The 288,358-nt window shown below is 41.0% G+C and overlaps 1 protein-coding gene across 2 annotated transcripts; it reads left to right on the top strand.

Moving 5' to 3' along the window:
* The first annotated feature begins 111,770 nt into the window (after positions 1-111,770).
* CHRM2 (cholinergic receptor muscarinic 2) lies at positions 111,771-287,963 on the top strand. 2 transcript variants are annotated; one of them, XM_049893799.1, is made up of 3 exons: positions 111,771-111,864; positions 112,120-112,252; positions 281,888-287,963. In XM_049893799.1, exon 3 carries the CDS (start codon positions 281,935-281,937, stop codon positions 283,333-283,335), a length of 1,401 nt encoding a protein of 466 aa, XP_049749756.1. In that variant the 5' UTR covers positions 111,771-111,864; positions 112,120-112,252; positions 281,888-281,934; the 3' UTR covers positions 283,336-287,963. The 2 variants fall into 2 exon arrangements, with proteins under 2 accessions (XP_049749756.1, XP_049749757.1); XM_049893800.1 differs by lacking the exons at positions 111,771-111,864; positions 112,120-112,252 and adding an exon at positions 122,642-123,563.
* The last annotated feature ends 395 nt before the right edge of the window (positions 287,964-288,358 follow it).

Raw genomic sequence — 288,358 nt, 5'->3', positions numbered from 1 at the left:
AGTTATAAGGCAATTATAAGGGATTGATACCACTGTTTTATGTCTGATGTGTATTTTTTCTCAATCCATAGTCCATCAACACTAGTTCAACAGATGTTGAGATCTACTATGTGACAGGCAGTGTAAGCTTGAAATATAAAAATAAATATAATCAATATTTCCTGCTTTCTAAAAGTTCACAGTTGAACAGGGGATTTGGAGATATAAAATTTTTCATATAAATTTTCATTTGCTCAATGTGGTAGAAAAAATATCACAAATTCATTGCAGCTCTTTTAATCAAAAGGCAGAGCCTATTTCCCTACCCATGAATCTGGGCTGGTCTTATCACTTCCTTTGATGAATAGAATTTAGCAAAAGTAAGGAAAACGAGTTCGTGTGAGTTCTCAAGAGGATGTAGAGTTCCCACCTCTGTCACCTTGGAAAGCTTGCACCATCGTCATGGGCGGTTCACCTAGCCCATGAATGATGAGGACTCCCTGGGTGGTGCAAATGCTTAATGTGCTTAGCTGCTAACCAAAAAGTTAGAGGTTTGAGCCCACCCAGAGGTGCCTCAGATGAAAGGCCTGGTGACTTTCTTAAAAAAAAAAAAAAAATCAACCACTGAAAGCCCTATGGAGCACATTTCTTCTCTGATACACGTGCGGTCACTATGAGCCGGAGTCTACTTGTGGCAAGGTTTTGTTTCATTTTTACAAATGATGAAAGACCATGTGGGTAAGCTGATAGGCAGAGCCGAAGCCCTAGACATAGAGGTTGACCATCCTCGATCCTCCAGCTCCAGACAAGAGGCTGTACCCATGTGGGTGAGCCCAGGTAAGACCCGCAGCAGAACTGCCCCTCCAACTACAGAAGAGTGACACATAATATGTTGTTGTTGTTGTTTTAACCTGCTAGATTTTGGAGGCGTTTGCTACTCAGCAATAGATAAAATGGATGACTGGCATTTTGTTTTAGTTCTTCAGTCAGTAAAAAAGAGAAACCAAGTATTATTAACACCCTCCTTAGAGGTGAAATTAAGAAGCCCTGGCGGTGCAGTGGTTAAAGTGATCTACTGCTAACTGAAAGGTTGGCGGTTTGAAACCAGCAGTCCTGCCGAGGGAGAAAGATGTGGCAGTTTGCTTCAGGAGAGATTTACAGCCTTGGAAACCCAATGGGGTCACTATGAGTGGGAATCAACTTGAAGGCAGTGTGTTTATAGGTGAAATTGCAAAGAGGTTTATACTATTTCATTTTCCCATCTGTGGGCCAGAAACTTAGTTTCTTTTGCTGTCAGTTCCATTTGTAACAGTCCTGTATCCTAACAGTTACTCCATGCAATTTTGAAAATCTTTTGCCAAAAGAAGGGAAAGATGAAAGGAGATATGTGGGTGACATAATGGTTTTCAGCAGAATTCCAGTGCTCAGACCCTGTCATCCACCATCTCACCTGCTATTTGTCTCTCATGTTCAAGGATTGGAGTTAGTTGTGCCAGAAATTCCAACTGAGGTAGCGAAGCCCAATTAAATCCTACCACTACAGAAAAGCACAAAAGAAGTCATCATTTTGGGTTGTTTTGAAATAGAATGAAAATTAGTTTGGAGGTGGGATGAAGGGAGAAGGAAACATCAATAAAGAAAAAACAACCAGAGTCACAGAAACCATTAGCATTGATACCGTTCCAAGACGCTGGGTCAGCCAGGAAGCTTGCCATGTTAAATTGGAGGAGGCACATTTGGTACACTGTAAGATAACAAAGGCAGACACAGAGGGACTAGAAGGCAATGAAAGCCCATCACACCAGAGGGGCAGCCTGTATGTCTCTAATTCCATTTCCAATTGAACCTCCAGGTCATGTTTCTCAGCTAGAATTAAGTTTCGAATCTAGAAAACAGGAAGTCTACCCTTATTAGTTCCTTTCCCATAATGCACTAACTTCTAGTAGAAAGTGGGATTCATCTGTATCAGCCTTGCTGCTTGCTTATGAGGATTACGTGAGGGTTGTTGTAAGTTGACCTCAAGTTGGCTCTGACTCGTAGTGACACCATACACAACTGAAGGAAACTTTGCCCAATCCTGCACCACCTTCACAATTGTTGGTATGCTCAGGTCCCTTGTTGCGGACACTGTGTATTTTGAGTGTCTTCCAACCTAGGAGGCTCATCTTCCAGCACTATATCAGAAAATATTCTGTTACAACCCACAGGTCTTTTGCTGACTAATTTTGGGAAGTAGATCACCAGGCCTTTCTTTCTAGTCTGTCTTAGTCTGGAAGCTCCACTGAAGCCTGTCTACCATGGGTGACCCTACTGGTATTTGGAATATTGGTGACATAGATTCCAGCATCATAGCAACATGCAAGCCACCACAGTATGACACACTGATAGGCGGGTGGTGGATGTGAAGGGTAGCATATGCATTTAGGGTAGGGGTAGGGGAAAAAGGAGCCCTGGTGGCACAGTGGTTAAGTGATTGGCTGCTAACTGAAAAGCTGGCAGTTCAAGACCCACGAGCTGCTCCTGGGGAGGAAGATTTGGCAGTCTGCTTCTGTAAAGATTTACAGCCTTGGAAACCCTATGAGGCAGTTTACAGAATCGCTATGAGTCAGAATCGACTCAAAGGCAATCATTTGGTGTTTTGGTTTGGTAGGGGAAAAGGAGTATTCTACAATGGCTGTATTCACACTCACATTTGTTTTACTTAATTGGAGCCCAAATTTGATTGCAGTATCTCATATCAAAGTGCTTTACTTCACCAAATGTGCTATTTCCTACCTCTTGCATAAAATCAGAATATATTTTGTAATAAAGTATTCTGTACCCAAAGTGTTCCATTTATTTATTTTCATTAAATCAACTAAATTGAACTTAGAGCCTCATCTGTAAATTTACTGTAAGCTATTAATGTGGTTGCCTCTCCAATCCCTAATCATGCAAAGATCCTGGTATATTGATTTCAGTAGAACATTCCAGAAGCTCCTTTCAGAACTTGGGCTCAATGGTTGTCACTGAGCACCCTGTTTTCCAAGGCCAATCCTCTCTGGAGACTTCCCATCTCAGTGACATGCGAGGGACATAAACATTTCCAAGCCTAAGAATGCCAGGGCTCAGGGTTCTGTCTTCCCACGTGCTCTCTGTAGTCTCCAGTCCTGAGATGTGCCCACCCTCCTGGGCTCTGACACGGACCAGAGTTCACCCCAAGCTGGAAGGACTAACTTCTGTCCTCATCTTTCTACTCTTAAAGTCACTCTGCTTTCTCTTATCGCTTCGGACATCTAGTGTAAGAGTTGCAAAGTCTTTAGGCTTTTACAAAGGACAATAGAAATGTCGTAAAATGTATCTTCTGCTTTCTACCCCACAGAAACACAAAAGAAGGAATATAATGACCTGGGCTTCTCCTTGTCGGTGACAGGAGTGAGGGGTGATCAGGAAGAAGAGCGTTTTGCTTTCTAAAGGAATGTGACATTTTTCTCTGTACAGTGAAACCTGTGAGAGCTGGAACTCGACAGGACCACCTTGTTTTTCCAGGTCTCAAAAGTTTCCCGCCTTTGAAGGGTGCAGTCTTACTATTTTTCTATCACTATTAGTGGAAAATATTTGAGTTTTCCTTCTCTGACAGGTTCCCACCTTACACAGGTTCCGGCTTTCACATCCATAGCAGGACTGAGTCCTGTAGCCCTTATAACAGGTTCTTTCTGCTTCGCTATACTTTATTTCTCTATCACTCTGCTAATTCTCCTTGGCATCTGCCCTATTTTCTTAATTATAGGGTTTTATATCTAACCAACCTACTGCCGTCCAGTGTATTCTGACTCATGGTGACCCTATATGACAGAGTAGAACTGCCCCATAGGGTTTCCAAGACTGTAAATCTTTACACAAGCAGACTACCACATTTTTCTCCCTGGGAGCAGCTGGTGGGTTTGAACCACTGACCTTTCAGTTAGCAACCAGGCTGAGCACTTTAACCACTGTGCCACTAGGGTCACTATGAGTTGGAATTGACTCAACAGCAATGGGTTTGTTTGTTTTTGGTATATTCAACTGGTTGATAAGTTAATGTAGAGACTAAGCAGTTAAAAACATGAACCATAGTGTAATCTGGCCTCACCATCTACGTGCTGTGTGTTCTTCAGGGATTTTCTTAGCCTCCCTCTGCCCTGGTTTTCTCATCCACGTAATGGGGACAGTGCTACTGCTTACCTCACAGGGTAGTTAAAAGAATTAATTTAGCTAATTTACATAAAGCCCTTAGAACAGGACCTGGCACAAAATAAGCACCACATAAGTGTCAGCCATCATTATTTATATTCTAGGAACATTTGTATTTTAATAATTAACTCATGAAAATATAGATATTTTTACAAGTCTCAAATTACTAACCAGGACGTGGAGTTAATGTTTAGGCCCTAGGGTCCTATACAATGCCCTCAAATCGCATCATCTACTTGTGCACTTTTTTCACCTTTTAACTGGCATTCATTTAGGGCATGGATTACATGGTGGAATTAACCATGGGGCACAGAGTGGTTGTGGGTGAACTGCACCATCACACTGGAGAGACGACTACCCCAGCCAGCCCAGGTGACTCACATTCATTCCTCAGGTTTCAGCTTCAATACGGGTCCTTTGAAAAAGTGTTCTCTGACCTCCATGTTTGATTAGTTGCCCAATTAGAAGAGCTTGGCTGCTACCCCAAAGGTGGGTGGTTCGAATCCACCAGCTGCTCATTGGAAACACTAGGGGGTGCTTCTACTCTGTCCTATAGGGTTGCTGTGAGTTGGAATCAACTCAGCAGCAATGGGTTATTTTTTAGAACACGGTAATGTATTTAATGGCTTTTTTTCTCCCATAAAACATAAGCTCCATGAGGGAAAGTTCTCTTTGCCGTATTCAGCCCAGCACCCAGCAGAGTGTCTGTTGCATTTAATGTCTCAGTCATTACAGGCAGTCCCGGGGTCATGAATGCCCTATTTAGGGACAACTTCACCTTGCACTTTAATGTTACATAAATTTGGCCTTGCCTTGAAACTATTGAACCAACCCCTACTTGTAAGGAATTCTTCATCACAGTCACCTTCGCACGCCTCATGTGCAGCTTTTAAATCATTTTAAATTCAAGTCTTTCCTTGCACTAAACCAAAAAAAAAAAAAAACCTGCTGCCTTCGTGTCAATTCCAACTCATAGTGACCCTATAGGACAGAGTAGAACTGCCCCATACGGTTTCCAAGGAGAACCTGGTAGATTCAAACTGCCAACGTTTTGGCACTACACCACCAGGGTTTCCTCCTTGCACTAAAACCGAAAACCCATTGCCGTTGAGTCAATTCTGACTCCTGGCGGCCCTATAGGACAGAGTAGAACTGCCCCATAGAATTTCCAAGGAATGCCTGGCAGATTCGAACTGCTGACCCTCTGGTTAGCAGCTGTAGCACTTAGTCACTACACCACCAGGGTTTCCCTTTGCACTAAACAAGTTTCCCCTTGCACTAAAGTAAGGCTAAATTACAACCCTACCCACATGTCCTGAATTACCTATAAATTCAACTTAAAGACACAGTTAGGAGTGAATCTCGTTCATAACCTGGGGCCTGCCTGTACTTGTTAAACAACTGATGTCTAGTTAGCAGGGCACGGGCAGTGATGGTTCAGTGGTGGAATTCTCACTTTCCAGGCGGGAGACCTGGGTAGGATTCCCAGTAAACGCGCCCTATGCGCAGCCACCACCCCCCTGCCCGTGGAGGCATGTGTGTTGCTGTGATGCTGAACAGGTTTCAGCGGAGCCTCCAGACTAAGACAGACAAGGAAGAAAACCTGGCAGTCTACCTCTGAAAATCAGCCAATGGAAACCCTGTGGATCACAAAAGTCTCATCTGTAACCACAGGACTGGGCAGCATTTATTTCTATTGTATATGGGGGCTGACTGCAAGGCAGCTAACAGCAACAACAATTTGCAGATAGTGTTGTTGAGGCCCAAGTATTGCAATGAGTGACTACTTGAACTCTCACACCTGCTTCAGGAGCTCGTTAGGGGAATTGAACTGAATTATATATATAAAGGGCATTGCTGTTGGAACAGAGACAACCCTCTCTAGGATTGTTTCGATGAACTGCCATTCGTTTAAGGAAGCCATTTACTTTGGATCGAGTTGCTGAGGTTCCTCTCTTTCCAGCCCCATTTGTTCTTTCCAGACTTGGAAACTTTTTGTTTCCTTTCTGAAACAATGTATTACAGTAGCCTGATCAATTTTCTTTCTCAACATCTTTTGGTTTCTGGAAGAGAAACAGTACTACTTAACCCCTAGACTTCAACTAAAGGAAGATAATCACTAACGTTGGATGTTGACTTATATTGACACCTGAGTAATCAGTTTTCTCCCCTCGTGGCTGATGTGAAGATTTTCATACAGATGTCAAAGAGAACAGGAAAGAAAATGATAACAGTTTCAGCCCTTTTAGGAAATGGAGCTGGTCCTTGCAGGTTCCTTCAATAATCCTGATGAATAATTACACAAAAACCACAGCAAAACCATTCACTTTTTAAACAAAAGTTACCTTAAATTTATTCCTTTCATTTCCTCTATCCACTGAAGAAAATGAATAAATGTGAATGTAAGAGATAATTAAAAGGAAAGGTTTTCAAAATTTTCATCAACTTCTCATTTCTGTGTTACCCATAGTGCCTTTTTCTCTTTTGCTCCTATTATTTTTGTGGCATCATATTATTTCTCTAATTCACTTAGTGGTTGCGGTGCTTTCTTCCTTGGCCTGATAATTTTCAGAGCAGCCAAGAGATAGCATCTAAGACATCGGAGGTCTTCATCACGGACCTCATCATTGCCTTCTCCTCCACAGGACCTCAAACAGAATTATTTCAGGGTGACTTTTTTGGACAAACATTCACTGAAAACCACACTTGTGAAAATGTAATTTTATCCCTCATTTATTTGGGCTCCAATATCTTTAATTTATATTTTACATCTAGCAGCGCTTATGACTGTCAATGAACTGTCAGGAAATGAAAAGTGCTGTAGGTGCTCTGGTGGCTGGAAATTCAGTGGGGAAAGAGATTATGACTAGAAATGCTCAGAGAAGATGAACCAGGTTCTCATTTAAGGAGTTTCTTCAAAACAGTTGGACTGGATGCCATATGGCCTGGGGATATTTTTTTATATCTAATTTACCCAACAGATGAAGAACAGTCTGTAAATATAGCACTATAGGATTGCTATCTCTAACCTCTCCAGTTCAGGTGAAATTTTGACAACAGAATATTCTATACCTTTACTACCCACAGAGGTAAAGATTTTATCTGGCTCTGCTGATTTTGATCCTGTTTTTATCCCCCTGAATGTCATATATATATATATATGTATGTATGTGTGTGTGTATACATATGTGTATTTTTTTTTTCCACCATCATTCTTTCAGTTTTTCATACAGTGGTTCTTTGCATGTTGCTACAATGCAGGAAGCTTTTCTTTCAATAGTTCAGATACCAGCAGGGTCACCCATGGTGGACAGGTTTCAGTGAACCTTCCAAACCAAGACTAGGAAGAAATGGCTAATGATCTATTCCAAAAATTAGCCAATCAAAACCCTATGGATCACAACAGGCTATTAGACAATATGTTGCTAGAAGATGAGCCCCCTAGGTTGGAAGGCCCTAGTAGCCCCAATGCACTCGAGCTCACCAATGATTGTGAAGATGTCACAAGACTGGGCAACATTTCCTTCTGTCATAGAGGAGGAAGCTATGAGTCAGAGCTGACTTGACAGCAAGTAACAACAATAACATGTGTGTTTTGACGTGTGTGTGTGTGCAATTCTAAACAATTTTAACACATTATAGATTTGCATAGCTACCACCATAATCAGGATACAGGACAGTTCCATCACCCCAAAAAACTCCCCTGTACTATCACTTTGTAGTTACACCATCACCCCACCCCTAAACCTGGTGGCTGCTGATCTGATACATAGTTTTATCTTTTCAAGAATGTCATATAAATAGAATGATATAAGAAGTCATTTTTTTGAGAATGGATTCTTTCAGTCAGCAACATGCCTTTGGAATTCATCCAACTTGTTTCATGTATCAGTAGTTTGTTGCTGTTTATTGCAAAGTACTAGAGCTGTGAAACCTGTGAGAGCCAAAACTCGACGGGATTGCCCGGTTTTTCTGGGTCTTGGCAGTATTCCATCTTTCTCAGGGTACAGTCTTACCACTTTTCTATCACTCTCTATAAGTGGAAAATATTTGCATTTTCCTTTTCTGAAGGGTTCCACCTTATACAGTTTCCAGCTCTTCACAGGTTTTACTGTATTTCATTGTATGAATGTACTACAATTGTTTTTATCCATTCGCCTGTCGAAGGACACTTGGGCTGCTGTAAACATTCGTATACACTTATTGTGTGAATATAAGTTTTCATTTATTTAGGATAAATACATAAGAGTGAGATTGTTAGGTCATATGGAAAGTGTATGTTTAAAAGAAATTGCCAAACTATTTTCCAGTGTCGTAGCCACATGTCTTAGTTATCTAACCCTTTGTGGTCGAGTCACTTCTGACTAATAATTACCCTACAGGACAGAGTAGAACTGCCCCATAGGGTTTCCAAGGAACACCTAGTGGATTTGAACTGCCGACCTTTTGGTTAGCAGCCATAGCACTTAACCACTACACCACCAGGGTTTCCTTAGTTATCTAGTGCTGCTATAACAGAAGTAACACACGTGAATGGATTTAACAAAGAGAAATTTATTCTCTCAAGGTCTAGAAAGCTAGAAGTCCAAATTCTGGTGCCAGGTCCAGGGGAAGGCTTTCTCTCTCTGTCGGCTCTGGGCGAAGGTCCTTGTCATCAATCTTCCTGGCCAAGGAGTTTCTTTGTGAGGGGGCCTGGGGTCCAAAGGATGAGCCATTCTCCTAGCTCTTGTTTCTTTGTGGTATGAGACCCCCAGATCTCTCTGCTTGCTTTTCTCTTTTATACCAAAAAGAGATTGACTTAAGACACAACCTAATCTTGTAGAATGAGTCCTGCCTCATTAACATGACTGCTGCTAATCTCACCTCATTAACATCATAGAGGTAGGATTTACAACACATAGGAAAATCACATTAGATGACAAAATGGTGGACAATCACACAATACTGGAAATTGTAGCCTAGCCAAATTGATACACATTTTGGGGGAACACAATCCATAACACCACATTTTTCATTCTCTCCAGCAATGTATAAAAGTTCCAGTTGTTCCTCATCCTTGGTAGGACTTGGTATTGTCAGTATATTTTATTTCTGCAGTTGTAGTAAGTTTACAGTGTTACCTCATGGAGGTTTTAATTTGCATTTCCGATTGCATAATTTTGGGAGATTTTTCTAGGAATTATAATATGCCTGTTTTTATGTAAATTTATCAACATTTTACCATTTCAAGAAGAATGTAGTAACCTTGCCACCATATAGATTTCTTTACCCTTCCCCCTTTAAGTTGTAGCTATCTCGTGCATCGCATCTACGTACACTGAAAACCTTATCAAACAATGCTGAACTTTTGGCTTTTAATTTTCAGACACATTTTATAGACCTCAATAGGAGAAAAACTAAAGAAGAAGAAAAAAAAGCCATCAAGTTGGTTCCGACTTATAGTGACCCTACAAGACAGAGTAGAACTGGCCCATAAGGTTTCCAAGGCTGCAAATCTTCATGGAAGCAGGCTGCCACATTTTCTCCCAAGGTGCAGCTGGTGGGGTCCAACTGCTGACCTTTTAGTTAGCAGCCTAGTGTTGCTTAGAAGAATCATCTGTTATATTTACCCTGATATTTACCATTTTTTGTTGCTCTTGCTTCATTCCTGACTTTCTAAGCTTTCTTTTGGTATCATTTCCCTTCCTTATTAAGAACTTCTTTACAATTCTTTTAAAGCCTATCTACTAGCAATGAATGTTCTTAGTTTTTCTTCAGCTGAGAATACCTTAATTTCATCTTCATTCCCAGGGAGATATTTTTGCTGGATATAGAATTCCGGGCTATATAGTTATTTGTATTCACCTCTTTTAAAAACACTGCTACACTTTTTTTTTTTTTTTGGCCCCCTGATTTCTGATGAGACATGTGCAGTCATCTGAATCATTAGTCCACTGAAAATAATGTGTCATTTTTCTCTGGCTGCTTTTAAGATTTTTTCTTTGTCCTTAGTTTTAAGCAATTGATTATTATTTGTAATCGACTCGACGGCACTGGGTTTTTTTTTAGATGTGGAGTTCTTTGGGTTTATCTTCTTTAGAATTTGCTGAGCTTCTTGAATCTGTGTGTCTATACCTTTTGCTATATTTAGGAAGTTTTCAATCTTTTTTTTTTTTTTTTTTTTGCAGTGGACTCATTTTCTTCACCTTCTCCTCCTCCTTCTTCTTCTCCTTCTCAGGGATGAATATCAGAAATTTTGGTATTCTCCCCCAGGTCCCTTAAGCTCTGTTTAATTATTTTCCATATTTTTTTCTTTCTGCTAATCAGATTATTGAATCTCTACTCAAATAATACCTACCTTCTCAATGTTCTACATCCTACTTTGGTCAGTAGTGTCTGGGGTCTTAAAAGCTTGCAAGTGGCCATCTAAGATATAGCTGTTGGTCTTTTCCTGTTCAAAGCAAAGGACAGTCAAGAAAACCAAAGACTCAGGAAGCAATTATTCCAAAAGAGTAACGTCCCACATGAACCACAGCCTCCGCTAGCCTGAGACAAGAAGAACTAGATGGTGCCCAGCTAACACTGCAAAACACTCTGACCAGGATCACAATAGAGGGTACCAGACAGAGCAGGAGAAAAATGTAGAGCAAAATCCAAATTCATAATGAAGACCAGACTCACTGATCTGATAGACTGGAGGAACCCCCAAGACTATGGCACTTAGTCACCCTTCTAACTTGGATGTGAAGCCAGTCCTGGAGATTACCTTTCTGCCAAATAACAGGCAGGTCTACAAATAAACAATAACACACATGAGAAAAGTGCTCCTCAGAACAATCAACTGTAGAAGACTCACAAGGCAACATTTTCCCAAAAGCAAAAATGAGAAGTAAGGAAAGGGCGGAGAAACTGGACAAATGGAAATGAGGAAATCAGGGTGGAAATAGGCACAGTGCTGACACATTACGGGGACTGCAACCAATGTCACAGAACAATTGGTGTATAAATTATTGAATGGTAAACTAATTTGCTCTGTAAACTTTCACCTAAAGCACAATTTTAAAAAAAGGAAAGAAAAAATCTTATGGAGGGGGAAACAACATGTGCCTTCTGCATTTGTTTGCTGGCTGTGCCCTCCCGCCATGAGGCACCCTTACAAGTGCCACCATGCCAATCTTTTTCCACATGTTCCTGTAAAAAAAATTGACATAACAGGCTTACAAAAATTCCTAGAGGGGAGAGGGCGGGGCCAGCAAACAAATGCAGGAGGCGTGCACTATTTGTGTAAGAAGATGTTAGATCATTTCTGTTAATTTACTTCAAATTCACTGATTCTTTTTTCTGTTTTCTCCATTCAGCCAGTGATCCCATCTACTGAGGGGTTTTGTTCTGTTTTTAATATGTTTCTATTTTTTCAGTTCTAAAATTTCTACTTGCTTCTTCTTTGAATAGAAATGTTTTATCTGTTCATCTTGGTGAAATCTGATTATTCTTTTCTGATTCTGATTATTGAGATTTTCCTTGTCCTTCATATGCTGAGTAATTTTGGATTGTATCCTAGACATTCTGAATATTGTTATGAGACTGTGGTTAGTTTAATTTCTACAGAAAATATTATTTATTTACTTCTTTTTTTCTCTTTCTTATTTTCTTTTTTCTTTCTCCCTCTCTCTTTCTTTATTAAGCAGCCAACCATTCTGGTTGGGTTAGGCTACAAATTCTGATCAACCCTATGTGTGTTGTGACTCCAATACAAGTGAGTTCAGTTTTCAAAGCCTTCACAGCACCATTGGAATCTATGCCATGTGAGTGCCACCCAGTGGCCAGTCTGGGTGTTGAATGTGATCTATCCCATAGTTCAGTTCTCAAAGTCTACGTAAGCTGTTAAGGGTCATAGTCACACACGCTCAGCTCAGGAATGAGCCCAGGAGCTCATAAAGGACCTTAAAAGTCATAGCCCCATGTTCCTTCCTCGCTACAGTCTCCCCAGCACCCCCTTTACTCTTCCACAGAGAAAACTCTATGCCGTACTGTGTACTTCCTTAGGTTAGGGCAGAAGGACAGAAACAAAGAAAAGCAAAAAGAGTCCCCCCCCCTTCCCCAACTGAGTCTATTGCTCCTCCAAAGGCGAGGAATATCCTCCTCAGAGTTTTAGGCATCTGTGGTCTCCCATCACCTCTGCTGTTTCTGCCACCAGGGGATTGCTTACAGACAAGATACAAGAAAACAAAGAAAAAGGAAAAACGGAATTTTTTTTTCCATTCTCTCTGAATGTTTATATAGTCCTTTCTTGATTCTTGAGCCAGAACTGGAAAGTTCCTCCTGGAGGTCTCTCTGACTTCTCTGATGCTCACTTCATAGGGTTTTGGACTATATTAAGTTCAGCCTAGGGGATACTGGAGAAAAGTTGGTAAGCTCACCACCCATTTGGTATGATCTTGAATTTTGGCCTTCCTCCCTGTCACAGATTGAATTAAATCCTCCCAAAAATGTATGTATCAACTTGGTTAGGCCATGATTCCTAGTATTGTGTGGTTATCCTGCATTTTGTGATTGTAATTTTATGTTAAGAGAATCAGGGTGGGACTGTAACACCACCTTAACTCAGGTCACCTCCTAGATCCAATGTAAAGGGAGTTTCCCTGGGATGTGGACTGCATCACCTTTTATCTCTCAAGAGATAAAAGGAAATGGAAGCAAGCAGAGAGTTGGGGACCTCATACCAGCAAGAAAGTGCCAGGAGCAGAGCGCGTCATTTGGACCTGAGGTTCCTGTTCTGAGATGTTCCTAAACCAAGAGAATATGGATGACAAGGACCTTCCTCCAGAGCAGACAGAGAGAGAGAGCCTTCTTCTGGAGCTGATGCCCTGAATTTGGACTTCTAGCCTACCAGACCATAAAAAGATAAATTTCTCTTTGTTAAAGCCATCCACTCGTAATATTTCTGTTACAGCATCACTAGATGACTAAGACACTCCCCATCTGTGGAAACCTTGGTGGCGTAGTGGTTAAGTGCTATGGCTGCTAACTAAAAAGTTGGCAGTTCAAATCTACCATGTGCTCCTTGGACACTCTATGAGGCAGCTCTATCCTGACCTATGGGGTTGCTATGAGCTGGAATTGACTTGACAGTAGTGGGTTTGGTTTTGGTTTGGTTTCCCCATCTGTCTGCTACTATTTATTTTTTGAGTTTTCAAAAAGCTGCTACCTGCAGTGTGTTGAGGTTTTATAGCTGTATTCAGTGCAAGAGATAAAGTAGCGTGTTTACACCATTCTGTCATTATTAGTTGATGTCAAGTAGACTCTGATTTCTGGCAACTCTGTGTGCAGAGTAGAATTGTTCTGGTATCATTGTGGATTCCTTTTGAACCCATAACTGAAGCATTAACACAGCATTGCCGAAATCACAACTGTTGCTCTCTTTGACCTTTTCCTAGGTTTGCAGTTTTAGCTAGGTGGTCACAAGCCTAAAACTCACCAATGCCTGCCTTTTTCCAGCACATACGCTCTTTGCTATGAGACATTACCTCTTTGTAATCATCTTATCCATTCAAGTCCATAGCCTTTAACCTTACAAATCAATCCACTTCTGTATGAGGAGCGGTGGAGGTCTTGGTAAGACAGGAAGAGGGAGAGGGATTGTTCCCAGAGCACCTTGATTCCTAAGTTTTTCCCAAGTCAGGGAGCATATCCTGGGGAATGGGTTAATACTTGACCTTTCTTTGGGAATTCAAATCTAATTTAAAGAAAATTTTAGGGATTAATCTCATTTCTTCTATGTCTTTCCTATAAATAAATGTCAGCAGAACCTTTGTAGTTTATCCAATCTCTTATCTCAATAGCTATAACAAGGTTATGTAGAAAAAACATCAGGAGCTAAAGGTAAAGAACTCCTACATCTATTTGGGGAGGCCAAGGAAGATTCAGAGAGGAGAGTGATTGACCTGAGCCATGACGGAAGAAGGTAAGTTTGCTGGGACCATGAAAGATTCTTCTGACTTGATTACTTTGTTCACTACCACAGTCTTTCCAATGCTTCCGTAGTTTGGCTTGTTTCTCAAGAGGAACCTGTTTTATGACCCTGTTCCTCCTTAATAAATAATTCAAACAAAATCTATAAAAATAACATGTCTCTTGAGACACCATGATTGGCTTGGAATGTTTCAAGGATTTCTGAATCTTCTGGCACCTAGATAAGGTGGTCTTCTCTGGATACCTCATCCATTAGATTAGCTCTGAGTATTAGTAGTAGGAATTGGGGGTGGTAAGCATCCAGGGGCAGAATTTCTCCCCCTATTTCTGCTGTTGTAATTGAGAATTGCACCACTGTGTTTCTTGAACTGTTTGAAACTGGCTTATTGAACAGCTAGACAAAGTAAAATCATGGCTAGGTTTTTTGTTTTGTTTTGTTTTGTTTTTTAGCTTGTGTTCTTCAAACTCTACCTCACTTATCTACTTTCTCACCTCGAACGACATCTCAGGTGGATCCTATAGATTATCTGGATGCATACGGATATTAATGACAATTTTCGTGCATCAAAAAGCCCAGTCTGTTCTAAGTCAACACTTAAACTGCTCATTCAAGTCAAGGCTTCTTCTTCTCCTCCATCTCAGGCTTAGAAACCTGTCTTTTCTCTTTTCATCTCTTGTTCTCTTTCTTTCCTACTCACAGTGTTCTTCCTTCCAGGATCCTCCACATTAAGGCACAGATAAATCGGTGGTGCAAATGAATAAGTGCTTGACTACTAAAGTTGGTGGTTCAAATCCATGCAGAGGTGCCTCAGAAGAAAGGCCTGGAGATCTGCTTCTGAAAGGTTACAGCCTTCTGAACACTATGGAGCATTTCTACTCTGACACAGATGGGGTCACCATGAGTCATGATCAGTTTGGTGGCAACTTAACAACATCAACAAAAGGATAAGAAGAAAAGGGCAAGATCTCACTTGACTGGTAGATTTATGATGTAATATTGGCACTCTATGAGTAGAAAACATCCACATGCATGCTTTCTCAGATGGGCACTTCTGTGTTATGGACAGACACCTCTACATGGTGATCTCCACTGAAATGTGCTCGGATCAGAAGTAAGTTTAAGGCTGCCCCGTCAGCTCCTCTTTCTGGCAATGTACTTCAGGCATACTCTTTCAGTTGAGATCATGTGATATCTTTCGGGCATGGTCTTTTCAGGAGGGTCCATAGCCAGTTATCTTCCATTGTATCCACTCCGGCTTTTGTGTCTCCCTTCTTCCCTACATTCAATAGACAACTGTCTCCCCATTTTAGCCTGCTTTTCTCATTTGACTCTCACAGGCAGCTTCAGCTACGCCCTCACTTGTGAATTTTTCCAGGCAAGAATTAAACATAAGTTCAGTACTGAAGTCACTCCTGAGGTTCATCCTTCAGCCAAGATTAGATAAGACCATAAAACAAACAATCGTATATACAACTCAACCACGTATATGAGACTAAATGGGCACATCAGCCCAGAGCGAGGATGAGAAGGCAGGAGAGGACAGGAAAGCTGAGTGAATGGAAATGGGGAACCCAAGGTCAAGAAGAGGAGAGTGTTGACATGTCACAGGGTTGACAACAACACACAAAACAATATGTGTCACGAAACAGCACGTTTAATGAGAAATTAATTTGCTCTGTAAACCTTCATCTAAAGCACACTAAAAAAAAAAAATTAAAAAATTTTTTAAAAATATTTTTTAAAGCTTTTAGAAAAAATTAAAAAACAAAAATCATATTCTCTAAAGAGTTCAAGTTGGCTCTACATTTGGATTAAATGTAGAACATTCAAGTTCTAGATTTATTGTTCTAGTTCAGCATTATAGTCTTTTCTCAAAATATACTATGGTTTTGATAATATGTCACTCTTCACTGAGGAAAAAAGAATTGTGCACAAGTCTTTATGTTCTTTAAGATTTTATTTGGAAGCTCTCACATCGCATGATTTGAGTGAAATCCCCACTCACCACCCATCAATTGTCTAGTTTTCTTTTGTATACCCCAGACTCAGCTGATGCAGTACATTTTGTTGTATTCATTTAACCATCGTATTTGAAAATACTAAAATACATAACCCACTGCCTTGTTTTATTATTGTTCTCAGACGAGACTCCAGAGAAAATAGCTCTATTAACATCTCTTAATGTATTTCTAAGATACATTAGCCAATTCTTGAACAGAATGTCTGCCCTTTTTCCAGGTATACTTGCATTTTCAGCTGAGCTGGGCATTGATGAAGCTTATCCTGACCCCCCCTTATTTTAGATCTTAACCAGAGTCTGTTCATAGTGGCCAATCTCTGCTATATTTTCTCAGAGTTCTGCTTCGTCCCTTCTTTGTCCCCCCAGAGTCATATGTGCCTTCTAAGCAGAAGGTCCTATCTCACAACTTAGCCTCCTTAAGTCTTACCATATACTTGATCTCTCTGAAAAGGAACACATGGGATAGGAAAGAAAAGAAATGTTCTTTACACTTTCCCTCAAAGTTCCATCATCTCCAACCCCAGGGTTGTCTTCACTCGAGGAAGGAGGAATAGGCAAGATTTCCATAGTCGTACCAATTAATTGTTACTGCATAATGAACTACCACATGGTGATGGCAGGAATCCCAGGAGAAAGCAGAAATACACAGAGTCTCTTAAGGCCTAGTGTCAGAAATAGTGTAACATTGCTTCTGCCATATTGCATTGGCCACAGTGAGTCACAAAGCCAGCTCAGATCAAGAGACAGAGAAATGGACTCCATCTCTTGATGGGAAGGTCCCAATGGACTTGTATACATGGAAGGGGAGAACTGTGATCAGGGACATGCAAGATAATTTTAGGATATATCTATTTATCTGTTTACATATACAGTCATCCCTCAGTATCAGAGGGGATTGATTCTAGGACCCTCTCGGATACCCAAATCCGAGCATGCTCAAGTTCCTTATATAAAATGGCATAGTGTTTACACGTAACCTACATACACCCTCCCGTATACTTTAAATCATCTCTAGATTACTTATAATACCTAATACAGTGTAAATGCTATGTAAATAGTTGTACTGTATTGTTTGGAGAATACTGACAAGACCCGAGGTGAACCGTGCTCAAACAAGGAGTGTTGGAGAGAGACTGAGGATCTGTGAGATGGTGGGAGGTTTCAGCAGCCTGCACATCATTTCCTTCACGTGGATTCCGCTTACTGTTCAGCGCGTGGCAAGGTCAAGTTTCTCTTTTTGGAGTTTTCTTTTTTTTCATATATTTTCTCTCTGAGGTTGGTTGAATCTGTGGATGCACAACCCATGGACATGGAGGGCCTACTGTATAAATATATATATATATAATATATTTATGTAATAAAAAACCCAGTATATATAGTATATATTTTTATATATAATATATAATTTATATATTATATATGTAATAATATATAAATAATGTAATGTTTTATTTTTTATATTTCATATTTATTTGATATGATAAATATAAATTTACATGATAAATACTAATAATTTATATAGAATAAATATATATATTTAAGAGCATAGAAAATGTAATGTGAGTAATACAAACTCAAAGTTATATTAACTAGAGAAAGGGATTAATTAAAAAAATATTTAAATGAGTCTATTTAAATAAAAAAAAGACTCATTTAATATATTTAAATAACAGCATTTAGTAAATAGTATTAATTTTTTTTTTTTTTATTACCAAAGGTATGTAGATACGGCAAAACCCTGAAGGTAGAATGTGAATTGTGAATTACTGCTAAAGCCTGGAAACAGTTTTCTACTTCGTTATGCTGTTTTCACTTTCGTAGCATCGCTGGCGCATTGTTTCCGTAAACTATCATTAACAGTTCTATGGCCCCTTCTCCTTGAAGCAGATGGGATGTTTTGGAAGTAACGTGATCCGCGACGTGCCGTATAGGAAATTTTTGAACGGCTCATGCGTCGTTGCTGTTGTTGCTGTAAGGTCCTGTCCAGTCCATTTTCATTCATAGCAACCCCATTTGACAGAGTAGAACTGCCCCATAGGGTTTTCATGGCTGTAACCTTACCAGAAGTAGATCGCCAGGCGTTTCTACCGAGGACCTGCTGGGTGGGTTCCAACCACCAAAGTTTCAGTTAGCAACCACCCACTTAGTTGTTGCACCACCAGGGATCTTGACACATGCATTAAGCCAAACCAAACCCACTGCCATCAAGTCAATTCCAACTCATAGCGACCCTTGTAGTGCAGAGTAGAACCTCCTTGTAGGGTTTCCAAGGAGCGGCTGGTGGATTCAAACTGCTAACCTTTTGGTTAGCAGCCTAGCTCTTAACCTCTGTGCCGCCAGGGCTCCTGGCGCATGCATTATTTAAGTTAAATGTGCCACGCCTCCCTTGCAGTATACCCCAGGACGTCTAGAAATGCTGCTATCATTTGTGGACCAACCGCTGTTCTATGAAAAGGCAAGGACACTTGGAAAACAGTGTAGGTTTCTACCCTTAGCTAAAAGGTGAAGAGTGGATGGGGTTAAGATTAATCAGACTTTGTCTGAATTCCTTAAAAGGCCTCTCGGTAATTTTATAAGGGGCTCTTGAATTCTGTATTCAACATAAAAAACATTGAAGAGTAAAGCAAAATTTGTTCTGATTATTTTTAAATATTCAACCTGGGCTTTCTCCAGCCAGTGGAAGTAGGAATAAAAGAATTGAGGTGCTGGTTCCCTTCCAAGTTAACTCTGTATGAAGGGAACAATTAAAAACAAAATTTGGACTGTTCATGTAAGAATAGCTTATTTCTAATGTTTTGAAAATGGATAAAAGCAGTAGTTTTTCTTTTCTTTTGAATGGAAATCTTGAAAAGGCCAATATTCATCATCTTTCAGATGTTTATAGATACACAACAGTTCAAGAACTCACTCTTCTAATTTCATTTTCAATCATGAACAGATAATCATATTCCATAAAAAATAACTAAGAAGATTTAGCATTATATTTGACCAGGACATAATGTTGTAATTATATATAATTTAGAATAAGGGGCTGAATCTATTATTAATATGTTATATTAATCACTGCATAATATTATTTTTCTATGAAGCAATTAGGTACAAACAAAAATCAATTTATATAAATTTTCGAAGTTAGCATTACTCTTTCATAGAGCGGCCAAGTTTTTAAAAAATCTTTTCTTCACTGTTATTGAGGTTCTGGTGACACAGTGGTTAAGTGCTATGGCAGTTAACCAAAAGGTCAGCAGTTCGAATCCACTAGCTGGTCCTTAGAAACTCCATGGGGCAGCTCTACTCTGTCCTATAAGGTTGCTATGAGTCAGAATCGACTTGATGGCAATGGATTTGGTTTTTTGGTTTTTGGCTGCTACTAATTTTTCAGTGCGATCAATCAACCTTTTTCTTTACATTTACATACATCCATTAATACTTATTTGGTAGTAATGTCCTAATGCAGAATTTCGATTCACTCCATTTTGCCCACTACAACCTAGGACTAAGATGTCTGCTGTTCTCTTTCTCCGCCTATTCTTCTCTGCCTCTTCCTCTTACCTGAACTGTCCAGGAGCCTTTTCAGCTACTCCCCATCTTGGGAATATGATACTAGACATCCTAAATTCTAGAAGGGGTGTCTTTACAGTAACTCTAGGTCACTTCTACCACTTGTCCATCAGTTTGTCACACGGTGGTGGCTTGCATGCTATTGTGATGCAGAACCTATACCACTGGTATTTCAAATACCGTCAGGGTCACCCATGGTGGGCAGGTTTCAGCAGAGCCTTCAGGCAAAGACAGGCTAGGAAGAAGGACCTGGCAGTGTACTTTTGAAAAAGACTGCTTAGTCCTGGTGTCACCTCAACCTTTTAACATTTTTCTCCAAACAATCACAACCTAGAGAGGCTACCAATTACCCAATAAATGTTTCCTACATGCTTACCCAGAGTCCCTGCGTGGAGAAAAGGGCTAAGAGCTTGCTGCTAACCAAAAAGTTGGTGGTTCAAGTCCACCCAGAGACTCCTCAGAAGAAAGGCCTTGTGATCTATTTCCATAAAACCAGCCACTGAAAAGCCTACTCAGCACAGCTCTGCTCTGACACACACGGGGTCCCCATGAGCTGAAGTCGCCTCGACAGCAACAGGTTTTGATGGTTAACATGCTAACCAATGTCCGACGTGCCTTTGAAAATGGAAGCACAGTCTCTCCTATGTAAGAAATTACCGTAAATACAATTTATCTGTAAGAAGTGGCTGCACGCTACAATCCGTTCACACTGAGTGGTCAATGATAGCAGATTCTCTCAGGTATGGATGGGGCAAAAGCAGTGTGGAGAAAGGAAACGAAGACAGGTGAGGAAATCCCAGTGGTCTAAAAGAGAATCTAAAAGGGGCCTCCAAGTCAGGCTTAAACAAAACTTAAGAAGGTTAAATAAAACTTGGCTTACTTCGCTATTTTGCCTAAAGCCAGCTTTTTTGACTTTCATTTAGGAAGAAAGGCTGGAACCCTGCAAGGGAGTACTTGAAGTCACGCACGGCTGTGCACAGCAGCAGTTACGCGGCCCTGCTGGCGGCCAGGCACTAAATCTTAAGATGTTAGCACTGGGAAGGACTTCAGAAATCATCTAGTCCAACTTTCTCATTTTACAGATGAGGAAACTGGGACCAGAAGAGGTTAGGCAGCTTGCCCGGTATCGGTCCTAAAGACTATGTGCATAGAAGCAATCAGCCACACCATTAACCCAATGCCTGGAGGGTGAGCTGTAGCTCACCGCTCTCCTTGGAGCTTCGGAAGCTGAAGCAGGGGTCCACGCTCAGAAAGATTCCCGTCTTAAAGGGAAAACATTCTGATGGCGCTTGGACTTCTTACCGATTCTCTCTGTCTTCTCCCTGCCATGGAGTCCCTGGGTGGTGCAAATTGTTGTTGTTGTTGTTAGGTGCCGTCAAGTCGGTTCCAACTCACAGCGACCCTATGCACAACAGAACAAAACACTGCCCGGTCCTGTGCCAAACTCACAATCGTTGTTACGGTTGAGCCCGTTGTTGCAGCCACTGTGTCAGTCCATCTCGCTGAGGGTCTTCCTCTTTTTCACTGACCGTCTTCCCTACTAAGCATGATGCCCTTCTCCAGGGACTGGTCCCTCCTAATAACATGCCCAAAGTATGTGAGACAAAGTCTCACAATCCCCATTTCCAAGGAGCATTCTGGCTGTACTTTTTTTCCAAGACAGACTTGTTTGTTCTTCTGGCAGTCCATGGTATATTCAATATTATTCTTTGCCAACATAATAATTCAAAGGTGTCAATTCTTCTTGGGTCTTCTTGCAAATGGCTAAGCTAACTGAAAGGTTGGAGGTCTGAAAACACCCAGATATGACTCAGAAGAAAGGCCTGATGATCTATTTCTGAAAAACCAATCAGCCATTGAAAACCTTGTGGAGCATAATTCTACTGTGACACACATAGGGTTGCCATGAGCTGGGGTTGGCGCTACAATAACTGGCTTGGTTTTTGGTTTTCTCTCTGCTAAGACACTCAGAATCACCCTTTCACTGGAGTGGTGTGGAAGCTCACTCAGTTGGCCAAGAACACAAAACTTCTCCTTATCACCATTTCCAGACAGTGGATCTTTGACACTAACCTTCCATAAATGTAAGTTTCCTTTCTTTTGCTTTATGACCTTCATGTCATTTAATCAAGGCCTTTAACTTCACGTTAGTATAAATAAGAGACTGGAATTTCTTTCCAAAGTCTATGGTAGATGGCCAAAGAAGGAGATAGCCAAGTATTAGCCTCTGTCCCTTCTCTTCTCCCCACTTCATGATAACTCCTAATCTACAACACAGATTTCTACCTCATGGGGTTTTTCACGGCTAGTACTATCCTCCTCTATGACTGAAACTACCTAAGTTACCTGCTCCACCAATGGCTATCATTCTGGGAACTGGGGTCCAGGGTGATGGAGGAGTGAAGTAGCGTCCCCTAGAGAGCTTTGTAAACGTGCATATGCCCACTCAGGTCCCGCCTTCTCAACCTGGACGATTCTGTTCAATTCTTCCTCCCTAACCCACTCTTCTAGCTCCCTAAGGCTCAGGCCTCAAATGTGGCCCCCAGGTCGCCATTGGCAACAGCGCTAGCATCGTTTAGAGACTTGGTGGAAACGCAGACTCTCTGGCCCACCACTACCATTTGCCACGGAGCCGACTCTGACTCCTGGCAACCCCATGCGTGTCAGGGTAGAGCTGTGTTCCATAGGGTTTTCAGTGGCTGATTTTCCACAAGTAGATTGCCAGGTCTTTCTTTGGAGGCACATCTGGGTGAACTCGAACTTCCAACCTTTTGGTTAGCAGCTGAGTGCATTAGCTGTTTGCACCACCCGGGGGCCCAGCTCACTGCCTACCTACTGAATTAGAAACTCTTGGAATGGGATCCAGTAATCTATGTTCCAACAAGCCCTCTAGGTAATTCTGATGCTCAGTAAACTGTACCACTGCTCTAGGGTGTATTTCTCAAACTAACATGGCTAATTTTGTGTGGGTGATCTGGGCTAAAACCCCTTACTTCTATCATATGTATTTCTTGGGTCTTTCTCTGGCACATCAGATACCTGCTCATTTAACCTCTTAGACCCGTCTGAAACAGGACCAAAGACTACAATAGTTGTTCAGATCGACATCCTTTCCTAGACGCCTTCCGTGGGCACGAGGTGGTCCCTGTGGCAAATTCCCTGAGGCCAGCCCAGCAAACTGTTGCAACGAAGCCAAAACTCATTACCTAGCCCCATCCTGAAGCACTTACAGAGCGGTGGCACACAGCATCAGGAGGGAGACAGGAAAAGTAATTTCACTATCTAGTGTTTATTTTTAACTTTAAAATCCTGAGCTATTTTAGTGGTGAGTTGGGATCTCTTACACACTCAGATTTTCCAAGTGTGAAGGAAAACCATCGTACTTACAGAGGTTTAAAAAAAAAGTTCAGCAAGAACAACAGCTCTGTTCCTTTTACTAAAATGAAAGAACACATTTGCCCTTGTATAGATACTTCTCTGAGTGTGGGTGGCAGTGTTGGTGTAGCTGGGTATTTGGAGGAATATAAGTCAGCATCTGTGTGTGTCTGTTTGACCTCTGTGCTTAGTGAACACATACCTACATCCTACCGTAATAGAGATGCACCTCTTCTTGGAAGTGTACCTATGGGCACATGCATGGTGGGAGAGGCAGATGAGACAGGATCTACGCTCCAGGTCTCATTTTAAACAAGGGTGAAGCAATCTACTCAGGCTCTGTTGTTCTTCCTTCAAGAGTTCCTTTGAATTCTTAAAGCACTGTTTTCCTAAACGGTGCAGTCTTCCTTGTGAACCGTAAAAACCAAACCTGTTGCTGTGGGGTCAATTCTAACTCATAGCGACCCAGTACGACAGAGGTGAAAACTTCCCCCATAGGGTTTCCAAGGCTGTAATCTTTATGGGGAGCCCTGGTGGCACAGTAGTTAAGAGCTCAGCTGCTAACCAAAAGGTTGGCAGTTCAAATCTACCAGCTGTGCCTTGGAAACCCTATGGGACAGTTCTACTCTGTTCTATAGGGTGGCTATGCGTTGGAATGGATTCAAAGGCAACAGGTTAGTTTTCTCATTTTTTAAATCTTTATGGAAGCTGACTGCCACGTCTTTCTTCTGTGGAGCAGCTGGTGGGTTCAAACCTCCAACTTTTCAGTTAGCAGCCAAGCACTGAACCACTGCACCACCAGGGTTCCTTGTCTTCCTTGTAGAAGTTATATCATTTTTCCTATTATAAAAATCATATTTGTCTTTGTAAAAGACCTGGAAAAAATGCAAGGAATCAAAATTAAGGTATCCTCTTTTACACCATTCTTTTTCTTTTGTCTCTTCTAACTTCTAGACTGTTGTTTTAGAATAGGGTTCCGGATGCATTCACCCCACTCCTCCAGTGGTCTTCCCAGATTCAGAACCTATAGCCTCTTTCTCAGCAATGTCGGAGAGAAGAGACAGCACTCAGAAACTTGGAACAATTCATTGGCTCAGAGATTGGCCTGTAGCTTAGAAATTGTTTCTGGCCATCATATACTAATAGCATAAAAAAACGTATAGTATTTTAGAAAAATACAATATATATAATGTATGAGATGGAAACTTTGCATATACGAGAACTTTAGTATCAAAGATGCTGAGCAGACTACTTTAGGTAAAATGAGAACATCTAAAGCAGGTGAAATAATAGCTTTCTGTTTATTGAGCATGGGGAGTCCCTAGGTTGTGCAAAAGGTTAACACGCTCAGCTGCTAAAGGAAAGGTTGGAGGTTTGAGTCCACCCAGAGGTGCCTCAGAAGACAGGCCTGGTGATCTACTTCTGAAACATCGGCCACTGAAAACCCTGCAGAGCACAGTTCTACCCTGACGCACATGAGGTCGCCATGTTGGAGTCAATGCAACAGCAACAGGTTTGGTCTGATTTTGGTTTACTGAGCACATAGTATGACCCAGGGCTTTAAATATGGGATGTCGTTTAATCCTCAACACAATCTCATGAGGTCGTTATATTTCCTATAGGTGAGGTAAAGTGGCTTAGGGAGAATTTTCCTAAGGCCTGAACAGCTTTGGGAAACGTGAATGATAGGCCGTGCACTCACCCTCAGCTCTGTCTGATTCCAGATCCTGTACCCTTTATCCCTATTCTGTCCTCTAAAGCATGTAAGAAGCAATTCTTAGGATGACTATAACATGGAAGAAACATTAATTTTGGAGCTAAGAGGAACTGATGGATCTTCTAGTTCAAGTCCCTCAGTCGGAAAAGGAGAAAAATTAATGTACGGAGAGGTTAACTTGGCTGACAGCGTGCAACTAGCCAGTGGCACGGCAGGGTTCAGCACCTGTCATCACACGACTAATCATTGGCAAAGCAGGATCATCACTAAGCCGTCCTAGCCTCGTGGTCATGCTCTGTCATCTAGGTCAGTGTTTCATCTGAGACACGATGGCTCCAAAACTCCACCAGGCATTATCCCCTCAGGACCCGAACCTGTGCATTAGCAATAAAATGCTCTTTTTACCTAGACTGTAATAAGTCCCTGTCCATGTCCTTTCCCTATTGAGACCCATCCTGATTTCTGCTCACCCTTCTGGGGTGGATTGGGAGGGAGAAGTGGATGGGACAAAGTAGGACGTAGACAGACCTTCTCCAAACTGGAAGAAAGCTTCGGGTTTTGAACGGGGAAGATGACAGGAGGGAGAAAGAAGGTCAAGATTAGGACTCTGACTCTTCCACTGAGTCTCCTTTTCTCAACAAGTTGTCTGTGGACTTAGACACATACGGAGCCACCTTTGGCCAGGTGGGGAGGCAATGCAGAAGAAGAGATGTTGCCCCAGAATGTGGCATGAAAGCTATTAAGTTGATCATGGGAGTCCACCAGTTGTGTATGAGCACTGTAACTTTGGGTCATGCTTAGTTTATGTCTAGATCATCAGTACCTGGTAGAGCACAAGACACAAAGATGCTCAACAAATATTTATTCAATTACATAGCTATTCCATCCTCATATTTCCTGTTTGTTTTCCTGACTTCTATGAACATGAAAATCAAGAAGTTTCAATCAAATACAAAAATAATCGAATGACTTTGATGGAGCCATCCAATTCCATATTGAATTTGCTCATTTCTATTGACTTGATTGTTGGATAATATAAATGTCAGGGTCAGGATACATACTTGTGAAACAAAAGACCACCTCTGGTATTTTGAAACTTAAATTATTTCCTCCAGAATAGAAACTGCTTAAGTAAGATTTTTCTTTAGAATAGGAAGAAAAAGGCTTGGCGATCTACTTCCTTAAAAGATTGCAGCCAAGAAGACCCCATGGAGCAGTTCTATTCTGTAACACACGAGGTCATCACAAGTCAGGGACTGACTTGATGGCAGCTAACAACGCTGCATACAGAGAAGGAATGAAGGGTAATTTCTGTGTTTCAATACCTACTATGTGGCACATATTGTTATACAGTCAAAAGTTATATATTCTAGGAGTGATGAGACTGAAGCTTAGAGAATGACTGACTTGCCTGTGGTTATGTGAGTAGGATGAGTTGAAGCTGGGATTTGAACCCAGGTCTTCTCACTTCAAGTGTGTGTGTGTGTGTGTGTGTGTTTTCCTAAGCCTCACTGATCCCACTAACTTTTCGTTATAGCAAATAAATCTATCACTATCCAGTATCTGAATAACATAAGGAGAAATTTCTTTACTCCCAGATTGAAGAAAATATCTGGCATATTCTAAGGGACGTTTTTGTAATCTCCCACCCTAAATAATTAGGATTGGAATAATACCTCCGTCATTTCCTGCTCAAGTATTCTTTACATAGTTTGTATTTGCAGAATGCACGATGACTTGCTCGTGAAGAAACACCGTATGCACAGCACAGTAGAGTCTGTAGGACTAAAAAAAGGAAAATTTGTTTGGCAGAATATCTCCGATCCTGTCCTAATGTACTTCAAGGGTGAATGTAGATTGGAAACAAATTTACCGAGTTGTGTCATCTCTTTAATTACATTTTGCATTTGTTAAATTTAATATGTTAGAGGTCCAAAACAGCTCCTTAAAACAAAAGTTCTTGATTCCATTATGTATTTGCAGGGCCTACATAAGCAATTTCACCCTTCCTGGGCTATCTTTTAGAATGACTAAACCATTGAATTGTTTCCCACAAGCTCTTATCTCACAGATATCTCTTCTTCTCGAAGCAAAAACAGGAAACGGAAACACGTATGTGCACATAAAGAACTAAAATCGACTTCTGAGCCTGCTTTAGTTGTTCTGTCATGAAGGGGTACCAGAGCTGGTAAGCATAACCCTGCTCACGAAGACTGGCTGGATGGAGTCGCACATAATTGTCCCATTTACATATCAGGATAGAATCTCACAGATGTGGCATAAATAGGCGCTGGACCTAATACATACTAAATCAACTCCGTACAGCCTCATTTATGAAGTTGACATTCATTATCTTAATTAACCACCCAGAGTACTAGCAATTAGATCACCATGGTTGTCTTCCTCTAATAAACAAATACAAACTGAGGTCCCAAGCATTTATTTTGCACAAGTTCACAAAATTGGAAAATAATAGAGCTGGGTTTTAGATTACAAATGTGCCCGACGGTCAAATCTGTTCTCTTTCCACAACCTGGCTGCCTTTAGGGTTAAACTAATAGGTCTGGTAAGAATGATTGAAATCTCTTTAAAATATAAGAGATAGCAGGAGAAAAGGGGCCATGGTGGCATGACCGTTAAGCACTCGGCTGCTAACTGAAAGGTTGGTGGTTGGAATTCACCCAGGGAGTCTACAAGAAAAAGACATGGCCATCTGCTCCTGTAAAGATTACAGCCTAGAAAACTCAATGGGGCAGCTCTACACTGTCACCTGGGGTCGCTAGCAACAACAACAGTGGGAGAAAAGCTTCCAGGATACTTGGGGTTATTCTAGGGAATGTATTATTCTTCCAAATGGAGGATAATTTGATATATTTTCCTCTAAGAATTAAATAAACGCCATTTGAAATTGGCACATTATATGCAAACATCTGCTGCAAAATTAGTTTCTAAAGAAGCTTGAAAATAGCTTGCTACAGTTTTAAAGCAGGCTGCACCTTATATTCTTGTTTACCCTATGAATACTGTTAGCTAAGATCTTTTATGGAATACAATATTAAGGTGAAGTGGAGGTCAATATATATTGTACTAATGCAAATTATTGTTTTCAAAGTTAAAGTTCAACAAGACATTTTAAGGCTGGTAGCTCAACCAACATCACAGAAAGATGTAAGTCAGTAAAAAAAAAAAAAACCTCATAGGTAAATAGTGAGATTTAAGAAAAGATATCTATTCAAAAAGTGGCAGATTGTGGTTATAAATTCAAATAAATATTGAATGTAAAAGCAGTGCAATTTTTATGAATAAAAAAAATTTGGAATGAAAATTCTATACCAGAGTATCTTGAGGGTTGGGTTTGGAGATAAAATGCTGACTGTTTTAGGAGCAGGAGAGATATACGACATAAAATATAGGGTTTGCTAGAAACGTCTAGATTTAAACTTGTAAGGACGGACACTTTCAATTATCCCCAGTTTTTACTCCTGCATGTCTTCTTTGCCCCTCAGCCATTTGGCTCTCTGGATTTGTTTTTTCAGAAACTGAACCTCCTGTTTTCCTAAAGTTTGTCTGTTGGGGATTGGGGATGGCCAAGGGGGAGATGTAGGCTGGGGTATTAACTATTTACTATCAATTTTTTCCAAAATCCTCTTGTTTTTTTCTTTCTTGTGCCTTTCCTGGTACTTGTTACGTCTAGGTACTAAACTTTTCAAGATCAGGAGGGAGAACTAGCTACTCTCTTCTTACAAGGTCACCATATTTAGGTGAGTCAGTTACCACTCCTCTTCCCCACTCTCTCTGTGTGTATGTGTTCATACACACACACACACACACACATCCAAACCAAACCCATTGCTGTCGAGTCGATTCTGACTCATAACGACCCTGTAGGACAGATTAAAACAGCCCTATAGGGTTTCCAAGGCTGTAATCATTATGGAAGCAGACTACCACATCTTTCTACTGCAGAGCAGCTGATGGATTCAAACCTCCAACCTTTCGGTTGGCAGCCAAGCACTTAACCACTGTATCAGCAGGGCTCCCACGTACATACATATGTACATATATATAGGCATACGTATGTATGTGTGTGTGTGTATGTATGTATAATTTACTTTGTACTACTTCAGTGGAGTGTGCCAAGGAGAGACAATAAACACTTGCTCTATTAATTCACTGGAACCCTTAAAACCTGGACCCACCAGAGACTGTGGGAATATGGCCCAGCCCTGGGGAGATCCATGAATACCTTTTTAAATCTTTTCCATGAAAGACAGCCCACAAGGTGAAAAGCATTTTTAATCAAATCACTAATTTATATAAGGATTTAGATTTTTTAGTATCAGAAGACAGATAAAACCACAGAAAATCTAGATCAATTAAGTTAAAATATAACTCTGAGTATTATAACAGCTAAAGTTGAATGCAAACTTCTCAGATTAGCTTTCTGCTGTCACATTGGAAAGCAGGGCCAGGAAGGACCAAGAGAATAGGTCATGAATATGATACACATCTAAGAAGAAGTGAAGATAAACATCACTGTTACATATACATGAATTTAGGAATAAATTACTACCAACAAACACTGAGGAGTGGTTATGTTCCTAACTATGTTATGTAATTCTGATGTATCTGTTGAAATTGACTATGTGGGGGGGGGGGGCAGAAAAACTCTACATAGGGTTTCTGAAGTAAATAAAATAAAAAAATACCATATATTTTGCATTAAATTTTGTGGTTGTGCAAGTATAATATTGACAGCTCAGGGGGTCCTTTTCAGGGGTCAATAGCCACTGAAAGACATTTATCAAAATGTTCTCAGCAGTAGAAGCAGAAAATGTTTCTGCCTACAGTGTAAATAGGGATAACCCAATCTACTATCTATGATCATGCATGCTATTAAATAGTAATTTTCTGAAGAAAAATGTCTCTACCTAAACTCAATTAAATGGCTGTGATGATGGGGCTATCAATCATGTGGGAACAAAGGATTGGGATAAGGAAGTATTAAGGGGTGGTACTGGGGAATGGTAGATTTTGCCATTGACCTTCGAGTTCTTGTATTTACTTTTTTCAGTCACATGTAGAATTATACTTATATTGAGAATACAGTAATTGTGGATGTCTCATAGTTGAGCTCCTGGTCAATTGTATGACAGATTTTTTTTTTTTCTTTCTTCATCTATTTTCTCTCTCTCTTCTAAAGTCAGCAGCAAATACTTGCTGTTTGATTATTCCTTAATCTCCAAAGAGCTATTTATATGTGGTATGGGATGAAAATAGGTTGCATCTAGTGTTCTGATCACTTATAAGGCAACTGTGATGGTTAAGGTTGTGTGTCAGCTTGGCTGGGCCATGATTTCTCAACGGTTTGGGGGTTAAGATATAGTTTGGCAGTCATATAATGAGGTGATCACCTCTATGATGAGATTTGATATAATGTGATCACCTCCATGATGGGATCTGCTGTGAGTAGCCAATCAGTTGAAAGGGAGTTTCTTTTGGGTGTGACCTGCATCAAATATAAGCGGACATTGTGGCAAGGCTCATGGGCTTTTGCCTACTCTGAATCCTGTTGCTAGCTCCCATTCATCTGACCTCCAGTTCTTGGGACTTGAGCTAGCAGCTTACCTGCTGAACTTGGGACTTGTCAGACTTCGCAGCCTGAGAGCCAGAGACCTGTTTGTTTGAGTTGCTGCTTTCTTATGGTCCCCCAGACTTGGATCAGGATATAGCACCATAGTTGCTGACTTAGGTTGGGTTTGCCAGCCCCTGTGGTTACATGACTCAGGAGAAGCCTCCAGCCTGACCCACAGATTTGAGACATCCCGGCCTCTACAACTGCATGAGCCGTTTCCTTGATAACATTTTCTTGATCAAATCTCGCTCTATATATACACACACATATATTTGGAGCCCTGATGGCACAGTGGTTAAGAGTTCAGCTGCTAACCAAAAGGTCGGCAGTTTGAATCCACTAGCCACTCCTTGGAAACCCTATTGGGAAATTCTACTCTGTCCTACAGGGTCACCATGAGTCAAAATTAACTCAAGGGCAATGAGTTTGGTTTGGTTTTAGTTTATATATATATATATATGCTTTACTGGTTTTGCTTCTCCAGAGAATCCAGCCTAAGACAGCAAATATGGTGCCATATCTTGATCCAAGTCCACTGGAATATAAGAAAGGAGCAGGTAGATAATAGCATCTACTTCAGAATCTATTTTAACTCCAGATCCTACTAATGATAGCTTTTCTAACAAGAGTATTAGAAGAGGACACTGAGAGCCAGATAATACTGTAATGAAGAGAAGTAAAGCAATTCTCTTGTTCACGCATTTCATTTTACTGATAAGGCAACAAGATCCTAAGAAATCATGAAATGTGCTTGAAATGAGTAAATTGCGTAGGACTACAAGCCCAGTCATTTGGTTCTTAGGGCCATTGAGCTTTCCGCCATTGTGGACTTCTACAGAATGAGAACAATTAGAATAGGTTCAAAGACTGTTTTGAAACAATTCATAAGGCACTGTGAGTAAATTATTTAAAGACAGCTCCAAATAGATTTCCCTCAATGAGAAATAATCGATACCAAATAAGACTATCATAATTTGCAATGTCTTAAGATAATTGTCTATATATCTCCCAGGCATCTCAAACTGTGCCTAGTGAGCTAAAGAACAACAAATTGAAATCCAATTGAATGAGTCCTTTTAATTACTTCACTGCCTGTACAGGTTCAGTCTACCTAATCAATGTAGTGAAGATGAATTGCTAAAGAGAGCCAGATAAATTTGTCTGGGAAATGGGTTCAGACATGATCATGATTGAAAAGAAGGTAGCTTTTAAAATTCTTTTCTGAGTTTGTGCTAATGAATCTCACTAATAACTTTCTGAAGTCAAATCAACCTTTGGATGTAGGTGGATAGGTAGGTAGGTAGGTTAGGTTAGGTAGGTTAGGTTAGGTTAGGTAGGTTAGGTTAGGTAGGTTAGGTTAGGTAGGCTAGGTTAGGTAGGCTAGGTTAGGTAGGTTAGGTTAGGTTAGGTAGGTTAGGTTAGGTAGGTAGGTAGATACAAGTACAGATATAGGTAGAGACATAGATATAGACATTGATTTCCCCTGCACTTTTGGCAGATGAATTGAATAGCCTGATCGATTTACAATTGGAAAAACACATATTTTAATTAACCTCACACCTTTCCTCACCAATTATTCCCTTGTGAACAACTGGTGTTGGGATTTGTGAGGTCATCAAGCCAACTAATACATATTTTGTATCCAGTTTCTTGTCTCTTAACTAAAATGTGACAGAATTTTAGTATGCCAAAGGCAGAACAGAAGTCCCTGAGTGGTACAAATGGTTGAGCTCCCAGCTACTACCAAACGGTTGGTGGTTCAAATCCACTCAGAGGAACCTTGGAAGAAAGGCCTGACAAGCTACTTTCAAAAGTCTCAACCATTGAAAACCCTATGCACAGTTCTACTCTGAAACACATGGGGTCACTATGAGTCAGAATCTACCCCACAGCAACTGTTTTGTTTTGTTTTTAGAGGCAGAATGAACCTTTGTAGAACTAATTTCGGCCCTCGTTTCACAGATGGAGGGACCAAGTCCTAGAGAGATGGCTTTCCTCAGACCCCACAGGTGACAGCGGAGCTCAGACTTGGACTCAAATTTCATAATTTCCAATGAAGTGCTCTTTTTACTATATTCTACTAATTGTTGGTTCTCTCTCACAAATATTCTCCTTATCAGACAGGAGATCAATAGTATCTTTCATCTGCTGCTGTCTCAACATGGCAGCCTATTCAAAAAATGACAATCTAACATCCAAAAGGAACCCTGGTAGTGCAGTGGTTAAGAGCTCAGCTGCTAACGAAAGGTAGATGGTTCGAACCCACCAGCTGCTCTGCAGGAGAAAGACGTGGCAGTCTGCTTCCATAAAGATTACTGCCTTGAAAACCCTATGGAAAGTTCTACGTCACATTGGGTCACTATGAGTTGGAATTGATTTGACAGCACACAACAACGCCACCAAAAATGACTAAACAGCTATTTAAATCTTAACTAGAGTTTAAATAAAAGTCCTTTCTAGGGTCCCATTCCTACCAAAAACCAAAAATCCAAACCCAGTGTGGTCGAGTCAATTCCAACTCATAGCGACCCTATAGGACTGAGTAGAACTGCCCCACAGAGTTTCAAAGGAGCGCCTGGTGGATTCAAACTGCCGACCCTTTGATTAGCAGCCGTAGCACTTAACCACTACACCACCAGGGTTTCCCATTCATAGCCTAGTGCAATACTTGTTAACTTCTGTTTTTACCTATAAAAAAACCCATTGCCATCGAGTCAATTCCAACTCATAGCGACCCTATAGGGCAGAGTAGAACGGCCCCATAGGGTTTCCAAGAAGCCACTGGTGGATTTGAACTGCTGACGTTTTGGTTAGCAGTAGAGCTTTTAACCACTGCACCACCAAGGCTCCCCTTTTTATATATGAGTTTTTACCATATCTCCCCAAATTTCTCCTTACTACAGTTTGCTGTCATCTGCCCTGGAAATTACTTCCTCTCTCTCTTAAACCACTTCCCACTGTAGGGAGTTCCTAGACAAAGGCTTTCTCACCACTTTCCTCTCACCATGAAGTCCTTTATTTCTACAGAGAGCTACTCTGCCCTTTCCAATGTAAATCACCCTACCTGGTAGTCTACTCCTTTATACGCGTAAGTTTAGGAACCAATTCACAAAAGCGGAGGTATTTTATGTTTTGTCTTTGCAGTGGGAAGGAATAAGGCTATGGATTCTCAACATTAATGACATCATTGTTTCACAGTTCTTTCTGCCCCTTCAAGTACTCTTCTTGGAACAAGACAAAGTATACATTCATACATAAGTGACTGTATGTGTTTCTACATTTTTGTGTTTCCATGTCTCTGTTCTTTCATCTGTTGATTCCACAGTATCTACACCTTTGGCCAGTATCTTACATGAAGATTGTGAGACCTGAGTGAGTTCTGTGGGATATAAATTTATATACAAATAAATATGATTTTTTACGTTTGAGTTTCTGTGCCTCTGTTCTTTAATCCAGTTTATCTTTGAATAGCTACATGTGAATCTGGAAAACCTGACTGATAAAAGCAACAGGCTGGTTGAGGACTGTGAGGATAGTCATATTTACACAAGTGGTGATACCGAAAGCATTTTATGATACCAAAATTTAGCAAAGGCAAATACAGTTTGTTCAAACACAAGGTTTGAGATAGACACACACACACACACCCAGATATTAATAATGCACTAGAAACTATTGGTTGTTGTTTTGACCAGCACTAGTTTATTATTTTACAATATCAGTATCAATAGCAAAATCAAAAATTACAGTATCAATATCAAAAATTGTTTCATTACCTAATTCTTTTTTTTAATTTGGAATTCAGAATGATATTACTATTACAACACTGTTAGATTGTATTTTCCTAAATGGCTGCAATAATAATCTTACTGGTTCTTCTTAAGTGAAACTTTGACAATCCTCCCACTTGAAAGAACGGTTTATGTTCTCTACCACTGAATTTGTGTGCAGGGTGGGGGGGCCTGTGGCTGCTCCAACAAACAGAGTGGAGAAGTGATGCTGTATTACTTCTGAGGCTAGGACAGAGAAAGGATATATTTTCCTCTTGGCTTTCTCTTTCTCAGTACATGTACCTTTGGAGCTCTGGGGCACCATGTAAGAAGTCAGGTTATCCTGTAACTGCTGTGCTAGAGAGAAATCACACAGCGATTAAAAAGACCACATAGAGATTAGGTCACATAGAAATTAGAGAGATCACATAGAGGTTAGATCACACAGAGATTAGAGAGATCACACAGAGATTAGAGAGATCACATAGAGATTAGAGAGATCACGTAGAGATAGAATCCCAGCTGCTGCTCCAGATTTTGAGTTTTCCCAGCTCAAGCATCAGACATATGAGGGAAGAACCTTTGAAGATGACCTCCTTGGCTACTTTCTGACTACAATCTTATGGGACGCAGAGGCATCATTGGGGGTGTGGACCGTACTGGGTGACACTGTAAGAGGGGATGAAATCACTTAGATCTTAAAAGCTTGTGAGAGGCCATCTAAGATGTTCCGCTGGTCCCACTCTTTCTGGAGCAGAGGAGAATGAAGAAAACCAAAGATGCAAGGAAAAGATTAGTCCAAAGGACTAATGGACCACAACTACCACAGCCTCCACCAGACTCAGGCCAGCACAACTAGAGAATGCCTGGCTGCCATCACCCACTGATTGCTCTGACAGGGGTCACAACAGAGGGTCCCAGACAGAGCTGGAGAAAAATGCAGAAAAAAATTCTAACCCACAAGAAAAAGAACAGACCTACTGGTCTGACAGAGACTGGAGAAACCCCAAGAGTATGGCCCCTGGACACCCTCTTAACTCAGTACGGAAGTCACTCCCGAGGTTCACCCTTCAGCCAAAGATTAGACAGGCCCATAAAACAAACAATAATGCATGTAGCTCAACCATGTATAAGGGATTAAACGGCCACACCAGCCCACGGACAAGGATGAGAAGGCAGGAGGGGACAGAAAAGCTGGATGAATGCAAATAGGAAATCCAAGGTCAAGAAGGGGAGAGTGCCAACATGTCTCAGTGTTGGCAACCAATGTCACAAAACAATATGTGTATTAATTGTTTACTGAGATACCAATTTACTCCATAAACCTTCATTAAAGCACAATTTAAAAAAAAAAAAAGAAAAAAACTGCACTCCCCCCTCAAAATAGAGGGAGTGACACCTAAATGTCTATAAAATTTTTGTGCAGCATTTCAGCAGAAATTTATTATTTTTTATGAAAATATCCCTGTAGCTAGTATAACAACAAAAACATTCTTCATAAGCTCATTTTATATGTATCAATGTACCTATAAGGCTAAACTATGCTAATTTACTTTTTGAATCTTCTAAAGCGCTCCAGTTAGAGCTGTCATTATTACCCAAGTGCAACGATGCTTCCAATCATGTGGTGTCATCTGCACGTGCTGCAAGCGTGTACTGTTGTTTTCATTACTGTTGATGTTTTTATTGTCCCTGATTTTGTCAAAATTTCTGGTGCTTTAGCTACAATGTGGCAGTAATTAGTATCTGTAAACCAATATCAATAACGTTTTTGAGAATGAATTCGTAATTAGAGGAAAAGAAGCAGAAAAATCAAAAAAAGGCTTCCACTTTGCTACTAACAATGTTGTAGTTCAATGTAGAAAGATTTTACATAATAAGTTTGTTGTTAGTATTCACATAATCTGTGAATGTACAGGGTTGGAAAACTTACGAGGTCGTTATGAATCAGAGTCAACTCAAAAGCTGTGGATTTGGCTTTTTTAGTCATATAACCTAAAAAAAATTACATATAAGCAATTTACAACTATATTTATCACATGTTATTCTATGATTAAAATTGGCGATAAACGTTACTAAGAATTCTGTATGGTCTGGTATGCGAGAAGGTCCATGGGGCAGGAGGGTGACACCATGAGTTACTGCACTGGGTGACACCAACCCTAGTGATGCCGCCGATAGAACACTCCAAGAACAAAACAAACTGCCAAGCCACTCCTGAATGAATGACACACAGAAACCATGAGGTACAATAATAAAACACTGCTGTTGTTTCAAGCCATTAACTTCTGGGTGATCCGTTACTCCAAAATAGACAACTGATACACAAAACTTGCTTCACCGTCCTGATCATTGATTTCTATATGGCCGTCTTCTCATGCAATGGAAAGTTGTATGAGAGAATTACAACAAACCCATGAATGCGCTCCATCTTTAAGTCCTCTTTATAATGCTTATTTTTTTGATCTGAGAACTCAATAATTAAATTATTCCTTTCTTTACATTTAAATATTATTATAACCTTAAGTAACCTATATCCTTGACTCCCTTAGTACCTTTCTTGCTCCCAAAATATTTCTTTTAGTACTTTATATTACATATAGTTTCTCTTTGGTGCCAACTGGACGTCTATTTTTCTAGCTCAAGGCCACCTCATTTCTAATTTTGCATGCTAAAATGTTAATAGGAAATGCTGTTTATTTAGCATTTCTTTCCCCTTTACCTTGGGCCTATCCCAACAGACTTCTTCAATTTGATCTTGGATGGCCACTATTTCTTTTGTAACTTCTGCATCTTTGATTTTTTCTATTTATGCTGTCCATTACTCAGAATACAGATTCAATCTTTAAAATATTTGGTTTTCTTCCTTCATTTAAGAGCTCCTTATATATTGTTTTGATTTAACTACTATTCCTCTCTTGACTGTCCCACCTCTTGACAATTTCTCTCAGCATTTTTATCCTCCTTATTCTAACAAGGATGTGTTATCTTGCCACATTTTCAAGCTTTTAAGAAATTAATTTTAATAATTGTAGAGTCAGAAATGGTAGCATCTTTTAATTGTTCATACATTTCTTTTGTAGGCAAAATCTGTGAATTCACTGCTGAATATCCCTGTTGTTACAAACTTAGACAAATTTTGAACGAGACGTTTTAAAAGGATTCTTTAGTTCTTTATTCCAGTGGAATACTTAGCCTTTTATTACATCAGAAATGTGAGATCTATGCTCTATTCCTCTTACTCCCAAAGATGATTAGTTATCTTCATAATTAAGTTAAATAGAAAGAGTCTTTTATAAAGATGGGGTATCTTTTAGGACTCAAACTTGAAACGCAGTTGGACCGCAGGAGTGGACTGGAATCAAGACTGGGAATGCCGTGTGGAACCCCCAGAGTCTCTTTTTTCATCTTTTTTCACATTTGCTTTATTTGTCTCTCTGCCTGCAGACTGGTTTTGTCCGTTAAATAACATGGCTTATGCCCACAAATTAATCAACAAGTTGATCTTTTTAAGTACGTGGGCACATGCTTCCTGGGCATTCAAACTTGAATAAGATGGTCTTCACCTCCAATGTCTGGGAGGGGAAGAGACGCATTCAAGAATTTCTCTACAGCAGTGTTTATAGAAATTTAGTGAGCATCAGAAATTACTTCAAAGGTTTGTTAAAACACAGATAGCTGGGTTTCACCCTCAGAGTCTCTGATTAGTGTTGGTCTGGACTGGGGTCCAGGAATTTGCATTTCAAATAACTACCCTAGGGATGCTAATGCTGGACTATACCTTAAGGTTCACTGCTCTACATGAACTGTAAAAAGTTCCTCTTACTGGTGATCCTCAAGCTCTTCTTCCCTCCAGAACCTCCCTCTGGCATGTCCCTGCCCTATTTCTTACTCTCCCTCACTGTGCCACTCTGTCTTATTTACTAGAGATGCAACACCACCTCCTTCTCACCACTGACCTCTACAGCACATCATAGTTTTCATGTGTGGACTTAATTGCACCCCCTTTAAACAGGAAAGGCAAGTGTTGTGCTCATTCGACTAAAAAAAGAGAAAAATTTGGTAGCTATAAAGTTTAAGTGGTTGCTCAAGATTACATCATCTGGTTATCAACATAGTTGGATGTTATCGATTGAATGACTTTCTCCAAAAAGATAGGTTGACATCCTAACCACTGGTGCTTGGGAAGATGAGCTTGTTTGGAAATAGGGCTCTTGAAGATCTTATTAGTTAACATGAGGCCATATTGGAGTAGGGTGGGTTCTCTTCCAATCTGAGTGGTGCCCTTATAAAAGAGGCAAAGACAGACAGAAGGAAGACCACCATCTGTTGAAGAGTTATGCCACAGCTGCAAGCCAAGGAACACCTGGGGCTCCCAGTAGCTGGGAGAGGCTTTGGGAAGAATATGTCCCAGCGGACAGCCTGAATGCAGACTGTGGGGCAATAAATTGCTGTTCTCATAGCCACTCAGTTTGTGGTATTTTGTTAGGGCAGGCCTTGGAAATGAATGTGCTGTAATGTGGGTCTCTTTACCCTCAGCCGTAAGCTCTTGCCAGTGCCATACAGAGATAGCCCTTAGGTCTCATTAAGGCAAAGCTCTTGGAAGGGACAGACATCACAGAGACGCAATGACAGAGGACTAGAAATAGGACTTTTGAGACTCTCCTCTGATTTTCTTCCCTTTGGCAGATAATGAATAAATGGTGACGTTTGTGTGCAGATGGAATATATCTCCTAAAATCAGGCAGACTTCTGGATCAGGATGGCATCTGGCTGGCGCTCCGTGACTTGGTCTCTCTGAGTGGCCGTGAAAATACTCATGAAGACTGAAAATAGAAAAGAAAACCTATAACATCAAAAACTAAAAGTAACAACACATTACCGGTGGAATCTGGCAGGAAATTCCACTAATTAAATAAATGCAATAAAAAATTAATCTGAAGTTATTGCTGACAGCAGCATTGCTCAGGAGAAAATCTGCTGCCTGGCTAAAGGGCTGCGTGGAGATGCCTTTTCCCTCCTTTATAGGCCCCCACCCAGATTAGAAGACCAAGGAGCTGTACTAACTGGAAGTCCAAGCAGTGGTTCCTGGGTCCATGTCACCCCGCTCCGCCCTGGGCCCACTGCCTTATATACTCCCATCATTCTCTCTTCTTACATCTACTCCAGTATGGAAATTCCCAGTATTAGAGCACAGCTGAGTGCCAAAGAGGGTATGTGTTGCTTTGCATCAAGACATCTGAAGTTAGCAGCAGGAAGGGATTAGGACTAGAGAAGCTGAAAAGGAATGCCCCTCCAGAGGCTGGGACAAAACAACAGTTTCTGGGAAAAGAAAAAAAAAAAAAATACAAGGAGTTTTAGATCATTCATGAAAAAAAAAGTTTTCTCTTTACAGTACAGGCAACATGTACCAGATCCTAGATATTCTGTCCCAGGACAGTTTTCACTCAGATAGAATAATTTGGCTTAAGAATGTATCTATCTACTAGTTCTTTAGATTGATGGCTGCCAGGAGGATTCTGTTATGGATTGAATTGCATCCCCCCAAAACATGTGTTGTACGTCCTAACCCCATTATAATGGGGCTATAACCCCATTTGGGAATAGGTTTTCTTTGTTATGCTAATGAGACAGCGTTAGTGTAGGGGGGGTCTTAAATCTCTTTTGAGACAGATTAAGCAAGCAGCAAAAAAAAAAAGAAAGAAATGGAGAGGGAAAGATGGAAAGATAGATATCACGCCACATGAAGATCATCAAGGGGCCAAGGACCAGAAGCTGAAAAACAAAAAGGACTTCCTGCAGGGCCAACAGAGAGAGAAAGCCTTCCTCTAGAGCCAGTGCCCTGAGTTTGGATCTCTAACCTCCTAAACTGTGAGAAAATAAATTTCTGTTTGTTAAAACCACCCACTCGTATTTCTGTCGTAGCAGCACTAAATAACTAAGACAGATTCTAACAACAATTGAGGTTCAGCAGTGATTAAGAAGTAGCGTAATATCAATGTCCCTGGGTGCTGCAAACAGTTTGCACTTGACTACTAACCTAAAGGCTGGTGGTTCAAACCTACCCAACAGCACCAAGGAAGAAAAGCCTGGCAATCTGCTGCCATAACAATTACAACCAAGGAAACCCTTTGGAGCAATTTTACTATGTAACTAACACCTGGGGTCGCCATGAGTCAGAATGGACTTGACAGTAATTTTTTGTTTGTTTGTGATGATATCTGCAGTATAAGAGGAAAAATAGTGTTCAGGGCTAACATACTTCTGGGAAAATACAGCAGGAAGCAGAGATAAAAATTCAGAATCCATTTCTTTTGGTGTTCTCAGTAACATTTAAGAGAACATGGTCTCTAAGATATGAGAAATAAACAATAAATTGACAAGACTACGGTTTGAGATGAGAGAGAGCTGTGTAAGAGCCTGGTGTAAATAAAGAACTGGTGAAAATGATATAGCCAGCTTGTAATAAAGCTAAAAACAAAAGGGCAGAAAAAAATATGAATTAGAATGAACAAAGGACAAGTAAAGACAGAAGAGGCACTACAGAAAATTAAATTAGTGATGAGCAAGATGAACTTGAGATATTCCTCAAGGAAATGGAGAAGACGGAATATTATTAAAAAGTTGAAAGAATTCTACCTTTGGCAGTATGGTCGACTAGGTGCTCTGAGAGGCCCCACCCCAGAAGAATTATATTCTGGGTAGAACACATTTTTTTTATTTATCTGGATTGATGCTTCTACTCATCCCTTCAAAGAGTAGGGAGCTTTGGTCAGGAGGGATGAGCAACAGGCAGTCCAGGAGTCAGGTCTGCTCTGAGGACAGTTGCCTTCAGCAGAGCTACCATCAGGATACGGAGCTTTAAGCCAGCCTGGAGGTGAGTCACGTGTTGAGCCCAGACTCTCCATGTGGTACATTCCGGCTTCTGGCAGAAGTAAAGTTTCCCTGGAGGAAAAGCAGCCTGAATTTAAATGCATAGGAATCCCACACATCAAGATCAAACAATGAGATCCAATCGAAGATACTAAAACACACAGAGATGAACCATCATAAGTAAGAATCAGCAAAAGGAAAAGAAAACAGGCAGATCCTAGCAATTGAGGTTACTGTGACTGAAAGACATGAACTATAGAACAGTAAAGTATGAAACTTTAAGGACATAAAGGGCAGAAACAAGAGTGCACAAGTATTAAGAGAATGACAAAGCACATATATTTTTAAAGGGACTTTAAGAAATGAAACATAATTATGAAATCTAAACCATACACACTTAAAATACTTAAAAAAAAAAAAGAAACTTCTATCTCATGATAAAGACAAGAAGTAGAGCTTAAAAGCAGCCAAAGGGAAATGACAGCCTTAAAAAGAAAGCCAATTAGAGTGACAGCAGACTCAAAACCAACAATGGAAGCCAGATGACAATGAACTGATAGGCTCATAGTGTTTAAAGAAAATGACGGACAAGTAAAATCGCATACCTAGTAAAAGAATCTTCCAAGAATAGGGGAGAAATAAAGACATTTTAAGTGAAACAAAAATAATAGTTTACCAAGTAATAGAACTTCTCTGAAGAAACTTGTACATATCAGTAAGAAAACATCAATCCAAAACAAAAATGGGCAAAGATACGAGTAGACTTTTCTGGCTAGCAGCCAAATGCTTAACCAGTGTGCACCAGGGCTCCTTTCACAGATGAGAGTACATGAATGGTATATAAACATAAAAAAAAATTCACATTTAAAATTAGAGATAAGTAAATTAAGAGTACAATGAGATGTCATTTTAAACAAATTAAGTTGGCAAAAATGATAATTTCTGAAAATATCAAGAGGTTGTAGACCAGTTTGAATATTTATAAGTTTCTAGTAGGAATATAATCTGTATAAGCAGACTGAAAACAATTTGGTATTATTTTGTAATAAATGGACATAATACAATGACTGGAAGCAATACAGTTGTCCCTTGTCAGGTGATTGGATAAATAAAAATAGTATATCACAGAACGGACTATTACACAGAAGTGAAAATGAATGAACATGCAACAACATGAAGAATTTTAGAAATATTACATAAGATGTTTGGGGAAAATGATAGGTCCTAGAACTCTGTAAGCAATTATAATGTATAAATGTATTTTGTATTATGACTTGCATTTGTTATGTATTTTTTCATGTCAACTATGATATTAAAACATACAGAAAAAATGTAAAAGTGAACAACTGACAAATCTCTTTCATGTTTGATATAAATTATTGATAGATTGTCTTCCTAAAGAACAGAAAATTTCAAAATGGAGTGAAGCAACAACTACAAACATAAAGGAAAGAAAAACTTGGAACTGAAGAAAACCTAATTCAGTTAAAATTATTGAAAATAAAATATTATGATAATTTTTTCTCACTTAAATGTGCACCAGGAAACAATCACACAAACATTGAGACCAAAAACAAAACAAAACAAAATAAAGGTAAACAAATATAAGACTTTACTTACAAAGAAATAAAAATTAGATACTAACTGAACAAAAGTTTCATTTATTCCTGAGATAATGTACAGTGCAGGAGAGGGTTTACATATCTAGCTTGACACCCCAGTGTTGTTGTTGTTAGGTGCCATCGAGTAGGTTCTGACCCATAGCAACCCCATGTACAACAGAATGAAACACTTTCTAATCCTGCACCATCCTCATAATCTTTGTTATGCTTGAGCCCACTGTTGCAGCCACTGTGTAAATCCATCTTGTCGAGGGTCTTCCTCTTTTTTGCCAACCCTCTACCTTACAAAGCATGATGTCCTTCTCCAGGCATGGTCCCTCCTCATAACATACTTGAAGTACATGAGACAAAGTCTCACCATCCTCACTTCGAAGGAGCACTCTGAATATACTTCTTCCAAGACAGAGTTGTTCATTCTTCTATGCTGTTCATGGTATATTCAATATTCTTCATGAACACCATAATCCAAAAGCATCAATACTCCTTCGGTCTTCCTTATTCATTGTCAGTCTTTCCCACACATATTAGGTTATTGAAAACATCATGGCTTGGGTCAGGCACACCTTAGTTCTCAAAGTGACATCTTTGTTTTTCAACACTTTAAAAAGCTCTTTTGCAGCAGATTTGCCCAATGTTTTTTTTTATGTGCAAAGTATGTGAGACAAAGTTCTGCCATCCTTGCTTCTAAGGACCATTCTGGCTGTACTTCTTCCAAGACAGATTTGTTCGTTCTTTTGGCAGTCCATGGTATATTCAATATTCTTCTCCAGCACCATAATTCAAAGGCATCAATGTTTCTTCAGTCTTCCTTATTCATTGTCCAGCTTTCACATGCATATAAGGCGATTGAAAACCCCTTGGCTTGGGCCAGGCGCACCTTAGTTCTTAGAGTGACATGTTTGCTTTTTAACACTTTGAAGAGTGCTTTTGCAACATATGTGCCCATTGCAATGTGTCCTTTGATTTCTTGACTGCTGCTTCCATGGGTGTTGATTGTGGATCCAAGTAAATGAAATCCTTGACAACTTCAATCTTTTCCCTGCTTATCATGATGTTGCTTATTGGTCCAGTTGTGAGGATTTTGGTTTCCTTATGTCGTGGTAAGATCCATACTGAAGGCTGTCATCTTCGGTCCTCATCAGTAAGTGCTTTAAGTCCTCTTTGCATTCAGCAAGTAAGTTTGTGACATCTGCAAATTGCAGGTTGTTAACGAGTCTTTCATTAATCCTCATGCCACATTCTTCTTCATATAATCCAGCGTCTTGGATTATTTATTGAGTACTTAGAAAGATCAGGGTAACCTCAGATTTATCCTCTGCAGTAATAAAGTTGAAAAGATAATGAAGCAATTTTTTTAACAGAATTAGTATTTTAATAATGGAAAATAGAAGCAATAGAAAAGGTCAGTAATGGAAGAATTGTTATAAAAGTTCGTCTATACCAGGATAATCATCTCTTCCCTAAAAATAAGGCTGAAACCTAACCAGTCCTTTTCAACACCGTCAAGGTCACCAGGATCAAGCAAAGTCTGAGAAACTGTCACAGTCTAGAGGAGCCTAAGGAGACATGATGACTAAATGTAATGTGGTATCCTGGGAGGGACCCTGTGACAAAAAAAAAAAAATGATGTTAGGTTAAAACTAAGAAAATCTAAATAAGGTATGGGCTTTAGTTCATGACAATGTATCAATATTGGTTTACTGATTATTACAAATGCACCATGTAAATATTATTGTTTCAGGAGCCCTGGTGGCACAATTGTTAGTTATCTAATGATGCTGTAACAGAAATACTGCAAGTGGATGGCTTTAACAAAGAGAAATTTATTCTCTCACAATCTAGGAGGCTAGAAGTCTGAATTCAGGGTGCCAGCTCCAGGGGAAGGCTTTCTTTCTCTGTCAGCTCAGTGAAAAGGTCCTTGTTATCGATCTTCCCTTGGTCTAGGAGCTTCTTGGTGCAGGGACGCTGGGTCCAAAGGATACGCTATTCTCCTGGCTCTTGGAGGTATGAGGTCCCCTGTCTCTCTGCTTGCTTCTCTCTTTTATATCTCAAAAGAGATTGGCTTAAAACAAAATCTAATCTTTTAGTTTGAGTCCTGCCTCATTGACATAAAAAAAAAATTTTTTTTTTTTTTATGTCATAACTGCCTCTAATCCTGCCTCATTAATACCATAGAGGTAGGATTTACAACACACAGGAAAATTATATCAGATGACAAAATGGTGGACAATTACACAATACTGGGAGTCATGGTCTAGTCAAGTTGACACACACTGTCTGGAGACACCATTCAATCCATAACACCTGCTAACCAAAATGTTGGTGGTTCGAACTCACCAGCCACTCTGCAGGCAAAAGAGCTGGAGATCTGCTCCTGTAAAGATTACAGCCTAGAAAGCCCTAGGGGGCATTTCTACTCCATCATGTAGGGTTGCTATGAGTTGGAACTGGCTGTATGGTACACAGCACAAAACAACCACCACAACTAAGTTGTCCTTATTAGTTTTAGTCAAGTCAGCTCTGACTCATGGTGCCCCCATGCACAACGTAACAAAATGTGGCCTGGTCCTGCACCATTTTCGTGATTTTTGTGGCCACATCAATGTAAGATACTAAAAATAGAAGAAACTGTGTATAGAGACTATATATAACTGTGATATCTGCTCAATTTTTCTGTAAATCTAAAACTTCTAAAAAAAAATGCCTATTAATAAAAAATAAGGCAGTAGAGAGACTTAGTAATATGGAATAGTTCTTATGATTCATCAAGTTAAATTGTTTACTTGAAGACTCCCTTCAGTGAGCTAGGTGATAAAATAAATAAAAACACAATAAAGTTTTTTGTGGTTTTATAAAATCAGTTGTGGGCAATTAACGCAATTACACTTAATATTAAATATCAATAAGTGCTGTTAGTATAATTAGAAAATTTGCAAAGCAAATGTTGGAAATCATATCTGAATGAGAAGATACATCACTTTAAAAAAGGAACAAACAACTTGATCTTAAATTCCAGATTAAAAAATAAAACCTAAGGTTTTATTATAAAATAAAATAGCATATAGATTAGTAACTCGATTTAGATCCTTACAGATTAGGAGTTAACAGTGATTATCTTCCAGATTTACTTTAAACTAGTGTGCAAAATTAAACAAAGAAACAAGCACAACACTTGAAACTTTAGAAATGTTCAACAGAAGGGCTTTAAATCCAAACATTAATTTGGAGAAAATTACAGAATGAGAGTATGAATAAAATTTTGATGAGAAGAGTGCCGTTAAAGGATTTTCAATTATAGATATTGAAGCTATTTAAACCAGATACATGGTCAGGAGAAACAGACAAATAAATAGGCAGAACAAAGGCCCGAGGTAAAGACCCTAATATGTAAGATGATTTACTACGTAATGACAACAGCATTTTAAACTGAGGGGAGGTAGATTTTGGTTATCCATGCCATATAAAATATGACAACATACACCAAAATATTAGGTTAGATCAATTGAAATTGCTGTTTTTGTAGGTCAAAAAAAATGGTTGATAGCTGCATTTGTATGGGGTTCAGCCTGTTAAACTAAATAGATAGACAAGTAGTTACGGAGAAATCGCTCTGTCCCAGGCATTATCCTAAGGGTTTGCGTCTTTAAGCATGCATTATTATCCCATGATGGGAGACTATTATCCTCATTTACATTTGCGGAGTCTAAGGCTTAAAGAAAATGAGGAACGCACTTTTAAACACACGGTCTATAAGTATCAAGTGTAAAGAAATAGAATACTATAAAATAATTGAAAGAATAAGAAAACAATTTTTCCAGGTCTAAGAGAATAGAAACACCATAATGTAAAACGCCGATCCATTGAACTGAGTGCGCTATTTTTTTCACAAATTATGTGAGCATGTAAATAAAACACTCACACATTAAAAAAAAAAAAAAACACATTTAAGGTGCAATAAAACACACTTACGAAAATTGGGGGGGAGGGGTGCTGCGCAGTTGGCAAAAGAAATTTATAATGTGCCCACTATTTGCATAAGAATACAGTAATCCCAAAATCTGAAAGTCAAACCAAGTTAAAACTTTTGAAAGATTTTACCATATAAAAAGTAGATCTATAATGTTGACAACTGTAATTTTCAAATATTAATCAAGCCAAACCAAGCCCATTGCTGTCGAGTTGATTTTGACTCATAAGAACGCTATAGGACAGAGTAGAAGTGCCCCATGGGGTTTCCAAGGCTGTACTCTTTACAGAAGCAGACTGCCACATCCTTCTCCCATGGAGCGGCTGGTGGATTTGAATCGCTGACCTTTCCGTTAGCAGCCAAGCACTTAATCACTGCATTGCTAGGGCTCCTTTCAAATATTAATAGCTTTTGCAAATAAAGCAGAAAGAGCAATACATTGATATTTTAAAGGGACAATGATTATGAGACCATAGTCCACAGAGAAGATAGATAAAGTGTCAGGAGACACATGAGAAAGTATTTAATTTTGATAGAAATCAAGAAGATAAGCTCTCCTCACCCACTCTTCTTTTTTCCACTTTCTCTTGCAGCTGGCACAGTTACTCACCTTTACAGTGAATATCCGTTATGAAAGCTTTGGTGTAATGGGCCTGTGTACCCACATTGCTGGGCCTGTAAAATGGAATGACTGTAGAAATTCGGCAATATCCTAGGTAACTTTAAAATATCCTTGCCATTTTACAGTCTTAATCTCAAGCAATAATCAAAGCTGTGAAAAAGATTTTCAAACTCGCTTGTTTATTTCAGCATTATTCCTAGTAATGAGATCAAGGAGTGATCTAAATTTTAGCAATAAGGAAATAGTTTTTAAAAATTTGGAGGTATGTATATTGCAAAGCACTGTGCATCTATCATTAATCAAGTTTTATGAGATTAATAAATTAAATGAGATAAATCCATACGAAATTTTAAAAAGCAGGCTACAAAACAATACACAGCATGGTTTCTGCACCAGTCTGGTATCAGAATATTTGTCATGCCCTAAAACCAGTCACTGCTGAGTCAACTCAGGTTCATGGCAACCCCATGCATGTCAGAGTAGAACTATATATACTCCATAGGGTTTTCAGTTGCTGATTTTTCAGAAATAGATTGCCAGGCCTTTCTTCCAAAGCACCTCTGGGTGGACTCAAACCTCCAAAAATGTTTCCTTTTTCCCACGCACATCTCCATGATGACCTGGTTGCAGCAGATAAGACCATAGTGGCCATTTGACCTAACTGAGCTGTTCTCTGGCCAGTGCCCTGAATGTGGTTGGGTACAAAGTTTGGCCACTTGGGGATGATGGAGATTATGTGGACCAACTACATTCACAGTACTATGGAATTTAAACTTTGAAAGAGAGAGTTGAGCAATTTTAATAAGTATGTAAATAAAAAAAAAGTTGGAAAACAGCTAAGATGTAGAAAACACCCAAGTCATAGTACAGACAGAGTGCTAGATTAGGAAGCCATATAATTGTTGCTGCTGCTACCTGATGAGTAGACCTGCTGAAGAGTGGGCGAGCCTCCCCTTCCCACTCTATAGCCCTCCCTCCATAAGGACAAGTATTAATATGCCTGGGTTCACATGAGATCTGGCTTAATTTCCTTGGCTATCCTTATACTAACTCCTCAATTACCTGAAGTCACTCTGTTCCTTGTAACTAAAGTGCCCCAATTTTGTAATTATCTGCTCTTGGATTACATATCTGTCTACACCCTCTCCCCCAACAAACACACACACTGAAGGTAAACTAGAAAGAAACACACCAAAATCTTAACACACATATATGCAAATATGTATTGAAAGCACATACTCTGTGCCTCACACTATTCCAAGCACTGGGATATTGCAATACGAACCACATAAACACCTGCCTTCCTTCCTAACACTTACATTCTGGCATGATTCTGACAGTGACTATACTTTGAATGTTAAGGTAATGGGAGACTTTTTTATTTTCTTTCATACACTTCTGTATTTCCAGATGTTCTACGATACACACATTGTTTTTTTTTTTTAACCATAAATCAATGGTAGCTTAAAATACCAGAAATATATTTTCTCTAAGTTTTATCTCTGATTTCTACCTCTCAAGGGAAATCTACTAGGTGGAAACAAAAGCCAGAGAACTAATTTTTTGTTTGTTTTTCTTTCTTTCTTGGGTGGAATCAACAGAGAGAATTGCATCCTATGAAGAAAATATTTCATTCCTCTGATACAAAAAGGCATCGAATGTGCTTTGGGAAGAACAACAGCATAGACAACTGGGCATCTCAACTGTGTGCTATATCCTTAGCCCTGCCATGGGCATTGTGATAGGGTAATATTTGTAGAAATTTGCAGTTGTTCAAAGCATCCCCTTCTATTATTCTCACCACAGCTTTGGGAGGTAGGCAGAGCAAGCGTCATTATTTCTGTTTTGCAAACCACCATCAGTTGAGAGAGCGTAAACCACTTTCCCCCACTGCACACTTTAAATATGGCGGAGCCCAGATGAGAACATTTGTTTTCTTACTTCTTTTCTTCTTTCCACTACCTTGCATGCACCTTGTAGTGTAACTGGCCTTTGTTACAATTCATCTTGATTATACTACTTTGGGGGAAAATTATAGTTACAGTGTTAAGAATTACTTTCTAATGAGTTTTCAGACTTCAAACAGACTCTCAGAATCACCAGGCTTTGGTACAATAGGAAAGCTAGCGCATTCAGAGAGTAGGTTCCTATAGGATGCAGCAAAATAAAACGTTCTTTCCTGACATTGTTCTTCTAAACCTGGTATGTGGGCTCATTTTTCTTTTTTTCTTCACTGCCCTTGTGTGGATCCAATAACTCTTTGCTCTCTCTTAGATATTAAAAAAAGGTCTGTAGTCACATTAATCACAAAAAAATCTCCATTTCTATAATTAAAATGCTCGGTCCAGTTTAAACACCGTAACTCTAAACTTAATTTGTGTTCAGTGTCCTCCTCTCCCCAGTCTGACATTGCTCCAAGCTAGGAAGCCCCCAGTAAGGAAGCGGGATGAGCATGTTAACTTCTCTAATTGCATGCCCTCTGCTTTTTCTTACCTGCTACCCTCCAGTGTCTCTGGCACCCCCTGGGCTGGAGGGAGAAGCGCAGCATTATGGAGGGAAAATGGGGACCGAGAAGATGGCACCATGGTCTAGTGTTGGTGCTCTGGGCTTAGAAGGTATATAAAACTGCCTTTCCTGCACAGCACTTTATGTACTTCAGAGATTCCCCCACTGGAAATACCTAATTGCATCTGTGTGTGTGTGTCTCTGTCCCTCTGTCTCTTTATCTCTGTCTCTCTACTTTTCTCTCTCCATCTCTCTCTGTACATCTCTCTGTCTTTCTGTGGATAACTCTGTCTCTATCTCTCTTTTTGTCTCTTTCTGTCTTTCTTAGTCTCACTCTCTGTTCTCTCTGACTTCCCTGTCTCTGTCTCCCTCTATTTCTCTGTCTCTTTCTGTCTTCCTGTGTCTCTCTCTCTGCCTCTTTCTCTCCAACATCTCTCTCTTTCTGTCTCTTCTCTCTGTATCTCTCTCTATGTCTTTGTCTGACTCTCTCTCTGCTTTTCTCTTCCTGTCTCTCTCTCTCTCTGCCTCCCCTCTCTTTCTCCTTCTTTCTCTTTCTATCTTTCTTTGTCTCTGTCTCTCTCAATGTGGGCAATGATGCTTCTCTAGCCAGGACTGAGGTGGCCACCGAGGACAGTCCCCCTGAGAAACCCTCAGTCTCTTTCTGCTGAGATGGCCTCCCCCTCCAGGAGAGGGGCCCGCAGATCAGCTCCCTCCCTGACATTATACTAAGCCAGACACATCTCCACCTTGCTGCCAGTGAAATCTTGGCTGAAGCTTAGCAGAAGCTTAGCTGACTTCAGGTGTTCACTTCTCTTTCCCTCTCCCCTCAGGCAATCAGCCCTAGCCACTAGTTTGTCTTTAAATCTGTAAAGCATGGGACAAAAATCTGTTCTTGCATTCCACTAAATTGCAAGGGCTATATATTAAGCTCTCTGGGTGGCCCCCCTTAAGCTGCCTCTTGGTTGGCTTGAAAAAAAAAAATAGGCTTGAAAAAAAAGTGGGGGCAAAATACCCTTTTCCCTTTCCCCATGGGGAAGTAAGGAAAAATACCACAGCCCTCTCAAAATATGATCTCTAAAAATCCCTCTAAGAAGAATCATAACTTCATTTCCGTAGGCTGGAGAAAGGAAATAGGTGAGAGTCACTAAACCATTTAGTTACATCAGTTTTGCAAGTTGCATAGATGGGTTAACCCTTCTTTATAATGGTGTGATTAATTTGCCCTTATTGTTTTCTTTTTGACTTTGGGGACATCATAAAACCTGGACAGAGAGAGCCCTGTTTTAGCAACATGACATTTAGGAGTCCAACTGAAAACTCGAGGTTGTAGCACCTGTGGTCTTTAAACCAGTTTGTAGAAACGATTCCAGGGAGAGCAGTCAACTCAAAGTCAGCTCTCAGCTAAGGTGAGATATAAACAATCTGTAATTTACCTGGTTCCTTTTACATCAGTTTGTCAAAATGACACTCTTTGATACTATTATATATTTCATTATAGTGGTATGAATATCTTTTAAAAACATAAATATATATCTCTAAACCTTAGCCTTTACCCCAACCATTTCTCTACACAGTTGCTTCTGCTCATTACCGTCTATCTAGCATGTAGCTATGCTGTTAAGTGCCCTCCAGTGGCCTCCAACTCATAACAACCCCATGCACAACAGAATGAAACCCTGTGTGGTCCTGTGCCATACTTACAATCGTTGCCATGCATGAGCCCATCAGTGCAGCCACGGTCAATCCGTCTGGTTGAGGGTCTTCCTTTCTTTCACTGACCCTCTACTTTGCCAAGTATGATGTTCTTCTCGAGGGACTGATCCCTCCTGACAACATGTGAGATGTATGTGAGATGAAGTCTCCTCGCCTCTAAGGAGCATTCTGGCTGTACGTCTTCTAAGACAGATCTGTTTATTCTTCTGGCAGTCCATGGGGTATTCAATATTCTTCACTAATACCATAATTCAAAGGCATCAATTCTTCTTCAGTCTTCCTCATCCATTGTCCAGCTTTTGCATGCATATGGGGTGACTGAAAAAACCATGGCTTGGGTCAGGCACACCTTGGTTCTCAAAGTGACATCTTTGCTTTTTAACACTTTAAAGAGGTCTTTTGCAGCAGGTTTGTCCAATGCAATACATCTTTTGATTTCTTGACTGCTGCTTCCATGGGCGTTGACTGTGGATCCAAGTAAAATGAAATCCTTGGCAGTTTCAATCTTTTCTCCATTTATCATGATGTTGCTTCTGGGTCCAGTTGTGAGAATTTTTATCTTCTTTATGTTGAGTCGTAATCTATACTGAAGGATGTAGTCTTTGATCTTCATCAGTAAGTCTTCAAGTTCTCTTTACTTTCAGCAAGCGAGGTTGTGTCATCTGTATGTCACAGGTTGTTAATGATTCTTCCTCCAAACCTGACGCTTTGTTCTTATTCATATAGTCCAGCTTCTGGGATTATTTGCTCAGCATACAAATTGAATGAGTAGGGTGAAATGATACAACACGACACACACCTTCCCCGACTTTAAACCACATAGTATGCCCCTGTTCTGTTCAAACTACTGCCTCTTGATCTATGTACAGGTTCCCCATTAGGACAATTACGTGTTCTGGAATTCTTATTCTTTACAATGTATGAGTAATTTGTTATGATCCATAAGGTCGAGTGCCTTTGGATAGTCAATAAAACACAGGTAAACATCTTTCTGGTATTCTCTGCCTTCAGCCAAGATCCATCTCACATTAGCAATGGTGTGCCTCATTCCAGGTCCTCTTCTGAATCTGGCTTGAATTTCTGGCAGTTCCCTGTCAATGTACTGCTGCAACCGCTTTTGAATGGTCTTCAGCAAAATTTTACTTGGGTGTGATATTAATGATATTGTTCGATAATTTTTACATCCTGTTGGATCACTTTTCTTTCAAGTGGGCACACATAAGGGTCTTTTCCAGTTGGCTGGCCAAGAAGCTGTCTTCCAAGTTTTTGACATAGCCAAGTGTACACTTCCAGTGCTGCATCCATTTGTTGAAACACCCCAACTGATATTTCCTCAATTCCTGAACCCTTGTTTTGGGGCATTCCCTTCAATGCAGCTTGGACTTCTTCTTTCAGTACCATCAGTTCTTGATCATAATGCTACCTCCTGAAATGGTTGAACATTGACTTATTCTTTTTGGTACAGTGAGTCAATGTATTCCTTCCATCTTCTTCTTTTTTATTTTTTAAAAAATTGCGCTTTAAGTGAAAGTTTACAGTTCAAGTTAGTTTTTCATACAAAAATTTACACACATATTTTGTGACCCTAGTTGCTCTCCCTACAATGTGACACCACACTCCTTCTCTCCACCCTGTATTTCACCTGTTCATTCAAACCAGCTCCTATCCCTCTCTGCCTTCTCATCTCACCTCCACACAGCAGCTGCCTGTTCAGTCTCATGTATCTACTTGAGTTAAGAAGCACACTCTTGAGGTAGAGCCAAGGTGGCGGAATAGACAGATGCTTCCGGTGAGCCCTCTTACAACAAAGACCAAAAAAAACAAGTGAAACGACTAGATTTATGACAAGTTAAAACCCAGTGCCATCTAGGAGCCCTAAATATCAAAGGCAAGGTTAGAAAATGAACTGAGGGTCAGAGGGAGGAAGAGACGGTTCAGAAGTAGGGAGGAGTTACCAGACCCGAATTGCTGGAGCCCTCAGGCACCATTTCCAGAAGCAGCTGTCGTGGGCTGGTACTAGCATTCTGACACAGTTTCCTCAGGGAGAAGCAGCCAGCCACGCAACCTACTCACACCTCCAGAACCAGAGAATAATGGCTCTCTCAGCAAAAGATAAGTACTTGCGTATATTCTACCATGTTCTCCACCCCCAAGCCAGCTTCAACGGCTGTTGATTTCCCTAGTCCTGAGATAGACCCTGCTAAGAGCCTAGAGCCATCCTCCTGGCCCTGGAGAAGGAATAAATTTGCAATTGGGGGAAAAGATAATTTGCTAGCTCCACTAACCAGGGGAGCTCAGGACAGGAATGACTCCTGTCCAGGCATACACAGTCTGTGGATTTTTTTTTCCGCCCTGCATGGACCTGTGTGGGCCTATGTCAGGAGAATAGGCCTTTGTTGGCAGACTACAACTGTTTCAGCTGTGCAGTGGAGAGGTGGGTGTTTGATGGCTGACACTGCTTTGCCTGTTAAACAGGGTCCTCGCCTACCCACATCAGGGGCCTAAGGACTGATGGCTTCACTGAGGTCACCAAGCTACCTGCAACAGGGGTCCAAGGATAACTGGTACCTCCCAGTCCTTACAACCAAAAACATTGGGTGCCCATGATTCATCTGTGGATCCCACCCACCTGTACACTTTAGGGAACAGGGACATGCTTTTCTCAGAGACACTTGGGGGACAATTCTCAGCCTCCTGCGTTGTTCAGAGCATGACCCCCTGCTGCAATCAGATACCGGTACCTACACCAATCACCCCTGCCCCTCTAACACTGTAGAACAGAACCTGTACCACACACTTGATGATCAGCTGCCTGGACACCTGAATTGAATTCATACAAGAAAAGTGAATAGACTCCTACACTAATATACCTGATAACAGCTTTAGCCATCTGGGGACCAGACGTCAGAGCTCCAAAGGTAAAAATAATCAAGCTAGCTCACTCAAGCAACCCATCTGGGCATATCAAAACAAAACAAAGCAAGAAGCTATGATACAGGAAGCAAACATAAAATAAACTAATGCAATAACTTACAGATGACTCGGAGACAACAGTCAATATCAAGTCACATAAAGAAACAGACCATGATTGCCTCAACAAGCTCTCAAAACAAAGAATCAAGGGATCTTCTAGAAGAAAGTGCCTTCCTTGAATTACCAGAGGCAGGATACAAAAGATTAATATACAGAAATCTTTAAGACATCAGGAAGGAAATCAGGCAATACACAGAACAAGCCAAGGAACACACAGATAAAGCAATTGAAGAAATTAGAAAGATTATTCAGGAACATAATGAAAAAATTAATAAGCTGGAAAAATCCATAGACAGACAGCAATCAGAAATTCAGAAGATTAACAATAAAATTACAGAAGTAGACAACTCAATAGAAAGTCAGAGGAGCAGCATTGAGCAAGTGGAAGGCAGAATTTCTGAACTTAAAACACTTGGCACCAATATATTTGAAGAAAAATCGGATAGAAAAATTAAAAAAAATGAAGAAACCTTAAGAATCATGTAGGACCCTATCAAAAGAAATAACCTACGATGACTGGAGTTCCAGAACAGGGAGGGATAACCGAAAATACAGAGAGAATTGTTGAAGATTTGTTAGCAGAAAACTTCCCTGATATTGTGAAAGATGAGAAGATATCTATCCAATATGCTCATCAAACTCCACATAAGGTAGATTTTAAAAGAAAGTCACCAAGACGTACTATAACCAAACTTGCCAAAACCAAAGATAAAGAGAGAATTTTAAGAGCAGCTAGGTATAAATGAAAACCAAAAAAACCGAAAGTCACCTACAAAGGAGAGCCAATAAGAATAAGCCTGGACTACTTTTTCCACTCAGCAGAAACCATGCAGGCAAGAAGGCAATGGGATGACTTATATAAAAAATTGAAGGAAAAAAAAATTGCCAGCCAAGAATCATATATCCAGCAAAACTGTCTCTCAAATATGAAGGTGAAATTAAGACATTACCAGATAAACAGAAGTTTAGGGAATTTGTAAAAACCAAACCAAAACTACAAGAAATACTAAAGGGAGTTCTTTGGTTAGAAAATCAGTAATATCAGGTATCAACCCAAGACTAGAACCCTGGGCAGAGTAATCAGATGTCAACCCAGACAGGGAAGTCAGAAAAATAAATCAAGATTAAAAAATGCTCAAAATAGGGAAACAGCAATGTTATTACGTAAAAGAAGACAACATTAAAACAATAAAGAGACTAAGAAATATAGTCATAGACCTTTCACATGGAGAGAAAGACAAGGCTATACAAACAAATTAAAGTTACGTTTAAATTTAGAAAAATAGGGGTAAATAAACCACAAAGGAGACAAACGATCGTACACATCAAAATAAAATACAAGAAAAAAGTAGAGACTCAAAATCAACAACAACGAATCTGAGGAAAAGGTAATATATAATCTATTCAGCACAAAAAATTAAGTGGGAAAAAGAAACTGTCAACAACACACAAAAAAAGACACCAAAAAACAGTGGTCCTCAAACATGTATGTATTACCTGGGAAGTTTTTGAAATATACCAATGCCCAGGTCCTCCTCTCCAGACCAGTTAAGCTAGGATGGCTGACAACAGGACCTGGTCTTCTACTGTATTTTAAAAGCTCCCCAGCTTGTTTAAATATGCATCTAAGGTTGAGAACTGGTGCTCTCAAATCTGGGAGGCAGCTTAGAGCTTGTTACAGATGGAATTGTGTCCCCCTAAAATAGGTGTTGGAATCCTAACTCCTATACTTGTGGATGTGATCCCATTTGGAGATAGAGTCTTCTCTGTTTTGCTAATGAGGCCAAATCCAATCACTTCTAGTTACAGAAATTGTAGATTAGATCCGGGAGCAAGAACAATTGGGAAAAGATGGATGCCATGTGAGGATTGCCAAGAAACTGGGGAATGTCTGGGCTACAAAAGCTGAGACAACAGTCTTCCCCCACAGCCTACGGACAGTGAACTGGTGCCCTGAGTTCAGACTTCCAGCTTCCCGAACTGTGAGAAAATTCTGCTCTTTGACGCCACTCGCTTGTGGTATACCTGTTACAGCAGCATTAGGACACGAGGCCAGAAATAATCTACATTCAGTCTTTTTTCTGTCCCCACACAAGAAAGAATGAGCTACTTCTTTCTTACATGATTCTGGTTCTTCTCTTTGACCTCCCTCCCAACCCAGATGTGATCATGGTTCAGTAAAATTCTTAAACATAAAAGAAGGAGGTGCCCAGCTACCTGGCTTCTGGTGTTTCTGCCTTTCCACCTGGAGATTTGCCTTGGACCCATTCATGAAAAGAGAGGGGATGAAAGCTACCTTTATCTTTCTGAGTTTTTCCTGATCAGATATAAATGTCTTTCACATCCGAGCTGCAGAAAGAAGTGGTATGCTGGAGCCAGCTCATAACAGCTCAGGAAAGAAGATGGTTAAAACTAAGACTTTGGGGAGTCATATGTTGCCATATTGGTAGTCTGAAATTGACCATGGTGGGAAGATTTTCACCATAGAAATAAGCAACTGCTGCAAGGCAGAGCCCACTGCCCCCGTGAACTAGTTGTGAAACATTTACTGGCTATATGCATTGGAAAGACGCTTCTCAAACTGTTTAGAAATTTTAGGCAAAAGATAGGAGGATTTGTAGCTGGGTGGTTCCCTTTCCTCTACAAATCTGATCGAAATCTCCTATAAGATTTTATAGGACCAAAAAAGAGGAGAGCATAATCCAACGTTCATCCTAATAAGTTATGTGCTTGCACATACAGATCTACCCAAGTGTGTTTATCTTAATAAAGACCAAAGTGTACCGTAGGTGTTTCCCAACCTATTCACGTTAATTGGTGCCCTTCAAACAGTTCAGCTTTATTAATTTGTATCCAGCCTCTGGTTCCCAAACCTATGCATGAGGAAGCAGTATTTATGTTTTCCTAAATGCCATGTTTATTCCTTTAGTTGTTAAAGTGGGAACATGCTTAGGTAATTTTTAAAATTGTTTCAGTAAATTATAGATAAATAGCGTCTCTCCTCCGTTGAGTAAGGATTCATTTTAATACGGTCTTGTGATATTTGGTAAGAACGTGTCGCCGCCACAAACAGAAAGCGACACACGGAGGCTGGGGTAGGAGTATCCTGAGATCACTAATGGTTTGTTCTTTTCTTGTTTTGTTTTGTTCTCCCATCAAACAAACCAAATAAATAAATAAACTTACCTTAAGCAGCACGCACACTCAACAACAGCAAAGATCCAGGTGGTGGTAGCTATTTGAAATGTAAGTAACGATAGCTGTTACACATCCCAATTATAGAGTAAAAGTAAAAACAAAGCCAAAAGACAGAGAATAAAAGAAAAACCCTGACTTTGGCGTCATTGACCTTGAACACTTTATACCGGTTGCCAAGTCCAGTGGACTGTAACTCATGGTGCCCCCACATGTGTCAGAGTAGAACTGCGCTCCATAGGGCTTTCAGTGGCTGATTTTTCAGAAGTAGATCACCAGGCCTTCCTTCCAAGGTGCCTCTGGGTAGATTCCAACTTTCCACATTTTGATTAGCAGCCGACCACATGCATTAACTGTTTGCATCACCCAGGAACTCCAAGGAAATGCTTAGGGTATAGGAAATTTAAAAAATAAAAAGCAGTGTTTAATGTTGTTCACTGTGATCCTAACCCCTATAAACATGCAATGAGGGGAGGGGGTGGATATCTCTGGATGGCACAGCTACAGGTGAGTGAGGTTTATTCGCCACTCCAAACTTTCTAAATTTTCTAAAATAAAATACATCCATAAATGTCTCTTTGGTTTAAAAAGATGTTTCTCTGAGAGAAATTTCCAATCATGGACTCTTTTGTTTTTATGGTACTTTAGATGAAGGTTTACAGCACAAACTAGCTTCTCATTAAACAGTTAGTACACATACTATTTTATGACATTGGTTTACAACCCCAAAACATGTCAGCACTCCCTTTCTCGACTTTGGGTTCCCCATTACCAGCTTTCCTGTCCCCTCCTGCCCTCTAGTCCTTGCCCCTGGGCTGGTGTGCCCCTTTAGCCTCATTTTTTGTTTGTTTTTTAATGGACCTGTCTAATCTTTGAATGAAGGGTGAACCTCAGGAATGACTTCATTACTGAGTTAAAAGTGTGTCCAGGGGCCATACACTCGGGATTTCTGCAGTTTCTGTCAGACCAGTAAGTCTGGTCTTTTTTTGTGAGTTAGAATTTTGCTCTACATTTTTTCCCAGCTCTTTCTGGGATCCACTACTGTGATCCCTGTCAGGGCAGCCAGTGGTAGCTGGGCACCACCTAGTTGTACTGGACTTAGTCTGGTGAAGGCCATGGTAGTTGTGGTCCATTAGTCCTTTGGACTAATTTTTCCCTTGTGTCTTTAGTTTTCTTCATTCTCCTTTGCTCCTGAGGGGTGAGACCAGTGGAGTATCTTAGACGGTCACTCACAAGTTTAACGACCCCAGATGCTACTCACCAAAGTAGAACATAGAACATTCTCTTCATAAAATATGTTATGCCATTTGAGCTGAAGTTCCCTGAGATCATGGCCCCCACAGCACTCAGCCCGGTAATTTGGTCCCCCAGGGAGTTTAGATGTGTCTATGGAGCTTCCACAACCTTGCTTTGTACAATCTGTGCTGGCTTCCCCAGAATTGTGTACTGTCTTACCCTTCACCAAAGCTACCACTTACCAAAAAAAAAAAAAAACCCATTGTCGGTGAGTCAATTCTGACTCATAGTGACCCTGTAGGACAGAGTAAAAATGTCTCATAGAGTTTCCAAGGAGTGCCTGGTGGATTTGAACTACTGCCTTTTGGTTAGCAGTTGTAGCACTTAACCACGATGCCACCAGGGTTTTCAAGTTACCACATATCTGCTGTCTATTTAGTGCTTTTCCATACCCACCCCTCCCCTCCCTCGTAACCATCAAAGTTTGTTTCTTTTTGTGTGTAAACCTTTTCATGAGTTTTTATAGTAGTGGTCTCATACAACATTTGTCCTTTTGTGATTGACTTAATTCACTCATCATAATGCCTTCCAGATTCATCTATGTGGTAAGATGCTTTGACGATTCATCATCGTTCTTTATCGTCGCGTAGTACTCCATTGTGTGTATGTACCATAGTTTGTTTATCCATTCATCTGTTGATAGGCACTTACACTGTTTCTATCTTTTTGCTATTGTGAACAATGCTGCAATGGACATGGGCGTGCATATGTCTATACAAGGGGGAGCTCTTATTTCTCTATTCCTAGGAGTAGGATTGCTGGATCATATGGCATATCTATTTCTAACTTTTGAAAGAAGCTCCATATCCTTTTCCAAAACGGTTGCGCCATTTCGCATACCCACCAGCACTGTATAAGAGTTCCAGTCTTCCCGAAGCCTCTCTAATATTTGTCATTTTCTTTCTTTCTTTTTGTTTCGTGCCAGTAATGCCAGGGTGAGATAGCATCTCATAGTGGTTTTGATTTGCATTCTTCTAATGGCTAGTGATGGCAAGCATTTCCTCATGTATCTGTTAGCTGTTTTAATGTCTTCTCTGGTGAAGTGTCTGTTCATTTCCTTTGCCCCTTTTTTAATTGGATTATTTGTCTTTTTGTTGTAGAGGTATTGGATTTTCCTGTAGATTTTAGAGACTAGAACTCTGTCCAATTTGTAATAGCCAAATATGTTTTCCAGTCTGTAGGTTCTCTTTTTACTCTTTTGGTGGTCTTTTGATGAGCATAAGTATTTAATTTTTAGAAGACCCCAGTTATCTAGCTTATCTTTTGGAGTTTGTGTGTTGTTAGTTATGTTTTATGTCATGTTAATGCTGTGTATTAAGGCCTCTAGTGTTGATACTATTTTATCTTCCATGATCTTTAGAGTTTTTGGTTTTATATTTAGGTCTTTGATCCATTTTAAATTAGTTTTTGTGTATAGTGTGAGGCATGGATCCTGTTTCATTTTTCTTGCAGTAGAACACCCTGTTTTGCCAGCACCATTTGTTAAAAAGACTGTCTTTGCCTCATTTGATGGACTTTCCCCATTTGATGGACAGAAATACCACAAGCGGATGGCTTTAACAAAAAGAAATTTATTCTCTGACAGTCTAGTAGGTTACAAGTTCAAATATAAGGCGTTGGCTCTAGGGAAAGGTTTTCTGTCTGTGTAGGCTCTGGAGGAAGGTCCTTGTCCTCAATCTTCCCCTGGTCAAGGAGATTTTCAGGTGCAGGGACCCTGCAACCAAAGGACATGCTCTGCTCCTGATGCTGCTTTCTTGGTGGTATGAGGTCCCCAGCTCTCTGCTTGCTTCCCTTTCCTTTTATGTCTTGAGAGATAAAAGTCAGTGCAGGTCACACCCCAGAGAAACTCCCTTTACACTGGATCAGGGAGGTGACCTGAGTAAGGGTGGTGTTACAATTCCACTCTCATCCTCTTAACATAAAATTAAAATCATAATACTGGAAATCATGGCCTAACCAAGTTGGCATATATTTTTGGGGGGGACACAGTTCAATCCATGACAGTAGCTGTATAGCAGATCCTGAGGTCAGGTAGTGGGAGTCCTCCTACTTTACTCTTTTTCGTCAGTAGTGCATTACTTGTCTGGGGCCTCTTCTCATTCCGTATAAAGTTAATGATTAGTTTTTCCATATCTTTAAAGAATCTTGTTGGTATTTGGATAGAGATTGCTGTGATCAGAGGAGATACTTTGTATTGTCTCAGTGTTTTGGATTTTCTTGAGGGCTGCTTTGTGGACTAAGATGTGGTCTATTCTAGAGAATGTTCCATGTGGGTTGATAAAGAATGTGTACTTTTCAGCTGTTGGGTGGAGTGTTCTATATTATGTCTATGAGGTCAAGCTGGCTGATAGTGGCCTTTAGATCTGCTGTATCTTTGTTGAGTTTCTTTCTAGATGTTTTGTCTTTCACAGAAAGTGGTGTGTTGAAGTCTGCTACTGTTATTGTGAACTGTCAATTTCTCTTTTCAGTGCCGTTACAGTTTGTTTTGTATATTTGGGAGCCCTGTCATTGGGTGCATAGATATTTATTATGGTTATACCTTCATGATGGATCATCCCTTTAATCATTATATAGTGCCCTTCTTTGTCTTTTATGGTGGTTTTTGTTTTAAAGTCTATTTTATCTGAGATTAATATTGCTACTCCTACTCTTTTTTGGTTGCTGTTTGCTTGATATATTATTCCATCCTTTGATTTTTAAATTTATGTCTTTGTTTCTAAGGTGTGTCTCTTATAGATAGCATATTGATGGATCCTTTTTTTTTTTTTTTAATCTATCCTGTCACTTTATGTCTCTTTGTGGATGCATTTAGGCCTTTTGCACCCAGTGTAATTAGTGATAGGTATGATTTTAGTGCTGTCATTTTGTGGTGTTTTGTGTGTGTGCTGACATTTTTCTTTATCCCTCTTATTCTCTTGTGCTGAATTCCTTTTTTCCGTGGATTTTTTTTCCTTTTTTTTTTTTTTTTTTTTTACTGAGACTTTATGCTTTTCTTTATTCTTTATTTTGATGAGTAAGTTTGTTAACTTTCTTTGTGGTTGCCCTGAAATTTACCCTTATCTTCCTAGGTTTGAACCAGTCTAGTATTACTTGGTATCACTGTGCCTTCCTCTCCATCAGAAAGTTCTATACCTACACCATTTATTTCCTCTTTTATTGTTCTGACGTTGTTGTCATTTACGGATTAACCTTTCTGGTTCCCTGATGTAAATATTTAGTTTTCAGTAGTTCTTGAGAGTTCATTTCCTAGGTTAGTATCTAGCCGATACAATCTTGTGTCCTAGATTCAGGCTATGGTCTGATGTTGTTTGTTCTCAAACCAAAGAACTCCCTTTAATAATTCTTGTAAATTTAGTTTGGTTTTTACATATTCCCTTAATTTCTGTTTATCTGGAAATGTCCTAATTCCACTATTATATTTGAATGAGAGTTTTTGAATGTTTGGCAATTTTTTTCTTTCAAAGGTTTTATATATGTCATCCCATTGCCTTCTTGCCTGCATGGTTTTGGCCAAGTAATCAGAGCTTAGTCTTATTGTTTCCCCTCCGTATACAACTTTTGGTTTTTCTCTAGCTGCTCTCAGAAGTCTGTCTTTGGTTTTAGCAGGAGTGATTATGATATGCCTTGGTGATTTTCTTTTGAGGTCTATCCTATATGGGGCTCATTGAACTTCTTCAGTGATAAGCTTTTCATCTTTCATGATATTAGTGAAGTTTTCTATCAGCACATCTCCAATGAACCTCTCTGTTTTCCGTGTCCACCCCATTCTAGAACGCCGATCACTTGTGAATTTTTGCTTTTGATTATATCCTACATCATCCTTAGGGTCTCTTCATTTTTCTTGTTTTTTTTCCTCTGATTTTTCCTCAGACAACTTGGTATCCAAGTATTTGTCTTCAATTTTGTTGATCCTTTCTTCCATTGTTTCAAACTGCTTCTCAGACCTCCATTTCTGAAATCTTATTTTTTATCTTTTGAATTTCTAATTGTTGGTTTTGTCTGATTTCTAGTTGTGAATTTCTTTTGACATTTTGTTCCTGTATTATTTCCCTGGATTCTTTCATTGTTTTGTTTGTATTTTCCATGAATTTGTCTATTTTTTCCTGATTTTTTTCTGCTTTTTGCTTCAACTTGTGGACATCTCTAAATATTAGAAATTTAAATTCCCTACCAAGTTGTTCCAGTGCCTTTTCTTCTACTGGAAAGCCATCTGGTGTTGTATTTTGGACACCTACTAGAACCCTCCTGTCCTGTTTTTTTATATGCTTTGATAGTGTCTGCTGTCTTCAGGACATTCAGTAGTTATTTTCTTCACTTATTGAATGTAGATTTTTTTTGTTTTGTTTTGTCCTGCTTTTTTGCTGTATTTGTTTATGTCTGAGAAGGCAGGCTGTGCATTCTTTGTTGTTTGCTCATCTGTGGTCATGATACTTTTCACCTCCTTGTCCAATGGGCAGAGCCAGCCAATCAGTTATGGTGCATCAGGGCAGGTCCAGCTAAAAGGGAGGGACTGGCCTGGGTTGTTTTTGACACGTACTGGGGCTGACAAGGCTGGCCAGCGATCAGTGCAGGGCTGGTTCCAGTAGGTTGTGCCTGTACTGCTTGGGGGTGTAATGTTCAGCATGCGGTGCAGATAGGCAGGGAGGAGAGGGGAGGTTGTGATGCATGGAGCTAAGATGGGTATGGGAAAGAAGAGAAAGAGGAGAGAGAAACAGGATCCAAAAAAAAAAAAAAGTGCTGAGGCAGCCTACTGTTGGAGTGAAGGGATGAGAAACTGACAAATGAAGAAAAACAAAAATAAAAAGATAAGAAATAAATAAATAAATATTGCAAAAAAGAAAGAAATCCCCCAGGGATCCCACTAGCAACCACAGAGTGGCTTCCAGGCCTCAGGGCATAGCCTGTCTAGAAGGGGTGGAGATGACACACAGTGCCAGGTATCAGAAGACAGGTAAAAGGAAAGTAGAGAGAAATTAGAATGAATACAAACAAAAATAGAAAAAGAAAAAGAGAAACAAACAAATAGATAGGTAGGTAAAGAAAGAAAGGGAGGGAGGGAGGGAGGGAAGGAAGGAAGGAAAGAGAGAGAGAGAGGGAGGGAGGGAGGGAGGAAAGGAAGAAAGGAAGAAAGAAAGAAAAGGAAGGAAGGAAGGAAGGAAGGAAGGAAGGAAGGAAGGAAGGAAGGAAGGAAGGAAGGAAGGAAGGAAGGAAGGAAGGAAGGAAGGAAGGAAGGAAGGAAGGAAGGAAGGAAGGAAGGAAGGAAGGAAGGAAGGAAGGAAGGAAGGAAAAGGAATGACCCCATGGATCCCACTGGCATGGCTGCACAAAGCAGAGGGTGGCTCCTAAGCCGTGCAGCACCACCTGGCTAGAATGAGCAGAGATGGCACACGGCACCAGGTATTCAGGAGATAGGAATAGAAGGTAAGTAGAGAGAGACAAGAAACTGAGAAATGAAGACAAACAAAAAGGAAAAAAGAAAAAGAAACAAAATGATAATAAAAAATAAAATTAAAAAAAAAAGAAAGGCCCCCAGGGATTCCTCTGACTAGGCTTTATAGACCAAGGAAGTCACACCCAAGCCACACAATACAGCCCAGCTAGAAGGGGTGGAGATGGCACACAGTGCCAGGTATTCAGGAGACAGGAAAAGAAGATAAGTAGAGAGACATGAGAAATCAAGAAATGAAGAAAAACAAAAAAGAAAGAGAAAACAGTCAAACAAAACAGACCCCAGAAATCTTACCAAGATGCAGCATGAACTGGGAAAGCAGTTCCCCAGCTGAGTGGCACTTCACAGCCGGTCAAGAAGAAGCAAAGATGATACTCAGAGCCAAGTGTTCGAGAGCAAGGTGGGGGAGGAAGTGACAGGCAGGAAAGAAACCGAAAAAAGCAACATTGGCAATAAAGAAATGGCACTGAAGGAGCGGGCGGGTGTGGGCAGGGTGAATCCAAGTGGTATGGAGCCAGTGCCTCTGGGCTGGCCAAGCGACCTCAACCCACTGGGAAGCGGAGGAGGCCAAACAGGGGGAAGAAAGGTGGGGGTGGGAAAGCATGTATCACTGGTTACTGAGTGCTCTGTCTCCTGCTAGGAGCTCCATGAAGCTGCTTTGCCTTACTCCCTGTCCACCGATCTCTGACAGGAGTCCAAGATGTTAATTCCATGCTGTATTAGCTGATAGGGGACATCCACTCATATCTCTTCTAGCTCTCTGTTCTCTGTCAGTTTTTTATTCCATTCAGTGTTTGGTTGAGTTATCTCTTCATTTGACTCTTAGGGTCCCAGGGTTGACGTTTGTCTCTGTTTTAGTTTTTTGGGTCTTTGCTATGGAGGGATGGCTGCTGCTTCTGTCTATAGTGCCATGTTGGCTCCGCCTCTGATCATGGACTCTTAATCCATTCAACTGATGGATCATATATAATGAGTCAAAGTGGATCAGATGAGAAACAGCTGAGCTTTACCTATCTGGGGTGTGTTATCCATCATATCAGCAGAACCCTTGTCACCCTAAGTCTTTCCTACCAGTTCGTTTTTACCTGATATTTCTTTAATAAAAAAACAGTTTTTAGTCTATATTTGGAACTGCTGAAGTCCAGTAACAATCCCTCAGAGAGGCAAACAAATAAATTAACACATCCATAAAAAACAAAAACATTGCCATCAAGTTGATTCTGACTCATAGTGACCCCATAAATTACAGAGTAGAACTGCTCCATAGGGTTTTGTTGGCTGTAGTTTCTTTTTTTAATAATATTTAATTGCATTTTCAGTGAAGGTTTTTACACAGCAGTTTAGGCTCCCATTTAAGAACTTCTACCCTAGCTGTTCAGTGGTATTGGTTACATTTTTCACAATGCTTGAATATCCTCACTATTTCCCTTCTGGTTGTTCTTTTGGCTGTAATCTTTGTAATCCTTGGAGCCACTGAATGGGTTCGAACCACCAACCTTTAGGTTAGCAGGTGAGCAAACCTTAGCACATTCATACTGAGAATTAAAGGGTCTTACTGAGTGCCAGAGGGAATCAAGTCCCCCCTTACTCCTACCCCACCCCCAAGAAGAAACAGATTTGATACTTTGTGAAATTAAATCAGCATAGAAGATTCCTGTTCTCACAGAATGAGCCCCATGACAAGCAATACTTCAAAATCCAAAACAAGAGAATATTCAGTTCTCTTCATATTCCCCCGCCCCCTTCTCCCAATTCCCTGGGTGCAGGTTTTAGTTCCAAACAGCAATCATTCTATTTTTTTTTTTTTTTTCCTGCTTGTGAGTCTGCTGCCTTGTTATCTTTCTGGAACTCGTTTCATTGTCTCTCTCTTTTTAAAATTTCAACTACGATGTTCCATCTGCTGTCACTGAACTGGAATGTCTCCAAAATGCAAAGCATGTCCCACTGGGAATTGCCTGAAAGAATTGTTTGCCTGATAAACAGCAAATTTCAAAAATGGGTTTTAACTTCTTTCAATTAACAACAACAACCAAAAGGAAAAAAGAGAGAGAGAGAAAGGAAGGCAGGCAAGAGCTTGCTCAACTTGCATTGTAGGCATGTCTGCATCCCCTTATTTTTTTATCCATCGAGTGAAAGTAGCTGTTGAGGGAGTGATGAGACTTCACACCGTGATTGGGCAAGTAGAGTAGCTTGCGTTTTTCCTGTGATTGGGAATTGTATGGAGAGGAACATAGTGAAGCGGCCACATTTCTGCTTCACATTCTGGACAATTTCACAGTATTGAAAAGCTCCCCCTTTTTAAGTATTTCCCCATACAATATTTAGAACTAGGACGTTTTCCTTGCCAACATGTGTGACAGAAAGGAAGTACCCTTACCTCTGTGGGAAAGTAGTTGTTACGGGTTGAATTGAGTTCCCCAAAGAGGTATGTTGAAATCCTAACCCCTGGTACTGGTGAATGTGACCTTCTTTGGAAATAGGGTCTTTGCAGATGCCATCTAATTATGATGAGATCGTTAGGGTGGGCCCTCTCTTTGTAAGCAAAGACACTGAAAGACCCACAAGGAGAAACATCTTATGATAATGGAAGCAGAAATTGGAGTTATGTGTCTACAAGCCAAGGAACACCAAGGATTGCTGGCAACACAAGAAGCTCAGAGAAAGGCATAGATCAGATTTTCCCCTTGAACCTTCAGAAAACATCTTCACAGACACCTTGGTTTTGGACTTCTAGCCTCCAGGACCATGAGAAAATAAATTTCCATCATTTTAAGCCATCCCGCTTGTGGTACTTTATTACAGGTGCATTGGGAAACTAATACAGTGGTTAAAAAATTTCAAGTGCTTCTAGTATGGAAGAGATTAGATCATTTACCTAACAAATATTTATTGTTATTGTTGTTGTGTGACATCAAGTCGATTCTGACTCCTAGCAATCCTGTAGAATAGAGCAGAACTACCCCATAGGGTTTCCAAGGAATGGCTGGTGAATTCCAACTGACAACCTTTTGGTTAGCAGCCTGAGCTCTTAATCACTTAGCCACCAGGGATTCAATATTTATTAAGTAACTACTATATAGAAGCCCTGATGGTACAGTGGTTAAGTGCTTTGCTGTTAACTGAAAGGTTAGTGGTTCAAACCCATCAGCTGCACCACGGGAGAAAGATGTGGTAGTCTGCTTACAAAAAGATTTACAGCCTGGGAAACCCTATGGAGCAGTTCTACTGTGTCCTATAGGGTTACTTACAAGTCGGAATCAACTTGAAGGCAATGTGTGTTTTTTTTTTTTTTTACCACCTACTTTTTTTTTTTTTTTTTTTTACTATGTGCCAGAGTCTGGCCTGAGCATTGAGTAAATTAAAGTGTATATAGTCTCTGGCTTAATGTTACTTACTATCTGGAAGAGACAAATATTAATAATCATATAAATAAGTGTAAATTGCAGCCATCAGACTAAAAGACTACTTGCATGATTCCATTTTTATACAATTCTAAAAAATAAAATTAATTCATAGTGTCAGAAAGTAGATCAGTTGTTGCCTAAGACAGGATGGAGGTGGGCATGGATTACAGAAGGGCATGAGGAAACTGTCCTTGGGTGATAGAAATGCTTATCTCAATTTTAGTGCATATATATATATATATCAAAATTTAACAAAATGTACACTTTAAATATGTAAAATCAAATGTAAATGTACAATATAAAATATGCTCATTGTATATTAATTATCCCTATTTGTAAATAAAAACTTAAAAACTGCATTAATTGTTTTTTGGCCTCCAAAGCTTTTAATGGATTATGTTTGTTAATGGACTATGCATGTAGCATCAAGATGACAAAAATCTAATCCTAATATTCAAATTCAGGAAGATTTCTTTACCCTACTGTATACAAGATCTAAAAGTCAAATAGCTATGAACAAAAAAGGTAATTAAATGAAAAGAAAAAAAAAAAAAGAAGCCTCTTCTGATTACAGGAAAGATCGGTCACTGAGATGTTGTACTGCTGATATAAAGATGCTATGAGAGGCAGTGGGCAGTGGGTATGAGGATAATTAATCTTCTTCTGCCCCATGAAAGAAATGTTGCCAGGAACCCAATGCTCAAATGCAGCTGATTCAGAATTATAAGAAGACAACTTAATGACTTCTCTTTCTTTCTTTCCTTTTTTTTTTTTTTTTTTTTTACAATGAAGGTCCACAGTGGTGCTTAACCTGGCCATCCACTACCATTGTGTGGTGCAATGGATCGCTTTTTGTGTGGCCTTTCTCATCATTGTCTTGTAACGCCCACCCAAGTGATAGGGTGAGACTGTGCAAATAAATTAATTGTGACCTATGAAAGGGATTGGTCAGTTTTGCCATCCTGCTAGGCTTAAAATGAGCCATGCCGAAGGCAAGAAAGAGAGGATCCCACCACCACCAGGGAAGAATAGCCAAGGGTGGAGCATGTCCTTTGAACCCAGAATCCTTGTGCTAAGAAGCTCCTGTAACCAGGAGGCAGAGAGAGAGAGCTGTAACACGGAAGACAAATGGCAGAGAAATGGCTGCAAGAGAGACTGGCAGCAGGAGATAGCATGGTAGGCTTCCCAGACCAAGGAGCGAGGAAGCTGAATGCCTTCAGGTGGGAGGCTTGGTGGTAGAGTAGGGTGTCTCCGAGCACCTAGTGGAGCTAGGTTTACCCACCCACAGAGCTAGAGCTGAGCACCTTTATGCCAAGGCTTAGTGGTGGAGTGGGGTGCCTCTGGACACATATTGACAGAGCTAGAAGAGCTTTGTGACACTGGCCTGAGCAGGACAGAGGCTGAGGGCCAGAGAGAGTTGTGCCTGCAAGCACAGCTGGGAAGAGGCTGTCCTGGTGGAAGAACTATACCCTGAGTGTTCCTGAACCTGAAATGTCACCTCTTACTTCCCTAATAATCCCCATAATAGTGAGTATTGTCTATGAGTTCTGTGTGGCCATTGCAATGAATTATTGAACCCAGCAGAGAACTAGAAAGTGCCGTGGGAGGGACAGTTGGTGTCAGAATTGGTAAAGATAGAGGAGAGAGTTGGCTTGTCTGACCTCTGTTCGCCTGATAGGAATAAGCCTTGGGCTTTTGATCTTGATTCTTCTCCGCCCTTGTGAAGTTAGAGGAGGACAGATGCTGTGCCCATCCAATTTTTACACATGGACTGTGAAATCTTTTTTAAAGAAACACTTCTGAGATGCACCCACAGAGGTTCTAATTCAGTAGGGTTGGTATTTTACCCAGTTAATTGGAATTTTAAAATATTCCATTGGAAACAGTGATACTCCACCAGGGTGAACAGCATCTTTACTTCACAGCATGTTTACGTCAGTAGTATAACATCTCTTACAGATAGTATTGTGTCCCCCAAAAATATATGTCAACTTGGCTAGGCCATGATTCCCAGTCTTGCGTGATAGTCCTTCATTTTGTGATCTGATGTAATTTTTCTATGTGTTGCAAATCCTAATCTCTGCCTGTGGCTAATATGGCAAGATTAGGATATGTTAAAGAGGATTAAGGTAGGATGAAACACACTTACTCAGGTCACAGCCCTGATCTGATGTTAAGGGGAGTTTCCCTGGGGTGTGGCCTGCATCGTATTTTATCTTACAAGAGATAAAAGGAGAGAGAAGCCAGCATGGAGATAGGAACTTCACACCACCAAGATTGAGGCACCAGAAGTGGAGCACGTCCTTTGGACACTAGGTCTCTGCACTGAGAAGCTCCTAGAGCAGCAGAAGATAGATGACAAGTCATTCCCCCAGAACTGACAGAGAAAGAAAGCATTCCTGGGGAGTTGGTGCACTGAATTCAAATTTATAGCCTCCTAAACTGTGAGAAAATAAATTTCTCTTTGTTAAACCCATCTACTTGTGGTATTTCTATTATATCAGCACTAGATAACTAAGACAGAATTTGGTACCGGGAGTGTGACGCTGCTCTAACGGACACCTAAAATGTGGAAGCAGTTTTGAAACTGTGAATGGATAGAGGCTGGAAGATTTTTAAAGTGCCTAATAGTAAAAGCTAGATTGCCTTGAAGAGACTTTTGGTGGAATTATGGACATCAAAGACAATTCTGGTGAGGACTCAGAAGGAAGCGAGGAGAGCTGTACCACTGGAGATGGTACAGATGGCAAGAAGCAGCAGCAGAGAAACAGCAGCAGCACAACCAGGAGACTGGTGTAAGACAGCATGAGAGTTGACCCATGGAGCTAAACAGCTGAGTGCCTTCGACGGGGAGGCTTTCTGGTGGAGTGGGGTGCCTCTGGGCACTTATTCGTGGAGCTATGCTTGCCAACCCATGGAGCAAGAATGCTGAGTGCCTTCAGGCAGGAGGTTTCCTGATGGAGTGGGGTGCCTCCAGGCGCTGATCAGTAGAGCTAGAGAACTTTGAAACACTTGCCTGAGCAAGGCAGAAGCCAGGCTGTCCCAAGGGCCCAAGGGGCCAAGAGACCAAGGAACCAGGAAGCAGAAGCTGAAGAGACAAAGAGCACAGGAAGCAGAGCTGCCTCTGTCTCAAAGGGTAGGACCTCAACCTCTGGGGTCTCAAATGGTGGGACCACGGCCTGCTGGATTTCAAAAGGTGGGGCCACAGCCTCCTGGGTTTCAACAAGCCAGATCTTCACCAACTCAGTTCCAGAGCATGGGGCTGCCTTTCATGAGTGCCAGGGGGATAGGGCTAGGTCTGCCCAAAGCTCTGAAGGGGTGGGGCTGTCATGCCCAAGGGGCAGAACAATGGTTTGTGCTGGTCAACGGGGTAAGGTTGTCACTCAGACATACAAGAAGAATGGAGCTGCCTCTATCTGTGTCCCCAAAAACTATGTGTCAACTTGGCTGGCCATGATTCCAGTATTATGTGGTTGTCCTCCATTTTGCAATCTGATGTAATGTTCCTATGTGTTGTAAATCCTAATCTATGCCTGTGGCTAATGAGGCAAAATTATGTTATGTTAAATAGGATTAAGGTGGGATGGAACACCCTTGCTCAGGTCACATTGCTGACAATGTAAGGGGAGCTTCCCTGGGGTGTGGCCTACATCACCTTTTATCTTATAAGAGATAAAAGGAAAGAGAAATGAGCAGAGTGATAGGGACCTCATAGCACCAAGAAAGGACCCAGGAGAGGACCGTGTCCTTTGGACATGGCTCCCTAGGCTGAGTAGCTCCTAGACCAGGGGAAGATTCATGACAAGGACCTTCTCCCAGAACTGACACAGAAAAAAAGCATTCCCAGGAGCTGGCACACTGAATTCAGACTTCTAGCCTCCTAAACTGTGAGAGAATACTTTTTGTTTGTTAAAGCCATCCACTTGTGATATTTCTGTTATAGCAGCATTAGATAGCTAAAACAACATGAATGACCTTTCCTGTAATCAAAAGAGGCTTTTCTTTGTTGTTTGTTTGTTTTTCTTTTCATTTAGTTATCTTTTTTGTTCACAGCCATTAATCTTGAAAGTTCAAGGACCCAAAGTCACTTGGGTGTGTGATTTTCATCCAGAGCTGATCAGCCATACTGGAGTCTCCAGGCACTCTCAAAAGCTTTAACTCTAAAAGAAAAGACAAAGGCTGCTCAAGCCTGGATGAAAAACCAGAAATATATATTAAAAAGTAGCTAACATTTAAAAATTGGGAAAAAGGTAAAGAATTTTACCTTGAAATACATATTTATTTTAATTTTATGTAATTATTTCATCTTTTAATGTTTATACTTTCGTGTTTACTAAAAAGATTTTTGAAATCATAACAAGTGAAAATTCTCTGTCTCCCTCTCTGTGTCGCCCTTTCTCTCTCTCTAATCACACCTGCCTTTACCCCATTCTACAGATCTCTGTCTCTCCCTCAGTAAAATACATTAACAGGAAGCGTGACCCCATGAACCAGGAAACCATTACAAAAGCACCACCTATTGTCACTGAATTCTGATTTTCAGCAAGTGCATAAGAGGAGGCAGTTTATGATCAGAAATAAAAATATGCTCACTGGAAAAAAACAAAGCAAATGCAAAAATAGAGCAAATTTCTTTCTAAAAAGGATATGTTTAATTTTTATAGTTTCTTGAAAGTATAATAAGGAAGAAATTGCTCACCATGTCTTGACAAAATGATAAAGTCACCATTTTGGAGTATATTTTTTAGGCATTTTTTCATGCATTTATGAAAGCACGTATGGAATATTTTATAAACATAAAACATACATAATATTGGCATACTTTTGACTTATCATGGATGTCTCTCCATAGCAACAAAAATAAATTTCTGTTCTCATTTATAAGGACTGCATAGTGGTCCACTGAGTTGATTTGAATTGGTATTCTGTAATTTATTTAATTGGTTGTTTCCAATGTTCTGTTACTGCTGGAATTATAAACTATCTTGTAGGTGCATTATTTTATACTTTACTAATTATTTCCCTACAATAAAGTCATAACAGTGGTGCCACTTGGTCAACAGAAAAAAAATAAACTTTGTTTACTTTTATTGTCATTGGTCTTTAATTCCCTTTACCTGTATAATTTGTGATGTGTACTTAGAATATAGTGATCTCAAGCCATGTATGCGTGAAACACATAATGTGTGACTTGAACATTTTAAGCTAAGTTGTAGACAAACCTAAAACTAATCAATAACTTCCCTGTCATAAACAACTTCTGATATCATAAGCAACTACCTTATTGTGCTGGAGTCCCTAGGTGGTACGAATGGTTAAGAGCTCAGCTACTAACCAAAAGCTTGACAGTTCAAACCAACCCAGAGGGCCTCAGAAGACAGGCCTGGTGATCTTCCGAAGGGTCATCACCTTAAAAATCCTATGGAGAAGTTCTACCACATATGCATGAGGTTGCCATGAGTCAGGGCTGACTTGGCAGAAACTGTTTTATTTTTGTTTTGTTTTTTTTTTTTTGGTACCTTGTTGTGAACAACTGCCTTAAAGTGACATGGTGTAACATAACCCTTAGTTTATCTGCGTTAGGTAACGTAGGAGACCCCGATGCAATGTGAGCGGGACATCTCCCAATAGGCCCTTATCGTGCAAGACCAGAGGGGCTAACACACATTTGAAAAAAAAAAAAAAACCCTGGCTATTGCTCTTCCAGTGAGAACAACATAGGGGCAGAACGACTCTCTGCCAGTTGAGTCTCTGGCCCTCTCTGAAGACTGAGACTCTATTGCAGGCTGTGCTAGAGATGCTGGCCACCACCACCCACCAGCCATTGGTCAAGCCTTCCTCTCAAGATCACTTATTAAAGGTAAATGCCTAAAGGCTGAAGATTCAGACTTTAACTATTGGACTAACTTTACCTTACCCAATTCTCCAGGTCTACATGAATGCCTTAGGATCTTACCTGTGTGTTGTGCCATGACTACCTTGCAATAAACCAAATGAATGCATGCATGACAAACCTGAGCATTTCACAATTTATTTTAAAATCATATCCTAACAAGATATATTTATTCCTAAGTGTAATAAAGTACTGTAATGAAATTTCTTTTTTAATAACTATTTTAAGAAATGAAATGTACAGATGTCATGTATACATTAAATGAATTTTGACAGACACATACACCTATGTTACCCCACCTCCATCAAGATTTAGAACATTCCCATCACCTCAGAATCTTCCCTCATTCCCATCCTAATAAAAACGTTTGCTCGTTTTTGAACTTGATGTAAATGGAGCTATCCAGTACAGAAGCATACCAAGGGTTGGGTGGTGGTAGCAGTTTGTAAAATTGCTGTTAGTAAAAAGGTGCACTTTTGTAAAGAATTTAAAAGCAGTAATGAAACTAATTAAAAGCTGGTCTGCATTTTATTACCACCATGTGCTGAATATTCTAAACAAATAAGTAATAAGATACTTCTCACTGAAAAAAAAAATCTTTTCCTTGATTTCTAAATGACTGTTCTGGGTAGAGCTGAGCTTTAATAATAGACATGTGGGCTTCAAATTCTCACACTTTTCATTACTAGTCATTTAGTAAACATTGTATTCAACCTGAAAGTTAATTCAAAGAATTCCCACTTACACAATTGGCCCCAGACACACACAGAGTAAACAGTCTGTGTTCCTTTCAAGATTAAGTTAGTAATGGTTTGATATCAGGTTTGGAACTGTTTGATCTGTCTTCCAGTTCTCTAAACTCTAAGTAGTAGGATTAAAAAAAACTGTAGATTCTAAATAAGCAATAGTTGCTAAATGAAAAATGATAGCACGATGAATGTAAATGACAGAACGAAGTTAACTTCAGTTCTGCCGTTCTGTGTGACTAGAAATTTTAATTTTTTTTTTGGCTGTGGAGACTTCGAAATCTGCTAGAATCAACCCATAGAAATAAAGACGTGGCAGTATTGGAATTTCTGGAATTTATTGCAAAATGGGATTTTATAAATCGTTGATAAATATATCCTTATGCTTAAAACTTTTCCAAACTATTTGTATATTTATTGCTCCTTGTGAAAGAAAATTTTCAAACTTAAAATTGATCACTTTTTTCCTATTAACTGTAAGGGAAGATAGATTGACAAATTTGGCAATAGTGTATTAAACATGTGAAGATCAATTTTTATGAGATCATTGACAAATTCACGGATTAGTGTCATTATTATTAATTACATCCTCCTCACTTATTTACATGGCTAGTTTCCAAAGACCAGGTCATTATGCAAAATCAGCATTAATGAAAATGGAGGATGACTACATCATTACATAACTGCCAAATTACATTATTACATGACTGGCAAACCACTGAGCATCATGACTCAGCATTTGTTATCACCAGACATATGTCATTAATGTACAAAATAATCAGATAATAGATTTTTTACTGTTGTCATAAATGCAGTATGCTGGATAATGAGGGGAAGTAAGTGAGGAGAAGGTGTATATGTCAGTTATATATTATTTTCAATATTATTATATAAGGAAACACTGGTGGCATAGTGGTTAAGAACTACAGTTGCTAATCAAAACATCAGCAGTTCAAACCCACCAGGCCCTCCTTGGAAACCATATGGGGCACTTCCACTCTGTCCTGTATGGTCACCATGAGTTGAAATCGACTGGATGGCAAGGAGTTTGGTTAGATTTGGAATAATTATAAATTATTAACTTATAGAATAAAGACCAATATGTAGGTATTTTCTATTTCTTACAAAAAGACATTAAAATTATTAAAAGACATTTATTGAATATTTTCCTTTTTTGTACTGTAATATTTGCTTTAAATTAGTATTTTCACTACCATGATTTATAATTCACTTATGTTCACTGATTGCCTTGTTTTTCCTCAGTTATTATTTTTCACTAAATTTCTTATTACTACTGAAACTACTTCTGTTGTATAGAGGAGGAAATAGGTTAATCTGACCCTTTCCAGGTGTCAGATTGCCACCAGCACAGGCTGTATTCCCATGTGTCGGGCTACTTCTGTTCCACATGACGTGTGAGATTCAATCATGCTGCTGTGTGTATCACAGGTCACTTCTTTTTATGGCTGAGTAGGAATCCACTGTTGCATATACAACAATATTTTGTCCTACATTTAATATTTTGGTAAATATTTTTGAAGGGTAAGGAGGAAGGTGGAGAAAGAGTCATTACTATTTTGAGGATATGTTTGCCAAGAAACATGCTTAATAGCTTACCTGCATGTTGGCATTTAGTTCTCACAACAAACCTATGAAGTAGGCACTATTGTTATCTACAATTTATGAATAAAATAACTGAGGATTTAGATAAAGTTTTATATATAACCTGCCCATGACAATCAAACACGTTCTTTTTTTACAAAGCATATACAAAAAGTGCCCATGACAATCATAAACATATTCCATTTTTTCAAAGCATAAATAAAATGTGCCCAATATCATCCTGCTAATAAGTGATTGGCCCTGGATTTGAACATTTACTCTGTTAAATCAGTGTCACAAATCTTGACAATCATGAACATAGTCCTCTTTACCCACCCTCCGTATACACTAACCACCACTATGGTGACAAAGGAGCAGTGGTGGCACAATGGTTAAGAGCTCAGCTGCTAACCAAAAGGATGGTAGTTCAAATCCACCAGGGCTGATAATAAAAATCATACTTTCAACCCAAAGAGTCTAGCCACCTGTTTTGAGCGTATCTGAGAAACAATTTTAAATTTTTTGATGTCATTTTCACAATATTTTAATATTCCCCCCTTCTTCTCTTTTCCTTTTTAATTATTGTAGCAGGAGGACCCGCTTCTATAACTGCTGACTTCTCTAAAATTCCACAGCCAGGGGAACCACAGCTAGTTCAATACTGATATCTAAACTCGGGCTGTGAAATTTAGTAAATAAAAATATAGGAAGTCCAGCTAAATTTGAAGTTCAGATAAACAACAAATACTTTTTAGTATAAGTACGCTCTTTGAGAGATCTGGGGCAACTTATACTAAAAAAAATTATTTGTTATTTATCTGATATTGAAACTTAACTGTATGTTGTGTTTTTTATCTGATAAAACTGATCTAAACTAAAGCAATATTGTTTCAGAGACACACACCCCCCTCCATGAGGGATAGTTCTGTGTGTCCCAGGAAAATAAAAACATAAGACATCATCACAAATGTGGCTTACCGGGTGTGTTCATATAAAAAGAACATCTAAAGTCTACAATTATAAAGCCTCCCTTCCCTCCTCCAGAAACCCTCTTTACTACACTCTTGCCCATATACTGGGAGAAAAAAAGAAAGAAAGAAAGAAAGGCACCAGTTACAGAATGTATAACCCATTGCCATGGAGTTGATTCCCACTCATAGCGGCCCTATAGGACAGGGTAAAACTGCCCCATAGGGTTTCCAAGGTTGAAATGTTTATGGGAGCAGACTGCCACATCTTTCTACCGCTGAGTAGCTAGTGGATTCAAACCACCTATGTCTGCGTTAGCAGTAGAGGGCTTTAACCACTGCACCATCAGAATATATAATTTGTAGACCGTATAGAATGTATAACCCAAAAAACAAACCCACTGCTGTTGAGTCGATTCTGACTCATAATGACTCTACAGGACAGGGCAGAACTACCTCGTAGGGCTTCCAAGGCTGTAAATCTTTATGGAAGCAGACTGCCATATCTTTCTCCTGCAGAGTGGCTGGTGGGTTCGAACAATTGACCTTTTGGTTAGCAGCTGAGAGCTTAACCACTGTGCCACCAGGGCTCCTATTTTTTTTCTATAGAATGTATGAAATCAGAAACCAAACCTGTCGCCCTCAAGTCAATTCCAACTCCTAGTGACCCTATAGGACACAGTAGAACTGCCCTATAGGGTTTCCAAGGAGGGCCTGGTGGGTTTGAACCCTCAACCTTTTGGTTAGCAATTGAGTGCTCAACCACTATGTCACCAGGGTTTCCACAGAATGTATATTAAAAAAAAAAAACAAAATGATTGCTGTTGAGTCAATTCTACTCAGAGCCACCCTATAGGACAGAGTAGAACTGCCTCACAGGGTTTCCAAGGAGTGGCTTGTGGACTCAAACTGCTGACTTTTTGATTAGCAGCCATAGCTCTTAACCACTGCACCACCAGGGCTCCAGAGAATGTATAAGGTATTTTAAAATGTACAGGGTACACATATCATCCAAGAAAGGGTTTCGTCATGGAGTGAGTTCCCATAAATAAGGGCCCAGCTTCCTGAAAATGGATACAATCGAAGGCACTTTCCCTACTTCTATCTACCCCTTTTCCCAGCAGTACTGCAATGCTGAAACAAATCTGGAGACGACAACTTTGCAAGGCCAACCAAACTACTTGTAAACAGCCATCATGAACCACTCAGAGTAGGGAGTCCCTTTCTCCCTTCCCCACCCAGAAAACTGGTGAAGGCAGGCACGTGGAGATGCCTTTTGAATCCTTCATGGCTCAGAGCTGGGTGAGGATCCCAGAGTCATTTGCTCCCCTCTGGCATCAATGTCAAGTCCCTGCCATCCAAGTTGACGACGAGGGTCTCCTGTATGGTGCAGTTATTCAAAGTTCGCACGCCATTCGGTGCAGTCTATTTAAAACTTTATTAGGAGCTTGGATTTTTCCTCCCCTATAATTTAGAAGGCAGAACAGAGAGGCAGTTTGCTCTTAAAACAATGCAACTGGGAGCTCCTGAGCTGTTGTCAGGCCGACCTCTCTTCCATGGAAAGTAACTCCCTTGACGTGTGCCAGAGATGTGAACACCCCTAGCTTAATGAGATGGGGTTCAAGTAGCGCATGTTTAATTCTGGACTTTGCAAGTGGTGAAGCGATTGCAATGGAGGCCCTGTGGAATAGAGGAGAGGGGCCAAGGTAGCCAGCAGGCACTTGGCTCCAGTCCCCTTTCTCAATCTTGCTCCTCACAAGTGGGGTGACCTTAGGTAAATTACTTATCATCTCTGAACTGCAGTTCCCTCATCTATACAACACTGAGGTTTGACTAGATTATTGTAAAGATCCTTTTGAAACCAGAGGTCTATGGCATTTTATATGAGCTTTCCGTTTCCCTCGAGATGCTTGTGTTTTGTTAAATTCTTCCAGCTATGTCACTGCCTGAGCAATAGTCATAAATCACAGCGCTCACTGGCTCTCTAACAACTCCTTTAGAAACCTTTATGTAACAAGCCAGCATGAGAAATACCAAGGGCTGCTGCCTACAGGGCCCCTGGGAAGAAAGGTTGTTGTTGTTGTTGTCTGCCATCAAGTTGATTCTGACTCATATGGACCCTACAGGACAGAGTAGAATTGCCCCATAGGGTTTCATAGACTGTAATCTCCATGGGAGCAGATTGCCAGGTCTTTTCTCCTGTGCAGCAGATGGTGGGTTCGAACCACTGACCTTTCAGTTAGCAGCAGAGTGCTTAAATTAACCATTGCACCACCAGGGCTCCTGGAGAAGAAAGGTAAGGATGCATAATTACCCCAAAAAAGCAACAACAACCGAAGCACAGAAATAAAAATGAGAAAATGAAGAAAGGGGAAATAAATCAGGGAGATATTCAGATAACAGGACCAAAAGATGAGTAGGACAAAAACCTGGGGAGAGTTGTGGTGGTACCGGATGGGAATGAGATGCTATTGTTGAAGAGTAGGCCTTTGTAATGGTGTTGCATAAAGTGAAAGAGATTGTAGCCCCAAGGAATGGAACAAGCTCAGTGCATTCACTCTTCTGGTGAGCAGAAAGGTTATAAACTTTCCCTAAATATCTCAAGAAATAAATAAGGAGTCATATATGCAACTACCAATTTCTACCCTGGGGTTGTTGGACCCTATGACAGAAAGGGGACAGGGAGTCAAGGTAATGAGCGGGGTGGAGTAATTGAGTAGTAGTTCGCATTATGGAATGGAAGAAATTAGTCGTGTGGGAGTGGGGAGGCAGAGGAAATGATGGGGAAGGCAAGCAGTGATGTGTGTCTGTTGTCCCTGGAACACTCAGAAACGGCAACCTACTCAGGAACTCTGACAGTGCTGGAGAACTCCGCGTTGAGCACTTACGAAAGATGGAAATTTCTCCCAACTCTTCTCATTGGAAGTATGCACTTCAGTGAGAGAAAGGAAAGAATATTCCATTTGACAGATTTCATGAGTGTCTTCCTGGGACAGCCGATGGAGAGCTGTGTGCTCAGGTGATAGAAGGAAGCATGTTTTCCCTGGGTTGCGGAGATAGCTGGCACCAGAAGACGGAGTCTGTCCTTGAGGCGGATGCAAGCTTCGTGGGATCAGGAAAAGGGTGAAAATTATGTTTCTTTGTGCTTCCTCTCCATTCCACCCAGTAAAGCTTTTTATTTTACTATTTTTTCTTTCATACTCCTGGAGGTAAAGGATGAGGCCTATATTCTCTTCTGACCAGGAGGAAAGGGGTTGGGAAATGTCTTTGAGTCTTATGAATTAGTATCAAGTGTAGTTTCTGCTTTCAAGCAAGAAAATACGATATTTAAAGCACAAAGACACAACGCTGGAGCTTTACAATGTGCCCAAGTATGGAGTGGAGAGGGATGCAGGCAGTGGAATGGAATGGTGGAGAAGGCTATTGTCTCCTGAGCAGCTTCATCACACCACCACATTGGTCCATAAAGATGAGTATCCCTAACTCCTTGGACTTTTTGCAACTGACCTCCTTCAACAGTCCATTGCATGTATAAACTGAGTGTTCAGTCAGCTGACTCTGCACTCCTGGGTCTCAAGACACCATGTGAGGTTGAAGAGAGACTTCGTCACCAACATATCTAATCTTTTCCATCCTCAATTCAATTTACCTGTCCTCCATTATCCCTTATTTCTTTTTAATTTAGCTTTCAAAAGTGGCAACCAGACAACAATTTGTCAAAGAAAATAAAGCAAATTCAATTTTATAAGCATGTGTTGAACACTTACTCAGTGGAAGTTCTGTATTAAAACTCTTAGGGAAATAAAGGAGGAAAAGATGGCCTCTGTCTTAAGGAATTCTCATTGTAGTTTCAAATAAGAGATGAAAATTTAACAAAGCTTATTCATAGCGCCACCACCCATTTGTCGGTTTGCCGTACTGTGGTGGCTTGAGTGTTGCCATGATGCTGCAGCCATGTCACTGGACAGGTTTCAGCAGAGCTTCCTGACTAAGACAGGCTAGGAAGAAAGGTGTGGAAATTTACTTCTAACAATTAGCCAGTGAAAACCTTTGGGGTCACACAGAGCATTGTCTGATTCACTTGCTTTGGACATGTCATTAGAACATGCTGAGGAAGATACCATGTTTGGTGAAGCAGAGCACCAGCAAGGGCAGAAGAATCCTCAGTGAGATGGATTGATACAACAGCCACAACGATGGACTCAAATATGCCTAAGACAGCGAGGATGATGCAGGACCAGGCAACCTTGCATTCTGTTGGAGAAAAGTTGCAATGAGTCGGAGATGTGACTAAATGGCAGCTATATCTGCCTGCCTGCCTGCCCACCTGCCCACCTGCCTGCCTATTTATATCTATCATCTATCAATCTTTTTGTCTAATTCATAGCAAATATATATATTTCTTATGTAAAATAATGAGTTAGTATTTTTATCTATCAGACAGGTAAAAATTAGAAACATGTAGATTGATCGGGATGAGAAAAAATAATCTTATAATGCATTACTGGTGAATTTTGGAGGAGAACTTATAAAACTATATCTAAATTTTAAGTGCATGTACGTTTGACACATCCATCCCTCTTTGTTAGCATCTCCTGTAAATATTAATATGAGTGCTTTGTATAAGGGCAGTGGTATTTATTACCAAATTGTTTATCATAGCAAACATTAGAAACAATCCAAAAGACCACTACATATGTGTGTATACACACACACACATGCACAGAGTCAAGTGCTGCACAGCATGTGTTTGGTCAACGTCCGACTTCATATGTCCGTGGTACGCCCTCCAGAGGATGCCCACAGCCCGGATTGGGCAGGTAACCCGGCGCACCGCCCCCTACCCACGGGAACAGACGTCCCTGCTCACTGGGAAGAATGGGGGTCCGATCCTGCTCCCAAGAGCCCAAGGTCTGCAGGCACCACAGGGCCAGCTGGGGCAGGAAAACTGGGTCTTCCAAGACCACTCGCCTGCTGCCTGGGCCGTGCCCGAAGCCTCCCCGCCTTGACTTTTACCGGGCTGCAGAGCTGGGAGCCCGAAGGACCCAGCCGAGCGCTCACCTGAGGCATCCAAAAGGGAAGCTGCCGGGGCAGCACACTGCACAGCAGGTCCCGGGTCGGTGAACCGAGGAGCCCCGAGCCCAGCAGACCCAGGTATTTGCGCAACGTCCCAATCACATAGCATCCTATTTCACAGAATATATATACATACATCCCATTATGCCTTTATTATGGAATCCTACACAGTAATTAAAAGAATAAAGGGAAGTGGTTTATGGGTACTAATAATTTTTTTTTTTTTTTTTAATAATTAGAAACAACAAATAAATGTTGCCAACAACAACAACGAGTTTCAGACTAATTCGTGTTGCAATTGCATTAAAAATATCTGTGGGCACATGTGTTTGCACACGCATTGTGGGAAGAGTAAAAAAAAAAAGAGAATTTGAGCTCTGTTTCTAGGCATACTAACTGTATGTATTTTAGTAGATACATAGTAAAAATTTCTGAACAAAAACTCTGGGCAGTTGTTACTTTGGAAGGGAGGGTTATAGGTGATGTTAGTGGTCTTTGCATTTTTTCCCTCTACATCTCCGTGTAGTTTGAATTTATTACAGCAAGCATTGAAGAATCAAGAAGAAAGAGACATCACAAAGCACCACATGGTTAATATTCAAGTGCATTATGGAGACAATAAAACTCTGCAGGGATTCAGAGAAAAGATAGAGCTAATTCTCGACTGGCCCAGTCTTGAGGGGTTGATGAAAGGGTCACCTGTAAGTTAGTACTCAGAGGATACAGCATTAGAATCCATGGGATCTGGGTGTTGCCACATCTTAGTTGAAAACCCACTGCAGGTTGCCAGGTACAGTGGGAATAGCAGAAGCGGCAGATTTCTGAGATGTGCATCTGACATATGGTGCTTTCGATTATTAGCTGGATTGGGCCTCCCTAATCTTCCTGTCAGGGTCCCTGATGGCCCAGTGGGTAAAGCACTCGGGCACTAACCCAAAGGTAGGTGGTTCGAACCACCAGCTGCTCCACAGGAGAAAGGTGTGGCAGTCTGCTTCTGTAAAGATTACAGCCTTGGAAACCCTATGGGGCAGTTCTCTGTCCTATAGGGTTACAACGAGTTGGAATCAACTCCATGGCAACTTTTTTTTTTTTTTAACTTCCTATATCACAATTTAAAAACAAGGGCTTCATCCAGGTATCTCTCAAGACTCTTCCAGCCCAAGAATTTAGTGATATTTGAGCAGAGAAGGATCATTTTGGAGGGTGGAAGAGGTAGAAAGGTATAACCTAAGTACTGGAACTAGTAGTGAACCAGTTTTCCCTCAGAGCAGAAGATTGATAGCTACGGATAATGGGAAATATCAGTGATGAGACAAGTTTGAATCAGATTGTAGATGGCTTTGAATGTCGGAAGAAAGAGCTTTATTGTATGGGGAAGTACTGACTGTTTCTGAGTAGGTGACTTGCATTGTCTAAGTCAGGAAGTGTAACTTGGTAGTGGTATGAAGGAAGACGGGAGTAGACATATAGGGATCTGTTACGAGGTCCTGTCAATAGAAAAGCATTAGGTAAAATCAACCTGCATTGGATATTGGTCATGGGTATAGAAAAAAGGAGAAATCTTGAACCTGGTGTGAGGATAGATAAGCAAGGTCTGGGGTTGGAAGATGTAATATTTGATGCTGATATTTCAGTTTGGGGATTAAAAAAAAAAAATCAACCATAAATGTGAATTCCAATATAGCATCCTTTTTGGGGAAAATAAAAGGAATTCAAATTTAGCTTCTGGGTAATATTTATTAGTGCGTTGGTCACTGATGTATAAGTTATAGGAGGTATATTTAAAAGTCTGTATTTTTGGCAGTAAACTGAAATGGGGTGATCTACCCAATAGTGACCCAGTCAAATATACTGCATTAAGAGAAAATGTACATGAATCAAGAGGCAGTTGTTTGAATAGAACAAGGCAATACTACATAGCTTAAAATAGGGAAAAGTGTACCTGAGGGTTGTATCCTTTTGCCATAGTTATTCAGTCTGTATGCTGAGCAAATAATCTGAGAAGCTGGGCTATACGAAAAAGAACGGGGCATCAGGATTAGAGGAAGGCTCATTAACAACCTGCAATAGGCAGATGACACAACCTTGCTTGCTGAAAGTGAAGAGTATTTGAAGGACTTACTGATGAAGAGCAAAGACTACAACCTTCAGTGTGAATTACACATTAACTAAAGAAAACAAAAATGTTCACAACTGGATCAATAAACAACATCATGATAAATGGAGACAATACTGAAGTTGTTAAGGATTCCATTAAGGATCCACAATCAACACCCATGGAAGCAGCAGTCAAGAAATCAAACAACGTATTGCATTGGGCAAATCTGCTGCAAAAGACCTCTTTAAAGTGTTAAAAAGCAAGATGTCACCTGAGGACTAAGGTGTGCCTGGCCCAAGCCATGGTATTTTTAATCGTCTCATATGCATGTGAAAGTTGGACAATGAATAAGGAAGATCGGAGAAGAATTGATGCATTTGAATTATGGTGTTTGTGAAGAGCATTGAATATACCACGGACTGCCAGAAGAAAGAACAAATCTGGGTTGGAAAAGTACAGCCAGAATGCTCCTTAGAATCGAGAACGGCAAGACTTTGTCTCACATACTGTGGACCTGTTATGAGGAGGGATCAGTCCCTGGAGAAGGACATCATGCTTGGTAGAGAGTCAAAGAAAAAGAAGGAGACCATCAATGAGATGAATTGGCACAGTGGCTGCAACAATGGGTTCAAAGAGCAAGGATTATGAGGATGGCGCAGAACTGGGCAGTATTACATTCTGTTGTATATACAGTTGCTATGAGTCGGAACTAACTTGAAGGCATCTAACAACAACCACAAAAGTTGAAAACAGTGAAGTGCTTTTGTAACATACAGGAAAGACCACGGGGAGCCTTCCCCCCATTCGAATTATACAATTATTGTTCTAACAAATGAAACAACGCTGGAAGATTTAAATTTTGCCCATTTTATGCCATTTTTTTTCATAAGTAGAAAAATATACTTTATTCTTGTATACATTATACTTTACAAAGCTCTTCTAAACAGATTGTCTCCTTTGATATACACAACCCTTTGAGCTAGGGATGTAGGGTATTGCCTTACTGTTTCACCAAAATTTACCCAAAGGCCTGTGAATGGTTTGTGGTGGAGTGAGTGCCCAATTCTCCTCTTTATCTTTTAATGTACTTACTGGGATAGCAATATGTCCCAAGATGTAATGGCTACCGAAGAGTGATCTTCCTTCATAGATCCTTTCATAGAACATTGGAAGAAACACAATTGGTTTCCAGATAAATTGGATTATTCATGGTTGCATTAAAAGGTTTATAAGGCAACTATCCATGTACCAAGAAGAACAGGTGCTGCATGCGCCTATCACTGCAGATGCAGACAGTCATCAAAAGATACATTCCTCCCCCAGCATGCCCAGCAGGGACAGTTGTCTGGTAGTCAAGATGGCTCTCCTAGGCCGTCCTGGTGGACACGGTCTCATCGGTCTCCCACATCTTCTTTCAAGGACTTAAAAGTGAACATCGCTTTTCCCTTTTAAGCTAAGGAAGATAATGTTTCTTTCCTCCATGTGGTTCTATATCATCCAATGATTTCTAGAAATCTCAGCCACAACTATTTTTTCCTACTGTAACCATCCCCCAAAATTAACCATGAAGCATCAAATCATTGGGAGAATTATTCTTTGTCTACATCCTGATGATGGATGGAGCTTGTGTGCTGGTTGAGAGTCCACTGAAGTGTCTTCTAGATGTTTCTTACAGACATAGTAAGAAATACTAAAAACTTTGGCTATTTTGAAAAAAACATGGCATTTTGTATTTGAGTATAGGAAGTGATGAGCTGAGGGAGGAATATCATGCAATGCATATAGTCTCCATCAATTGCATTAGTTTGGGGTAGCTAAAAAAAAAAAGAAGCTGACACCAATGTGGGATCAAACATGCAAGAAATTTACTGAGGGAGAAAGCAGGAGTAGACAGGGAGGGCCTTTAAACAGCAATGCAGGTCTAACTTTCAGAAGATGAGAAGGAGGAAGGAGAATTGGGTAAAAAGAATTATTGACTGCAGAATAGTTTCCAGAAAGACATGGCCAGGTCAATGGAAAGTCCTTGGGCCAAGGCCATCAATTAGAATGAGCCTGTCATGGCCTCTCACCCGAATGAGCCTGTCATGGCACCTCTGCCATGTTCAGCTGTTGGCTAGGAGAAGTCTATGTGAAGACGAGCTGCTGTCTTGTAGATCCAGAGGGAAAGTCTATGTGAAGACTATCTGCTGTCTTGTAGATTCAGAGGGACAGAAGCTAGGGCCACCAGTCATTGTGACTACCACAGCAGAACGGAGCAGTACATTTTCATGGTTGCTACGACGGCACTGGGTTGTTTTTTTTTTTACAACATTGGTTCTCAGAAAAGACTCTGAAACTTGCTCTTGAACCCAGGGTAACTAAAGTGAATGGAAGGAAGTAAAAACGCTGAACAGAAGATTTCAAAGACTGGTTCAACAAGACAAAGAATTATAATGAAGTGTGCAGAAACCTGGAGTTATAAAACGAAAAGGGAATTACACACTCAGCATTTCTCAAGTTGAAAGAACTGAAGAAAAAATTCAAGCCTAGAATTGCAATTTTGAAGGATTCTATGGACAAAATATTGACCAACTCAGGAAACGTCAAAAGAAAATGGAAGGAATACACTGAGTCACTGTACCAACAAGAATTGGTCAACAGCATTCAACTATTTCAGGAGGTAGCATGTGATCAAGAACCAATGGTACTGAAAGAAGAAGTCCAAACTGCACTGAAGGCATTGGCAAAAAACAAAGCTTCAGGAATTGACCAAATACCAATTGAGAAGTTTCAACAAATTGATGCAGTGTTGTAGGTGCTCATTCTTCTATGCCAAGAAATTTGGAAGACACCTACCTGGCCAACTGAATGGAAGAGATCCATATTTGTGACCATTCCAAAGGAAGGTGTTCCAACAGAATGCAGAAATTATTGAACAATATCATTAATACACATGCAGGTAAAATTTTGCTGAAGGTAATTCAAAAACGGTTGCAGCAGTACATCGACAGGGAACTGCCAGAAATTCAAGGCAGACTGAAAAAAGGACGAGGAACAAGATATATCATTACTGACGTCAGATGGATCTTAGTTTAAAGCACAGAATACCATAAAGATGTTTACCTGTGTTTTACTGACTATGCAATAAACTAGCATTTAACTGTGTGGATCATAGCAAATTATGGATAACATTGTGAAGAATGGAATTCCAGAACACTTAATTGTGCTTATGTGGAACACGTGCATTAACCAAGAGGCAGTGGTTTGAACTAAACAAGGAGATACACATGGATTTGAACTGCCGACCTTTTGGTTAGCAACCGTAACACTTAACCACTACACCACCAGGGTTTCCTAAGGAGATACTGTGTGGGTTAAAATCAGGAAAGATGTATGTCAGTGTTATATCCTTTTACTGTGCTTGTTTAATCTGTATCCTGAGCAAATAATTCGAGAAGCTGGACTATATGAAGAAGAACATGGTGTCAGGACTGTAGGAAGACTCATTAACAATCTGTGATATGATGATGACACAACCTTGTTTGCTGCAAGCAAAGAGAACTTGAAGCACTTACTGATGAAGATCAAAGACCACAGCCTTCAGTATGGATTACACCTCAACATAACGCACCCACTGCCATAAAGAAAACGAAAATCCTCACAACTGGACCAATGAGCAAGATCATGACACATGGAGAAAAGATTGAAGTTGTCAAGGATTTCATTTTACTTGGATCCATAACCAATATCCATGGGAGCAGCAGTCAATATACCAAATGACATACTGCATTGGGCAAATTGGCTGCAAAAGACCTCTTTAAAGTCTTGAAAATCAAAGGTGTCACTTTGAGAGCTAGGTGCACCTGACTCAAGCCATGGTATTTTCAATCACATCATATGCATGTGAAAGCTGGACAATGAATATGGAAGACTGAAGAAGAACTGACAAATTTGAATTATGGTGTTGACAAAGAATATTGAATATACCGGAGTCTACAAGAAGAATGAACAAGCCTGTCTTGGAAGAAGTGCAGCCAGAGTACTCCTTGGCAGCAAGGATGGCAAGACTTCGTCTCATGTGCTATAGATATGTTTTCAGGACGGACCCTGGAGAAAGACATCATGCTTGGTAAAGTAGAGGGTCATGAAAATGAGGAAGACCCTCAACAAGATGGGTTGACACAGTGGCTGCATCAATGGGCTCAAACACAATAACAATTGTAAAGATGGCATAGAGCTGGCAGCATTTCATTCTGTTGTACATACGGTCACTAGGATTCAGAACCAACTAGCCAGCACCTGACAACCTAACAACAAAATAACATTCTAAAATTCTTTAAGGAGCCTGGTGGCGAAATGGTTAAGTACTCAGGTGCTAACCAGATGGTCAGAGGTTCAAACCCACCAGCCATTTCACAGAAGAAAAGACTCGACGATCTGCTCCTGTAAAGATTACAGCCTAGGAAACCCTCTGGGGCAGTTCTACTCTGTTGTATAGGGTTGCTACAAGTTTAAATTGACTCAGCAGCACACAACAACAACAAAAAATGGTTTGGTGTCTTACTACTGTTATTGTTCTCAGTGTTAGTAGCCATGAGATTCAAGTGACCCATGACAAAGTCAAAATTGCTAAACTTAATGTGCTATTTACTTCTAACTAAACTAGAATTATCATACGTGTCTTGGTTGAATTTCTTGTGTGTTTATACATGCATACATAAAGATAGATGTATGTATAAAATATACCCTTATATTAAATATTGAGTGAATATCTTCTATGAAAATTCAGGCTTTAAGATAAGAAAGCTATATTGACAAGCCATATTGACATCTCTATAGTAACCACATCTCTAAAGGAACAGAACTAAGTGCTGGCTCTTAGAAGGGAGATTTCTTAAGATCAATGGCATGGTAATTTCTATTTCCTACAGTGTGACTTAAGAACTTCACAAATGAATCTTGAAAGGAATGAGATCTTTCTATTTAATTTTCTCCCTTATTTAACTCTACAGGGGAATTTCAGAGTCTAAATCAAAGAGGGATGCCTAGTCACTTGACACGAGGATATTAAGTTTAAAATAAAGCTAGGATAAGCCAGATGCATGTGTGTTTAAGAATATTTATACTTCTATAAAATTAACACAGTCATTAATAAATGGTCTTGTTCTTAATACAGAGATGAAAAGGAACATAACATAAAATTTCAGAAGACCTAAGTTTTGATATTCTATCATGCGTTAATGACAATTGGCCTTAGGCAAGTCACTTTAACTTTTCCAATCTTCTTCCTTTATTGTTGTAGATTTTGTTTTTGCTGTTGATTTGTGACTTAGGAGACCCCATATGTTAAAGAGTAAAACTGCTCTATAGGGTGTTCTTGGCTGTAATCTTTACGGAAGCAGCTCGCCAAGTCTGTTTCTTCCGCAATGCCACTGGGTGGGTTCAAACTGCCAACCTTTCAGTTACCAGCCAAACACAAGCTATTAGCACCACCCAGAGACCTTAATTTCTTCCTTTAGAAAATAAAGATCATTGCCCCTCTGCCTTCCTCATGGGATTGCTATGAAGGTCCATGAGATGTGAGATCACACTGGGGTGATGCTGAACGTCTATGTGAAAACACTTAACAGTGGAAGATGTGATCTGTAAAATGAAGTATCCATGGGGGTTGCTCCTAGAGGGGCAGTACTCCTTCTTCAAAGGAGTTGAGCAACCCTCCTGAAAGCTACTCCATACTGTTTTCCCAGTAAAAACACAGAGAAGCCATCCATGTCCTCACATTCTCCTCTGGGAGGAGAGAGGGCTCGCTACCCATTCATTTACCTGTTCAGCAAATATGAATCAAGCATGCTTCAGGCACTGTTCTAGGCACTGGGGCTGCAGCAGTAAGAAGGAGGAATCAGAGGGACCAAGTCCCTGCCCTCCTGCAGCTTACACTCCATGAGTAACTCAATAGACAGGTGTGTTAGCATGTGCTCCCAGGAAAACAGACTCCAGGATGGAGAACTGAGTATAGGGGGTTCATTAGAGACCGAGACCAACACATGTAAGGGAGTGAGCAAAGCAAGATTAGGCAGACAAGAAGGTTGAAAGGAGGTTCAGTTGTAATAAGACCCTCAGTCAACTCCATAGGCGGGTCTAGATTTGGGAAGGCCATCACACTGACCAGGTCAACCTTGGGCAAAGCAGCTTCCTTTAGCCAAAAACAATTTTGAGAGGGAGGTAGGGTGGTTTTAAGCTATATGTCAGCAGGCAACACTACCCACAGCTGTCCTGATGGGGTCTCTAAGTGGAGCATGACAGGATTCAGTAATATATATATATATATGCCATGGCAGATGGTGTCTGGGGCTGTAGAGAAAAATAAAGCAAAGCAAGGCATTATAGAGTCTTAGAGGTGGTGGGGAATTTTATACAAAATGGTCAGAAAAGGCGTAGGCTGTACAGAAAAATGGGAGTTCCTGGGTGGTACAAACAGCAAATGCACTTGGCACTAACCGAAAAGTTGGAGGTTGGAATCTCTCTGGAGGCACCTTGGAAGAAAGACCTGGTGGTCTGCTTCCAAAAAATCAGTCACCAAATAACGCTACGAAGGACAATTCTACTCTGACACACATGCAGATGACTTGAGGGCAACTAGTTTGGTTTGGTTCTGGTATGGAAAGGAGGCATGAAAGATCTAAGTTGCAGGCAGATTTCTGTGATAAGAACTTTCAAGGTAGAGGAGAAACCAACTGCAAAGACCCCAAGGCAGGATGGAGATGATGTGTTTAAGGAACATCAAAGAGACCAGTGAGGCTTAAGGGATACAAACAGAGGGGAGATTGGCAGGAGGTGAGGTCAGAGAGGTGGTATGGTGAAGGGGAACACATCAAGTAGAGTCACCCTCACCAAATATGAATTCAGTTCCTGCCAGAGCCCCAATGAGCAAGAGATCAGTAAGCAGGAATGACTCGGTTCCTGTTCTCATGGAGTTTATCTCCCAGTGGGGAGTGGGGGAAAGGGTAAAGTAGACAGGAAACAAAAATATAAAAGATTACTTCCAATAGTGATGAACACTACAAAGAATATTTCTAAAAGGATCATGTGATACAAAGTGAGTGAGGTAGAGAAGTCTCTCTAGTTTACATGGTCAGGGAAGTTACCTGTGAAAAGGTGGTGATGGGCTATGTTATAAATTGAATTGTGTCTCCCCCAAAAATATGTGTTGGAATCCCAACCCCTATGCCTGTGGATGTGTTCCTGTTTGGAAATAGGGTTTTATTTGTTATGTTAATTAGAACATATCCAAGTAGGAGGGGTTCTAAATCTAATCACTTCCGAGTTATAAAAAGAGCAAATTAGACGCACACACACATACAGGCACTTACACATATGCACACACACACACACACACACACGGGAAGACAGCCACCATGTGAGAATTGTCTACAAGCCAAGGAACCAAGGAATGCCTGGAGCCACAGAAAAGGAAGGAATTGATAAGGCAGAGACCTTGATTCAGACTTTGAGTCTCCTGAACTATGACAAAATAAATTTCTATTCCTTAAAGCCACCCATTTGTGCTATCTCTTACAGTTTTTTTTTTTTTCTTACAGTAGCACTAGGAAACGAAGACACAATTAGACCTGAACCACCTAAGAATGACATCAGACACTGTAAGTTAGTAAATTATGCAGAAACTAGGTACAATTCACAGGTATTTTCTCATGTCAGTTAATAGCAGGTGGATTTTTGGGAAATTCCAGCAGGGATGATTAACTGTGTCAACCTCGCTCACTGGCTACCAGATACTACTGGACTGATTTTGAAGAGTTGGACAACAAAATCATTTTATTAGGGATGGGGCCATAGACCTGATCCATCCCAGCTCATTAAAATCTCTCCTGGAATGCAAAGGTAGTGAATGTCCAGAGAACAAGATGGATGAGATTGTTCTAATGGAGCCATCATTTGTCTATTTTTCATTAGTTTATTTAATCAGAACTTGGTGAGGGAGACTAAGGCAATCTCCTATGTGATTCAATTAACTTCACACAGTTCAGTAGTCATTAAGCAAATATATAATCTCAACCAACATTTCAATTTAATCCACCTAGAAAATACTTCTTAATGACTGATCACGTGCAAAGCTCAGCGCTCCATGCAACAAGCATGCCAGGATGATCAATATTTTATCCATGCTTTCAAGACAATTCCCAGAGAATAGTGGAGGTGATATTTATGAAAAAATCCAGCACCAGGCAGACTGTGATCCTGTGATGGAATCCCGGGGGCTAATCATTAATTATTAAACACTGCTTTTGATCATGAGGCAGATAAAGCAGTGACTTTAAGGCAACCGATCAGCAACACTAAAATAAACTTTAAAGAGCGTGCCTTTGACTAACTTTAACAGTAGGTAGAAAACATTGCATTTCTTTATTTATTTACTCATATTGGACAGATTCTACGTTTAAATATGTTTCCGGCTAATACCCAAAGGCGGGAAAGACTCTAAACTACTGCACTGATTAATCCATGCTGAGATATTTATCTTGCTTGAAAGGAAATGAGATTTTCCAAAAAGGTTAGTTTTCAAGATGACTAAAGTTTACTCCCTCAAGTGCAGTTATTGTTTTTTCTTTAAAGAAATTGACCTAAAATGCATGTAAACCTTTCCACCCTCTGAACAGGTCCTTGACACAATTCAACCTCAGGGGCATCGGGATGAACCAATTACTTCAGCGACTTGTAGAACAGGAAGTCTCCAGGAGTCATCGGTGTGGAGGTTGTGCTCCCACGAGGCCCCGGAGAGTTCTGCTTCCCGACTTCCGGGGACTAAGTTTTCAGTGTTTCCAGAACTAATTTTCAGTATTTCGATTCCTTCACTCCTGCCAGATTTCGAGTCATCCGTTCTCCTTAGTATCACTGTGCCAGCTTCCAAACAGCCCCGAATCCTTATATTAAAAAAAAAATGCAGCTAATCTTCTATTGGTTGGGAATCAGATAGCAAAGACTGTAAGTGTTCTGTACAAAATTAAGAAGAAGAAAAGAAAATTATCTGTGTAAACGGCTGAGGAATTTCCCCCCCAAAATTTATTTTATGCTCTTTTTTTAACATCTATTTTTAAAGCTCCGGAGGTATTTGCTTGTTTGTTTTTCTGGGTTTATAGATATGTTCTGAGTGCTGTGTTTACTGGGAGTCTGTCTTCTTACTAAGTAGAGTATAGCTTTGTTTGAGCCCTAAAACATAAGGTTTGCTGGCCTGTTCCCTCTGCTGCAGGTTCTCCCAAGGCACTGCAAGTTTGCGATGGGCATGTTCATAGTATAAGTCGCCCTCCAATTTATAAACACAGAAACTTGGGGAAATTATGGATAAAAGAGCAGCAGCTGACTTTGGAGAACTGCTCTTCATTCTCTAATTGTGGGAATCTGGAAAGACTGGCTTGTGAAGTTAGTTCTCTCATGAAGTGAGAACTAAGGGGTGCCTTAGTGCGCCAATGCTGCTGTAACGCAAATACCATAGTGGGTGGCTTTAAAGAACAGAAATTGATTTTCTCACAGAAGTCCGAATTCAAGGCACTAGCTTTTAGGAGAAAGCCCTCTTTCCCTGGGCTCTGGGAGAAGATCCTTATCTCAGTTTCTGTAACCCGAGCACCTCTCCACTCCTTGCAATCTTCACAAGTGCTTCTGTCTTCCCCAGTTTGGGCTGACTTACCTCTGTGTCTAATCTGCTCTTTTTAGATCTCAAGTGATTAGCCTGTGAGTGGAAATCTGCCAAAGACAGTGAGTTTTGAGGCACACCCTCCATTCATAATGGTCTCATTAACATAACAAAGAAAACTCTATTTCTAAACAGAATTACTTGCATAGGTTTAGGGGTTAGAATCCCAACACATATTTTGGGGGGACACAATTGAAGCCATAACACAGGGTTGTTGTTGCTGTTGTTAGGTGCCATCGAGTTGGCTCTGACTCATGGCAACCTTATGTACAATAGAGCAAAATGTTGTCTGGTCCTATGCCATCCCCACAATAGTGGGAATGTTTGAGTCCATTGTTGCAGCCACTGTGACAATCCATCTCATTAAGGGTCTTCCTCTTTTCCACTGATCCCCTACTTTACCAAGCATGATGTCCTTCTCCAGCAATTGATCTTTCCTGAGGACGTGTCCAAAGTAAGTGAGAACAAGTCTCTAGACCATGGAGGGCAGAACCCAGGTTCCTTGACATGTGTCCTGACCTGGCTCTAGTTCCAACCCTGCTCCTTCACCCCTTCTCAGCTTGCTGGGCTGATCCCTGTTTGTCTTCTGACTTCCCGCCTTTGTTCCCCTCCCTCTCTGATCTCTCCCTTGGCAGTCCCAGCGTTGCCTGTGTCTTCAATTACCATCTAGGAGCAAATGACTCACAAGGTTATATATTCAGTGCAGACCTTTATTTTGAGTTCCAGATCTGTATTCTCAACTATCAACTTGTCACCACCTCTTGTTTGTCTCAAACCCCCTTCAAACTCAACATGTCCAACCTGAAACCTCCTCTGAAGCTTTGTTCTCTCCCAGGGTTTCCAGTTTTAGTGCATGGCATCACCCTCTTGGATTGCAGCATGTCATCCTCAAAGTTTCCCCTTGCTCCAACCATGCCCAATCTGTCACCAAATGTTAGAAAATTCACTTCATAAAATACTTTGAAATTCTCCCACTTTTCTTTATTCCCACCACTATGTCCCTAGTCAGGAGTCCTTGGGTGAAACAAACAGTTAAACATTTGGCTGCTAACCAAAAGGCTGGCGGTACAAGTCCACCCAGAGGCACCTCAGAAGAAATGCGTGGTGATCTAATTTCCAAAGATCAGCCACCGAAAATTCCATGGAGCACAGCTCTACCCTGTCCTATAAGGTTGCTAGGAATCAGAATTGACTCAGTGGCTATGGGTTTGGTTTTTTTTTGCTTCTTAGTTAAAGTTGTCATCTGTTAACTGGACTTAGGCGATGGTCACGTCAAGTTATGCACATTTGCTTTGGCTTTCTCCCACCTCATTCTCACCACTGTGGCCAGAACATATTTCGAAACAAATTTGATTATATTCCCCCTTCCTCAAGTCCACTTAAATCCTCCAATGGTTTCCTGCTACTTTTATTGCAAAAAAACTTCCTAAACATGGCGTATGGCACCATCAGAGCCCCATTCCATCCTAGCCCCATGTTGCCTACGGTCTCCCTCCTCCGCACCCGTCCCATCTCATTTCATGCAGAAGACTCATCAGTCTTCTCATTTCCTCCACACTGGGCTTGCTTTCAGTTTCCTTTACTTGCCATGCTCCCTCCCATCACAGACCAGCTGATCCACTTCTCCCTCTTTCTAGTAAACATTTCCTTTCTACTCTTTATCTGGTTGACTTCTCCTCATCTTTGAGATGTCAGCTCCAGCTTCACTTCCTCAGGCACGCCCTCCCTGTCCTCTCTGGCACTTTCAAATCCCCGTTATGTACTCTGAGAGCTACATGACCTCCGTTCCATTACATTTAGCATAGTTGTAATTTTCCATCGAATTTGTGTGATTATTGGATTAATATTTTCATCTGCCATTGCACTGTAGATTCTGTCACTGCTCACCATTTTTATTCCAAGTGTTTTGTCCCGGGCCTGGCATATTGCAGCTGCATAACAAATATTTATTGAATTAATGAAGTCATGGGGAATAAATGGAAGGATGGATGAAAAACGATGAGATTGCCATGTTTCAGAAGTCATATGCACTCAGAGTAACAAAAAAAATTTTTTATGAGAAGAACTTGGGCTGGGGTGTAAAGATAGTGACAAAAAGTTGCTGCGCCTGACTAGAATAACTGTATGGGTGAGAAATAAATAAGTCCTTAGCTATACAGCTAAGCAATGCCTGGTGTGGGATTTGTAAGGATTACAGATTTTGGTTCAAACAACTACCATGTTTTTCAAGATAAATATTAGCATGTGAAGAAAAAGAAATTATTAGCAAGAGATAGGCAAGACAAAAAAAAAAAAAAAGGCATTGTCCAAATCTATGGTCCATGTTCAAACCCACAGTTGGAGGCGTGTTTCTGAGTTGCATGCAGTGCATTGTTGGAGCCTGGCTCATTCCTCTCTCAGAGGCTTTGTTGTTGTTAGTTGCTGTTGAATCAGCTCTGACTCGTGGTAACAGAACAAAATGTTGCCTGGTCTTACACCATCCTCATGATCGTTGGGATGTTTGAGTCTTTCTATGCTAGCAATTTCCTCTGTCAGAAATGTTCTTCCCCTAGAACTTCACGTTGCTCAGGTATTTTCATCCTCCATGTCTCTCCTCACATTTCAGCTCCTTACTGTTATGCCTTCCCTGGCCATCTGTATCAGTTGGGATAGGATAGATTATGCTGTGGGGGAAAAAAAAAATGTCTGTGGCTTAAACAAACAACTCCTACTACACATGAGCAAAGGCCATTCAGGGACCCACACTGATGAAGGTGTTGCCGTTTTGGCTATTACCAGTTGCTGTACCTGATGAAAAAGAGTGCCTTGGAGTGTCTCATACTGTCAATATAATGTTTAGCCTTGAATCACATCAATTCCACTCACAGCTCAAGAGTGAGACTAATCGGAACAACTGGGATCTTATATTGTGCCTAGAAGGAGAGTAAACTACGAATAGTTTTAAAACAGCACCAAGTACTACCATAGTGTCTATTCTAGAATGATCAAATATCTTGTGTTTATGTTTTCATATTACTTATTGTTATTTTATGTTATTACGTTGTATCATATTACATATTTTCTGTCTCCCCCACAAGAGACTCAAGAAAGCAAGATTTCGTCTTACTCTGCATTTATCTCTAGCCCACAGAACCATGACTGGCCTATGGTAGGCAGTAAATAAGATTTCTTTATTAAATGAGTGAATAAATCATGCGTGGTGGCTTATTTTGATTCATACCTCCATCTGCCTAAGTCTTCTAGAGGTGAACTCACTTTGCCTTTATTCTAAGTCAAGAGACTTGCTGGACTGTAAAGACAGATTATAAACAAGGGCTCTGCGCTTCTAGGCAGAGATTAAGGCTGGTGCATGGGGAGACATGAAAAAGGCAAGTCAGACCTAGAAAGCTCCCAGAAGCTGCACGTGGTACACAGTACTGATTGGGTCAGAGATAATCTTGGCTCCGTTCTGCTTTGCTGAAGCAGGGATGAGAGAATTTGATGGTGAGGCAAAAGCTGCTTAGAAATGGAGGCTATTTTATTCTTTCTGCTCTTGTTAAAAAAAAAAAAAAAAAGACCAGCGTAATCACTCCCCAAATCTCGGACGTATTGACAGAGGCTGACACCACATATAGAGTGATGCTACATCCTGATAATTCCCTAGGAAATGTGTCCTGACCTCTCTCTAATGTACTGACTCAAAACTGGTCAAAATTGTTGAACTGTCCCAAGTTCTGATCACGAGTATCAACGAACTGCTTCCTCAAAACTTTCCACACTCCCTACTCTACCCTGGGGTGGTTATTGTAGCCCCTATACTTGACTGAGAGCTTTGGGCTCAAGACTTGCCATGATTACATTACCACTAACATAAGTCACCAGCCTGGAAACTTGGACAAGCTAAATTAATGTTCTATAATACCAGTGGAAACTTGGCGAGTATTAGTTTACTATTGCTGCTGTAACAAGTTACCACAAACTTGGTAACTTGCAAATTTATTCTCTTAAAATTCTGTCATTCAGTAGTCCTACAAAGGTCTCACTGGGCTAAAATCAAGGTGTCAGCAGGGCTGCGTTCCTTCCGGTGGTGGTAGGAAAGATTTTTATCTTCTTATGTTTTCCAGGTTCTAGAGGCCACTCACATTCCTTGACTTGTGGTCCCCTCATTCTTCAAAACCAACAATAACCAGTCAAGTCCATCTCATATTGACTCTTCTGCCTCAGTCTTCCACTTTTAAGGACCCTCGTGATTACACTGGACCTACCCATGCAATCTAGGATAATCTCCCTATCTTGAAGTCAGCTGATCAGCAACCACCTTCAACACAAATTCCTTTTTTGCCATAGTCACAGGTTCCAAGAATTAGTGTGTGGATACCTTTAGGGGCCACTATTCTGTCTACCAAACTTGGTAAGTATAAACATTACAGATTACAAAAATAGTCAAAAAAGCTCATCCAAGGAGCATTGTGAATAACTGATTTCTCAAAATATGTATTTTATTATAATAAATCTTGAGGTATTAAAAATGTTTTTAAGTAAACTAAAATAACTTAGATGGGGACACTATCCCATTACAGGTAAAGAAAGTGAGGCATGGATGAGTGAATTTATTTATTTATTCAAGGCCATGCAACATGGAAGAATTAGAACTAGGATCCAGGGCACTTTCTACTCCAACATTGCTATTACATTCCATTTAAGAAGCAAAGTTATTTTGTAATACCATCTAGAACACATCTATCAAATGGCTAACTTTTTTTTTCTTTAATTTGTGAAACTAAAAACTATACATTTTAATTACTAGGGTAACTCTAAAACACACCATGAGTTCATTCTTTGATGTTGGCCATATGAGACATTCCTATCAGTACATGTTGAGGGAGTATTTAGATGCTCAAGGTGACCTAGTTACAAGGGGTCTACGTTCCCAAATGTGGCCAGATGTGTGTTCACACTGTTTACACCAGGAGTGGGTACGAAGTACATCCTTTCTTTGAGAAGCAGGCATTGTCCATGTGCTGATCTTACCACACATACATGCACATGTAAATAGGCAAATGTTTGGGAAGTTATTTTCAAAGGAGTCCAAGGTGGTCATTTTTGGGGAAAAGCAACATTCTTCACTGTGGGGCCGACTTACAAGAAGGTGAATGGAGACGTGAGATCTACCCCAAAATAGCCATGCATCTACAAGCCCTTGTTGTTTGAATTGTATGGTGAAGTATTATCTATACTAAAAAAAAAAAAATTTTTTTTTTTTTAGAGCCCCTTTTACTCTGCAGGGCTAACTGAAAGCTAAACAATACTCCACAAGTTTATACACAGTCTCGTAGAAATGCTTCAAAAATGCCGTCTCCTGTGCCCCGCTGTGCTTTGTAAAACTGGCGTAGGAGTTGCTATTTATACCTTTAATAAAGCATTTAGATTAATTCTTCTGGTTCGCCACAGATCCATTTGGAGAGACACGGTAACGATCTGGGTTTGGGAATCAGACTCTGACCCTCATCTTTGCAAGGAGCCTGCTCTACATTTCCACTCTCCCCTCCACCAGGCACCACACCCCCAGCCTATCTGGAATACATTCTTTGCGCCTGTGCCTTCAGGTTTCTAAAGAGGCCCTCAGAGAGAACTGTCACCACACAAGGGAGAAGCCAAGTGAAAGAAAGAAAGAGCAGCTTCTTAAGAACTATTTTTGTTTTCAATACTTATTTTTCTTAAGAGCTAAATGGGGTTTATAAGCTGCATGTGAGAAGCTGAGAGCTTTCAGCTTAGTATACGGTTTAGCAAAAGAGCCACAAAACAACAATAGATCATTGCTTTTTCTTCGAGAAATCTTATTTTAGTTTCCCATGCTCCCATGGACATACATGGGGGAGGATACTGGGAACTTGATCTTTGTTGTCTTTTTAGATCATGAGAATTACTCCATTAGGTTAATTTCACTTGGTAAGCACCTTTTTCGCAATTTCTTTCCATATTCCCTCTCCCTACCCTGGTCATTTTCTGTCTACTGCAATCGTTCTTAGAATTAATCCTATTTTACTGTCTTCATTAGTCTTTTAATCCGATGCTTTGCTTTTAGTTCACAAGTTAAATTCACCAGCGGTATCTCCATATTAGTTCCCTGGGTGGAGAAGATGGTGTGAGCTCTACAGCTAACCCAAAGGTTGGTGGTTCAAACCCACACAGTGGTATCTTGGAAGAAAAGCCCTGATGATCTGCTTCCTTAGAGATTACAGCCAAGAAAACCCTATGGAGCCCTTCTATCCTGTAATACTTGGGGTCGCTATGAGCCAGAATCCATTCAACGGCAACTAACAACAACCTCTCCAGATTGGAAACAAAAATAACAACCCGAAGTTCTGGAGAGGAGCAATGATAAAATTCATTAATGTTGGCAACCCTAATATCCCGGAATAAGTCATGATCACTAAGCGGTGATAGTAAAAAATGGTTTTAAATGTGATAAGATTATTTTACTGATATAAAAATAATGCGTATATGTTACTATGTACATCAGTGTTCTGGCCAAAAATAATAAACCCATTGCTGAAAACCAAACCAAGCCTGTTGCTGTCGAGTCGATTCTGACTCATAGTGACCCTGTATCACAGAATAGAACTGCCCCACGGGGTTTACAAGGAGAGGCTGGTAGATTTGAACTGCTGACCTTTTGGTTAACAGCGAAGCTATTAAGTGCTGCGCCACGAGGGCTCCAAAGACATCTTATGTTATGAGGTTTAAAGGTCTCCCATGACAAGCAACATCATGTATCCTGATAAATGTTCTTTATAATTGTTCAAGTTGCTAGCAATTAACTACATCAAAATTGAGCTGAGACTGAATATATTTAAGCAAAGTTGACTTGGTGATTGGGGAAAGTTGACTATGTTTACACCTAGCTTCAATAACCACACCCCAACTTACATAAGAAGTGTTGCTAGGTTCAAAAACAACAGCAAGAACATGGTTCAGTCCAGAAATAACTTTTTAATTTAAAAGAAGGATATCCAGGTCTAAACTTCCACAGAAGCACCACCAAGTAGAGACTCGGGGTCAATATCATCCAGTGACTCACAAGCCAACCCCTAGGACACTTAAGAACAGAGCAGCAGTTGGGCCTGAGAGGATGTTTAAGAACAAAAAGTCTTGGAATGTGACAACATTTCTGAATTAGGTGGGCCAGGAAGGTAATCGTATACTCTTCTATAGTTGCATAAAGGCAAAGGGAGCTGGTCTCTGTTATTTTCTATCAGAAAGAACCTACGGTCTAACAGTTTAGGAACTAGATCCTGTAGTTAAAATATACCACTACTGAAGGTTTGAGAAGTCAGAGCAAAGACTCTTGGAGTTATGCATTTGATATGGGGCAGGACAGGTATCTTCACTCTGGAGTAGAAATTACATCTTCTTCGCTGAGAGCCATGTAAGGACAAGGGGTACCTAGATTTTGATATCCCACAATGGGAGCTAATGAGGCTAAGAAAGTAGAGGAGGAGACACCAATGATTCCTTCATTTCTGGAAAGGATATACATATAGTCTTTTCTGGTATGATAGAAGAGAAAAAAGATTAACTCCCTGCCAACAATTTCCCCTTTTCCTAGCCACTTTTTCCCATAAGTAGACATGATTTTAAATTATTAAGGCAACACCTGTGTGGGAAAATTGGAATTAGACAAGGAGAAAAGGAATCAGTCATTCACATCACCATTTAAACACATGTCTACAGTCAATAATAATTCACATTTTACAAAATCTTTTCACAAGTATGATTTGATTTAATCTTCTCAGCAACTCCAGGGCAGTATCTATGCACTATTTACAAATGAGGAGAAAAAAAAAAAAAAAAATGAGGAAGAGAGGTGTAAATAGGTTAAGCATTTGCTCCAAGATCACATCTCAAAAGTGGAGGTGAGGGGGTTGAACCTGAATCTGGCTTTACTGTGCCCAGAGTTTTGGGTCCCATTTTTCCTATGACTTGGCCCTAAAAGCAAGTCTACCATGCATCCCTTAAGCAGCTTTCTACCTTTCTTACCTCTCCCAGGATTGTTCAGGTGATCGCTGCTTTAATGATGATGGTGAGAGGATTTCTACCCAGCATTGCTCCTTTGAGAAACAGGGTGGCTCATTTCCCTTTCACCTTGAAGATCGACATTCTCTGCCTTTCTCACCCTCTCACTGTTGACCACCTCTGGGGCAAGATGTATAGACACCTGAGAGAGTCTTCCCAGGGATAAGCCTAGTGTTATTATGCAAACTGAAGGTGTGAACCATGGTTCTGAAAAGGTTTCCACTCCTCTGAGTCTATCCTGTTAAAAGGTACCACATTCCAATTCTTAGCTCCATAACCCCCACCCCCAGTGCCATTGTAGAATTAGAACAAGCTGTACCAGCCATGGCCAAAAGTTTTCTTCTCAAGAAATTGTGGAAATGTCCATGTACCAGAGACACACATTGCTACTAAGCTCTCAGTCAATGCATTACTTCCAAAAAAAAGAGAAAGAAACAGAATAACAGTAAAGAAAGAGCTACAGAGAAGCTGGTAGTACATCCTAGAACATAACACCCTGGGCAAAAAATGAATAGGGGTGATGGCACTGTTCTGGGCTTTTTCATTAATGCTCCTTAGAAGCAAGGATGGTGAGACTTCATCTCACCTAGTTTGGACATGTTATCAGAGGAACCAGTCCCTGGAGAAAGACATCATGCTTGGTAAAGTCTAGGGTTGCAAAAAAGAGGAAGGCCATCAATGAGATGGATCGACACAGCGTCTGCAACCGTGGACTCAAACACAGCAGTGATTGTGAGGATGATGCAGGATGGGGCTGTGTTTCGTTATGTTGTACATAAGGTCACTGTGAGTTGGAACCAACTCGGCGGCACCTAACAACAGCAATACTGGAAACTAGACATGGCTATTAGTTTTTATTACATTTGTTCTCCCAGGATACTATAAAGCATGAGCCTAAGGTTTTGCTAGATGGTCATTGTTATGGGTTGCTTTGTGTCCCCCCAAAAAGGTGTGTTGAAGTCCTAACCCCCAGTACCTGTTATTCTGACCTTATTTGGAAATAAGTTCTTTATTGATAACATGAGGCCACACTGGAGTACGGTGGGCCTCAATCCCATATGACTGGTGTCCTCATAAAAAGAGAAGAGACATGGAGAGAAGATGGCCATGGAAAGACAGAGGCAGAGATTGGGGCCGAGAGACTCTTGGGGCCACCAGGCCACCAGGAGCTGGAAGAGACAAGGAAGGACCTTCCACTACAGCCTTCAGAGATGGCGTGGCCCTCCTAACACCTTGAATTCAGATATCTAGCCTCCAGAACTGTCAGAGAATGAATTTCTGTTGCTTTAAGCCACCCGGTTTATGGTACTTTGTTACGGCAGCTCTAGGAAATCGGCACAGTCATTCATGCCTGTCTTCAGTTTTAGCAGTACCTTCCTGGTGATTGCTGTCTGTATTTTAAGGGTTGTTGCATCACCCAGAGTGTTTCACTGCAGACCTAACACTTGTCATAGTGTAGAGTGCAGCTCAGCTGGAATCTAGCTCTGGGACCAGCTCCATGATGGAGAAATGTGAAGGCCCCTTCATGAGTTATCAATCAAAGAGTTTCTCAAAGGAGACCTAAGATCAACACTTCTGTTTATGTTTGTTCTCTCCAACTAGGTCTTCAGCTTTGGGAGGGGAAGGATCGTTTCTTATTTGTTTTCGTAGTCCTAATATCTAAGAGTCTATAGAACGATAAGTAAGCATTTGGTGAACCAATCTCAATGCTTCAAATTCAGCCTGCGGTAGGTTTCTGAGAAACATTCAGCTGTCAAAGAGGAGCAAGCCGACATTCTCCGAAGAGCCTTCTGCAATACACCAGGCTCAAGGAAGAAGTTCAGCAATGGCAGCCTGTTTACAGGAGACTTGGCAGCTGGACTTCTCAGGAAAGAAATATTTGCAGATGGTGACCTCAAGCGGGGAGGGTCTTGTCTACTCCACATTCTGGCATCCATGGAAGGAGAGTTCGTCGTGTCAGCCGGGGCGCCTCAGGGCGGATTCTGAGTGGTGGTTATTGAAGCCATTCAGTTGGGACCAATACATGTTTACTGGGCATCCTTTTTAAATTAACTCACTTTCTAGGAAAAATGTTTGTCAATAAAAGCCTTGTAGGAACGTAGCACAAATATTGACTTCGCCTGTGGCCTTGCCTCTTTCTCTTTCTATAGAGATTTTTTGAACGACTGCCCACGAGTTGCCTGTAAATGAGGCCTGTAAGCCCCACACCCAGCCACCTTGCTGATAAAATGGGGAAGAACGGACACAATGTCCAGGCTCTGTCTTATTAACAGTAAATCAGGCACTGCTGTAGGGCAAGTGTCCATGGGCACGACACTCAGAGAGTCTGCTTTTAAAGTGAAAGGGTCCAGGTGGAGTGATATTATTAGCCACACTCTGTTGAGTCTTTTTTTGGCAAAATTCTGCTCTTTGCATCACTATTATCCGAGCTACCCTCAAGAAAAAGACGCTAGATAGGATTTAGTGAGTTATTTGTTCTGTGCCATAATGGTTTTCTAGGATATGCTCCTTTGGAATGTGTTAGCTTTTCCAGCTTTCCCTTAAAGGGCCATTTCAGTTAGCCTAAGAAACTGGTAAGTATCATAAAATACAGTAAAAAGTTGCTTTCGAGTCAGTAATGACTCATGGCGACCCCATGTGTTTCAGAGCAGCCCTGTGAGCCATAGGGTTTTCAATGGCTAATTTTTTGGAAGTAGGTCACCAGACCTTTCTTCCAAGGCACCTCTGGAGATGGACTCGAACTTTTGGTTAGCAGCCAAATGCGTTAACTGATTGTACCACCAAGGGACTCCTATACATATCTACAGGAGTCCTGTAAGTATCACAGAACTGAGCAATTATGTAAATTCCAGTAAGGAAGTGGTGAGTCCATTGTAATTCTAAGAAAACCAGGCTTCGCCAAAATGACCAAACAAAAACTCACTGCTGTCGAGCCGATTGACTCCTAGTGACCCCATGTGTTACAGAGGGGAACAGCTCCACAGGGGTTTCTTGGCTGTGATTTTTACACAAGCGGATCACCTGGGCTTTTTTCTTTGGTGCCACGTGGTGGGTTTGAATTGCCAGTCTTTAGGTTAGTAGCTGAGCACACATCATTTGTGCCACCCAGGAACCTTATTGTTTCCTTACAGACTAAAAAGATTTCAAGTATTGCTAGACTACCCTTTTCTAAACAGCGAGTCACTGATTCAAGCAATCTGGGGCCCCATACTTACAGAAGAGTCTGATAAGACTTTCATTTTGAACTTGCTAGGGTCTTATCTCAGGGATTCCAGCAGCTAACTTGGGCTGCAAAAAAAGGTGATAAGCTGGTAGTCAAAATACACCGTGTGGGGTAAATGTTGTTGAAATTTCTCAGTTCACCCTGTCTTGGAGGTTGAGGTTTACCTTGTGGTGGAAGAAAACACATAGACTAACTGCTTGTCTAAGTAAACACGGTCCCACGTGGCCTTTTCTCTGGGCATTCTTAACTCTGATTTATCACCATCGCTGTGGCTTAACATTTTGCAGGGTGGTATTTTTTTTTTTTCCCCACTGCTTTCCCCCCAACCCCCGCCCCGCCTTCTTTGTACTCCCTGTTTGAAAGAGAGCTCTGTATTTTAAATATTTTAGGCTCAGCAGCAGTAAATGTTTTCAGGCTTTGGATAACACCGCCACTGCCACTTCGAGGAGAGGAATCGTTTAAAACAGCTGTGAAGCCAAACTTCAAGAGAAAGAAAAGAAAAAAATATTGAAGAGCATTGTTCACCAGGCTGTCCCCAAACATTGTCACTCAGAAGCATTTCCATTTGTATAAGAGAAGTCCTGTGACAGCGTCTGAAGAAGAAAAGCTTCCGATTTTTCTAGGAGAAAAAGAGATTATCTTTTAGAGCTCAGGAATAGAAGCTTCTAAATTCCTGTCTGGGAAGGTTTGTAGAGAAAATAAAGAGCTCCAAGAAGAATAGTGTATATTATTACGGTGTTGTTATTAAGATTTCGAAACAGTGAGAGATACTGAAGAACCCACTTGAAGCTGTGACTGTCATCTGGTGAAGGTTCCCTTTTAATGCAGGATTGTTAGATTTCAAACTGAGTTGGAGGAAAGGAAATGTTCCTTTGGCGTACATCTGATAAATCGATCGTCGTTCTCAAACCTCCTGCTGGGAAATGCTGTGCTTCTCTGGCTCAAGTCTATATTATTTTTATGGTTAGTATATAAGAAGGAGCCCTGGTAGCGTAACTGTGAGGCTCTGAGTTACTAACCAAAGGTTGACAGTTCAACCCCACCCAGCAGGTCCGTAGGAGAAAGAGCTGGTAATCTGCCTTCTGGAAAGATTACAGCCAAGAAAACCCTGTCACATGGGGTCACTAGGAGTCCGAATCGACTGGCGGGCATGTAACAACGACAACAGTAAGTATGTAAGGAGCTCAGGTGGCGAAAGTGGTTTATGTTCAACTGCTAATCCAAAGGTTGATGGTTCGGGCCCACCCAGCTTCTCCATGGAAGCAAGGCCTGGTGGACTGCTTCCATAAAGGTAACAGCAAAAAAAAAAAAAAATCCCGTGGGGTTTCCTCTGTAACGCATGGGATTGCCACGTGTCAGAGGTCAAGTCAACGGCAGCTAACAACACTAACAAGTATATACAGATAACGAAACGTTTGTCTTTGCAACATTTTTTACATGTACAGTTCAGTAACATAGATTATGTTCAAAATATTGTACGACCATCACCACTATCCATTTCCAAACTTCCGTCAACCTCAACAGAAACCCAGTGTCCCCCTAGGTAATACCTGCCTCCTTCCCCTTCACCTCACCACTGGTAACCATAATAAGCTTCAGTCTCTATACATTTGGCTGTAAGCGGGATCATATAACGTTTGTCTTTTTGTGAAAAATGCTGCCATGATCACTGGTGTACAAGTAGGACGAGTTTGAATGAGTGGGAGATGAAAGACAAGGAACAGACCCCCTGCTCTTGGTTCTTTTCCCCCTTCCTAGAAATCCATTTCATTCTCTTAGTTCTCTGAAAACAGGGGGAAATGACATTCTGGCCGCCATACCTGGTGGGAAATCATTCGAGTTGATCTTGTCGCCCTCTTAATCCACTTCTGGATGATAGAGTCTGATTTGTGCATCTAATTACCGAAGCCTAATTATCGCTGCACTGAAATCAACGTGGCACAATAAAATACACACTACATTCCCAGGAATGAGGCCTGCTGTTCCCTCTCTCCTCACGTGGCTAGTGGTGACCTTACTTACTCTTATTCAAAAACAAGTTCTGTCAAAGACTCAAAGCCATCCCCTATCAGGCACCTGGAGTTCTCCAGCGCATGCCTGAAACTAGCATTACGAGGTTGTAGGTTATGAAGTTTGCCTTCACAAGTGGAAATGACTAATTTATTAGAGTTCTTTGAGGTGGAAAATAGGCATGCAGATAAAGGGAGACCCGTAGATGCATTCTACAAAGTCTTTAGAAAGCATTTTTGAAAACGTTCCACCCCAAAGGTTACTAATAAATGCAAAAGCTATAGTCGTGGAATAGAGGGGTAGTCTTTAATTTTGGAAAGTGAACTGGCCTCAGGAGATGAAAATAAAATGCCCAGAATATATGTGATCTTTTCCTGGGTCTAAAGGGGAACTAGAAGGGGAAAAAAATGGGGTTTCCTGGGGTCCTGGTGATGGTGGGTCATGTTTAACACACTGATTGCGTGATGTTGATAACCATTATGGTTTCGCCTGGCCGGGCCCACTCCTGGATACTCTGATTCCACAGGTCACAGGCATGGCCCAGGAATCTGTACTTTTAAATCACTGCTCGTAATTAGAACTAATTTGCTATGGGTCTGGAACTCTTCTGAGAGCTTTGCATGAATTAACTCTATTGTTCCACATAACCAGGGAGCCCTGGTGGCACAATGGTTAAGTGCTAGGCTGATAAACAAAAGGTTGGTGGTTCGAACCCACCCAGAGGCTTCAGGGAGAAAAAGACCTAGAGATCTGCATCTACAAAGCTTGCAGCCTAGGGAACCCTATGGTGCAGTACTGTTCTGTTGTATTTGGGTTGCTATTTTTTTTTTTTAAGAGTCAGAATCTGCCTGGCAGCACCTAACAATGACAATGGCAACATTCCGCACAACGGCCCCCGGGGACAGAACTATTACTATCCCCATTTTGCAGATTCAGAAACTAAGGCATTTAAATAATCTCTTTAAAATCACATAGCTGCTGAGTGGCACAGCTACAAGTACCTAAGGGAAGGATGTTTTCAGAAAGGACCTGGGAGAAGAACATGGATACTGTTGCCGAATGCTTGCTAACAGCCTACCAGTTTGCAGCTCCTCTTGAAAGACCCTAAGTGTTGTGATTTCCATTGGAAATGGCATTTCAGCTTCCCATGGAGTCTTGTTTTATTCAAATTTAAGAAAATTTTTGTTCTTTTTCATTGGCTATTTACCTCAGGTAATGCTTTTTTATGAATGTGTAGCTCCTGCTTTTAAGAAACCATTAATGGTATGAAATGACAAAATAACAACAGATTATTCCTCATTGCTGCTCAGGGACCCAGTCTGCATCACTTTGTTCTTTGATGTGTGTGTGTGTGTGTATGTGTGTGCATGTGTAAAATGATTCATGCAACTCCATGGGCTTCCGGAGACTTAACAGACAAAAATAATGGAGTAAAGTAGCCAAGTGTGAATTATTTTCAAAAGAGCTCTTAAAAAAGAAGAAATTATAAAATCATATACTTAATGTAATGAACCAAATACTGGGAGAGACTGAGATCAAAACCGAACAGAATTATTTTGATTTTCTAACAAGTATCTTTGTTGTCCTTAACTGCTATTGAGTTGGCTCCGACTCGTGGTGGCCTTGTGTATAACAGAACGGGATCCCGCCTGGTCCCGCGCCATCTTCGTGATCGTTGGTGTGTTTCAGTCCATTGTTGCAGCCATTGTGTCAATTCATTTCATTGAGGGTTCCTCTTGTCTTTGCTGGTCCTCTACTTTACCAAACGTGATGTCCTTCTCCAGAGACTGTTCCCTCCCGATGGCACATCCTAAGTAAGCAAGTTGAAGTCTCAGTCAATATTCTGTGATCCACAGGGTTTTCATTGGCTAATTTCTGGAAGTAGATCACCAGACCTTTCTTGCTAGTCTGTCTTAGTCTGAGAGCTCTGTTGAAACCTGTCCAGCATGAGTGACCCTGAAGGTATTTGAAATCTTGCTGGCATAGCTTCCAGCATCACAGCAACACATAAGCCACCACAGTACGACAAACTGACATATGGGTGGTGGAACAAATATCCTATAATCCCCAAAAGACTCTAGTGAAGTTCATATTCCAAGATCCATCCAGGTCCATAAGGTTGGTGGATGTGAGTGTGGAGGATGAGGGTAGAGACATGGTGTCATATTGCTTTCTTCCAGGATGATTTCAATCAAGCAATGCCAAGTCCTCCTTGGTGATAGCTACACATTAACAGAAAGGGCAGAAACTTTCAGCTATAGGATTTCAATATATCAATTAAATTTATATGGCTGTGTAATTAATTGCTTTGAGCATCAACTGCTATAATCCGGACAAAACCAAACCCATTGCTGTCGAGTTGATTCCAACTCATAGTGACCCCATAGGACAGAGCAGCGCTTCCTCATATGGTTTTCAAGGCGCAGTACTGGAGTCAAACTGCTGACCCTTTGGTTAACACTCAAGCTCTTAACTACTGGGCCACCAGAGCTCCATCAACTGCTATATAGGTGTTTTATTATCTGTACCTTTTCTTTCCAACAAGAGTGGACACTTAACGAAGGACAGGGACACTGGCTTTTGAAGCACTTGTGGATGAAGATCAAAGACCCCAGCCTTCAGTATAGATTACACCTCAACATAAAGAAAACAAAAATCTTCACGACTGGACCAAGAAGCAGTATCATGATAAACTGAGAAAAGACTGAAGTTGTCAAGGATTTCATTTTACTTGGATCCACAATCAACACCCATGGAAGCAGCAGTCAGGAAATCAAAGGAAGTATTACACTGGGCAAATCTGCTGCAAAAGATCTTTTAAGATGTTAAAAAGCAAAGATGTCACTTGGAGAACTAAGGAGCCGCTGACTCAAGCCAAGGTATTTTCAATCACTTCAAATGCACGTGAAAGCTGGACAATGAATAAGGAAGACTGAAGAAGAACTGATGCCTTTGAATTATGGTATTGGGGAAGAATATTGAATATTCCATGGACTGCCAGGAGAACAAGCAAATCTGTCTTCGAAGAAGTACAGCCAGAATGCTCCTCAGAAGCAAAGATGGCAAGACTTTGTCTCTTATATTTTGGACATTCTAACAGGAGGGACCTGTCCCTGGAGAAGTTCTTCATTCTGGGTAAAGTAGAGGGTCGGCAAAGGAGAGGCAGGCTCTCAATGAGATGGACTGACACAGTGGCTGCAACAATGGGTTCAAGCATAGCAACGATTGTGAGGATGGCACAGGATGGGGCTGTGTTTAGTTCTGTTGTACACGGGATCACTATGAGTTGGAGCCGACTCGATGGCACCTGACAACAACAACAACATGCCTTTCGACACCTAACAGAGGAGTGGACATCCTTAACTTGATTTTCATCTCTGTGATCTAAAAGGTGATGTCCGTAATTCCGGGTTATTCCATTTAAGATTTCAACGCTTCTTGTTAAGTTGCAGAAAGTGGATGAGACAAATGCAGCCTGTAAAATATATCATATGTTGATATTAACTTCATACACACGCTTTCACAAATACAAGTCTTGTCATCAGCTATGTCAGGGAATCAGATTATTCTCTGATCATCACTGGAGAGCCTACTTAATCTAATGAGTTGATTAGATGCAATTTGTGAAACAATAATGGGGTTAATACCTAAAAATAATGGGTACTCTGCTGGAAGCAATTTCTCATTAAAATAAAGAAAGAAAACTTACAGCTGATTCAAACATTTTTATCCCCCCCCCCCACGAAGATCACAAATCCACCAAAACGCCATGAATACTGTGTAGTCTAATGCCTAACAGTTGAGGAAAACATGGATATTGACTCCTGTTAAAAAAAAAAAATGCCAATGTCCCTCCAAGAAACCAACAATCTATGAATAGTTTACCAGGATTATGTTTACAAAGCATAACGGATTCATTCTAACACCTGGAAAACCGGGCTCAAGTATCTTCAGCGATCAGAAATCAGCTTTGAGTTCTTGCCAATATGTTGTAATCTTTCTAAGCGATCATAAACTTGCAAGAATGGAGCTGGGCCAAGGGGGCGGGGTGGTGATTGTACAGGTTCTGATCTACATCCATTGCAGATGGAGAGCTGGGCTCGGGATGGACGTGGAGAGGAGCAGAAGGAAACCTGGAGAAAAGGCTGTCATATTTGCTCAGAAGCACCGTCAAATCAGAGAGCAGAGGAGATTTCATTGGAGGAGCGCCTTCAACAGCAACTAATCCTGTCATATTGAAAGAAAATTGTAAATGTTCTCTCCAGAAATTGTCCGCCCATTGCAGCTAATCGGACACACACGCACGAACACAGACGCGCTCTCCTGCCATACCAAAGGCGCCTGGGCACAGGGACCCATCGAGCGCGCGCGCGCACACACTCACACACACACACACGCATGCACACCAGTCTGCGGGTTGGCCAAAGCCCTGAAATCGCACATCCCGCTAGGACATAGCCAGAGGCACCCGGAGTAGGTGTTGCCCTCCGCACTAATCACTCCTTCCCCAAGCACTTTGGTGAAGAAATGAATCCTGCCCAGCTCGCAGGTCCACCCAGGTCTCGGTTCTCTTTCGCTCTCCCGACTCATCTTCTCCGTGAAAGCCAGGTTTGAAAGTCTGGTTTGCATCTCCTTTGGTGTTTGGTGTGGCGGGCGGGGGCAGCGTCCATTTCACTCCAGTCTCAACCGCCACCGGGTTCCAGACGCTCCAAGCGGCTGGGACTGGCGCGGGGAGCGCGACTCTGCCGGCGCGCGCCCGAGCCCGCAGCTCCTTACCAAGCCCGGGGCTGCTCTCCCGCCTCTCCCCGCCCCACCCCTCAGGGCGGCGCGGCACCAACTCATCTTTGCCTTTTCTCTTGCAAGAACCAGGGAGACAGCGAGCCGGCGGCGGGCTCCGGACTCTGAGCGGTGCGCAGCTCGCGCCCCAGCCAGTGGCCCAGAACCGGCGAAGGGCTCCGCTGGCGCAGCCTTCACCCGCAGATCGCAGCCAGAGCAGGTATGAGCCCGCGCCCCGTGCCCACGCAGCCCCAAGCCGCGCGGGGCCCTCCTGGAGCTGGGACCAGGGCGCAGAGGTGGAGCTGGGGGTTGGGGAGTGGTCCCCCTCGGTACAGACTCGTCAACGGAAACTTTGGCCCCGGGGCTGGGAGGGCAGATGGCAGCGAGCACCGGTCTGGGAGGAAGGGGCGCGGAGTTCTGTGGAACGTGGAGAAGGCAGAGGGGAGCCGGGGGCTGCGCCTGCACGGGCAGCGTGCCCTCTCCAGCCGCCATCCCTGCGCCCTCGCCCGCCCTCTCCCCTCAGATGCAGTCATGGAAAAGGCAAGCGGAGCTTCGCCTCTCCCGCCTAGAGCCCCTCCTGCTGGGGTTCTGGCCTCCTGTCCGTGCGCGTTGGTGGCTGCGGGGTAGCCCGGCTCCGCGCGGTCCCCGCCTCCGCCTCCGGAGAAGCCCTCTGGGCGGCCGCTCTGGGTCGCGGGACCGAGGCGCTGCAGCTGTGAACCGCCGCCAAAAGGAAAGGCGGGGGGGGGGGGTGAGACTGGGGAAAGGGTCCCAGAAACGGGGAGGGGGCCTTCTGGATCCCCATCCCACTTTGTCCCCGCGCACAAGGTCTCTGTCCGGCCAAGTCGGGGACAGGGTCTCCAGCTTTGCCACCCCGCCCACCCCTCACGACCGGCCCCGGCCACCTTGGTGGTGCTCCGGGTAGGAGTCAGGGCCGCTGGCCCCCGCTGGTTCCCGCCGTCAGCACCTGGGGCCTGGCGCCAGCCACTCACCTGTAGCACGGGGGCTGGCAAGGCGCCGGACCGACAGCAGGGACATCCCTCCTGCGCGCCTGCCGGGCCTGTGCGCCCCTGGGTGGGGGCGGCCCTGCTGGAGCGGTCGGCGGAAAATGCCCCGAGTTACCGACAATGAGGAACGCACCCCGCCACTCTCTCCAGCGCCCGCAACCCTATCTTCTTCCCTTGTGCCTGCCGCCATCCTCGAGACCTCTCTGAGCCAAAAATCGTCCAAGGCCGGGTGGCCAAGCCCGCCTGGCCCTGGCCGCGAGGTCTAGGCTCGGCGTGCCTGGAAACACCGGTGCGGCAGGCACTCAGACGGGAGGAGTGCAGAGAGATGGAGGCAGCGCCTCAGGCAGGTTGTCATCTCGCCCAAGCCGTCCCCGCCCCGTGTCCCTGTGTCACTTCACGGCCACGGCTGGGCCGAGACTGCGGCCGCCAGGGCTCCGAGTGCGCCCGCCCCAGCGCGCAGCCCCCGGACTGCTCCCCGGCCTCAAGCCCCAGAATCCCCCATCGACTTTCTATTTCCCCTACTTCTTTTCTGTTTTGTTTGTTTTGCTTTTCTTTCTCTTTTTCTTAGCGCTGGGTGGCACTGGTAGCCGTGTGGTTTCCCGTCCCCTATACATGCAGACAGCAACACCGGCGCACTTCCCCACATGCCGCCACACATCGCCGGCGCCCAGTGCACAAGCGGTCCCGCCCCGCCGCCCCGCAGAGGGTGGCCAGGAGGGTAGCCAGCCCGCACTGGGGAGAGGAACCCTGGGGCCATGGAAAAACCGGCGAGACACCCGGCTTTGGATTGGGGGGTGGAGGCAGGCTCCGGGGACGTGGCACACGGCGTTCTGGCTGTGAGGAGCCTTCAGGGCGCTGGGAGCTGCAGCGCCGCAGGCCACCGCCCCGCTCGGCTTGACCCCGGGCGGCACCTTTCTCTGCCGGCCCAGGGAAGTCCAGGTGCCAGGCACTGGGGAGACCGCTCTTCGCCCCATTCCGGCCATTGTGGTGTCACGGAATTGAGAGGGCTCTGAAAGCGAGGCGCCTTGGAAACTTGGGGGTAACGAGCTGGGGTGTGCTGGGAAGGCGGCGTACGGTATTTGCAGGCATTCAGTGTGTGTGTGTAAGGAATATGGACAAGCGTTTAAGGCAGAGGTGTGCGTGGATACAGAATACATTTTCATTGGTAAGCAAAGGATACAGACGATGAGCCCCTTCGGAAGAAACACTAACCACTAGGCGAGCGTGTGCCATTGTTGGGGCCCCAGCAGCATGGGCACTGCCCATCAGGAAGTAAAGCCGGTTGTTCTGGCCCAGGGGCCGTTTCAAGCTGAGAGCCTTATTAGGCTGCAGTTCAGAAAGTGGACTTTGTAGACTGTTGTCAAAGGGATGGAAGAATTTTGTGCCAGCGATGTCGCAGTCCATGTGAAGGCTTTGGCAGCTAAAGACTCGAGAATAAGTTAATGCCAGATAAATGTTTACTGTTATTACTATTATTGATAATGTTTTCCAGTTGTTCTGTACAGTAGATAGCAACTCCCCATTCAGGCCCTTTGCTTTGCTGAGCTAAACATTCTGTCAATTAAAACTTAAAAATCAAGCTTGACCCTATAAAGAGGGGAAAAACTCTAGCCACCCCAGCTTTTAAAGCTCTGTGGATGAGGTGAGGGTGGTAGTGGCAGAAGGTGTTGGGATCCCAAATTCAAGGTGGGCCGCCTGGTAGCTCCTTGGTCTTCCTGCAAAGGAAAGAGGCGTGTGTGTTTATTTACTTGTGTCTGAGAACATAGGGGGTTTGACTGTTTCCAGCAGAGTTCAAGTACAAAAGGACCCAAAGGACATGCTGCATCTCCCAGCTGACTTCAGAGGCAGATGTGGAAAGGTCTGGTAGTCTAAGACAGGTAAAAGTCCCTTTGAAATGCCTCCTCAATCTCAGAATTTTGGGGGGCAGAGGTTGCTATCCTTACATTAAAAACAACAGAAAACCCTCTCAAGGTGGCCCTGTCTCCTGCTTTGCCCAGTCCAGCCCCAAAATCAGGCAACCAGATGTAAGTGTGGCCACAAGTTCCCATTTCCAATTCCAATTCCAGGGCCGCTGGCCCCAAGGGTCAAGGATCTTAGAGGGAGGGGCAGCTTCAGAGGGCCAGCAGGTGTGATGCTGTCGTAATGGAGGAGGACCTGCTGATTAGGGCTCGGACAGCTCTCAGATCCACAACAATGAGCAAAGTTAAAGCAAGCAGCCAAGAGGAAGAAGCGTGGAAAGTAGAATAAAAGGGAAAGAAAGAAGGAATCAGAGAAGGAAAAATAACAGAGGACAAAGGTCTGTGGGTATGCCACTCGTAGCTGCCTTAAATGCTGGGCTTGACCTCTGTCACCAGTGCCAGTCCTTGTTTGGGGGTGTGCCGGACAGAATGCAGAGCAGTAATTGTTTTTAACATGACCGCCTAAACCCCAGTCTTAATCTTGTCTTAACTTTCTTCACTTTACCCAATAGGATCAAGAGATTTTTTTCCACAGTTCCCTTTAGGGACTATTTTTCTTTAATCGACTTGACGGCGTTGGGTTTTTTTGGGTTACACTTACATTTGAGTTGGTTTGGTATCTCATGATGGGGACTCTGTGTGTCATTTTCCTTGATGGACTCCTATGTATCACACACTGTGAATATCTTGATTGCCGTCGTGAACAGCCGGTGTGCATTTCCTATTATCTATCCCTGCTGCGTTTACCTGTGTTCCACTGGGCAGGTGCAGGGGCTGCTTTCATTAGGGACATTAGTGCCCGTGTACTGAGTACATACCCCACAGCTGAGCTGGGCCACCTTGTGGTGGAGGTGGTGATGGATGGTGGTGGTGATGGTGATGGTGGTGGTGGAGGAGGTGATGGTTGTGGTGGTGGTGATGGTGGTGATGGTGGTGATGGTGATGGTGGAAGAGGTGGTGGTGATGGTGATGGTGGTGGTGGAGGCGGTGATGGTGGTGGTGGTGATGGTGATGGTGGTGGTGGTGATGGTGATGGCGGTGGTGGTGGTGATGGTGGTAATGGTGGTGGTGGTGGTGATGGTGGTGATGGTGGTGGTGATGGTGGTGGTGGAGGTGGTGGTGGAGGTGTTGGTGGGGGAGGTGGTGGTGGTGATGGTGATGGTGGTGGTGATAGTGATGGTGATGGTGGTGGTGGTAGTGGTGGTTGTTGTGGTTGTTGTGGTGGTGATGGTGGTGGTGGCAGTGATGCTGGTGGTGGTGGTGATGGTGGTGATGGTGACAGTCATGATAGTCATGCTGGTGGTGATGGTGATGGTGGTGGTGATGGTGGTGGTGATGGTGATGGTGGTGGTGATGGTGGTGGTTGTGCTGGTGGTGATGGTGGTGGTTGTGGTGGTGGTGGAGGTGGTGGTGGGGGAGGTGGTGGTGGTGATGGTGGTGGTGCTGGTGGTGGTGGTGATGGTGGTGGTGGTGACGGTCATGATAGTCATGCTGGTGGTGGTGGTGGTGGTGGGGGAGGTGGTGGTGGGGGAGGTGGTGATGATGGTGGTGATGGTGATGGTGGTGGTGATGGTGGTGGTGACGGTGGTGGTGTAGTGGTAGTGGTGGTTGTTGTGGTGGTGATGGTGGTGGTGGTGGTGATGCTGGTGGTGGTGATGGTGACAGTCATGATAGTCATGCTGGTGGTGGTGATGGTGATGGTGATGGTGGTGGTGGTGGTGATGCTGGTGGTGGTGGTGTAGTGGTAGTGGTGGTTGTTGTTGTGGTTGTTGTGGTGGTGGTGGTGGTGGTGGTGGTGGTGATGCTGGTGGTGGTGGTGATGGTGGTGATGGTGACAGTCATGATAGTCATGCTGGTGATGATGGTGGTGATGGTGATGGTGGTGGTGGTGATGCTGGTGGTGTTAGTGTTGGTATTGTTGGTGGTGGTGGTGGTAGTGGTGGTTGGGGGAGGGTATGTGTGAGGTGAGTAAAACAGGGCATCTCTTTTTGAAAAGGCATTTTCCATAGAGTGCTTTCTAAGTCCCTGGCACTGTCCTAAGTATTTTATATGTATTATATTATCTGTTCAGAAACCCTGGTGGTGTCGTGGTTAAGTGCTATGGCTGCTAACCAAAAGGTCGGCAGTTCAAATCCGCCAGGCGCTTCTTGGAAACTCTGTGGGGCAGTTCTACTCTGTCCTATAGGGTTGCTATGAGTCAGAATCGGCTCAATGGCAGTGGGTCTTTTTTTTTTTTTTTAATATTATCTGTTGCATCAGTGTTTTATCCCCACTGTTTAAGATAGTGCCTGGTATCACTGAGGAGTTCATTTAATATTAAATGAGTAAATAAGGGAATCCATATCCTCATTTTACCATTGCAACAATTCTACGAAGTGGGTGTCATTTTCCTAATTTTACAGAGAGGAAGCAGCATTCAGAGGGGTCAGGTCATGGCCCAAGGTCACGCAGCTAGTAACTTGCAGCACCTGGATTCAAACACTGAAGTCCAGAGTCTTGGCTCCTTGGCTGTGCTGATGACTCTTTACAGACGTCATTGCATTGTTTTCCATGTGTTTGGGGAAAGCAAAACGGTGGTGTTCAGGGTTCAAGGATATTCTTCCCATCCGTTTAATTTAGCTCTGCATATTCTTCTTGGATCCCCTAAACCCAAGCAGGGAAGATTCCGGACTGCCTGGGCTCTTGGTTGGCACAGCATGCTTGTCTGTTTACGTGGCGATTGCCTGTGTCAGAGAAAAGCCAGGGCACCAGAACTTGGTGACGTTTTGGCAGGTGCCATTTCTACCTATCAGCTCTCCTGAGGCATCACTAAATAGGTTTTCTTTGGTCCCATGCAGAAGGATAAGAGAGAATTTTGATATCATCCACTTTAACTCGTGATAGTGCTGAAGTGGATGGAGGAACTTCTCTAAGGTCACGTAGCTAACTGTGAACCCTCCAAGAGCACACAGCACAACTTCTAGTCTTGTTGTCTCTTCTTTGTGCCATGCCAGGTGACAGATTGTTGGAGCCTACAGTTCTGAATTTCAATGGCACCTTTTAATTTTAATTAGAACTTTTTATCCACCGTTTCTCTGGAAGGCGCAATGTGACATTATCAAACTACTGTTAGCAAAGGGCGAGGTCAGTTCTAGCTGGTTTGCCTCCTTTCGTTCTTTGTATATACCTGTCTTAACTTTATTCTCCCCCCCCCCTTTTTTTATCTTCACATGTTCAAGTTCCTTCTTTTATGCTATGACCTAAATATAAAATATACAATCATCTTAACTGGTGCTGTTACCATGGTAATACTTCATGGTAGATAAGGGCACACACTAAAAAATCAGTTTCTTTCATTAGCAGTGGAATTCCTTCTCTCTCCCCTTCTCTCTCTCCCTCTCCCTTTCTCTCTCTCTCTCTCTCTCTCTCTCTCTCTCTCTCTCTCTCTCTCTCTGAATGATGCCATCTAGTGTTCAGTGAGAGCAAGTGCATTGGTTTGGATGGGACAAGAATGTTTTTAAAACTTACACGAGGAATTTCAATTACTGTTTGAAATGGACATAAGCCAGAAAGACAAGACCTTTAATTAATCCATTTTTAAGCAAAAAGATTAGTAGAAGGCATCTGTCACACAGGCATGTTAAGTGCTATTTTTTATGTAGAACTCTAGACGGTTACGGGAAGAAGGGGCTATTTATACCCTTGTATTTTTTTTTTTTATGTTTGACACTGTAGTGAAAATGTTTCTGTGGAAAAGAAAGAGATGGCATTGAGGTATCTCTGGGAGAAATTTTTTATGGAATATTCTATATGCGTTCGAGTCTTTAAGACTTCAAAATAGAAGTCTTCTATCTTTAGAATGGAACATATTTCTTGCTGGTCATACACATGTATTTTTTTAGATGAGAATCTTGGCAGTTTTATTCTATAGGATTACATGGGTATTCCGACTATTGGGTCTCTATGAGTCAGAATAGCAGTGAGGATAATCGGTTATCATGTATTTTGTTTCCTCTACCCCCCCATCACCCCTGCACATCTAGTCAGTTACGGCTCAAGTCAGTTCTCTCTCTCAGACCTCTCTAAAATCCATCAGCTCCTCTCCGTCCACACATGGTTTTCAGACCTTTAGCGTTGCTCACAGGAACTCCCGCCCGAGCCATATGTTGCTGCTGGTCTCCAGTCCTCCCTCCTGTCTCTAGTACAGTCTCTCCTCACACTCGAGTGGCCTTTCCGAAATGCAAATCTGAGCATGTCATTCTCCTGCTAAAAATTCTTCAGTGTTTCTCAAATGTCTAGGATAAACCCCCAAATCAAACTCACAGGAGCCCCTCAGTGAACAGTCAAAGTCTCTTCGCCTGCCTTATGTCCAGCAGCCACGCCTTCATTCCCGGCTGTGCAAGGAGAGGGTGCATATAAATGTTGTCGTTACTGGACACTGTTGAGTCTGTGCTGACTCATAGCCTCCACATAGGACGGAGCAGAACTCCCCCATAGGGTTTCCTAGGCTGTAAATCTTTACAGGAGCAGATTGCCAGGTCTTTTTTCCCGTGGAACCACTGGTGGGTTGGAATCAAAGACCATTCAGGTAGCAGCTGAGAGTTTAACCATTGCACCACCAGCCCAAAATAAGTAAGTAAATAAATAAAACCGATCGCAGTCGAGTTGATTCTTATCCACAGTGACCCTAGAGGACAGAGTAGAACTGCCCCATAGGGCTTCCAAGGAGCGGCTGGTAGATTTGAACTGCCAACCTTCTGGTTAGCAGCTGTATCATTTAACCACTGTGCCACCAGGGCTTCTTATAAATACCTTAGGGTACTGATTGGTTCAGAGTAAATGCTAAATAAATATTGGCCAATGTATTTTTTTCTTTGTCTTTTTCCTCTTCTTTATTTTCTTCTTCGCCTCTTCCTACTCCAGCTTTTTCTTCTTCTCCTCTTGCTTCCTCTTCTTGTTTTTCTCCTCCACCTTGCTCTTCATCGTTCTAATCTTTCTCCTTCTCTTCCTTCCCTCCTCTCTCCTCCTCTTCTTTCCCATCTAATTTGTTATTATCACCATCACACTAAGCTCTAGCCATCCCAAACTAATAATAATAGCTAAGACAAGCTTTGGCGTGGCAGGCATTTTTGCTGAACATTTTACACCCTGTAGCTCATTAATCTCCTGTAACATTTCCTTCCTTGTGACTAGCGCATTGCCTGGTATACACTGGGTATTCAGTGTAGGTTTGCTATTTTGATATGCATAGCCAATGTAATAATCACGGACTTTCCTGGCACTTAATATTCACACTGAAAATGTTTATGATGATGAAAACAAGGGTATTGTATTTCAAAGAGCTGTGCGGGGTTGGCTGAATTGCTTTGTTGGGTATTAAACTGAACTAGCCGCAAAAGGGTTAACCTGTGGAAGTGCCAGGCAACTTGAGTGATTTGAGACGGTGCCTTAGCGGAGCAACAACCAGAACCTTTCAGGGATGCTGATGCAGTCTGGGATGAGAATAGAGACCACATTTTTACACAAGACAGCAGAATACATTGAAAATGTGTTAGCCATAGAGAGCTTTATCTTTTTTTCCCATTTCTTGCATAGATGGTGTATAACTCTTTACATATGCATAGGTTTCCACCCCTCCCCTCCATTTTATTGCACCAAAGAAGCTGTAAGCATCTCCATCAGCTAAACACTATTTTAAGTTCAACTTTGCAGCTGATGGATAACATACAGTAACAACTACTACAAAACGGAAGATCTGTATTTTTAAGATCGGTGAAATAAGTAACGCAGTATGTGATAGGGTTGTGTATTTAGTGGGTGCAGGAAAGCAGGCCCTCTCTTTTCAGAGGCTAAGCATCCTCTGCTCCCTGGCTGCTGATCTCATGGCGGATCCAGTTCCACTTCTTCAGCAGTCAGTCATCACAGTAGCAAAGAACAGTGCTTTGAATGACTAGACTCTGAAAGTGTTCAATTACAACTCTCATCTAAAAAGTCTGGTCAGGGAGATTAATTCACCGGTTCAGGACCTGAAATAGTGTCTTCCTCTTGCAAAGACTTGGATTCCTGCAGAATCAGGGGTCAGGCCAAGCATCCTACGTGTCTAAGAAGCACCCCAGGTGATACCGGTGCGGGAATCTCGGGACAACATTTTAAATAATCCCAGGTGGAAGAATGGGCAGCTAAAGGGCCTTGAAGAGGCAAGCCAGCAGGATGCTCAGTGCAAATGTGGGTGATAACATCAGCACACAAGTTTTCCATCCCTTCGCCGTCCAGCCCAGCCTGGGAACTCAGTTGTGGCTAGAGGCTTTTTGGTGTCCTAGGGGATAAGCAACCATAGATAAAGGTCTTCTCTTCTCTTTTATATGACTAGATACCTGCAGTTGAGGTGGACACAGGCCTGCAGGCAAGCCCTATGTCTTTAGAGCTGAATCAGGCCTGGCCTTTGAAGAAATAAGTCCATTTCTTTTCTATGCCTTGCTCCATGTGTCCTGCCTCCATAATTCCTCTCCCTCTCCCTGACACCTTCACAGACCGGATGTATCTTCACCATCCAAAAGCTCCGTCCACGCTCTTCTACCTGGCAGAATTCTGTTCAGGCTGTCATTAGTATTCTAGCTGGGTCAGCACTTGGCCTCCTTCTCCCTCCTCTCTCCTAGCCCTGTTGTTGGGTGCCATCAACTCCATTCCGACTCATACCGACTGCCTCGTAGGGTTTTCTTGGCTGTAATCTTTCCGGGAGCAGATTACCAGGTCTTTCTCCCACAAAGCCAGTAGGTGAGTTCAAACCACCAACCTTTCCGTTTGCAGCCAAATGCTTAACTGTTGAGTCACCGGGGCTCCTTCTCCCAGCCTTAGTGGAGGAGTTAGTGAGATTTAGGGAGCTGTCTTACGTGTTAATGGGGAGACATTTCACTATTACCATTGTGCAGTGTTGGTGCCCTATGACCATCCCAAGTGAGGCACTGGTGTAATACTTGCTCTGGGAATAGGGAAGGTACCATAATGGTTCCTGATGTCTTTATTCATCCTGAGTCATGAAGAAGATCCTTCCCACTTCAATAAAGCAAAGCAGCTTACTTCCCACCCAAGCCCAGCTCATAAACTAGATGCAGCAACATAGGCCGAAGAGTCTGGGATGCCTTTATTATGCAGGAGTGCTTTAGAGGCAGGGGAGATGGGGGGCCACAGAATCTCCCAAAGGCCGATTTTTCCCGCTTTCCATAAAAGCTAAGCATAGAATAACTTGATTGGTAGAGGGAATAAAGTGAATTTCACACACAGTTTCATACTGTTGAACACAAGGAAGATTTTCTAGCACTGCGTCTTCTAGCACTGGTACAGAGGGAAGAGGCTTCTCCCATAGCCAGCATGAAAATGGGAAATGATATGGAAAGGTAACTTAAGTGTGTCCTCTGGAGAACTCCACGGCATTTGGTTTCATTTTAGGGAGAAGACTAAGAGTGGCCCCAGGGCCAAAGCATGCCCCCCAGATCTGCTCACTGTTTCTTGCTTTAGCCCCAAAATTATTATTATTATTCTTATCAGATTTTATTGGCCGAGTGGGCAGTTATGTCTTCGCACATAAGCCTAAATATGAAAGCCTTTTAGTTTTGCTTTGTGCTGGATGCTGGAGGTGCAAAAGGCAGGGAGAAGGATGGACCATAGAGGTTTAAATTCTGTTGTCTCTGGCAGCTGGGTGTCACTCAAAGGTAAATACCTATTGCGGCCCAATCAATCCCAACTCATTGTGGCCCTATTAAAAAAAAAAAAAACCAAACCCATTGCCGTTGAGTCGATTCCAACTCATAGCAACCCTATAGAGCAGAGTAGAACTGCCCCATAGAGTTTCCAAGGAGCACCTGGTGGATTCAAACTGCTGATCTTTTGGTTAGTAGCGGTAGTACTTAACCACTATGCCACCAGGGTTTCCAGTGACCCTATAAGCAGGGCAGAGTTACCCAAAAAGCAAGATATGAACAGGCCCAATTGTGCCTTCCCACCAATCTGCAGTGTACAATTTCACCTGTCCCCCACCACGTCAAAGATGTGAAATTGCTCACCACAGATTAGCAAGTAAATACAATTAAGCCAGTGCGTACCATGCTCAATGCAAGCCAGTGTGTACTGTGCTTACCGGGTAATCCGTCCCTGCCTAAAAGACAGAGCAGAACTTTCCCATAGGGTTTCCAAGGCTGTAATCTCCTTAGAAAGCAAGGATGGTGAGACTTCATCTCATGGACTTTGGACATGTTATCAGGAGGGACCGGTCCCTGGAGAAGTACATCAAGCTTGGTAAAGTGGAGGGTCAGAGAGAAAGAGGAAGACCCTCAACAGGATGGATTGACACACGGGCTGCAACAATGGGCTCAGACATAGCAACGATTGTGAGGATGGTGCATTTCATCCTTTTGTACGTAGGGTCGCAAGGAGTCGGAACCTACTCAACAGCACCTAACAACAACAATAACAACAAAAATCTTTACCGAAGTAGGCTGTCACGTCTTTCACAGAGCAACTGTGGATTCAAATCGCCAGCCTTTCGGTTAGCAGGCAAGCACTTAACCACAGCACCGCTGGGGCTTCTTCAAAGGTAAATAAACAGTCCCCAATTTTTTTTTTCTGTAATTTTAAAATCAGCGTGACTGAGTATCTTCCATGCCTTTGACTGTTAGGGGCAATTCCAGAAAGTTGGATGAGATACCCTTCCATGATGACAGTAATGACAACGAAAACAATGAAACAACAGCTGCTCTTCCTTAAGGGTCCGCCAGATTTTAGAACCTCGAGGTCATTTGTAGATCTCACAACAACCCTCTGTGGTACAGGGTTGTTATTCTTTCCTTGTAAGTCTAGAAGTTGAGGCTCAAAGACATTAAATAACTTGTCCTAGGTCATGGTGCTGGGTCCCGTCAAGTCGATTTTTGACTCATAGCAAGCCCGTGTGACAGAGTAGAACTGCCTCATAGGGCTTTCCAGGCTGTAAGATTTACGTAAGCAGGTCTTTCTCCTGCTGAGGCGAGCACTTAACCTTTGTGCTACCAGGGCTTCTAGGTCTAGCGTGGGTTAATTGCCTTGGGTGTCAGACCCAAGTCTAACGTCAAAGATTTTTTTTTTTTTAATTTGTTTTGGTTTTTGTTTGCTTGTTTTGTTTTATTCTAACATAAGCAGGTTTTTAAAGATTATATTATTTGGCATCTCATTACAAATAAAGCCAAGGAAAAGAGAAAGGGAAGATGGAAAAAAAAATAGATGCAAGTCACACTTTGAGTCAGTGTTCAGAAAATGGAATCACGAAAAGAAAGTTCGTATCAGAGGGATCAGTGTCAGATGAGATTTAGAATCTTTGTCTGGGCCACTAGTTGTTCTCGGGTGCCATCTAGTCGGTTCCAACTCATAGCTACCTTATGTACAACAGAACAAAACCCTGTCCGGTCCTGTGCTATCCTCACAATCATTGCTGTACTTGAGCCCATTGTTGCAGCCACTGTGTGGGTCTTTGCCTTTTTCGCTGATCCTCTACCAAGCATGATGTCCTTCTCCAGGGACTGGTCCCTCCTGATAACATGTGCAAAGTATGTGAGACGAAGTTTCCCCTTCCTTGCTTCTAAGGAGCATCCTGGCTGTACTTCCTAGCCATAATCTCTTAAAAAAAAAAAAAAAAAGTTGGTTTCGAGTTGATTCCGATTCATGGTGACACCATGTGTGCTAGGGTAGCACTAAGTTTCATAGGGTTTTCAATGGTTGATTTCTTGGAAGTAGAATCACCAGGTCTTTCTTCCTGGGTGCCTCTGGGTGAACAGCAGCCCAGAGAGCACCTTAACCCTTTGCACAACCCAGGGACTCCACCAACCTCCTGGCTTAGTTTAATCTAAACCAGGTTTTGAGTTTGAAAGTGCTTGCTCCTTCATAGCTCCCAGGGAGCTCTCTCTAGACACAGAGGAGTAAGAGTCTCAGCAAGGCTTCCGGGTTTGGAAGGCATAAAACACAATTACATGGACATTTACAAAACCTACACATGTTGGCACATTTCTGTTGACTATGGAAACAGGATTGATGAAATGTTATTATTTGATCTTCTATTTCATGCTGCTACATCTATCGCCTTTGTCTGGAAAACAGTTACTATTACTTAACGTTTACCTCTGCATTGCAGGCGCACACACAAAAGGCCAAAGGAGCTAATTGCTCTGAGGGATGAATTATCAGTAGATAAACACCCTTCCGGTTTACTTGTCCGTTGTCAACTCTAATCTCTTGTTTGTGTGTTCCAAGGCTCCTGAGAATCATTAGTGTCTCTGGGTAAATGATAACACCAGGTAATTTTTTTTTAACAATTAATTGGAATTTCACACTCTTACATTTCAATATCAGTCAATATTTTTACACGCTGACACTTTTAATCAAGGATTATCTTTCACAGGAGGGCTACAGTGGGGCCCTAATTAATTAAAGTGATAATTGCTCCTCTCCCTGGCTGTTTGTTAGTTACATAACGCTTTCTTCAGGAAATTCACATCCTTAGCATCCCTTTTTAAAATTCTCCCATTCATAAGGAGGCACCTTGGTTTCGAGCTGTGTAAGAATTTACTGAAAATTCCATTTTTAAAAAATTTTTTCTGGCAGTGAGACAGAAAGGAGGTTATATTTACTTACCCCCAACTTTTCATATTGCAACACAATAAAATGACATCTTTCTGTCACTGAAGTGTTCGGGTTGAATTCCAGTGGTCATTTTCAGGGTAGAAAGAGGTTGTCAAATGTCTCTTCTTTGATGTCCACTAGCTTGTCTGCCACAGGGCAAGTTTCCGTGGTCCATTCCTTTAGAAATTTCCCTGCATTTCTCAACCCTCAGCTGCCTAATTGCTCCCAGCTCTCCGTAGCTTTTTCAGCACATAAGGTTTGTTATATTTTTCCCTCTGGTTTAATCCCATTATTTTAGGAGACATTTGAGTCTAAGCATTGGCTCTAATTGGCAGCCTGCTGTCATCTCTAACAGATAATGCTCCTATTCCTATACTATTTTTACACTCCCTTGTGGCATAGTGGTTAAGAGCCACGGCTACTAACCAAAAGGTCGGCAGTTCAAATCTACCAGGTGCTCCCTGGAAACCCTATGGGGCAATTCTACTCTGTACTATAGGGTCACTGTGAGTCGGAATCAACTCTATGGATATGGGTTTGGGTTTTTTACATTGTTTTTTATGTGAGATGCATTTTCAGAAATGATTGATGGGGACTCAAAATCTGTTAGCTGATTTCCCTAAGACTGTGGAATACAGATCATTTGGAATCATTTGCTCTCTGCACCATTTATTGTCAGGTTTTTAAAAGGTCAGCCCTGTTTGCTTCTTTTAATTAAATTAGTGTGACTTATTCATTCCACTGGCAGCAAACATTTGACTACATTTAAAAAATTATTAATTCTCCCAAATGCCTGTGTACGCTTGCTCTATTTTTCTAATATGATTGAAAATGAAAGTTGACGTTAGCAATTCCTTTATCTAACATTCTACTTTTTTTTTTTTGTTATTGTTGCTCTGTATAATTAAGGAAAGCCATCTTTACTTCTGGCACCAGTTTTTCCTTTTGTATTTTCATTAAATTATTTTTTTATTTTTTTGCTTGTTCCTTGAAGATAAATTTTAGCTGTGCATTAGAGAAATATTTTCTTTTAACCATGCATGTTATATGAGTTTATTCTTGTGTTTGATTTTTCTCTACTCTTAGACATTTCCAAGTTCTTCAATTCTGGAACTTTCCAGCAATATTCACAAAACCCCTCTTCTGAATATTTTAACTTTATCTCTTTTTTTTCTGCTTCCTTCATGTCACCTCTATCCCCATTTCAGCACTTCCAGAGAAAAGAGCATCGCTACTTGGCATCTTGTGGTTCCTGTTTAACTAACCTTTATTTTCCCATATTATATTTCCCACAAGCAGTCTTTGTTTTGTAATTCAGGCAACAAAAATCTCTCACCTCTCTGTGGAAGGATTTAAATGGTTTGTTTATCCAGTTTTGGCAACTCTTCTGCTCCCTCGAGTCTGTAAATACAGGAGGGGAAGGAAGGACATCACAGAGCCGTTTCTCTTCCATTTCTCTTTCTCAGCTGAGCTTCCAAACCTCAGCAGTCATGGTCATGAGGAAGCTAAGGAAAAAAGCTGAAAACCTACCTAGGATGTTTCTGTTGACAACTCAGTGAGAGATGGTAAACCTTCATTTATTTTACCAACAGTGGGCAGCACATTCTTATTTCTACTGAGAAGTGAGAGAAGTCCTCAGAGGTTGCTTAGTCCTCCTCTGGGTTGTGCCCTTTCCTCTCTTCTCTGCCGCTAGGAAAATTGATGCTGCTTAATATATTAGCCTAATTGTTCCAGTTAACTAGACCCGGCCCTTGCACTGGGCAACTAATGGTACCCACTTTCTCACTTGACTCTTCACACCTTCACTTGGGCTTGCTTGTTGACTTACACATGTTCCTTATGTCTTTTACCTTGATGTACTCTGCTACTAACCTAAAGATTGGTGGGTCCAACCCCCCCAGCTTGGTGATCTGCTTCTGTAAAGATTACAGCCAAGAAAACCCTGCGGTTTTTCAACTCTGTAACACGTGAGGTCGCCTTGAGTCGGAATCGACTAGCCGGTAATGAGTTGGGTTGGGTTTGGTTACACAATGAGGCTCTCTTTGATAGTCTTTCGTTTCGTCAGAAAACTGCTCCTTCAAGGCAGCATCTGTGTCCCTTTTTTTCCTTCTTCTCAGTATTGAAGCTCTGATGCCTAGTTATATTCTTGGCACAGAGCAGAGCTCAATAAGTATTTATTGAATAATGATTTTATGCCACCACTTTGCTAAGTTCCGAGTTTTCTACATCCCCAACTTGGTTCTTCTATTGGTCTCATTACAGCAAGTCATCTTTTTCTGAAATAGCTCAGAGCATCTCTCTTGGTGGGTAAAATTTTCCTTTCAGAATAAATCTGTCTGGAAACACTATCCCCCTTTTAAAACAAATTCTTCATCTAGACCTGAGCAAAATTTTCTCTGGGCTGGCTTTGCAGGTATATGATAGTTTCAGTTTGCTTAAGTTGGTCTAATTAATCTCTAGTGAAAAAGACGCAACTTAATTATTTTTACACACAACTTATGTAAACACAAAGCTAAGCCAGCACAGATCACGTATGATTTAAATAGGCTGTTTTTCCCCCTATACAAGATATGGTTTATAGCACCATTGACACTGAGCTTGACCCCACCTACAAGATACAGGTAGATGTTCTCCAAAGATGGAACACATTTGCATCATGGACATAAGTACCATTCTGAATAACTTGCCATACTATAGACTTGGCCTTATTCATAGAATTGGAGTATTCATTCATTTATTGTTTTTTAAAATATCTTTTATTATGTTTTTGATGAAAGTTTACACAGCAAATTAGGTTCCCATTTAACAATTACTACACAAATTGTTCAGAGACATTGGTTATGTTTTTCACAATGTGTTAATATTCTGACTAATTGCCTTAGGGGTATTTCACTTCCAGCCTCCTTACCCTTTCATTTTTGCTTTAGAGCAATTGTTGACCATGTGGTCTCGTATAGTTTTTTTTAAGGTGCACAGTACTCACTGGTAATATTCCTTATTTTATGAACCAATCTGTTATTTAACTAAGAGGAGACATCAGGGGGTATTCAAGGTTTATGGAATATCTCAGGGTGATAGTCTGGGGGAGATCTGTAGTCTCAGCCAGTCCAGTAAGTCCGGACTTTTAAAAAATTTGAGGTTCTTTTCCACGTTTTTCTACCCTTTTATCAGGGTCCTTATTCAATCTGTACGCTGAGCAAATACTCTGAGAAGCTGGACTATATGAAGAAGAACGAGGAATCAGGATTAGAGGAAGACTCATAAACAACCTGCTATCTATTTTGGCCCTGAGCAGAATATTTGTTAGTCGTAGCTGGGCACCATCTAGTTCTTCTGGTCTTAGCATAGATGAGGCCATAGTTCATGTAGACCATTAGCTCTGAAGACTAGTTTCTTGTCTGAGTCTTTGGTTTCCTTCTTTCTCTTTTGTTCCAGAGGAGCTAAGACCAATAGTTTTATTTTAGATGGTCATTTATTCTTTTGTTCATTCATGTAACAAATATTTGCTGAACGTATTTTTTGCTCATGACACCATGCTTATGCCCTAGCTTATCGCTTTCCTGCTTGACCCTCTCTCCATCATCACATAGGAATATCAGTAGAGGGAGGAGAGACACACTACAGTCAAGTGCACCTTCCACCCCCTCTCCTACACAAGGCTTAGCATCTCCTCATAAGGCCACTGCTGCAGCCATGGTGCCTGGGGTAGAACAGTGCTCCCTGGCAGGAGAACTGCTTACTGCCCTTCAGCATCTCCTAGAAGCTTAAGAAAGAGAAGGTTTAAGTGTGTTTCTTTGTCTTGAGGCTCAGGTATGTTACACTCCCAACCCAAAACCCCATTGCGTTCGAGTCGATTCCGACTCATAGTGACCCAATAGCACGGAGTAGAACTGCCCCATAGAGTTTCCAAAGAGCGCCTGGTGGATTCAAACTGTTACACTCCCACGTATTGTGAAATAGTGATTAAGAATACACACTTTGGAGACTATTTAGTTGTTGGTTTACTTTTAGTTCCCTCAGCTTCATAGAGTCAAGGATTTAGTGGGGTGTTCAACGTCATCTAGTTTGAGACGTTTATTTTAGAGTTAAGGAGACTGTGACCAAGAAACCCAAGTGGGCTGACTTGAGGGGTGCACTGCTCTGAGGTGACAGAACTAGAATTGGGTCTGAATATTGTACAAACCAACCAACTATCAATTCTATTACTCCACTTTGATGACCCTTATGTAATGTGCGATGTAATTATTATAAATTTTGGAGTTTACTTCCTTAAACTAGTCATCTGAGGCTGTAAAACTCGCTTGATATTCTTCCACATTTGTGTGGGACTATGTGTTGCTATGATGCTAAACAGGTTTTAGTGGAGCTTCCAGACTAAGACAGACTAAGAAAGGCCTGGAGATCTACTTCTGAAAATTAGCCAGTGAAAACCCTGTGGATGTCTGATCCTCATCCAAGCTGGGGATGGTGCAGGACTGGGCAGTGTTTTGTTCTGTTGTGTGTGGGGTTGCCTTCATCCGAGGGCCCTATTTGACAGCAGGTAACAACAACAAAGCTCTCAGTAGCTTTATAAAGGAATCTCATGATTTAGTGGTGAGATTCTATGTTGGAAGGGCTGGTGTTCAAACATGATTGCCTGTCACATGACATGTACAATGTGGATGCCAACTAATGAGAATGTGTAGGCCATTACGCCATTCTGGTGGGTATCTGCTGAGGATCAACCCCGGTAAAAATGTGCTACTCTCATCTCGAGAGTATTTACTGTCCTACTTCCCGGAGGTTTTGGAAATATGTCCATTCATTTTTGCTAGCAAATTGCATTTAAAGAATTAGAGTTTTCATTACTCCTTGCAGTATCTTTGTGGGGCAACATTTAAAAAAATACAATATCCATGCTTATAAAAATAAATCAACTCAAACTTTTAACTCTATGTAATCAAGAATAATTGAAAACAAATTACCCAATGTATTGTTCCCTAGAGATGTGTGGCAACTTTTTAAAAAGTGGAAGAAAATAGGATGGATGAAGTCTTTTATAAAACAACATCAAATCCACTTCTTTCTTACTTCTCCATTTCATGAGGTCATTAGGAAACTGTTGTCACGTCTACTGCCAAACTGGCAAAAATTGTCCATGCGGTACCTTTAGAGAGAGAGAGAAGAACAGATTGGCAAGCTGCATTTTGATCTCATCTCTCCCAATTCTATCAATACACTTTTCTTCCAAACAGGAGAGTAATTCATCCTGAGATCCTGACAAACATAAGTGTCATCAGCTTCTCCATAAGTATTTCCAAAATGAAATACACATTTTTGTTGCTGTTTTCTTTTGCTGCGTTTTATATCAGGGGAAAGCAGAGGAATAAAGCATTTGGTGGTAGGCTGAGGAATTAGCGTTGTCCAGGACACTGAGCACGTCATGGTCCAGAGACATTTGCAGTGAGGTGACAGAATCCTCTCTCCAACCACTGTCGCTTAGACTGAGAACGTGATGTGCTCCTGGGGAACGCTGGGAAGGCACTTGCAAAGCTATTTTAAGAGGCGTTTGGAACTCTGAGAGGACAAGGAAGCATAGGAGAACATGCCAGAAGCCTGGTTTGTAAATAATGTATTCTCTTTAGGGGTTACTTAGTGGCAAAATCAAAAAAAGGGTGTTTTGCCAGGAAATAAAGCTGCCTATTTTGCCTGGCTAGAAGAGAAGTCTACACTAAGTGAAGACCTCAAATTAAGACCAGAACACTTCAAAACGATCACAGGAAATCTGCCGCTTGTTTGTTGGTTTGTTTTGTGCTTCTCCTCCGTGTGTGCCCCCATACTCACTGAAAAGCTGACACCATTAGTTGGTACAGCCACCCAACAGAAGACAGATGGGATTCTGTGTTCAGAGAGCTAGGTTTGATGAGGCTAAAGGTTAAGCTGTTCCCACCCTTTTAGAAAATGTTTCATCCATCTTCACATAGGCCCAGAGCAAAAAGGAATTGGACAGGGATGGCAACGCTTGTTTGGCAGATTTTGTGCCCTTTTAACTATGGAGCATGTAGTCCCTAGCTGGCACAAATGGTTAAGCGCTAGGCTACTGAATGAAAGGCTGGGCGTTCAAATCCAGCTGGGGCCAGCATGGAAGAAAGGACTGGTAATCTGCTTCCAAAGGGTTATAGCCTTGAAAAGCCTATGGAGCACAATTCTACTCTGCACATATGGGGTCACCATGAGTTGGAGCCGACTACCCAATGGCAACTAACAACAACAAAAGCCATGGAGCAAAGTGAGAAAAAGACAGGACCCTGGAGTCTCCCTACCTTCTCAGTCTGTGGTGCAACCATGGATTTCAAAGACCTGAGCACAGGCTGCTTGCAAAGCTGCGGCGGTCTGGGCAGCTCACTCAGACCTATCCTGGAAGCATAGTTCAAACCCCAGAGGCATCATCTTTATACACATGAAGAGGACATCATCTTTATTTAAAACTGATGAAATCCATCCCTAACTTCAGTACAAGTCTCATCTTGCTATTCAGCATTATGAAACTCACTCTTCTGTCTCCCTATAGTATTCAGTTGGTCCAATATTTGGTAGAAAGCACATGTAGGCACTTAATATGAGACAGCTATTAATACACTAGAAATATATGATTATGTATATATTCTTTCAGTATTTATGGCTTGCAAAATTAGGTACAGCCAGGTTCTCTGCTGGACATCTAGGGATACAAAAATGACTGATTACAATCCTAGTCCTGACAGTCTGGCCAGGGAGATAAGGTGAGAAAAAAACAATGACACATGATAGGAAGGGTATTGTATAATAGACAAATTGTTGCTGTTAGCTGCCATGGAGTTGGTCCTGACTCACGGTAACACCATGCACAACGGAATGAAATGCTGCCTCATCCTGTACCATCACCATGATTTGTTGTAGATCATATGGTTGTGATCCATAGGTTTTTCTTTGACTGATTTTTGACTGTAGATTGCCAGGCCTTTCTTCCTGGTCCCTCTTATTATGGAAGCTCTGTTTTACTCTGTTCAGCATTATAGCAACGTGCAAGCCTCCACTGACAGACAGGTAGTGGCTGCACTTGAGGTACATTGGCTGGGAATTGAACCCAGTCTCCCTCTTGGAAGGTGAGAATTCTACTAGTGAACCCGGTGCCTCATATAAAGGAATTTTGGTTGTTGTTAAGTATCGTTGAGTTGATTCCAACTCATAGTGACCCCATGTGACAGAGTAGAACTGCCCCATAGAGTTTCCTAGGCTATAACCTTCAGGTAGGAGCCCTGGTGATGTAGTGGTTAAGAGCTTGGCAGCAAACCAGAAGGTCAGCAGTTCAAATCCACCAGCTGATCTTTGGAAACCCTATGGGGCAGTTCTGCTCTGTCCTATAGGGTCACTATGAGTTAGAATCAACTCAGTGGCAATGGGTTTGAATCTTTATGGAAGCAAATGGCCCTTTCTCCCTAGCAGCTGCTAGATGGATTCGAACTGCCAGCCTTTTGGTTAGTAGTGGAGTGCTTAACAATTACACCACCAGATGAATTAGGACCTATAAATCACAGAGGAGGCAAGTGGGACTAACCTAACTGAAGTTTGGTTTCATAGAGCATTAAAGAGCGAGTAGGAGTGCAATTCTACTCTGAAACCCATTAAATCACAATGACTTGAAACCAATTCCATGGCAACTGATTTGGTTTGGTTTAGGGTTTTGATGGAGCAAGATTGATAGGGGAGGAGGGAGGGCATCCCAGAAGATGGAACAGAATGTGCCAAAACAATAAGGGAACATATAGAGGGTCTTAAATAATATTTAAAGTAGGTATACCCTAGGGTGGACAGGGGAAAATGGGAAGGAAAGCTCAAGAGGTAGACAGGGCCAGATCACAAAAAGTCAATACGTGATTCTAAGAAGTCTAGATGCATCCTGTTGGCTATCATGAGAAAAAGCTTTCATCAAAAGGACTCTTTTTTTTTTTAATCTTATGACTTGCACCATTCTATTTCAGCTGACATTTACACAAGAAGGTTGTAGAAAAACTTGATAGAACCATGGCAGAGAAGAGGACTTAGATTGCTCAGTGTCAACATCCTGGCAATGATGTCTGCCAACATCAGACTGTCATGTCTTAAGAGAGAGTGGACCGAGTCATGCCATGACACACTGAGCAATAGTTCTTTACCTCTCCATGACTTCCTCCATTCATACCTTCACAAAACATCGGGCTTTGGATAGGACAGTAGCCCGCTCCTACTTGCATTCTAAGGGAAGTGGATGAAGGCAGTGAAAGAAGCAGAAAATGTATCCTCTTTACTAAAAAGTTCTTTTTGTTGATGGATCTGAAGTTATTGGCTGTTTCTAAGACACTAAAACCTCCGGGGCGAAGCACTGAATAATTGAATCATTCATCCAAATGTTTTATCTCCGCTCGCCATTATAGCTGCTAGTATGCATTCCAAAGCCTTTGTTTATGGAATGAGAAAAGAGATTCTCTCATTCTCAGCTATGGTAACCAGTTAGGATCTGTCAACTTAACCAGGTGGTTCCCAAATGCCCCCAAAACATGATAATTGGTGGACTTCTGTTTTGTCCTGGTTGTTTGGTTCTGTATGTACAGCTAGATAACTTGACATATGTTGATCAGGTAAACACAGCAAAAAGAATGTGTCATGGCTCCAGTGCTGAATTTGGTGCCCATGATCAATTGGGGAGTAGTTAACATGGAAGACAAGTGAACTATTCTTTACTAAGTAAGGACAGGTATGGGGATAGGCTCTTCAGGCATCGTCTCATCCAGTCCTCACAGGTCAATGGTGTAGGTGTTATAACCCACATCATACATAAGACAGAAAGAGGTTCAGAGAAGTCAAGTAATTTACTCTGAATCAAGCCGACAGGTAGAAGGGCTTAGTTTTGAAACCAGGTGAATTTAACTCAGAAGCCCCAAATCTCTTTTATAAAGCAAGACTTTCACAGGTAAAACAATTATATACAATCCAAGGTAATACCTTTTTCTTTATCATGAGCATCGAAACTGACTACTTATTATATACAAGATATCTTGGAGATATAAAGGTATATAAAACATAATTCTGTATATGAGTGGATATAGGATATGAAGACTGTAACTGCACTTTACCACAACTTGTCAAGCAATGGATATCATAATAGAAGGAAAGAAAAAGTATTAAATTGTGTAAAATAAACATTGGAGGCCAGGAAAAGAATAGTGACCCTATAGGACAGGGCAGAACTGTCCCCATGGGGTTTCCAAGGCTGTAAATATTTACAGAAGTAGACTGCCACATCTTTCTCCCAGAATTGGAGCTAATAACCCCTTATATTTGCATGTTGCTTTAGAGTTCCCAAAGCTCTTCCATGACTGGATTAGAGCAGGGTTGATAGCAAATACAGCCTTTGACCTGTTTTTGGATGGCCCTCTAGCTAAGAATGTTTTTTGCATTGTTGAAGGATTGTTAAAAAGAAGAAAAATTTGCAACAGAGACCAAATGTAGCCTTCAATGTCTGTAGGGTTTCCTAACTGGCCCTTTACAGAAAAGGTTTCTACCCCTCTTTCAGGAGAAGGCTTCACATATGCTTGCAGTGGTCTCTAAGGCAAGGTGGGTGAAGGAAAATGCCCCGATATCATGTGGTATGGGTTAAGGAAACTTGATTTTTTATGCTAGTCCTGACTGGAAAATTCTGTATCCCGCGTCTCAATAAACTGAGTGCAATCAAAGGAGAGAAGCTGTTAACCTGACTATATAGGCTCAGGATACAGTCATTCACGCTAAGCCCACATCAGCTAACTGAAACCTAAATTTCTGTTTCTTGGATATGCCTAGCCTTCCTGGGACCCGAAATCCACGTCAATCACTTGACTCTTCCGGAAACGGAAGCCTCTGCTAGCCAATCAGGACTTGCCTGCTCAGTTTGACTGGTTCGAAGTTCCACTTAATCCCAAATAAGGAAAGAAAAAGCCCACCAGCCAATTCTAAATTTGCCCAGTGTGGCTTCCTTATTCCTGTGTATTGGATGTTATAAAAAACTCTTCCACTTTACCGCACTTGGGAGCTCTTGTCTGACTTCCAGGCAGGGCAGGACACTACTCCCCCAATTCATGAATTGCAAACAACAAAGGTCGTGAGTTTGTACATAGATTCAACACTGTGGGAATTTTAATTTCAAAAATGCGTTCTATAGAGGTACCTGGTGGATCCAGCATTTTAGTTTCGATTTCACAGCAAATGTCCACCTCTTCAGTTTTGTGCTTGATTGCCACGCTCTTGGGAGGTCGTGTTTGTGGGTTATTTAGTGATGGATTAAAATTAAAAACAATACTTTGTGAAAAACGAAACAAAACTTTTACGATGAATTATCATATCCATGACCTCATTTCATTTTCAACAATACCCCCAAAGGGTGGTCATTCCAATTTGAAGAAATTCAGAATTAGCAATCTCAGGGGTCTAGTCCAGGGTGACACCGCTAGGATGAGAATTCAGATTGTCCAACTCCTGCCCTGTTGTGTTTCCTTCCTTCCTCACCAAAAACCCAAGCCACTGAGCAGTTGGAAGCCAAGTGGTTTGGTTTTTGTTTCTATTGTAAAGTTGAGATAGGGCACAAGCACGGTAATGTGTTAAGAGAGTAATGAGCTTGACTGTATTTTTGAGCTGATCGTGGTACAGTTATATGAAAAAGGGGCATCAGCTGTTGGGATGGGGTTACAGCTTCAGTGCTTTCCATAGGCGCAGTTTTCCTTAGATATGCCACTGGCTGTACAGGGTTAATGAAAACTGTTCAGCGGAGCCACATGCCCAGGGCTGGTGCAATACCAGCTGTACTTGCCACGCCCCAGATGTGCCTCAGTATTTTAATTTTTTAAATTTTACTTGGAAACATCTTGTGCTTTGACTGCAGCCCCATTTTAGAGCTGAAGATACTGACTTGGAGAAGAAAAGTCCCTTGTCCCTGGAGGTGCTTGGATCACCACCCTTGGCTCACTGGGACAGGCCTCAGCGTGAGGAACTTTAGGGAGGCAGGGCTGAAGGAACGTAAACTGCAGGCCTTTTTTGTTCTGGTTCTGCAGGTCCTCAGGGCGATTCTCTGGCCCTCCCTGATAGACTTGCACTTCCTCCAGTCAAACCACTTGCCATCCAGTTGACCCCGACTCGTGGTGACCCCATGTGTCAGGAGTAGGACTGTGGTCCATAGGGTTTTCACAGCTTATTTTTCATGAAGTAGATCGCTAGGCCTTTGTTCTGAGACACCTCTGGGTGGACTTGAACCTCCAGCCTTTCAGTTAGCAGCTGAGTGTGTTCACCATTTGCACCACCCAGGGATTCCTCCATTTCCTTGGGGCCTAGATAAGATTAACAATCTCCACCGTGTTTTTCTTCTTTGCCCTGGCTCTGCCGGATGTGTTGCTTTGCTTCCCTGGATGCATGCCACCATTCTCCGCAGAGAAACAGAGCACCAAGCCATAGCTCTGTCCACAGGCTCCTAATATGAAACCAAAGAAAAGCTGCAATCCAGCTACAAGTACACAGCCCTGCCTGTCTCTATACTGGAAAAAGCAGAGATGCAGTACCACTGAGAACATTCCAGATGTCATCCTTGCGTGGGCCTACAGGGAGTAGTTGACCTGGGGTGTTGGAAGATGGGGATTCCACAGAGAAATATTTTAGCAGGTTCTCAAAAACGAATTACATATATGAGTAGAAATCACATTTCTCAAGTCACACCAATCATCAGCCCTCAGCCTTCAGGAGAAAGGCCTCTGGCTGGGATGCATTTTGCAAAATGAGGGGTTAGCTTTCCCTGCTCAGACAGTTTGTTTGTTTAAGACCCCACCTCTCGTAGTTTCCTTAATTTATCACGGGACTACCATTTGTTTTATTTCCTCCAATGGGAAAATCATAAAATTAAGTTTATTTCTTACTGATGAAGTGACTTGGGAGGTCAAAGGAAATGTTGATGTGTGATTGTTCTAATTAAAAATAATCAACCACCTATTCTCAGAAGGATGTTTCTGAGTCATAGCCTGCTTTGCACTGTGCCCATTGCTGTCTGCATTGCTCATGAATGATACACAGCACGTGCATTCAGAGGAGAAGGGCTGGCAGTGTGAGGTTGCACACGCAGCCATCAGAGGATGCCAGCCCTCTGAAGGGTAACTTTCAGTGCACCACCAGGGGGAGCCATGCCTCACATGGAGGTGACTTGCTTCCAGCCACAGTGAGGTCTTGCTGGGCTAAGGGAGAGAATAACAAGTTAGCATTTACTATTTTCACATTTATTTTTCCGTCTATTTCACCCCTCACAGTCCTATGTGGTAGGTATTATTACTCTGATTCCCAGGTAAGGAATATGAGTATTTAAAAGTTTGCCCTATCTCAACTTTACAATAGAAACAAAAACCAAACCACTTGGCTTCCAGTTGACTGTGACTCATGGTGACCCCATATGTGTCAAAGTAGACCTTTGCTCCGGAGGGTTTTCAGTGGGTGATTTTTCAGACGTAGATCACCAGGCCTTTCTTCAAAGGCACCTCTGGGTAGACTCAAACAACCAGCCTTTCAATTAGCAGCCGAGTGTGTTAACCGTTAGGACACAAATCAATTTTTCAGCTCAGTCAAGGGCACCTCTTTTCAAAAATGATGATTCTCAGGACAGCACCCAACCCTGCAGCTTCTTCCTTTCTCTCATGGTTTCTACAGTGCTTGTAGTTCTTAATTCATAAGATTACTCAAGGATCAGAAGAAATAAAATTGGAAATATTTCATAAACACTTAAAAGGCTATACAAATCAACTGTACTAGAATTACTATTCAGTCATTTAGGTTCAGATAAAATCTCCAATTTATTTGGTTAGTTTAGCTATATAGTACCATTTCAAGAATGCTATTTTTTTTTTTTCTGTTGAATGAACTTTTGAATTATATTCCTTCTCTTGTTAGACTCACTTTTTTCCATTGGACCCAGAGACATTTCACAAACACAAAGCATTGGCATTCGATATTGGCTGCCTTCTCAGATGTCTAGGATTGTTAGCCAGTAGTAGGGTCACTATGAGTCGGAATCGACTCGACGGCAGTGGGTTTGGTTTTTTTGGTTTAGGGAATAAAAAATTCTCCCCGCCCTAGCATGTGTTACCGTAACCAGCTTTCCTTAATTGTTTTCCATCAAAATCCAGCATGACAGCAACAGAGGAGGAAGGAGGGTCAGGAATAGGAGGAAATGGAATGCATGGCTAATTGCCTCCATGAAAACCGCCCCCTTTGCTTGAGACCAGAACTGGATGGTGCCCGACTACAATTACTGAACATTTTGATCAAAGATCCTCTAGAAGAACCCTGATCCAAAGGGGGGGCGGGGGGAGGGGAGAAAACACAGAACATAATTTGAAGCTCTCTGGAATCTAGACTTTTCTGGAGCCATTAAAGCTGGATGAACCCCTATAATTATTGCCCTGAGATAATTTTTAAACCTTAAGGCTTAACCCAAAAATATTCCCTGAAGCCTTCTTTAAGCCATAGTTGGCTTAATTAGCAAAAAAAAAAAAAAAAAAGGCCTGCCTTGAGCACTGTGCTCTTTTAAAGAATGTTCTATGTTTTGCTGTGTACATTTCAACAACAACCAAATAAAATAAATAAATAAATAAGGAAAAAAAGTCCGATATGAACCTTAAAATTAATTTCCCTGTATCTTTTTTTTTCTCTAATATGGTTAGAAAAGGTTAAGGTTGTTGCCAAATTATTAAGGAAATTCCTTCAACACTGAGATAATATATTGCTAATCTCAGTGAGAGTTATGAAATGCCTAGTTTGCTCTGAAATACAGTTTCCGGGTGTGCTGACTTGTATGCTGCTGAGATGACTAGGGAAGGAGGGAAATGCATGCAATCTAAGGGAAGGTGTGGGTACATGGAATCAGAACAGTGACATCACCCCAACACCATTTTATGTCACTGACTCTAATACCAGGCACAGTTCAGCTGGGTGTGCACAGCTAAGAATAACCAATGGTATTGAGCAGATAGTCTCAGGGGAAAAAAGAAGCATCTGAACAGGAAGTGCCCTGAGGCCAGTGGCTATCATTTGTCATGGCTTCCTAGGACTGCCATAGCAAAATACTGCAAAGTATGCTTTAAAGAGGAGCTCTGGTGGCACAATGGTTAAGCACACGGCTGCTAACCAAAAGGTAGGCGGTTCGAACCCACCAGTGGCTCCGTGGGAGAAAAGACCTGGAGATCTGCTCCCGTAAAGATTACAGCCTGGGAGATCCTATGGGGCACTTCTACTCTGTCCTATATAGGGTTCCTATGAGTCAGAACTGACTCGACGGCACACAATAACAACATGTTCTGAAGAACAGATATGTATTTTCTTACAGTTCTGGAGATTAGAAGTCCAAATTTAGGGTGTTATCCAGCTGTGCTGTCTCTGTTGGCTGTGAAGGAAAACCTCTCCTTGTCTTCTTGAGTTTCCGGAAGCCTCAGGCATTTCTGGGCATCCCCTGACTTATAGACAGGTCCTTGCATGCTGTCTTCTCCCTGTGGGTACGACCCTTTCCATGTCTGTTCTCATATAGGTCAATATGACCTCATTAACTTAGCTGAGAGCATCTTCAAAGAAAAACTCTTTTCTCCCAAACGAGGTCTCATTCACGGGTACAGGAGTTAGGAATTCATCATATATTTTGAAGGGGGGGGATGCAATTCAATCCATAACACATTTTGAATTCAGTAGTTTCTCTCTGCAGAGTCGCAAAAGGATGTCAGTATTCAGAAGAAAATTGCCATGATCTGCACTAGTGAGAAGCTATGACTCAGAGGCAGGAAGGCCATGCATAGAAGCAGTATGGTGTGCAGGGTTGCTCTAGGCAGAAGCTCCAGAGGACTGCCTCCATCCTGGAAGACAGAAACCAAGGCATTTACTCTAGTGAGCAAAGGAACTGTGCTATTGGACAGTGTAGGGTTCACTACACTGGCTTTGCCCATATGAAGAAGGCTGTGACAGATGGCTCTATCCAAAGACCCTGTTGATAGTAATTAGAGCTGTCCTTTATTGAGTGCATCTTATGGTCCAACTGTTTTATGTATATTACCTTACACAGTCATCTCAAAAACCTGCAAGATAGATATTATTCCTAGTTTGTGGAAAAGGAAAGAGGCTCAGAAATGTTGAATGACATAACCAAGGTCTCAGAGCAAATGAGAGCTGGACTCCAACACAGGCGGTCGTCCTGGCCTGTGGGTCACGTGGTGTCTTAGTTACTACTATGTGCTACTATGACAGAAATACCACAAGTGGGTGGCTTTAACAAAGAAGTTTCTTTTCTCACGGTTTAGGAGGCTAGAAGTTCCAATTCAGGGCGCCGGCTCTAGTGGAAGGCTTTCTCTCCCTGCTGGCTCTCTGTGGTTGCTTGATAATCTTCACGTGCTGTGGTATCTATCTTCTCGTATCTTTGCTTGTTTCTCTATGCCTAATCTTTTTGTATCTCAAGGGGGATTGGCTTAAAATACATCCCACACTGATATGGCTTCTGAATGTAACAAAGAAAACCCATTCCCAAATGAGATTATAACCACAGTTATAGGGGTTAGGATTTAGAACACAGATTTTTGTGGGGACATGATTCAATCCATAACACATTAGGAGTGGTCATAGAAGAACCAAACCAGAAAAACCAAACCCATTGCCACAGAGTCGAATCTGACTCATAGCGACCCTATGGGACAGAGTAGAACTGCCCCATAGAGCTTCCAGGGAGCACCTGGTGGATTCCAATTGCCAATCTTTTGGGTAGCAGCCATAGTACTTAGCCATTACACCACCAGGGTTCCCAATAGAAGGACCAGGGGTGATTAAAGGAAGGGAGGCACATAGAAAAAGGCCAAGCAACTGACAGTGACCACCTGAAAGATGGCTCTCCTTGATCTTCCATCTAGAATAATTGCCCCTCTTGACTTTTGTTCCTCTTTTCAGCACTTTCTTTGGTGTGTCCTTTTGTGTTCTTTATTGTTATATTTCTAATACAGAAAGATTCAACACAATAAATACGTACCTGCCACCAGAGTGATCTTAGGTGCTATCCAGACCTGACATCTCTCTTGGGGTGTTTCACCAACATCTATAAGTTAACACGCCACGAAGAAACAATTTGCTATCTCCTGAGACTTGCTACCCCTTCCACCTGCATTGTCCCCAGCTCTGTCTCCTTGTCTTTCTCATCCCATCAAATGGCCCCACCGTCTACTCGCTAAGTTCAGAAACCGAGGACCCACTCTTTAGACTATACATAAACTTTTTTATTTTAACATAGCTTTAGAGTTACAGGAAAGTTGCAAAGATAGTAAAGAGAGTTCCGGTATGCCCCTCACCTAGTATCCCCTACTAAGATCTCACCGTAGCATGATACATTTGATGAAACTAGTGAACGAATATTGATCCATTATTTTATACAAAGCCCATACTTTATTCAGATTTCCTTAGGGTTTTTTTTTTTTTTAGTTAATGTTCTTTCTGTTTCAGGATCTCATCCGGGATACCATATTAGATTTCATCTTCTTGTCTCCTTAGGCTCCTGTACACTGTGGTGGTTTCTTGTTTTTGATGATTTTGAAAGCTTTCAGGAGTATCGGCCAGGTAGTTTGTAGAATCTCCCTCAACATTGGTTCGTTTGATGTTTTCTCATGGTTAAGCTGGGTGTATTAGTTTTCTATGGCTGCCATAACAAAATACCACAAACTGGGTGCCTTATAATAACATTATGCAGCTGAGTCCGTGGGTGGTACAGACACTTAATACATCTGACTGTTCACAGAAATGTTGGAGATCTGAGTCCACAACAAGGCACCTCAGAAGAAAAACCTGGCAGCCTACTTCCAAAAAAATCAGCCATTGAAAACCCTCTGGAACACTGTTCTACTCTGACACACATGGAATCACCATGAGTCAGAGTTGACTCAATGGTAACAGGTTTTAGTATTGTCTCATAGTTCTGGTGGCTAGTAGTCCGAATTCGGAATATAAGCATGGCCATGCTTTCTCTGAAGGCTCTAGGAGAAGATTCTTTTTTGTCTCTCTTAACCTCTGGTAGCCCCAGGCATTCCTTGGTTTGCAGCTGCATCATAACTTGATCAGCACGTGACTGCCTTCTTCTGTCTGTCTTTGTCTCTTGTTTTTTATAGGATACCACTCAATGGAATTAGGACAGACTCTATTCTAGTATGACCTCAGGTTAACTGGTAACCTTCAAAGGCCCTATTTCCAAACAAGTTCACATTCCATGAACCAGGGGTTAGGACCTCAGTATAAATATTTGAGAAATGCAATTCAATCCATAACACTGGCATTAAGGGATTTGGGGAAGGAAGACCACAGAAGATCAAGGGTACAGTCTGTCAAAATGGCTTGTCACTGATGACGTTATGCTGGATCCCATGGCTGAGGTAGCATCTACTAGGACTCATTCGTAATTCTTCCATCCCTTCCCTCATCACACTCCTTATCATGGCCTTCAAAGTCCAACATATCTGGCACCTTCCATCTTTCCAATCTCACCTTGAGCTTCTGTCTGCCTCAATGAGGTTTTAGCCACACTTGTTTGTAGCTCAATCTCTTGAACATGTCATGCTCTTTTCTGCCTTATGGCTTCTGTTTAGAGTGTACACCATACACTGTTCTCTTCATACAGAATGTTTGCTCGTGCCACTTCCCCATGATTAGCATGGTGAGCATCTTCTCATTCTTCAGTCTATTTACCTGACAATTCTGGAAAGATTTTCCTTGTGAATCCACTCTAAAATAGTGTCCTTGCTTCTGGAGCCATCTTAATGCCTTGTCTATTTCCTTCCTAGAATTTAACATGGTAATTTTTCTTTTACTTTATGGTATTAATATCTTACTAGAAGGCAGAGACAACAGCCCCCTAACTTATTATTGGATCACTGGGCTTAAAATGGTATCTGGAACATAGTAGGTGTTGACATTGGTTGAATGAAATGAACCAATCATAGTGCCTTAGACAAAATCAAGTAAAACTGAAATATGAGGGGAAAGACACATCACTGGTATTTGTGATGATAGTCTACGTTTAGAGAAATACCTGTTGCTTAAAAAATTGCACAATTAGTAAATTGTGCTTCATTTAATTTATTTTTATTTTTACATGCGGTTTTACTTTTTTAAATTTTTATTGTGCTTTAAGTGAAAATTTACAAATCAAGTCAGTCTCTCATACAAAAATTTATATCCACCTTGCTGTATACTCCTAGTTGCTCTCCCGCTAATGAGACAGCACACTCCTTCCCTCCACTGTCTATTTTTTGTGTGCATTCAGCCAGCTTCTGACCTCCTGCGCCCTCTCATCTCCCATCCAGACAGGAGCTGCCCACCTAGTCTCATGTGTCTACCTGATCCAAGAAGCTCAGTCCTCATCACTGTCATTTTCTATCCCATAGACCAATCCAATCCCTCTGTGAATAGTTGGTTTTGGGAATGGTTCCTGGCTTGGGCTAATACAAGGTCTGAGGACCATGACTTCTGGGGTCCCTCTAGTCTCAGTCAGACCATTAAGTCTGGTCTTTTTATGAGAGTTTGGTGTCTGCCTCCCACTGCTCTCCTGCTCCCTCAGGTGTTCTCTCCTGTGTTCCCTGTTAGGGCAGTCATCAGTGGTAGCCGGGCACCATCTAGTTCTTCTGGTCTTAGGCTGATGTAGTCTCTGGTTAACGTGGCCCTTTCTGTCTCTTGGGCTCATAATTACCTTGTGTCTTTCATGTTCTTCATTCTCCTTTGCTCCAGGTAGGTTGAGACCAATTGATGCATCTTTGATGGCTCCTTGTTAGAATTTAAGACCCCAAAGGGTACTCTTCAAAGTGGGATACAGAATGTTTTCTTAATAGATTTTATTATGCCAGTTGACCTAGATGTCCCCTGAAACCAGTGGTCCCCAAACCCCTGCCCCTGCTATGCTGGTCTTCAAACCATTCAGTTTATTCAGGAAACTTCTTTGCTTTTGGTTTAGTCCAATTGTGCTGACCTCTCCTGTATTGCGTTTTGTCTTTCCCTTCACCTAAAATAGTTCTTGTCTACTATCTAGTTAGTGAATACCCCTCTCCTTCCCCTCCCTCCCCACTCTCATAACCATCAAAGAATATTTTCTCTCTTTAAGCTATTTCTCAGGTTCTTATAATAGTGGTCTCATACAATATTTGTCCTTTTGCAACTGACTAATTTCACTCAGCATAATGCATTCCAGATTCCTCCATTTATGAAATGTTTCATAGATTCATCATTGACTTTATTAAATTTATTTGTCCACTCATCTGTTGATGGGCACCTTGGTTGCTTCCATCTTTTTGCTATTGTAAACAGTGTTGCAGTGAACATGGGTGTGTATATATCTGTTTGTGTAAAGGCTATTATTTCTCTAGGATATGTTCCAAGGAGTGGGATTGCTGGATCATATGGTAGTTCTATTTCTAGCTTTTTAAGGAAGTGCCAAATCGATTTCCAAAGTAGTTGTACCATTTTACATTCCTACCAGCAGTGTATAAGTGTTCCAGTCTCTCCACAGCCACTCCAACATTTATTATTTTGTGATTTTTGGATTAATGCTAGCCTTGTTGGAGTGAGATGGAATCTCATTGTAGTTTTAATTTGCATTTCTCTAATGGCTAATGATTGTGAGTATTTTCTCATATATCTGTTAGCTACCCGAATGTCTTCTTTAGTGAAGTGCCTGTTCACACCCTTTGCCCATTTTTTAATTGGGTTATTTGTCTTCTCGTAATTGAGTTTTTGCAGTATCATGTAGATTTTAGAGATCAGACACTGATCAGAAATATCATAGCTAAAAACTTTTCCCAGTCTGTTGGTAGTCTTTTTACTCTTTTGGTGAAGTCTTTGCATGAGCATAGTGTTTGATTTTTAGGAGCTCCCAGTTGTCTAGTTTCTCTTCTGGTGTTTCTGCATTATTTGTAATGTTTTGCATACTGTTTATGCCATATATTAGGGCTCCTAACATTGTCCCTTTTTTTCCTTCCATGATCTTTATCATTTTAGATTTTATATTTAAGTCTTTGATGTATTTTGAGTTTGTTTTTGTGCATGGTGTGAGGTATGGGTCTTGTTTCATTTTTTTTTGCAAATGAATATCCATTTATGCCAGCACCATTTGTTAAAAGACTGTCTTTTCCCCCAGTTAACTGACTTTGGGCCTTTGTCAAATATCAACTGCTCATATGTGGATAGATTTTTGTCTGGATTCTCAATTCTGTTCCATTGGTCTATGTATCTGTTGTTGTACCAGTACAAGGCTGTTTTAACTACTGTGGTGGTATACTAGGTTCTAAAATCAGGTAGAGTGAGGCCTCCCACTTTGTTCTTCTTTTTCTGTAATGCTTTACTTATCTGGGGCCTCTTTCCCTTCCATATGAAGTTGGTGATTTGTTTCTCCACCTCATTAAAAAACGTCATTGGAATTTGAATTGGAATTGCATTGTGTCTATAGATCGCTTTTGGTAGAATAGGCATTTTTACAATGCTAAGTCTTCCTATCCATGAGCAAGGTATGTTTTTCCACTTATGTAGGTCTCTTTTGGTTTCTTGCAATAGTGTCTTGTAGTTTTCTTTGTGTAGGTCTTTTACATCTCTGGTAAGATTTATTCCTATGTGTTTTATCTTCTTTGGGACTACTGTAAATGATATTGATTTGGTGATTTCCTCTCCGATGTTCTTTTTGTTGGTGTAGAGGAATCCAACTGATTTTTGTATGTTTCTCTTGTGTCCTGATACTCTGTTGAACTCTTCTATTAGTTTCAGTAGTTTTCTTGAGGATTCTTTAGGGTTTTCTGTGTATAAGATCATGTTATCTGCAAATAGAGAAACTTTTGCTTCTTCCTTACCAATCTGGATGCCCTTTATTTCTTTATCTAGCCTAATTGCTCTGGCTAGGATAATTTAATTTATTTAATGCTAGTTGTCTTCCTTGCTTTGATGCATGAATTGAGAATACACTTTAAGAAGATAGGAAAAAAAATAAGGCTTATTTTCTATGACAAATAAAGGAAAACCACCTGTGAGATGGCATTGGTCTTGTGAAACCCTAGCTGGCCTATCATGCTTGATGGTCACTGAATATCAAGATGCTGCAAACCAGTGGACAAAGCTCAAGCAAAAGGAAAAAATAGACCCATGATATTGGCAGGGTGAGGAAGTGTGACTTAAGCCCAAAAACAAACCAACAAACAGGTATCAATGAGCTCATATGGGGCAAAATATGATGAGGGCCTAAGCACCAAGATGGAAGAATGTTGCACATATTTGAAGTTGTCTAAAGATGATACCAAGGAAGGAAAAATAATAAGGAATTCTTAGTAAGGTTCTTTCACAACGAGGTAAAAGAACTCACTCTGTGCCGACTTATTCTACCTTTCTTCTCTCCCCAAAGCCATTGTCTTACTCACCAAATCCCTTTGGCTCTCCTTGGTCTTATCATCATCAAACTATGCCCACCCGGGAAGTGACATCACTTCGTATGAGTCAGTGTATCAGACTTATAGGAGTCTACAAAGTATTTTAGAATTATAAAAACAAATGCAGTGATATCTGACCATAATCCTTAATGACATTATAATCATCGTAATAGATCTATGAAGGGTGGCATATGGACAAAAACAATCCCAAAAGATATACAGAAAGTGTAATATTGGTTATCTCTCATGAGGCAATACAGTGGGCTTTCGCATTCTGATTTTTTAGTTTTTCTACATATTTTTTTAAATTTATAATATGTATGCATTTATTTTGAAATCAGAAAAAGATAAAGTAATATTTTTGAAACTACAATCCATATAACCAAAACCACATCCATTGCTGCGGAGTTGATTCTGATCCATAGCGACCTTAGAAGACGTAGCAGAACTTCCCCATAGGGTTTCCAAGGAGCGATTGGTGGATTTGAACTGCCGACCTTTTGGTTAACAGCCTTATCACTTAACAACTGTGCCACCAGGCCTCAAAATCAATATACAAGGTATTATATTCCATAAGTGCCCAACTCTTAACTGTAGCCTTCCATCAATTCCTAAGAATTCTCCAGAAAAGGCAGTATTTCTTCAGCAGGACCCTGTTTTTCCTTGTTGTCAGGCATGGGTGTAACCAAACCAACACACTGAGGGCTGTCATTGAATGGGGTTTACCTTTGTATTTCAACTTGTTTAATTTTTTTTTTCTGTAAGTTAGTATTCCTTAATTCACAGTATTATAGAGTACCTCTGCATCTCTGCGAGCTAGAGTTAGAAAATCTTTCTAGAATCAGCAAAGGAAATTGGGACAGACTATTTTATCTATAAGGATTCAAATATTCTTGGAAATAATAATAAAATCTTTGCAAAATACTATACACTTATACAAACTAGTTTTGAATATCATCCTTTATTTGATCTTCACAGTGGGCCTGTGGATAGAATCACAAAACTGTCTGCTTAAAATAGGCATCATTTCTAGTGTAGATAAAATTTACGTGTCCTATAAGGCATCCTTTTGACCATGTATAATTAGAATCTAAGCCCCAACAATTTTCTAGAACACTCTTAAAATGTAATTTGAAACTCTCTAGTTTTTAATAAGCCAGTCCTCCCCATTTTTCTGCTTGAGGTATGTTTGGAGTGCCAGCCTTTTTTCTTCATTCTACTCCCTCCTCTCCATTACCCCAGGAGTTGTATTTAATAAAAAAAAAAAAAAAAAAATAGGGAGCATTAATAGGTAGGCTCTATGAACCTTTTCTTTTTTTGGTGTTTCTGCTGTTCTGGCCACATTGTTTCTATCTCTTATTCAATTTGCACTTCTTAGTATGGATTCTTTGAAATTCATAGTAACTCGGTTTATAAAAAATTGGGGTTGTAGCATTAGCTTGCCTATGCCTCTCTAGCTGTCATGGTTGCAATAGCAATATTCACTCAGTTAACCACTGTATACTCCTTACCCTGCCTTATGCCCCTAAAATGTTATTCCTTTGGCAAATCACTTTCCCCTTAGCATAGTCACCACCATAGAAAATATGGTAATTTCCGGAATATAAAGCTCTGCTTCCGGCTGGCCATGAAAGCCTTGAAACTGTAGGTCATCAGTGAGATCAATTAATTCCATGCCCTGTCAGGGTGCTGGAGGGGGGACGTGTGCTGAGTGCCAGACTGGGCGTGGGGGATTCCTCAGATGGGCTGTCTTCTTGAACAAAGCATCCCTCTTACCTGTTTCATGATTCATATTGCCCCAGGGCTTCAATGGTATCATAAAAACTGATTTTTTATTTCCTCACAGTTAATGCTAGAAGGAAATAAAAGCATTTGAGCATTGAAAAAGCTACCTCTAAATCTTTATATAAGGGAAAAAAAAAAAACAGCAGACCTATTCCGAGAGAGCATCCCATTTATCTGGACTTCATCTAAAAATGAGGGGATTGAATTAGGTGGCCTCTGAAATATCTCATTGATGGAATTGATCAGATGGAATTGATTAAGGAAACATCAGCTTCAGTTTCCTATTACAAAGAAAAGTCCCATTGCATAGTTATCTGAAGATTTCCCAGTGACTATGAGGTTCAGGGGGAAATGCCACCTTCCCAAATTCCCCTAGGTCTAGGCAAGGGTCATAAAGAGATCTTCTCGTGTGTCTAGGGGCTACCTGACTTTCCTCACCTTGAAGGATAATTAATCTGGTGGAATGTGGTACTGTCTAGACTGGAAAATCACTCAGTATGTTGTAAGCCCACATAACCCAGAGAGACATAAGTCCCAGTGCTTTTAGAGGTGGTAATTCTTTCTTCATAGTAACCCCCATAGGGTAGAACTGCCCAATAAGATTTTCTTGGCTGTAATCCTTATGAAAAAAAAATCTTTGTGGCCCCCACATGTTTGTCAGTTTGTTGTACTGTGGGGGCTTGCTTGTTGCTGTGATGCTGGAAGCTATGCCACTGGTATTCAGATACCAACAGGGTCACCCACAGTGGACAGGTTTCAGCTGAGCTTCCAGACTAAGATGGACTAGGAAGAAGGACCCAGCAGTCTATTTCTGGAAAGAATTAGCCAGTGAAAACCTTATGGATAGCAATGGAACATTGTCTGATATAGTGCTGGAGAATGAACCCCCCAGGCTGGAAGACACTCAGAAGATGACTGGATAGAGTCAAGCTTTCAGGACCTTCATTTGCTGATATGGCATGACTCAAAGAAACAGCTGCACACATCCATTAATAATTGGAACCTGGAACGTACAAAGTATGAGTCTAGGAAAATTAGAAATCCTCAAAAATGAAATGAAATGCATAAACATCGATATCCTAGGCATTAGTGAGCTGAAATGGACTGGTATTGGTCATTTTAAATGAAACAATCATATGCTCTACTATGCCAGGAATGACAACTTGAAAAGGAATGGCATTACATTCATTGTCAAAAAGAACATTTCAAAATCTATACTGAAGTACAACACTGTCAGTGATAGGATAATATCCATACGCCTACAAGAAAGACCAGTTAATAAGACTATTCAAATTTACATACTAACCACTAAGGGCACAGGTGAAGAAATTGGTGATTTTTACCAGCTTCTACAGTCTGAAATTGATCAAACATGCAATCAGGATACATTGATAATTACTGGTGATTGGAGTGCAAAAGTTGTAAATAAAGAAGAAGGATTGGTAGTTGGAAATATGGCCTTGGTGATACAAACAATGCTGGAGATTGCATGATAGAATTTTGCAGACCAATAACTTCTTCATTGCAAATACCTTTTTTTCACCAACATAAATGGTGACTATACACATGAACCTCTCCAGATGGAATACACAGGAATCAAATTGACTACATCTGTGGAAAGAGACAATGGAAAAGCTCAATATCATCAGAACAAGGCCAGGGGCTGACTGTGGAACGGATCATCAATTGCTCATATGCAAGTTCCAGTTGAAACCAAAGAAAATCAGAACAAGTCCACAAAAGCCAAAGTACGACCTTGAGTATACCCCACCTGAATTTAGAGACCACCTCAAGAATGGATTTGACGCGTTGAACACTAATGACCGAAGACCAGATGAGTTGTGGAATGACATCAAGGACATCATTCATGAAGAAAGCAAAAGGTCATTAAAAAGAAAAGAAAGAAAAACCAAAATGGATGTCACAAGAGACTCTGAAACTTGCTCTCAAACATCAAGTAGCTAAAGCAAAAGGAGGAAATGATGAAGTAAAAGAACTGAACAGAAGATTTCAAAAGGTGGCTCGAGAAGACAAAGTATTATAATGACACGTGCAAAGAGCTGGAGATAGAAAGCCAAAAGGGAAGAACACGCTTGGCATTTCTCAAGCTGAAAGAACTGAAAAAAAAATTCAAGCCTCAAGTTGCAATAGTGAAGGATTCCATAGGGAAAATATTAAACAACACAGGAAGCATCAAAAGAAGATGGGAAGAATATAGTCATTATACCAAAGAGAATTGGTGGATGTTCAACCATTTCAAGAGGTAGCATGTGATGAGGAACAGATGGTACTTAAGGGAGAAGTCCAAGCTGCATTGAAGGCATTGATGAAAAACAAGGCTCCAGGAATTGGTGGAATACCAATTGTGATGTTTCAACAAACAGATAAAGCACTCACTCATCTACGCCAGGAGATTTGGAAGACAGCTACCTGGCCAACCGACTGGAAGAGATCCATATTTATGCCTATTCCCAAAAAAGGTGATCCCACAGAATTCGGAAATTATTGAACAATATCATTACTATCACAGACAAGTAAAATTTTGCTGAACATCATTCAAAAGCACCTACAGCAGTATATCAACAGTGAACTGCCAGAAATTCAGGCCTGATTCAGAAGAGGACATGGAACCAGAATATCATTGCTGACGTCAGGTGGATCCTATCTGAAAGCAGAGAATACCAGAAAGATGTTTACCTGTGTTTTATTGACTATGCAAAGGCATTTGACTGTGTGGAGCATAACAAATCATGGATAACGTTGTGAAGAGTGGGAATTCCAGAACACTTAATTGTGCTCATGAGGAATCTGCACATAGATCAAGAGGCAGTTGTTCGAAGAGAACAAAGGGATACCGCATGGTTTAAAGTCAGGAAAGGTGTGTGTCAGGGTTGTATCCTTTCACCATACCTGTTCAAGCTGTATACTGAGCAGATACTCTGAGAAGCTGGACTGTATGAAGAAGAAGAATGGGGCATCAGGATTGGAGGAAGACTCATTAATAACCTGCATTATGCAGATGACACAACCTTGCTTGCTGAAAGTGAAGGGGACTTGAAGTACTTACTGATGAAGATCAAAGACCACAGCCTTCAGTATGGATTACACCTCAACTTAAAGAAAACAAAAATTCTCACAACTGGACTAGTAAGCAAAATCATGATAAGCAGAGATAAGGTTGACATTGTCAAGGATTTCATTTTACTTGGATCCACAACACCCATGGAAGCAGCAGTCATGAAATCCAGAGATGTATTGAGTTGGGCAAATCTGCTGTGAAAGACTTCTTTAAAGTGTGGAAAAGCAAAGATGTCACCTTGAAGCCCAAAGTGCACATGACCCAAGCCATGGTATTTTCAATCACATCTTATGCATGTGAAAGCTAGAAAATGAATAAGGAAAACTGAAGAAGAATTGACACCTTTGAATTGTGGCGTTGGTGAAGAATATTCAATATACCATGGACTGCCAAAAGAACGAACAAATCTGTCTTGGAAGAAGTACAACCAGAGTGCTGCTGAGAAGCAAGGATGGAGAGACCGTGTCTCACTTACTTTGGACATGTTATCAGGAGGGACCAGTCCCTGGAGAAGGACATCATGCTTGGTAGAGTACAGGCTCAGCAAAAAAGAGGAAGACCGTCAATGAGATGGACTGACACAGTGGCTGCAACAACGGGCTTAAGCATAACAATAATTGTGAGCATGGCAAAGACCGGGCAATGTTTCATTCTATAGTACATAGGGTCGCTATGAGTTGAAACTGACTCGACGGCACTGAACAACAACAATCTTTATGGAACTGCCCCACACAGTTTTCTTGGCTGCAATCTTTATGGAAACAGCTTGCTGGACCTTTCTTCAGCAGAGCCTTTGAGTGGGTTCAAACTACCAACCTTTAGGTTAGTAGCCAAGTGCAAACCACGTGAAGTTGGCATAATTCTGTCTTGCACGGTGCATGTGTGTGTGTGTGTGCACTTGTGCACATACTCCTATCTGTGTATTCAGAGTGGCTCTAGCTAAAAATGAAAAATACACAAGGACATCTTTAGAATCATGCCATCACAGATGAGGGTGACAATTCAGCAGAGAGGAGAACACGATGTGTTTGCTGAATCAAAGTAGTTGAGCATGACCAGACTAAAGAGTGATGGCAAGTGAGTGCTGTGGATGTGGTTGCATGGGTCGACAATGGTGGAGAATCAAGAGCCTTTATCACTACCTTAAGAAGGTTGTGTTTAGGGAAGTGGACTGTCATTAAAGGGTTAATCAAATGAGAGGTAGGACTGATTTGTGTTTAAGAGATATGACACTGGCTGATCAATGCAAAAATGATTTGGAAAGAAGACTCAAAAGAGGGAAACCAGATAAGAAACCCAGGGTAAAGGTGATGGCCTTGGAAGTCCATCAGTGTTGGTGCAGAGGGCAAGTATCTAGTAGATTAGAGAAACACTACAGAAACAAGAAAGAGTGGCCTGAATGATTGTTTGTGGTGGTGGGCAGAGGTTGACCAAGAAAAAAAGGAGTCCTCAGGACAGTTGGGTTTCTAGGGTAGGCAATTGGACAGAGATGGTGTAGGTTTCCGAAGAAGGATGATTAGTTCATGGTATTTTCAGCCGCATCTTACGCATGCAAAAGCTGGACAGTCAATAAGGAAGACTGAAGAATTGGCGAAGAATATTGCATATACCATGGACTCCCAGAAGAATGAACAATTCTGTCTTAGAAGAAATACAGCCAGAATTCTTGTTAGAAGCAAGGATGGCAAGACTATGTCTCACATACTTTGGACATGTTATCAGGAAGGATCAGTCCCTGGGGAAGGACATCATGCTTGGTAAAGCAGAGGGTCAGCAAAAAAGAGGAAGACCCTCAACGAGATGGATTGACACAGTGGCTGCTGCAACAGTGGGCTCAAGCATAACAACGATTGTGAGGATGGTGCAGGACTGAGCAGTGTATTGTTCTGTTGTACATAGGGTTGCTATGAGTCGGAACCAACAACACCTAGATGTACTAGTCTTAGCAGACAAATCTGGAAAGAAGATACACATTTACTAGTTACCAGCCTATTAATGGCAAACATATACTTGTATGTTGTTGTTGTTAGTTGTCATTGAGTAGACTCCAACTCATGGTGACCTATGTACAACAAAATGAAATTTCGCCTGGTCCTACACCATCTTCACCATTGTTGGTATGCTCAAGTCCGTTGTTTTGGACTGTGCATTTTGAGTGCCTTTTTTCCAATCTTCTAGCACTATATTGGATGATGCTCTGTTGTGATCCATAGACTTTTCTTGGCAAATTTTTGGAAGTATATCACCAGGCCTTTCTTCTTAGTGTGTTTTAGTCTGGAAGCTACACTGAAGCCTTTCCACCATGGATGACCGACCCTGCTGGTATTCGAAACACCGGTGACATAGCTTTCAGCATCATAGCAACACAGAAACCACCACAGAACCATTATGAAAACTGACAGATGGGTGGTAGATATCATTGCATATGTATATTCATATAAACAGTTTATTTTCAACTTGTATTTTTTCCCAACTCAACAACTTTCATGCTGTATCCCTTTAGGAAATAAAATTGCCAAGTAGAAAGAAAGGCCTGGTAATAAATGAGCTATTAAACTGGAAAGCAGAGTTAGGTCTTTTTTCTTAATTGAAAACAGTTTATCTTTTATTCATTCCCCTGCTTTTTGTTTTCTGTGTTTGCCTTCTGAATACCATAGGTGTAATTCAGAGTGTAATGAAAGGGTTCGGCATTGCACCATCATTAGAGCCATTTTTAGCAAGCATTAATAAGAGTAATGAAAATTTAAAACAGACGTGGCTTTTGTGGTATTTCACAGGGAGAGCTCATATTAGCATATCTTAACAGCTTAATTTTACTTTTGAGTAAACTTAACCACTATTTCTCTCACTTTTTGTTTTCCATTTATTTTTCTCCTCAATGTGGTTTTTTGTAGATTTTTTTAAATAAGAATGTTGGCCAAGAGAAAATAAAATTCTAAATGCCATCTTTACCCCAAACCCACTTTCTGTCTAATTTTTATACCCGCTTCTGTGGTGTGATCTCAAAGGGCAGCTTATAGTGGGGTCCACATTCTTCTCTTAGATACTTAGGAATTGCAACCAATGTCAGTAATGGCCACGCTTTGATGGCAAAGAATATATTCCAAGTACTCTTATTTCTCGGTACTAGATAACTCATCTCAATAGTAGAAGATGAATGAAATGGAAGAATAGAGGGTTTCCTTAGCTTTAACATTGAAGGTTAGCAAATATTTTTTTCTAGGTTTATGTATTTCTTGTAGTCCATGCTGTTGTTAGGTATCGTCGAGTCACTTCCGACTCATAACAACCCTATGTACAACAGAATGAATCATTACCCGGTCCTGCGCCATCCTCACAATTGTTGCTATGCTTGAGCCCATTGTTACAGCCACTGTGTTAACCCATCAAATGGTTATTATGTTGTTCTTGTAGTTAGGTGCTGTCAAGTAGGTTCCGACTCATAGAGACCCAATAGGACAGAGTAGAATTGCCCAATAGGGCTTCTAAGGAGCGGTTGGTGAATTTGAACTGCTGATCTTTTGGTTAGCAGCTGAGCTCTTAACCACTGTACCACCAGGGTTCCAATGGTTATTATAGTCTATACAAATGGTTATTATAATGCTTTTATGATAAGCCTATGTCAGCATCTTGTGCTTCTGGTATTTAGAAAACCATATTTATCAGTTGCTAAATGCTCTGTGTGGTGTTAAAGTTAGGAAACACGCCCGATTTGATGACAAGCTACCTCCGTTGACAAGCATATTGTTTAGACCAAATCAACAATCATTTTTTTGGTACATTAATATTATCATTCATGCAGTTAATAATTTCACATCGTTAAATTTCTAAGACCCTGGAGTGAATATTGTGTGTGTGTGTTGTAATTAATACGGGGAGTCAGTGTAGGCCTCTCTGTAACCCTGTTAGAGAAAGAATGAGACTAGTTGTTCTAGTGACTGGTTCACTTTCAAGTTTAGAGAAAGAAGAAGCAGCTGACCAAAATGGATGAGCCACTTCCTGACACGTAGTAAATAGAAAGCAGAAGAGAAGAGTGGCCCAATGCATACCAAGTGAAGTAGATCCTGAAAGTAGACACAAATGATGCCAGGACATGGCCACATGAAGTGGTAAATTAAAAGGCTAATGGATCCCATTTGTTTTTATTTGTTAAAGAAACCTACTGCTGGTATCTATCAAGATGCACCCAATAGTGAAACAGACCAAAGGATCTTCAAATCTGGTTGCCAATACAAGAACATGCATAAAACAGTTACAGAAGACTAAAATATGCTAAAGAGTTAATAATCAAGTACTAAATTTATACATGCAGCAAATTCTAAATGCTAAGGTTGAGTCGACTGATTTATGACTTATGGTGAGTTTGTTGTGCTACACAAGTTTAAAATATTACAGTGTTCTTATTCACGGGAATTTTACTCTGAAGGAATATTATTCATTTCTGAGTTTTAATATTTTGATTCTATTCCTAGTTACATATTATACCTTGCAGTCTGTGTAATTTCTATAGTAAGCTAGTTGTTTGTAGTCCGTTGCTCTCAAAAACAACAATTTCATTTTGGGAGGGGTTTACATATATGTTGCCATTACTCATTATTTAAAAAGAAAAGCCAATCCTGTATTGAAATTTCATCTTTTGACAAACTGAAAATGCCCCACAATTGGGCAGCCTGAGAGAACTTCCAGCTATAGCATCAACCACAATTGCTAACCATTGACCCCTCGTCAGCTTAGTAATGTGAAAACGTGGCTTAGCACCAAGAAGACTCTGAACCAATAATTCTAGACTCAGTGGGTTTTTGTAGGGGATCTACCAGGGTTTTCTTAGTAACCTTCATGATCTCTTTCTAAACCAAATTGTTAGTTGCCATGGAGTCAGTCCCTGACTCATAGCAACCCCATGCACGACGAGACCAAACCTTCATAATCTATAATTGGCTGATTTTGGGAAGTAGATCACCAGGCCTTTCTTCCTAGTTTGTCTTAGTCTAGAAGCTCCACTGAAACCTGTTCAGCATCATAGCAACACACAGGCCTCCACTGACGGAGGGGTGGTGGCTGAGCATGAGAAGTGTTGGCCGGGAATCAAACCCAGGTCTCCCGCATGGACGGCGAGAGTTCTACCACTAAGCCACCACTGCCCCAACTACCAAATTAGATAAACAGTATGAAAGGTTTTCTGTTGTGTCACATCTTTACATTTCTGTTGATTAAGAAGTATGATGTTTAAGAGTCTAATTCATGTCACTTAAAACCCCAAAACCAAATCCCTTGCTGTCCAGTTGATTCCGACTCATTAGAGCCAGAATGTATAGCATCCCATCAAAATTAAGCATTTAAGGAGGCATTAAAATGTATGTAATTCCTTTAGATACAATGCAGCAGAAGTGTGTGGAGAATATTGAATTTTGCTTTCTCCTCCATCATGTGTTCATATGCATTGTGAAATATAAAATGTTGGAATGCATCTCTTCATTTACATGACTTCTTTCTTGAATCCAAAGACCTTTTTTGGCAAAAATGAGGGTGTCTTTTGGAATTAATATCTGGAAGGAAGGCTACAAAGAGAAGATCATGGATTAGCTCACAAACAGCAGAGGTGTGTGCACTCCATAGCTTAAAGAGATTGTTTTCATGCAAATAGCTCTAGCGAACTCCTGGGGGAAGATAAATACCGAAAATTATCTGATGAGGAGGAATAATTTTCTCTAAACAGGAGTGCTTAGTTTTTATTATTGTCATTATTTTTCCCTTTAGTTTTCCAGGAGGGCATTGAAGACTGGTTAAATAAACAAAAATAAATACAGAAACCTAGTGAGCCATAGTTTTGTTTACATGAATTAGCAGGAGAAAAGTAATCCCCCAAAACAAAAGACAGGGTCGTTTCTGATACCATCATCTCTACAAACATCAGTACCTTCCCCATCTCCACAATCTGATAATATGAGTGTGGTCCCATATGGACATTGCCAATCCTGGCAAAAGTAAGCAAGGGTAAGTATGTTGCTGCCAGTTTCCTTTTGCATTATTTCACTAAGTCACAGGGAGAAGTAAGACACAGCTGGTTTTCCTCTGTGTCAGTGACCGTAAGCAGATTGCCTTGAAGATCATTAAGATGGGGCCATAGTTTGGAGCAGGAACATCCGAATGATTTTGATGACACGTCCATTTTAGTTTGAGCTTTCCCAGAACCAAGACCCCACATCTATGTGGGAAATGCAGGGAACCCTGTTTCATTGTTAGTTGCTTTCGAGTTGAGTCCAACTCACGGAGACCTAATCTGTGTCACCCTCACCATTGCCAGGATGTTTAAGTCCATCATTGCAACTATTGTGCCAATCCATCTCACTGAGGGTCTCCCACGCCCCCATTGGCCCACTGCTTCACCAAACATGATATTCTCCTCTAGTAATTAATCCCTCCCAATGAAGTATCTAGGGCCACTATGAGCCAGAACCGACTTGACGGCACCTAACGACAACAACGATGTGTCTAAAGCAAGCGAGTTGGACAGTGTTCTGTTGTGACCCATAATGCTTTCATTGGCTGATCACCAGGCCTTTCCTCCTAGTCCGTTGTAGTCTGGAAGCTCTGCTGAAAACTGCCCACCGTGGGTGAGCCTGCTGGTATCTGAAATAACGGTGGCATAGCTTGCAGGATCACAGCTTCCAGGCAAGCCACCACAGTAGGACAGGCTAACAAAAGGTGGGGAGGGAACTTTGTAGGAAGTGGGGAAGTGAGACAGGAAGAGGATGCAGCCAATAATAGGCTTTCTGTTAGGCTGGGTGCCACAGAGGGTGTCTGGAGTTTAACCATATGGGGAGTTCTGAGAACTGGTGCAAAAACACTAGCCTCATAGGATCTTGATCTCACCTAAAGGTTGAGGGAGCTGGGATATTTATATGCAGGAGCTGAGAATCGTTATTTGAAGGCTGCTGCCACAGCTTATAAATTCCCAGGATATTTCCAGCTTGTCCCATGGGGTGGGCAGTACAGCCTTCCTGGGTCCCTGGAAAAGCTCTCAGACACAGAGACGCAGATACAGGCATATGGAAATCAGCTGCAGCACACTGAAGAATTCTAGTGATATGGGTTGGCTACCGAAAATGCCTGCTAGGGTACCTCGAATCATAGCAATATATTGAGGTTTAATAAATATATGGGTATTTATTTATCTATAAATTATATAGATAGATTAAAATATTATTCGATTATGTATGTTATAGCATACACACACAGACACACATTTAAAGGGTGAGATAAAAATAAATGAGAATAAGGTCTCTAATATTTTCTTTCTGCAAGCCAGTGGGTTACCTTGCCCAGGCCCTGGAGTGTGGGCAACCCCATGGGGAGGCCACTGCTCTGGAAAACGGAAAATGCCTCTTTTAAGATCTAGCCACTTGTGAATTGCATGAAATTCAGGACGTGGACTGGTGATCCCTAGTTCTTGGAAGAGTGGGAAAGTTCCGTGGTTTGTATCAGATTCACAGGGACTTGAGAGGCAGGTTCTGCATGTCACTGTGTTGTTACCCTCTAGGCAGATTTGAAAACTGGAGGACACTCCAAATGCTAACCCAAAGCCAAGGCAGACTTGTGTTTATTCCACTAGCAGATCTTCATGCAGAATCTCTCCTGGGCTCCTCTCTGTGCTTCGTGAGTCAGAGCAGCAAAGACACAGGCATCAGTGATCTCTGGATGGGATGGACCCGGCTTTGGCCATTCTCTTCTGTCAACATTTCCCCCCTTCATCCCATCTCTGTAATTAGAAACACAGATGCTTTTTGATCCATTTGTTTTAAAGACCTGGCCCTTTAGCTTCTTGATCAGTTGTATTTATTAAAGTAACAATGTTTAACATTTTCTTAGATATGTACAGCTTACAAAGAGCTTGCATCTGCATTATCTTGTTTTATCTTCCCAGAAACACCTGTTATTATTTCCAAATCATACATGGAGAAGCACAGACTCCAGGGGCTAATTGGCTTGAGTAGATGTTACTTGTAAGTTGTTCTAGCCCTGAGAGGAGATGTAACTCCAGGTTTTCTGATACAGGCATCTGTGCACATCTCTGGTATGCTGAGCTACTACCCAGCCAGTCAGGAAGGACTGTCAGGAGCTTCTGATCAGTCCCTCTTCCTAGAGTGAAATGGTACACTACTTAGTTAAGCTGGGTGAAATAAATGAAGAATTATTCTCACCACCTCCCCTCAAAAACCAAACCAGCCATTGTGGAGTGGCTTCTGGCTCATGGCGACTCCACCTGTGTCAGCGTAGAACTGTGCTCTACAGCGCTTCAATAGCTAATCTCTCAGAAGTAGATTACGAGGGCTTTCTTGTGAGGCACCTCTGGGTGGATTCTAACCACCAACTTTTGTGTTAGTAGTCACGTGCTTAACATTTTGCTCTACCCGGGGACTCCTTACCACCTCAGCCTCCCTTTCCATGATTCCTGTTCCTTCCTGTGACTTTGCTCAGGCTCCAGGGGCCTCTCTGCACCATCAAACCTGCTCTTAGATCAAAATCTGGTAGTATTCACTTACAACTAAAATTCATGCTGTGATCTTTCTTTTACACTGAACAACCTCTCTGTAGTTTTATATATTTTTAAAGTCAGTTGACAGTTATTGAGATCATCACTATCATTTTAAGAATTAATCACTGGTATTAACTTCAGAAGTTTGGATTTAGGCAGCAGGCTCCTACAATGTGGGAAGTTAATCTATAGTGTCTCCCAAGGGTATTTGCATTTTAATCTTTATCTGTCTTTCTGTAATTGAAAAATAACAGACATAACTCCAGTTAAATGCATCTAAATGTCAGAAGTGGGTGGTGGAAGTATATTTTAAACACAATCCTCCCCAGGTCCTAGGAGTTCACACTATACATGCAGTCACTTCTTTCCTCTACACCTGAGGCCAGCCCGGGATTCTGGTTTTATTTGGGGAAGAGATGGACACAAGTCTCTAGAGTGGCCAGAGTGCTCATTCCTGATGAGCTGACGAGCAGGAAAAGCCTTTGGGGATCCCCAGCAATGCAACACCCTGGGATCAGGAACAGACGCCTGAAAGGGTGTATCAGGTTAGAGACTTAGGAGAGACCCTGAATGTAAAAAGGACGAATCAGAAAATGCTAAGCCCTTAAACCTGGGTTGCAGTTCCAAGCCTAGGTCTGTTTTCACGGGTTATTATTAGGTGGCGGTCCTTTCCCCATCCAGGCAAATATAGATAACATCCACAATTAGAAGCACAGTCACTGAATTTTAAAATTCCAGAGGGAGATGCAAATATTTGGCCACCAAAACAAAAAGAAAACTCAAACCCTTTGCCATCAAGTCGATTCCAACTCAGGGACCCTATGTATCGCCTATGTATTAGATAGAGTAGAACTGTGCTCTGTAGGGTTTTGTTAGCTGTAATCTTTATGGCAGCAGATCCAGCAGACCACCAGATGCTTCTGGGTGGGTCCAAACCACCAACATTCACTCTGCAACACACAGGGTCTCTATGAGTCAGAAGTTACTCGATAGCAAATGGTTCGGCTGGTTGATTTGGCCACTAAATATAGTTTAATATGTTTGTCAAATGGCAACCATACCACAAGTCTTGTACTCTCTGAACCTTGATGAGATAGATGCAACCTGCAAATTTTTGGTAGTTTCCTTGTTCATTTTTCTTTATCAAAGGCACCATGTCCAAGCCTGGGATTAATCTTGAGCAAAACAATGGTCCGGTACATGGGAAATGGAAGGAGAAAATTCTTGCTGAGAAGACAGAGGACAGACACTAATCTGGGCTAGGGCAGGTGTAGGTTGTGCGTTCTTCAACCAACGGTGGTGAAGAGGAGTGCTGTCTTGATGGAGACCTTGCTGGTTTGGAAATTACATGGTTCGACACCATGGATCTCCAGGTGGGTCACGGTTACAGGTACACCAACCTGGAGGACTCCATGCTGTTGAGCTGTTCACAAGCAGCGGACACTTCTAAGCCCATCCTCCAGGAACTGACTCTGTATCTTCCATAAATATCTATGCCAGTCTTCTTCAAAAGGAAACCTAACTCCTCCCTCTTTCAGCAAGGGAGACCAACAAACTTCCCATACCTGCATCAAAATATATGTTGCTTTTGTACGTATTATTAAAGCTGCTGGTATCATAATGCACTCTATTTGAATGAAAAAAGTATACAAAGATTTATCTTTAAAAAAGCTAACTAGAAGTAATAGAAATATAAATAAAATATTTATTTGTGTATTTTAATTATGTGTATAATTATACTAGCATTTAGAAACACAATGGATTTTTTCCTAAAATTTGAATTTACTGACCTGTAGTTGTTATTTGTTATATAAGCATATTTTTCATAAATAATGAAGAATGTTCCTTGCTTTGCAATAGCTACATTTCTTATTTTCATTTAACTTCTTTTTGAGTTGGCTACACATTTTATATCAATGTTCAATAATAATGTTGAAACAGTCATTCTTGTTATGTTTTAATTAGAGTCCTAGTAGACTTTCACCTTTAATATGACATTGGTGTTTGGATTAAGGTAGGTGTTCTCTGTGATATTAAGGAGTTGACTTTTATCAAACGTTTTGTTTTCTGTGCATATATGTGTATATTTTTTATTGGAACTATTATGCAATGTATCATAATTTTCAATAATAATATTAGCTATGTATTACATGGGAAGCCCTGGTGGCATAGTGGTTAAGTGCTATGACTGCTAACCAAAGGGTCAGGAGTTCGAATCCACCAGGCGCTCCTTGGAAACTCTATGGGGCAGTTCTACTCTGTCCTATAGGGTCACTATGAGTCGGAATCGACCCGATGGCCCTGGATTTATATATTATATACTAAAAAACCAAAATACTACATATAACAATTATTATAAATATTTATTATAATTAATATTAATATCAACAGATTCCTGAATCCACAGGCTTTCATTGTCATATTATTGTCTTAATGTACTATTGATTTGGTTTGTGACTATTTCACTAAAGGTATATGCACCTACTATTTATTATTTACTAAAGCTAAAGCTATATGGATAGCAACCATTGTGAGTGTGGCACGGGACCGGGCAGTGTTTTGTTCTGTTGCGCATCAGAACTGACTCGACGGCACCTAACAACAACAGCAACACATGCATCTACATTCACAAATGAGGTTGATTTAATTTTTTTTTTTAAATTTTCGAGTAACATTTGGCACATATTTGTATCAGAGTCACACCGACTATACGTAATTAATTGGGTGTTTCCCACTTCTATGCTGTTGAAAGAGTTTATATAGCGTGGGCATTATCAATTCTTTAAGTACTTAAGAGACCCCACCTACAAAACTTCTGATAAAGAGCTCAAATTCTGTTTTTTAACAAAAATTTTAAAAATTGCTTATAGCGTTTTTTATCAGTCATTTGCTTATGCATGTTTTACATATATATATTAGTTAATTTTGGCAAATTATGGATTCATTATCAATTATCTATTTGATGAAAATACTTAAATTTTTTTTGATTAAGTGCTAAATAAATAAATAAACTCTGTTAAACTTGATTATTCTCCATATCTATTGTATTTCTTTTTCTCTTCTTAATTTTAGTTCCATTTTTCTTGGTAAGGTTTGCCAGAGTTTTGTGAACTTCCTTTTTTATTAATTCCATTGCTTTTGATTTTACAATTTTTTAAATTTTTGTGCTTATTTTCTAATTCCATGGGAAATTTTTTGTTTCACTTCTTTTTATTACTTCTTGAGTTGAACGCTTAGTTCCTTCTCTTTTTTTCCCCATCCTTCTTGTATAGTAATAAGTCATTTACAGCTATGAATTTGACTCTGGTAACTGCTTTGGTCTCACCTCAAAAGTTTAAGATACAGCCTGGTGAATAAGAACACGAACTTAGAATGAGTCAGGCTTGAATTTTGGTTGTGGCACAGGACATATTGTGCAAGGGACTTTCACTCACTATGCCTCAGTTTCTTCATATGTAATATGAATAATGATACTTTCCCATAGGGCTTTGTAAGCATAAATGAGGTAATATATTTGTTGCTGCCTAGTACAGTGATGGAAACCCTGGTGGTGTAGTGGTTAATTGCTACGGTTGGCAGTTCAAATCCACCAGGCGCTCCTTGGAAATGCTATTGGACAGTTCTACTCTGTCCTATAGGGTCACTATGAGTCAGAATCGACTTGATGGCAATGGATTAGTACAGTGATGGAGCCCTGGTGGCACAATAGTTAAGAACTCAGCTGTTAATCAAAAAGTCAGCAGTTCGAATCCACCAGCTGCTCCTTGGAAACCCTATGGGACAGTTCTACTGTGTCCTATAGGGTCACTATGAGTTGAAATCAACTTGATGGCAATGGGTTTGGTTTTGGTTTTAGTATAGTGATAGCAAAATCAAACGTTCAACTCAAACAGTAATGTTTGTTGAAAACTGTAGTTTGAAAAATGAAAAATAAATCATTTTAATTTATTTAAAGTACTGGGCCTTAGTTACTTTTATTAGTCTTACTTAAAAATTTTTTCTAATTTCTAGTTTTATTGCATTTTGTTCAGAGAATGTGGCCTTATAACATTTATTTTTTGAAATTTTCTGAGGCTTCAATTTTTGTAAGTGTTACTTAGATCCTGAAAAAGAAAAGTATTTACTTCATTGAAGAGGGTCAAGCTAGAACATTGATTTCTTTGATGAAGGTCAAGCTATATATATATATATATATACACACACGTGTATATTTATATTCATATCCAGTATTTATTATATTATTCCTTTTATCCTTCTTTTTTTATTTTTAATTTACCTGCCCTATAGCTGTATTTGCATTTCCTGAACCTATTGTGTTGTGGTCAACTCCTCTTATTCCTAACAGTTTTTCCTTTGTATTTTTCTACATAATTATTACTATTTTTCTCTGTTCTGTTTAATGCACTTTGCTTGTAATTCTAACTTCTCTGAAATGAGTATCACTGTCTCCTATCTCTTCCCTTTTACACTGCTTGATACACATTTGCCATTCTTTATTTTCACAAATTCTAAGGCCCATTTTGTCCAGCCCAGTCTCTTTGAAGTAGGATGTCATTGGATTTTGTTTACTTTTTTGATCTGTGAGTTTTTGCTCTTCAATTAGTAGCTTAATCTTTTCATATTTTCTCTTCCCTCATTTTTTATGCTTTCTTTTTTATTGTTGTAAAAATATGTATAACACATTTGCCAAATTCAACATTTTTCATGTGTACACTTCAGTGATACTGGTTACCTCAATCGCGTTAAGCAATCATCGCCAACGTCCATCGCCAAATTTTCCTTTCTTTTTATGCTTCCTTTTTGTTTTCTTTCTTCTCCCTATTTTGTTTTATGGTCCCTCTTTCTCAGAATAGTGATTTGAAGAGTATATATTCACTTTCTAAAATTTTATTAATTCTTAATTTTATTTTTAAAACCGTATGTTACTGTTCTTTATTTTTTTCTTGGTAGTTATCAGAATCAAGAATAAAATGTTATTTTTTTGAAATAGCATTTGCTTATTTCTTTCACTGTCAGTTTCAGATGTATAGTGATACAATGTGGAGATTTAGGGTCAAATTATTGCTATTATACATAACATCTATACATGCTTTCTTACATTTCAGTATTTTCAATCAGTTGCCCTGTACTTCAGGACAATTACTTTGACTAGTTCTCTTTCACTGTTTTCTATAATTACAAATCCTTAGATAGCAGGATTTATCTATTTCTACACTTCTTTCTTTGGTTCAATCTCTTGGAAAGTTGTCTTAAGTACCTATTTTGGTCTTAGTGACATTATTATTTCTTGAGCCTTTGCTTATCTTTGTATATCTTTCCATTGCCTTCACACATATAAATGATATCTGAGATGGCTACAGACATTTTCTATCCCTTAAGTCCATGAGTGTTTCTTATCCAGTTCATGGAAGTGGAGAGCTGGAGGCGGGGGTGGGGGGGCGGGGGGGGGGCATTTACCAAGAAATGTGTAGTATTCCTGATCAACTAATGCTCCTGGTCATATCTTTCTATCTTTTCCTTCTCTTTGTGTTGCTTAATCCAGCTTTATTGGTCTTGTCCTTAGTGGAAATTCTTCCCAGATCCTCCCTAGATTGTTAGTGTTTGTTTCTTTCAGTGTCTTCTTCTGTATTTCAGTGAGGAGTAGGGACATGGTGCTGTGGGCTGCTGGAACCACAGAAACCCCAGAGAATATTTAATTGAGGAAAAGAATGGCACAGGATAGGGAAATGTTGCTATCACACAGGAAATTAATGCAACGACTGGAAATATGTGTCTTAAAAAAAATATGAGAGCTCTGTGTACAAACAGGGAAGACACAGAAATTTAATGTTCTCTGTTTTCAGAGTCCAGCTAGGACCAATAGGGAGGAATTTCAGTTAGGGGTTTTTTTCATTCAATAAAAAAGTTCAAGCAAATAGCATTTTCCAAAACTGGAATGGTTCATCTTGATGGACCCTGTGGGCTCATGACTCAAGTCGATGGATATTAGCTCTAAATATTCTAAATTCTTTGCTTTGCCTGACATTCAGATTATCAAGAAGCACCAAAACACGGATGCTCTACTACTTTAAAAAAATATTTTTATTCCTGAATTCCACCTGAAATCCCTAATTTTTCATATCCAGGGAAGAGTAAATGCTCAAAATGAAGCTCAGAGTTGTGTCTCTCTGTTGAGTCTAGAGCCAGCCTGTATGAAGTACTTGTACTTTTTACTCTGTCCCAGCCAACCAAGCCAGTTGCTCTTGAGTAGATTCTGACTCACGGAGACCCCTTGCATGTCAGAGTAGAACTGCTCCATAGGGTTTTCATGGCCATGACCTTTCAGAAGCAGATTGCCAGGTTTTCTTTTGAAGCGCCTCTGGGTGGGTTTGAACTGCCAACCTGTTGGTTAGTAGCCAGGCACTTAACCATTAGCATCACCCAGGACACCTATAACCAAAGCATAAAAGGGAGGAGAAATGAGCCAAAAGTCCAGCAAAGATACCTCAGTGTTGTTACGTTTACACAAATATTGTATACCCCTTAATTTCCATCCCAGAAATTCCATCTTCCTAGACTATAAAAATGCTACCACGGATTCAGAAAAGAGAAAACAAAACCCTCCTCCCCCACCCTCGCCAGCCTTCCAACCCAGGGCAGGGTAGGAAGCGTCTCTAATCTAGTTTTTCTCGTTTCTGCTACTGGTTCCATTCTGCCTCCTCATAGTGATGCTTCCCCATTTCTCCCTAAAGAATATTTGCTTGACATCACTTGAGTTTATGCTTAAAGTGTAAATATAGGCTTAGTAGCTGGAAAATGTGAAAAGAGCATTCCAGACATAGAGACTAGTAAATATAATAGCTACTAAATGTTTAAGGACTCAATATATGCCTGAAACGCTAAGTCCCCGATATTCATTATGTTATTTAATTCTCAAAACCACTGGATAAAATTACAGTCATAATCACTCACCATCTTTTAGGGGGGCAAGAAAATTGAGCCTTGATTGAGCAATTTGCTCAAGTTCAAACATCTAGCAAATGAAAGGGCACAGCTAGAAGGTGCTTTTTCTTACTATACAACATTGCCTCAGGACTTTAGTATTTTTGGACTAAGACAAGGCAGAATAAGAGAAGGCATAAATATATTTATGACTAAGCGCAAATCATTGTTTATTTAATACTTATAAATAGATTTATATTTAGACGATGCTGGTATGATTGCCTTTGTAAATTGGGCTTCTAAATATTGTGGTTGTTGACAGTTGCTGTCGAGTTGGCGCTGACTCAGAGGGACTTTATGTACAACTAAATGAAACGTTGCTTGGTCCTGCACCATCCTCATGGGAAAGATTGTGTAAACCTGAATGTGAGACACTCAAGCTGTCGGTGGGCAAAAGTGTGGCCTCTTACCCCGATGCGCTAGGTAGAATTGAGATATACGGTTACTTAGCAGTTTTTGAAGAATCTTAATCTCTCTCTGAACGTAGCAGTGTGCTCCTGTATACTGGATGATCAGGTGCTATTTCTTGTTCAAAATAAACACACCCATCCTGTTTTTCAAAATGGAATTTTTGACGGGATCAATCTGTTTATTTGAGAATCCACACTATTTTGTTGACGAATATCCTGTACAAGCATAAGAAAAAAATCTCTTTTCACTACCTACAAATCTTCTCCACATGTCGGTGGGAGAAAGTGAAATATATATGAGAGAATAATCTTGGAGGATGAACAGTAAGTCTGCCCCTCTAAAATATAAGTCAGATTGCCTTAACATACGCAGAATTTGAAATGCCTGGTAGACCACATATACCAGCATTGGACAATAGGGAAATTTTTTAAATGTCTTAGATTATGAGTTTTGGAGATATAGTTCCCAAGGATTCGATAAGCCTTTGCCTTGATTTGCCTTTTCATTTTGTGTTGTTGTTCATTGCCATTGAGTCAGCCCTTGACTCATGGTGACCCCAAGCACAACAGAACAAAATGGTACCCAGTCCTGTGCCATCCCCTTGATCAGGCCATCGTGATTCATAGGGTGTTCACTGACTGATTTCCAGAAGTAGATCGCCAGGGTTTTCTTCCTATAACATCTTAGTTTGGAAGCTCCGCTGAAACCTGTTCAGTGTCACAGCAACACACAAGCCTCCAAGGACAGACAGGTGATGGATGCACATGAGAAACTTTGGCTGGGAATCGAGCCCAGGCCTTCTGCACTGGAAGGCAAAGAATTCTACCGACAAACCGCTGTATTTTATAATTGTGTACTCATACACTGATAAACCAAGGACACACATGATTCCCACTAGAATTTCATCTCATTGACTCAGGGATTATCCTGGGCTCAATAATTGCTTCCAACTATTACTCTTTTCTCGTGACTGAGAAACACACTGCCATTGAGTCAATTCCAACTCATGGTGACCCTATAGACAGAGTAGAACTGCCCCATAGGGTTTCCAAGGAGCACCTGGTGGATTTGAACTGCCGACCTTTTGGTTAGCATCCATAGCTCTTAACCACTGTGCCACCAGGGTTTCCTCATGAATGAGAAGGTGTCAACATGTTTAGCGGGAGAAAAGGAGAAGATACGACATATGCACAAGGCATAGATGGTCTTGTTCCCTGGCACATATGTGACTTATACAGTTAATATTTATCAGAGCATGTATCCTTTCTTTTTGGGGGGGAGATAACAATAGACAAGAATATATAATTATTACTACGAGCCAGGTCTAAGCATTTTAAAAGATTGCTTCCTTTAATACTTATTACAACTTCATGAAGTAGCTACAATTTTGATACCCCCTTTATAGATGAGGAAACTGAGGCAAAGAGAATTTAAAATAACTTGCCTAAGGTCACAGGAGCTTATAAGTGTCTTTCCTAGGTTTCAAATGCAGAAAATGCAGCTGTAGAGTTCAGGCTCATAGTTATGCTAAACTGCACCCCAAGACAATCCGTTATATGCATATCTATATATGCTCGAACATACACACATGCATACATACACATGCAAAATAAATGCACTCATGAAAGTGTTACTTAGAAACATTCAAACATATCTGTAGAGACTCATACACAGACATATCAAAGTGTATACCTTCAGAGGTGCTTCATTCTTCATTTTACACACACATGCACACCATGCACAGACACGCACACATACCCGTTTCTCACATAAGTGACATAAATCTACACAAATAAGCCAGGATACACAACATTAGGAACACACCATTTTGTCAGAGAAGGAATGACTTTAAGATTCTAAAATCACCTTGTACTAAGTTATTTGCAGAGTACAGCCATCAATAGGGGGAAGAATTCTAAATACATTTTCTCTCTAAGATAAAGTTGATATATATAATGGTTTTATGTGTGTGCATTGTATGTCTATGTATATACATGTATACAGGCATGTATACACATCTGCATATATATACGCACACATGCACACACACTATACCATACTTGTGTACACACACACACCAAGAGCCATTTCTGTTTAGTAGTAGGCTGGGTAACAGGAAATGTGTATTTACCAAAGTTGAGCAGTTGGGTTGGGGCTAGGGCTAGGGCTAGGGAAACATGTAAGTAAGAAAGAGAGCAAAGACAATATGGCGTTCTGATTATTTAGGTAGTTCCAGCAAACAAAAATGTGTCCGTCAATCATTTTGTTCTTAATATCTATAGTATTGTCCCACTGCTGGTATTAAAAGAAAAATCCATTGCCATCAAGTCGAATCTGACTCACAGAGACCCTATAGGACAGAGAAGAACTGCCTCATAGAGTTTCCAAGGAGCGCCTGGTGGATTTGAACTGCTGACCTTTTGGTTAGCAGCCATAGATAGCACTTAACCACAGCGCCGCCAGAGTTTCCACTGCTGGTATACAGCACCATAATTCTAGAAACACTCAGCAGAGAGTAATGAGCTATGTTTTTGATTAGAACAGTAAATTTATACAAATTAATGCTTTTAATAACCTTCTACATCCACATGGCCCCAGTGCTTCCTTTTCTTCCGGGAGTTTGTATTGAGGCAGTCGGATAATTATTACTGCCGAGACCGATTCCCTGTCGGGAGTTGAGTCATCTTTCAGAACTTTAAGGTCCTTCTGTGAAAGCACCAGAGGCTCCATCGGCTCAGTTACTACACCTGCTACCTTTGTAAGATGCACAGACTGTGAGCCTGTTTTTATCCCTGAGATCCCCAGCACAAAGCCTCCCGTGTTTACGGAGGTAGAACAAGCATGAAAAGGAACACGATTGAAGGCAGCGGACACAGAGGCACAACTCAACCTGTCAGCACGTTCTTCTCTCACCTTTCAACAACATGCTGCCATCTTTGAAAACTTGAACCTGGCTTCCTTATTACTATTATTTTCTGGGTTACTGATGCTTGGTTAGGGATGAGTAGCTCCTAATTCCTGATTGGATCGTTCTTAGGTTTTGGTGTGAGTAATTAAGCAATGGGTGTGTGTATTGCATATGTCGTGTGTGTGTGTGAGAAAGAGAGACAAGTTAAACCATTCTTCAAATTACAGTCACTCAGTTGTCATGCCGAAATTGTGCTTTAAATTAGTTGTTGCTTAATGATTTAGCTGCTCCAGTATACCACTGCTATTCCTGACAATTTACTGAGTAGGTGAGCTAGCATTTCACGTTCTCCGTCACTTCCGGTGAATACTGTAACTACATCCGCTCAATCCCATCAACACCTTTAGTACACATGCTGATCATTTGGGAAATGATTTTCTTCTTTGTATTCAGCAAACTACATGTCGAGTTTAAGCAATGATATGGATACAAAAATTCATGTTTTGTCATTTCCTATAATTAACACCATAGTTGAATATGGAATAAAAACAAAAACAAACCCACTGCTGTAGAGTCGATTCCGACTCATAGCGACCCTATAGGACAGAGTAGAACTGCCCCATAGAGTTTCCAAGGAGCACCTGGTGAATTTGGACGGCAGCCTCTTGGTCAGCAGCCGTAGCACTTAACCACTACGCCACCAGGGTTTCTGAATATGGAATATCTAATACAATAATCTGTCTGTTGCAATGCCTTGCCTTAGATTTATACCCTATTAAACATAACGGAGCAAAATCAACAACGAAAAAGCAAAGCTAACATTTATTTAATACTTACTGTACATTTAGCCGAAGCCCTGGTGGTGTAGTGGTTAGGAGCTACTGCTGCTAACCAAGAGGTCAGCACTCCAAATCCACCAGGTGCTCCTTGGAAAACTCTATGGGGCAGTTCTACTCTGTCCTATAGGGTTGCTATGAGTCAGAATCAACCCAATGGATTTTTGGTTTTTGGTACGTTTAGTACTTGGCTAAGTGTTTTACACATACAATCACCCCATAAATTAGATTCCTTTATTTTTCCCAATTTACATCTGAGGAAAGAAGGATCAGAAGACCCATTAAGTAGCTTGCCCAAGGTCCTAGGGCCAGTTTTTGGCAGGGATGGGACTCAAAGCCAGGCTCTTCCGTGCTGTGCTGTGCTGGCCACAGTTTACCTGGCTCCTCAGGCGATGTCTCACTCACACACTGCTTTGGAGGAAGGAGGAAACAAGTGGAATGGTTACACTGGCTTCAAGAAATCACTGACCAACTAGTTACCAACTTACTATAAAATGTCTCAGTTGGATCAATTTTCTGTTTCCAATCAGTCTATGTATTGTCTTTTGTGTCCTTTTTGATGTAGTACTTAAGATTCAGGTGAAGCTGAATTTTTTTTTTTTTTTTTGCTTTTCTTATCTATCTAGATTATAATATTCTTATCAATGTGGATTGAGGTAAGTCTTAAGGCAGCTTATTAGATACTCTGGGGGCAAAGAAGTCTACTTTTTCTATAGAGTCCCCTGAATTTTCAAGCAGTCATCCATGAAATTCTTCCATTTTTTGTGTGTTTTCCAACTACATTACAATATATACATCCCTCTAGGCAATGCATAGTGGCTAAGAGCTATGGCTGCTAACCAAAAGGTCAGCAGTTCAAATCCACCAGGTGCTCCTTAGAAACTCTATGGGGCACTTCTACCCTGTCCTATAGGGTCGCTATGAGTTGGAATCGACTTGACGGCAGTGGGTTTGGTTTTTTTTTTTCTTTCCACAGGCAATGTGGAAACCTTGGTGGCCTAGTGGTTAAGAGCTATGGCTGCTAACCAAAAAGGCTGGTAGTTCGAATCTAACAGGTGCTTCTTGGAAACTCTGTGGGGTAGTTCTACTCTGTCCTGTAGGGTCGCTATGAGTTGGAATCGACTCGATGGCAATGGATTTGGTTTGGTTTTATAGGCAATGCTCTCAAAATATAAAACAATAGGCTTATGACAATTCTTTATTTCTTTTTACTAATTTCTCTAACCATTGTTGTAACTTTGTGACTGCAGTAAGAATGTGATCAAAACATAGATCTTAATTTTTATATCTTTATACCTTCCTGTGAGAGCTTCTTTATACGGAAAAAACAATTTTAAGATCATAAAAAATAATTAGCAGTTTCTGACCCATCCTCCCCAACTACATTGTGGTTATCTTTAAGCAAGGTATGATCATGCATTTACTTGTCTAATATTATTGGAGCTCTGGTGGCACATTGGGTAAGAGCTCGGCTGCTAACCAAAAAGGTTGGCAGTTCAAATCCACCAGCCACTCCTTGGAAACCCTACAGGGCAGTTCTACTCTGCCCCATAGGGTCCTTATGAGTCTTTTTTTTTTTTTTTTTTTAGTATTGAATCAAGAAAAAAACTTTAAAAGGTATAGTTTGACTTCTTTCCATCCTTCTAAACTTATTGAGCTTGGTAAAGTAGAGGGTGAGTGAAAAAGAGGAAGACCTTCAATGAGATGGATTGACACAGTGGCAGCAACGATGGGCTCAAGCTTAGCAACAGTTGTGTGGATGGCGCAGGACTGGGCGCTGTTTAGTTCTGTTGTGCATAGAGTCGCTATGAGTCAGAATCAACTCGATATCACCTAACGACAAACACACTGAATTCAACAAATATTAAATGGAACCATGCCAATTATTATCTTAGATTTCTAATTGTGTCTCCATCAATTTTGACATGTTTCACAAATAATTTGCTGACAATAATATTTAAAGGACAACCATTTGTGAATGGTTTCTTCCCTTAATAAATTAAAGCAGATATATTTTAATCTCAGTCACTCACAATTTAGTATACTCACTCAGTTGACAGAAAACTAAATGGGATTATATTTATTACCCCGTCAATTTCCAGGTATGCTCACTGATGTGTCCCTTCTCAACCTGTGTGTGTCACAACAGGATATAACATTGTGCTGAGAGCTATATGGATCATAAATCCGCTTCCTGTCCTGAGGGAGCTCAGACCCCATGCCCTCTTGCCTTTTTTCACAGCGTTGGCTTCACCGCAGTTCACTGTAGTCACTCCATGTTGGTGGGAACAAATCTTAAGTGTGTTTAAAACACCTCATTTTTCTCAATGGCTAATGGGTAGCAGAGCTGCCATTGGAACCTGGAATTGTTCTTTCTTGGCATAGTTTATTTGGCGGTAAAGACTGTTGCTATTATCATTGTTAATTGCTGTGGAGTCCATTTCAACTCGAAATAACCGCATGTGTGCAGGGTAGAACTATCCTCCACAGAGTTTCCAAGGCTGTGACCTCTTGGAAGCAGATCACCAGGCCTCTCTTCTGAGGTGCCTCTGGGTGGGTTTGAACTACTAGCCTTTTGGCTAATAGTGGAGCACTTAATCATTTGTGCCACCCAGGGACTCCTGGTAAAGATTTTACTAGTATCTTATTATTATTGGTTTGTTTGTTTGTTTATTTTTTCTCTAAATTTTACTTATTTTGTTGTTGTTATTGAGAATATACACGGCAAAACACACACCAATTCAACAGTTTTTACATTTACAATTTAGTGACATTGGTTATGTTCTTCAAGTTGTGCAACCATTCTCACCCTGCTTTTCTGAGTTGTTTCTCTCTCATTAACATAAACTCACTGCCTCCTAAGGTTTCTATCTAATCTTTTGAGTTGCTCTTGTCAATTTGATCCCATATAGACAGTTCTTAAAACAGCATAATGCCCAAGGCAGACCTTTTTTACGAGTTAAGCTAAACTATTTTTTGGTTTTAAGATGACTTTAAGAGATGCTTTTGGTTTAAGATTTAAAGATCTTCTCAGAGCAATAGTTTCAAGTGTTCATTCACCCTCCACGGCTCCAGAAAGTCCAGAGTCCATGGGAATTTGTAATCCTGTTCTGCATTTTCTCCCTTTTAATCAGGATTCTTCTATGGACTCTTTATCAAAATGTTTAGTAATGGTAGCTGGGCACCATCCTGTTCTTCTGGTCTCATGACAAAGGAGGCAGTTGTTCATGGAGGCCATTAACCACACATTTCATATTCTCCTCTTATTCCTGACTCTCCTTCTTCCTTTGTTGTTCCAAGTGAATGGAGATGAATTGTTGTGCCTTGGATGGCTGCTTGCCCTATGCAAAGAACTAGGAGTTAGAGTACTAAACACCAGGTAACTGGGATGTCCCATGAAACCATGACCCTGAACCGCCAAACCAAGGAACAACCATGAGGTGTTTGGTTGTAGATAAGCAGCCTCAGCAGCTACACTTTTGTTGTTGTTGTACATGTATCTATCACACAACTTTTGCCAATTCAAGTTTTTTACAGGTGTACAACTTATTGACAGCAATTCCAATAACTGGCTGTGCAACTCTACCCTTAACCAATGCCATTTTTCCATCACCATTAACCCCGCTCTTTCCCCCCTCCCCCGCCCCTGGTAATCACTAATAAATTTTAGTCTCTATACATTTGCCTTTTCTTGTCTTTTTATATAAGTTAGGTCATACAATATTTGCCCTTTTGTGATAGGCTTATTCTGCTCAACATAATGTCTGGAAGTTCCATCCATACCGAAACATCTATCAAGGCTTCATCTCTCCTGTTGGCTGAGTAGTATTCCATTTTATGTATGTACACATTTTGTTTATCCATTAATCTGTTAATGGGCATTTAAGTTGTTTTTACCTTTTGGCAACGAACATTGGTGTACAAGATTCTTTTTGAGTCTCTGCTTTCAAGCTTTTTGGATACATACCTAGGAATGGAGTTGCTGCGTCCCAAGTCAGTTCTATTTTTAGTTTTTTGAGGAACCGCCACACTGTTTTCCACAATAACTGTACCATTTTGCATTGTCATCAGCAATGGGCAAGTAGTCCAGTTTCACCACATCCTCACCAACATTTGTTATTTTCTGTTTTGTTTTGTTTTGTTTTTCCCCTTAGGCATCCTAGTGGGAGTGAAATGGTATCTCACTGTGGTTTTGATTTTCATCTCTCCTATGACTAATAATGCTGAGCATCTTTTCATGTGTTTGGTGGCCATTTGAATGTCCTCTTTGGTGAAATGTCTAAGTCCTTTACCCGTTTTATAATTGGGTAATTTGTCTTTTTGTCATTGTCAAAGTTTCATATATATTTTGGTTATTAAATTTTTGTTGGATATATGGTTTCTGAAGATATTCTCCCAATTGGTAGCTTGCCTTTTCACCTTTTTTGTAAAGTCTTTTGATGAACAAAAGTTTTTAATTTTTATGAAGTCCCGTTTACTCATTTTGTCTTTTGCTGTTTGTGCTTTTCTTATTAGATAACCCATTGTTGAAAGCTAGGCCAACCAGCATTGCCCCTATTTGTTCTTCTAAGAATTTTATGCTATTAGTTTGCAAATTTAGGTCCTAATCCATTTTGAATTTATTTTTGTGTATGGTGTGAGTCATGGACCTGTTTTAGTTTTTTCCATGTAGAAATCCAATTTTCCTAGCACCATTTATCAAAGAGACTCTTCTTTCCCCATCAAATAGACTTAGCATGCTCATCAAAACTCATTTGGCCATAGATGTGTGGGTGTATTTCTGGGCTTTCGATTCTATTCCATTGGTTTATGTGTCTATTGTTATACCAGTACCAGGCTGTTTTGATTAGTATAGCTGTATAAAAAAAAAAAAAATTTTTTTTTTTTTTATAGAATGTTTTAAAATTAAGAAGTGTGAGTCCTCCTACTTTGTTCTTCTCTTTCAACATTGTTTTAGCAATTTGAGGCTTCTTGCCATTCCATATAAAGTTGAAGATTATTTGTTGTATTTCTGTAAAGAAGCTGTTGGAATTTCCATCAGGATTGCATTGAATCTACAGATCACTTTGGATACCCTTGACAACTTAATAAAATAATATTAAACCTTCAGATCCATGAACATGGACTATTTTTCCATTTACAGTCATGCGCTGCATAATATCCATCCAACCGCTTATACATCCATGGTCCTATAAGGTTATAATAGAGTTCAGAAATCCCCACTGGAGAATGAAATGTACTGGATGTAACCAGACGCAACAGCTTCCCACAGGCAATATGTGTGTCTCGAGCCTCTTGTATACAAAGTGATTATGCTGCCGGGCATATACTGGTACAGTACATATAAAACCTATAACACATATGTCTTGATAGTCATAATAAATACATGTTACTGACTTATGTATGTACTGTATTCTACTTTCTATCATCCCCAGGTTACAAATGTCTAACTTAGGTACAACCTGTAGTTACGAACTATCCCCCCCAAAGCCTATTATATTAAAATTTTTAAGTACGTACAATGGTTCGCAGTAACATATGGGAGCTACTCTGCAACGTGCATCAAAACTTTATTATTATGAGTCAGAATTGACTCAACGGCAACAGGGTTTTTGTTTTTTATTATGTTGAAGATGCTTTAGTGTACCTGGACGTGTTTCTTTAATGTTTTTTATGCATAGATAGGTACGCTATATACTAAGACAAACATTTGACTAACTGACATTAGATATGAACTGTACCTAACAGTTCTGATTTATGTACAAATTTGACTTAAAATTGGGCATAGGAATGGAACTCATCTGTAATCCAGGGACTTCCTGTATATAATACGGTGTTCACACAATGTCCAAATCACCCAACGTCCTATTTCACAGAATGAATTGTTGACATTAAGTGACTTGCTATGGACAGTATTTAAGTCCTCTTTAATCTCTTTCAGCAGTGTTTTATAGTTCTCATTGTATAAATCTCTCATGTCTCTGGTTAGATTTATTCCTAGATATTTTATTCTCTTAGATGCTATTGTAAATGGAACTGTTTCCTTAATTTCCATTTCAGATTTCTCACTGCTGGTGTATAGAAATCCAAATGATTTTTGTTTGTTGACCTTGTACCCTGTAACTTTGCTAAATTCCTCTATTAGCTCTAGAAGTTTTCTTGCAGATTCTTTGGAATTATCTATATAGACTATCATGTCATCTATGAATAGAGATAATTTTGCTTCTTTTTCAATCTGGATACCTCTATTTATTTTTCTTGTTCTATTGCTCTGGCTAGGACTTCTAATACAATATTGAATAGAAGTGGTGAGAGCAGACACCCTTGTTTTGTTCCCAGTTTCAAGGGGAAAGTTCTCAGTCTTTCTCTATTAAAGATAATGTTGGCTGTTGGCTTTTCATATATACCCTGAATCAAATTGAGGAATTAACCTTCTATTCCAATTTTCTTTAGGGTTTCCATCAAGAAAGGGTGCTGGATTTTATGAAATGCTTTTTCTGCAACCATAGAGATGATCATGTGTTTCTTTTCCTTTGTTCTATCGATGTGGTGTATTATGTTGGTTGATTTTCTAATGTCGAACCACCCCTACATTCCTGGAATAAATCCCACCTGGTCATGGCATTTAACTCTTTTAATATGCTTTCGGATTCTGTTAGCTAGTATTTTGTTGAGGATTTTTGCATCCATATTCACAAGAGATGTTGGCCTGTAGTCTTCTTTTCTTGTGGTGTCTTTGTCTGGTTTGGGTATCAGGGTTATGTTTGCTTCATAGAATGAGTTAGGGAGTAAGTATTCCTCCTCTATCTTTTGGAAGAGTTTAAACAGTATTGGTGTTAATTCTTCTCTAAATGTTTGGTGGAATTCCCCAGGACTTTTCTTTTTTGGGAGATTTTTGATCACAATTCAATCTCTTTGCTTGTTATGCATCTGTTGAGACTTTCTATTTCCTCTTCAGTCAGTTTGGGTAGGTTGTGTGCTTCAAAGAATTTGTCCATTTCATCCAGTTTGTTGCTATACAGCTGTTCATAATAAAAAAAAAAGTTCATAATAGTCTGTCATAATTCTCTTTATTTCTATCGGGTCAGTTGTAATGTCCCCCGTTTTGTTTTTTATTTTGGTTATTTGCATCTTTTCTTTGTCAGTCTAGCTAAAGGTTTGTCAATTTTATTGATCTTTTCAAAGGACCAACTCCTGGTTTTATTGATTCTCTCTATTGTTTTTCTGTTTTCTATTTTATTTATTTCTGTTCTAATCTTTGTTACTTCCTGTCTTCTTGTAAGCGTAGACTTAGTTTGCTCTTCTCTTCCTAGTTCCTGGAGTTGTTGAGTTAGGCTGTTAATTTGAGATCTTCTTTTTTCATGTAGGCATTTATTGCTGCAAGTTCCCCTCTGAGCACTATCTTTGCTGCATTCCATAAGTCTTGGTATGTTCTGCTTTCATTTTCATTTGACTCTAAGAAATTTGTGATTTCTCCTTTGATTTCTTGCTTGTCACAATAGTGTGTTGTTTAATTTCCGTATGTTTGTCACAAAGCAAGTCTTGATAAATTTAAAAAGATTGAAACTATATGAAGTATTTTCTCAGACCACAACAGAGTGAACCTAGAAATAAATAACAGAAAAAAATTTGTAGAATACATTATTATTTTTAATGACCAATAGGAATAGAAACTAAGAAATCCCATAGAAATAACATATTAATTATAAAAAAAATTAAAATAGACATTTTTTGTTGTTACTGCAAAGCAGTTATTTGACCTTGAAAATTTTAATACTGACATACATAGCATTAACTTATCTAAGCCTTAGTTTCATCTTCTGTGAAATGAGGTAATAATGATACCTATATCACAGGGCTGCTGTGTAGGGTAAGTAAGACAATCCATTAAAGAGTTTACTACCATACCAAGCACTGATAAGCCTCACTTGGTGTTATTATTTAGTGTCATGATTACCAGTGTAATAATTAGTGTTATTTTTATGTTTGTTATTATTTAGCTTGCTTCTAGAAATCGACTCAATGGCAGTGGAGTGGGTGGGTCTATTAAGCAGAAAAGAAAAGAAGGAAAGAGCCTAGAATGTGAATGGAAAACTGTTTTTAAATCTCAACTTATAATAAATAATTTTGTAATTAATACATTTATAACACATTAAGGTCATGACAAAATGTCTAACTTAATGAGTATTAAATATCTATCCAAATACTTTTGTAATATAAAATAGACAATTATATTACTTTATATGATAAATGTTTTTGAGCACCTTCTTTGTGGTCAGCATCTTTCTGACAGCTTTAGAATGAAAATGAAATAACGTATCAGTCTGCTTATTATTCAAGGTGGCAGAATACCAGCTTTCTATTTCTACAAGCAGTTGTTTAAAGAAACCCTTTTTCAGAGGCAAAAATCCTGTGGAGACCTTGCTAACATAACCTTCTCTCAGTTTCTGGAGGAGGTCCCTACAGCTCATATCTCTATTATTAAGGAGATATTCTTCCAAGTTTATGCCCGCAGCAAATACAGTGGAACTATCTCTGCCCTCAAACTGTGGAGGCCTGTAAGAATGTAACTGTGCTGAAGACCTGATAACCAACTCCCATTTTTCATGTCTACTAAGTGATTAGGAGCATTGGTTGTCCAGTGGTAGAATTCTCCCTTTCCATGCAGGAGACCTGGGTTCAGTTCCTCACCAGTGCACTTCATTCACAGCTACCAGTTGTCTGTCAGCGGAGGCTTGTGTGTTGCTATGATGCTGAACAGGTTTCATACAAGATGGAGCTTCCAGGCTAAGATGGACTGAGAAGAAAAGCCTGGTGGTCCACTTCTGAAAACCAGACAATGAGAGCCCAAGGGATCCCATTGGTCTGATCTACAGTCGATTGTCATGCTGTGCACGGGGTCGCCATGTTCAGGGGCTGACTCGACAGCAGCTAACAACTAAGTGGTTATTACATTGCCAAAGCCAAACCAAACCTGTGGCTGTTGAGTCGATTTTAACTGATAATGATGCTAGGCTATAAAGTGCGTGTTTTTGTTTTTGTTTTGCAAAGATGATGAAGCTGAAATCCAGGGAAATGATAAAATGTGTAGGATGCAAGTCTGGGATTCTGACTGCAAACTCCCTTCTTTTTCCATTATAGCTCACAGCCCCAGTTTAGGTTTATTCCCCCAAATTCATTCCTGAACGTACAGTTATTGAGATTGACTGTACATTATGCCAAGAATAGTGCCATCCTCACCTGGTCATTCTTTAAATGCCCTCTTAATACACGTAATGAAAAGACTTGATCTTACTTCTAACAACCACACAACCACTGCAAGTGGAGCTCGACTTCAACTCCTTTGCTCTCACACCTATCTCAGTCTCCTATCTTGCATCGGGATTCCAGAAATATACAAGCAATTTCTTATCTCTGCTTCTTTTGATTTCATTTCATTATTGTGCCAATCGTTACTCCCTCTTCCCGGTTCATGCAATTTTTCTCAACTGATCATACAATCATTGAAGTGGCAATCTCCAACTCACCTGCTGTCCAGCTGATTGCAAAGGATTCATAAAACAGCCTCTAAAGAAAGGCTATACAGTAAGTTCCTGGGCTACAATGTCCAACTTATGGACAACTCCTGCTTGCCCTTTAATGTTATGTAAATTTGCCCTTACTTCGAAACGCCTGGACCAACCCCTACTCACAAGAAATTCTTCCTCACAGTCAACTTCGTATGCTGCACGTGCAGCTTTTAAATAAATGAAAAGGCTTCAAGCCTTTTCTTGCACTAAAGTAAGGCTAAATAAGAACCATATGCATCTGTTCTGACTTACCTGTAAATTTGAATTAAAGACACGCTAAGGAATGGATCTCGTTCGTAACCTGGGGACTGTCAGTATTTGGAAAAAAAACTATTACAGTTTTCATTCGTTATTGCATACTGTAACCCGGTATAGTGGCTAGTAAAAGAATAAATACTGTCAACCTGCTAGTTTCAGAATGGCACGGCAGAGCTCTTTGGAAGGTTCTGCAGGGCGTTCTCATTGAGTCCCCACTGGGGATGACTTCACCTCTCCATTTCTGAAGGTAGAATCCTGTTTGGGCATCATGTCCTGCCCTGGAATGGCCCATGAGTGGAATCAGAACAAACCCCTTCAAGACAAATAAAGAAAATTAGACAGCATTGTATAGGAGAAAGGCCATGGTGTTTGCTGAGTCAAGTGCTACCTTGATGATATGTTGAATATTTTTAGTAAACGATGGGATTTTTTAAACGTACTTTTTGGAGCAATTGCAATTTTACAGGAAAATTGCACAAGAAGTACAGAGAGTTCCCATATATCCCCTCTCCCCGCACACAGTTTCTTCTATTGTTAACATCTTACATGTGTTACAATTGATGAACCAACTGGTGACCATTACTATTAACTCACATCCACAGTTTACACTAAATTTCGCTCTTCATCTTGTATAGTTCTATAAGGTTTTAACAAATGCATATTGCCATGTATCTACTATTAGAGTGTCATGCAAAACAGTTTCACTGCCCTTAAAGTGTCCTGTGCTTCATCTATTCATCCCTCCCCCTCCTCCTGAACCTCTGGCAACCACTGATCTTTTTATTGTCTCTATGGTTTTGTCTCTTCCAACAACAAGATTTTTGAGCCTTGGCTTTCTCGTTTGTACAATAGAAATATTAATCAAACCTACCTAATCTCCCATACAAAGCTATTGAAGGGGAACAAATGAGATAATGCAAACAACAGGTTTGGGTAAATTGTAAGTTACATACGAATGTTTGTTATTATAATGAAGGAGAGTCTGTTTAGTGAATGGCAAATTGAGTCCTCGGGTGCTTTCAGTTCTTTGAGAAGCGTATTGGTTCTTTCAGATAATTGCTTATTTCTGTTAGAAACAGAAAGAGTTGAGGTACTACCTGTTACCCTAGTGGACTGGAGGGAGGAGGTAGTGCACCAAGCAACGTGCCCCCACTATACCCAGAGTATGACTTATAGACCTTTTGATGTTGTTGTTGTTGTTTTTAGGTACCTGCTTATAGCGATCCTATGCACAACAAAACTAAACACTGCCCGGTCCTGCACCATCCTCACAGTCATTATGCTTGAGCCCATTGTTGCAGCTACTGTGGCAGTCCCTCTCATTGAGGGTCTTCCTCTTTTTCACTCACCCTCTACTTTACCAAGCATGATGTTTTTCCCCAGGGACTGATCCCTCCTGATAACATGTCCAAAGTATGTGAGACATGGTCTCGCCATCCTTTCTTCTAAGGAGCATTCTGGATCTCTTAGGAGTTAGCATCACTGACTAATTTAGTGTCTAATCCTACAATTCTCATATCATTCCGCTAGGAAATGTGCTTGAAGAGAACAGGGGTCTGTTTTGGAAGCAAGAGGTATAGACATTGCAAAACTCATGTTCATAGATTCCAAAAGCCACTGCCGTTGAGTCGATTCTGAGTCGTTATGAGTGATGATGAATGTTCATAGATTAGGGAAAGCAAAATACAAGGAGAAATGCCTTGGTAAAGTTAGATACTTGCTTTAAAGTCACAAAGTACAGTCATGCATTACCAATCCCGAGTTCAAAGGGATTACTTAATTAAGGTTGTACCTGCACGCCATCAGATTAATTTACTGAGTAATTCACTGAGAAAAGTCTGTTCGGTTTTCAAGTGCGGCGACTATAATGAATCACTGACGTGACTAATTTACCTTCCCTGAATCAACTGATGTTTTAAATTGAAGTGATCAGTCATTTGGGCACATTGAGCCCACTTCACGCCATGTATATTATTAAGAAATCCCAAGACTTTTGAAGGACTGGAACATGTTTTCCTTTATAGGGAGGTTGTGGAATTTCATAACCTCTCAGCTGGAATTTCTTTTCTAGACACACACAGGTCAACTTCTATTTCCAATTTCTGGTCATAGTTGCTAAATCAAGAGAGAGGACTATGTTGGTAGCAGTATGGAAACTTCTTTGGAACTCTGGAAGGAACCAGTTGCTGTCTTGTTGGTTCTGACTCATGAAGATCCCATGTGTTGCAGAGTAGAGCTGTGCTCCACAGGGTTTTCAAGGGCTGTGACTGATCTTCAGGTCTTTCCTGCTGGGTGCCTCTGGGTGGCTTTGAACCAAAAACCTTTTGGTTGGTAGCCAAGCACTTAATCATTTATGCCACCCAGGGACCATAGGGCTGGCAGAGAAATATCTACTATTATTCTTTGTGACAGAACTCCCATCCACACTGCCAGTGTGGGAGGCTCCATGAATTTAGCACAGTTTAACACCAAACCATGGACAATGTGGCAAGCACAAATTATGTTTTTCAAATCAGGAGATATTTTGAAAGGAAGAAAATAATTTTTTGTTTGTGTTTGGGTCTTACGAGATAGTCCAAAACATGTATTGGAGAATTAGACTTTCTTACTTAGAAACAGAAGCCAAGCCTATAAAGCCCATTGCCATTGAGTCCATTCTACTCATATCGACCCTAATAGAAGCAAGGCAGGAAGTAGATCTTTCCCAAGGACTACATCATATTCATCTTTATATCAGTTCTGTACATCTCCAAGCCTGGCCCGCTGTAGGTGCCTCTATATTGTTGTTGAATTGGTAGAGTAGTAGGTGATCCAGAAGCCACACCCATGACTCCTATATTGTTCCCACTGAATCAGCTTGGCTGGGTGCCTCCTGTTGGAGAGAATGTTGTTCTAATTTTTCTTTAACGCCATCACTAAAATTACCATCTTGACTTTCATATTAGAACCCTTATCAGTGAGAGAGATATAAGCATATAAATTAAAGCTGGTCTTGCTTCGTTTTGTATCTCAATCTGGGAAACAGCTGCATAACTTTGAAATCAAATTTCATTTTAGAATGAAGAATAAATAAGATTAGAATGAACATATTTCACTAACTTTTTGCTTGCATTTCATCTGTTTTCTAATCTGCATTCATTTTAGAGAATAAACTATGATCTATGGGGAATAATTCACTCTATTTTAAATGGCTCTGCTTCGGACGTCATTGAAGAGGATTTTCTTTAAGTACTTAAGAATCTCATTTTATCTATGTGGCCTCATGGAATTGATACTTAGGACCACAAGTGAAGGTTAATCTCACAGCTACCCTTTTCTGTTCTCTTCTCTACATGGATATTGCCAGATTAAGTATTCTCACAAGATTTTCTTCCATATCCTTCTTTCTGGTTTTTCCTCTATATTCACATTCCACTTTAAAGTTTCTCTTTTCCACTTATTTATTAACCCCATTTCTCCTTAAACATTCATTATGTAAACTTTTCCTCATTCTTAATATTACAACATAGAATGTGCCTGTATATTTGTAAATGACCGTTGAAAATGCAGTTTTCTATGTTATATAAGGTTCTCCATATAAGGACACATGAACTAAATTCCCATTACAATTCAGAATTAGGGCAAATTGACAGCTTATCTCTCTTTCTCTCACTCTCTTTGTAAGCGAGAGAGAGAGAGAGAGAGAGAGAGAGTGTGTGTGTGCGTGCCTGGGATTTCTTTCGCTATCAGAAAACTTGAGCTTACTGCCAAGTTTTGATTTCGATTTCAGAAGTTTTCTCTTGCAGGATATTTTTAATATATCACTCTGACCTGTTTGTGACTCCTGGTACCCTTGACCCTTGTGTTAATTCTTTCAGTATGTTTCTAATCTGTTATAAAATCTCACCATCTCTTTTAAAGGAATAGCTATGTTAGGAATTAAAAAAAAATATGTGGTAATATCTACAAACAACTCGATCTCATTCACTATTTTTAGCTTTCCTCATTTTTGTTTTGATTTTTTTTTTTTTTTTGGCTCATCACCTTATTATCTGCTTGTTTTCCTCTTTCCTTACACATTCTTTATCCTCTCTTCCTTACCAAATGCTCAGATCTTTTCTCTGCTCAGCATTCATAACCACATTCTTAATTCCCTTATCCTTTCCCATGATCTGACATAGAGAAACACCATGTGAATAACAAACTTCATATATCTTTTTGCCTCCTATTGGTTCATGAATAAAGTGGCAACATATTATTGCTTGACCCATTGAAAGGGGAGGCTGGTTTCTGTCTGTCCACAGGCTCAGAATAATAAAGCAGTTGGTTGTATCTCTCGTGGTTCCACTCTGCATTACTAAACCCATAGAGTTATTCTGCATAACTTTAATACTGATTGCAGGGAAACAAAGAAGTCAAGAAGTATAGATGATGGATTACTGCCAGTTTTCACCAAGCTACTGTACCATTTTAGGCTTAAATCCCAATGGTGAATCAAAGCCGCAATCTTCCTAGAAAATGGAAAAGTCTAAGAAGAGGTTTTTTTTTGTTTTGTTTTGTTTTAAATTGTCAGCCCATCTTCCCATTTAAAATCTCTCTCCCACAATAACAACTAAATTATCCAATAAGATCAGGGTTACTAGGGTTAGGGGGTAGGTGAGGACCACTCTAGAAAAGAAAATTGAGTCAGATAGCATATAAGCATGGTCAAAGAAAGCAGAGCCAATGAGGAGAGACACATGTCAAGCTGGATCAAGAAAGTGAAATTCTTTATAATAACAGAAGTCATAGCACCTCCCGTCACCTGGCAATCATTATGGAATTCAAAAACAAGTGGTAGACTGAAGAAGAATTGATGCCTTTGAATCGTGGTGCTGGCGAAAAATACTTAGTTATCTAGCGCTGCTCTAACAAAAATACCACAAGCGGATGGCTTTAACGAACAGAAGTTTATTCTATCATAGTACAGTAGGCTAGAAATCCAAATTCAGGGCATCAACTCCAGGAGAAGGCTTTCTCTGTCATTTCTGGAGGAAGGTCCTTGACATCAGTCTTCCCCTGGACTAAGAGCTTCTCCCTGTGCAGGAACCCTGGGTCCAAAGGATGTGCTCTGCTCCCAGCACTGCTTTCTTGGTAGTATGAGGTCCCCTGTCTCTCTGCTCACTTCTCTCTTTTATATCCCATGAAAAATTGGCTCAAGGCAAAATCCAAGCTTGTGATTGAGTCCTGCCTCATTAACATAACTGCCACCTATCCCCACTCATTAACTTCATAGAGGCAGAATTTACAGCACATAGGAAAACCATACCAGATGACAAAATGGTGGACTATCACACAATACTGGGAATAAAGGCCTAGCCAAATTGATACACGTATTTTTGGGAGACACAGTTCAATCCGCGACAACCATGGACTGCCAAAAGAATGAACATATCTGTCTCGAAAGAAATACAGCCAGAATGCTCCTTAGAAGTATGGATGGCAAGGCTACATCTCACATACTTTGGACATGGTATTAGGAGGTATCAGTCCTGGAAGGACATCATGCTTGGTTAAGTAGAGGGTCAGTGAAAAAGAGGAAGATCCTCAACAAGATGGATTGACAGTGGCTGCAACAATGGGCTCAAGCATAGCGATTGTGAGGAAGGCACAGGACGGGGCAGTGTTTCATTCTACTGTACATAGGGTTGCTATGAGTCGGAACTGACTAGATGGCACCTAACAAAAACAACAATCTAAAGCTTATAATGAGAACAAGAAATGCCAACAAAATACTTTAATTTATTCTTATAAAATACCAAATTCTTTTCCTCCTTTCATACGTGTTTGTGTGTGACAAAAGAGAGAGAAAGAATTGATTGAGAGAAAGTGAGACCTTGTTTTGTTTTCTTGAGATCTTAAACATGTGCATAGTCTAATGGGTAATCCACATGAAGCAGAAGTGCTCACTTGAAAATGCACTAAAAGAAGACAGATAACATATTTATTGTTATTAGATGCCATTGCGCTGGTTCCAACTTTAGCGACCCAATGTACAACAGAACCAAACACTGCCCAGTCCTGCGCCAACCTCACAATCATTGCTGTGCTTGAGCTCATTGTTGCAGCCACGGTGTCAATCCATCTCATTGAGAATCTTTCTCTTTTTCTCTGAGCTTCAACTTCACCCAGGATCATGTCCTTCTCCAGGGTCTGGACCCTCCTAATAACATGTCCAAAGTGTGTGAGACGAAGTCTCACCATCTTCACTTCTAAAGAGCATTCTGGCTGTACTTCTTCCAAGACAGAATTGTCCATTCTTCTGACAGTTCATGGTGTACTCAGTATTCTTCACCAAAACCGTAATTCAAAGACATCAATTCTTCTTTGGTCTTCCTTATTCATGGTCCAGGTTTTGCATGCATATGAGGTGATTGAACATACTTGGGCCAAGTGTACCTTAGTCCTGAAAGTGACATCTTTGCTTTATAATACTTTAAGAGGTCTTTTGCAGAAGATTTGCCTTATGCAAAATTTAATTTAATTTCTTGACTGCTGCTTCCATGGGTGTTGATTGTGCATCCAAGTAAACTGAGATCCTTGACAACTTCAGTCCTTTCCCCATTTATCATGATGTTGCTTATTGATCTAGTTGTGAGAATTTTTGTTTTCTTTATGCGGAGGTATAATCCATAATGAAGGCTTACTGATCTTCATCAGTAAGTACTTCAAGTCCTTTTCATTTTCACTGCAAAAGTTATTTCAACTGCATATTGCAGGTTGTTAATGAGCCTTCCTCTGATCCTGATACCAAGTTCTTTTTCATATAAATCAGCTTCTCAAATTATTTGCTCAGCATACTGACTGAATAAGGATGGTAAAAAGAAAAACCCTGCCACACACCTTTCCTGATTTAAAACCACCCAGTATCCCCTTATTCTGTTTGAACGACTGCTTCTTGGTCTGTATACAGGTTCCACCTGAGCACAATTCAGTTCCTGGAATTCCTGCTCCTCACAGTATTATCCATAATTTGTTATAATCCACATAGTTAAATGCCTTTGTGTTGTAAAAAACACAGGTAAACATCTTTCTTGTATTCTCTGCTTTCAGCCAAGATCCATCTGACATCAGCAATGATATCCCTCATTCCATGTCCTCTTCTGAATCCAGCCTGAATTTCTGGCAATTCCCTGTCAATGTGCTTCTGCAACTGTTTTTGAATTATCTTTAGCAAAATTTTACTTGAATGTGATATTAATGATGTTGTTCAATAATTTCTGCATTCTGTTGAATCACCTTTCTTTGGAATGGGCACAAATATGGATCTTGTCTTATTAGTTGGCCAGGTAAATGTTTTCCAAATTTCTTGGCATAAACGAGTAAGTGTTTCCAGTGTTGCATCCATTTGTTGAAACATCTAAATTGGCATTCTGTCAACTCCTGGAGGTTTTTTTTTTTTTTTTTTTTGCCAGTGTCGTCAGTGAAGCTTGGACTTCTCCCTTCAAAACCATATGTTCTTGATCATATGCTACCTCCTGAAATGGTTGAAAGTCAACCAATTCTTTTTGATATAGTGACTCTGTGTATTCCTTCCATCTTCTTTTGATGCTTCCCACGTCCTTCAATATTTTCCCCGTAAAATAGTTCAATATTGCAACTCAAGGCTTGAATTTTTTCTTCAGTTCTTTTGTTGAGTGTATTCTTCCCCTTTGGTTTTCTACCAGTAGGCCTTTGCACATTTCATTATAATACTTTGTCTTCTCAAGCTGCCCTTTGAATTCTTCTTTTTCTTCATCATTTCTTCCATTTGTGTTACCTACTGTATGTTCAAGAGCAAGTTTCAGAGTCTTTTCTGACATCTTGTCTTTTCTTTCTTTCCTGTCTTTTTAGTGACATTTTGGTTTCTTCATGTGTGATGTCCTTGATGTCATCTCACAACTTGTCTGGTCTTTGGTCATTAGCGTTCAATGTGTCAAATCTATTCTTGAGATGGTTTCTAAACTCAGGCAGAATTATACTTAAGGTCATGCTTTGGCTCTTGTGGGCTTATTTCAATTTTCTTCAGCTTCAACTTGAACTGACATATGAGCAATTGATGGTCTATTCAGCAGTTAGCCCCTGGCCTCATTCTGACTTATGATATTGAGCTTTTCCATAGTTTCTTTCCACAAATAAGTCAGTTTGATTCCTGTATATCTCAACAGGTTAGACCCGTGTGTATAAAAAAAAAAAAAATAGTCACCCCTTATGTTGTTGAAAAAAGTATTTCCAATGAAGAAGTAGTTGGGCTTGTAAAATTCTATCATGTGATGTCCAGTCTTGTTTCTATCACCAATGCCATAGTCTCCAACTACCTATTCTTCTTCTTTGTTTCCAACTTTCGATTTCCCACCCACAGTAACTATCAATGCATCTTGACTACCTGCATATTGATCAATTTCAGACTGCAGAAATTCATAAAATCTTCACGTTCTCCATCTTTGGCATTAATGGTTGGTGCATAAATTTGAATAATCATCATATTAACCAGTCTTCCTTGTAGGAGTATGGATATTATCCTATTACTGACAGCTTTGAACTTCAGTGTAGATTTTGAAATGCCCTTTTTGATGATGAATGTGATGCCACTCCTCTTCAAGTTGTCCTTCCTGGCATAGAAGGCCATATGATTTTCTGATTCAAAATGGCCAATACCAGTCCATTTCAGCTCACTGATGCCTAGGATATCAATGTTTATGTGCTCCATTTAATTTTTGATGACTTCCAGTTTTTCTAGATTCATACCTCGTACCTTCTACTTTCCGATTATTAATGGGTGTTTGTAGTGGTTTCTTACATTTTGAGTCATGCCACATCAGCCAATGAAGGTCCCAAAAGCTTGATTGCCCCCACGCCATTAAGGTCGACTGTACTTTGAGGAGGCAGCTCTTCTCCAGTCATAGTGAGTGCCTTCCAACCTGAGAGGCTCATCTTCTGACCCTGTATCAGATAGTGTTCTGCTACTATTCATAAGGTTTTCACTGGACATTTTTTTCAGAAGTAGACTGCCAGGTCCTTCTTCCTAGTCTTTCTTAGTCTGGAAGCTCTGCTGAAACCTGTCCACCATGGGTGACCCTGCTAATATTTGAAATATCAGTGCAAATCTTCCAGCATCAGAGTAACACACAAGCCACCACAACAGGACAAACTGACAGAGGATTGGTGGACTTAATGACATATTAAGGGCTTCAAGTGTGATTAATTCTGATAAAGAAGAAAAGAAAGATTTTACAATATGGGGAAATGAACAAAGGAAATAGGAAAGAGTAAACATCAGCATTTCCTGTGGGACCTAAGGCTTATCTTCCCTCCCAGATCACAAACCATATAACCAGGTGCTATACGCCATAAAGCTCATGTCCTGTCAGTGAGTTGGAAGGAATGGGCACTCAAAAAGAGCTTATTGAGATAAGGGATGAAATAATGGTTACTAACACCTCAGGGGAGACAGAAAGTTGAATTCACTACATCAGTGCATACATTATACTCCCTTTTAAATATATGGATAAAATTTGACCTAAAAATTGGTAGCTACTAATGCTGCTAACAATTAGTATTTTGTTTCATCCTTTTTCATTGTAAAAAGCAGTTAAAGGTAAGGTTATTGCATTTTACTTTTAGATTAGCCTTAAAATTCTAAGATTCATATACAGTACCATGTTGTAGAATTCATACTCCTGCATTCATCCATCTCAGTGTTGTTACCCTCAACATTCCCCAGTGACAGTTGTGACATTGTCAGCAAGACTGTTGATTCACAAGGCTGGTGTTATAGAGAAGTTTCCAGCAGTCCAGTGATATGATATCTTCCATGGGGCCTTCATGACCCAACACTTCATTCCTGGTCAGTGAGAAATGCAGTACAAAGCAGATACCCTGGGAAACATATCCTAGGCAACAGTCATAGCCACTCCACTGCCATTTCCTCTTAATAGGAGTAAACTGTTTTTGTTTTTGTTTCTTGATGTTGGTGGTTCCCCTTGGGAACTCACAACTCTAAAGTCCTCTGATATCATTGCATAATGAGATATGAATATGAGAGAATCATGTCAAATGATTTCTTAACAAAATGGAAATCTGGGTATAACTGAAATATTAGCTACTATTGACCCAAATACTCTGTCCAGGCAATGAACATATTTGCTTTTTTTTTTTTTATTGACCCAAATACTCTGTCCAGGCAATGAACATATTTGCTTTTATGTGGCTAGCTATTTCTAAAATGCAGTGTGACAGAAAACACTTGGCCATTTCCTTTATATTATGCTGAATGGACAACCTTTTGAAGAAGTCTAGGGTGTGTCATGGAGGCCTGGTGGCACGGTGGTTAAGAGCTACAGCTGCTAACTAAAAAGTCAGCATTCAAATTTACCAGTGGCTCCTTGGAAACCCCACGGGGCAGTTCTACTCCATCTATACAGTCGCTATGAGTCCGAATTGACTCAATGGCATTAGGTTTGGTTTGGGTTCGGATTTAGGGTGTGTGATACCATTTTATTTTGCTTATTCTCAGTTCAAGGCACTGTACAAAAACAATAATTTGTCTAGCATTAGTGGGGAAAAACATTTCTTATGTAAGTGAATTTCCAAACAATGGTAGTATCTTCTTTTAAATTTAAAATTTTGAAATAAGATCTTACTGTTGTTGTTAGTTGGTGTTGAGCTAACCCCTAGTGATGGCGACCTTATGTATAACGGGATGAATGTTGCCTGGTCCTGTTCCATCCTCAGATGATTGGTATGTTTGAGCTCATTCTTTTGGCAATTGTGTCAATCCATCTCATCGAGAGTTTCCTTCATTTTTGCTGGCCCTTTACCAAACAGGATGTCCTTTTCTAGTGATTGAGTCATGACTTCCATCACGAATCACCTCGGTAATAACTCATTGCAGTCAAGTCAATTCCTACTCATAGTGGCCCAATAGAACAGAGTAGAACTGCCCTTGTGGGATTCCCTAGGCTGTAAATATTTATGGAAGAAGGCTTCCCCATCTTTCTCCCATGTAGCGGCTGGTGGTTTCCAACTGCAGGCCTTTCAATTAGTAGCCGAGCACTTAACCAGGGCTCTTCACTTCAGCCATAGCAGTCATCAAGCTTTAGATTGCTTATTCCTCTAAATGTTCATCTCATGGTAACTTAAGCATTTTTGTATAACTGGGATTTCATACTGACAGATTTAGAGACATGGAGCACTCTTTGCCCCTAACTAAATGATAGTTCTTCTGATAGTTGTATTTTTTTTGTGACTGACTTTTAGTTATTCTTTTTCATCTCTTCCCATTTTGTCATGTCACTGTCAATTCTTGCTGCTGTCAATGTAGTAGCTGTATACGCCTAGGAAAGATACTGAAACTTTCTGCACCTCAGTTGGTTTCTTCTACAGTTGTTAGTAAAATTAATTTGGAGAGCATAAAAAATCAGTTAAATGGTTGACCACCAATGTTTGAAGTGATTCAGATTCTGGACTCACGTGAGACCTCACATCCGTTCTTAGAGCGCTTGAGAACACAGTGGGTGCTCATCAGCTCCACACTGCAAATTCATACTGAACACATCTCTGGGATTCTTCAAAACATTTAGAAACTTCAGCTTAGAAGGTTTTGGCGGGAAAGGGGAGGTGCTGCTTCCCAGGGGCTTTTACCTGTGCCTTTTGCTCTTGTAGACTAATCCACAGGCCCTTACTCCCTCAGTCCTGACCGCACATGAACTAGATTTACATATTAATGATTTTGAAAAAAATCACAGCCCCCTTAAATCCAGCACATTGGATCCCTGTCACTGCTCCTCAGCCTAAGCTGGAAAGCCCACTGTCTCAAACTCAAGGTGCTCTCAAACTCAAGGTGCTCCATATTTCTGATGCCCTGAGACAGAATCCTCATCCATCCACTCCCACCAAATCTTTCTACCACACTTTCCACATTTCCCATTTCCGCCATGAACAAATATTCCTTCCCCACAGCTCCTTCCCTGAGTACCCCCTCCACCATCTGATCTTATCTGGCAACCCACTGTCCCTTGTGGGCCCCATTTTCTCCTTCGACCATGTCAAATGAAGGATGCTTACTTGCTCACAGCCCAAGGAACCTCAGGATCTAGATGTGGGTATTGGAATTGTCAGTGTTCCCAGTGAATGCTTCCACACCATTTCTTTGTCTTGTTGTCATCATCTGGACCATCTCCACGAGCACTTGCAATCCTAAATACAAACATTCCACTCTCTGATGACAACTTCCTACCTTATAGTTCTTTTATTCTAAATTACATGTGCTCCTCAATATCATAGGAACCTTCAGCGAGGTCGACACTCTAAGTCAGCCATATTGTCAGCTCCCTTTCCTCCACACTGATAAGGATTCCATGACCTATCACTTCATTGCTTCTGTCATTGCTTCACATAACTTTCCCCATTGCCTTCCAGTCACACCCATTCAGAAAATCCCCTTTCCTATTAAAAAACAACAGTCTGCATTCTCTATGCTATATTCTTCTCTGCCCCAAGTGCTGCTGTAGACATATCCCATCTGGAGATGCTCAGAGTCTTATTTCCACAGTCAGCATTCTTACCTGTTCTGTGCGGTCTTCCATCTCACCTGCACCATCAGCAATCTTTGGTGTCATCCTTGACTTTTTGCTCTCCTTCATGTGTCTTATCCCATCAATCAGATCCTGTCAATTTTGCCTCACAAACATTTCTTAAATCTCTTGCTTTTGCACTGCTACTACTCAGTTCATCCCACCTCATATTTCCCCTAGATTCCTACAATAATGTTTTTCACTAGGCAGTTCTTCTCTGCACCCATGGGGCCACCAGGAGTCAAAATCGACTTGACAGCAACTAACAACAACCTCTCAGGCCCCGTTCTTTTCCACATAGCACCTAGTGTGAAAGGAGCCCTGGTGGTGTGCTGGTTAATCACTCGGTTGCAAGATGGTATGCAATTCAAACCTACCTCAGGAGAAAGATGTGGCAGTCTGCTTGCATAAAGATTCACAGCCTCAGAAACCCTCTGGGGCAGTTTTACTTTGTTTTACAGGGTCTCTGTGAGTCAGAATCGACTCAGTGGCAATTTTTTTTTTTTTGCTAACTAGTGTGATATCTTGAAAATGCAAGTCTGCCCACTGTCCTAAAGCCTTTCTTCTTGTTATTCTTAGTCAAAATCCAAAGTTCCTTTATAAACATTCAACATCCGGTATGATCTTCTGCCGTAGCTTCTCCCATAGCTTACTCTCCCAGTTTCTGTCTTTCCACCCTCTCTCCTACCTACTGTCCTCTGAATCTTCACATTCCACCCTCCTTGATCCCTATACACGCCCTGATCTGGCTTCCCTCTACATCCTGGCTGCCCCCATTACTCCCTCCAGCTGGCTTGAAGAATGCCAATTCATGGTTCCATTGAGGAACTTGATGCCATTCTTCTGGGAAGCAATCCTTGACTCTCCTCAGCAACTGGGAGCAATTGAGCATTTTACTGACACTCTGGTATTATTTCCAAAGAATGTGTGTATTGAATTGTTGCTTCTTCTTCCCTTACACTGGTATGCTGAGGCATAGCCTGACAGAGACTGCTCAAGGTTTTTTCAAAGGAAAATACATTTTACAAAGGGATGTGAGAAACTAGTTCTGTTATATATTTGCTGGATTCTCTGAGCCTCCATTTACTTATCTATTGAATTGGGATTACAATAGACTCTGCGGAAGAAGAGTGTTGCGATGATTGAACTATTGAGTGAACTATCACCTGGTAAAGCTTGCAATTACTGACCCTTAAATAAATCTTCATTACAATGTTATTTGGTAGATTTAGTAAGGAGAGGGATTTGAGACCATTATTGCAAATCTGATGTCAGAGTTTATGGAAGACATTTTCTTTAAGTTATCTACCATACATTCGGGGACCACAGGGAGAATATTATTGCTTCTTGCAAAAACAGAAGTCATAAATGATAAAATGAATAAATAAAACAAAATAATACCCAAACTAGTTATCGTTTTGTTCTCCAATGGTCAGTCCAAAAACAGCAAAACCAAACCCTTTGCCATCCAGTCAATCATCCCAGCCCGATAGGACAGAGTAGAAGGGCCCCATGGGGTTTCCAAGGCTGTAATCTTTATGAGAGCAGATCACCAGGCCTTTCCTGCTACGGCGCAGCTGGGAAATTTGGACCACAGACCTCTCAGTCAGTGGCTGAGCACTGAACTACTGTGCCACCATGGCTCCCTGATAGTCAGTACAAGTGTAGAATTTTCATGTCAACTTCTGAGCTCCAGTGTCCACAATAGGCCAGGCCTGGGCACTCACATTCCTCACTCTGTCCCAGGAATGTGCCCCCTGCTTCATCTGCACAAACTGGTGGGGTGGGTTGGGGGTGAATGGTTCTGATCAGCTAAGCAGTTGATGCGATATTTCAGTCTAATCAGTTGTTTACCAGTTGGGCACAGAGAGAAGAGTGACTCCTTAGAAAGGGCTGGTCATGAACGTAAGAATTGAGCCCCCACATCTATAGAGCAGCAACTGGGAATCAGCACTTGCATTTACCGCACATCCTAATGGGGTTTTCATTAGTGTTAGGAATGACTCTTTTAAGCTTTTACAACCTTAGTAATTTAAACAACAAAATGAAAGGAATTGCTTTTTTTCCCCTAATTCTCATTTCCTGCAAAGGGCATGTCACAAATAATTTCCCATCTAAAGGAAAAGTGTGTGTGTGTGTGTGTGTGTGTGTGTGTGCACGCACACATTTCTATGATCCTATAAAATCCCCCTCCCACTTACACTCTGCCAAGAGGTGCTCGGTTTGCAACTACTTTTATATGTTGGGATCGATTATCATGAAATCACAGAATTTAGCAATGGAAGTAACCCTGCAGTTAGGTAGGCAGCACTCCAGACAGCTCAAATTGCTCTGAAGCACCTTTTATGGTGTAACAAATTTTGTTATTTATAACTTCTACCCATTAGTCTTGGTTCTGTCTTCTGGAGTAACAGACTGTTTGGGAAAAAGCATTGGTATTTCCCCTTCTACTTCAAACCCAGCTTCTGTCCTGTCTTAGTTATCTAGTGCTGCTGTAGCAGAAATGCCACAATGGGAATTAGGGAAAGAACAGGAACTTATTTCTCACAGTTCAAAGTCTAGAAATCCTAATTCAGAGCAAGGCTCAAGGGGAAGGTCCTTCCTTGTCTGCTTCAGCTTCTAGCATCTGGCAATCCTTGAAGTTCCTGGGCTAGTAGATTCATCTGCCTCCGTTGTCATCAAATAGAGTCTGTACCACCCCCCTCCCTGCCCAGTGTGTGCTTCCTCGTCTCTGTCTCTGTTGCTTTTTATAACTCAGAAGTGATGGGGTTTAGGACACACTCTGCATTGGTAGGGCCTCATTAACACCACAAAGAAAACCTTATTTCCAGATAGAATTACATCATAGGGATAGGGATTAGGATTCCAACACATATTTTGAGGGGACACAATTCAATCCATAACAGTACCCCTGTCTACTTGGCCATAGTTTATAATCTCTTATTTGCTTATCCATTTAGCAAGCATTTAGCAAGCTTTTGATAAATACATAGTATCGCGCTTGGTGCTGTCAGGGATATATGCAGGTATACAGTAGGCCCCACCACCCCATCTGTGATTTCTCTTTCTACGGTTTTGGTTACCTGCAGTCAACTGTGGTTTGAATGTGTTAAACGAAGCACTAGCATGATGAAACCTCACGCTGCCCACTCCGTCATTCACATAATTTTTATTACGGTATATTGTTATAATTGCCCTATTTGATTATTAGTGATGGTTGTTAATCTCTTACCATGCCTAACTTATAAATTAGATTTTATCATAGGTATGTCTGTATAGGACAAATCATAGTGTATACAGGGTTGGGTACTATCTGTGGTTTCAGGCATCCACCAGAGGTCTTGGAACATATCTGCCTCAGATAAGGGGAGACTTTTTTTTTTTACTGTATATAAGATATGATCCCATCTTTCAAGTAACTAATACACAGCCATTTGTTAATGTCCCCCTTAGTATGTCATACATGGAATTGAATATAGGCCCAAGATGTGTTTTGAGCAGTGCGGAATGCAGTAAGACTACTAATTTTCTTGATCTGAGCTCCATATTTCCATTAACAAAGCCTATATTTGTGTTGGCTTTATCATAGCTGCATTAGACATTGGGTTTCTGATCAAATAAAATTCGTGTCTTCCTTCATCTGAGCCAACTGCCAATTCCATGCTAGATGCTGCTCATAAATTATGTCTAATCCCCAGAGCCCTCCAGGCGTTTTTAGACCCTTGGTCCTTATGAGGAGTTTAAGGCTCAGTAAAGCTGCATAACACGCTCAAGGTCACAGAACAATTAAGTGGTAAGTATAGGAGCTCTAACTTCACAGTAAGTTAATTAATGGATTGTTTTATTTTGCCCAAAGAAGCAGAACAATCTAAAAGTATAAACAGCTTCAAAGAGTCCCTGGATGGCAGATCCATAACAGGAAATGGGGATGTTTTAAGCTGTTGCCCTTCATAATCCTCCAGCATCTCCTGTGTATGGCAGAATCTCTGGTGGCTTGAGGGGCATCAGTGGTTCAGTGGTAGAATTCTCGCCTTCCATGTGGAAGACCTAGGTTCAATTCCTAGCCAATACAACTCATGCTCAGCCACCTCTCAACTGTCATAGGAGGCTAGGGTGTTGCCATGATGCTGAACAGGTTTCAGTGGAGCTTCCAGACCAAGACAGACTAGGAAGAAAGGCTTGGTGATCCACTTCTGAAAATCAGCCAAGGAAAACCCTATGGATCACAATGGCTTGATCCCAAACCAATCATGGGATGGTACAGGACCAGGCAGCATTTAGTTCCATTGTGCATGGAGTCTCCATGAATCAGGGTCCAACTTAAACAGCAGCAAACAACGGCTGGTGGCTTAATCTCTTGACTCTATTGACTAGGTGTTGGGAAGCTAATCGTTGGCACCTCCTGTATCTGCAAAACTACTCAGAGCTTTTTACCTAAGTCAGCTCTTGCCTTACTTACAGGCCTCCTCGTCTGTGGCCCATTGCATCTCCTTTCTCTCTCCCGATTGCATGCCTGACTGAATATTCCCCTGACCTCAAGCTTTGACTGACTTCCTCCACATACTGGATACTTCCAAGGTGGACAGATGCACCTTCTTTGCATCTCCTGGGAGGAAAGTACCTGCAATTGACAGATTCTGACCCTAAGCTTTGATCTGGTTCTCTGAGCCCCTGCTTGTAATTAATTTATTTCACACATTTCTGAGCACCTCCTATATATCAGGCAAAGGGAGAGTGATGCCCATGGCCAAGTAAAGCTATATACTCATTGGGGCCTCTGTCTGGGGTGGAGTCATGAGTAATATCTGCCCCAGTATGGAAATCTACACCATCTATTTCATCACAAAGATCTGTCTTTAGAGCACTCAGATCTTGGACTTTGCACATCTGAGCCCTTCTAAACTAAATATTAAGGTAAATCAGAGGCCATGCAGGAAGGAGACCATCATTCCACGTGTCACCACTGAGGTGGGGTTGGGGGGAGTTCAAATTGCTTGTGAAAGTCATGGCACAGAACATTTCAAATTAAGCGATGGGAATGGGTTGTATGAAAGCCATTAGCTATTTGTGGGAGAGCACTGGGCCCCAGGAGTCTGTCGTACCTGCCTCCGTTCCTCTCTAGACTTCGGTTTGTACTCTGCTGTGTGCATCCAGGAACAAGGCAGTTCCTGCATTTGCAATGCCTCCTTATGGAGCTCCTGCTGCAGCTGTCAGATGTATGGAGATGTAATTGATGAAATTCTATTTTTACCCAGGGATAAACTTAGAAATCCAAGCCCTGCTGCCTAAAGTAGCATATTCCGTGGGTCCTCTTGATACCGTCCCTACCATCCAAGTGACAGCATCTACAATATACCTTTTTTTCCTTAAAGTCACTAATTGCTCACTCCTTAGCTTGTACTAATGGTGTAACGTTAGGAGTGCAGCTTCTGTTACCAGATGGTCTGGGTTTAAATTCTGCCTCTATTCACTAAGATAGGATGTCAAGTGAGTTTACCAACTGGTTCATCAGTAAAATAAGGGCAATGATGGCATCCACCTTATAATGTTGGGTGGATTACTTAAGCTAGTATATCAAGACGATAGCTCAGTGCTTAGCACATACAGGGTAAGCTCTCAGTACATACCAGTTATTTTATTTTCATTACTGTATTTTATCTCCAGTCAGGGGGAATGAGTGGGCACCAGAAGGGGCTCTGGACCAGGAGCTGAAACACCTGGGTTTCAATCCCCAGGTTTGCTCCTAGCAACCTACCTGACAATGTGACTCTGGAGAAGTTGTTGAACTTCTCTGAGCCTAGGTTTCCTTGTGTGTAAAATGGGGGAGGAAGTACCATGTTTTCAATGCTATGTTCACTTTTAGCACCAAAAGTGATCATCAGCATCCATTGAGAGGCCCAAGATTGTACATTTTAAGAACAAAAGAGAAATATTATTGAGGAAACTATACTCTTAAGGACTGCACAAGGAAGCATTAAGGTTCACAGGAAATACTTATGCAAGAATATTCCAATTATAGAACAAATAACCCTATATCTTGGCACCTATGGACAGCATTAACAAAATAATATTTTACATAATTGACAAGCTATTTGAAGTCAGTGTGGAAACAGGGTTGACAGAGTTCTGTTTCTCAGAAGAATCAGGAACAACCCTCCTTATCATTCTCATCACTTGTAGCATATTTGAATATAGGGATTTTGGTCAGAGCAAGAGGGGGCATCCTTTTTAAATTCTGTCCAGAGAATTTTACAATGTCATAAGGGTCTCATTTTAGGTTAGTCACTCCTAGGACATAGACTCATGCCATGGACCCTAAAAACAGGGTTCTGAAGTTCAAGGTATTTGCCTGGTGTGCTCAAGTGTCTGGGACACAAAGGATTCTCCTTGGTCTGAGTAGAAACAAGGCTTTCTTTGTCATAGCTCAGATCTTTTCCCAGGAACACAATCATTTCTTGCTCTATGGTGTTGCTGGAGAGAACTTTGTGCCACAAGAAGGGAATGGGTCAGGAAAGGGATTAGTAAGTACGTAAGAACAAGAAAACATGGGAAATAAAATAAAAAGAAGAGGAAGAAGAATGAAAAAAAATTGCTGTAATAGTTATGGCCTGGGTCCAAATCCCAGCCAGCTCTTTATTTGTTGACCTTGTGACCTTGGGTAATTTATTTACCCTCTCTGAGCCTCATGGTTCCCATGAATAGGCTGAGGATAATAATATCTTCTTTATTGGATTGTAGAGTAAATTCAATGCAGTATGTAAAGTATTTATCGTGAAGCCTGGAAAAGTGGTAATGTTCAAAAACTTGCAGCGATTATTTTCTAAGTGTTTGAGGGGACTTTGCACATTCTATACTGTGTTGATCCTGGAGTATGGTCACATGCTTCATGATTCTTGAAAACATCAGAGGAAGCAATGTTTTTAATGCGCACCCACTTTGCTTGTATTCATTGTAAATAATGGAACTGATTGACCAAGTTAGCAGTGTGGCTATTCCAGCTGTTATTTCTTCCTAAATTAGATTATTTAGTAAATATTCTTCAAAGAGAATTCACTCATGATTTCACAGCCATAGGGCAAAGGAGTTGCAGTTACACCAGCCTTAACAGTCGGATAGATTGGAAGGTACCCTTGATTCTGAGTCAGATTTCTGGTTGCCGTCTCAACCACTTATTGGCTTCTGTTTCAGGTGTAAAGCCTTTAACCTCTGAGAATAAGATTATGTAAATTGTGATGGAAGTGGAAACAAAAATTGCACCTATGTCAAAGGGCTGCTGCGAGGATTAAATGAGAGGTTGGACGTGGACACATTTAAGGAAACTGTAAAACCTATAGGGTCACTGTGAGTTGGAATCGACTCGATAGCACTGGGTTTTTTCTTGGTAAAACCGTGTACGTGTTGTTGATTATTGCCGCATCTGACCCAGGACCACCAGGCAAAGGGTTTCCATTCCTCTTAGACTCTATTCTGTGCATTAAATTTTGGATAGGGTAAGGGAACTTTACTTACTGCTTACTGAATTAAGCCAAATATCTTAATTTTGGAACAAACCCAAAACTTTGGAACTTTCTCTTGCCCTCCAAAAGCACAATGGTTTTTCTGAATAGAGCAAGAGGAATAAGTGTATACCTCACCACTCAATTTTTGTGGGCACACCTATTCTTCTGAGAAGGAAGTAATATGTTCTGCCTCAGCTCACCCAAGTTTTCAGTGCTAACCTAGGGAAGCTGAAGGAGATGAAAAGTAATGCTTCTTCCCTCTACCTGGTCAGCAGGAGGCTTCCTTTGGGAAGCCCAGGCACTAGGAAGAAGAAGGTGTCCCTTCTTCAACCATTCCTGATTTTTCTAGTCCCTTTATTTTCTCCTTTCTTCTTGCCACACTCAGACTTATCCCTCCCAGACCAGAGCTATCAGTCAGAGGTCAGTGTGAGGTAGAAGGGCCTAGTAGGTGGGAGATGATAATCTCTGAGTGAATTGGACAGAGAGGAAAGAAAGAGCCTCACTGGAGACTGTGAATGACTATGGAACTAAGAGAGCAAATTGGAGGAGTGATGGAATATGTGACATCCTGTTTTCAAGTAATAGCAGAGAAACATGTGTCTGTTTATCCAGGAAAAAGAAGGTTACTAAGTAGAGAGAAGTAAAAAAGCTCCAGATTACCAAAGGGAAATACAGAATGCATACAACTTGGATCAAATTAGAAAAAATAAGAACAGAGAAAAAGAAAAAAATCACAAAGCAGTATAAATATAAACAAACAAGATTGAAGGATTAATATCAAGTTTGTTAGTCACCACACTAAATATGAGTGGACTGAATTTTTTAATTTAATGACAGAGATTTACAGGTTGTATAAAAGTAAATGTAATAAATACTAAGTATGAAAAACAATTGAAACAAAGAAACAGATTAATAATAAAGACTAGATACCAGTGGCAGTGATAATCTAGCTAAATTTTAATTTAAAAAAATTAATTCTGTTCTAAGAATATAGTTTGAAAGGAGTATACTTCTAGATCATCTGGTCTATAGATTTTCTGAGCTATATGTTTAATGGAAACCCTGGTGGTGTAGTGGTTAAGTGCTACAGCTGCTAACCCAAGGGCCAGCTAGTTCATATCCACCAGGTGCTCCTTGGAAACTCTATGGGGCAGTTCTACTCTGTCCTATACGGTCACTGTGAGTCAGAACCGACTCGACGGCACTGGGTTTGGTTTTGTATGTTTAACGTTTTCAATTGATTTCTTTCTTTTTCACTTAACAAATAAATAGTGACTGACATCTTCCAGTTGCGTTTCATGGCTGCTGAGAGTGTCAATTTATTAATCTAGAAGAATATCTATGATTGACTTAGACTCTCAAGTCACTGCATCTTTCCTCTTTGTCTACTACTCTGGCTGATAAAAAAATTTAGGTAGGGGCATTTCAGCAGTAAATGTTTCAAAAGGATCTTGTTGTGTTGTTCACAGAGCAGTGCCTCCACTTCATCTGGGATCTTGTTGGAAATGTAGACACTCAGGTCGTGGACCTGCTGAATCATATTCCACATTTTAATAAGTCCTTAAGCTGATTTGTTTCCACATTGAAATTAGAGAAACATTTCTCTAGGAGGTTTTTTTTTTTTTCTTGGATGGTATATTAATTCTACACCTAAAATTATGATTATACAGTAGGAAAAGAAAAAAAAAGGCCAGAAAGTTCTTTTGCCCCGTATTCCTTCTTTTCTTTATCTGAAGGAGTCTTGGGTTTAATAGGGTGTTCTGTCACTGTAATTATCGTAGGTTTTCTGGTACAGTTAATGCTTTGTTTATATATTAGGATCACTTTAATTCATTCTTGTTCTCAGTGTCTTAAATATGTCTACAGTTAATGTTTATAAACACCTTCAGAACCTTTTTGGAAGTGAGTATAAGTAACAAGTAGAAAAAAATTTTAAAATGTGTCTTTTATGATAGGAGACTTTAGGTATGTTGGGCAAGTGACATTACTTTAGCTTTCAATTCAGTTGAACCACTTTGGGCACAAAGACAGAAAGGGGTTTTTGTTCCAGCAAATACACAGCAGGAACAGCTGAAACCCAGGGAGAGATAATACACTAAGTATAGCAGTTAAGTGATAAAGATTTGGATTCCTAAAGTGGCAAGCCCCAAGCCTCAAAGCAGCAGTGGCAGTGTAAGGCAGCAAACAGAGATGGCAAGAGCCTCCTGGAGCTGTGACAATACCTTTGGGCGTCAGAGATGAGGCCGAGTGAGGTACGTCCTAGAGGACAGATAATTACCATGGCTGACAGTTGACTGTGGATCATACAAACCACCATATTGTACTAAGACAGTTACCAGTACTTTCCTAGTCACAAAATCCAATGAGCTTTCCAAACTCGTTCCCTGTTGTCTCTGCAATGCTATGTACTCCTGGCCACAACTATTTTCTGGCTTTGCTGACCTATCTTACACTGTCCTGACTTGCCTCCTTGAGAGAATATTATGGACAACTGTATACCAAGAAACAAACAAATCTGCCTCGGAAGAAGTACAAGAATGAGCCTAAGAAGCAAGGATGGCGAGACTATATCTTACATGCTTTGAACATGTTGTCAGGGGAAATCAGTCCCTGGTGAAGGACATCATGCTTGGCAGAGTACAGGGTCAACGAAAAAGAGGAATGCCCTCAATGAGGTAGATTGACACAGTGGCTGCAGCAATGGACTCAAGCATAACAACGGTTGTGAGCATGGCATAGGACTGGGCAGTGTTTTGTTCTGTTGTACTAAGGGTCGCTATGAGTTGGAACTGACTCAATGGCACCTAACAACAACAACATTTACCAATAAGTTAGAAAACATAGATAAAATGGACAAAATCCTAGAAACACACAAACTACTGAAACTGACTAAAGAATAAATGGAAAATCTGAATATATATGTATATATATATAAAACTATTAAAGGGATTAAATTAGTAATTAAGGACTACCCACTAAAAAAAGCCTAGGCCCAGGTAGCTTCACTATGAAGTCTAACAAATGCTTTAAAGAAGAATTAACACCAATTCTTTATAAACTCTTCTAAAACACAGAAAAGAATAGAACACCACCTGATTCTTTCTATTACCTGATACTAAAATCAGACAAAGACATCACAATAAAATAAATCTATATCTCCTATGAATGTAGATGTAAAAATATTAGCAAACTGAATCCAGCAACATATAAAAAGGGTGTACACCATGACTAACTGGGGATTTATCCCAGGAATGCAAGATTTGTTTAACATTTGAAAATCAGCTGATGTAATACATCTCATTAACAGAATAAAAGACCAAACCACATGATCAGCTCAATAGAGGCAGAAAAAACATTTGACAAAATCCAACACTGCTTCATGGTAAAAGCGCTCAACATACTAGGAATAGGAAGAATATTCCTCAATTGGATAAAGGGCATCTATGAAAAACCCACAACTAACATTACAGCTAATACCGAGTGAATACTCATCCCCTAAGATCAGGAGAGCTGCTGGAAGATCAGGAAAAGAGGAAGACCCTCAACAAGGTGGATTGACACAGTGGCTGCAACAATGAGCTCAAGCATAACAACGATTGTAAGGATGGTGCAGGACTGGGCAGTGTTTCATTCTGTTGTGCATAGGGTCGCTATGAGTCAGAACCGACTCGACGGCACCTAACAACAACAACAACAAGATCAGGAACAAGACAATGATGTCCACTCTTGCTACTTCTATTCAACATTTGTGTGAATTTCTAGCAAAAGAATTAGGTAACAAAAAGAAATAAAGGCATACAGTTATAAAGGAAGAAGTATGATTATCTCTGTTTACATGTGACATAATCTTTTATATAGAAAATCCTGAAGAATTCATTAAAAATTATTAGAACTAATAAATGAGTTCAGAACCAGAGAAAGATATAAGATCAACATACAAAAATCAACTGCATGTCTATACCGTAGCAATGAACAATCTGAAATGCAATTAAGAAAACAATTCCATTTACAATAGCATGAAAAATAAGATAATATTTAGGCACAAATTTAACAAAAGAAGTACAGAATTTGTACTGTGAAGATTATGACATTGTTGAAAGAAATGATAGAGGACGTAAATAAGTGGAAAGACATCTCACATGTTCGTGGATCTGAAGACTTAAGGTTGTTAACATAGTAATACTCCCCAAATTGTTCTATAGACTCAACATAATTCTTTTAAAATTTCCAGATAGTTTGTTTGATTTGTTTCATTTTGTTGCAAAAGTTGTTAAGCCGATTCTAAAATTTGTAGGTAAATGCAAGGCACCCAGAACGGCAAAAACAATATTGAAAATAAATAAATAAAGTTGAAGGACTCAGACTTCTGAATCCCCAAACTTACTACAAAAGTAATCAAGAAAGTGTGGTGCTGGCAAAAGATAGACATATAGCTCAATGGAACAGAATTGAGAATCCAGAATAAACCCTTACAATTACAGTCAACTGATTTTCAACTAGGGTGTCAAGGCAATTCCAAGTGGAAAGAATAGTCTTTTCAACAAATGTTGGTAGAACGACTGGATATTCATATGCAAAAGAACGACTTTGTACTCCTTCCTTATAAAATTAAAAAAAAAAACCCATTGCTGTCAAGTCAATTTTGACTCATAGCGACCCTATAGGACAGAATAGAACTGCCCCATACGGTTTCCAAGGAGCGCCTGGTGGATTCAAACTGCCGACCTTTTGGTTAGCAGCTGTAGCTCTTAACCACTATGCCACCAGGGTTTCCACCTTCCTTATACCATGCACAAAAACTAACTCAAAATGAATCATGGATATAAATATGAGAGCTAAAATTATAAACACTTAGAAGAAAACACAGGAGTAAATACTTGAGGCCTTTGGGTTAGACAGTGATTTTCTTAAGTATGACACAAAAAGTGACCAATAAATAAGTAAATAAACTGATCCTCATCAAAATAAAAAAAAATTTTTTTTGTTCCAAAAGACAAAAGAAAAATAATTGAAAAGATGACCCTCGGAATGAGAGAAAAATATTTTCAAATAATATATCTGATAAGGAACTTGTATCCAGAATATATAAAGAACTCTTACAACTAGAAGAGATATAAAAAGATAATTAACCCCATTAAACAATGGGCAAGGGATCTCAATAGACGTGTCTCCAAAGAAGATGTACAAATTGTCAATAAGCGTATTGTTACCGTAATAAGCAACAATGGTGCTGAGCATCGTTAGCCATTGGAGAAATGCAAATCAAAACCACAGGGAGATGCCACTTCAAATCCACCAGAACAGTTCTAATTAAAAAGACAGATAATAGCAAATGTTGTCAAGGACGTGGAGAAATTTGAACCCTCACGTACTTTTGGTTGCATTATTAAAAAAAAAAAGGTAGTTTCTCTGGAAAACAGTTTGATATTTTCACAAAAATTTATGCATAGAGTCACCACAATAAATGCAAAACTGAAAGCCAAACCCGTTGCTGTCCAGTCGATTTCGACTCGTAGCGACCCTAAAGGACAGAGTAGAACTGCCCTATAGGGTTTCCAAGGAGCCCCTGTTGGATTCGAACTGCTGACCTTTTTGGTTAGCAGCTGTAACTCTTAATCACTAGAAAAAAAGATTTCCACATTAAATGCAGGGTAAGCAATTTCACTCCTAGAGAAATGAAAATGTAATTTACACAAAAAGTTGTTTATGAAGGTTCATAGCAGCATTGCTCAGGAAAGCCAAAAAAAAAAAAAAAAAAATAGCCAAATGTCCACCAACTGATGGATGGATAAACAAAGTTTGCTGTATCCATGAAAAATGGTGGCATCAGACCTGGTCTAAGTTCAGGAGGAGGAGAGAGAATCATCAATATTATCAGCCCAAACCTGATTCCAATGAGGTGGAGGTCAGACATACCTCCACTCTCCAACCTTTTTACTGATTCTCATACCAGCTGTCTCTCCCATGGCACTATTTCTCGGCTGGGTTCCATAATTCTTTGCAGTGCCCACACAACTCATAGATCATACTCATGATTATGGGAATTATAAGGGATGTAACTTTACAATTCAAGATCAGGATCAACTTGGAAGTAAAAAAGAACAACTCAGGATATAGTTCCCTGATCAGGACAGCATCTTTTCAGCTGTGCCCACAGGCGGGCTTCTGCTGCCGGGCCCTGCTTGGGCTTGGGCTTGGCCTCTGCTCTGCTTGAGAAAGTGTTACAGCTCCTTAGCTAGCTAAGTGCCCAAAGGCACCCCACTCTGAAAGCAAGTCTCCTGCCTAAAGGCACTCAGCTCTCTTGTTCTGTGGGTTGGCAAGCTTAGCCTGCCGATCCAAAGCCACTGCCGTCTCGTGCAGTTTTCAGTGTTATGGCTCAGTCTCCTGGATTTAGGTGGTTCTCCACACAGGGACCCTGGATCCAAAGGTTGCTTTTCATTCCAAGCTCTTCTTCTTGATGCTAGTGAGATTCCCACCCCACAACCTGTGGGATCGACTCTTTTTAAGCATAGTGGGATGGCAAAACTGACCAATTCCCAACAAGGGTTCCATGCACCTTTTGTGCATAGTCCCATTCCCATAAGAGTTCCATGCTCCTTATTTGCATATTGTTGTTGCTGTTGTTAGGTACCATTAAGCCAGTCCCAAGTGACCTTATAGTGACCTTATGTACAACAGAACAAAATACTGCCTGATCCCTTGCCATCCTCACAACTGTTGCTATGCTTGAGTCAATTGTTGCAGCCACTGTGTCAATCCATCTCACTGAGTGTCTTTCTCTTTTCTGATGACCCTCTACTTTACCAAGCATAATGTCCTTCTCCAGGGATTGGTCCCTCCTAATAACATGTCCAAAATACATGAAATGAAGTCTCACCATCTTCGCTTCCAAGGAGCACTCTGGCTGCACTTCTTCCAAGACAGATTTGTTTGTACTTCTGGCAGTCCATGGTATATTCAATATTCTTCACCAACACCATCATCCCAATACATCAGTTCTTCTTTGGTCTTCCTTATTCATTGTCCTCAACCAGGTGCAGATTGATGATAAGGACTTTCCTCTAGAGCTGACAGAGAAAGAAAGCCTTCCCCTGGAGTGGACGCCCTGAATTCAGACTTGTAGCCTACTAGACTTTGAGAGGAGCCCTGGTGGAACAGTGGTTAAGAGCTTGCCTGCTAACCAAAAGGTCAGCAGTTTGAATCCACCAGCTGCTCCCTGGAAACCATATGGTACAGTTCTACTCTGTCCTACAGAGTCGCCATGAGTCAGAATCGACTTGTTGGCAACAGGTTTTTTTTGTAGACTGTGAGAGAATAAATTTCTCTTTGTTATAGCCATCCACTTTTCTTATTTCTGTTACATCAGCACTAGATGACTAAGATAGCTGCTAACCAAAAGGCCAGTGGTTCGAACCCACCAGCTGCTCCACAGAAGAAAAAACCAGGGATTTGAACCAGATCAAACCAGTTCAGTTATGGCTGACGCAGCCAAATCGGAACAGACCCAAATTTATAAAATGTGGGTGTGCCGGAACAATAACCGGAACAGGAAAATTACAGGTTAAAGCCCTGGAACAGTACACTTGGAAGAGACGTAATGAGTTCTTTCCGGAGCCTGATACAGGATATTGGGTTCCTGCCTGGACTGTGGAGAGAGACACAATCAAAGCAGCTTGGTCCCCACATATAAAGCATGACCCATCAGTCAGGAAGGAAGTCAGGAAATGCAGGGTTGGAGGAGGTGCTAGAACGGGGTGAGTACATCATAGCCAAGTTGTGAAATGGTAATTAGGAGATAATTTGCAATCAAGCTGGACCTAGATTAAAATAGTAGGTTGTTATTGGGTTCCATGGAGTTGATTCCAACTCCTTGTGACCACATGTGACAGAGTAGAATGACCCCTTAGGGTTTCCTAGGTCACTATGAGTCAAAATTGACTGGGCGGCACACACCAACAGTCTTTATGGGAGCAGATCGCCAGGTGTTTTCTCCCGTGGAGCGGTTGGTGGCTTCCAAGGGCAGACCGTTCAGTTAGCAGCTAAGCGTTTAACCATTGCACCAACAGGGCTGCTAAAATAGTAGGTAGTATCAGGCAACTGAAAAACCGACGGGCAAAGTTTCAACAAGCACAGAGAGGGAACTCTCAAGTACAGGGACGTATCTGCAAATGGAAGACCTTGAACTCTAGTCATTCCCTCAGGGAGCAAGTGCTCCCACAGAGTCTGACGTCAGTTACAGAGTCTGCTGTTAAGGTGGCCTCACTCTGCAATGCTCTCCTACCTATAGGGAGTTTGGTCCCATGGGAGGCAGGAGCCATCTTCAAGCTCAAAGATCTGTTGTTATTTTTGTCAAAAAGGAACACTGCCCCTTTCAGACTGGACAGGTGTCCACATAAATGTCCATATTCTCTCTAAGGATATGAAAGACTTGTCTGGATTAGAACAGGGAACAGCTCCACTCTCTACTTCACTCAAAAATTCGTCCTCTGAAGACCGCGGCTTTCCTAAGAAAGCAGAATGGACCTAACCCAAAGTCAGAGCCTGGACTGTTAATCCTCAGCGATATTTACATGACAAATACTTACACTAGGATCTCTCTTTCTGCGGCTACCTCATCACTACTTCTGCCCCTCACCTCCAGACCACGGGGAGGGCAATGTTTAATGTGAATGTACATTGTGCTTTGCGCCGACTGCCTCACTTGGACCTCTTGATAATAACTCTGCTTTCAAGATGCAAATCTCCTTGTAGGAGGGGTGAGGATACTCCATCATCAGTCTATCCCCATAACACAATTGGCTATCTAATATACCAACACATATAAAGAAATATCCCTTTCCAATGCATGTGTACCCCTAACATACAGTAGGCAGTTTCTACTATTGTTGATGGATGGCCCCCATGCTATACTTTAAATGAAGATGTGCACGTACTCAGATAAAGACAGGTAGAGAGAAAGGAATGCTTAAAATGTCAGCCAATCTCTAAACTCCCCATACTCAGGGGAAATAGTAGAAACCATATCTGTTACAATCCTTTGTACTGTTGCTGGATATACCAAAAACAAACAAACCTGTTGCCATCAAGCCGATTCTGACTCATAGCGACCCTGTAGGACAGAGTAGAACCGGCACATAGGGTTTCTGAGGAGCGACTGATGGATTTCAACTGCCACCCTTTTGGTTAGCAGCCAAGCTCTTATCTGAGTTAAGTGTGTGCACAGGCATGAAGAACAGGAGGAATAGAACCACAAGGGCAATTATTATGTTCTTTGCTTTGCTCGTCTGCATTTTCTAAATTTTTTGCAATTAACTTGTACTACTTTTTTTTACCTTATAATCTGCAGGAGAAAGATGTGGCAGCCTGCTTCCTTAAAGATTGCACCCTAGGGGCACTTCTACTCTGTCCTATAGGGTAGCGATGAGTCAGAATCATAGCGTTACTTTAGAACCAGAAATAAAATCAACTACGATTTCCAAACATCTCCAACATGTTTATATAGGTTCTGCTATAATAGTACATTTAGCATTCTCTTCCATATTACCCCTTAATGGCTCTGCCTGCTTTCTTTGTAAGTTGAAAGGGCTCTAAATTGAGGTGTCTGGCTATAGCTGGAGACGTTGTGCCCCTGATCTGCTATAACCAGCTCTTTTCCAAACAGATCGAGGCCACACACTCCTTCAAGTCTTAAGATCAAACCATTTCTATGAAACCCATCAACATGAGTAGTTTCTTATGCACATGGTAAGTACATTGCACTTCGTTACTTTCAGAATACTAATATACTACAGATTTTTTCATTGTTTCTAGGCCCAAAGACTAGAATGGTAAGAGGTTTTTTTCTTATTTACTCTGTAATCTAGCGAAAGATTGATCATAGCTTTCAATGGCAACATAAATGACTCCAACATACAGTCTCAAAACAGAAGAATTTTATAGTTAGGGAAAATTTTAGTTCTTATATTAAGGAATAAATTTTTTTTCTCAATCTAATTCCTATATAAGGATCTCTGGTGGTGTAATGGTTAAGCACTCAGCTGCTAACCGAAAGCTTGACAGTTCAAACCCATCTAGTCGCTCCATAGAAGAAAGACCTGGCAAACTGCTTCTGTGAAGGTTACAGCCAGGAAAACCCTGTGGGGCAGTTCTACCCTGCCACAGGGGGTCGCTATGAGTTGAAATTGACTTGAGGGCATCCAACAACAATTCCTATATGTGAATGAGAAGTGAAACTGTAAGAATTAATTTAAGAATTTGGTGATTTTTATATACAAATTGTTGTCTTTCTCAAAAATTTTTTGGATATCATTGATTCTGGTTTTACCTTGTATGTGGACTCACTGTATAATGGGATATTGGCCACTTGGTCATCCTTTGTGTTTTTTTTTTTTCCTTTTTTTTAATATTTATTGTGCTTTAAGTGAAAATTTACAAATCATGTCAGCCTCTCATACAAAAATTTATATACACCTTGCTATATACTCCTGGTTGCTCTCCCCGTAATGAGACAGCACACTCCTTCTCTCTACTCTCTGTTTTCATGTCCATTCAGCCAGCTTCTGACCACCTGTGCCCTCTCATCTCCCCTCCAGACAGGAGCTGCCCACATAGTCTCATGTGCCTACTTGATCCAAGAAGCTCACTCCTCACCAGTATCATTTTCTATCCCATAGTCCAGTCCAATCCCTGTCTGAAGAGTTGGCTTTGGGAATGGTTCCTGCCTTGGGCTAACAGAAGGTCTGGGGACCATGATCTCCAGGGTCCTTCTAGTCTCAGTCAGACCATTAAGTCTGGTCTTTTTATGAGAATTTGAGGTCTGCATCCCACTGCTCTCCTGCTCCCTCAGGGTTCTCTGTTGTAGTCCCTGTCAGGGCAGTCACTGGTTGTAGCTGGGCACCATCTAGTTTTTCTGGTCTCAGGCTGATGTAGTCTTTGGTTTATGTGGCCCTTTCCATCTCCTGGGCTTATAATTACCTTGTGTTTTTGGTGTTCTTCATTCTCCTTTGGTCCAGGTGGGTTGAGACCAATTGACGCATCTTAGCAAGGCACTTGCTAGCGTTTAAGATCCCAGAAGCTACTTTCCAAAGTGGGCTGCAGAATGTTTTCTTAATAGATTTTATTATGCCAATTGACTTAGATGTCCCCTGAAACCATGGTCCCCAAACCCCCGCCCCTGCTACACTGGCCTTCGAAGCATTCAGTTTATTCAGGAAACTTCTTTGCCTTTGGTTTAGCCCAGTTGTGCTGACCTCTCCTGTATTGTGTGTTGTCTTTCCCTTCACCTAAAATAGTTCTTGTTTTTTTTTTTTTACTATCTAATTAGTGAGAACCCGTCTCCCTCCTCACTCTCGTAACCATCAGAGAATATTTTCTTCTCTGTTTAAACTATTTCTCCAGTTCTTGTAATAGTGGTCTCGTACAACATTTGTCCTTTTGCGACTGACTAATTCACTCAGCATAATGCCTTCCAGATTCCTCCATGTTATGAAATGTTTCACAGATTCATCATTGTTCTTTATCAATGTGTAGTATTCTATTGTGTGAATATACCATACTTTATCCATTCATCTGTTGATGGGCACCTTGGTTGCTTCCATCTTTTTGCTATTGTAAACAGTGCTGCAGTGAACATGGTGTGCATGTGTGTTCCTGTAAAGGCTGTTATTTCTCTAGGATATATTCCAAGGAGTGGGATTTCTGGATCGTATGATAGTTCTATTTCTAGCTTTTTAAAGAAGTGCCAAATCGATTTCCAAAGTGGTTGTACCATTTTACATTCCCAACAGCAGTGTATAAGTGTTCCAGTCTCTCCACAACCTCTCCAACATTTATTATTTTGTGTTTTTTGGATTGATGCCAGCCTTGTTGGAGTGAGATGGAATCCCATTGTAGTTTTGATTTACATTTCTCTAATAGCTAATGATCGTGAACATTTTCTCATGTACCTGTTAGCTACCTGAATGTCTTCTTTAGCGAAGTGCCTGTTCATATCTTTTGCCCATTTTTTAATTGGGTTATTTGTCTTTTTGTAGTTGAGTTTTTGCAGTATCATGTAGATTTTAGAGATCAGATGCTGATCGGAAACATCATAGCTAAAAACTTTTTCCTAGTCTGTAGGTAATCTTTTTACTCTTTTGTAAAAAGTCTTTGGATGAGCAGAGTTTTTAGGAGCTCCCAGTTACCTAGTTTATCTTCTGGTCTTTGTGCATTGTTAATAATGTTGTATATACTGTTTATGCCTTGTTTTTTATACTGCTTATGCCACGTGTTTGTTTGTATTTAATAAGGTAAAATTAAGAGGTGGGGTGACTATTGGGATCACACTGGACTCCAGCTCCCACGGCACAGTCTGAGCAGTTTGAATTGACAGCTGTGTCATTGTCAAAAGCCGACCACCTGCCACATCACATTGGCATTAAATGCAACATCTGGCTCAGTATAATTCGGTTTTCAAGTTAAGTCGATGAGAAAATGAGCCTTATACTCTTATCCAAATGGTGAAGTTTAAAGAACTTTCTTTTGACTGATGTAAATACATGAGATGGAGCTGAAAAAAAAATAGAGAATCAGGTATTGAGAAGATTTCTACACTTTTGTCATCAAATATGACGGTCACATATCAGTTAGCAAGGGGAAATAGGGCCCATGTTTTCTTTCATCACCAAACACATGGTTGGTGATGACATTTCTTGCCTGAAATGTAATGGGAGAAGTTCTCTGTGATGGTTCTCATCAAGAGTTTGTCCCAGAAATAAAGAGGACTGAGCCCCGTGGCTTACTGATGGCAAGTGAAAAAGCATCTATAATGTCACTGGCAGCACTGTGGAAGCCCCGTCTCAAGGGACTGGGTCACTGGACTTCATTGTCAAGGAGAGAGTGGCAGGTATTTCCGGAGTAGTGAATAGGCCAGTGAGGTGGACTGGATCCTCTTCTTGCCAGGATCTAGGTGCTACCTCTGCACACTGTTCCACGGCATGGGTAGTTGCTTCTGCCTCGGAGTAGCTGGGAAATTGAGCTTTTGGCTAATGGTATCAGAAGCTTTGAAAAGCGAAGTGCTTGTAAAGCAGTTTAATGTACAAATAATTCCAATTCTAAGAGGCTGGATCACTAGAGACAATGGTTTTAGATTAGAGAAATGTCTTTACCAGTCTCCTTTCACAACCCGATTCTGGAAGCTGTCTCCTAATTTTGGCTCCACTCAGACATCAACCCACTTGTTCCCAGGAGGAAGAGGCAGCAGAGTAAATACTTCCACACAGGTCCTCTTGCAAGAGAATTCAAATCGCACGACTCATTTCCCTCTAAGAGAAGTTTTGTTTTTGAAAGAGCTCACTATTTTAGGTCTCCTTTAAAAAAAAAAAAAAAAATTTTTTTTTTTTTTTTTATAGGCTTACAGAGGTGTGAAGCTGTTTAACTTGTAATTCCATTCAGGACTTTATTGGTTTTAATAACAATAACGTATGTTGTTGTCGTTAGCTGCTGTCAGGTCAGCTCCGACTCATGGTGGCCCCTCGTACAAAAGAATGGAATGCTGCCTGGTCCTGGGTCATTTCCATGATCACTGGTATGTTTGAGTCTATTGTTGAATGCCTTCCAACAGCGGGGGCCCATCCTCTGGCACTGTATTGGACAACATCCTATTGTGATCCACAGGGTTTGCATCGGCTACTTTTGGGGAGTATATCACCCTTTTTCTTCCTAGTCTGTCTTAGTCTGGAAGGTCCGTTGAAACCTGTCCACTGTGGGTGACACTGCCGGTATTTGAAATACCAGTGGCATAGCTTCCAGCATCATAGCAACATGCAAGCCACCATGACATACTGACAGATGAAATACATTGTCCTGAACAATGTAGTTGTTGTCAGTCGCTGTGTAGTCAGTTCTGACTCATGGGGACTCATAGAACAAAATGTTGCCGGGTCCTGCACCATCTTCATGATCTCTGGTGTATTTGAGTCCATTATTGTGGCTACCGTATAGTGCCATCCAACCTAGGGGGCTCATCTTCTAGCACTATATCCAACATTATTCTGCTGTGATCCATAGGGTTTTCACTGGCTAATTTTTGGAAGCAGGTCACCAGGGTTTTCTTCCTAGTCTTAATCTGAAAGCTCTGCTGAAATCTGCCTACCTTGTGTGATCCTGCTGGTATTCGAATACCGGTATCATGGCTTCTGGCATCACAGCAACATGCAAGCGGCCACTGCAGGACAATAAACTGACAGATGGGTAGTGGCCAGCTATTTTTAGTAGCAGTCGTACTTTGGAACACCCAGAGTAGGTCTTTTCACATTGGCTGAATAAGATAAAGACATAAGAAATGCAACATTTGAGTCCGTTGTCTTTCTTTCTTAGGGATCCACTGTCACCTCCCCAAAGATCCCCAGCCACTGCAGCAGCTGGATGCCTCCATGAGAAGCCATCCATCCAAGCAAACCACAGCCAGTGTTTTCTTCCCGTGTGCTCTGTGCACAGGCAAAGCAGGCTTGGGTGGCCCAGCAGCTTCCAGGAACTCACCCTCATTCTTCCCTTAGCAGGTGCTTCTGGTCATTGGTCCCAAAGGACCAGTGTCAGGTCTGTTCCTCAAACCCAATACCAAATAGGGGGAGCCTGCAGAACTCAGCATTTAGCATCCTGCCTATTTTGCAAGATACAAGGCATTTCTGTCCGGAGGTCCCAAGTGCTGCTCCCTCATTCTTTCAGCTCTCGTGTCCCCTCTCCATGATACCTGGCATTTTTATTTCTCCTCGTGTTCCTTTGCCCTTTCGTTAAACATACCGCTCCTTGACAGAGGCTCACCTTCCCAGGTGGGGAAGGATCACCCCAGGGCACACCACTTTCTCATCAGCTGTGCCGGAGAGAAATGCAGAGAAATAATTTCATTTTTCCCAAATCTCTTCATCCTCTTTGATTTTTCTCATGCTTTGCTGGTTTGCAGACACTCACCGGGGCGGCCACAGACAATGCACAAGAGAATTTTTTTTTTTTTTTTTTAGTGCTTTTCTTCTCCTTCTCTCTCTTTTTTTTTCACCCCTTCAGAATGTGTCTTTGTCCTTCAAATCATTTTCTAACCTCTTACTGTCAGAGTCTCTCTTGCATGCTAGGAGTTGCATATGTATTCACATTTCCATTTTAATCATCGCCTCTGCGGGCTGGAAGGGAACTTGGAGGTCACCCAGCCCAGCTCACCGGGGCTCTGTGTTCAGCTAACAAAACAGACAGCCATCCAACTCTAATTTTTGCACGGCAGCCTATCCCATTACAGAACACTCCCATCCGCTGGGTTCATCCTTATTTTTATCTGTCATCTGTCTTCTGGTGACATCCAGCCATTGCTGAGGTTCTCTCTGGAGCCGTGCAGAATCCATCTATCACCTCTTACACGTTATCTCTTTTCCTGTATTCTTTTTATCATATGGTTTAATTATTCCTGATATAGTGTGGCTTCCTGATTTGTTTCTTTAATTTTTGGTGGAAACAATTCTGCTTACAACTGTAGTTTTTCCCCAATGTTGAAAACAAAAAGTACAATAGGAATGTAGCTTTCTGTCACTGGAGTGGCATCTTTTTTCTAAAAAATAATGCAACCTAAGACTCTGCATTATAATACAAATGTTTCATTTATGTTAATTTATGCATCTGTGGTGTTCCTAGTAAGCTGGTAATAGACTCCAAGCTAACATTTCACTGACCAAAAGTCTTTTTCTGAATTGGTGATTCTTTTAACTTGGTATCATCTGCTGGAAACATTTTGGGATGTGAGAACAAGAGGTTTTTGCAAAGACCAAAAACACAGAACAAGAACCAACAAGCCTCTCAGGGTAGGACCGTGGTTTAAATTGACGTAGTGTTAGATGATCTCACAGGGACTCAGCAAGAGAAGGGAACAGAGATAAGATGGTTCACAAGGTCATTTATGGAGAACACAAATGATCTCAAAGTAAATCCCCCAAAGGAGAGAATGTGCGTGTCATAGTACGAGCAAAACCATTGGCTAATGGTTTTCCTCTTTCAGGGAGTTGAAAGCTCAACATCCATAGGGCCTGCCCTTATATACAGGAAGGGACATGTAGACACATATTCAGACCCAAGTGTGGAACCAAAAAACTAATGCACAGCTCTGTGACAGATGGAAGGTCTCTCAGAGATAGAGATGTGTACATCGGGACCCTGGCTACAGTAATAGGACCAACACAACTTTCCCAGTTGGTTTTCTCCATGGTTTCTAGGGCCCCCGCCAACAGGGGATGGATGGAGCTGGTAGAGAAGCACCTCTATCTTCCAGGCCCCTGAGCAGCCTATGCAATGAGTGTTACCTATAAGCATGCATAGCCAGGTGCAGATAAGCACAGAAAGAGAAGTTCAAGAGCAAGAAGTAGGGTGCGCGTGGGTATTCAGGAATGGATGAGAAAAAGATCACATAGAAGAAAGAGTGTTATGGAAAAAAAAAAAATCCAACCTTGACTTTGTCAGTCAAATGCATAGCATGGAGAAACATCTCTGGGGGTTTCTCACCTCGATGTTTTAGAATATCTTTTCTTACTTGGAGACCCTGGTTGGTGCAAATGGTCAGCATGCTCAGCTGCAGTCAATTCCACCCAGAGGTGCCCTGAAAGAAAGGGCTGAAGATCTACTTTTGAAAAATCAGCCACTGAAAACCCAATGTCAAGTTCTACTCTGACAAGGAATCGCCATGAATTGGAATCGACTCCATAACAACTCCCCCCGCCGCCCCGGAAACTACGAAGGGCAGCAACTTGTCAGAGAAGGAAAACTCAAATATTTTCCACTAAAATGAGTGATAGAAAAGTGGTAAGACTACACCCAGACCCAGAAAAACAAAGCAGCCCTGTTGAGTTCCGACCCTCGCTGGTTTCACTGTATTAGCTTATCTTCCTGCGGTCACTTATGGAACGCTTACTATGTGTCTGGAAAAATGCCAAGCACTTTCTCTATCAGTATCTCAGCTAATCCTCCCAATCTGATAAATTAGATATTCTCCTGTTACTGAAGAAGACGAAGATCAACAAGGTTAGATAACTACTCAAAATTACATTGCTGGTGATTCATGATTCAAACCCAGCTAGGTGTAAGTCCACAGGATTTTATTTAAGCAACATCACATAATGGTTTATGACTGTTCATCTATTTTGCCCCATATATAACCGCTAAGATTTAATTCAGTACTTCTGATCTTTTCAGTACTTCCGATCTTGCACATGTATTCCGCATGTTATATGGAACGGGTAATAGCAGTGTGTTGGAATGCAAACAGGACCAGAATGGGAACTTTGAGGCAGAGATTCCGGTCCCAGCTTTGCTTTCAGCTAAATTCACATCACACAAATCATTCAAGTCTTCTGAGACTCAGTTGTCTTATCTGGCAAATGGGGATAGCACTTATGTCAAGGGATACTCTGTAAGTCAAGATACATACATATCTGGAAATGCTCTGAGGATAAAACGTGGTGCTTGATTTCTATCATGAGAATATCTTCAAGGACTTTGATGTTGGAAGCACCATCACAGTCCGTGGTGGAAGCTAATCGAATGATGGTAAGTATATATTAACTTCAAAGGCATTTGTTGAGTGCCTACATATCAGGCGAGGGAGCCCTGGTGGCACAGTGGTTAAGTGCTTGGCTGCTATCCAAAAGGTTGGTCAGCAGTTCAAATCCACCAGCTGCTCCTTGGAAACCCTGTGGGGTGGTTCCGACCGAACAGCAACGGGTTTTGGTTTTGGCATCTTAGGCAAGGGAGCCTTGGTGGCACAGTGGTGAAGCGTTTGGCTGCTAACCAAAAGGTTGGCGGTTGGAATCCACAAGTCACTCCATGGGAGAAAGATGTGGCCATCTGTGTCCATAACGATTACAGCCTTGGAAACCCTATGCAGCAGCTCTACTGTGTCCTAAGGGTTGCTATGAGCCAGTTGAGTGGGACTTGACTTGATGTCGATGGCAATGAGTTTGTTTTGTTTTTTTGGTTTACATATAAGGCAATGTGCTGAGTACAGTAAAAGACACAAGGATGTCTAAGACATAGCTCTTTCCCTCAAAAGGCTTACAATCTAAATGGCTTTTACTGATGTTACTTGCTGTATTTCAGAAAATGTAATTTTAATTCCAGCATATGTTTATTTAGGTAGCAATAAACTGTATTGCTGTTCTTGGATTTCTTGTGACTGGAAGCACAGGGGAAGGAATTAAGATTTTGTTTTGTTAAATACAATTAAATACAGAGGATATATTTTGCTTGGTACCTCTATGTTCTGAGATGCATTATATTCAAACTTACTGCAATCGGCATAATGCCACTCATTTGTAAATGTGTTCTAAAGTCCCTTGAATCTGGAGAGGTGTGGCAATTTTAAAATACTCATCATATCCTACTTCCAAATTAAAGTTGGAAAGGCACGAACATGTTCACAGGCAGAAATGACCTCAAAGGCCACCTTCGGATGCTGTGCAGATTTTCTGGTCCATTCTGTGAGCTGCTAGGCCCTCAGTTACAGACACAGAGCATGGCCATCAGAAGAAGGATCGCAGTGACTTTCTGCCCAAATAAGGTCCTCCATTTTCTGTTAACCAAATAGTTTTTGCTACTCATCACCAGCAATAAAGACGATCAAACCATCATCATCTCAGCAACGTGAGGAAGAGTTTGGTCAGCCTGATCATCAAGACCAGCAAATAACCTGGAACACCATGAAAATATCAACTACGAAAGCAGTTGCAGGTTTTGTTTTTAAGATGGAGAGGTAGCTATGAAGGGAAAAGATAAAAAGAGATAAATATTTGATACAGACAAAAAAAATCAATGTGTGTATATGTGTGTGTGCTTGCGTGCACATGTGTTTTGCATATGTGTGTGCACACACATCTGTGTTTGTGTGCACATGTGTGAACGCGCTTGTGTTTTGCATATGTGCGCATGCATGTGTGTGTGTGTGTGTATGAGTACACCTCCTTAAGTTCTTCTATTTCCTTTAGATCTAGGGATGCGGAGTATTAAAAACATAGAAATATTGTTACAGATAGAATGTGACATTGAGGAAAACCAATACAGTGATTGAGGTGTTTCTTTTTTTTTCTATTTTAATAATAACAAAGGTTAGTGTAGACGTGCAGTAAAGTGGTTATTATGGATTTTCATCAATCTGAGTAACAACACAGTCTTCTTGCTCATGGAAAATGTATTACAGCTCTTTATCATTGCTGGTTGGCCTTCTGCCCAGGCACCCTCTTTGGCTATGTCACGTACCTATTAACCTGAGAGGGAGTCTTCTCGTCTGGGATTGCTTCTTTGAAGCTCTGCTTTCAAGAAAATGATTGGCCCAAGTAATATTATTATCATATAATTTACTGACCACGAGACAGAGATTAAGGACTTTGAGGAGGATGAAGTAGAGGGGACCTGGTGGTGGGGTTAAGTGTGGCTAAGAAGCACTGCCTTCCACAGAGCCAGGGGAAAAGGTTGAGAAGTGTAGAGGTTTGAAATAGATGCTGAGGGAGCTTGGACAGAGACGACTAAGGAAGACCCTGGTGAGGTTAGAATCATGCCTTAATCCTGGCTCCAGTCCTCATGGCTGTGGGATGATTTTCTGCAGCAGCAGTCAATAGTTAACTCCATCACTGGGGCATCTGGAATGGGTCAGTTCACACAATGGATGCTCCAGAATGGCAGTGGGTGAGCGATTCAAGTCCACCACTGAGTAAAAGACTAGATGAGTTCCCTAGGGCTGCCTTAACAAAATAATACAAACTAGGTGGCTCGTAAGAACAAAAATTTATTGTCGCCGTGTTAGGGAGGCTGGAAGCCTGAAATCAGGTTGTCAGCAGGGCCATGCTCTTTCGGAAGGCTCTAGGGGAAGATTTTTTCTTTTCTACCTTAGCTTTTGGTGGCCCCAGGCATTCCTTGGCTTGCAGCTACAGCATTGCTCCATCTCTGCTTCCAACCTCACATGGCCCCATGTCTGTGTCTCATCTCTTCTTTTATAAAGACTCTTACTGGTGGTGACTCATATTGGATTAGAACCCACCTTATTCCAGCATGACCTCATGTTGACTGATAACATCTTCAAACACCCTATGTCCAAACAAGGTCACCTTCACAGTTACCAGGGTTTATATCTTTTGGGTGGGGGGAAACATTAAAGCTTAACAATTCAAAGATGGAATAATCCAGAGTTAGAACAAGGTCAGGCTTTGCCAGTGGGAGTTGATCACTGAAGGGAAGTGGAAGCAAGGGCGAATGGAGTTGAAGAAGACAAGGAAATATCAGTCCATAACATTAAATGGGTTGACTCTGTATACATTTAAATCATCCAAGTGATTAGTGGGATTAATTGCTCACGAGTCAAGAATCAAAATCTTCTCCAAAAGTGACTGGGTAACTAGAGATTCAGTTAGTGGGGAGCAGCTGTTGTTGTTGTTATCTGCCATCAGCTGGGTCCCCAACTCACGTGCAATGGAACAAAACACTGCCCAGTCCTGTGCCATCCCCATGATCAGTTGCAAATCTGGCCATTTTGATCCCCAGAGTTTTCATTGGCTGATTGTTCAGAAGGAGGTCACCAGGCCTTTCTTCCTAGTCCATTTTAGTCTGGAAGCTCCACTGAAACCTGTTCAGCATCATAGCAACATGTAAGCCTCTATTGACAGACAGAGAGATGGTAACTGTGTGTGAGATGCATTGGCCAGAAATTGAACCCGGGGGTCCCCTGCATGCAAGCTGAGAGGATTCTACCACTGAACCGTCGCCGCCCCCAGTGAAGAGAGGAGGTAGAATTAAATGACAAGAACCTCAAGTTGTTTGAGGTTATAGTTTGAACAATAAAAGAGAAGTGGTGCACCGAGAGTGAGGGGATGAGTCATCTCCAACTGATAAGCCAGGGGAGGCAGCCTCTCTGGGAAGAAGGGAGCAAGCTGGCTCACAGTAGGTCCACAGAGCCTGCAGGACAAGAAGGGAATGGGGGCAACCAAGGGAGGATAAAAGAGGGCAGTGACCAGAGGGGCTGGGATTCTGGGCAACGATGAAGAACGTCAAGAACATGTGGCGAGATAGAACTGGATGACTTCAATGCTGATTTAAAGACGGTCTGCAAAGGTACACACAGACACACAGGGTGGTGCCCTGGGCAAGATACATCACTCGTCTTGGCTCATTGCAAAGAGGACTATATTAGAGCTAGAAAGGGAATCAGAAGCTAATATTTATCACACTATAGATACTGGGTCTCATTTAATCTTCATAATAACTCCAGAATGCAGACAGAATTATCCTTATTTTTTTAAGAGATGAAGAAACAGAAACCGGGAGAGGTGAAATAAGTGTCCTGTTTATTAAAGCCAGTAAGTGCTTAGTATCAACATCCTGGCCCAAGTCTGTCTGAATGTTCTTTCTCTTTTGTCAGTTTAGAAGGCCTGATATCTAGCTCCAAAGCTACATTTGTTCTGGCTGAGTCAATTAATTTCTAAGCCTGACTCTTTAGCGTAAAAAATTCAAGATGATATCCACTGTGTATTGTGCTGGTTGACTGTTTAAATGATCAAATGAGATGTTTGTAAAGACTGCAATAAACATATAAAGGTAGGCATGCATTTACTAACTGCTTCATTCAAGAGTGTACTCTTTCACACCCTAAAATTTCTACAAATACAAGTAAATCCACTTACTCATTTATTCACTAATTTTAAAAGCAATTGTTTGTCTATAAACCTTGAGGAATTGCTAAGGAGCCTTGGTGGTGCAACTGTTAAGCACTTGGCTGCTAACTGAAAGATGAGCAGTTTGAATCTACCCAGTGGCTCCGTGGGAGAAAGACCTGTTGATTTGCTTCCATAAAAATGACAGCCTAGGAAACTCTATGGGGCAGTTCTACACTGTCGCATGGGGTTTCGATGAGTTGAAATCAACTCGATGGCACCCAATAACAACAACATGAGGAATAACGAGGTGCAGGATATGAAAATATTCGCCTTTTTAGGATAAGGCTGAATCATATTCCGTAAGGAAAATTTTCTCCAGCAGTGAAGAAGGGATCGTGCGGATTTACATTCTCCTCATCCCTTGGCATTGTCATATTTCTTTGTTGTTGCCAATCCGGACGAATAAAATGGGACCTTGCTGTGGTCTTCATTTGATTGCCCTGATAACTAATGAGACCGAGCGTCTCTTTATTGGTTTATTGGTCTTAAGTGTTTCCTCTTCTGTGAAATGTCTCTTCATATCTTTTGCTTATTTTTCTATTGGGGTATGGTATATATTCATTTCCTAGGACTGCTGTGAAAAATTACCACAAAATGGGTGGTTTAGAGCAAAAAAACTGTATTATCTCACAGTTCTGGAGGCCAGAAGTCTGAAATCAAGGTTTTGGCAGGGCCATGCTCCTTCTGAAGACTCCAGGGGAAGCTCTTTCTGTGCCTTTCTCTTAGCTTCTGTTGTTGCCAGCAATCCTTGGCATTTCTTGGCTTGTAGACGAATCACTCCAATCTTTGCCTCTATCATCACATGGCTGTCTGTGTCTCCTCTCTTCTCTTAAGGACAGCAGTCATACTGGACTAAGGCCCACCCTGATGACCTCATCTTAACTTGATTACATCTGTAAAGACCCTATTTCCGAATAAGGTTTTTTCACAGGGTGCCAGGAGTTAGGACTTCAACATACGTTTTTTGGAGACACAATTCAACCCAGAACAACCACTTCCTTGCAAAGGGGAAGTATTGTGTCATGAATTGAATTGTGTCCCCCCAAAATATGTGTCACCTTGGTTAGGCCATGATTCCTGGTATTGTGGGTTTGTCCTACATTTTGTGATTGTAATTTTATACTGAAGAGGGTTAGAGTAGGATTGTAACACCCTTACTAAGGGCCAATGTAAAGGGAGTTTCCCTGGGGTGTGGCCTTCACCACCTTTTACCTTACAAGAGATAAAAGAAAAAGGAAGCGGGCAGAGAGGGAAGGGCCTCGTACCACCCAGAAAGCAGCACCAGGAGCAGAGCGCGTCCTTTGGACCCGGGGTCCCTATGCTTGAGAAGCTCCTCAACCAGGGGGAGATTGAAGACAACGACCTTCCTCCAGAGCTGACAGGGAGAGAAAGCCTTCTCCTGGAGCTGACACCCTGAATTTAGACTTCTAGTCTACTAGACTGTGAGAAAATAAACTTTTTTGTTAAAGCCATCCACTTGAGGTATTTCTGTTATAGTGGCACTAGATGACTAAGATATATTGAGAATCAGGACTTTACATATTTTTCTGGGGGACACAACTCAATCCACAATAGAGGGATTGCTCTTTTCTGTTGAGACCCTCTAGTTTTACAAATGTAGTATTTGACTAAAGAGGATGAAGTAAAGTGCCTTCACAGTATGTCATGTCAGTAGCTTCACAAGGAGGGTAGAAGGGGTGCAGACCCCACTAGGTGACAGTGTCAGAGAGGTTGACACCAAAATGATTATCTATAAAATTTTTGTGCAATGTCTCTGCAGAAATTTATTATTTTTTATAAAAATATAACCGTAGTTAGTTATAACAACAAAAACATTTTTTGTAAGCCCAGCTTACATGTATCAATATACCTACAAGGCTAAAACTCTATGAAAATTTACTTTTCTGACCTTTTAATGAGCTCGGGTCAGAGTTGTCATTATTACCCTTTTCCTAGTTGTGAGTGTTTTTGTGGTCACTGATTTTGTCAAATTTTACAGTGTTTTAGCTACAATATTGTGGTAATTAGTATTGGTGAACCTATATCCATAACTTTTTTGAGATTAAAGTAGTAATTAAAGGAAGAGAAGGAGTGGTCTATGGGAAGTATGATTTATGGGTAACATTGGGACAAAAAACATCACTAAGGGCTCTGTACGGTCTGGTGCGGGAGGAGGTCTATGGGGGGTGACACCATGAGTTACCTCACTAGGTGACATCAACCCTAGTGACTCCGCTGTGTCATGTGTTCCTTTCCCCTGAGATTCCTTCTCCTCACACAGAGGGGGCTCATCGATGAAGCCACTTGCACGGAACCACGAGGCATATCCAGCTAAGATGGTTCTTGTCACCTCAGCTTTATCCCTGCAACCAAAGTGAAGCAAAATGTGCCAGACATATCCATTATGAGGGAACCCTGTCAATTTTGATGATTCATGGAATTTGTTGTAAAGAAGCCACTAGCTGAGAACTCCTAGTCTGGGAGGAAGGTGGAGGAGAACGCAGATTTGATTTGAAACCTTGTGTGAGATCTGTGACAGGTATTCGAGAAATGACGCTTGGAGCAGAAAGCCATAAAATGTGACTTGCTAGAGAGGCTGGCTGGCTGGCTGGCTAGCCTGATAAGATTTATTACTGCCACTTACTTTTGTTTGTTTTTGTTTCCTGGTATTTGTAACACACTTGACAGTTCATCATCCTTCTTCTAATTGCATAGGAGAAAAGAGGGCTTGAGGACTGGCGTATCAGAGGACGATGGAGGGAGATAATCTGCCATCATTTCCTAATGGTGCCCCCAGAGAATAACTTGGGATCAGGGATGGAAGAATATTGTACAAGTGCAATATTCAAGTGGACTCTGTTCATTCTTTCATTCAATCATTAATTCCCTCACTCATGCCCACCTCCCATTCATCATTTTAAGCACTAAATCATTTTCCTTGAACAGTATGCTGAGCTAAACTAGTGAGTGGATCATATTTTTCTACCAAATAAGCATCCTGTGGTCTACTTTGTGCACACTTTGCCCTTCTTCACCCTGCTGTCAGATCCCGGGTCGGTCTCGACGTTTTTCCTCGTGGCTCCTCCCTTTCTTTGCCCTCTTCAGTGGCTCTCATATTGAGGACAGAACAGTGCCCCTGGAGCTGCTTGGTGTGTATGCAGGCTCAGATAACTCCCCCATCAGGGGCATTGGATCCGGCTCCTCAGCCCCTTTAACCTCTCAACTGAAACCTTAGTTCCTCAGGTGGGAGGGAGCAGAGCTCGAATCCTTGGTCTGACCACTAGTTCTGAGAGATGAACCCTGTGTCTCCTGGGCTGGTGGCCAGACAAGGGCAGACATAGATTTGGAGGGCTTAGGGGAATGTGGAAAGAGAAAAGGGCAGAAAATCTGGGAGTGAATCTTAACAGACCCTCAAAAATCCCTTTCCAATATTTGATACAGGGCAAACCGTTCTTTGTTTCTAACATGACAATATAAAATATGGTATTTGATATGACGATATAAAATAGGATATTTGTAACGGTGTCATGTTCTATCACTACAGAGTGCTAAATATTCTGTTAAAGCAGTATTTTAATTTAATTTCCTTCTGCATCACCTCCCTCATTTTTTTTCTACCCTTTCCTTCTTCCTCCTCTTCTTACTTGATTGATTTAATTGAGACTTAATTGAGCCATTATTACAGATCTTATAATCCAACCCTGTCATTTTACAGATGGGGAATTGAAGCCCAGGGGCATTATGCAGCTTGCCCAAGTTCTTAGACCCTGCAATTGTGGTGTTCTGGTTTCTAGACTGGTATGCTCTAACCAGGAGCCCTGGTGGCACAGAGGTTAAAGCACTTGGCTGCTAAATGAAAGGTTGGTGGTTCAAAACCACCGGCCGCTCCACAGGAGAAAGACATGGCAGTCTGCTTCCATAAAGACTTACAGCCTTGGAACCCCCATAGGGCAGCTCCATTCTGTCCTGTGGGGTTACTGTGAATCAGAATCAACTCAATGTTAATGTGTTTGCTTTTTACTTTTTAATGCTCTACCTATGATGATCAGAGTATCTACTCTTGGGGACTACTCCTCTGTCACCTTCCAAAAAAAAAATTTTTTTTAGAATAACAGCCTTACAAATTGCCTTTTATATTTTTCCCTTTATTTCACGTCAGTGAAACTAAGTCGTTGTTGTTGTTAGGTGCTGTTGAGTCTGTTTCAACTCATAGTGACCCCACACGAGAGAGCAGAATTTTGTCATAGGGTCTCCAAGGCTGTAATCTTTACAGGAGCAGATCTCCAGGCTTTCTCCCATGAAATGACTGGGTGGGTTCGAGTGGCCAACCTTTGGGTTAGAGACCAAGCACTTAGCCATTGTGCCTTCAGGGCTCATTGAAGCTAAGATAAATTTGAATATTCAGATACTGAGCATCCCAGTGCCCCACGTCGCCCCAGGTGGGTTGTCAATATCAATACCTCCGACTTTGCAGTATTGACAAGCGGGCCTTGCAGAGACTTTCATAGAGTTAAATTATTCTTTCCTGACAGCTTAGCAAAATGTGATTACATATGGAGATGCTTCATTCTGGTGGACTTGTTTCCTGAATTCTCAAGCACCATACTATCTAAGTTATATGACAGGTTTAATTTATTTTTCCTATCTTTAAGGATCCATATTTAGTAAAATCTCACATCAGGTGGGACATCCAGTTATGCCACATGACAATCATTCATTCAATAAAGAGTCATTAAATGCCTGCCCTGAGCAAGGACCAGTGACAGGTGGTGAAAATACAGAGGAATGATCTGATTCTTGTCCTCAGGGAGGTCATTGACAGTGCCAGAAACAGACATGTCACCTGACAAATTAAATCCCATGGCAGTGCAGGAGCCCTATTTTTTAGGATTTTAAGAATCAGCTGAGATGTTTGGGGCAGACAAAGCAGGCCAGGAGAAGGCGTGGCGGCATGAGAGAAGTGTGCGCCTTGCCTCCTAATTGTACCACTGCTTGCCACAGTTACTGCAGGTCGACAGTGGAGTCACGAAGACTTACTCAAGCAGCAGGATACTGCCCCCCTCAGACAGACCCAAGCACTCTGCCATTTTTCCATCCAGTGTTCCTTCTGTCTCACCATCATGGAGAGAAAGGAGCTTGGCCCAGAGCTAGAGACACCATGGAATGCGTTCCCCAAAAAGGACCAACCACAATGTGGTTGACATATTTATAGCAGAGTTTGAAAGGGAGGCATGGAACCCCCAGTCAACTTTGTGGCAAGGAATGAGTCTTGGTGGAGAAATGGCCTTTTCAGCATGGAGGAAAGGGAGTTACAGAGCTCACCTGCTTATACAAGTCAGAACTTTGTGTTTTTTCTTTGAGATATCCAAGACCAGTGAGCTGGAACCTTGATAAGCTACCAAGAAAACCAGTTGCCACTGAGTCAGCTCCAACTCATGCCAACGCCATGTATGTCAGAATAAAACTGTACTCCATGGGATCTTCAATGGCTGATTTTTCAGAAGTAGATTACCAGGCCTTTCTTCCAAAGTGCCTCTGGGTAGATTCAAACCTCCAGCCTTTTGGTTAGCAGGCGAGCACATTAATTGTTTGCACCACCCAGGGATTCCCTGAGCTACCAGAGGGAAAAGGAAATAATCCTCCAAAGCCTGCTGGGCTTGACTCGCTTTGTACTTCGCTTTATTTCATGTGTATTTTTTCCACAATTTCATTATTCAAAAGTTGGAGGCTATTGTCAGAGCAAATAAGCGAACTCTGCGTTAGCTTTATGTGAAATCTCAGACTTCCACCTTTCTCTCAGTTGTGTGTTGTCCACCTCACTTACAGAGTCAAAAGAATGTGAATCATTCCACTATCTGGTCAGCTTCATCCTCCATATTGCCTCTTTCCCTAAATTCCCTTGACTTGTACATGATCTTCTAAATTTACTAATCCAGTGTATTTTATTTCTTTACCCCTTATATATTTACCTTTCATATTCAGTATATTCCCCCTCTGACCAGCCTTTCTGATAATTTCTTCCCAATGAACAGTGACTTCAGGGAACCACATTCAATATAGAAAGGGCAGAACACAGGGAAGGCATGAAGGACTTTGGAAAAGAAAGTGTACTGGGTATGTTTCATCCTCCAGCCTTGTCAAAATGCTTAGTGCCCCAGGAAGCTGACCCATATGGACTATATCATTGGGTTCTCTTGCCCTTTGACTCCCAGTAGGTTCAACCAATGGGAGGTACCAGAAGATGATCCGAGAACAAAAGGAGAGTTAGATGGGGTTATTTATTCCCTCATCTCTCCGCTGCCAGTTCACTACATATTGCTATATCCCTATACTGAAGACCCCTGATGCTGCCAAGTAGCCCTCTCCAGAGAGATACAATCCTGATACCAGTAATTGCTCCCTCCTTTGCCTCTTCAGACTTGAGGGTGTTAATGACCTCCCACTTGCAGTAGATCCTGGGTTCTTCACTTTCCTTTCCTGGTTCCTTTACGGAATTCTCACAGAGCTGAGTTATTGTTATTCTGTGCCATCACAGCGGTCCTATAGGACAGAGTTTTTTGTTTTTTTGATTTTTTTTTTAGGACAGAGTAGAGCTGCCCCAGAGGGTTTTCTAGGCTGTGTCTTTACAGAACAAATAGCCATGTATTTTCTTCCATGGAGCAGCTGGGTCTATTTGAATCCTCTACCTTTCGATTAGCAGCCCAGCACTTAACCACTGCGCCATCAGGGCTCCATAGAGCTGGGTTGCAGATGGTAGGCTGTATAAGCTTGGAACTATGATAGAAATTTTAGGATAAAAGTATAGATTGGTAGTTTTAGTTGGGGGTAGTTTGCAGAACAAGAACAGGGAAATGGCTGAGGGGGAAAAAAAAAAAGAGAGTACCTAAGGGAATTTTCTCTGAGCGTTTTTTGTTTGTTTTATTTTTCCAATGTAATTCCCCTCTTTTACCTTTATCCATGAGTACTTTCTTATCCTTAGTCCCTCATTTCATCATTTCCCCAAGTTCTTGCGCTGTTTTGCTACAGATGAGGGTATATTAGGGTTAAAAGATAGCAATGAAAAAGGAGGAAAGATTACTTAAGGGGTAAAGTCATAACAAACTTTTTTTAAAAAATTTTTGTATGTAATAAGTCATGGCATATTTGAGTGTGTATTAGGGGAAGATCTATTATAAATGGGACTTTCTTTAACGTAGTTTATACACTTGCTCTGTGGAAAGAAACTCTTCAGTTAGACTCCCTGTTCACAAATAGTGCCTTTCCCTGGCTGCTGCATTTGTTTTTGTCCTCTTTCCAGCACATTAATTTAAATGGAGCCGACCTTCATCTCTATGATAATTTTCATTTAGTTGGATGTTAATTATTTTCACAGGTAGAGAAACCCCAGGATAAACGACTTTTCACAGCTTCCCTTATTGCTCTGGTAGTCCCAGCTTCCACGTAGCCATAAAAGGGTTTTAAGCCCTTGTGTTTTCTCTAACACTGGAGGACTCCTTGAATGTAAGGAATGTAAGGAACCCTTGTTCCTAAAGAACAGCCACCTTTTCCTGTCCCTTTCTCATGACGGAATTCTAAAGTGTATCCTGGTTGCTTCCTTCACTAACACAGATATTTCATACCCCCATCATATCAGCGCATTCATTGATTCAGTCCAAATAATAATGGGGTGAAAATGGCACTCTTCACTGCTATTCCTTTGAGATCTCAACCTGATGTTTGTTTATGTCCTTAAAATATTCCTGCCTTCTGTTTCCCACTTGTTACCTGGCTCTTTATTATTTATCAAAGTCTTGATTTCAATGGCAGAATAAGAGAGGGTACATGATACCTGGTGTAATAGCAGCACGTGACTTATTAATTCCAGCCATGAGTTGTGTATCCACAGCCACGACAACCCAGACTCGACTTGTCTGCTCATCACCGTGTTCATTTTCATCGCTCCACATTCTTAAGGAGGTGCGTTTGGCTTTGTCAAGCCAGGAGTCTTAGGAAGCACGGTCCTGGGTCTCAGCAGTTGCTTTTGTACAAGCTTGCATAAACTACCCTCATATACTGAAATTTCAGGAATTTTCTATGCCATTTGCTGCTAGCTTTTTATTATTATCCTAAAACTAAGATAATGAAAGGAGTCCCTGGGTGGTATAAATGGTTAAAGCACTTACCTGCTAATTGAAAGGTTGGAGGTTTGAGTCCATCCAGATGTGCCTCGAAAGAAAGGCCTGCCTGTCTACATCTGAAAAATCGGCCACTGAAAACCCTATGGAGCACAGTTCTGCTCTGACACACATCGGGTTGGAGTCAACTTGACACAACTGGTTAAGATAATGAAAAGCCATTCTCTCCGTACCTGAATTTCAGCTTGGCAGGTTGAACGTACATTATCTATGCAAAGTCTTACAAATGACAATACGAATGCTTGTTTTTGCACATCTACTGAGTATTTATTTTCCTTTCTTTTTATTTTACTTGAAATCTGTTAAAGGGTTTTCTTTAATTTATCAGCTGACCTTTATGGAGTGCCTTCTCTCATCCTCTTGGTATTGAAAGTTAACACAGAAGGAAAGGTGTTAGGTTCCCAGTCCACCTTAGTACTGGTTTCTAGTGGTGAAAATGTATGGAGTCTATTCCGGGGCTATGGGATAGCACAGAACATATCACGTGGCCTTTCTGACGGGAGAATGGAAGGAAGAGTTAGTCGACAGCCTTTTTTTTTTTTTTTTTTACCATATACTATTTCTTTCTTTCTTTTTTAGCTATTGTCTAGATTTAATCTAAATTTACTGTTTAAGGGGATATGCAAGCTCTTAGTCATCTAGAACACATCCTTTCCTCTGGCCTAAGATGAACGGTTATAGAGACTAACAGGAAGCCACACTTGAAATAGATCTGGCTCCTGAGTCCTCCATTATGGGGGACTAATACATGAAATTGATACGGATGAGACTTTTCCATTGCAAAAGAGGACAGGAAGCCTCTCCCTGTATTCCTGCTCCCCACAGCCCAGAGGGTTTGAGAGAGCTACTGGTATACTTCTTTTCTAATATAATCCTCCATTATTAAATACACGAGGACTACTGATACCTTAAGAAGCCCTAGCAATGCAAGGGTTAAGCACTCAGCTGCTAACTGAAAAGTTGATAACTCGAAACCACTCAGCAGCTCTGTAGGAGAAAGACTGGCAATCTACTTCCGTAAAGATTACAGCCTAGAAAACCCTACGGGGAAGCTCTACTCTGTTCTCTAGGGTTGTTATGAGTTGGAATCGACTCAACGGCACCCACCACTCCCACCAACAGCTGACACCCTAGCCACAACTCAAGTCCTTTTGCCTGTGCCTGTATAGCCAGTTGCCAGAGGGCTGTGTAATGTACATTAAAGTAGCAAATCAAAGAAGTAGCAGCCAGGGAACAGGGAGAGGGACTGGGATAACATGAAGCTTTTTTTAAGTTTTCATTTTTTATGCCCATTTTGTAAAGGATGCATGCAAGCCATAGAGTGAGGATCTCTCTTTCCATTGGCCACTTCAGTAGACTTTTGGCATAGCTATCTGCAGCCAGCATTTGAGGTGGTGTGAGGTGAATCCTAGCATTCACTGTTCCAGGTAGCTGGAGAGATACTCCATCCTCCAAGTCTCCTCAGGAAAGCCTAATGGAGGAAGTAAGTGTTTGGCCCCGGTTAACAACCGTCTTGGCTGGCCGTAGAGACTAAGTGCCAAAATTCCACTTCAATTTGTGTTGGGTCAGCAGGCAGCACATTAAGTTGGCATCCACTCAGGGCAGGAGCCAGGACTCTGAATGACCATTTCTGTCCTTGCCTGGCTCATCTTCTTGAGAAAGCCGTCTCCTTTCAACACAAATGCTCTTATAGTATTTCTCTAAAACAGCTCTATTGACTAAGTGTTGTGAATTGAATTGTGTCCCCCACAAAATATGTGCTGTAATCCTAATCCCTATACCTGTCTATCTTTGTTATGTTAGTGAGGCCATATCATTGTAGGGTGCATCTTAAACCTGATGACATTTGAGATATAAAAACAGCAGATTAAACACAGAGAGAAGCTAGCACAAATGGGGTAAAGATAAATGCCAAGTGGAGATCACCAAGGAACCGAGTAATGTGAGGCTACGGAAACTGAGACGAGCGAGGACTTTTCCCCCAGAGCCAACAGAGAGAGAGCCTTTCCCTAGAGCCAGTGCCCTGAATTCAGACTTCTAGTCTCCTGAACAGTGAGAAAACTAATTTCTGTTCTTGACAGCCACCCACTTGTAGACTTTCTTTTATAATGGGACTAGATAACTAAGACACTGAAGAGCCAGGTAGCTTCATTATTGGCAACACATTCATTGAGTTGTGATTTCCAAGTTGTTGACTTATCCACCCACTGATCTGCTGATTTGATGCTCTTGACAATGAGCCAGAAGTATTAGAGTTAAACAAACTGGCAAATACATAAGTCAGAGAAAGAAAATGAGTACATTTATTTGTTATGGAGTGACATCCTCAATATTTTGGAAATATTGTATTATTATTTTTGACTAATGCTTTATGACGCCTGAGCAATGAGTTAGGCTTGTTGACCAGGGAAGAGCCACCACAGGAAGACACATATCTATCTCTGAAAATGGCACCAACCAGGACTGAGTGCATCCAGATTGTATTAAGATATCTAGTGTCTTGTCACCCCCCACCCCAGGCAGTAGCATTCTACAAATTCAAGGCATTTGTGGAATTCTGAAAACAATTTTAAAAGATTCCGTTGTCTCAGTGGTTTTGGTAAATCTTCACATCTAGATTAAAATATGTAATTTTTTAAATTGAATCCACATCATCCTTAATTCATCAAAACAATTTATCAATTCAGGAAAATTTGTATGCATTCACTGCTGTTGTTGTTGTTGGTAGGTGCCATTGAGTTGGTTCCAGCTCATAGGGACCCTATGTGTGACAGAATGAAACATTGCCTGGTCCTGCACTACCCTCACAATCGTTGCAGCGTTTGACCCATTGTTGCAGCTATTGTATCAGTCCATCTCATTGAGGGTCTCTCTCTTTTTCGCTGATCCACTGCTACTCACTAAGAAAATCAAATTGATTTCTGACACTGTATGAAGTAAAGTACACCCACTCCCCACTTACGGACATGGTTAGGTTCCAAAGACTATGTCATTATGCAAAAATCAGCATTAGGCAGAATGAAGGATGACCATATCAGATCACAGAATAATATGGGGACACATATGTCCCTCTGGACCTGAGAGGCAGAAAATGTAGGTGGGTGGTATATGTCCCACTGGTCATGAAAAAGTTACTGCCAAGTGTACATTGTTAATGCCCAAAATAGTTGGATAGTAGATTTTTTACTGTTGTTGTAAATGCAAAATGTCTGACAAGACAGTCAATAAGTGAGGTGTAGGTGTATACATTTAATAACCAAAGAGTTTTATCATTTGATCACCTGGCTTGGAAAAAAGAAAAATCATTCATCGTGGTTGCTTGATATGAGGCAGTTCATTGACTCTGGGAATAGATTTGGGAAACTGGTTACTAGGGAATCATCTTGAAAATTTCTTTTATTTTTCTAATGCACATTTGACCAATGATTGATTGATAGCACATTTGTATACTGATAGGCCTGAGCTGGCTAGGAGGGCAGAGGAGAACTGCTGGAGAGACAGATGTCTTTGCCAAGGTGAGAGGAGGTGCAGTCTCATGAACAAGGGGCAAGTTTGTCCATTGCTGGACACAGAGACTGTCCCACGTTAGCGGGAGGCAGGCAGCGATTTGGGCTCTGGCACCTGTAGCTCTGTAAATGGTATAGTGGGGGCCTGTGGACCTTCTCTTCTGTTTTCTCGGTGTCAGAGCTGCCAGGAGCAGGCCACGTGCTGAGATGGGGAAGGGCATGTTGGGCAGTGGAGGAGAGAGAACGAGATATGGAGTGGTCCTTTCATGAGCCAGGGATGAATCGGCCACCAGCTCTGTCCTCTGGATTCCCCATTCACTTGATAGTAATCTCGTCATTCCAGACATTTAAGAATTTGACTTTATGCCCCTTAGCCTAGTCTATCTGAGGCCCAGTAATTCTCCTCTTAATAGATGTCTGGGAAATGTGCCTGGGAGGTTATTTTTATGTTTATGTCCAAAATCCTCTGAGCATTGTCTGTCATGCAAACAATGGTGACCCAAGTTATCCTCCTGCCCTCCTCTCCTCACTTCCCTCTCCCCTTCTTTCTCCCCCACCTATAAATGGTTGCTCTTCTTCTCCCTCGAGGTCTTTCTCCTTCCTTCTTTTTATAGTCCCTTCCTCCCACCTTCTTCCCACCTTCCTTCTCCAGACTGCTTTCCTAACTCTTTCCTCTAATAAAGCATTCTCTAGACATACTCCAGTTAAACAAAAAAGTTTGAGAATTTGCCCATCAATAAATGTATATACTTTATAAATACAAAAGTATACATCCACTACTGTACAATTTTTGCATTAAAATACACCCCAAAGTCTAAATTTTAAAGGAGACTATGCCCTGCCCCTTAATACAAGTGAAGTGATTTGGGTTGTTTATTGACATAGGGGTGCCTGAGAGATGTGGGTTTGAATGTGAGGCTCAGGGATGGTAGACCTAGCAGACCATGGTGGGCACCTTCCACATGGAGATGTGGAGCTCGGTGAGAACAGTATTAGGAGAGCTTAGCTGTGCCCCCTGAATGTGGAGGGAGTGTTTAAACATGGAGACAGAAATTAGTACCTGTACCTTTCCATTCTGGAAGTTTCTGAAGTGGACAATAAAGGATTGGGGGGAACAGTAAGGGTAGGTGGCTATCCTGCCCCAGTTTCTGGCAGCCTCACATGGTGAAGATATGACCCACATGGTTCCTGAGGCTCAGGGCTAAGGAGAGCAGGCAGCAGAGGAAAGATAGGACCTGCCTGGCTGTCCGAGAACCCGGAGTAAGCTATCGCCCATGGCCAAAGCAAGCCAAATCTGCTTCTCTGTAACTGGGTCTCAGGAGATAGAAGGGCTGGAATGACACTGCCCGCTGTCCTGGAATATTGTTCACAGCATCCACAGAGAGATGACCACACCAAGAGAGCTTGCAGCACCAGTGTAATGACCCTGAACCTAAGCCTGTCTCCTCATAATGGACACAGAAAAGTATGCCATCCATCTTCTCTTCTCCCTACTCCTAACACCAGAGGGGAGTCCTTGGGTGGTGCAAGAGGTTAACACACTCTCTGCCAACAGAAAGGCTGGATCTGAGTCCACCCAGAGATGCCTCTGAAGAAATGGCTGGTGATTTGCTTCCAAGAAAACCAGCCATTGAAAACCTTGACGAGCACAGTTCTACTCTGACACATGGGATTGCCATGAGTCGACTTAATGGCAACTGGTTTGTTAACACGAGAAGCTAGACCCTGGGAAAGGATAGAAACGGGGCCAGAGCGCCCCACTCACTCATTCCAAGTGCTGGAATAGGAGGAAGGGTGAAATAGTAGATCTAGGCCCCTCCCCACTTCAGGAACCGGAGACATAGTCCCTGCTTGTGATGGGGGAGGGGGAGGGTGTTGTCTTAAAGTAGAGTGGAATAAATTCTAGTGACTGAAAATGGTTGGAATCTCCCTAAAATCATGTTTAAGGGACATTTTTACAGAGCATGCCTGAAGGCCATGGTTAATAAAATATTTAATATCTCATGCTTAGAGCTCACTGTGTTGAGACTCAATAAGCCAATTACACAAGTATAGAAATAAAGTGAGCTTGAACGAAACCTTCATATTACTATATTCTAAAACTTTAAACCAGGGTATTTTTTAACTGATGTACGTTCAAGCAAATTGTTCCCACCAACAATATTTTTAATTGTACATTTTTAGTGAAAACGAAAAGGTTTCTGTTCAATAAATAAACATAATATTTTAAAACAGGATTTGTTTGATTTTTTTCCTATCCTTTAAAATTTATGCTTTCTGGTATATTTTAATGTAAAAATTAGTACAGCATTAGATGTGTATTTATCTATTAAAAACAAAAACAAACCCAAACCCATCGCAGTCAAGTCCGTTCTGACTCATAGAGACTCTACAGGACAGAGTAGAATGCCCCTTTGGGTTTCCAAGACTGTAAAGCTTTGCAGAAGCTGACTGCCACATCTTTCTCTGGCTGAGTGACTGGTGGATTTGAACCACTGACATTTTCGTTAGCAGCCCAGTGCTTTAACCAATGCACTATGAGGGCTCCTAGTTATCTATAAGTTATATAAATTTACTTTTTTTTAACTGAAGGACCTGATCTAAAACAAGTTTTGTGGAGGAACAGGAAGGAGAAGGACCTCAAGGAAGATGAAGAGCTGGTCGTTTATTGTGGGAAAGAAAGGAGGTGAGAGGACAGGTAAGAGAGGAGAAGGAAGGGAAAGAGAGGCATGGAGAATGGCTTGGGTCACCTTTGTTCATAGGACATCAGTGCTTACCCCAGAAGAGCTTCAGAGACTCCAGGGCACAAATACAGAGACAGCCCCTCAGCCACCTTTTCCTGACATCTGTGAAAGGTGAAACAACAACCGCAAAGCTTCAACCGGACTAAACTAACTGACTCTTGGCAACCCCATGTATGTCAGAGTAGAACTGTGCTCCTAGGGTTTTCAAGACTATGGTTTTTTGGATGCAGATTGCCAGGCCTATCTTCCAAGGCACCTTTGGGTGAGTTTGAACCAACAACCTTTTGTTTGGCAGTTGAAAACTTAACCATTTGCACAACCTGGGTACTCTAGACAGACTCTGTTCTTGTTGTTAGGTGACATCAAGTCAATTTTAACTCATAGTGACCCCATGTGACACAATAAAATTGCCCCATTGGGTTTTCTTGACTGCTACATTTATGGAAGCAGATTTTCAGTTCTTTCTCCCTTGGAGCTACTGGGTGAGTTCAAACCCAGCAAATGTTATGTGTCAGCTTGGTTAGACCATTGGTTAGACCATAGCTCCCAGTATTGTGTAACTGTCCTCCATTTTGTGTTCTGATATAATTGTCCTCCAGTTTGTGGTGTTGTGTGATTATCCTCCATTTTGTGTGCTGTAAATCCAAAACATCTAATTGGTAGTGAGGCAGGATTAGTGTGGGGTGTGCATTGAGTCACATCCTTACTAAAGGGCATGACTCGAGTCACACCTTACTCAAGTCACCATCTTACTCAAGTCACCAACTTCCTCAAGTATCTGATGTATGGGGAGTTTACTTGAAGGTGTGACCTGTATCCAATATATATGGATGCTCTGGCAAAGCTCTTTCTCTCTGAATCCTGCATCTGGCTCATCATCATCTGACCTCTAGTTCTTGAGCCAGCATCCTACCATCTAACCCAATTCACCAGCTTCTATAGCCCTGTGAATCAGCAGCATGTTGTCTGACCTACTTATCCTGGGATTCACCTGTTTTCACAACCCCATGGGCCAGCAGCCTGTCATCTGACTTGCTGATTTGAAATTCATCAGTGCTTGCAACCACATGAAGGCTCCAGCCTACACCTGACCCACAGATTTGGGATTGCCAGCCTCCACAACTTTGTCAACCATTTCCTTGAGATAAATCTTTATATACATATACATTCTTCATTGGTTTTGCTTCTCTAGAGGACCCAGCCTAAGATATCAAGCCATGGTATTTTCAATCACCACATATGCATGCTGTCAAAAAGTATGAAAGTGTACTCTGTTAAAGTAAAAGCAAAGAGATTTATTGAATGTTCAGAACAGTTCATATCGGGAAACATTCTATCTCAAAAACTGAAACAAAATGCTCTGGAGTGGTGGAGTTACAGAGGCATATTTATGGGGTAAAAGCAGGAACTAAAGGTACAAGATTCTAACTGGTATTTAATGAGGTAAGGAGGCAGGAGGTGGGATGTTTCGAAGCAGGAATCGTAATATGATTGGTTTGAAACATATATGTGTGCTTCTTAGGTCTGCGACATAGGATAACTGCAGAAGTGTGTGATTAAAGGGGGTTTACAAAGTGGTCACAGGACATTCTTGAGAGCATTCTGCAAAAATAACTACTTAAGCAAGATGTTCCCTGAGGGTTTCTTACATAGGAGATTTCAGATAAGGCCGTTTTGCATCAAGACTCCCTCTAGAATGTTAACTACAAGGAAAACATTTCCTGAGTATATATTTAAATCTATGCAAAGATTAATACTTAAAGAAAGAGCAGGAATTAAGATGGAGTCAGGACTCAGACCTAGACCAGCCAACTGACTATTGTCATACAACTCTATTTTGGAGCTGTCATTCAATGTGAAAGCTGGTCAATGAATAAGGAAGAAGACCAAAGAAGAATTTATGTCTTTGAATTATGGAGTTGCTGAAGAATATTAAATATACACCATGGACTTTCAGAAGAACGAACAAATCTGCCTTGGAAGAAGTACAGCCAGAATGTTTCTTCTTAGTAACAAGGATGATAAAACTTGGTTTCACTTACTTTGGACATGTTATCTGGAGGGACCTCAGCACCACAAAGAAAGATGAACTGGTTGCATAATGTGTCCTTTAGACCCTGGGTCCTTGCACTGAGAACCTTCTAGACCCCAGAGAAGATTGATGCCAAGACACAGAGATCTCTAAAGATTGCTGGGTCCACAGAACTTAAAAGGAGACAAGGGCCTTTCCTCAGAGCAGACAGAGAGAAAGCCTTCAGGCACAGAGAGAAAGCCTTCCGCTAGAGCTGATGTCCTAATTTAGCCTCCTAAACTGTGAGAGAATAGATTTTCATTTGTTAAAGCCATCCACTTGTGGTATCTCTGTTATAGCAGCTCTAGGCAACTAAGATAGAAGTGTAGTTGTCTAGTTCACCACCCAGGGACCCAAACAGACTATACTGGGGGATATATAGCTAAATTCTTAAAACTGCAATATCACTATCAACCGAATAGGTAATCAAGAGGAAAGAGCTGGAGGTCTGGGCTGGGGTAGGGGATTTGGGAAGGATGAAATTAGGTAAACTCTAAATAAGCATAGAAAGCCTTGCCCTGTCTTTGAGGTCATGGGCTTTTCGTATTCAGATAAGAAAATATCTTTTCGGTTCAAAGTTAATGGAGAAATGCAAATTTTGGAAAGAGTAAAGATCTCATTTACATAGAAACACTTGGAGAAAAAAAATCAGTAAAAACTTAAAAGATATGCCTCCCCTGCTAGACAATGACATTGTATGGGGAAAAATGGCAACACTACATTGCGAGAGCCAGGAAGGTTCTAATGAAAACATGCATGCATGCGAAGTACTACTCTCTGTACTACCGAAAAACTACCTCAAAGTTGTTCAGGGTTTGCTCACAGAAAAATAATTAAACCCCTAAAAGTCAACAAGTATTTCTTAAGGCCTTAGACTGTGCTCTGTACTATAAGCATTATGGTGAATATAAGACACACTCCTTGCTTTTAAAGAACTTATTCCCTTAGTAGGTACTTAAAAGGTAGAGTTTGCAATATAGGTTTAACACAGTCATGATTAAGTGCTTATGTCAGTCTTTGCAAAGAAAGACCACTGACTGAATATAAACAAAACTAGGATTGCAGTATTGCTTGGCAGAACGAAAGAAGGGAGCCAAACGGAGAGGAAAAAAAGAGACGGGGAGAGAAAATTACTTTTGAAACAAAAGTGTCCCAGAGTTCAAGAGAAGGAAACAAAAAGAAAGAGAAGGTAAGAGATGATAGAAGGTATAGATCCGAAGAAAAGAAATGTGGGCGGCAAGAAATCTAGACAACTATGCCAACATGCTTGCCTAGTCCTGTTTGATCTCCACTAATTAGTAATTTATTGAACAAGCACTTGTCTCATATGCACCAGGCACCGTGTTCATAGAGCCAATTCAAATCAGTAACTGTTGATTAAGCTGTAGTGGGTTACAGACGTTTACCAGAGAAGAAAGTATTCATGGAAGAGCAGGAGAAAGTTATCAGAGCCTATGATCTGAGATCTCTGGAGTTACAGATGTTTTGTTTACAAGGATGAAAACTGAAGGAAGAATATGCTGAAACTAATGGATGATGTCCATTTTTCTTTGTTTAAGACACACTTCCCCGCTGATATAGTTAGTTAGATCAGCCTGGGGTTCATCTGTTCCACGTGAAAGTATAGTTTGACAAACCAGGGGTCTCAGTCCTGACTTCACATTGAAATTATATGGGCAGCTTAAAAAAAAATACTGATGGCTGGGTCCCACACTGGAACAAATTAAATCCACATCTCTTGGGTGGACCCTAGGCACAGGCATCATTGAAACACCTTTCCATCTAGATGATTCTAATGCACTTTCCAAGTTGAGAACCAGTGCTCCTCTGTAGACTTGGGCTGAATCCTGCCACAGCAGATGTTTATCGAAGACTTCTGGTTGGTTCCAAATGTTCCATCAGAAACAACCTCTTCTTCTGGCCAGGTGTATGTTCTCTCGTACCACCCATCTGAACCCTGCACTGTTTGGCTAAGTCCATATGCCATTCGGTCATTGATGAAACCTATTGTATTTGCAGAACATTCTTGGCTTGGTTGTTTGGCTATTACTGGCTGAGCAATAGATATTGATCAAAATATGGCCAGCAAATAATTCTTTTCCAGGTGTATCTAGTGGAAAATGGTAAATGCTGGCAGTATCACTTTTCATTGGAATGTAATTTTCAAAAAAAGTTGTAAGTACAAGTTTATTGCACTCTTTAAGAAATGGGTAAAGATGTCTATAAAAACCAGTTGCCATTGAGTCAATTCCAGCTCATGTCAACTCCATGTGTGTCAGAGTAGTACTGTGCTCCACAAGGTTCCCAGTGGTTGATTTTTGGGAAGTAAATCACCACGCCTTTCTTCTACAATGCTTGTGGGTGAACTTGAACTGTTAGCCTTTTCAATTAGCAGCTTAGCACAATAACTGTACCACACACAGACTGCAAGTATATCTATATTTTTTAAAGAGAATTAGGAAAAAATGAAGCACTCCTATATGACATACATTTATGTATCAATACTATTTAACAGAAAACTTTGACTTAAGCTTGTTCTAACATAATTTTAACATTTACTCTGCTACAGATTTTGTAGGCATCAAAGAATAACCCAAATTTTAACATTCTATGCATTTCGAATGCTGCCTGGAACCTTTGCATTGTGTTCCTCAGTCTCCCTTGGCAATTTAAGGGCTGGGAAGCAATAGAGTTTTCAGTTGTCTGCCTGCATAATATCAAAAAATGTTATGAGACTAGTCAGCATTGCCAAAATACTTCCCTCTGTCTTTGCCCAGTCTACCAAAGGAGACAGTGGATCCCTGCCTCCTTTTCCTTTTGCAGTCACAAAAATAGGGCTGCAGAGTCCATTAAGAAAGAATTCCCCTGGCTTCATAAACTCTCAGAGCATGCTGTCGCTAGGGTCTGGAGCACAGGCAGCAATGCACTTACTATCTCTTCTCTCTGTAATAATCTATTCCATTTTCTTATCTTTCCTTTCTGGTCAGTGCAACAATTACATTTAATAAAATAATCAATAACAACTTATGAGAAGTGATTAAAACTAATCACAACTCTCTACTCACTTTAAAAGGAATGAAGCTCTTTTCCTTTCTGACACTTTTTAACATAATTTGAACATACCATCATCTAGGTACTACACGGTCTTGCTGATATTGGCGGAGTCCTTGGGTGGCACAGTTAAACATTCGACTATTAGCTGAAAGGTAGGCGGTTCGAACTTGCCTGCAGGCAACTCAGAGGACAGTCCATCGATCTGCTTCTGAAAGGTCACAGTCTTGAAAACCCTATGGAGCAGTTCTAGTCTGACACACACTGGGTCGCTATGAGTCTGAATTGACTCTATGACAACTAAAAACAACTACCCCAGATATTGGAGAACTTGTTGAATGGGATTCATGACTGATAATGCCATGGAAGTTCTACTTTGTTTAAATAAAACAGATACAAAATAAACAGTGAAATATCTACTATACTATGTGGTTTAAAATCAGGAAAGGTATGCACCAGGGTTGTATCCTTTCACCATATGAGTTGGGATAGACTCAACAATAACGGGTGTGTTCAATCTGTATGCTGAGCAAATAATCCGAGGAGCTGAACAATATGAAGAAGAATATGGCATCGGAATTGGAGGAAGACTCATTAACAATCTGAGATATGCAGATGATACAACCTTGCTTGCTGAAAGCAAAAAGGACTTGAAGCACTTACTGGTGAAGATCAAAGACCACAGCCTTCAGTATGGGTTACACCTCAACATAAAGAAAATAAAAATCCTCACAGTGGGACCAATAAGCAACATCCTGATAACAGAGAAAAGATTGAAGTTGTCAAGGATTTCATTTTACTTGGATCGGGTTTTTTTTGGACCCACAACCAACGCCCATGGAGGCAGCAGTTGAGAAATCAGATGACACATTTCATTGGGCAAATCTGCTGCAACAGACCTCTTTAAAGTATTGAAAAGCAAAGATATCACTTTGAGGACTAAGGTGCGCTGGACCCAAATTATGGTGTTTTCAATCACCTCATATGCATATGAAAGCTGGAGAATGAATAAAGAAGACTGAAGAAGAATTGATGCCTTTGAATTGTGGTATTGGTGAAGGATATTGAATATACCATGCGTTGCCAAAAGAACGAACAAATCTGTCTTGGAAGAAGTACAGCCAGAATGCTCCTTAGAAGCAAGGATGGTGAGACTACGTCTTACATACTTCGAACATGTTGTCAGGAGGGATCAGTGCCTGGAGAAAGTGTACTTTATCATCCTTGATAAAGTACAGGGTCAGTGAAAAAGAGGAAGGCCCTCAGTGAGATGATTGACACAGTGGCTACAACAGTGAGCTCAAACGTAGCAACAATTTTGAGGATAGCGCAGGACCTTGCAGTGTTTCATTCTCTTGTACATGGGGTCCCTATGAGTCGGAACCATCTTTCCCACACCTAACAACAACAGTGGAATATCTAAGTCAAGAATTATATTACAGTGTAAAAAATCTATGAATTAATGAAAAGGGGCTTTGTGATAAGCTTTTAAATTATAATAAGATAAAAGAGAAACACAGGCAATGATGTTTAGAGTAATCTTACAGACTACATGGTCAAAATGCTTTCTTAATGTAGGTATCCAAGCTGACCCAGAAACAACATGTATCAGGAGTGAGGGAATTTAGAAATCTCCATATCAGTTAGAAGACAATTTTTGCTGACTGGAGACTATCTAAAATCTGAAAGAAAATGTTTTGATTTGCCATCAGTTCCATATTTCAGAAAGCTGAGTATATAGTGAATGAAATTGCCACTGTGGATATATCCCTCATTGACAGAAACAAATTGATTGGTGGTGTAAAAACAAAAATTGTCAGAGAGAATGGCCAAGTCATCCTATTGTGCATAACGGTAATTACATTTTGCAAAGCGTTTCAAAACAGAAGAGGCATAAGCAGAATTTCATGTCTGGATACTCTAAAAGGGAAAATAATTAACAATAAATGGAAGGGCCCCAGAGTAAATGATGGCAACACAAAACTTGAGAAATCCTATAAAATAAAAGAAATGTCATAACACAGCAAAAATTAAAACGTTGTTGGCCCAGTTTTTCAAAAAGCACCTACAGAAACAAAAATGATTTCAAAAAGAGCCTGAGCTGATAGCCCATAAAACCCAAACTAAACCCATTGCTGTCAAGTCGATTCCTACTCATAGTGACCCTATAGGACAAAGTAGAACTCCCCCACAGAGTTTCCAAGTAGTGGCTAGTGGATTCCAATTGCCAATCTTTTGGTTAGCATCTGAGTTCTTAACCACTGTGTCACCAGGGCTCTGATATCCCCATACAGCCCTCTAAATTCATTCTTCCAGTAATTAGGTATGGGAGCCGTTGTTATAAGAATACATATAAAATGTTTTAAGGGAATATATAAAAAATCAGGATGAGAAGCACATAGACAAAAATAAGCACTAAAGAATGACATGCTGGAATGGTCAGAACAATATTTGGGGGGATAATACCTAAATGACCTAAGTTATGTTAAAAAAAAAAAAGAAGAAGAAGAAGAGGGCTGGCAAAGTGAGTGGCAAAACAGCCTTCGACTTTCATTTGTAGACAGGGCACAAGAGAAATCTAGGCCTCTTGCCTTTGTAATACAGTATAACGTCTGGTTAAGATTATCTGAATAGAACTCAGAAAATATTGTTTGGCTTCCTTTTTTTTTTTTTTTTTTCTGTGAAGGAGAATATACTGTAAACTAGAGAGGGCAGAATAACAATTGATGCCAAAATAAGGGAAAGTTAACATAAAAGTGTCCTGTTGGTTTAAAATCACTCACTCCTAAATGCTGATTTTCTGCAAAATAAGAAAAATATTTATTTTTATCTATTTTATTTCAAAATAAAGAAAAATAAAAAACAATTTTGTTAGTTCATTTTAGAAAACTCTATTTGATTTGAAAGTGTCCTTAATTCTGATATTATTTTCTTCACTTGTTTTTGGGCTTCTTGCATTATTGTATTTGTATCTTTTGCTTTTTTGTAGTGAAATGATGGTGATGGTGGATGTCGTTTAGTTGTAATGCCCTGACATAATGAAATAAAAAGTTGGCAATGCTATGCTAGTTCCCAATTTTAAGTGTTACTGGTTCACGGAATTCAAAATTCTGTTTTTTTTTTTTTTTAATTTTCAAAATTATTTTGAGTAAGGAATAGATGTACATGATACAAAACAGAAAATGTCCAAAATAGTCCCATAGTACTTCTCCCTCTCTTGTCCTCCAGCCACGCAACTTCCCTCTACAGAGGCAACCATTGCAATTAGTTCTGTACATAGAGAAACTTGCATAAAAATTGCCGGCTATTTTACACAATGGTAGCATACACAACTGATGTATAACTTGCTTTTTGTTCACTTAGCTTTATATATCTTGAAGATGATTCTGTATCCTTAGGCATGGAAACCACTCTTTTAATTATCTTTTTAGTTAAAATTAAATCTAGTTGCCAAAATAATTAATGATGTGCTTGCTGCATCAGTATTGACAAGCCTTGTGAAATCCTATAGGATGAAAGAGGTGTCATAACACAGGAAAGATGAAAATGTAGGCCCAGTTTTTCAATAAGCACCTATAGAAACAAAAATGATTTTAAAAGGAGCTTCCATCTAACCTGATATCCCCATACATGCCTCTGAAATCATCCTCCCAGCAATAAGCTACGGGAGCCATCAGAACTTACATTCTGGTGAACTCTAGTTGTATGGATCCCGAACAAACTCTATGCTTAGACTGATGGCTTAGGGATGTATTGAAAATGAGGGTGTGGTGATGTCTAGGAACAGTCATGAATTCATAAGAATGGATTCATAAGAAAACCCACTTAAGTTTTTTGAACTGGTAAACTGGGAGGATGAAGCAGACATCGTATATTTATGTTGTATTTAGCCATTTGACAACATGTTCTGGATTCTGTGTTCAGTCAAGACAATGAAAGGTAGAGGAGATGTTGTGAGGCTCAAAACTGATGGAGTAATTTTATCCAGAGAAGAGTCATGAATAACTTCTTGGATCAATCTTCAGTTTACCATGCCCAGCTAGAGTGCTGCAAGTTTCAACCTATTTAGCATTTTTATGAACAAAGTGAGTGGAATTCACAAATTTGTGAACAATGCAAATATGGAAGGAAAATGAAGGGAGCCCATATCTGAGTCAGAATTCAAACAGATCTTGACATTATGAAACATTCAACAAATTAAAGCAAACTTAAATGTGATAGAGCTTCTAAATGTCAACTACCCAAGTGTATGTAACTTCTTGTTGCTGTTAATTGCTGTCAAGATGATTGTGACTCATGGCAATCCCGTGTGTACAGAGTAGAACTGTGCTTAATGGTTTTCAATGGCTGTAACCTTTAGGAAGCAGATCCCCAGGACTGTCTTCTCAAGTGCCTCTTTCTGCTAGTAAAGGGCTTAACCGTTTGCGCCACCTAGGGACTCCATACTACTTCAGTGAATTTAGGTGGATATAGCATAAAGATATTCTGAAGAAGTTTGGGAAAAATAAAACAGAAAAAGATCATTGTAAAAAGACCAAGAAAGAAAAGCATATTGAAGGGTGAAGGGAACAAAGGGATAGTTATTAAAAAAAAAAAAAAAGTACACTATGATTCCTATATTTCTTTAACGAAGTTGATAGAGATCTGCAATAGAACTAAAAGACAGAATAAAGGAACATCTTGTGTCCCTTCCTGGCTACAGGATCTTTTTTTCCCATCCACTACTTGAATCTGTATTGCTGGTACTAATCTCTAAAGGGAGGAGGAAGTGGTAAATCTCTGAACTGTGACTGTAGTTGAACCAAAACAACTATTTGAAAACTGCTGCTTTGTTGACATGATTCTAAAAAGGGCAAAATGGTTTGACTGTCTTGCCTCTGATTGATCTGATATTTGGACATTGTGCATACTGATATTTGAACATTGTGCACATTGGGGAATGTCAGCATGACAATTTTTTCCCCTGGCTTCCCTCTTAAAGTTCAACAGAGGCCATCTTTCAGAATCTCAGAAATCCACTTAGAGATAAAACAAAACCAAAGGATTTATTTTCTTTAAGTGCAAATAAAATCCTTATTTATTTCTTTAAAGTCTTCCACTTTCCAGCTTGGAGGAAACTTCTAATCTCTGTGTTCATTTAAAGCCTGTCTTGTCATCCTCCTTTGAATCTCTGCCTTGTTTTGTTCAACCTGTAAGATAACAACGTCTATTACTTTATATATCTTGTTTCCAGAAACAATAGCCTGCAGTACTTCCATTATTTATTCTCTCTCTTTCTGTCACTGACACAATGGTTTGCCACTTGCCAAGAACCCTGCATTTGCAAGCCAGTGATTCCACTCCCTCTAGCACTTTCTCAGATTTAATTTCTTGTGAAAGAAAAAAAAAATGTGGATAGTTCTGCCAGATGCGAGCTCAGCTTTGTATGAATTAGGCTGGATTTTGACATATGCTTGTAACCAGTGTTTGAATTGCTGAAGGTGGTAATAGTAATCATGATGGTGATTGAGGTAATGGTGGTGTTGGTGGTGGTGATGGAGGTGGTGGTAACGGTGGTGATGGCAGTATGGTAATGGTGGTGATGATTAGGATGGTAATGATGGTGGTGATGGTGATAGTGATGATGGTGGTGATATTGGTGATGATAGTGATGATGCTGGTGGTAGCTATTTATTCATCAGAGTACCTTTCTTTCTAAACAGCTGAAGAGTCATTGGATATTTGATCACACTGTAGAATAACAGAGAAAAATATAACAATAACTAAATAGTTAACATGGCTGCACATGATTTACTATAAGTATGATGTCATCTGTCTGATTTTTAAGAATAGAAAACAGGTAAATTGCCTTTCTTGAGAATAAAACATTTCTTATATGTGAGAGCCCATAATAAATATAAAAACTAAGACTACAGGTTGTCTTATGATAATGTCTCTTTTACTAGAAAGTACTCAGCCTCTATCAAGCACTCAACACTGTTTTTAGTACTAACAGGGTTATCAGGGTCTTTGTTTTCAGGTAGGTGTATTTTAGGTGAAAACGAAAGCCTGTTGCCATCAAGTAAATTCTGACTCATACTGACCCTATTGGACAGAGTAGAACTGCTCTGTAGTGTTTCCAAGGAGCCGCTAGTGGATTCCAACTGCTAACCTTTTGGTTAGCAGCCCGAGCGCTTAACCACTTCGCCAGAAGGGCTTCATTTTAGGTGAGAAGATATGCTATTTACTTGTCCTGTAAATATTTATCGACTGTCTTCTATGTGTTAGACTACTAAGCAATAGAGACTCAGTACTTGAATCAAGTTCTAATGGAAAAGTTAGAATTACAAATACCATGGCACAGCAAGAAATTTGTTCTAATGGAGCCAGCACAACTGGTCCAAGGGCTCAATTGGCATAACATAGTTTATAAAGAAAATGTTCTACATTCTACTTTGGTGCGTAGTGTCTGGAGTCTTAAAAGCTTGTGAGCAGCCATCTAAGATACTCCATTGGTATCACTCTGTCTGGAGCAAGGGAGAATGAAGAAAATCAAAGACACGAGGGAAAGATTAGTCCAAATGACTAATGGACCACAAGTGCCACAGACTGAGTCCAGTACAACTAGATGGTGCCTGGCTACCACCACGGACTTCTCTGACAGAGATCACAATACAGGGTCCCAAAAAGAGCTGGAGAAAAATGTAAAACAAAATTAAAATTCCCCAAAAAACAGACTTACTGGTCCTACAGAGACTGGAGAAACCTCAGGAGTATGGACCCCGGACACCCTCATAACTCAGTGATGAAGTCGCTTCTGAGGTTCACCCTTCAATCAAAGATTAGACAGGCCCATAAAACAAAAAGAGACTAAGGGGGCACATCAACCCAGGGGCAAGGACTAGAAGGCAGGAGGGGCAAGAAAGCTGGTAATGGGGATTCCAAAATCAAGAAGGGGAGAGTGTAGATATGTTGTGGGGTTGGTAACCAATGTTACAAAACAATATGTGTACTAATTGCTTAATGAGAAACTAATTTGTTTTGTATACCTTCATTTAAAGTACATTTGTTCCAATGGGAATACATAACGTCTACTGGGAATTGGACGATAGCACAGTTAAGTTTCCTGGAGTAGTCAGGGAAGGGTTTACTTAACGGGGAGCATTTTAGCCAAGGCTTGGAGGGAAAATTTAAGTAGCTAAGCATTCCAAACAGAAGGAAAGGAATGCATAAAAGCATACCAGCTTAGTGCCTATGCCTTATCATGGAGTCTGTAGTGAATTCTCTGTTGCAGTATAAATTACTCAGGTAACAGTGTAGTGTGTAGATTAAAGTACTGATCTGGGTCATGGCATGGCTTCAGGCAGGAGTCATTGCACGGAAGGTCTTGTAGGCCCTGTTGGGATTTTATCCTCCATTGAGGAGTTTTCAACGGCAGAATGACATTCACGTTTGTGGGTTACAAAGATCATTGAGATTTAGGGTAGACGGTAAATAAACTGAAGGCAGAGAAGCCAGTTGAGTGGCCTTTGAGGGTAAAACATGATGAGAGCTTGAACTACTATGGCGATGGTAGGAATGTAAAGGTGATGGCTGATACCAAAAAAGCAAACAAACAAACCCATTGCCTTTGAGTTGATTCTGATTCACAACGACCCTAGAGGACAGAGTAGAACTGCCCCATTAAGTTTTCCAAGGAACAGCTGTTGGATTTGAACTGCTGACCTTTTGGTTAGCAGCCAAACACTTAACCACTGCGACATTAAAACAAAACCGAGTGCCCTCAGGTGGATTCCGACTCACAGCGACCGTATAGGATGGCGTAGAACTGCCCCATAGAGTTTCCAAGGAGCACCTGGCGGATTCGAACTGCGACATTAGGGAGTTAAAAAAAAAAAAAAAGTTAAAAAAATTGGGGGGATTGAGGATGATTTCCCAGCTTCTGGCTTACCACCTGAAAGAGAACACTGCAAGGCAGTGTATAATTAATTACTAACTACCTAGTTTCCAAAACAGAGGTAACAATTGAAAAGGCCTCCATGGAGAAGACGTCAGGGTATAGATGGGGTACCAGAGGAGTGGCATACGCATTCCCCTGTAAGAACTGTGCTCTGTATGCTTTTCAGTGGCTAAAAAGTCATTTTCCTAAATGACTTAGAATTCATTCTCCTGTTTTCTGTTCGCGTTCTAGGAGTTTACCCGAACTGCAAAAATGAAGCTATTCCTTCCCCCTTACTCTGAAAATGGAGGGCAAATGGGTTAAGACGTGGTCCAAATAAAGTGGATTTAGGTAGCCTTTCCCAAATAAATTATATTTTGAATTGGAGAATTACCTAATTCTCTATCACAGACCAAAGCCCTGGTGGCAGAGTGGTTAAGAATTCGGCTGCTAACCAAAAGGTCGGCAGTTTGAATCCACCAGCCTCTCCTTGGAAACCCTGTGGTTCTATTCTGTCCTGTAGGGCTGCTATGAGTTAGAATTGACTCAAAGGCAAGGTTGTTGTTTTTTTTAAATCACAGACCCAGAGGAATGGATAGAAGACTAGGAAGGAAGAAAAAGAGTGCTATACTATTATGACAGAAAATGGGATAGGGGTCAAGAGGGTGATTTTACTTTTTAGGTTGAGAAAAACTAACCCGCAACCCTCTCAATAAAATAAAACACAACAATAAAATAATCACATTGGCATTTTCAAATATTACAAATTCATTTTCCCTTGCCTTCAAATAAGATATATAATATCAAGGACTAGATCTTTGCTACTTTATTAGGAATGCTATGATGTTCCCATTTATTTTATCTCTTCCTGTTGACTTCATTTTCACGAATTGGTACAGTATTTGGAAAAGAGTCTATAAGATTAGGATCCATAATAAAAGAGTTAGCTGGCAAAAACAAAACAAGAAAATAGAGCACAGCAGTTCATCACCTTCTCTAACCACATTGCAGATGATGTTGTGTGCCATAAAGTTGATTCCAACTCATAGCCACCCTATAAGACAAGATAGAACTGCCGTATTGGGTTCCCTAGGCTGTAATTTTTGCTGGAGAAGATCACCATCGGTGGATTTGAACTGTCGACCTTTCAGTTAGCAACTGAACCCTTTAACCATTGTGTCACCTGCTATTCCTCCCCCTTTACTCTGAAAACGGAGGGTAAATGGGTTTAGACACGGTCCAAATAAAATGGGTTAGGCAGCCTTTTCCCAAATACATTGTGGATAAAAAACTATTAGATCAGGATAATTCCAATACTCCAAAGTATCCATTTCAAAGAAGAATGTGTTGAGATATGTCTGTATTAAATAAACTTCAGTGCCTGTTTTGATACAGAGCCAAGCTTTGTTTGGTTCAGAAAATAGAGACAGGAGACTGACCTTTGAATGGTCAGAAATTGTCTAGTTAGAAAGAACCTAGCACTACTTGCCATTGAGTCAATTCTGACTCATGGTTACGCCATATGTGTCATAGTAGAACTGTACACTATAGGGTTTCAGTGGCTGATTTTTTTTTTTTTCTTAAATAGATCTCCAGGCAATGTCTCTGGGGAGACTTGAACCTACAACCTTTCAGTTGCAGCCAAGCACATTAACTATTTGTACCACTCATGGGAGAGAGTATGTTACAAAAGGAAACCATATGGACAAGACCTCAAGGGTTGGCTAAGCACATTCGTGTGATATTTAGGAGATCTCTGGCTAAACTATGGACTGAATATCAAGAAGCAGTGGGATATAAAGTCATTATATGACAAAGAGGACTTCCAGTACCAAGGTTAGGAGTTTACACTTAGGAAGGCCTTGAAAGATTTTAAGTAGGAGAGGGAGTTACTAAAATTACTGCTTTACAAATGATAAAATTTTAACATTATTAGTAATAATGTTAATTAACAATAGCTGGCCCTCAGAGAGTGCTTATTATAAGTGCCAGACAGTTAAAAACTCCTTTAACCCTAATGTCAACCCTATTCTGTAGGTAATATGATTACCCTGACTGTTTTCCTGATTTGTTCACTGGGAAGTCAAGTGGCTAGGGAATTGGCCCAAGTGTTAAAGGTAGCAGGCAGTGGAGCAGGTTTGTGAACTGGGCACAGCCTGGGTACATAACCACTGCTCAGTGTTTGCTTTTTCTAGGACAAAATGGTAGAAAAGGAAGATCTGAGAAACTACGCAGGCATCTATGCTCATGTATCAGGTTGGACATTTTGAGGTCATAAGCACTAGTAACCACAGAGGAGGTCCATATAGGAGCCCTTGCTTTTATTCAGAGCAAGATGTCTATTCAGCTCAGATGTAAGTTTATTTAAAGAGAGAAACTCTTATCCCCTGTTGTAGAGCTGATAGCTCTCAAAATTGGGCCCACATCAACTTGGTTCCTGGAACAAACCCTCTAATATTCAAGGGATATTTTCTCAAAGACAGTCATTTTCTTAATTCCCTTCACAGAGTTTTGTTTCTGGAAATGTTGCAGTCTGTTGACTATGTAAATGGTATGGTTGCTTTTCATGAAAACGTACAAAATTCCTATTGTACTATGTGTACTACTATTGACTCTTGGGTGCGGAATGTAAGTAGCTCACCACGAATGTGGGAGAAAGAACATCTGTTTGCTTTGGAATCCATAAAAGCTCTCCACATGGCTTCCTTCTAAAGCAGATTAGCAAACAACTCAGGAATACAATTATTCCAAGGGCTTTCTCGTCCACAGACTAAGAGATTAATGTCCTGTAGAACTGATTCCCTCATTTTCCTGGCTACACTCTTTCTGGGTTAGATTTCTGATTGTGGGGAAGAAGTGGTTTCCTACAAATCTCCAAACATCTCTCCTTAGGATCTTATGTCTCTTCCTGATCAGCCAAACCTCTCTGAGGATGTGCTTTTCCTAAATTTTTGTTTTTCCCCACTCATGCATTTACATTTATTTTAAACATTTGTTCATCATCTTCTGTATACCTGGTCTTATGGAAAAAAAAAAAATTGCCATCGAGTCAATTCTGACTCATAGCAACCCTATAGGACAGAGTAGAACTGCCCCATAGTGTTTCCAAGGAGCAGCTGGTGGATTCGAACTGCTGACCTTTTTGGTTAGCAGCCGTAGCTCTTAACCACTATGCCAGATTTACAGTAGGAACAAGACACAACCAATTCCTTCAAGGAAGAGGGACGTGAAAAGATTTGTAAGTGGGAGCCCTAGCAGCACAGTAGTTAAGAGCTATGGCTGCCAACCAAAAGGTTGGCAGTTCAAATCCACCAGCAGCTCCTTGGAAACCCTATCGGGCAGTTCTACTCTGTCCTGTAGGGTCATTATGAGTTGAAATCAACTTCACGGAGGTGTCAGGGAATATAGCGCTGAGGCCCTGGGTGGTATAAATGGCTAAGCGCTCAACTAGTAGCCAAAAGGTTGGCAGTTTGAACCCACTCGGAGATGCCTTGGTAGACAAGCCTGGCAATCTCCTTTTGAAAGGTCACAGTCTTGAAAACCCTATGGGGCAGAGCTACACTACACATATGGGGTTGTCATGAGTCATAATTCACTCTGTGGCAACTAACAACAACAAATAAAGAGTAGTGCATGGTGTTATGAAGGATCAGGCATAGCCAATCCAGTCTTGAGGTATCAGGAAGATCTTCCCACAGAAAAGTACTCTTAAGCTGAGACTTGGAAGATGACCTCTGTCTCATCCAGAATAGGGGCAGGGCAGGGGAGTGGGTGAGTTGCTAATGACAGATGATCATTCCGGGAAGAAGTAACAGCATGTACAAATACAAGGAGGTAAAAGAAGTGGAATGTTCACAAAACTTGAGTTATCTCAAGGAACCCTAAATGTCTTCATTCAGTTAGCATGGTGTTCCCAAACTGTGTTCCATGGCATATTGTTTCTACAAGATGCTAACATGTATTCTGGGGAAATAAATGTTCTCTGCTCAAATCAGTTTGAGAAATACAGAAATAATCAAAGATAAAATGGTTTCTTTACCTTATCATCTGTAACACACCTATGTAGTTGTGACTCACCAAAAGAGGAATCGAGGGTGTAATTTTTCCTGAACATACTTGACAATGGAATGGTCTATTCCACAGAACATCTTTTAACAGCTTGTGCAACTAGTGCTCCATAGAACAAAGTTTGCACCATCCGGGGCCTCAGCTCTATATTTGCACTTAGAAATCTGTTCACTTCTCTCTTCCTTGGAGGATTTGGCTGTGTCTTATACCTACTGTAAACCTAGTGCCTACCACAAGACCAAGTATACAGCAGATGATCCATTTGGTAAACTGACGGGTTGGAAAAAAATAAGACATGTTAGAAAGGCTGATGTAGCATCATGGTCAGGTGTTGGAAACACATATAGCATCAAGGTGAAATCTGCAGGTGTGAGAATATGTGTGTGTCAGCCATATTATGTGAGACAAGGTTACTGGGATTGGCCAGAATTAAATTTGAAAAGCACCCCGAATACCCACTGCATCTTGAGTCAGGACATTGAAGAAACCGATGGGATTTGTAGCAATCTAAGATAGGACTACATACAGTCGTCCAAGAGTGTTTCCAAGATGGGGCATAGATCAGCCTCTTAGAGACAGTTCCAGTACAGTCTAAATTTATTTATCCTTATGTTCAGGTCATTTTTTAGCTTGAACATTTCCTTAAATTGCCTATGTAATATTCCACTGGAGAAGGCAATTATTAAGGTAGGTTTGATGTGTTATATGGAACTCCACCAACTCTTTGGATGAGCAAATCTCTGGTGAAGGACATGTATGGTTATGTTGATATTGATCATATTTGCTTGGCAAAGATCAGCCATTGCATTAAGGTCGTTTTTAACCAGAGAGTGAGGCAGACAAAACCTCCCAATAGCTTTTCCATAGCACAAAGGTGGGGAGATGGGGAGGGTCTTGAGGATAAATGACAAACGACAACCCTTAGTTTTCCATTTGATGTAAAGGGATGGATTCTCAAAAACTGTATGAAGTTGTTCATTCCTCCGCAATTCCAGAAATGGATGAAGATGGAAGCAGCTAATTTGTATGACTTGTGTGTACCAAGTGATTTAAATGGGGAAAATCTCTCTCCTCGGGAAACACTGAGCCCACCCCACAGCTATCTTTTAAGCTGAACCCATGACTGCAGAAGTACCAAAACAGCTTGAAAAATGAAAGTATTAAATCCTACTCTTTTTATTTCCATGGATACTCCATTTTTTTTCCCTCAAAGACTAAGTCATCTTTACTGATAATTTCCTCCTCCCTAATTCATTCTTGTCCATGGGAGCAGCAGTCAAGAAATCAAACGATGTATTGTATTGGGCAAATCTGCTTCAAAAGACCTCTTTATAAAATGTTAAAAAGCAAAGATGTCACTTTGAGGACTAATGTGCACCTGCTCAAGCTGTAGTCTTTTCAATTGCTTCAAATACATGTGAAAGCTGGACGATAACTAAGGAAGACTGAAGAAGAATCGATGCATTTGAATTATGGTGCTGGTGAAGAATATTGAATACCCCGTGGACTGCCAGAAGAAAGAACAAATCTGCCTTCGAAGAAGGAAGCCAGAATTCTCCTTAGAAGTGAAGATGGCGAGACTTTGTCTCACATACCTTTGACAGGTTATCGGGGGGGACTAGCCCCTGGAGAAGGACATGATGCTTGATAAAGTAGAGAGTCAGAGAAAAAGAGGAAGACTCTCAAGGAGATGGACTGACACAGTGGCTGCAACAATGTGCTTAAACACAATGATTGTGAGACTGGCAAAGGATCAGGTAGTGTTTCGTTCTGTTGTACATAGGGTTGCTGTGAGTTGAAAACGACTCTATGGCACCTAACAACAACAAGAAAACGTCAAATCATTCTTCCCTCAACCCCCAGGGACAGCCTACTCTTGAGCAGGTGCAATCAGGGGCACCTGCATAATAGGTACCTTCCCTGGCCCTCCCTTGTCTGTAGGGAACTTTCTCAGTTCTAGACCTAGGAGAGGTTTTATGGGTGTTCAAAAGCACTCTGCTTTTATATGATATACACCCATCCTATTGGTCTCGGGATCTCTGGGTGGTGTGAATATGCTTGACTGCTAACTGAAAGGCTGAAGGTTCAAGTCCACCCATAGCACCTCAGAAGAAAGGCATGGTGATTTACTTTAGAAAAATTAGTCATCGAAAACCCTATGGAGCACATTTCTACCCTGACCCACTCATGGGGCGGTCATGAGGGGTGGCCATGAGTCAGAGCCAACTCCACGTCACCTGGTTATTATATTGGACTCAATCTGTTTATGAGTACATCCACCCATCCATTCACAAGTTAATTTAATTTCTGCCTTTATTCCTGTCCAATATAGTTACACATGATCGTCTTAGGTAAAACCAAAACAATCAGGCAAAACCAGGGCAATCCAAACAAAAACTGTTTTGCTCTTCTACTTGAACAAAATGTGCCTTCATTGTCCTTGTCACAGTCTCTTACTGCCTGCAGGCATCAGTTCTCCCAAGCTGCCCAGGTGATTCTTAGGTCTGATACATTTTCAGAACCACTGATCTACCAGTGATTCTCAGAACTGGTCCCCAACCAGCAGCATTGGCGTTGTCAGGGAACATGTTAGAAGTGCAAATTCTCCAACTGGTTTGAAGGCTGTGGTAAACATACTGTTGTTGTGTTAGGTACTGTAGAGTCAATTCGGACTCAAGGCGACCTACAGGACAGAGTAGAACTGCCTCATGGGGTTTCCTAGGAGTAGCTGGTGGATTTGAACTCCTGACCTTTTGGTTAGCAGCCAAGCTCTTAACTATGCCACCAGGGCTCCGTGGTAAACATAGACCTTTGCAAAGCCAGATGCTTATCTGAGAAGCAGTTTGCTTCATGGGAATAAAAAGCCTAGCTTGTCCCGTATGCTCACTGCTAAAGCTTCCCAGCCGGGATGTGCACTGGTCACATTAGCCCTTTAAGGAGTTCAGCCCGCTTAGAGTTTACACTACAGGAGGGAGTGTGGACGGCACTTTGCCTCCTCCTCTCCCTCCCTCCCACATTCCAGGCCACATTTTGAAGCCTGCCCTGTCTCTCCACGCTATCATTTCTGCCCTAGGGTTGCAGTTGTTCTTTGCAGTCTCTTGCTTAGATTATTGCAGTGACCTGCGTACTACCCCCCGCCCCCTTTCAGGTCTTGTCCTTTCAAGTTCATCACCTTCATAACTGTTTCAGAGCTCTGCTTCAGATCCAAAATTATTCATGCTACTTCTGTTTTTAAACCCTTGCAGCAGGCTGCCATCCACCATAGGGGAAAGCCTGAGTTTCTTCAGCAGGGATCCTGAGTGTCCTGCGAGCTGACTTCTCTCTGACTCTAGGCTGCCTTCTTTCACCTTCCTCAGACTCAATTCTGCAACCACTCCAGCCGTGCTGCGTACACATCCTGCAGTCTTGCCTTTCTACATTTGCTTGGACTGCTCGCTACTAGCCAAAAGGTTGGCAGTTCGAACACACCCCGAGGTGCCTTGGAAGACAAGCCTGGCATTTTGCTTTCAAAAGGTCACAGCCTTCAAAAGCCTATGGAGCGGTTCTGCCCTGCACACGTGGGTTCGCCATGAGTTAAAATCGACTCAGTGGCAACTGACAACAACTCTCTACCACAACAGGCATGATCAAAATGTTCGGAGTTTGGACATTCTTCCTGATATCCACAAACCTAACCTCTCTTCTGACTAGTTCATAACCCCTTTACCCTCATCTGTTGACTACTTAAAAGTTAAACTTTATTTTAGTCCTAACGAAGCAGGTATCATGTGGTGAGGGAAGGCCAAGGAACATGTAGCAGAAACTTTCCCATTTATCAAGAAAAGGTAAAGAGAGGAAGGAATGAAGAAGAGGGTAAGACAGACACAGAAAAAGTACCGTTTTCCAAACTTTTCTTGTTGGCTGCCAATGTTGTACATCACAGCTATATAACCGTATTCATATGGTTATGTCCTCATTTACATAATGCATGTGCAACCGTATAAAGCACAAAAATCTTTCAGTCTGTGAAAGATGAAGTACTCGTAGTGGATAACAGAACTGACGGGAAAGAAAGAAGCAACGCAAATCAGTTTATCAGTACCTAAAGTGTCCATTGGCGCAGTGGTTAAGTATTCAGCTGTTAATCAAAAGTTCAGCAGTTCGAATACACCAGCTGCAGCTTGGAAACTCCGTGAGGCAGTTCTGCTCTGTCTTGTAGGGTTGCTATGAGTCATAACTGGCTCGACAGGAACAGGTTTGAATTTGGTTTAGTGTCCATAGGCACAAACCAGTGTGAGTGGCATTAGTGTACTAAAAGACTAAAGGCAGCCCAGCCATCAGGATTTCAAACTTACATCTAACATCTTAAAGTATGTTCCCTGTCTGGTGGGTTGATGTAGGGTAAACACACTCAATCTTTCTCTATATTGCCTTCATTCAGGTGCACATTTGGCAACTATCAAATTAATTGTATTAAGCTCTACTCTTAAATTAGGCACACTATTGAGCCCACTGGTCTTTGATTCTATTTTCTGTCTTGACTCAATTATTCATGCTTAATAAAAATGCTGCTTTATTTGGGGTGGCGTAGGCATGGTTGGAGTTCCTGAGTGGCACAAACTGAAAGGTTAGTGGTTTGGGTACACCTGGAGGTGTAGTGGTTAAGAGCTACGGCTCCTAACCAAAAGGTTGGCGGTTCAAATCCACCAGGTGCTCCTTGAAAACCCTATGGGGCAATTCTACTCTGTCCTATAGGTTGCTATGAGTCGGAATCGACTTGACAGCAACTGGTGTAGTTTTTTTTTGTTTTTTTTTTTTAGAGGTACCTTGGAAGAAAGGTCTAGACATCTACTTCTGAATTAAAATCGGCCATTGCAAACCCTATGGAGCACAGCTCTACTTTGACACACATGGGGTCACCATGAGTCAGAGTGGACTAGACAACAACTTGTTTGGTTGATATCATCATGAACAATATTGATAAGTTTATATTGATCTCAGCTCACTGAGTGGTGTTTTTATTTATTTGTGTTGTTGTTAGGTGCCCTCAAGTTGGCTCTGACTTATAACTACAACAGAATCAAACACTGTCTGGTCCTGCACCATCCTCACCATCATTATGCTTGAGCCCATTGTTGCAGCCACTGTGTCAGTCCATCTCGTTTAGGGTCTTCTTTTTCGTTGACCTTCTACTTTACTACTACTGTATTCTTCACACACACACCACATATATACACAGGATAGACACAACTGGCTTCCACAAGTGAGAGCTTGGCATAAGGAATAGTAACAAAAACCTTTTGCCATTAGGCCCAATTGGCTTCAAGTCAAAACTCTACCACTTACTAGCTGGCATTGGAAAATGTACTTAAACTCATGAGCTTTAGTTTTCTTATCTATAAAAATGTACCAGGATATAACAGTACCAAGAAACCTGAAATAAAAAAAATGAAATAGTACACATAAATCCCTTGACTTGGGGCCTAGCCTTTGTAGATGTTCCAAAAATGTTAGCTCTTCCAAGTACTAGCTTGCTTGGGAATGTGGAGAGAGACATAAGACAGTACCTGTGACTTCACTCACAAGCTGAGGCTTGTTGCGGGTATAAGAGAAGTGCTGGGATGGCTTGTCACCAAAACAAGCCCAGGAAGAGCACAGAGGCTGTGAAGGTTCGGTGGAGGGAATTCTAGCCTTCCATGAGGGAGACCTGGGTTCAGTTTCCAGCCAATGCGTCTCACACACATCCGCCACTTGTCTGTCAGTGGAGGCTTGCATGTTGCTATGTTGGGCAGCCTTTGGTGGAGCTTGCAGACTAAGATAGACTAGGAGGAAAGGCTGGGCAGTCTCCTTCCCAAAACCAGCCAGTGAAAACCCTATGGATCACAACGGTCCAATGTACAACCAATCATGGGGATAGCACAGGAATGGGCAGCTGAGAATAACAACAGGAAGAGCACAGAAATGGAGCAGGAACAAGGTTTTGACCCTATTTTCATAATTAAGAAAAGCTTTCACGTATGTTAGCCAAGGAATCCCAAAGCACAGGGAAATGGTAAAATGGAGGAAATAAACAGATCCCAAGTGCCTTCCATTCTTAATTTCTTTTTTTTCCAAAAGAAGAAAGCACCTATGATATCAGCCCACAAAGAAGTCACAGCTGCTGACTGAAAAGTAAAAAAAAAAAAAATCCAGTCAATTAAAAACTGGAGTGATGGAGCACGCGCTGTTTTGTTTAAAGGCTGCTTATTTCCACGCGGCTGTTGTGACTCCACGTCAGTGCAGAGAACGCTATGAAGAAAGGTTGAAATCAGGACCTTGCTATTCCAAATGTGCTCTCTGTCTCTTCTGTACCTGCCCCTGCGCCCCCCACCTCCCCTGACCTCCCATCTCAGAGTGACAGACCTTGGACATGACGCAGGGACGTTGGAAAACAAAAATAAACCTGTCATTTTTATAGTCAAACGTGTCAAGCTCAGACATCAACAGTGTTTCAGAGGGGTCAGTGAGGTATTTTGCCTTCGCACTTATTGACAGTGATCATTCCACATGAACGTTCTTTTCAACTTGCTCTTGAATTGTAATCTAAGCTCTAGTATTACATCTTTGGCTTAAAAAATATCGATTCCACCTTGCATTTTACTCGCTAGTTTATACTACGTGAGCCACATCAATTTCTTATTTACTATAACAAACTCATTACCATTGAGAGTTGATTCCGACTCATGGCAACCCTATAGGACAGAGTAGAACTGCCCCATAGGGTTACCAGGGCTGTAATCTTTACCAAAGCACACGACCACATCTTTCTCCCAAGGAGTGGCTGGTGGTTTCGAATCATTGACTTTTTTGGTAAGCAGTTGAGCACTTAACCACTGTGACACAATGGCTCCTATTATTTAATTTTGAGGTGCAGTTCCACCATACTACTGTCAGATTATCGTAACATGGTGGCTTGCTTGTTGCTGTGATGCTGGAAGCTATGCCGCTGATATTTCAAATACTATCAGGGTCACCCATGGTGGACAGGTTTGAGCAGAGCTTCCAGACTACAACAGACGAGGAAGAAAGACCTGGTGATCTATTTCCAAAGAGTAGTCAATGGAAGCCATATGGATCACAATGGAATATTGTCCAATATAGTGCTAGAAGATGAGCCCTGGAAGTTGGATGGCACTACCCAATGGTCACAGCAATAGACTCAAACATACTAATGATCATAAAGATGGCGCAGGGCCAGGAAAGATTTTGTTCTGTTATTCATAAGGTCACCATGAGTTGGAGCCAACTTGATGACAACTACATCAGTTTAATTATAAAACATTCACTTTCTAAAGTACTTCCTGCTCCTTTCAAGGAAGAAACACATTTAGCATTATTGGCCTTACTCAAGTAATTGCCACCGTTATTGGGTTATTTTTCAAATTATGTATGATTAAAGCAAATATATTAAATCTTTTTATCTGATTTGTTATTTAGAAACATCGTAAGTTATATGACAAAGACTGACATTTGAGTGAAATGCCTTTGTCTTTAGATTTGTCTAGTCAGGAAAAAAGAGCTTACTATATGTGTAAATGTTAACTGGAAGGAAAATTTATATGAACTGGTAAAAGTCTGGATGATTGATTTTTTTTTAATAAAATCCTATTATATTAAAAATATATGTAATCATTGGAGCTAGAACATTACAGTGTTCAATAATAAGGATTCTTAAAAATAGATTTAGGTAATCAGGGAATAAACAAAGTAACATTTTTGGGACAACTTTTGTGTACCAAAGGAAGCCTTGCGGTGCAGTGGTTAAGCCCTCAGCTGCTAACGGAAAGGTTGGTGGTTCAAACCCACCAGCCACTCCTTGGAACCTCAATGGATCAGTTATACTCTGTCCTATGGGGTTGCCATGAGTCGGAATCCACCTGAGAGCAATGGGTTTTCTACAGGAAAGAGCATAATCGTTGACTGCTGGCAGGATTTTGTTATCAAAAACAGTAAGTAGGTAGAACTTTGGCCACTCGGGGGCATAGCAAGGGAAACCAGCACCCAGGGGCAATCTCTAAGTTGTGCCTCCCCCATATCAAGATGAATGGACGTTAGTAGTGGTGGTGCGTCAGCAGAACGCCTTCCCCCCCTTGTCTGGCTGCCTCAGTCAGGCACCTTTCATATTCGTGGCCCTTCGGAATGTCATTTCATCCCTCATCTGGGGTCCCCTTGGACTTGCGCCTGGAGGCAAGTGCCCCTTCTGCCCCTCCCCCATGCCTCTGTGGCCACCCACCCCACTTTCAGAAACTTAGACTAAGAAAGCCATCAGAGATCCATGAAAGAGATTCATGGACAATGAAGTTCACTACAGTGTTACTCGTTAGAGTGAAAAATTTGAAATGACCTAAGAGTCAAAAAAAAAATAGAGAATTGTTTAATTAAGTTATAATATATCCACAACACTAAATCTATGGAGCCATTAAAATGATGCACTAGAAGATTATCTAAGGCTGTAGAAAAATGTCCACGACGATCTTTATTTGAAAGCCTTGTAAACCTATATATGCCGAAGGTCATAAAGTAGGGCCCACAGGCCAGACCTGTCCACAGACATTTTTGCTGGCTTGTCAGTATTTATAACTTTGAGCCAAGGTTTCAAAACTGGGAGAGTACAGTTAACAATCCGGATTTCCAGTGTCTCTCAGTTCTGCCTTTCTGCCTACCCTGTGTCTGCATTCCCATCTCAAGGCAGCTGGAGCTTGAGAGTGGGGAGGCTGCTGCAGCTTTCCACCACACCAAGGCGACCAGCCACCTGCACGTGTTCACAGTCCCCTGACTGGCCCCAGGGAGGCAAGGGGTTGAAGTATACTATGTGGTCTAAAATTTGTGAAGATGACGTGTTTGTGTGTGGCAGCAGGTGTACAGGGACATACACAATTTGAACAGTGGTAAAAAGTCGGTCACAAAAGGACCAATATTGTATGATCCAGCATATATAAAATATTGAGAATAGGCACATGTATAGAGGCCAAAGTTTATTAGTGGTTATTAGTTTATTAGTGGGCAGGAGGGCGGGGGAAGGAAGACTCAATGCTTAGGAGACATCAAGCTTCTGCTTAGGGTGATGGAAAAATTTGGGGATGGATAAGGGTGATGGTTGAACAACGTGGACATAATTAATGTCACCAAACATGTCCATGTACCATATTTTTATGCAAATAACACACACCATCTACATTTGTTTGCCAACAGCACCCTCCACCTCAAGGTATTTCCTTAAGCGTGCTATGCTCATTTTTTTTACAGCGACATGGAAATAAAATTGGCATAGCGGTACCCCTTTGGGGGAGGACTCAGTTGGCAAACAAATGTAGAAGGTGGGTGTTATTTGGGTAAAATACAGTAGCAACTGTTGAAATGTCAAATGTTTTGTTACATATATTTACCGCAATAAAAAATTAGCTAATTAATTAGAAGAAAAAGTTCACAGGTGCTTCCCCCCGTAGCATTAAGGCCTTAACAATAAGAAACATGTCAGTCTTGTTCACTGTTGTATCCCCCGAGATTGTCCAGAAGAAATTCTCCTCAGAATGATCAAGTAAAGTGGATCCTCTTGTATGATCCCATTTGTATGAAATATCTAGAAACCAAAGTCTGTTAGTGGTTACCAGGGGCAGGTGGGAAGGAGGGGGAAAGGAGGACTATTGCTTAGGGTCGGGTATAAAACCAAAACCCGCGGCCATCAAGTTGATGCTAACTCATACTGACCCTGTAGGGCAGAGCAGAACTGCCCCATGGGATTTCCAAGGCTGTAATCTTCAAGGAAGCGGACTGTCACATCTTTCTCCCAAGGAGGGGCTGATGGGTTTGAACCTGCGATCTTTTGGATAGTAGCTGAGCACTTAACAATTGTGCCATCAGGGCTCCTTAGGGTCAGGTATACATGATTGGAAATCTTTTTTTTCTTTTCCTTTTGGTTTATTTCTCTGATGTTCTAATTTGAAAATCGGAAAAGAAATGCACAGTAATTTTTACTTTTTAATATCCAAAGGCAGAAGGATGTTTGGAAGCACAGTAAAAATAGGTGTCATGAATGTGTTCAGCTGAAAAAAAAAAAAAAAACGTTCTCAATGGAAACCTAATGCAGAATTCCCTGTTGCTGAACTCAGTTGTACAGTCCAAAAATATAATACGTGGCAATTTAATTGTGTCTGATCTTTGTTATTTTGCTTAGGTTTTAGGCCTCCAGTAGAAAGCGGCCTTCCTTACCCCTTGTGAATTGCTGTGCATTTCCAAAGCATCCTCTCCAGGAGTCTTGGCTGCCCGCCTCTCCCTCCCTGCTGGGGTGTTTAGGCAGGGATGGTAGTTATGCTGTTAACCCAGCCTGTAAGTCACCAGAGGGCTATTTCTCGTCTGCCCACTAAGTAAGTCCAGGCTGAAATCACCAGCATGGAGGCATCAGCTAATTGAGGAATCAGACAGTCTGAGAGACCCATATGAGTGAGCAAACAGCCTCATACCAAGGACAAACCTTTGCTATGACATCAGAGAGAATACACAAATGAACTTGCCCAGTCAGTTGCTTTCCTTCTCTGATATGACCCTTACTCCAGTGCCAAAGCCACTTTTTAATGAGTTGGTGGGTAAATACGGAGCCTGATGGAGAGAATTATCTCATGCTTGTAAGTTTTCAATATTGAGAGTGAAATGAAGATACAGATAGCAATTTGAATCTCATTTTCAAGCTTGCATGGATGAAGGGTCACAGAGGGACGCCGACAGAGACCAGGATATTGGGGGTGGGAGGGATAGAGTGAGTGACAAAGAAAAGCAGCCGATGCAAAGCAAAGGCTCCTTCAGAAGGGCAGAAGGCCCAGACAGCATAGGTTCAGGAGATGGGAGCAGTTTTCTCTGTGGGGCACACGGGGCACGGCACTCAGGGACACGCAGATCTAAGGCAGCAGTCAGCCAGCGACCGTTACCTGCTCTCTGACCTTCCAGTCAGCATCCTATGGATCCTAAGAAAATTAAAGCAAAATTAGAATCCTAGAACACTTTTAGAACTGAGGAGACTTCGGAGCCGAACGTCCTCACCACCACAGAGGGCATAGCCAAATTCAGAGAGGGTCAATGGCATCTCTAGGTTGAGAACACAGATATTGTGAAGTCACAGACCCCTGTTCTTTCTGGGAGTTGAGGCTGGCAGTGCTGTTTAAAAACAAACACAACGTATGGGGTACAGCGGTGGTGTGGGCAGACAACGGGTCTGCTGTCTGTCTGCCTGCATTTCCGAGGAAGACACCATCTCGAATCATTACAAGTATTATTTTTGAGAAGAAACAGGTCCAAAATAAAGGCTCCTCTCAGATAACTCATTGCCTTCTAGTCGATTGCAACTCATAGCGACCCTGCAGGACCGAGTAGAACTGCTCCACAGGGTTTCCAAAGCTGTAATCTTTATGGAAGCAGACTGCCACATCTTTTTCTTGTGAAGCAGCTGGTGGGTTCGAACCACTGATCTTTCAGTTAGCAGCCTAGCACTTAACCACAGGTATAGAAGTTAGAATTTACAGCACATATTTTGGGGGGACACAATTCAATCTGTAATGCCAGGGTTTCCTTCTCTTCAGGCTGTCTGTCATAATTCACCCTTATACTAATTTTTTTTTCCAGTGCTCCCTTCAATCTACCCTCCTCTTAAATCAATTTTTTTCCTACTTTGCTTCATCCTTAAGTTACAAAATAGGGGTTCATCTGGACACCTTACTGTTTGTTATCCATCCCATACCCTGAGCACTAAAATTCATGTCACGAAAACTACTTTTAGTGAGCTCTTAACGTCCGTTTTTATCTCCTTATGTATTTTATTGAAACTAATTCATAGTTTTCACATTCATTTAACCCTAATGTGTGAAAATATTGTCTGGTTCTGTAAATCCATTGAGTCTTTTAAAGCGACCATGTAAGGGTTTGCTTTCGTTTGAGAAGGAACAAGCATTGCATACGAAGAAGAAAGGAGCTAGCTGTAGGTTGGGTGTTATAAAACTTTCTAAAGCCCAGAATCATATTTAAACAGACATCAAACTTGTTTCAAGTGGCTCCCAATCTTTATTTTAAAACACAGTTTGGAAATTTGAGGATGTACTGGGTATGGTGCCAGGCATAATGAAATAATAGCCACCCACTGCACCATCCCCGCCCCCCACGATGCCTGCTTTTGGCGTTTCTGTAGCCGAGTTTCTTCCTTCTGCCCTCTTAGACAGAGCTGTGCCACTGTGACTTATTAGTTTAGCCTTCGTTTAAAGAGGTCAACTTTGTGCACACAGCCACTTGTTATTTTAATAACAATACAAAAAAAAAAAAAAAACCCACCACAGAGCAAAGCAGGTCAAGCGGTCACCTTTCAGCTTTCCAGTGGGCTTTGAAAGCAACCAAACAAGGGAAGAACCAGAGGCAGGCTGCTTGCAAGTTACATTCCTAAATGCAGGCCACAGAGCTGAGGGTGTTCTCTCCTGAAGAGCAGGGCCTTAAAGCAGCCTTAAAGGAGTATGTGCTTGGGACACAGTGGCTGAGTCTTCCCATCCTGACACCACATGTGGACCATAATGAAAGGTGCATGAGGGAGTGCAGAGACCTCAGATCCAGGCTTAGGATGAGAACCAGCATGGCACCCTGGAGAGGCCCCACTCAGCAGGTGGCCAGCTGCCATCTCATCCCCAAAGGATTCTCAGTGCAGCAGGTCTGTACGCCTTGTCTTGCTGTTGAAGGTCAGCTGTAACTTACTTAAGACCCGGATTCTAGGGTGATGAGGCATTGCCTACTGGCTATCGAATAATATTTCCATATAAGTGTTTAATAGTCACTCTCTCATAACGAAGCAGTGGTGGCACAGTGGTTAAAGTGCTTAGCTGCTGACCGAAAGGTCAGCTGTTCGAACCCACCAGTGCCTCCTCCAAAGAAAGATGTGGCAGTCTGCTTCTGTAAAGGTTAAAAAACCCACTGCAGCCAAGTCAATTCTTACTCATAGTAACCCCATAGGGTTTCCAAGGCAGTAAATCTCCAAGGAAACAGACTGCCACATCTTTCTCCCAAGGAGCCACTGGTGGTTTCATACCACTGACCTTTCGGGTAGCAGTCAATCACTTTAACCACTGTGCCACCAGGGCTCTATGCTGTAAAGATTACAGCCTTGGAAACCCTGTGAGGCACTCCTACTCCGCCATACAGGGTTGCTATGGGTCGGACTTGACTCAACAGCAACAGATAACAGGTACCACATAAATAAAGTGTATTACTTCTAACCAGACCACCCTCCATTCTGCTATACATAAGGTCAGCAATTGCGAGGATGGCACAGGACCAGGCAGTGTTTCATTCTGTTGTACATAGGGTTGCTATGAGTCAGAACTGACTCGATGGCGCCTAACAACAACAACATACGTAAGGTTGCCTTGAGTCGGAGCCAACTCAAGGGCAACTAAGAACAACCCTTCTGGCCAGTCATGGCAGAAGAGTGACATGACATGAGAAACTGGGAAATGGGCCACCTATGGAGTTTCCTCAGACAACCTATGCCTTCTCCATGCTACGTGCTATACTCACCGAAGAGAGAATGGAGCAGGGAGAAAGTGAGTAAATATGTAGAAGATAAAGATTTGGATAGAGAGATTAGAGAAGTCAAAAGAAACAAGTAAGAAAGAAAAAACGTCATGGAACAAGCCACTCAAGGAAACTAGCGTTTGGTGGAAGGAACACTCTGTCTCTCAATCTCTGCCCTTTTTTTCCCCCCTTTACAAGATGTTTCCTTTCAATCAGCAGAACTGCTAAAATGAAATTTCAATAATAGTCATTTCTTTGAACAGAGCAGTTGGAGTGCTGTGGTAAATGGAAGTCCCAGTGTAATTTCATGCATATTCGTAGACCACTAGGACATGCTGCTCTAAGCATTCACGATCTGACACAGAGTGAAGTTTTCTGTTTTTTTCTAATTGTAAACAAGGAATCTTCCTCTTAGCTGCATGATTTGTTCTAAATTGCTATTGGGGCAGAAATTCATCACTGTCTCTCAGAAAGATTAGACTCTTCTCCAAAGTAAACTGGTCCGCTTTCAGCTAAAATGTAAGCACAGAGCACTACGTAATCTTTCTTGAATCTACAGCAAGAATCTTGCATGAAGGTTTATGAATCTCTGACCTTCTGACCCTTTGGTTAGGAAAAGAATTAGTTCCTAAATGTTTGGATTGCCAGGGCTATCTCACTGTCAGCATCAGGGCCCCACAGGATCCTCATAGGGTTTCCAGAATCCTTAAGAAACATGAAAGCAAACAATAGAAGTGGCATAGAATAGACTTATATATAAAATAAAAATTCCTTCAAATTACTTCATTTGGTTGGAAAAAATACAGAATGCGTGCTTTATCCCTTCTCATTTTTCTTTTTTTTTTTAACTGTCTACTTGTTGATTAGAACCACTTGTTAAATTATAATGAGTTTAATAATAATGACTACTTCATGATCACCCACCAGGAGCCAGATGTACTGTGTACATTTTCAAAAAACAAAAAACAGTTCTGCGTGGTAGATTCTATTATCCTAGGCTTTCTGATGTGGAAAGGGATTCAGCAGCGTTAAGTTCACACAACCAACAAATAGGCTTCAGTTTCAAGGTCAACTCCAATATTCTACGTACAAGACTGTTATGGATTGAATTTTGTCCCCTAAAATTATGTTTTATGAATCCTAACCTCTATGTCTGTGGTTATAACCCCATTTGGGAGTGGGTTGTCTTTGTTGTGTTAATGAGACAGGATTAGTGTAGGATGTATCTTGAGTATCTTGGATCAATCTCTTTTGAGATGCAAAAGAGGTTAAACAAGCAAGCAGAGCAGAGATGGAGTAAGATAGGCACCAAGCCACATGGAGATCTCCAAGGAACCGCGAAGCAGAAGCTGGGGAGACAAGGACCTTCCACCAGAGCCGACAGAGAGAAAAAGCCTTCCCCTAGAGCTGGCCCTCTGGATTCAGACTTCTAGCCTCCTAAACTGTGAGAGAATAAATTTCTGTTTGTTAAAGCCATCCACTTGTGGTATTTCTGTTATAGCAGCACTAGATTACTAAGACAAGGACCATCCTTGCTATCTGTGCAAAGAAGTTAGAGGAGAGCTAGCTCACCCTTAAAGAGCAAGGAGGTCAGCCAGGCCTCTTAGAAGGCTATCCAGGCTGAATGGGCCTTTGCCACTCTCTCCCTCAAGAGATAACCAAAAAACTCCACTGCTGTCGACTCCATTCTGACTCTTAGCGACCCTCAAGAGATAAAGAGGCTGCTTAATCTATAGGCTGGGTAGATTGCTTACAGCAGCCCTGTTTTGCAAACTGCAAGTTCTTTGTCTTAGTCTGAGCTCTCTAGAGGAGTAAAACCAGTGAGATGTATACATATATATGCATATACATATATGTATTTAAACCACTCTCCTCCAGCCGATTCCAACTCATAGCTGCCCTATATTTGAAGATCTTCCTTTCTCATGCCTTATTTAAGTATAGAAATTGTATTTAAATACCTCTATAATATTTTTTTTTATATAATGTGAAACAAGGACACTGGTGGTGCAATGGTTAAGTGCTTGACTTCTAAGCGGAAGGTTGGCTGTTCGAATCCATCAGCCACTCTGTGGGATATAGGACTTGGTGACCTGCTCCTGTAAAGATTTACAGCCTAGGAAATCCTATGAGGGCAATTCTTCACTGTTGTGTGGGGTCACTATGAATCGGAATCAATTCAAAGGCATAGAAGAACAACAGAAGAGTAATGTGAATAGGCCCTTGGGTAGTGCAAGCAATGTGTGTTCAGCTACAATCCAAAAAGTTGGCAGTTTGAACCCACCCAGTGGCATCATGGAAGAAAGGCCCGGCGATCTGTTTCCATAAAGATTATTGCCAAGAAACCCCTATGGAGCAGTTCTACTCTGTAACAGATGGGATCACAGTGAGTCAGAATCAACTCAATAACAGTGAGTTTGGTCAGGTTTTATAACGTGAACTACTAGTAAAGAGTACTGAAATTTGATTTTGAGATGGAGCATACAAATTGTGCTGGGGGTATTTATTAGCCAACATGGTATACTGTAAGAACAGAATTTCTAACTTTGTGATAGCTTTCACATTTCGGCTCAGTCAACATGGGTCCTGGTCTTGGGGGAAGGAAAAGATTGGAGCTTTGTAAGTAGAGCTAAGCCTGAATGAGAGATCTGACTTTCAAAGTCTTTGGAGACTCTGGAGGTGGGGAGGAGTTGAAGAATTTAAATAGGTTTGAACTAATAGCGTTGGGAGAAAGGAGGAGATGGGGCTGGAGGAAGAGGGGGTTGTGGCAGCCGATGGTGACACAAATTATATTGTGATGCCCCTGTGGTTATCACTAAGAAAGTGCTTTTATCTCCAGCAGGTAGGAGATTTGAGTCTCCTGATTTACCACCTAAAGCTTTTCATTCTGTTCAAACGACTGTCTTCACTTGAACTCTAAATTAGTGCTTTAGATACAAAAATCATTGCTGATTTGATGCAGCTTTTTATGTTTCCTCCTCTTGGTTGCTATTGGATCATTTAGTAAAGGCTCTAATCTTCTCCTTGCGCTCATTTTCCCAGTTTCAGTGGGATCACACTCTGGTCATTCTGCTCAGTCCTAGAAATAGGCTGCAATCAGACGCCAAGGGACCAAGCATTTGTTCTTGCGACTGGAAACAATAAAAATAGTTGCTGCCCGTGACTCTCTACATTGCATTACTATTTTATTTTTATAGCTCATTGAGTCTGGTATGCATCATAAGTATCTGAGGCCTGTGTCATTTCTGTCATTGAGAAGTTCAAGGACACAAGACTTAGTCCAATGGAGGTGAAGTGTTTTCTGGGGACTCCATACTTATTATAGGTAGTTGCCATCAGAAGAACAAAGGTGTCTGTTAAGCTTACACTTATGGGTGCATTTATTTTAAGGGGTGATAACTGAGAGAATTGTGTCTATAAAGCACAATCCACTCATCTTTGTTTTTCATATAAAAGTATATTCTTACATAGAGACCACTACATGCATTAACTTTTCCTTTCTCTCCATAAGCAATGCAGCCTTAAGTAGGTAAATGCTTAAAAGAAACATGCTGTTGTCGTTGTTAGATGCCATGGAGTTGGTTCCAACTCATAGTGACCCTATACACAACAGAAGAAAGCCCTGCCCAGTCCTGTGTCACCCTCATGATCGTTGTTATGCTTGAACCCATTGCTGCAGCCACCAAGTCAATCCATCTCATTGAGGGTCTTCCTCTTTTTTGCTGAGGGTCAGCATTGTTGTTAGCTACCATTAAGGGGGCTTCTGACTCATACTGACCCCATGTACAATGAAACAAAATGCCGCCTGGTCCTCGGCCATCCCCGTGGTTGGTTGGGATCAGACCGTTATGGTCCATAGGGTCTTCATTGACCGTTTATGGACTCGGATCTCCAGGACTTTCTTCCAGGTCTGTCTTACTCTGGAAGCTCCCTTGAAAGCTGACTGGTGGCTGTGCATGAAGCGCATTAGCCTGGAATCCAACCCGGGTCTCCTGCATGAAAGGCAAGAATTCCACCGCTGACCCGCCAATGCCCTCTACTTATAAGCTATGTTCATCTAAATTTGTATTTTCTTCATAGTCAGAAGAAAAACCTTCACTTATATGTTCACCTCCTAATCTTTTCACAGCTTCTGCTTCCATTTATTCCTGACTTTGCTGGTCTACTCTTCAGAGAAAAATATTAACTGTCGCCTTTAGCTTATCTCTGAGCCTAAGCTGATTTTCATCCCTCTTCTCAAAGCGTCCTTGACCTACCATCCTAAATTCCACATCTCCATGTGCTCCATCTTGGCTTCCAGTGGAAGGGACATGCAGCGTTGAAGAGGATCCCTAAAAGGATGCATTTTTCAAAATGTCCAGCTTCTCTATCACAGCTTTCATTCCCGAACTTTCTATCAGAGTCATAACAAGCCTCCATTCCTGTGCAAATTTGATTCACATTCTTTATTCAAAGCAATGAATTAACTAATTTGGAGTTATTAAACCAGCAGCAGGCCGACTTTAGGAAAAAACAAAACAAAATGTAAAAAAGCCGACTCTACAAATCTCTCACTTCTAGAGACAGTGAGAAAGACAGAGCCACTGATTCAAATGCAGCTGCTTAATCAGATACAACTTTGCACAGCTGTCCAAGCTTGCCACCATTTTCCTTTCATTCTTCTTCTTGTGAAGATGCAGCCACCTTTAGTCAATGGACATTCTGCACTGTTGCTGCCGTTCCCTCCAGTGTCCCTAGTTATTTAGTCAGCGCCATTTCCTAGGTTATATTCACCAACAATATTGGAGTTCTGTCAAATTCCTGTCACAGAAAAAGACAATGCCCCAGTTCTTAATCAGATGGAATTTCAATTTACAAAATCAGAAGAACGGTTTATTCTAGAGTTTTTGTTGTTGTTGTTCTAATTGTCAAGGCCTGATTCCCTTTTTTGCAGAAGGTCCCTTGGTGGTGCAAACGGTTTGCACTATATTACTAACTGAAAGTTTGGTGTTTCAAATCCACCCAGTGGTACCTGACTATCTACTTCCGAAAGGCCACAGCCATTGAAAACCCTACAGAGCACAGTTCTACTCTGAAACACGTGGAGTCACCATGAGTCAGAGTTGACTCATTGGCAACAGGTGCTGTGTGAACACATAGCTAAAAGGTGCATGGAGGTAGTGAGATAGACGAGGGTACAAGGTAAACCAGTTCTAGGCCTCTTTCCCCCTTAGTCATATAATTCATCTAGAGTAGGCGGTGTTTGGGATGTCTTTTGAAGAAAAAAATTAAAGCTTGGCTGTCATGGAGTGGAAGTTTGTTCCAGTGTCACGAAGAATAGTATTATGGTTGACAGACAACCAAAACTGTGAGCATGTTTACAGCATAATAAAGGCTTGGAAAATCCTCACGCTTTTCACATTGGAAGACCTGATGAATCTTTTTCTATTTGTGCTGATGTGGGGATGAGCTGGCTGTATTAGCTACTTTCACTCTTACCATATTTTTTATCTTTTACCTAGTGAAATACGCGTTTGTTTTTCCATTTTTGTTCTTTTTTATAAAAGTTTAACTTGTTCACAGTCAAGTGCACAAAACCGAAGTGTAAAACCTGTCACTGTCCAGGCGATTCCAACTCAAAGCAACCCTATGTACCACCGAATGAAACGCTCCCCTGTCCTGCACCATCCTCACGGTCATTGCTGTGTTTGAGCCCATTGTTGCAGCCACTGTGTTAATCCATCTTGCTGAATGTCTTCCTCTTTTTTGCTGACCCTCTACTTTCCCAAGCATGACAGACGATTTTTTTGTGGACCATTAACAAAAATAGTTAATTTATATACGTTTAACACATATGAAAATTAATAATACTTGCATTTATTGAATGCCTCAAATTCATAGGTAATGGTTTGGAGAGATGATCTCACTTTGACCCTCACCGTAACTCTGAAAGAAAGAGGGGGGTCATTATTATTCCTGTTTGAGAAAAAAGAAAATTCAGGTTCATGGAAACTGAGTAGTGTATTCAGAGTCGCACCGCTAATAATTAAGCAATTAGCACCCACACCTTGGCAAGGGTAATATGTAAGCTTGGTAATATGTAAGGGTAATATGTAAGCTTGCCAAGTATAGAGATTCAAGTAGTGAGGCAACTAGGAGCAGGAAAGCCACTACTCCTAAGTTTCCATCGATCATCCAGAAGTTAGTCTTACACTAACATTGTAAAATACCAAACGGATTACTAAAATGTTGAATCCCTTGAAACAAGTCATCTTCCTGTTTAGTCTGTTGCAGATGTGTCATCTCACCAACGATGGAGCCATTACTGCTTTAGTAACACTCTGTGATACCAGCCAGAAGTAGAATCATTTATAGATATGTAAACAGCAGAAGTTGCCAGAGTCTGAGGGAGGGGGGCTGTTGTCTTTAATGGAAGAGGCACAATCATAGCCTGTACATCATATAGGGAGAAAGAAGCGCAGCCTTCAAACATTGGTACTTGCTTCTAAGTGAAATTTTCCATTTTTACACACAAAACCAAAAACCCAAACATCGCTGTTGGGTCGATTCCATCTCGTAGTGACCCTATAGGACAGAGTAGAACTATTCCCTCGGGTTTCCAAGCCAGTAAATCTTTAACAAAGCAGACTGCCACATCTTTCTCCTGTGGAGCAGCTGGTGGGTTCGAACTGCTGACCTTCTGGTTTGCAGCTGAGCGCTTGACCACTGTGCCACCAGGGCTTCTTTTGTTTCTTTTAGTTATTTTTTTTAATATTTTATTGTATTTTTGGTGAAAGAGTACACAGCAAAACAGGTTCCCATTCAACATTTTCTACACATATCGTTCAATAACAGTGGTTACGTTTTTCATGTTGTGACCGCATTCTCGTTATTTCCTTTCCAGTTGTTCTGTTCCCAATAACCTAGTCTCACTCCTGGCTCCCCAACCTTCTCGCTGTGCTTTAGAGTCATTGCTGGCCATTTGTTCGCATATATAGGTGATGATTTTTAAAGGAGCGTAGTACTCCAGGGTGATGTTCTTTAAGGTTAGCCTGATATTGAGCTGAAAGGTGACTTTAGGGGATAGTTTTGTCTTTTAGTTATTTTTCAGTTGAAAAAATAATGCATGTCCTTGTTAAATAAGAAGAAGGAAGAGGAGGAGGGAGGAAATAAATAATTAAATAATATGGAAGAGGACCGAGTGGGAGTCATCAGCTCTGTGTCGATGTAAAATTTTATAGTAGTCATAGTTATTAGGGTATACTCCAGTTATGACAAGAGCCAGATGCTTACGGGCAAATCACTTATTTGCACTTTCAGTATCTTGATCTATAAAACAAGACACCATTCTAGTTTATTTCAAAGGACTATTTCTTGGCATACATGTTTATATTTGTACATCATTATCCAGAGGAAATTACCAAAAACCTCTTTGAAACTAGAATAAATATAGTCTTGTGTCTTATCAAAAAAAGAATGGTAATGAGTAAATTCAAGAAATAAATTATTGGTATCTTTCAATCAAAGTCAATTAGAATTGACATTTCATGAAATGGATGTAAATAACACCCAACTGCAAAAATGTCCATGAGTTTATCTAATGATCAGACAAAACTGCTGCCAGCAAGTAATCAGGATTCTGATCTTGCAGTTTCCTAAGCTGATAAGGAGTAATTGCAATAATGACTGAATTAAGGACTTTATTTTATTCAAATAAATTGCACGAGTACACAATTGCATGAATAATGACAAAGGAAGTGTGGCTAAAGAAAAAACGCTATTGAAAAGATTCCACTGATTAGGTAAATAGAGTTGGAATTACTACTCTGAATTGTTGAATGTATATTGATTCAACAAACATTTTTTGAGCACCGGTCGTATTTGAGCAGTGAGCTTAGAGAGGCTAACAACTCAACGGGGAGGATAACGGGATGTGAGAATTAGAGATGAAGGTAAGAAAAAACATTAATAAAATAAAAAGGAGAGACCTTGCAAGGACTGATAGAGAGGTTGGTTACAGCCTGAGGAGTATGATCAACTCTCCTTTCCACTTGAGATTCAAAAAAACCCCAAGCCAGCCAACAAGACGCGGAACAAAATGCCATGAGGTGCGCTATGGTGGCAGGGATGGGAGAAAATCCAGCTTTGACAAAGGCTGTCAAAGGGCTTCACGGCCTTGATGACGCCTGAAGGCCCAGTGGGAGGCAGACAGACGACAACTGCGAGGATGTAGGATGGGCTTGGGGTGGGAAGAGAAGCTCTTAAGAATGCGAAATGGCATGAAGTCAAGAAACACGATGTTGTGTAAGGAGAACTGCATGCAATTGCCCCGAATGTGGGATATTTAGGGAAGGTTCTGGAAAGATGCAAGGGGGCGAGAGAATATCAGGGACATGCACATTTTAAAGATACAAGTAGTTGGGATGTAAAATAAGGAAATGAGAGTGGAAAAATCGAAACAAAGGTAAAAATTCAAAAGATATTTAAGAGACGGAGGTAGCAGCCTACTGGATGCAGGAAGTGTGAGAGGCAGCAGGCCAGGAGAAGGGTCCAGAATTTTAACTCGAGCACTTAGGTGATGGTAATGTGATTCATGGAGATGGGTGAAACATGTTGCGGAGGATTTTGGAAGACAAAATGCTGAGTTCCATTCCATCAAAATCACTGTCCTAATTAAAACTCTTCAACGGTTCCCAATCACCTACAGATTAGGAAAAAAAAATATATATATATATGCACACACACACACATATACATAAAATATAGACATTTGTATGTATCTATGAATATACATATACACACATATATGTATATATATTCACCTGTCTATCCATTTATCAATGATGCGTGTGTATTGCTTTGATGCTGGAAGCTATGCCACCGGTATTTCAAACACCAGCAGGGTCACTCATGGTGAACAGGCTTTTTTGGAGTTTCTAGACTAAGGCAGACGAGGAAGAAAGGCCTGACAATCTACTTCTGAAAATTACCCACTGCCGTTGTGTCGATTCCAACTCATAGAAACCCTGGTGGCGTAGTGGGTAAGTACTACAGCTGCTAACCAAGAGGTCGGCAGTTCGAATCTGCCAGGCACTCCTTGGAAACTCTATGGGGCAGTTCTACTGTGTCCCATAGGGTCACTATGAGTCAGAATGAGTTCTGAAAGTTAGCCAATGAAAACCTTATGGATCACAACAGAACACTGTGTGACTTGCTTGCTTAGGAGAGATCATCAGGAGGGACCAATCACTGGAGGAGAACGTCATGTTTGGTGAAGGAGAAGACTAGCGAGGGTGTTGCCATCTAATCAATACTGACTCATAGCAATCCTATAGGACAGAATAGAGCTGCCCCCTAGGGTTTCCAAGGAGCAGCTGGTGGATTTGAACTGTTGACCTTTTGGTTAGCAACTGAGCTCTTAACCACTACGCTACCAGAGCTCATATACATACATACACATATATATACGTGTATATGTGTATACATATGTGTGTGTATATATATAATAATACTATTTATGTAAAGGTGTATACAAAACCCATTGCCGTCGAGTCCATTCAACTCATAGCGACCCCATAGGGTTTCCAAGGAGCGGGTGGTGGATTCAAACTGCTGACCTTTTAGTTAGCAGCCAAGCTCTTAACCACTGTGCCACCAGGGGGGCATATGTGTACACACACATGCACACACACACACACACATACAAATGTGTGTGTATACACATATATACACCTTTATATAAATAGTATTACTGTCTATAATATTCTGCTTCTTTCTTTGATTATATAATCTTATAACTATATAACTTTCCACAGCAATACCAGGACACATACATCTACCTTGTTTTTTTAACAGCTGCATATATTCCATTGTAAGAGTTTTCCACAATGGATTTAACGAACCCCGTCAGTGATATTTTTAATATTTCTAGTTTTTGCTATTACAACATTTCTGACTGAACACCCTTAAATATACTTCTTCACACATTTCTATGACCACAGCTGAAAGACAAATTCCTATATGTCATGTTCCTGAGACAAGTGTATCTTCATTTTACATTTGTATAAATATAAATTGTCCCCCAGAGAGGCGACTCCAATATGTATTCTTTCAACTGTTCCCAACAGCACTCCCTTTGACACTGGGGATGCTCAGTGTTTTCCATTTCCTGGACTTGCATTTTTAAATTGTATGAGGTTGAGTATCTTTTCATATGTTTATATCATTAATATTTACTTTTTCTTTGATCTAATGTTTTAGATTGTTAGTCTTACTTTTTTTCAAAACTCTTTTATATTAAGGTAATTAGTTCATTGTCTATTACAGACTTTGCAAATATTGTCCCCCCCTTTCTTGACTTTTCAATTTTTCTTGATGCAAACATTTTCTGTTTATGTAGTATTCGTGTACATTTTTCTTTGTGGCTTCTGAACTTTTAATTAAGGCCAAGCTCCTTGTATGTTATTAAATTTTTTTAAAATGCTTGGAAATAATTGATTCTACAAAGCAGAATAAACCATTTTTTAACATTTTGCTTGTGCTATGAAGGTCTTAGAAACCCTGGTGGTGTACTGGCTAAGACCTATGACTGCTAACCAAAAGGTCAGCTGTTCAAATCCACCAGGCGCTCCTTGGAAACTCTATGGTGCAGTTCTACTCTGTCCTGTAGGGTCACTATGAGTCGGAATCGATTCAGTGGCAACAGGTTTTGGTTTATGAAAATCTTAGCTATTGTTTTCTACCTGGAGTTCAAAGGCCAACGACTGTGTCACCTGTATCTGCTATCATTGCTTTCTAATTAGTGGCATCTGAATTAATAGAGAACTGAGGTTCAAAATGCTAACAAATTATTTCTCAGCAATGCTTACTTTCTGCCATATAACTAATGCTGTTTAGTCAAGGGGAGGGGGTAATGTATCATAACCCATAGGATGAACTCTTACCTTTCCTTTCTAAATCCCCAACATGGTTTTTCCCTTACGGAAGGTCACCAGACCTCACTGTCATTATCTGAAAAATGATGATCATGTGTTTATTTGAACAGAATAGGGTAGGGTAGAAGAAAATGCACTGGGTTTGATAATCACTTCTTCACCAACGGGCCTCTACCACCAGAGCATATGTCTCTCACGGGCAAGGCCCTGGTCCCAGTCGTCACTGAATACCCAGCACATATCACAATGCCTAGCACAGAAAAGTTACTTGGTAGATATGTTAGGACAAAGTGAATGAATGAATGGAAGAACAAACTAAGGTTTATAGTCTCAACTCCAACACTGACTTGACTTGTGACCTGGTATAAAGTAATCTTTCAGGGCCTCAGTCCCCTCATTTGCAAAACAAATATCATAATTTCCATCCTAACAGGAAGGTCCCTGGGTGGTGTGAAAAGCTTGTGCTAACCTAAAGGTTGGCAGTTCAAACCCACCCAGTGGCACTGTAGAAGAAAGGCCTGGCAACCTGCTTCCATAAAGGTTACAGCCAAGAAAACCTTAAGGAGCACAGTTCTACTCTGTAGCACATGAGGTCACTATATGAGTCGGAATCAACCCCACAGCAATGGGTTTGATATCCTGACTGCACCACAGGTTTGCGCTGAAGAATAGTAAGATAATAGATGTCATAGTGATTTGAAAAATAAATCATAGGGGGAAAAGCAAAATCATACTGATATGCATTTAATGAGCAACTATCCTTTCGCAGGTTAAGGAATATTTGAAATGCAAACTGTGTGATACTGACAAGTGTAAAAAGGTCAGAGAAAAACAATATACTACTATCATTGTATTATCTTTATTGTTACCAGTTGTCTTAGTCATGTAGTGCTGCTATAACAGAAATACCACAAATGAATGGCTTTAACAAACAGAAATTTATCTTCTCACGGTTTAGGAGGCTAGAAGTCCTAATGCGGAGCACTAACTCACAGGGAAGGCTGTCTCTCTCTGTCAGCTACGGAGGCATGTCCCTGTGGATCAGGACAGCCTCTTCTAAGCTGTGTCCACAGGCAGGCTTCTCTCTGGCTCTCAGCCTCTGTCCTGCTTGGGCAGTTGTTACAGCACTCTTTAGCCCCGCCAGTAAGTGCCCAGAGGCACCCTACTCTGCCAGGAAGCCTCCTGCCCAAAGGCACTCAGCCTTCTTGCCCTGTGGGTTCGGCTCCCGCGCCTTCTCCCACTGGTTTTCTGGTTGTGCTGCTGCCATTTCTCTGCTGCCACTTTCTCGCCATCCTGCTCTGTCTCCAGTGTTATAGCTCACTCTGGTCTCCTGGCTCTAGGAGGTTTTCAGTATAGAGACCCCGGGTGCAAAGGACACGCTCCACTCTGTCTGTTCTTCTTGGTGGTATTGAGGTCCCTCTCTCTGCTGGCTTCTGTCTCCTTTTATCTCTTGTAAGATAAAAGGTACGACACGACTCAAGTAGGGCATGACTTGAATAAGGGTGGTAAGGGTGGTGACTGGGATAAGGGTGGTGACTTGAGTCACACCCTCTAACAAGGTGATGACTCAAGATACATCCCACCCTAATCCTGCTTCATTAAAATAACAGACAACTCACTCTCAAATGAGACCATAACCACAGGCACAGAGGCTAGGATTTACAACACATCACAGAATGGAGGATAATTACAGTAGATCACAAAATGGAGGACAACCACGTAATACTGGAAATCATAGCCTAGCCAAGTTGACACACATTTTGAGGGGCTACAATTCAATCTGTAACACCAATGTTATTCAGAAGAAGCCTTAGAATTATGAAGCAGAAAGGTGCTATGGACTGTAAGAGCCAAACAGTAAATATTCTAACTTTTATGCCTTCTCCTATTATTTTGTCCTCTTATTGGTTAATTAATTCTAACGTCCATTACAGACACCTCTTGACGCTTTGGAAAGTTTTACGTATACTTTTGGTGTATACCTATAGATAGATAGATAGGTGTTGTTTTTAGGTGCTGTCAAGTCTATTCCAACTCATAGAATAGAATTGCCCCATAGGGTTTCCTAGGCTGTAATCTTTCTTTCTTTCTTCTTTTTTTTTTTTTTAATTGTACTTTTTATGAAGGTTTACAGAACAAACTAGTTTCTCATTAAACAGTCAGTGCACACACTGTTCTATGACATTGGTTAATAAATCCATGACATGACAAACACTCTCCGCTTTCAACCTTGGGTTCCCTCTTACCAGCTCCTGGGCTGTAATTTTATGGAAGCAGATCACCAGCTGCTCTTTCTCTCTCAGAGCTGCTGGGTGGGTTTGAGTCTTTCAGTTAGCAGCTTAACCCCTGAGCCACCAGGGCTCTTAGGTAGAGAGAAAGAGAGAAAGTGATAGATATAATAGTATCTAGATATGGACACATTCAAAACGGTATCAGATTCAAAAATATTGCCAGCCTGAAAGAACCTTTTGCATTCTCCATTTAAAGTCTTTGTTTTCCTTTTACGTAAGGAATTGGGGCAGGCAGTCAGAGGAAACATGTAGGAGAAAAAAGGGAAGATTTTCAGAAAAAGAAATGTAGTTCAAAAGGAAGAAATCTGATGTGTTTTATAGCAATGCTTATGTTACACTTGTTAATTTTATTCTGTTTCCCTACAGGTTTAAATGTTTACTTGGCTACTTGGCTACTGGTTGGAGAACACAAAATGAATAACTCAACAAACTCCTCTAACGATGGACTGGCTCTGACCAGCCCTTATAAGACCTTTGAAGTAGTCTTTATTGTCCTTGTGGCTGGATCCCTCAGCTTGGTGACCATCATTGGGAACATCCTGGTCATGGTCTCCATTAAAGTCAACCGCCACCTCCAGACTGTCAACAATTACTTCTTGTTCAGCTTGGCCTGTGCTGACCTCATCATAGGTGTTTTCTCCATGAACTTGTATACTCTCTACACTGTGATTGGCTACTGGCCTTTGGGGCCTGTGGTGTGTGACCTCTGGCTAGCCCTGGACTATGTAGTCAGCAATGCCTCAGTTATGAATCTGCTCATCATCAGCTTTGACAGGTACTTCTGCGTCACCAAGCCTCTGACCTACCCCGTCAAGCGGACCACGAAAATGGCAGGGATGATGATCGCTGCTGCCTGGGTCCTCTCCTTCATCCTCTGGGCCCCAGCCATTCTCTTCTGGCAGTTTGTCGTAGGAGTGAGAACTGTGAAGGATGGTGAATGCTACATCCAGTTTTTTTCCAACGCTGCTGTCACCTTTGGCACAGCCATCGCAGCCTTCTATTTGCCAGTGATCATCATGACTGTGCTATACTGGCACATATCCCGAGCCAGCAAGAGCAGGATAAAGAAGGACAAGAAGGAGCCTGTGGCCAACCAAGATCCAGTTTCTCCAAGTCTGGTGCAAGGGAGGATAGTGAAGCCGAACAACAACAACATGCCCAGCAGTGACGATGGCCTGGAGCACAACAAAATCCAGAATGGTAAGGCCCCCAGAGATGCTGTGACTGAAAACTGTGTCCAAGGGGAGGAAAAAGAGAGCTCCAATGACTCCACCTCGGTCAGTGCCATCGCCTCTAACATGAGAGATGATGAAATAACCCAGGACGAAAACACAGTCTCGACTTCCCTGGGCCATTCCAAAGACGAGAACTCTAAGCAAACATGCATCAAAATTGGCACCAAGATCCAAAAAGGGGATGTATGTACCCCATCTAATGCCACTGTGGAGCTAATTGCTTCTGCAGGTCAGAATGGAGACGAAAAGCAGAACATTGTAGCCCGCAAGATTGTGAAGATGACTAAGCAGCCTGCCAAAAAGAAGCCTCCTCCTTCCCGGGAAAAGAAAGTGACGAGGACAATCTTGGCCATTCTGCTGGCTTTCATCATCACTTGGGCCCCATATAATGTCATGGTGCTCATCAACACCTTCTGTGCACCCTGCATCCCCAACACGGTGTGGACAATTGGTTACTGGCTCTGTTACATCAATAGCACTATCAACCCCGCCTGCTATGCACTTTGTAATGCCACCTTCAAGAAGACCTTTAAACACCTTCTCATGTGTCATTACAAAAACATAGGTGCCACAAGGTAAACCGTATTTGAGGTGGCCAAGGGGAGCTTGTGAAGAATAAAAGGGATGTAACACTTTATAGTGTTATGATGGAACGTGCAATTAAGGAGCCCAACAGTGACATATTATCATGCCTATGCTCCAGTTGGAGAAACGTGCTCCTTATGAACCTTATCATTTTAGGAGCAAGGAGACAGTGAAAGAGACACATTGCAATTGTAGATCTAAGGGACAATCTCTGCTTTCTCCTACTCTCTTGAAGAAGGGCTTCCGAATCTATAATTTTATCAGTCTCTGCACAGAGGAATAACTTTTTTTTTTTCCATTTTCTTGTGTTCCCATGTGTCCACATGAGGATGAAATGCCACAATGACAAGCTACCATGGAGACTTAAACCATAAAGAAATAGGTAACTACACAACGGGGAGGTGAAGAAGAGAAATCAAGAAAGCCCACATACTTGGCCTCCAGAGTGTTACGTCTACATTATTCTTTCATCATGGTCTTATTTGGAGGACTACTATGTAGTAAATGCCCTTTTTTTTTTTTTTTTAATATTTTCCTTTTCCCACCTTCAAAAGGAAACAAGGAAACAAACAAATACTAGGTCCCATCTTTTGTTTTTTTTTTCTTGTTATGGCATTAGATTTTGTACTTTCTTGTTTTACATTATATATGGGTAAAACCTATGGGACTTTAGCTAAAGCCAGTCAGGCACAGCCATGAAATAGGCACTTCACACCTGCCACTGTGCCCTCTGCATTCTTTGGGGGTACAAAGACCTCTAAGGATTTAGTTCACTTTTGATCCTTTATGTGAAATATTTTCACCAACCTGGTTTTCTCCTAAACTAGCCTTTCATTTTAACAGCATAGCCCACCTAAAACATAAAAATGCTTCAGAAGCCAAAGCCATTTGTAAAATTGAGTTTTAATCTAACTAAACAATGGTTAATCTAGTTGGAGAAAGTCTACAAAGGCCAGATATATTTTCCTATGAGGAAATACAGGGTTGAGAGGGCATTCTGTTTCAAACCTGAAGCTGCGTGACCCTGACATGAAATGCTAACTTGTAAAACATGAACTCCTGGCCTTCAGCAGCAGGAAGAGGATGTGGCTTTATTTGTTGGGAATTCTAAATGGGATCAGCAAATCCACATGGCACCAATGACTTCTGGGTCAACCCCAAGAGAATAAGACTGTCTCTTCAATGCCTCACAAAGGATGCCATACAATTCATAAAGTTAAATGAGGCTGTCTACCACCACCCTATGACTCAGTGGAGGGGGAAAAAATAAGACTAATTTCAGAAAGGTTACTGAAACCACAGATTCCGTATTCCTCAAATTGTCAATTCTCTTTAAGATTATTTAGCTTCAAAATTCTTCTGTAAGTAGACTTATTGTCAGTTCTGTGATAGAAATGTAGTGGATAAGTAAACAGAGGCCACGTGAGCTCAGTAGAATCTAACAGAAAAATGTGAGGGGCTGCACTTATGTCATGTCTCACCCTCTCCCTGGATCGTAAAAAAATGTGTGTCAGAAACTCTTACCAAATGGCGGCTCTATACAGGACCTGGTCCGTGTCAAGACCTTTGAATGCCAATCCAGATAAGTATAGGATTATGTTGATTCACATCAACTAGCTATTTTTAGCCCTCATCTTCCCCCCCCCCTTATTGTATTAGCTACAGCCTTCTAACTAGATTTTCTAAAGATGGCCCAATCAATCAAAATCGAATTTATAAATGCCTTTTTAAATTGCATATTTTTGTTTTTTTGTATTTATGGACTTAGGATATCTTGCCAGTAACACTGATGTGAGTTGCATGATGAATTGGTAACCATTAGACCTTAGCACTCATTAGAATTATTTTGTATGACTTGCCTCATTGATGGCATCTCAACAAATAAGTTTTAAAAAAAGAAAAAGCACAAGGGAAACAACAAAAAAGAACAGTAAGAACAAATTGTCGACAGTGTTTATACTTAATTCACTGTTTATAAAGATAACTTGTTTAAATAACTTCGGTCGTTTTTCCCCCTACTCCTACAGAATTGGTTCATACAAATTCCTTTATGCTATTATCACTTCAATGTAAATTTTTTACATTTTAACTCTACATTTATTTGTATTGGGTTTCTGCAAATCAACTAACCAATTGAGTGTAAAGAAGATTGTTAGGTTGTTTGGTTTCTGTAAACAAAACAATTGACTGGCCGGATATTTCACTGTATAACTTGTTGTACTAGAATGGTGGAGATTCAGCTTTAGTTGGGACGAACCCTTTGGATTTAAGGATTCAGGGTTCAGGATCTGGGCCTTTCTTGGGTTTGCTCTAGCAACCCAACTCTATCATGGGCCCAACTGCCTTTTACTTGTCATTGCCACCACAACCTTCCCGTCCTTCCTTCTATTCTTAGTCTTCACCACAGTACCACCACCAGGAAAATCATCAAGTATTAAAGAGAGCAACTGAACACAGACTAACACATCATGGGAACTTTGTCAACTGTAATCAGAAGAATGGAAAGAGCATGGAAAATAGTAGATGATCAGAAAGGAACGGGTGCTGTATTCAACAATTTTGAATTAACGCTTCCTGGATCTGTTTCAGTGGTTCTGAACCAAGGACAATTTTGTCCCCCATGCCCTGGGGTACGTTTAGCAACGCGTGGAGACGTTTTTGGTTTTCACTACTGGGAAGCAGGGGTAGGGCTGTTGGCATCTAACGGGTAGAAGCAAAGGATGCTGCTAAACATCCTACAACGTATAGGACAGCCCTCCAATAACCAAGAATTATCAGGCTCAAACTGTCAATAGTACTGAGGTTCAAAAATCCTGGTCTATTTTAAGGGATTTCTAGAGCTTGCCTTCCATAAGTGGGAAAATAATCATTCATCACCGTCGGATTATTAACGCAAATTGCTCAATCATTTGAAAAAGCTGATGTTCACCAATTGTGTCTCGGAAACACCGCCATCCATTGAGTCTGATGGATTTGTAGTTCATAGACTGGGGACACAGGCCACATCTATACATCCAAAATAACCCAGTCATGCACATTAACACATTATTTCCAACATCTCAGTGACCAGTTACGGTTGCTGTGGAGTCCAGGCAATCAAGATTGTGGTAGTTGGCCGTTAAAATGGTTGCAGTTGGTATGGCCAGTTTCTAGGGAGCTGCCATTTTTCCTTTTGAAAAAATTAACAGTCTCTTTCGAAAAAAAAATAGAGAGATATGATTTGTTTCCTTTGTTTTCACTGAAAAGGTGAATTTCTTTCAAGTCTTTATTTCTTCTCTCCCCATTAAAAAATATATATATATTCCAGAGTGGTCTTACAAGAAGAGGAGATTAAGAATGTGAAAAGAGAAGGGATGGCCCTTTTACAAGTTCATCATTAAACACACGCCAATTCCCACATATCAGGACAAAGTTCTCAACATAATAAATCACCCAGGCCAAGCTTTCCCATTTGAAATGTGGAAACTGGGGGTCCCACATCCTCCTGCTCTTTGCCCATTCATTGCTGTTCCGATCACGAAGAGCTGACACTGGGGGAGATGGGAGTTCAACAGGATGGCGACATGTACTTAGGACGCAGTCTACTTTTGTTTTCTCCCACTTAGTTATTGCTAGTTGCCTCCCCCCGCCCTCCTGACCAGTTTAATAATATTACTTTCAGCAACCATAGCACTGATGTTGCAAATAGAGTAGGAAAGCACCCAAAGCTGAATGACTTTGTGCAAAGTGTATTTTCAGCATGTAGATACAATACCATGCCTCTTAAATATGCTTCCCTTAAAAGGGTGCACACCACAGCATGCCGTGTGCATATTTAACCTCTCCTCCAGGAATATGCTGTATGCTTAATATACATATTCTATAAGTAAAGTATTACAGTGTACAATAGAGATACATATTTCTGTATGCAAATAAATATATTATACACAAAATCTTAATACGTCATATGGTACGTGTTGCTTCTGAGGAACAAAACCCAACCCATTGCCTTCAAGTTGGCTCCTACTCATAGCAACCCTATAGGGCAGGGGAGAACTGTCCCGTAGGGTTTTGAAGGCTGTAATCTTTATGGAGGCAGACTGCCACATCTTTCTCCCACGGAGCAGCTAGTGGGTTTGATCCTCTGACCTTTCAGTTAGCAGCTGAGCACTTAACAACTGCCCCACCAGGGCTCCTTAGAGAACAAGAGTAGATTTTAAATGCCTGATTTAAAAAAAAAAAAAAAGCAGTTGCTTATGAAGGAAGAAATTTAAGAAGGGCCAAAATCCTACCCATATTGAAATTAAAACTGTTTTATAATCATCGAGAGCATGGCACTGATTTTAAATATCTCTTGGAGGGGTAAATTAAGACTTTGCTAGCATTGCCCCATGTGACAACAACTCTCCACCCTCTTGCCCTAGCGTCTTACCCTTCCTCACTTGCTCCTTCCCGGCTGAGGCTGTTCCAGCAGCTGTGTTGGTCTCCTGGCTGATTGCAGGATGAGGCTGCCCCCCGCCCATTCTCGTCCAGCTTCACCCCCCTCCAAATTAACTGATTTTTGTCAAATGAAAAACAATCATACTGGTAGAAAAGGATGACCTTCAGAATGCTTTTCGGTCTGACAAACAAGACAAAAATTGTACAAGCTTTGCACTTTATAAATCATTCTTTTCAATTTAGGTCTGGTACAACAGCCTTATACATTAAATGTAAAATAAAAATAAAAATAAAAAATAACGTATGATGGTGTGAGTTTCCCTAAGAACTTAGAAAATGGATGGTTTATTTTTTGGTGTTCTGTGTTTTCTCCCTGGCCATTCTCTTCCTTCCCCTGTTACCCACTCAACTACCCACATTCCACAGAACATTTTCTTTGGCCCCTTAGCCAAGTCCTTACTGTGAGCTAGTTGCCAACTTGTATGTTATATTCATTGGTATTGGGCTCGTAATCCCAAGTGATGCTTTCATTTTAATAGAAAGTGTTTACCTGCTGGATTTGTGAAAAGTTCCTGTTACAGTCTTTAGACCCAAGGAA

This window comes from Elephas maximus, chromosome 8, assembly GCF_024166365.1.
Source record: "Elephas maximus indicus isolate mEleMax1 chromosome 8, mEleMax1 primary haplotype, whole genome shotgun sequence".
NCBI classification, from domain to species: domain Eukaryota; kingdom Metazoa; phylum Chordata; class Mammalia; order Proboscidea; family Elephantidae; genus Elephas; species Elephas maximus.
Note: the sequence above shows the minus strand (reverse complement) of the source record. Positions and strands in the feature narration are given on the sequence as shown.

Excerpts from the sequence above, each read along its gene's own strand:
- CHRM2 (XM_049893799.1), top strand. The coding sequence starts at position 281,935 with ATGAATAACTCAACAAACTCCTCTAACGATGGACTGGCTCTGACCAGC.